The 242,532-nt window shown below is 38.1% G+C and overlaps 34 protein-coding genes, 5 long non-coding RNA genes and 1 other non-coding gene across 74 annotated transcripts; 22 read left to right on the top strand and 18 right to left on the bottom strand.

The window, feature by feature from the left end:
- Positions 1-10,701: 10,701 nt before the first annotated feature.
- LOC103450582 (strychnine-10-hydroxylase-like) lies at positions 10,702-13,007 on the bottom strand. The gene is made up of 2 exons (XM_070813834.1): positions 11,982-13,007; positions 10,702-11,536 (listed from the first exon to the last, which is right to left on the bottom strand). The coding sequence occupies exons 1-2, from the start codon at positions 12,936-12,938 to the stop codon at positions 10,913-10,915; spliced, it is 1,581 nt and encodes a 526-aa protein (XP_070669935.1). The 5' UTR covers positions 12,939-13,007; the 3' UTR covers positions 10,702-10,912.
- A 7,886-nt stretch (positions 13,008-20,893) lies between these two features.
- Positions 20,894-25,951, top strand: LOC108174759 (uncharacterized). 5 transcript variants are annotated; one of them, XR_011576189.1, is made up of 7 exons: positions 20,894-21,433; positions 22,119-22,177; positions 22,938-23,178; positions 23,280-23,348; positions 23,441-23,539; positions 24,723-24,843; positions 25,368-25,812. It is a non-coding gene; the product is annotated as an uncharacterized lncRNA (long non-coding RNA). The 5 variants fall into 5 exon arrangements; XR_011576188.1 differs by lacking the exons at positions 20,894-21,433; positions 22,119-22,177 and adding an exon at positions 25,847-25,951 and having other exon boundaries at positions 22,566-23,178; positions 25,368-25,584; XR_011576190.1 differs by lacking the exons at positions 20,894-21,433; positions 22,119-22,177 and having other exon boundaries at positions 22,571-23,178; positions 25,381-25,812.
- A 2,194-nt stretch (positions 25,952-28,145) lies between these two features.
- LOC103450487 (uncharacterized) lies at positions 28,146-30,927 on the top strand. The gene is made up of 6 exons (XM_008389851.4): positions 28,146-28,971; positions 29,350-29,489; positions 29,579-29,755; positions 29,842-29,940; positions 30,022-30,267; positions 30,416-30,927. Exons 2-6 carry the CDS (start codon positions 29,427-29,429, stop codon positions 30,713-30,715), a joined length of 885 nt encoding a protein of 294 aa, XP_008388073.1. The 5' UTR covers positions 28,146-28,971; positions 29,350-29,426; the 3' UTR covers positions 30,716-30,927.
- A 222-nt stretch (positions 30,928-31,149) lies between these two features.
- LOC103450486 (uncharacterized protein At1g01500) lies at positions 31,150-34,970 on the bottom strand. 2 transcript variants are annotated; one of them, XM_008389850.4, is made up of 3 exons: positions 34,456-34,970; positions 32,691-33,506; positions 31,150-31,684 (listed from the first exon to the last, which is right to left on the bottom strand). In XM_008389850.4, exons 2-3 carry the CDS (start codon positions 33,396-33,398, stop codon positions 31,451-31,453), a joined length of 942 nt encoding a protein of 313 aa, XP_008388072.1. In that variant the 5' UTR covers positions 33,399-33,506; positions 34,456-34,970; the 3' UTR covers positions 31,150-31,450. The 2 variants fall into 2 exon arrangements, with proteins under 2 accessions (XP_008388072.1, XP_017191696.1); XM_017336207.3 differs by lacking the exon at positions 34,456-34,970 and adding an exon at positions 34,155-34,330.
- Positions 34,971-42,613: 7,643 nt separating this feature from the next.
- LOC114821714 (protein PXR1-like) lies at positions 42,614-43,487 on the top strand. Its single transcript, XM_070814247.1, has 3 exons — positions 42,614-42,983; positions 43,216-43,292; positions 43,443-43,487. Exons 1-3 carry the CDS (start codon positions 42,614-42,616, stop codon positions 43,485-43,487), a joined length of 492 nt encoding a protein of 163 aa, XP_070670348.1.
- Positions 43,488-45,293: 1,806 nt separating this feature from the next.
- Positions 45,294-48,680, bottom strand: LOC103450485 (S-adenosyl-L-methionine-dependent tRNA 4-demethylwyosine synthase-like). Its single transcript, XM_017336202.3, has 8 exons — positions 47,638-48,680; positions 47,413-47,528; positions 46,956-47,131; positions 46,528-46,718; positions 46,349-46,435; positions 46,068-46,225; positions 45,776-45,986; positions 45,294-45,687 (listed from the first exon to the last, which is right to left on the bottom strand). Exons 1-8 carry the CDS (start codon positions 48,490-48,492, stop codon positions 45,547-45,549), a joined length of 1,935 nt encoding a protein of 644 aa, XP_017191691.1. The 5' UTR covers positions 48,493-48,680; the 3' UTR covers positions 45,294-45,546.
- A 63-nt stretch (positions 48,681-48,743) lies between these two features.
- On the bottom strand, positions 48,744-53,420 carry LOC108174757 (probable methyltransferase PMT28). Of its 2 annotated transcripts, XR_001791636.3 has the most exons (9): positions 51,875-53,420; positions 51,616-51,765; positions 50,951-51,221; positions 50,757-50,849; positions 50,352-50,526; positions 49,917-50,159; positions 49,617-49,811; positions 49,087-49,500; positions 48,744-48,949 (listed from the first exon to the last, which is right to left on the bottom strand). XR_001791636.3 is itself a non-coding variant. In XM_017336201.3 (8 exons), the coding sequence occupies exons 1-8, from the start codon at positions 52,703-52,705 to the stop codon at positions 49,302-49,304; spliced, it is 2,157 nt and encodes a 718-aa protein (XP_017191690.1). In that variant the 5' UTR covers positions 52,706-53,420; the 3' UTR covers positions 48,988-49,301. The 2 variants fall into 2 exon arrangements, 1 of the variants encoding a protein (XP_017191690.1); XM_017336201.3 differs by lacking the exon at positions 48,744-48,949 and having other exon boundaries at positions 48,988-49,500.
- Positions 53,421-54,127: 707 nt separating this feature from the next.
- Positions 54,128-58,067, bottom strand: LOC103450581 (DUF21 domain-containing protein At1g47330). The gene is made up of 12 exons (XM_017336204.3): positions 57,701-58,067; positions 57,265-57,341; positions 57,107-57,190; positions 56,883-56,996; positions 56,630-56,716; positions 56,331-56,470; positions 56,155-56,242; positions 55,961-56,034; positions 55,450-55,640; positions 54,909-55,132; positions 54,713-54,759; positions 54,128-54,537 (listed from the first exon to the last, which is right to left on the bottom strand). Exons 1-12 carry the CDS (start codon positions 57,876-57,878, stop codon positions 54,294-54,296), a joined length of 1,548 nt encoding a protein of 515 aa, XP_017191693.1. The 5' UTR covers positions 57,879-58,067; the 3' UTR covers positions 54,128-54,293.
- Positions 58,068-58,567: 500 nt separating this feature from the next.
- On the bottom strand, positions 58,568-63,844 carry LOC103450484 (uncharacterized). Of its 7 annotated transcripts, none has more exons than XR_011576186.1 (8): positions 63,500-63,844; positions 63,306-63,413; positions 63,071-63,201; positions 62,733-62,833; positions 62,536-62,614; positions 62,278-62,369; positions 60,763-61,594; positions 58,568-60,437 (listed from the first exon to the last, which is right to left on the bottom strand). XR_011576186.1 is itself a non-coding variant. In XM_008389846.4 (6 exons), exons 1-6 carry the CDS (start codon positions 63,723-63,725, stop codon positions 62,316-62,318), a joined length of 699 nt encoding a protein of 232 aa, XP_008388068.2. In that variant the 5' UTR covers positions 63,726-63,844; the 3' UTR covers positions 62,084-62,315. The 7 variants fall into 7 exon arrangements, 3 of the variants coding, with proteins under 3 accessions (XP_008388068.2, XP_008388066.2, XP_008388070.2); XR_011576185.1 differs by having other exon boundaries at positions 62,555-62,614; XR_011576187.1 differs by having other exon boundaries at positions 62,555-62,614; positions 62,738-62,833; positions 63,500-63,840.
- LOC103450580 (uncharacterized) lies at positions 59,760-61,656 on the top strand. Its single transcript, XM_017336205.3, has 2 exons — positions 59,760-60,222; positions 60,743-61,656. Exons 1-2 carry the CDS (start codon positions 59,760-59,762, stop codon positions 61,369-61,371), a joined length of 1,092 nt encoding a protein of 363 aa, XP_017191694.1. The 3' UTR covers positions 61,372-61,656.
- A 3,353-nt stretch (positions 63,845-67,197) lies between the features above and the next one.
- LOC103450483 (uncharacterized) lies at positions 67,198-72,327 on the top strand. 4 transcript variants are annotated; one of them, XM_008389842.4, is made up of 18 exons: positions 67,244-67,654; positions 67,935-68,020; positions 68,526-68,848; positions 69,057-69,134; positions 69,242-69,462; positions 69,544-69,636; positions 69,736-69,819; positions 69,907-70,023; positions 70,281-70,386; positions 70,536-70,604; positions 70,772-70,825; positions 70,918-70,975; positions 71,110-71,186; positions 71,272-71,342; positions 71,430-71,490; positions 71,598-71,657; positions 71,782-71,844; positions 71,972-72,327. In XM_008389842.4, the coding sequence occupies exons 3-18, from the start codon at positions 68,555-68,557 to the stop codon at positions 72,092-72,094; spliced, it is 1,629 nt and encodes a 542-aa protein (XP_008388064.1). In that variant the 5' UTR covers positions 67,244-67,654; positions 67,935-68,020; positions 68,526-68,554; the 3' UTR covers positions 72,095-72,327. The 4 variants fall into 4 exon arrangements, with proteins under 4 accessions (XP_008388063.1, XP_008388064.1, XP_008388065.1 ...); XM_008389843.4 differs by having other exon boundaries at positions 67,269-67,654; positions 68,548-68,848; XM_008389841.4 differs by lacking the exon at positions 67,935-68,020 and having other exon boundaries at positions 67,198-67,654.
- A 238-nt stretch (positions 72,328-72,565) lies between these two features.
- LOC103450482 (probable LRR receptor-like serine/threonine-protein kinase At2g16250) lies at positions 72,566-76,790 on the bottom strand. The gene is made up of 4 exons (XM_008389840.4): positions 74,296-76,790; positions 73,755-73,883; positions 73,580-73,602; positions 72,566-73,442 (listed from the first exon to the last, which is right to left on the bottom strand). The coding sequence occupies exons 1-4, from the start codon at positions 76,269-76,271 to the stop codon at positions 72,853-72,855; spliced, it is 2,718 nt and encodes a 905-aa protein (XP_008388062.1). The 5' UTR covers positions 76,272-76,790; the 3' UTR covers positions 72,566-72,852.
- Positions 76,791-84,952: 8,162 nt separating this feature from the next.
- On the top strand, positions 84,953-86,067 carry LOC103450481 (protein RADIALIS-like 3). The gene is made up of 2 exons (XM_008389839.4): positions 84,953-85,320; positions 85,755-86,067. The coding sequence occupies exons 1-2, from the start codon at positions 85,055-85,057 to the stop codon at positions 85,777-85,779; spliced, it is 291 nt and encodes a 96-aa protein (XP_008388061.1). The 5' UTR covers positions 84,953-85,054; the 3' UTR covers positions 85,780-86,067.
- A 10,713-nt stretch (positions 86,068-96,780) lies between these two features.
- Positions 96,781-105,261, bottom strand: LOC114821809 (myb family transcription factor MPH1-like). Of its 9 annotated transcripts, XR_011576091.1 has the most exons (8): positions 105,094-105,261; positions 104,668-104,691; positions 104,481-104,557; positions 99,035-99,490; positions 98,876-98,938; positions 98,122-98,199; positions 97,127-97,156; positions 96,781-96,985 (listed from the first exon to the last, which is right to left on the bottom strand). XR_011576091.1 is itself a non-coding variant. In XM_070813661.1 (7 exons), exons 1-5 carry the CDS (start codon positions 105,170-105,172, stop codon positions 99,112-99,114), a joined length of 228 nt encoding a protein of 75 aa, XP_070669762.1. In that variant the 5' UTR covers positions 105,173-105,261; the 3' UTR covers positions 96,781-98,199; positions 98,876-98,938; positions 99,035-99,111. The 9 variants fall into 9 exon arrangements, 5 of the variants coding, with proteins under 5 accessions (XP_070669762.1, XP_070669761.1, XP_070669760.1 ...); XR_011576089.1 differs by having other exon boundaries at positions 96,781-98,199; positions 99,035-99,130; positions 99,403-99,490; XM_070813661.1 differs by having other exon boundaries at positions 96,781-98,199; positions 99,035-99,130; positions 99,462-99,490.
- Positions 105,262-106,534: 1,273 nt separating this feature from the next.
- LOC139192301 (uncharacterized) lies at positions 106,535-109,388 on the bottom strand. The gene is made up of 3 exons (XR_011576344.1): positions 109,328-109,388; positions 106,833-107,192; positions 106,535-106,735 (listed from the first exon to the last, which is right to left on the bottom strand). It is a non-coding gene; the product is annotated as an uncharacterized lncRNA (long non-coding RNA).
- A 3,952-nt stretch (positions 109,389-113,340) lies between these two features.
- LOC103450479 (uncharacterized) lies at positions 113,341-116,533 on the top strand. 2 transcript variants are annotated; one of them, XM_008389837.4, is made up of 10 exons: positions 113,341-113,546; positions 113,900-113,971; positions 114,054-114,128; positions 114,276-114,359; positions 114,797-114,877; positions 115,471-115,540; positions 115,620-115,711; positions 115,790-115,831; positions 115,923-116,003; positions 116,294-116,533. In XM_008389837.4, the coding sequence occupies exons 1-10, from the start codon at positions 113,520-113,522 to the stop codon at positions 116,363-116,365; spliced, it is 696 nt and encodes a 231-aa protein (XP_008388059.1). In that variant the 5' UTR covers positions 113,341-113,519; the 3' UTR covers positions 116,366-116,533. The 2 variants fall into 2 exon arrangements, with proteins under 2 accessions (XP_008388059.1, XP_008388060.1); XM_008389838.4 differs by lacking the exon at positions 114,797-114,877.
- A 1,867-nt stretch (positions 116,534-118,400) lies between these two features.
- Positions 118,401-120,622, top strand: LOC103450478 (3-ketoacyl-CoA synthase 4-like). Its single transcript, XM_008389836.4, has 2 exons — positions 118,401-120,268; positions 120,375-120,622. Exon 1 carries the CDS (start codon positions 118,700-118,702, stop codon positions 120,248-120,250), a length of 1,551 nt encoding a protein of 516 aa, XP_008388058.1. The 5' UTR covers positions 118,401-118,699; the 3' UTR covers positions 120,251-120,268; positions 120,375-120,622.
- Positions 120,623-122,246: 1,624 nt separating this feature from the next.
- Positions 122,247-126,711, bottom strand: LOC103450477 (sugar transporter ERD6-like 6). The gene is made up of 18 exons (XM_008389835.4): positions 126,143-126,711; positions 125,923-125,985; positions 125,748-125,837; positions 125,612-125,671; positions 125,480-125,545; positions 125,327-125,392; positions 125,154-125,229; positions 124,672-124,736; positions 124,495-124,587; positions 124,309-124,389; positions 124,116-124,200; positions 123,824-123,870; positions 123,671-123,733; positions 123,516-123,575; positions 123,362-123,427; positions 123,211-123,270; positions 122,965-123,079; positions 122,247-122,742 (listed from the first exon to the last, which is right to left on the bottom strand). The coding sequence occupies exons 1-18, from the start codon at positions 126,335-126,337 to the stop codon at positions 122,630-122,632; spliced, it is 1,464 nt and encodes a 487-aa protein (XP_008388057.1). The 5' UTR covers positions 126,338-126,711; the 3' UTR covers positions 122,247-122,629.
- A 5,805-nt stretch (positions 126,712-132,516) lies between these two features.
- On the top strand, positions 132,517-135,899 carry LOC103413836 (alkylbase DNA glycosidase-like protein mag2). 2 transcript variants are annotated; one of them, XM_029095178.2, is made up of 2 exons: positions 132,517-134,017; positions 135,682-135,899. In XM_029095178.2, the coding sequence occupies exons 1-2, from the start codon at positions 132,903-132,905 to the stop codon at positions 135,701-135,703; spliced, it is 1,137 nt and encodes a 378-aa protein (XP_028951011.1). In that variant the 5' UTR covers positions 132,517-132,902; the 3' UTR covers positions 135,704-135,899. The 2 variants fall into 2 exon arrangements, with proteins under 2 accessions (XP_028951011.1, XP_008350499.2); XM_008352277.4 differs by having other exon boundaries at positions 132,539-134,017; positions 135,629-135,899.
- Positions 135,900-138,159: 2,260 nt separating this feature from the next.
- LOC103450577 (uncharacterized) lies at positions 138,160-140,103 on the top strand. The gene has a single exon (XM_008389942.4). The coding sequence runs from the start codon at positions 138,160-138,162 to the stop codon at positions 140,101-140,103; it is 1,944 nt and encodes a 647-aa protein (XP_008388164.4).
- A 6,018-nt stretch (positions 140,104-146,121) lies between these two features.
- LOC103420943 (zinc-finger homeodomain protein 2-like) lies at positions 146,122-148,203 on the top strand. Of its 4 annotated transcripts, XM_029095036.2 has the most exons (3): positions 146,133-146,466; positions 146,759-146,811; positions 146,892-148,203. In XM_029095036.2, the coding sequence occupies exon 3, from the start codon at positions 146,907-146,909 to the stop codon at positions 147,957-147,959; it is 1,053 nt and encodes a 350-aa protein (XP_028950869.1). In that variant the 5' UTR covers positions 146,133-146,466; positions 146,759-146,811; positions 146,892-146,906; the 3' UTR covers positions 147,960-148,203. The 4 variants fall into 4 exon arrangements, with proteins under 4 accessions (XP_028950867.1, XP_070669757.1, XP_028950869.1 ...); XM_029095034.2 differs by lacking the exon at positions 146,759-146,811 and having other exon boundaries at positions 146,122-146,466; XM_070813656.1 differs by having other exon boundaries at positions 146,128-146,466; positions 146,762-148,203.
- Positions 148,204-156,108: 7,905 nt separating this feature from the next.
- LOC139192150 (uncharacterized) lies at positions 156,109-156,775 on the bottom strand. The gene is made up of 2 exons (XR_011576024.1): positions 156,509-156,775; positions 156,109-156,418 (listed from the first exon to the last, which is right to left on the bottom strand). It is a non-coding gene; the product is annotated as an uncharacterized lncRNA (long non-coding RNA).
- A 665-nt stretch (positions 156,776-157,440) lies between these two features.
- TRNAA-AGC (transfer RNA alanine (anticodon AGC)) lies at positions 157,441-157,513 on the top strand. The gene has a single exon. It is a non-coding gene; the product is annotated as a tRNA-Ala (tRNA).
- A 918-nt stretch (positions 157,514-158,431) lies between these two features.
- LOC103450474 (protein RADIALIS-like 6) lies at positions 158,432-160,788 on the bottom strand. Its single transcript, XM_008389828.4, has 2 exons — positions 159,994-160,788; positions 158,432-158,596 (listed from the first exon to the last, which is right to left on the bottom strand). The coding sequence occupies exons 1-2, from the start codon at positions 160,281-160,283 to the stop codon at positions 158,572-158,574; spliced, it is 315 nt and encodes a 104-aa protein (XP_008388050.1). The 5' UTR covers positions 160,284-160,788; the 3' UTR covers positions 158,432-158,571.
- A 6,018-nt stretch (positions 160,789-166,806) lies between these two features.
- Positions 166,807-168,898, top strand: LOC103450471 (uncharacterized). Its single transcript, XM_017336535.3, has 3 exons — positions 166,807-167,111; positions 167,209-168,080; positions 168,216-168,898. The coding sequence occupies exons 2-3, from the start codon at positions 167,661-167,663 to the stop codon at positions 168,669-168,671; spliced, it is 876 nt and encodes a 291-aa protein (XP_017192024.1). The 5' UTR covers positions 166,807-167,111; positions 167,209-167,660; the 3' UTR covers positions 168,672-168,898.
- On the bottom strand, positions 168,866-171,559 carry LOC103450472 (tubby-like F-box protein 5). 6 transcript variants are annotated; one of them, XM_017336534.3, is made up of 6 exons: positions 171,138-171,525; positions 170,957-171,003; positions 170,405-170,772; positions 170,210-170,297; positions 169,953-170,085; positions 168,866-169,845 (listed from the first exon to the last, which is right to left on the bottom strand). In XM_017336534.3, the coding sequence occupies exons 3-6, from the start codon at positions 170,759-170,761 to the stop codon at positions 169,179-169,181; spliced, it is 1,245 nt and encodes a 414-aa protein (XP_017192023.1). In that variant the 5' UTR covers positions 170,762-170,772; positions 170,957-171,003; positions 171,138-171,525; the 3' UTR covers positions 168,866-169,178. The 6 variants fall into 6 exon arrangements, with proteins under 6 accessions (XP_017192023.1, XP_008388047.1, XP_070669755.1 ...); XM_008389825.4 differs by having other exon boundaries at positions 170,405-170,842; positions 171,138-171,503; XM_070813654.1 differs by having other exon boundaries at positions 170,405-170,790; positions 171,138-171,363.
- An 849-nt stretch (positions 171,560-172,408) lies between these two features.
- On the top strand, positions 172,409-173,337 carry LOC103450468 (uncharacterized). The gene is made up of 2 exons (XR_531551.3): positions 172,409-172,834; positions 173,135-173,337. It is a non-coding gene; the product is annotated as an uncharacterized lncRNA (long non-coding RNA).
- An 8,363-nt stretch (positions 173,338-181,700) lies between these two features.
- LOC103450469 (putative pectinesterase 11) lies at positions 181,701-183,560 on the top strand. The gene is made up of 4 exons (XM_008389822.3): positions 181,701-182,202; positions 182,316-182,504; positions 182,803-183,041; positions 183,230-183,560. The coding sequence occupies exons 1-4, from the start codon at positions 181,804-181,806 to the stop codon at positions 183,417-183,419; spliced, it is 1,017 nt and encodes a 338-aa protein (XP_008388044.1). The 5' UTR covers positions 181,701-181,803; the 3' UTR covers positions 183,420-183,560.
- Positions 183,561-186,872: 3,312 nt separating this feature from the next.
- On the top strand, positions 186,873-189,241 carry LOC103450457 (phenylcoumaran benzylic ether reductase Betv6). Its single transcript, XM_008389811.4, has 5 exons — positions 186,873-187,468; positions 187,548-187,682; positions 187,940-188,177; positions 188,437-188,640; positions 188,807-189,241. Exons 1-5 carry the CDS (start codon positions 187,286-187,288, stop codon positions 188,971-188,973), a joined length of 927 nt encoding a protein of 308 aa, XP_008388033.3. The 5' UTR covers positions 186,873-187,285; the 3' UTR covers positions 188,974-189,241.
- Positions 189,242-191,205: 1,964 nt separating this feature from the next.
- LOC103450459 (protein RER1B) lies at positions 191,206-193,215 on the bottom strand. The gene is made up of 4 exons (XM_008389814.4): positions 192,962-193,215; positions 192,316-192,675; positions 191,567-191,747; positions 191,206-191,444 (listed from the first exon to the last, which is right to left on the bottom strand). The coding sequence occupies exons 2-4, from the start codon at positions 192,663-192,665 to the stop codon at positions 191,403-191,405; spliced, it is 573 nt and encodes a 190-aa protein (XP_008388036.3). The 5' UTR covers positions 192,666-192,675; positions 192,962-193,215; the 3' UTR covers positions 191,206-191,402.
- A 494-nt stretch (positions 193,216-193,709) lies between these two features.
- On the top strand, positions 193,710-197,194 carry LOC103450460 (gamma carbonic anhydrase 1, mitochondrial). 2 transcript variants are annotated; one of them, XM_008389815.4, is made up of 5 exons: positions 193,710-193,997; positions 194,640-194,783; positions 195,743-195,868; positions 195,978-196,129; positions 196,665-197,194. In XM_008389815.4, exons 1-5 carry the CDS (start codon positions 193,883-193,885, stop codon positions 196,944-196,946), a joined length of 819 nt encoding a protein of 272 aa, XP_008388037.1. In that variant the 5' UTR covers positions 193,710-193,882; the 3' UTR covers positions 196,947-197,194. The 2 variants fall into 2 exon arrangements, with proteins under 2 accessions (XP_008388037.1, XP_070669754.1); XM_070813653.1 differs by lacking the exon at positions 194,640-194,783 and having other exon boundaries at positions 193,751-193,997.
- A 742-nt stretch (positions 197,195-197,936) lies between these two features.
- Positions 197,937-201,070, top strand: LOC103450461 (uncharacterized). Its single transcript, XM_029094117.2, has 8 exons — positions 197,937-198,497; positions 198,679-198,942; positions 199,042-199,119; positions 199,259-199,297; positions 199,446-199,553; positions 200,079-200,176; positions 200,326-200,446; positions 200,532-201,070. Exons 1-8 carry the CDS (start codon positions 198,342-198,344, stop codon positions 200,778-200,780), a joined length of 1,113 nt encoding a protein of 370 aa, XP_028949950.1. The 5' UTR covers positions 197,937-198,341; the 3' UTR covers positions 200,781-201,070.
- A 335-nt stretch (positions 201,071-201,405) lies between these two features.
- LOC103450462 (proteasome subunit alpha type-1-A-like) lies at positions 201,406-204,393 on the bottom strand. The gene is made up of 2 exons (XM_008389817.4): positions 203,817-204,393; positions 201,406-202,174 (listed from the first exon to the last, which is right to left on the bottom strand). The coding sequence occupies exons 1-2, from the start codon at positions 204,165-204,167 to the stop codon at positions 201,665-201,667; spliced, it is 861 nt and encodes a 286-aa protein (XP_008388039.1). The 5' UTR covers positions 204,168-204,393; the 3' UTR covers positions 201,406-201,664.
- Positions 204,394-208,468: 4,075 nt separating this feature from the next.
- LOC103450574 (uncharacterized) lies at positions 208,469-215,739 on the top strand. Its single transcript, XM_017336347.3, has 8 exons — positions 208,469-209,068; positions 209,481-214,116; positions 214,211-214,256; positions 214,403-214,500; positions 214,624-214,689; positions 214,769-214,858; positions 215,037-215,213; positions 215,366-215,739. Exons 1-8 carry the CDS (start codon positions 208,728-208,730, stop codon positions 215,399-215,401), a joined length of 5,490 nt encoding a protein of 1,829 aa, XP_017191836.3. The 5' UTR covers positions 208,469-208,727; the 3' UTR covers positions 215,402-215,739.
- Positions 215,740-217,295: 1,556 nt separating this feature from the next.
- On the bottom strand, positions 217,296-220,475 carry LOC103450463 (ornithine transcarbamylase, chloroplastic). The gene is made up of 5 exons (XM_008389818.4): positions 219,757-220,475; positions 218,820-219,154; positions 218,487-218,618; positions 218,123-218,398; positions 217,296-217,630 (listed from the first exon to the last, which is right to left on the bottom strand). The coding sequence occupies exons 1-5, from the start codon at positions 219,974-219,976 to the stop codon at positions 217,448-217,450; spliced, it is 1,146 nt and encodes a 381-aa protein (XP_008388040.1). The 5' UTR covers positions 219,977-220,475; the 3' UTR covers positions 217,296-217,447.
- Positions 220,476-221,964: 1,489 nt separating this feature from the next.
- Positions 221,965-224,356, bottom strand: LOC103450464 (bifunctional dihydroflavonol 4-reductase/flavanone 4-reductase). The gene is made up of 6 exons (NM_001293939.1): positions 224,239-224,356; positions 223,949-224,118; positions 222,996-223,190; positions 222,584-222,743; positions 222,284-222,476; positions 221,965-222,175 (listed from the first exon to the last, which is right to left on the bottom strand). The coding sequence occupies exons 1-6, from the start codon at positions 224,354-224,356 to the stop codon at positions 221,965-221,967; spliced, it is 1,047 nt and encodes a 348-aa protein (NP_001280868.1).
- A 5,077-nt stretch (positions 224,357-229,433) lies between these two features.
- On the top strand, positions 229,434-232,398 carry MAN2 (mannan endo-1,4-beta-mannosidase 7-like). The gene is made up of 5 exons (NM_001293944.1): positions 229,434-229,756; positions 230,232-230,426; positions 230,963-231,085; positions 231,465-231,661; positions 231,774-232,398. The coding sequence occupies exons 1-5, from the start codon at positions 229,439-229,441 to the stop codon at positions 232,228-232,230; spliced, it is 1,290 nt and encodes a 429-aa protein (NP_001280873.1). The 5' UTR covers positions 229,434-229,438; the 3' UTR covers positions 232,231-232,398.
- Positions 232,399-232,435: 37 nt separating this feature from the next.
- On the bottom strand, positions 232,436-236,179 carry LOC103450465 (glucose-1-phosphate adenylyltransferase large subunit, chloroplastic/amyloplastic-like). Its single transcript, XM_008389820.4, has 14 exons — positions 235,495-236,179; positions 235,252-235,374; positions 234,907-235,080; positions 234,678-234,770; positions 234,515-234,598; positions 234,371-234,426; positions 234,132-234,225; positions 233,832-234,017; positions 233,614-233,694; positions 233,426-233,512; positions 233,246-233,350; positions 232,981-233,087; positions 232,832-232,892; positions 232,436-232,735 (listed from the first exon to the last, which is right to left on the bottom strand). The coding sequence occupies exons 1-14, from the start codon at positions 235,678-235,680 to the stop codon at positions 232,634-232,636; spliced, it is 1,539 nt and encodes a 512-aa protein (XP_008388042.3). The 5' UTR covers positions 235,681-236,179; the 3' UTR covers positions 232,436-232,633.
- A 2,608-nt stretch (positions 236,180-238,787) lies between these two features.
- LOC103450456 (large ribosomal subunit protein bL31c) lies at positions 238,788-239,536 on the top strand. The gene is made up of 2 exons (XM_008389810.4): positions 238,788-238,982; positions 239,066-239,536. Exons 1-2 carry the CDS (start codon positions 238,914-238,916, stop codon positions 239,414-239,416), a joined length of 420 nt encoding a protein of 139 aa, XP_008388032.1. The 5' UTR covers positions 238,788-238,913; the 3' UTR covers positions 239,417-239,536.
- Positions 239,537-240,320: 784 nt separating this feature from the next.
- Positions 240,321-241,251, top strand: LOC139192567 (uncharacterized). The gene is made up of 2 exons (XR_011576768.1): positions 240,321-240,490; positions 240,836-241,251. It is a non-coding gene; the product is annotated as an uncharacterized lncRNA (long non-coding RNA).
- The last annotated feature ends 1,281 nt before the right edge of the window (positions 241,252-242,532 follow it).

The following is a 242,532-nucleotide window of genomic DNA, read 5'->3' as shown; positions in this document are numbered from 1 at the left end:
TATTCTCCCCCCCATCACTTTGCAAGATCTTAATTTTGGCTGAAAATTGAGTAAAAACATACTGATAGAAGGAAATGAAAATGGAGACAAAATCTGATTTATTTATCAAAGTAAACATCCAACAAAATCTAGTACATTCGTCAACAAATATGACATAGTACTTGAATCCATCCACAGAGACACAAGGTGCAGGCCCCCATAGGTCACTATGTACAACTTCAAAAGGTATTACATATTTGGAAGTAGCTGGATAGAAAGGAAGTTTACTAAATTTGCCTTCTAGACAACTTTGACAAACTATAGAAGACACATCCTTATTAACAGCAACATTAGATTTCCTAAGTGTAAGAGAAACAATAGGATTTGAAGGATGACCTAGTCTGCAATGCCACAAGTTTGAGGTGACAGTATGTCCAAGACAGGCAACAGCTTGATTTGCTTGTTTTTGAGGTATATGAGGTATGGTAGTAAAGGAAGGAATGGGATACAATCCATTGTTACAGAGTCCCTTAAACAAGATTCTCCCTGTGACTTTGTCCTGAATCCAAAAACAGTAAGCATAAAAAATTAGCCAACAGTTGTTGTCAAGACAAATGCGATGAACAGACAACAAATTATGAGATAGCTTTGGAACATAAAGAACTGAATTCAGTTTTATAGGCTGTAGAGAAGTCCTTAAAAGAGAATCTCCAATATGAGAAACTTGCAAACCTTCACCAGCTGCTGTTTGAACTGTATCATTTTGAGAATATGGTGAAGCAATGGACAAATTACTCAATTCATTCGTCATGTGATTGGTTGTACCAGAATCAGTTAGCCAGACTTGATAATGGACTTGATTAGGCATTGCAGTAGACATAGTGGGCATAACATAGGAAGAAGATGCATTCATGGAAGGAACCATGTTCACTGAGTTCATAGTGGACATGGGAGGCATGTGAGAAGAACCCATATTCAACATGGGAGGCATAGCACTCATATACTGAGGTTGCATTGAACCAGGAAAAACAGTATTCATAGCAGTCATTTGTGATGGAGAATTCCTTTCTTTGTTTCTGTAAAAACATGTCTTGGCCGTGTGATTACTTCTGTCACAAATTTGACAATTCTCCGAAGAATCATCACTTCTATACACACACGTAGCAGCAGAATGGTCGTGTAGATAACATATTTGACATATGACATTTGAAGAGGAAGTACCATTGTTAACATGAGAATGACTACCAAGTATACCAGGAGCAAAATCATGAACTATAGGTTTAGAATGATAGAACTTTTGTCCCTGATTCGAACCAAATTTATGGCCTTGATTATGTAGCCTTGCCTTTACCGTTAAATTTTGACTTGTTGCCACCATTATAAAACGAAGATTGGCCAGAGTTCCCATGAAAACCATTAGAATTGTGAAACCCATTGGAGAAAGATCCTTGATATGAAGATGATGAAGCACCAGAATGAGAAGCTTGATTCTTTACCATCATTGCAGTAGGAAAGGAAACACATGAATTGTTTTCAATAGTAGCTTCTTCCGCAAGTAACTGGGCACGAAATTCCTTCAACGAAATCACATTTTCTCGGCCACGAATAACACATCTGAAAGTATTGTATTCTACAGGTAGACCATTTAATGCCAATATGACAATATCTTCACCGACAAATGTAACACCAGCAGCAGCAAGGTAGTCTCTTGTTTCTTTGATGCGTTGAAGATATTGGGAGACAGAATCAGCCCCTTTCTTGATTGTTTGAATATCAGACTTTAACTGGAAAATAGAGGTCTTGCTTACTGTAGAAAACTGTTCTTGAAGACGAACCCATAGATCTCTAGCACTACTACTCCCAATTGCACAAGTAATGGCCATAGGAGACAAGGTAGCAGTGATAAGTTGTATGAGAGCCCTATCATGCATCTTCCAAACCTTATACAAATCTGATTCAATTCTTGCACCAGACCCAAAAGCAGTAACTTCTGAATCAATAGAAAATTGAGATGGACACAGATTTGTTCCTGAAAGACAAATATAAACATATGTATGTCCTAATACCACCAATCACAAGTTAACCAATTGAATTATCAGAAACTAATAATAAGATATATATCTAGACCAAACATGCTTATGAGAAAATATTGAAACTTGCATAGCAACTGACCTGCAGAACCCGAGATTGAAGACGACGCCATTGCAACTCTTCGAATAGGTTTAATCTTCTCCTCTTTAACAAAACGCAAGTACTCACCGAACAATAGGTATTCGGAACAAGATGAGTTAAAAAAACTTGTAAGAGCAGTGACTAAACATGTATATAGCAGTGTTCCAAGTATTCTCCTATTAGAATTCTTATGGAACTCAAACAGCTAAACCATATCACAATATGAATTAATTAGACTCCTGATACTGAGTCATATCCCATATAGAATTGGTATACCATACTCTCTCATAATTCTATAACAAATAGGATTTATCAAAAGGCTCATTAACAGGACTTTTCCAAACAAAGATTTATACAATCCGGCTCTAAATGTTTGTCTCATACTCATACTCTTACATTCTCCCACTTAAGTATGAAATATGACTAACAGCCTTATAAATCATGGAAGTGATCACCAAGTCCAAGTTAACCGAAAGCTCATTATCACATACAACCTTACCTAAGCATTTTAAAGCATGGAACTGATGAGTTTCTTCTGTCCATTACAGAATTAACCCAGCAATCACAACATACCCAATATGCAATTTGTAAACATGTGAACTAAAATGTGCAGTAATGTTAAAACACATTACTCCCACTCATATAACCCAATCTTGACACAATAAAGCCATGATCACATTTGATAACTAAAATTTATCAATACCAACAGTATAATCAATAGTCCTGAAAGTATGCTTCAACAAAATCACAAAATGATTTTCTAGCAAACCAAACTATCTCATATATAAAATTTGTTTTCTAGTACAAGTTAATCCCATATGGAAAAACTGAAAACCCTTTATTGAAAATAGCCAACAATAAACTACCTGAGGAGATTAAACTCAATCAAAATAAAACTAACTCAGCTTGCAGAACCGCAACTTCAACATCTATGTAGAGCAATGAAATATCAAACAGCAACCTTTATGATTCACTCCCACTTGTCAAAAGACTCTAACACCCCCATTCGAATAACATGTCCCTTAAAAACATTATTAGGGAGTGCTTTAGTCAGGGGATCTGCAATCATCAAGTTGGTTGACAAAAACTGAATTTCGATTTCCCCCTTCTTTACCATTTCTCTAACTTTAAGAAACTTCACATCCATCAATCTTGAAGCTGACGTTCTTTTGTTATTCTTTGAGAAAAACACTGCTGCAGAATTGTCACAAAACATTCTTAAAGGCCTCTTCACATAATCAACAATCCTCATTTCAGCAACAAAATTTCTAAGCCAAACTTCTTGTTTCATTCCCTCAAAACATGCTACGAACTCAGCTTCCATTGTAGAAGTTGACACAATTGTCTGTTTGGCACTTTTCCATGAAACAGCACCCCCTTTCATCATGAAAATATAACCTCCAGTTGACTTCATTTCATCCAAATCTCTAGCAAGATCTAAATCAGTATAGCCAATGATCTCTAGACAATCCTCTCTACCATACATCAGCATGAATTCTTTCGTTCTCTGCAAATACCTCAAAACTTTCTTTGCAGCTATCCAATGAGATTCACCTGGATTTGATTGAAATCTGCCCAGCAAACCAACTATGAATGCCAAGTCAGGCCTAGTACATATGTTTGCATACATAAGACTTCCAACCAATGAAGCATATGGCCTCATCTTCATCGATTCAATCTCATGCTCAGATTTAGGACATTGATCTCGAGAGAACTTATCACCTTTGTTTACTGGGACATCTGCCTTATTACAGCTTTCCATATTAAACCTACTAAGGACCCTTTCAATGTAACCCTTCTGAGACAAGCCAAGCAATTTTTTCTGTCTATCCCTCACTATTTCAATTCCAAGCACATAATGAGCTTCTCCCAAATCCTTCATCTCAAAATTGGTGCTCAGAATTTTCTTGGTTTCCACAAGTAACTGCAAATCTGAGCTTGCAAGCAAAATGTCATCAACATATAGAATTAGGAAGATAAAGTTCGATCCCTTAAACTTAAGATAGATGCAGTCATCCATCTTATTTTCAGTAAAGCCATGGGATGTGATTACTTGATCAAACTTAAGAAACCATTGTCTTGAAGCCTACTTAAGTCCATAGATTGACTTATTAAGCTTGCACTCCATCTTTTCTTTCCCCCTTTCAATAAATCCAAGAGGTTGAATCATGTGAATATCTTCTTGCAAGTCTCCATTCAAGAAAGCAGTTTTTACATCCATCTGGTGTAATTCCAGGTCAAAATGTGATGTCAAGGCCATAATTACCCGCATCGAGTCTTTGGAAGAAACTGGTCAGAATGTGTCATTATAGTCTACACCCTCCCTTTGATTGAACCCCTTTGCTACTAAACGTGCCTTATATCTCTCAACTCTGCCAGCAGCATCTCGTTTTGTCTTGTATACCCATTTACACCCAATAGGCTTGATATTGGATGAGGAATTCACCAGTGTCCACACATTATTCTTGGTCATCGATTCTAACTCCTCTTCCATAGCTTTCTGCCATATGATGACTTGAGAACTTTGAATGGCTTGTTGATAAGTCATAGGATCATCAATATCCCCAATATCAAACTCAGATTCTTGGAGATAGACAAAATCTGCAGAAATAGCCGGTTTTTTAAATCTAGTAGATTTCCGTAAGGGCTGTTGATTAACCAATTGATCTGTGCTTTGATCATTTGATAAGTCTACTAATGTTGGAGAAATATTTATAGGTTGATCCACAAGTTGATCTTCAGTAGCAACTTCAGCAGTGTCAGTTCCAAGCATTCCTTTATCTAAATCAGTGATTGATGTAGAACGTCTTGGTAACACATAGACATAATTATAATCCATGGAAGATGAGCTATCAAACTATTGTTCCAGTTCTTCAAACTCGAAATTGTCTAGGACCAAATCTGACACATCTTCGTCTTCTAGAAAAATTGCATTGTGAGTCTCTTATATCCTGGTATGTGAAAAATTTAAACCCTTTTGATTTCTCAGGGTATCCAATAAAATAGCATGAACTAGTTCTTGGATCAAGTTTTCTTTCATGAGGGTTGTAGAACCTTGCTTCTGCTTTACACCCCCACACATGAAAGTGATTAAAGGTTGGTGTTCTACTAGTCCACAACTCAAATGGTGTCTTTGATACTGACTTTGTAGGTACCCTATTTAAGATGTAATTGGCAGTCTTCAAAGCTTCTCCCCAGAGAAAACCAGGTAGCTTGGATCTTGAAATTAAACTTCTGACCATGCCCATCAATGTCCTGTTTTTTCTCTCTGCAACCCCATTCTGCTGAGGTGTCCCTGGAGTGGTGTACTGAGCCACAATCCCTTGTTGCTCAAGATAGTAAGCAAAAGGACCCTTCTGTTACCCAGCTTCTGTATACCTGCCAAAATATTCCCCTCCCCTATCTGATCTAACAATTTTAATTACTAAGTTCAACTGTTTTTCCACTTCAGTTTTAAAGATTTTGAAACATTCAAGGACTGCAGACTTTTCTTTTATAAGGAAGATGTAACTGTGTCGAGAAAAGTCATCAATAAAGCTCACAAAATATGAATTCCCACAAATTGTTTTAACTGAAAAAGGTCCACAAACATATGTGTGTATAAGTTCAAGTAAAGCTTGGCTCCTCTTAGCATCTAACTTTCTTACATTGGTTGTTTTACCCTTCATGCAATCAATACAATCAGATGTATTTTTGAAATCAATGACTGGTATAAGATTTAACTTTGAAAGCTGCAAAACTCTTTCTTTTGAAATATGTCCTAACCTTTTATGCCATAACATGTAAGTGTCGTCAATATGCATTCTTTTGTTCGTGGTGTTCAAAACATGCAGATTATTATTAACAATTGAACACTGCAATTTCCACAAATTGTCATGCAAAAAGGCTTTTCCAATCAATGACCCTCTTTTGAAAAATTTTATGCATTCTACATCCCCAATGAAAACGATGCCTTGCTGGACTAGTTTTGATGCAGAAAGTAAGCTTCTCTTCATTAAAGGAACATAGAGGACATTTTCTAATTGTAACACAAAACCAGTTTCAAACTTGAGTTGAACAATGCCAACAGCTTCAACTAACACTTTGGTTCCTTCACCAACAAAGACATTATAAGAATTTGATTGTTTTTGTTGTTTAAAACCTTGTAACAAGTTAGTTATGTGAACAGACGCACCAGTATCAAACCACCAAGAGTTTGCAGGAATTTCAATGAGATTTGACTCTTCACAGACATAAATATCAGTTCTACCTTTTGCCCTAAGCCATTCCTTGAATATTTCACAATCTTTTCTGTAGTGACCTTTTGTTTTACAGTGATGGCATCTGATTTTTTCAATATTCTTAGCTTTCTTTTTAAAATTGTTAGATTTAGAGGAATTGGATATTTTAGCAGATAAAACAGATTTATCAGAGTAATTGAATTTAGAAGTTTTACCAGCATTCGCACTCCTAGAATTGGCATTGAACTCCTTCTTCCCTTTGGATGTTTGTACAAAGTTGACAATCTCAACTTCCTTTCCTTTGTCATGCTTCTGTCTATTTTCTTCTTGCACGCACTGTGCAATCAATTCATCCACTGTCCAGGTTTTGTCTTGAGTGTTATAAGAAACCTTCAGTTGACTGAACTTCAAAGGCAAGGCTTGCAAAATCATGAAAACAAGTTGCTTTTCACATATATTCATGTCTAAGGAATTCAACTTCTCAGCTGCATCAGTCATCTTCATGATATGGTCTCTAATTGAGCATCCTCCCTCAAACTTGTAGGTTGTTAGAAGTGTCATATACTGAGCGATTTCAGCCTTATGAGATTCTTTAAATTTGTTCTCAATAGCAGTGAGATAGTCTTTTGCCAGATCACACTTCTTTATGCCTCCTCGCACAGTGTCTGTCATACCACTTTCCAATATGGACAGTGCAACCTTATTTGCTCTTGTCCATCTTTCAAACTCCACTTTTTCAGATTTAGTACTCTTATCATTAAGAGCTGCAGGTTGTGGCATGTTAAGCGCTATGTCATACTCATTTAGTGTCAGGAGCAATTCAATTTCTCTTCTCCACTTCCTATAATTGCTTCCACCAGTGAGTATAGGCACAGCAGCCAAATTTATAGTTTTGAGTGAAGCTGCATAATGACAACAATGAAATCAACAGTTTGAATCCAATAAGATTCCTGATTTCCATCAATCACTTCACCCTAATCCAAATATGAATCAATTTAATCATATATATATATATATATATATATATATATATATATTCATAATCTCCCATGAGAGAACATATATAGAATAAACAACTCACAGGGAATTTCAATATATATTCATGTTCAAGAGAGTGAATTTCAAATATCACTCTTCACATGGATTTAGCAATTTCAATGTTGGTGAAACAACTGCAGTTATAAATTTCTATAGCAACGGAAGCAATTTAAGCATACTGCAATATCTACTTATGGAATTACCAACAACAAGATGAGAAATTATACCATGTATATTCAAATATATTCAATTCTTCAGTAAGAACGTAGACGAGAAGGATATTAATCATTCATACCTTCCAAGATTCATATATGAATGCACGAATGAACAAAAGCAAGATGGCAATGATGAAAAAGAAATGTAACAATACTCCTTTGTCATCGCAATCTGCTGAAAGAAAGAAAATCCGAAAAAACCCAGAACGGATAACCCAGAGAAGAAGAATTCGAAAGCCCAGGAAACAATACTCCGGTGTTAAAGAGGAAAAAAAAAATTTTATTTTTTTTAATTAAACAAACGTTGTCGTTTAAGTATCTCCAAAAAAAAAAAATTTATGGGTTCGCAAAAACTGAGCAGATTAAGCTTTTGTTCTTTAGCCAAGATTTCTTAATTCAATGGTCGAAATTCTTTGGCTCTGATACCACATGAAAGACAAATATAAACATATGTATGTCCTAATACCACCAATCACAAGTTAACCAATTGAATTATCAGAAACTAATAACAAGATATATATCTAGACCAAACATGCTTATGAGAAAATACTGAAACTTGCATAGCAACTGACCTGCAGAACCCGAGATTGAAGACGACGCCATTGCAACTCTTCGAATAGGTTTAATCTTCTCCTCTTTAACAAAACGCAAGTACTCACCGAACAATAGGTATTCGGAACAAGATGAGTTAAAAAAACTTGTAAGAGCAGTGACTAAACATATATATAGCAGTGTTCCAAGTATTCTCCTATTAGAATTCTTATGGAACTCAAACAGCTAAACCATATCACAATATGAATTAATTAGACTCCTGATACTGAGTCATATCCCATATAGAATTGGTATACCATACTCTCTCATAATTCTATAACAAATAGGATTTATCAAAAGGCTCATTAACAGGACTTTTCCAAACAAAGATTTATACAATCCGGCTCTAAATGTTTGTCTCATACTCATACTCTTACAGTTCCATCAACAAAATCCATAATTCCATAGCCTTCAAGCATCAGCTTCATTTGGAAATGCCATTGAAGGTAGTTGGAGTCGTCCAATTTAACCGAAACTGAAGTTGAAACAGAGGACATCAACCCAGTAATTGGAGACTGCAAGATTTGCAGTTGAGTTGCAGTAACCATAGTGATAATTCTCTCAGAGGAATAAAACCAAACAGTTGGTGGGCAAAGATTTTCAGAGTAAAAATCAACGAAAAGGGCAAGAACTAGAACCCAGAAATCAGAGAAGTGATTCACAAAGATGAAAAGAATGGAGCGGAAGCATAAGAAACCAGAATCGAAGAAGCTTACGATCGAAGCTTAGGGGGCGAGTGATACCATGTTAACCATAACAAATGGAAGCCATTAACATAGAACACAAGAAGAAAGAAAGCTTAAGAGAGAAGAAAAGAGAGGAGAGAAGACTTTAGAGAAAGAAAGAGATATTATTTTCTTTATTACTTTTTCTACTTACAATCTTCTTACAGAATCATAGCTATATACTATCTTGATCTTGTTATAGCTAGAATATCCCAATCGTATCCTTCAATCTAGCCACTGTATTAATGACAGATGGCACAATCTAAATGATTCAGTTATATACTCTTACACTGCTACGTACTTCCTCTCTGGAGCCAATCCGCAGTAGTTGGCTTACTGTTCCATTGGTTCTTGCATCCCCTCTTCCTTTATAAGTCTGCTTGGAATAAGCAATGCATCTGGATGAACACATGGAAAAAGCATAAGCATATGGACCTGTAGGGAGTAAATGCTAGCAAGGCTTGAGTCTGCTAGGACTCTCTTTCTTGAGCTTCTACATGGCTGGGGAAACCCAAGAAAACCAACAACACTAAAAATAATTTGTAAGGGAGTTGCACATAGATATAGATAATTGGTTGAGAATTGACAGAGCTTTGCGTCGACGGCTGAAAGAAAAGGAGTTTTCGTAGAGTTGTTACCAATGATACAACCCTTACTCTGCTTCTTACTCAGTATAACAGTAACTAGTATATTTCATTACAATATCAATCTTTACAACAACCACTTTCCCTTTTACAATACTCCTTTACATAGTAACTAAGCAGCTTCCTCCCTAAGTCACTCCCTAACAACCCTTAACCGCCAACCAATTCCAACTAATTCTTTCTTGTCCTAGTCAGCACTCCCAACCTTATGTGTCACAATACACAGCATCCTATCATGTGGGCGGACTAAGAGAGAGAGGTGGTCATCGACTACCTAATATTGGAATGGGTGGTGGAGGGTCGAGAGGGAGAGAGATTTGTGCAAGCGCAGAGGTGAAACATGAATTGGGTGGGATTGGGCGATGAATTTGACGGTGCAGTGTTGCCAGAGAAGATGAACTTGCAGGTGTGTGGCAGTGTGGTGTAAATTACTATGTGGTGTGGTGTGGTGTGATATGCGGTGTGGTGTCACCGGAGAAGAAACAGAGAGGGTCGGAGTCGTCGAGGAGAGGGATTGAGAGTTTGGGAGGTTCTGAGAGAGACTGAGAGAGAGTTTTAATTTTTTTTATAAACGGTTGAGATCTAACTTCAAGCAAATCTAACGGCCACATATATTTCAAATACATGTATATATATTATCGGTTTAGTTTTGTATTATCGAACATACCGTGCTTTGGTCCCGATTTTTATACCGAATTTTTTAAAATTGTTCGGTTTCGATTACCGAATAATTCAGGATTTTCAGGTTGGATTTTTCTCAAGTTGGGCTCAAATTTTTCGGATCAGATTCGGTTTTTTTGGATTTCTTTCTTGCCCTACAAATAATGTTAGAAATATCTTGATATCACATTACTGATATGCAAAGTGATCTAAGCAGGAAACATATCATTGCTATGCAAATTTTGCACTTCAGAACAGTTTAGACCCAAGTTAATGTAATGAAAATCTCAGCTTTTCAATCAATAATAAGAAAAACCTAATCAAAATTAACTTTTCGATAATAATCGCAAATGGACTATTTTATTTTGTCCTGTTTGTGCTGGCGAATGGGTGGGTTCTTTACAAACAAATTGAAAAACAAAAAATCCGGAGGCAACAGATCCAAAAGAGAGCCCAATTGAAAATGTAAATAGAGGCATTTTTGGGGTACTTTTTATTGCTAAATATGCCCATTCTCAAACACTCATTATTGCTAGGTTTTTTATCTTACATTGGCAGTTGATTTATTGATTTTACGATTACAGATATAGACATATAATTACATATAACTAATAACAACGAAAATCTCCTATTCATATCGCACACTTGATATTCTATATTTTCTTCTTTTATCCATAGAGTTCAGAAGATAAGCGAGGTTTGATGAGAACATTGAGTGGAGCTGCCTTAACGTTAGTCATTCCAAAACTCTCTGTCATATCAATTGGTGCACTCGACGGGTTTGAGATTTCAAATGCATGCAGAAAACTAGCCAATGTAAATTGCACCATTTGAAGACCAAATGCCAAACCAGGGCATGATCTTCTACCACTTGAAAAAGGAATAAACTGAAAATGTTGACCCTTCAGATCAACATCCTTGTGTGTGGTAAGAAATCTCTCTGGCTTGAACTCGAATGGCTCAGGCCAATTTTTCAGGTCAGTTTGGATCTTCCAGAAGTTTGGGATCAACCGGGTGCCCTTTCGGATGTGGTAGCCAGCAATGGTGCAATCTTCAGTGAATATACGCGGCCCTGATAGTGGTCCTACAGGGTACAAACGTAACGTCTCCTTTACAATAGCTTGGATGTAGACCAAGTTGCTTATATCTTCCTCACTCACAACTCTTTTTTTGCCTATTTTGGTGTCCAGTTCGTTTAGAGCTTTTTTCAAAACGTGAGGGTTGTTCAGCAATAACGATATTGCCCACGTCAATGTCACCATGGTGGTATCGCCACCTCCTGCAATAACATTCTGCCCAAGGAGTATTTGCTTGATTAACATCTATACATTCTTTAGGCGACGAAAATATTAAAGAGATTATCTTTTTAAATCACATCTTGTAAATCAAAGAATGTAACGGTTGATAGTTGAATTTCATTCTTAAAGATTTAAAGAAAGAATCTAACCATCAACCATCACATATACAGTCTACATATACAATCTAAGAAGATAATCTCTCTACCATCATCCATTGGTGAGCAGACAAATATGTCGCATGAGTCATATATAAAATTGGAAATCATATGTTTTCAAAAAAAAAATTCTTGCCTAATGTTTTCATTTTCTTTTTATAGACCATGCAATTAGCTTATAAGTATTGAAAGGTAAAAATAAAATCTTGATGTGTTTAGTGTCTAACTCCAGCCTTCTATGGTTAATTATTTGCCTACAAAACTAATGAATTGTATATACGTACCAAGCTTGTGGCTTTGGTGATCGTATCAGCATCAAAACTGCCAAGGTCTGCACCATCAAGCACAGAAAGCAACGCATCTATGAAGTCCTGTTCTCCTTTTGCATCACCTTTTGCTCTCCTCTGCTTATGCTCTTCAACCCACTCTGCAATAATGGCGTGCATTTCCGTTGCACTTTTCTTCATTGCCTTCTCATGTCCACCCCAATCCAACCACCGCAGATAAGGAACCGCATCACCCACCAAAAACATGCCCAGATAATCAAATAACTCCCTCAATGCAGTCTGAACCCTACGCGCTTCTTTCTTCTCATCCCCAGCGGCAGCCACCGAATACCGCTTTCCGGCCACCATTGTAAGAATAACGTTCAGCGTCATGTCCCCAAGCCATTGCTTTAGCTCTACAACCACTCCATCTTTCGAGCCCTCCTTTTTCTTTGTACTCCAAAGTTCGTGCAATTCTTTTAAGAAAGTAGTCACTTCCGACACTCGAATGTGCTTGAGCAGCTCAACCTTCCGGACTGAGAGCAACTCCAAGGTAACGATCTTGCGAATTTCTCGCCAATAGGGTCCAGGTGGTCCGAACCCAAACATTGCATAGTTGTAGCTAACGTGATCTACAACCACCATCTTTGGGCGAGAGAGTACGCTCAAGTCTTTGGTTGTGTAGCATTCTTTTGCGATCTCACTGCTGCTTATTACCAACGACGGATGGACGCCAAGGCGGATAGTGAAAATGGGTCCGTACTTGTCCGCCATGGCTCCCAAAGTTATGTGAGGAGGTGTGGAGCCTCCGAACAAATGAAGGTGACCAAATATAGGCCATCCACCCTTGGCTTCTGGTGGGGATAATTTTCCCTTGTGATTGGCAGCTCTCCATCTTCGTGATAAGTAATAGAACACGATGAATACTGTGAACAGGCCAGCAGTGATAGAGTTTGCATAAGGGAGAGAATCCATTATTGCAACTCAAACATTAGACAGCTAGAGACAGTGATTTTTACCGAACTGGGTGAAGGCTTAAGTTTATATAGAGCTCTGTCACACACAGAGAGATATACAGGAGTAATATGTGCACGTGTACTACGTATGAATCGATTGAAATAAATAACTTTTTATTCTCGAGACATGTTAAAGAGTAAAAGATAGATGGTTTATAATAAAGAGCCGGATTCTTTTTATTAAATTCACTTAATCAATCAATTTGAATTTTTAAAATTTGATTTAACGACTACAAACAGAGAATCTAATTAAAAGTTATAATAACTTTAGCCGTTGAATTAAATTTCTGTAAAGAGAACTTATCTATTCCAATTCTCTTTTTTTTTTTTTCCTTTTTATTTTGGCAAATCATTAATTTCCTTTACAACTTGTACAAAATTAATTGTGTCAATCAAATATGCAATAAGGATATTTTAGGTATTCGAAAAATATAAAATTTGTAAAATAAAGTATAATTAATGAATTTTCTTACGTGGATCATTGTGATCGGGAGTAAAAATAAGGACAATACTTGGGTACTGACTACTCAGTACCATTTTACTCACTAACATACATGGCCAATAAAGACATGACATGTGTTATATGCTAAGGACGGTCTCCCGCGATGATCGACGTCGTCGTTCCAAAAGAGTATTGCTCCGCGATTGCTAAAGTATCTTGCAGACGATGGCGGCGGAGTCGACTAGGTAGCCGTGGTCGCGGACTTGTTGTGGAGGACGGAGGATAGGTTGGACGAGGGAATGGAGGTGGGGTTGACGGAGGAGAGATGAATTGGTTGGTGAGATCTGCCATGGAAGACGTGAGGGGAAGAAGATGCTGCTTTGGTTAGTGACATAGGGTGACAGTTTGGTGTTTGGGTATTACGATAGCAATTGTTAGGATGGGTTTCAAAGAACAGACGTTTAAATTCCATTGATCCACTAGTGGTAAGTAATATTAGTGTGCTGAGTGTTCAGCATCCAAGTATCGTCCGTAAAGAAATTATGTCGGCTTGTATGTATAAAAATTGAATTTAAGGAGTTAAATTATAAGGTAAATTACATAGTAGCCTTTCAAGTTTGATATCTATTACAAACTCATACAACATCTTTAAAACATTTCACTTTCATACCCCACATACTATTTTATTTCAAAATAATATATCTGTTACATTTTCCATTCATTAATCCATTAAGTGCTAACGTGGCTGCCAAATGTATGCCACGTGGCAAAAAAAAATTGATTTAAAAAAAAACCTTAATCTTCTAAATTTAAAAAATTTTAAATAAAAAAAACACACGTGGAACCCCATCCCTTCCCTTTCCCCTTCCCCGCAACCCCTTTCTTCGACAATCTCTAGATTCAACCTCTCCTCACCTCTCTCAACCTCATACTCCACCTCACCGCCTCCCCGATCCTCCGCACCAGATCCTCCCCCTTCGCCTTCACCCACCTCCTCGAGCTTCTTCACGCTAACCATTGTCCCTGCCTTCTTGTTCGAGCCCCCGTCGAATTTCTTGATGGTCTAGACCAGCGCACCCAACCGCATCGCGTGGTTCACCGCCTTCGGGTCGCGGAGGGCGCTGGCCTTATTGGGCTTCTTCTGGAGGACCACCAGCTCCCAGTCCTAGGCTATAACTCCTCGTTTTCGCCTCGGCATCGTCGGAAATCTAGAGATATATAGAGAGAGTTTCCTGGATTTTTGTTTGTGCTTTTTAAGGAGAAGATGATCAGGGACGATGAAGTTTGGTGCGCAATTTCTGGGTTTAGGGATTAGAGAGAAAGAGAGGGTGTGATTTGGGGGCGCCAGAGTACTGGTGCACACATGGCGGTCGATTGAAACAGAGAAAGGGATGGGTTCTACGTGTGTGTATGTGTGTTTATATATATATATATATATATATATTTTGCCACATGGCATACATTTGGCAGCCACGTCAGCACTTAACGGATCTATTGATGAAAAATGTAACGGATGTATTATTTTGAAATAAAATAGTACGTGAGCTATGAAAGTGAAATGTTTTAAAGATATTGTATGAGATTGTAATAAATCTCAAACCTGAAGAGTTATTATGTAATTTATCCTAAATTATATTTCAAAAACAACGAAACAAAAAGAAAGGGATTGTACATTTTTCTCTCTCTTGCGGCGGCTCATCAACGACATGATTTTTTTTGGGTTGTGATTTTCACACACCCTTAACTACTTTTCCCACACCCTCCCTATTTTTTAATAGTTAATTGGTTTCCTACTATTTAATCTTCCATATATACCCTTCCTACTTTTTTATGGTAATTAATGAAAGATTAAATAGGGAGAGGGTATATATGGAAGAATAATTAGTAGGATACCAATTAAGTACTAAAAAATAGGGAGGGGTGTGGGAAAAGTAGTTAAGGGTGTGTGAAAATCACAACCCTTTTTTTTTTGTTTTTTTGGTCAGCATCAATTATGTGATTGATTACTTTGTCAAACATACTATCCAGAAGATAGAAAGGCCGAGACTTTTTTTAATTTTTTTTTTAGAGAAATACAATATTTGATATTCATTACAAACAAAGTAATACAAATACAAATTGACAACAAACTAAGAATAGTGTTTATATTGGACCTCGATAAAATCTTGCCGGAAATTTCAATCCGATCTAAAGAAAAAGACCGTCCCGCACGATGAAAGGATCTATTCTCAAATGTCAATACATAATCAAATTACAAGATATCCCTAAGGAAATCAGGGGAATCTTCCATCCACCAAACATATAGTGTATAACCATTGTTGTGCTGTGAGCGTTAACCATGTGACAAAGAACGAAACATTTAAGTGATTTTTTTTTGTTATCACACATTGATGACATACTAATTTTATTAGTCCCTTTTGTGGTGATTAAGTCTTAGCCTAAGCTTGCTTATATTTGAGTTCTCTATCAATTATTTTTTTTGTCCTTTTCAATCCAATTTTCCTTCAAAATCTTCCGTTTGTGGTTGTTTTGGGTAGTGTGGGTTTGGCAAGAGATGAAGTTGAGTTTTAATGATGTGGGTTTTCTAGATTATAGTGCTGCTTTCATCCATGTTAGATTTGCCTTTTTGAGCTTGAATCTTTCTTTCATGTCTCATGGTGACGTTGGTACGATTTATCGTAATATAATCGATGCTTTTGTTTGTGGTTTTGAATGTAGAGTCATTATTGTAAACGTCACTAGTTGTTTCTTTAGCAGTTTCTTTTTTAAGTTGGCGTTGCTTGTATGTAAATAGTGTTCTTTTACTAGTTTTGCTGGCAATTTTGTACGCAAAGTCTCTCATAAGGCGGGTTATGATGTGATTGATTTTCTAATTGCCAAGATTGAAGTACATTTGGCTTTAGAGTGCTTGATGTGTTATTATGCTAGTCATACCCAAAGATCTGCCGATATGGTGAGATTGGCCAAGTTGACCTTGTTTTTTGTATTGAAATCTATTTTGTTTAAGGATCATTCAGATTTAACTCAAGATACTCTATTTGAAGTTTATACCTTTTCTTATAATGGTAATAAAACTGTTACTGTGTTGCCTGAAAAATATCATTTCCTCCGTAGTCTTGGTACCACATGAGGCGTTGTTAATCCCACTCACACACACCGTCATTAGCTAGAGACTCCAACTTAATCAACACCTTTGTTTCAATTTCCATTCGATCACCCTGAAAGCACCCCTCAAATAATTAACAAATAAACCTACATATTTCACGTTGGTATTTTTATTATTATAAACTCATTTGTATCAAACAATAACCAAAAAAAAGTCATTAGTCAAATGTTGAATTAAGGTGCATCAAGCTGATTAGTGAAATGTGTGATTTTCTTCCAGGCTTGCTACGTGGCTTTATCATTATTATTTAAGCTCATCCAATAGTATTTTTTTGTTTATGTACGACATAATATGAGAAATGTAAAGGATATTTTTGTAAATGTGTGATTCTACGTGAACTTTCTAATCTCTTATTTTTTGCTTAATATTTTATAATATTTACGTAGAAATTAACTTTAAATTGTGAGGCAATAAAGAATTATATAGAATATCATTTTAAAAGAATATTCTTAACACTTCTCATATAATATGAAGCATAATTCTCTCCCCTCCTTAACATTTCTCATATAACATGTCTCTTAATGTTTGACGAATTTTTAAGACTATCACATATACAAGATAAATTGTATGATGTAGATCACGGGTGGCTGTAGAACTTCCCGTATTAAACAATCTGTTTTGATATTATAAAAAAATTTAAAATTCCATCATAAAATTTAAATAATAAAAGTTCAAAAACAAGATGATAAAAGTCTTCGACCGATCTTATCAGCAGCACCTATCAGCTTTTCCATATTTCAAAATGGCGGTCACCTTTCCACGTAAGTCATCAAATTCCACGAATCTTACGTCTAAATAGTACGAATCCTTGATTTCGTGACTTTTTTCTTCCTTTGAATCAAATAGGATTCACTTATTATGGTCATGATAAACAACTCAGGTTCCCATCAACAATAATATCCATATAAATTTAGACTAGGATTATCTCTTCGTTTTTTTTCATCTCCTCCTTTTATATTTTTTATTTTATTTTATTTTTATAAAAAATTAATATAAAATATTGATATGGTTTAATCGTGATCGTTCAAATAAAAAATGAAAAAAGATAAGGAAATAAACAAGAGGAGAGAATCATATTCTTATAAATTTAGGAAAACTAATGAAAAAAGCTTGAAAACTTTGAGTTTTAATGATAAGGACAAAATAAATGGTAAAATGAATAGTACCAAGATTGACTTTTTAGTGTAAAAATATAATTTTTTATTAAAATAAACAGTACCGGATGCTTTTCATTAAAATTCCTCATAAATTTTTGTCAATCTTTAGAAAAATACATATGACCAGAAGCCTCGGGTTTTCAAACGTAAAATCTACCCCACTTTAAGTCCTTGTCAAAACTCGCTTTTCTTAAAGTATTTATGAATATATGGATATGTCTGCTGTTGTACTTAGTCGTCAAGAGCATGGTGTAAAATATGACCCGTAATTCACTCCATGAATCTAGAGGTGGATGTTGTGGCCTTTGAAATTAGGGTGTGATATTCACATATTTTTTTTTATTTCTTTCATACTTTTTTAGTTTTCGACGGTCGGATCGGATGAATTAAAGAAAATTAATAGACAGAAATTAACAAAGGTATGTGAAAAGTAAAAATGAATGTGTAGATAGCACATCTCTTGAAATTAAGGAACTGTCATAATTGGGTTCCCCTTCTTTGGAAGGGACAATAGTTTTGGCCAATTGTCAAAACACAATTTCTTCACTTTAACTGCTGCTAGCGACACAACACCAGAAAAATTAATGAATAGATTCCCCACAAGGCAATAAATGGTTCAAACAGCCCCCAATTTTGAATTATTTTTAAGCCGTAGGGCTTCTTTGAATTTACAATAAAACCTCTATAAAGTCATTGAGTTGAAATTTCTTTTTTCAACCATTGCACTCCTTTGACCCCATTACTTCGTTGGGTTTCTATAAATAAAATATTTATATTATTTTGCTCGACGAACATATTTCAGCAATCAGTTTATTTTATTTTATTTTTGAAAATGTATTAATCTAAAAAAAATCACTACTAAAAAAATTATTTAATTCGATTAAAAAAATATTCGTACAAATGTATACAAGAAATGCTAAACTAACTACAAATATTGCAGTGCTTTGGTGGATGGCAACTGAAAGTCACTCGGAGGATCGGGGAAGCGAATGACAAATGTTGTCATTGCCTGGGCTCTGCAAGAAATGTATTGCTGAAACTGGTATTATCGCTGGTACGCATGACTTTCTTGCTGGCTCGCTAACTCCATCTCCAGATGCTCCTTTATAAAAAATTACAAAGAAATAAGGTTTTATTTAATAAAATAGAAGAAAGATGGATGAGAACCTAATTTTATTAAAAACAAAAAATTGGAATTAAAATTAAAAAAAGACTTACCAGAAATGTCGAACTTTGAATATAAATGAAAATATTTTTGCTCATCATACTAAAGTGGTGCTAATACTCACCACCATATTTATCACACATGGATGAGTTTAAATACTGAGCCAATCACCCAAAATAAATGGCAAATTGCCCTTTTATTGCCATGCTTCCAAAAAATTTGGTATAGCCCATCAAAACAACCTAAGAGCAGCTTCAGCCCTATCTTTTAGGCTGGCACCCAAAAAAACCCATCCACCCTTAAAAATAGGCTAGCCCAAAGTTCAAGCCAGTTTGTAGGCCGGCCCAAAATGAGTTGAGGTAGAAACCGGCCTATCTGGCGTCATGCTGATGCCAGCATGATGTCAGTGGGCAACACAATTTTTTTTTTTTTGTGTCAGGCTTGTGGAAAACACGCTCGTGTGGTTGTGCGTCCCCGACAAGGCAACAACCGCCGGGCCCGTGTTGTAGGTGCACTAAAAGGGCACGGGACATGGGTCACGTGGCTAAGCCTTGATCGTTGGATTTCCGACGGCTAGTTTTATGTAGGGGTGGGTTCGGTACGGTTACCGTACCAAAACCCTCGTATCAATTACCGTACCAAATTTTTGGTTTGGTAAAATCTATTACCATTACCATACCAAACTTTCGGTATACCGAAGTTTGGTATTGCCAAATGCTCGGTTGGCATGGTATGGCAATGGTAATTGCCACTTTATTTTGAGACAAAATCTGTTTTTGCTTTGTTCAACATTTCATATTTTGTGCCTCTGTAATAAGACAAAGATATATAAACCAAATGCATAGACAGAAGAAAATTCTCATAACAAGTGCCCAAATGGATTTTGGATTTCCACCTTCAAATGGATTTACAGCCGCATGAAATGTTGATGAATTACTTGAAAATTATACGCCTGAAACAAAGAATGGAAACATAAAGCAGTAATTTAAATTGTAGCCTAAATTCATTTATTATTCATCATTCATAATTCACACACACAATAATTCAAATTATGCATCAAAATGAAAATTAAGCTTACAATCCAAATAGATGTTACAAACCAAAACAAATAGAAGTTAACAATCCAAATAGAAGTTAAAGTTTCAAACCAAAGGAAAATTGAAACTAAACTTCAAAAGGTAAAATTCATTGATCAATTCTTCAAGTTTAAAATGTAGAAGCTTTTGGATGAGGCATTGAACTTGTAGAAGATTGAGTTTGTGTTAAGCCTATATTACAAACAAAGAAAACATATTAGTAGCAAGAAGAATTAAAGTTGAAAACCATTTAACAAACAAATAAAATATATTATAATTTATAAATATGTGTTATATTATAATTATATATTATATAATTTATATAAATTATATATTATATTATATTTTCGGTACGGTATAGTAATACCGTGGTAATGGTATCCATTACCAATACCGTACCACGAACTTTCAGTACGGTACAATACCGTACCATTATTGTTGGCACAAAATCAGTATGGCACGGTTGGCAATTTAGCAAAAAAATCCATCCCTAGTTTTATGGGCCGTTGGATTTCCAACAGTAAAAAAAATCTGAAATTCAAACCCAACGGCTAGTGATGCGGCACAATCTATGTGACGACCTGTCCCTAATTTTACGTTTTTATAAATTTTAAAATCGTGATTTTACAAAAATTCCCTTAGAGGCGAAGGTATTAACTTTCTTTGACCAACGTATAGTGAAACGTACGAAATATTATTTTGGTGTATTCCTGAAGTACTCGACGATACAAACGCGAAGGCGTAATCGGAATTGAAATCGAAGCTACGGTTAAAATTTAACGAAACATCGAATACCGAAGACAAATTAATAAATTTCATAATTGATAGATATTTTTTTGTGACTTGTTTTAGGGAGCCATGTGTGTGGCTGGGGTGGAAACAAGTTGTGAGGAAGGAGAATGTTGGACGGAATAGAAGAATGGAGAATGAGAGTTTCAGGAGGGGGTGGTGGCGAATCGGATGAGGAGAAAGGAAGAGGTTGCCCAATGGAGATAGAAGGAAATGAAGGGAAAGGAGAGAGATGAGTGGCACCCAACCAAGACCTTCATCCCCTTCACCCCTGTACCTACGTACTCGATCGGGGGTGCCATTGGGTTCGAAGCAGTTTCCGGCGATCCTCACCTATTTTTCGAAGATTTTCACCCATTCACCACCACCAAACCTCATCATTATATCCCAACATCCAATTCTAGACAAAATTGACACGAAATGGTGGAGATTTCACGAAGAATACCATGTGGGTGCCGCGGAAGACTTGCCCAAAATCTACCAATTCTGAAATGTTTTCCTTCAATAACCACCACCAAAACACTCCTCAAGAGGTCAGGAACAATGCCCAATCAATGGTTGGAGCGTCGGAGTTGATTTGAGGACGAATCAAAAACACCAAAATTCTAGAGTTCATGGTGATTTGAGGCTTTTCTCGGCCAAATTGGACTTGGCCACAGGTATAAAACTTTCTCTACTCACTGAGATCTTCATTTATGTCAAGTTTGAGAATTTTTAGAAATAGTTGAATTTTCCGACGAGTCGGGGCGATCGGCTGCTGTGTGCGGCGGCATGTGGGCGGAGACCCCACCTGACCTTCCTAGGCTAAATTTGATAGCCCAATTGCATATGTGAAGCCATTGCATGAAATTTCATCGTTTGAACATAGTTTTGATAAAGACCTCTACTTGATCCTTATATGAATTGACGATCCAACCGTTGGATCGTCACCAAACTTTAATACATTATAGTATGTAATATTTCAAGATATTAGAAACTTATGGATTAGGAATCCGACATGCGGATCTTCCCAAATTGGATTTGTAAGTTTGTAAAATAAAACGTCGGTCGCCACTTAATTTTAGTAATTGGCGGAGATCTGACAGTCGGATCGTTCTGAAACTTTAGGATGTTGTTCTAGAAGCATAATATAGATCTCTGGAAATTACGGATAGGAAATCCGAGAGCGGATCTTCTGGATCGAGTTACGTATGGTTGTGGACCCTACAGTCGATCTTTGACCGACGGTTTACTTTTGGTCAATAGGTTACCAATCATTCTAAAACGTCCTTGGGGGATGTGTTTTATGTAAGTTACGTTTTCTATTGATAAGAATTCTGAGACGTGATTTGATAATTGTTCTAGGCGACGATCATTCGTGACGCCTTGATATTGGTGTTAGGGAGTTGTAGCGCAGACTCCAGGTGAGTGGGCATTTTTTTTCTATATATATATGTATGTATGTTACGGTTTCCAAAACGTTTTCTTAAATGATTTATGTTTTGAATGCCATGTCATAATGAGTTGCATTTTGACTATTGCACTGTTATACTTGAGAATTATATTATTTGATGTTGTGGAGACTCAGGTAAGCTTCAGGTGAGTATTATGTGATTAAATGGGTTGTATTGCATTGGTATGCATATATTTATTTAGAGCTCATCATGGTTGCACCCTGTGACAACCCGTCCCAAATTTTACAATTTTATAAATTTTAAAAGCGTGAATTGACGAAAATGCCTTGGAGCCGAGGACTTTGATTTTTGTTGTCCGTCGTCTAGAGGAACGTATGACTTATTCTTTTGGCGTATTTGTATAGTACTCGTTGGTATGAACGCATAGATGAAAGCCGTTTGCAAGTCCGAATTATAACTGTATAGTTACGGACATTTGAAATTGGTTAGTTAAAGTTTAGTTTAAATTATTAGAACTCCCACCTTGTGGGAGTAGCCACCAATCAGATTTTTAAAAAGGTTAGGAGCTGCCCAATCAGGAGGAGGAGAAGGAGAGGAAAGGAGGGACCCGAAATGGGTCATTTTTGACCCGCGAACCAACATTTTTGACCCGGCCATATCTCCTTCATACGAACTCCTTTTTGGGTGATCTTGGTATCCATGGAAATCCCTTGATGAGCCCTACATCCTAGTGGTGTTAGATTTTCTTATTTCTTTTCCATTTTTCCAGTTCGAAACCACAAACTCACGGGTGTTCCGGCGGCTTTATCCCTCTTCCCGGTGGCTCCGACAAGTTTCACCATCCATGACCACCACAAAAAGACTTCTCTCAACCCCAAGAACAAAGCCCAAGCAGTGTTGGAGGCGTCATAGTTCGATTCGAAGCCGAATCAAAGCACACCCTTTTCTAGGGTTTCGGCGGGTTTAAGTGAAATTGTAGCCTTTCCTGGTTAAATTGGACTTGGACACAGGTATAAATCGATTCCTCATGTTGTGTAGATGAATTTTCATGTTTGGATCGTGTGATTTGGTGGAGAAATGAGAAAGTTATAACGATTTAAAATTTGCCTAGTTTCTGACGACCTCTGCCACTTTTGAGGCGTTTTCCGGCCAAATAACGGTGAGATAGCCATCGTGTAAGGTACCAGTCTCTTCATCTCATTGAGAACTATGATTTTCGTTTTTGAATCACTTGTTTTCGTTGAGTATTGACAAAGTTATGGACGTTGAAAGGTTGCCCAGAAATTCCGGCGAGTTACCAGTTTTCCCGCGGACAGCCGTATTTCAAACCATTTTCTGGCCACCTCATGCAACCATTTGGACTCCAAGCTGGTATAATCTTGTTCTAAATTTCTATAGCTTCGATTTGGTATATTATGGGTAGAATTTGGTTGAGAAACAAGTGAGATATGGTGTTCCAAAGATCGCCCAGGAAATCTTCAAAAACTGCAGAATCTGGCAAAGTCCCATTAAGGTCCACCACTTAATTAGAATAGTAATCGACGATCCGACCGTTGGATCATCACCAACTTTAATACATTATAGTACATAATATTTGAGGGCCATAGAAACTTACAGATCAGGAATCCGACTACGGATCTTCCCGAATTGGATGTGTAAGTTTATAAAATAAATGTTAACCGCCACTTGGTTTTGGGCAATTAGCTGAGATTCGACCGTTTGATCGCAATGAAATTTTAGTATGTTATTCTAAAAGCATAATGTGGATCTTTGGAAGTTGCAAATTGAAAATCTAATATGCGGATCTTCCGAATCGAGTTATACAGGGTTGTAGACCCTACCGTCGATCTTTGATCGACGATTGACTTATGGTCAATGGGTCTCAAACTATTTTAGAATGTCCTTGAGGATGTGTTTTATGTGAATTACGTATTCTATTGATGAGAGTTCTGAGATGTGATTCTATAATTATTCCAAGCGCCAATCATTCGAGACACCTCGATGTGCGTGCTAGAGAATCATAGCGTGGACTCCAGGTGAGTGGATCTCTTCCTTTTATCATAGGTATATAATTGATAGCTCCTCAAACGCTTCTAAAGTGAATTGTGCATGTTACCTACAATTAATTATTGTGAATTACGAATGGCTTGATCCCTAATTAGGGTACGTAGGCAGTCTAACGAGACGTTAGATGCAGTCACATAATAAATGAGACTAAATAACGGAGACAATAGCCTTGTTTAGGGAATTGAGTAATGTGAGGGACATTGGTGGAAAATATAAGATTTAACCCTATGATTTGGTGGTTAATTATTGGTTATACATTAATGTATGAAGAATCAGGAGATTGAAGTAAGGAAATGTAATTAATGATAGTTAATTAAACTAGTATCTAATTGGGCTTATCATTGATAATTATCTCCGAAAATAAGTAGTTCGGGAGTAAGGTATGTGATTGATCCGCTTAAATTTATCCCTACGCTGCTTGTTCTTACCTGGCTATGTTTGTTGACTGATTTTCTCATATGTTTTTTTCGGTAACTGTTGTTTTCAGTCGATTACCCGGTGCTGATTGTCCACTGGATCGGATTTGGTAGTTGACCCGGTTGTGATGATTACGATGATTCAATTAGCTTACATGGAGAAGGCGGATTCCGATTTGGCTTCACGGAGAGGTACTAACTTCGATTCGTTACTTAATAATTAAAATTGCAGCTCTCAATTAACTTATACTCATTGACTACCTACAAATGCAGTAAAAACTAGGTGAAGAAAAATCTACAAGGGTTCGGTTTGGCTAGTGATGTATAGAAACAAATTAGGGTTCTGTTGGTTGCTAGGTTTCCACGCCATATCATGTTACATTTTAGTATAACAATAAACGTTGCTACATTATGTTGCAACTCTTGAAGATCTTTCATATTCCGTAAAATGTTGTTGTTCGGTATTCATTTATGCTTTAGTATGTATACATCTATTTTCAATTTTCAATTTTGGTGAATGATATATAGATGCATATTAAGAAAACTGCTAATAGTCCCTTAAGCTTCTTTTGAGCTTATCGCATCTTTTGTTGGATGATTCCCCAATGACATAAAAAATAAAGCATTTAGGCTTGTATTATTTGGCGCCTATTTCCGTTTGCTTTGTTTCGTACTCACAACACATGCATTTTCTATACCATTACTTCAAACCGCAGTCATGACTTGTAGAGAATAGCTTATATGATCGTTCACCTAAGGCCTCATGTCGAAGAGTGCTGGGCTTATTTGCAAACTGGTTCATCACGTACTTGTTATGTGGAAGAATGCTGACCTGATCTTAGAGCTCGTTCATAACACTCTCTTTGCGTGGAAGAGTGCTGGCTTAGTCAGAAGGCGATCCCTTTTGGTGAATTGGAAGAAAACAGTTCCGAGGTATCCTTCGTGAGATTTCTTCTATCAGGGTGGTTGTATTTGACTTCTTAATAGTTTTAATCAAGTCTCAGTACTCTTCATGTTTGTGTTGGCGGTTTCTTTAATTTGTGATCGTTTCAGTTTCAACGAGATTTTACTTTCGTGTCATGTCTGAGAGGTGGTCTGTGAATTGGTTTACTTTTGTCCATGTACATCTTACAATGCTGTTTATACTGATGCGTTCTAAAACTTACTGTATCTGCTTTTCTTTCTACTTCTTCAGCTACTCGGATGGAGCTATACCTTAATGCATGTATACTGATTCTTTTGTGTTCGAACTCAGGCTATACTATGGTTGTGAATCTGTGATTGTGTGAAAACTTTTAGATTTTGTATTGTCTACAAAGCGTGTCATTCTTCCTTTAAATTGTGACTCGTACGACATTGGCCAATTTTCCTCAGAAACTAAAATAAATGACCAAATTCCCTCTTATCATGCTTCCAAAAATTTGATGTTTTGTGAGGAAACATCCCGTAGCCGAAAATTGGCCTTTGCAATAGTTTCGCGAGGAAATCAGCTGTAGGGGTACAAGTTCGGGTCAGTTGGCAGAATGCTATCTTTTGTAATGGTTTAGGGAATTGGATCCCATTTGGATCCATTTTGTGGGGATTCTAGAGATCTCCACATCGTAACCATTCATCGTGTATCGTGTTGTAAAAAATTATTTGATTTTTTTAATTTAAAATTAAACATAAATAGTATCTGATAAAAATTGACGATACAATGTACGATGAACGGTTGAATGTGGGGATCGGATCCTCACAAAGTGAATCCGAAGAAGATCCTTGTTCACAGTTTAGAGAGGAAATCAGAGGGACAAGTTCGGGTCGGTTGGCAGAATGCTCCAGTAGTATCAAATGGGGAAAAATGGTGTAGGTGGGCATGTCTTCGATTTCATTTGACATTGGCTAGGCACTTGCAAGTTGGACGATGCAGCACCCACCGCTTTTGACATAGTGGTGCCGACTCACTGGTTTTACTTTTCCTCCTCTATATTAGTCACACTATTTGGCTCTATATTTGGATGGAAGATTATTGTGCCAATAAAACTTCGGTAAAATTGTTTGATTAGAAAAACTTGCATGTAATGTTGGGTGGAATCAGAATACATGGGAAGCTCATATGCTAGCGTGATTTGGCTGCCTTTTCCTTGAAGTTTATTTGTTTTGAATATGATATGTGTTTTGGTTTGTGTGCAAAGGAATGACTTTTGAAGTGTAAAAAGCCAAGTTTTATCAAATTAATCCTAAAAAGATTATTTGTTTTAATCACGTTTTCATCTCATGTAAGCTATGTTTATTTCTGTATGTTTCTTTACTCTTGCGATTTATTCATGCACTTGGTCAACAAGGAAAAAGCAACATCAACTAAAAAAACAAGGAAAATGTAGCAAACCCAATGGGTTGGTGAAAGTAACAAACCCTACGGTTTAAATGTGTTGTGACTGTAAACCCAAAAACCCATGTCATAGTCATTTCTTACTTTTACCAATACTAGATAAAGCTCACACGTGTGTATATAAAAAGTAAAACAAAAACTATCATATAGAAATGTATTTTTTTTCTTTTTTTAATTAAAAATATTACCATGGCAATGTGGGTGATGTTTGAAAAATAAAGAGAAAAATTGGTTATTTACGTTAACTGGATAAAAAATTAGGCTAAGCTTCATAATAGATTAAGAATAATGTGGTTTAAATTTATCTTTAGTAAGAATCAAATCTAAAACTTCTCATTGAAAATCATAATAGATTAAGAATAATGTAATTCAAATTCGTCTTTAGTAAAAACCGAATCTAAAACTTCTTACTGAAAATAAAAAATACCAAATCGTAGTACTAAAGGTTTTCATTTTATTGACAAAGAAAGTTTTGTTCACGGCAATTTGGAATACCTTCTAGAATCCATATATTCATCTTTTTCGTTTTTCCTCCGCATCTCTTTTACGGTTTCCTACTAAATTTTCCCCGGTTGCAACTTGCAATGTTCCAAGAATCCGCCACGTTGAGAGGCATCGAACGAAGACCATGATTCTCTTATCAGAGGCCACACGTGCAAATATTAAGTGCATGAAAAAAACACGTGGGCGTGGGTTTGGCTGCACGTCATCGCTCGAAAGATCACAAGGCAGTGGCTCTAGCATTGCCGCCAGGAAAAATACAGAAAAAGGAAAGCGCAGACCCGAGAGATTGCATTTCACACAAGAGAGATGATCCTCGCCGTATCATTTTTGTGATGATTCTTGAAATTTTCTGATTATATATGTTTATTGTATATTATGAGATTAATTTTTGTTAGTTATTATTTATATTCAATTATAGCTAAATTGGATTAATGGTCCCATGATGAGAGAGTAATCGGAAGATAGCCCTCGTGGTGAAAAAATTCATATTTAAACCCTCGTGGTGAACTCTGTTAGAATTTAAGTTCAAAATTAACATTTATGTAAACTTTCCGTTAACCCAAAACTAACAGTCCCACCCTTTTCCCAAAGATTTCATTGGATTTTAAATTTTTTGGTCGAAAGCAATGTCACCTTTTGTGTTCTTTGGGTTAATTCAATCCGAGCGAGTTTTTAAATTTTAGCTCTTTCTCTGAGTAGGATTCCTAGAAGAAAAAAAGGAGCTTGCTTTCACGCTTAGGTGGCATCTGCGGCTGAGATTTGATATGGGTTGTGAAGTTTCAAGCTTTTGGCTCCAATCCCTTGTAATTTATTAACCTTTAGATTTTGTAAAGTTCGAGTAAGTTTAAATTTATCACCCAAATTGCGGTTCTTTCTTATTTTTACAAATCCTGAAGCTTCTTTTACTACAGAGAGGCTCCAACCACACCATCTTCAATCTGTAAGTCAGTTTTCACAACCCAATATTTCGTTTTTCAATATTTGAATGGAATCAAACCATGGATCAACGAATTCATAGCCTTGGATGAATGAGTTTTTTTTCTCTTTTAGTTATGAATGTTGAATGGGTTAACGGATAGATGAGGAGAATGTTAATTTTAAGCTTAAATCTTAACGGAGTTCACCACAAAGGTTTAAATTTGATTTTTTTCACCACGAAAGCTATCTTCCGATTACCCTCTCACCACGGGACCATTAATCCAATTTAGCCTTCAATTTTAAATAAAAAAATTTATAATGATTTCTGACTGTACAATGTATGATAAATGGATCATATTAGAAAATCTTTCCCACTCGATAAAGCTTACTCCACTCCATAAAGCTTCGGTCTTTCCTCCTTTATCTTCTTTCTTCACTCGTATCTCGTGTTAGTTTTACAAAAGGTCATCACGTTTCTCTCTCTCTGGGGCAAGCAATTGGCAAGGTTGGAGGCTTTGGATTTCCAGGTAGCAATGAACACTCTCTGCTCATGCTATGTGCTTGGTTTTTATGTTTTTAATTTGTTTTTGTTTCATTTTTCCTAAGAAAATTAAATTATTAGAAAATTTCTGAGTTCTGGGTTTGCTGTAGTTCTTCTGTTTGTGGGGCCCAAGATCTGGAAATATGTCATGACTCCCGCAGTCAACAATTTTTTATTATTGCTGATTTCATTTTTCGTTCTATTTTTTTTACAGTTAACAATGTTCAATTCTTCTGGAACATGGATTGTTTGATTCTTTGACTTTTAAGATTGGGTTTGGATGGTTGATCTAACACCGCAGTTTGCGTGATTTTTCCTCATTTATTTATCATTTTCTACCCCTCCCTGTTTCATGCAAGTCCAGTAAACGAGCAGCTATTAAGTTCCTGGGTGAAGCTGCACTCAGTTGCGAAGGATTTTGATATCGAAAAATCTGTGGACATGTTTCGCCTCTGGAGCACTTCTCATCAGCAAGAGGACGATCCCTTGAACCATGACGCTAAGGTAATGAAAAAGTTTGAAGTATACAAGTTTTCAAGGAAATGTGGAAAAATCTTTCTTAGTTGAGTTCATGAATTGCAATATATATGCAGATCAATGAGCTGAAGGCTGCGATTGGACCGCTATCTGGACGCAGTTTGCAGTTCTGCACTGATGCATGCTTCAGGCGGTACTTGGAGGCGCGAAATTGGAACCTTGGCAAGGCGAAGAAAATGTTGGAGGAAACACTCAAATGGAGGTCAACCTATAAGCCTGAGGAAATCCGCTGGGTAAAATTGCTTTACTTTTTACGATGTTCTCTGTTTCTGATGCTTACATTTCTAGCTGAGTGTTGACGTGATTGTTGTGTTGTCAGCGCGAAGTTGCATGTGAAGGCGAGACCGGGAAAGTTTACAGAGCAAGTTTTCGCGATCGTAGTGGGAGGACTGTTCTTATACTGAGACCGGGAATGCAGGTATTAAGCGTTGTCACTTTGTATTTCTGATTCGTTGAGCATTCACTAGGGCGAAGATTAATGCTACTGGAAATGTTGCAGAACACGGTATCAATAGACAATCAGATGCGGCATCTGGTGTATCTGATTGAGAATGCTGTGTTCAACCTTCCGGAGGGCCAAGAACAAATGGCGTGGCTGATAGACTTCACAGGGTGGACGCTAAGTGCTACCGTGCCTGTGAAATCGGCTCGAGACACCATCAACATTTTACAGAACCACTACCCTGAGAGACTAGCAGTAGCATTTCTCTACAATCCCCCACGCATTTTTGAAGCATTTTGGAAGGTTTGAGTTCTGTTCTTCCTATTTGCTTCATTGAACATTACTTCCGCCAAAAGAATCGGGGGTCGTGCGGTTATAATCTAGTAGTTATTCAAATTGATGATAGATAATTGAATCGAGTATCTGAGATTGTTCTGTTCTGTTGATGCAGATTGTCAAGTATTTCTTGGATAACAAGACATTCCACAAGGTTAAGTTCGTTTACCCGAAGAACAAAGATAGCGTGGAGCTTATGAAACAATATTTCGACGAGGAAAATCTCCCTATTGAGTTTGGAGGACCAGCCATACTAAACTATGATCACGAGGAATTCTCTAAACTAATGAATCAAGATGATGTGAAATCAGCTGCATTTTGGTGCCCCGATGACAAACCACCACATTGGGCTAATGGGCGTTCTGGAGCTGAGGTGGCTCCAGAGCCAGTGAGCCTTACACCAGCAGCCAGCTGAGTCTCCCGCCCCTACTCTCAGCGCATGATCGTGATTAATCACCGGAATCCTCCATAGCAGGAGCTGATAACCCTAAAGTATAGGAGAATAAGTGAGACGGACTAACTGGTTGAGATGTTGCTGTAAGCCTGCAAGCTACGATCCAGTGAGAGATTATCTTAATACTAAACATGTTTAGTGACTACATTATCATTAAGAAAACAAATTAGCAATCTGGCATCGGTTTGTTTTATAAATATCTCATCAAATGTGATGTGGGTGAGACCAATCAGCCAAGACGTAATTAAAATTCTAAAGCACTTGTTCGCAAAACCTTCATTTTTTCCCGTCTTCTTGCGCCTGAGCTTGAATCTTGTTACCAAGTCTAATTTGGGATGGGAAAATGATAAATACGTGCACCGTTCCCCGTTTTAGTCTGATGGCCAGAAATAAAATTTATTAAATCGAATTTTATTAGCTTTGGGGGAAAGAGATGTTATCTACTACAATGAAATACAATATTTTACCATTTATATACTTTTGTCCAAATCAAAGACTGTTTCTCTCTTTCTATCACACCCTTCTTCTAAACAAACCTCTCACCAAGAGTTTATGGAGGAAACAACATAGAATGCGAAACATATAAACTGTCAGCTACACAAACAGTACTAAGTCAAAATCTGTCGTTCGAGATGCACGTTAAACGCAGACAAGGTTAGCTGCCTTTCGAGATTGAGCACACAAAACACGTTGACATCACAACAGGCGCCTCTTGAAAGTTCGCGTGGTCGTTTGGTAAGTGCGGACCAGCAAACCGACCCCTATGCCAACTCCAAGGCAAACGCCAAGTCCGATACCCACGCCAACTCTCACACCAGCATTGAACCATGAGAGTTCTCCGTCTTCACCGTCCATATATTCCGTCCTCCTCCAGTACATATTGTTGTACTCATCCTCGTTCTCCGGCTTGTAGTTTCTGTACTCTGCTACCTGCAATTCAAGAAAGGTTAGGGGATCCCAAAACGTACAATCCCAACCGAAGAATAAATAACAGAGATATGAACCATAACAAATGAAAGATGCTATGATGACTAATTATTTAGCCCTTAGTAAGTTAACCTTTCCTTCTTTACGCAAGAGATAAAACCAACAGAACAAATTCATGAGTGCCATCTTAACCAGGGTAAATTAAGACAACCATCTTATCAAGATCCCAAAGATAATAAATCGGTGCCAATATAACCTTCAGAATACTGTCTACAACAACCCAGTAGAAGGTGGGGCCCACAATGACGGACCATCCCCACGTCTCGTTGGATGAGGCCAATGTAAGTCTGACTTCAACAAGGATATGAAAAAGAAGACAGAACCGGCAAATTGAATACAACCCCATCTCTTGAAAACTGTGCCCTACCCATAATACCCATGTGCCATAAGATAAGATTCTGTTTGCAAGTCCTTGTTTAACAAGAAGTACGTTTCTGGGCAGGAAGCACAGGCAGGCAGTTGCAAGGCTCGTACGAAAGAGTTAACAAAGGCGACAATTTCACCATACCGCTATATGGTTTTAGATCACTGGGGACCTGCCTCCCAAAAACGACAAAATTGTTCAACACCTCATCTATCAAATGAGTCCTACAGACTACAGTACACTGGTGTGCGGGATGCACCGGTTTTATGGACCGCTAGATTCGAATGTTTGGATTAAAGCATGTAAATCTAGTCATCCACGGAAGCAGACACCGATGCATTGTACAATTTTTGATATCAAATACTGCAATGACTGCAAATAAAGCTTCAAATAATTTTTCGCCTTATAACAAACAAAAACCGACCCTAGAGTGAGGCATTAGATGAACACAGGCGCCTTACAACATGCATATACCGACACTACCCTAAGATACCAGATAAATGCAACTATGGCAAAGCACTGAAGTGAACATAACAAAATTTGAGTTTCAATCTTTCAATACAAAAAAAAAGTTTCAATATGTACCTCAATATCAACTCCACGAGAGACATCTTTCTGGCATTCGGTTGTCTCGTACTCTGGTATTGCACCCAACGTGCTCTTCCTATTGTGTTTCTTTCTAAAATGAAGCTGCAGTGTCTTGGTTAAGATGATCGGTGTGCCAGAGAAGCATCCTGTGATGTAAACTTCAATGGTTGGTGCAGTTAATTCAGCGCCACCAAGATGTTTCCCCTTCAAAAATCCAGTGCAAGCACTGATATCTGATTCACAATTCATGCTCCATCGCTTGACATTGTTTTTTGATTCCCCAATGAAACCGTTGCTATTAGACATCTCTAACACCCCAGAGAGGATGAGATCATCTTTGTCATACACCTCAAATCTCGCGCTCCCCGTCAACCTTATGCTGTCTGTATTCACAAATGTGGCCTCTTCAGACTTCTTATCTACCCGATCCCTTCTAAGATGTGAAGAAACACCTTCAGAGTGAATGCTAGTTTTAGCACCATTGACTTCCAAAAGGGTATCCGGGCTTACAGGAATATGATGGAGAGTCAGAAACTTTGGGGTCGAATCATCAACCTTAAAGTTACTAATCCTCACATAGAAGACTCTCAAATCAAACCAAGATGAAGGTAATTTACTGCAGGGCTGGTAAGGAGAGTATCTTATAATCTGGAGGGCATGATTCTCAACTTCACCATTGCTTGAAACTTCATTTGAACCATCCATTTTTCTTTTAGGAGAGCAATCCTCACTGAAATCCCTCGATATTGATCAAAACGGCAATGTCATTGCCGTAGGAACCACACAAGTTGAACTCAGACTGGCATAAGAGACCTGTGAAGAAATAACCAGAATATCTTCGGTTCAGATAATCACAAACAAAGGGGAAAAAACCCAGAAGCCCAGATGGTCAAACTCAAATCCATTAAACCAGCACATAATCAAGAAAGGTTTGCCTTTGCCGGGTAAAACGGTATTTTTGTAAGGGAAAAACAAAACACCCCATATTTAGAAACAGAAAGTTAGAAATCCATAGATTGAGGAACAAAGAACTCAATCTCACAACTGAAAGAGCAAAAATCCAGCTATATAGGCTAACAAATAGGATTTGAAAACAAAAGGTATATGCTCACTCTTATCTTGAACAAACACAAATCTAACTTCATAGAAAGATGAAACATTTATATGGGAAGTAATTTCCGCACACACGCCTTTTCTCCGTCTGCACACCCTTGTATATTTATAGCCTTTAAATATAAATCAAAGAACATAAATAAACACGAGTGTGCAAAACGAGAATAAAACTGTGCAAATATCATTTCCCATTTATATTAACCTAAAAGTATAGCAATTCAATCAATTTGCTATCCAAATTTACAGATTAATTTTAGAGCCTTTCACTGCATGAACATAGTCTTCAAACAAATAAAATAAAATTACACACAATTTATTTGAGCAGAGGATGAAAACAGGAAGACCCACCAGCAGATCCTGGAATTAAACAAGAATTGAACAATTCAAATCTTCAATCTTCAAATCCAATTCGTAATTTCGTAAAACTTTAAAGGAAAGCAAACGAACTGAAACCAAATTGAATTTTGAAATGTTTGCAAGAGAATATTACAAAATTACGAAGAAAAATAAAATAAATATGCTGCAAAAGCTGGCCACAACCAGTCAATTCACAGAAGCAGCCAAATCCATCTCTCTCTTCCTCTCAAACGAATCAAGAGCCACAAACAAATAAAGAGAAACAAAAAAAATAAAAAAATAAAAAACTAACCAAGTAATTGATTCAATTCCATCCACAATCTTCAACTGCAGAGAGTGACTTCCCGAATCGCTTTCGAAACTCCTTCAAGGTCGAGGCTTTTGATTCTCCTCCCAGCCCAGAATTCGTGGCTGCGAATCAATATTACGATTGACCCAAGTCCTCCAAAATAAAATAAAATAAAAATAATTGTTGGTTGCTTTTGTTGGTGTTTCCTTTTTTTTGGATGGAAAAAGAAAAAGCTTGAGGCTTTTGAGTTTGTGGTGCGTGGATTCTGAGAGTTTCCGAAGAAGGGAATGAAATGGAGAGATGGGTTTTATAGGGGAGCAGGAATCTGAGAGGGAAATGGGCGTTTTCTTAAATTTTGTTGTTCATCTTATCCGATTGGGGAGGAGGCAGAAGAATTTGGACTGGCTTCCTGTCCCTGAAACCCTGAAAGGGATGGGCAACGCCTAATTGCTTAGTTAGAAATTAATAATTAGTTCTTTTTTAGTGGTGCAGTGTTCGCCCCTCTACTCTCTTTTCTCACCGATCTTTTTTATTCACCACCATAAATAGTTAGAAAACAAATATACTCTCTTCATAAAAAAATAAAAAAAATCCATGGTTATTTTTTCGGATTAGTAATACACTTACAATCTATTTATATAATTACTTATATCATCTCTCTATTAGAATTGGAGTTGCCGACTCCTCGATACATGTGAATCTCATTTCTATAAGAATGATAATTGTTGACCCTAAAAACTACCAAAGCTATGTGGCGCGCATGCCGAGTAATCTATAAGCTAACTACGTCCTTCGGTAAATGCGGGGTGTGCCAACTCGTCGGCCAAGCTCGGCCGAGGAGTAAATTTGTTGATGTTGCGTTAGGTGCGTGGCTGACTTCTGCGTCTTGCGATTGCGGCCGAGAAAGGAACACGTCTCGGCCTCTTGGGCTCTCGAACCTGAAGACAAGGTTACTATTCTTACAAAGTTCACCAATCGCCGTCTTCAGATTCGGTCACAGTGATGTTATTCGTCAGAGTAAACTCTCGCCGAATCGACACCAAAGTGTAAGGGCACAAATACTCAAAGTAAATATAAGTCTTAATAGTGAACGTGGTTCGGCCGTCTGAATGCCGAACTCTAAATCCCACTTAAGAGTATCCAATCATAAAATAACTCGGCATGCAATGCGCCGAGCTCAATAAACTGTAACACCTCACTTCGCCGAGAAAGCTAATAAGACGACCTTAATCAATAAGGATTCGAAAATCCTTTTCGACCGAGACTTGGATAAGTAACCAACCGTCCTCGGCGCAGTGCTGTTGATGCCAACGGAATATACTGCGGGACCGGCTGATTCTACGATGACAGAGCTATCTATGCCGACTTAAGATATCACCGGTTGCTTTCACAGTGTTGTTGATGCCAACGGAATATGTGTCAGCGAAAAGAGAAAATAAAAATCTCAAAGTTGTTGAGAGAGTTTGCGTAGGGCAGTTATGTGTTGAATTGGAGAAGCTTCTTTGTTGCACAGCCTCCTCTATTTATAGCATTGGATACCTTTAAAGCCGAGTCAAAACCCTACTCGGAGTAGGTATTCGTCTCCTAATCAAACAACAACTCGACCAGTCCTATTTCCTCTATGATTATGAACCTAGTCCTTAATTGAGCCGGATTCGCTTTCGGGTTATTAATCCTGCCGAGACTCCTTATTGCACCAGGACTCGACTTGTCCTGCGTCATGACCTAGCTGTCCTAGGTTTGGAGGCCCACGATCCATGGTATCCTTGTTGTAAGGCCTCCCGGGCCGAGAATGATTCTATACTCAGCCCAAACTAATATTTTGGGCCCAAACATTGCCCCCTCGCTTCAGAGGCCCTCAGCCTGAACCCTCTGGTCGAGCTCCGGCCTTGAAGAAGCGAAATTAAAACTCAAAACTCAAATGCTCTTATTCTCGAGGCGCATTTATTGAGCACGATTGCACGATCTTGATCCTGCTAACCACCACACTACGTGGCATTCTTTTATAGGGCTAGTCCCTAATAATGACGTTTGAAGCGTGCGGCTCCCTGAACGGTCATATCATTATGGCCTTATTGCTGAACACCACCATGCCGCCTTGATCTGCGAACCATTCAGCATCGTGCAGATGCCAAACCGTCTTTCACCATAAATCTCGCCGCCACACGCAATCATGCGTCTCCCGAAATACAAAACCTTCGGTCTTCTCAACTGGATCTTCTGAATGTTCATAATGATTAGCGAATTTCTCAGTCGATTTTACCCTTCATTTTGAATTTCGAACGATTGCCCTTCCCTCCACCGTCCTATAAATACCGAAATCATCTCATTTGTACTTCTACGCTTTCCAATTTTCTGAATTTCTTGCCATTGCTCTCCAATGCATATCTTCCTTCCAAATTTTCGTCTTTAACCTTTAACCCAGAAAGTTCTTTTCTTGTCATTCCTTTAAACCATTCATCATGGCCTCCTTTATCTTAAAGCTTTCCAAGGAGTGTGACCAATGCCAAAAGATCATCGATCAGAGTTCAATCAAGACCATCCGATTTGAGAGCGACATGAGCACCCCTCATCAAATCTTGGGTCCTCTTTTTAAGGCGGCGGTGTCATCGACCATTACTACACTTCTTCATGAGCATTGCTTATCACCCTTGCTACAAGGGTTCGACTGGTCGAAGTGGGATGTAGCGAGGCCCCAAGGCTCTTGGCCCTCGACTACTACAACCTGGGCAACTTGGGTTGTTCGAATGGAAAAAATCTTCGGCGAGCAATGGAAAGCCCTAGGCATCTACGACGCCATTCGCCTTTCATCTATGAAGGTCATTTTGGACAAGGAGCTCCTCCTAGCGGCTTTATGTTTTTGGTGTTCGGCCACTAACACCATGGTCCTCCCTCTCGGCCCTATTGGCCCCACCATCATCGACCTTACTGCCATCCTGGGGACTTCCCCGACTGGAATCCCAGTCGACTCTGCCCTCCCTGGGTACCCGTCAAACCTTAATTTGAAGGTGCTTTTCGACAAACGGGCCCTTGAGACGCTAAGCAGTGAAGGCCAAACACACTCGAAGGAAGAGGTTCACAAGCTTCACAAGAACTTCTTCAACTACAACACCCTCTACCTCATTTTGCCCGCCGAGGAGAATAGGCTCTTCGAGAAGGAGAACACGAGGCTTTCCTCTTCTATTGGTACAACAAATGGTCTACTTCGCTCATCTTCGGCCAACGATTGCTGATTTCTCGCCCAGGGAAGCCCTCGGCCTTCAATTGGCTCTTCGGCCAATCCCCCATCACCAAGCCGAATAAGTATTCAGATACTTCTTCGCTCTCGACGACCTTTCTAATGACGAGTTCCTCTATGATTATGAACCTAGTCCTTAATTGAGCCGGATTCGCTTTCGGGTTATTAATCCTGCCGAGACTCCTTATTGCACCAGGACTCGACTTGTCCTACGTCATGACCTAGCCGTCCTAGGTTTGGAGGCCCACGATCCATGGTATCCTTGTTGTAAGGCCTCCCGGGCCGAGAATTATTCTATACTCGGCCCAAACAAATATTTTGGGCCCAAACAATAATACAAATAAATAATAAGAATAATATTTTTGTATTTCCTCAGAGTAAAATTTTTGACACATTGAAAACTAAAAACATTTGAAAAATTGGGGTCCATTTTTATAAATATTTAATTATTAGTTTAGATTTTTTTGGAATTAAAACTTTATTTAATAACTATTTTCAGTTATTTTTTTTGTTTAAAAATAAAAAAAAAATTAAAATGTTAAAACAAAATATTTAGCCAACAGTCTCTTAGTCTTAACCATTTAATCATACAAAAGATGATGGTTATGATTTTTTTTTAACAAACGATATTATCTATATTAAGGGGGAGGAGTTTAGTCTTACAATGGGTTAAAAATAATATGGTTCACACTCGCATTTGACAATAATTGAACCTAAGACCTCTCACTTATAAGTGAATAAGAATATCACTAGATTGTAGTACTAAGTGACAATGATAATGATTTCTTAAGAAAAGTTGATTTTCGTATATATATATTTTTTATTTCTCACATTCCTATTTATTTTTCATCATTAGGCTAAATAAATCAAACAAAACAACGAAAATGATTAAATATAAATGCGTAAAAATATTATCCTAATATAGCTAATTTTTGCAACCATAACGTCTACAAGCAAAATAAGCCTCTTCTTATGGGCTGAAAGAACAGTTTATGAAGCCCAAACCGTTGATATAAAGTTGAGCCCAAATTTTATGGGCTCAAAGAGCAAACCTATAATGCGATCCAAACAAAAGGGCCAAGAATCTCCCAAATCCAGTTCATCCAATCAGCCCAATCTAATTTCCGTCCAATCTAATCTCCGAAGGAGAAAAACTCGACTTTTTAACATTTTACATATGTGTCAAACTGTCATTTGCAAACTTCTTCAATGTCCACTCTTATGCCTTTGGCAGCATATGAATTTGGTATTTTCGTTCATATTCGTTTGGTATTATGGTATTCTTATTACGTGGCCAACTTTATACACTGCTTAGATTTAAGGGTAGTGCTATCACACACTTATTTCTATTTTTCACGCACTCTTCTTAATTTTCGACTATCGGATGAAATGAATTAAAGAAGATCAATGACCAAAGCTTAATAAAAATACGTGAGAAGTAAAAATGAGTGGTGTGTGGATAGTACTATCCTAATTTAATTACTCTCATCAAGTCACCAACCGTTGCTCTATCCAACACTCGAAAAACAAATCATTCTCTTATTGTCTTTGGTTTTGAACGAACAAAAGGTTTAACTAGTTTAATAGGACATGAAATGAAACCGTAATTGTATAAACTTTTGAGTTTACCACACTTATAACTTAACATGATAAACACATTTTATCCTCTACTTTGTTTTCCTCTAACGTTACATAACCTACTTCCTGGATTAAGTAAAGCTCTCCAATTAACGAACTCTTAGCGGGTTAAGTACGTAATTAGAGTGTCAATAATTAACAAACTTGCATTAAGCAACCTTGAATTGAATGAGCACGACGATATCGACATCCGCACATGTGGATGCGGCAGCTTTGGAACCTCTCGTTGACCAATTCACGTTGACCACATGTGGCAGCCTCGCAATGCCGCATCACCATAATAAACAAATTATCCGGATTAATAAAGGTTTCATTCGCAACTTACTTAAAAGGATACTTGTCGATTCTCTAATCATATCTCTTTATTATACATTATGCCGTCAATATTTATTTGATATAATTAATATTTAATTTTAAATAAAAAAATTACAATAATTTTTAACCGTACAATATACAATAAACGGATTTAATTAAAAAATTTTAAAAATCCTCAGAAATATAATCCGGCAAGTTCCTCTTGGAACCAAAACCAGCTAAGTTTGGAGTTCGGATGGAATAGCTCGAAACGACGACGTAACCCTGTGAGTGGTGGGGCATATGACGGGACCCATGGCCTTTTGCGTCGGCAGATTTTCAAATGTGAGGGTGATTACGCGTCTATGCAAACTTTGTCGCGAGTCGCGAGTCGCGGGTCGCGTAGAAGGTACGAAGGATGGAAGATTATAACAAGGTTTGACCCTGTTGGTTGGTCAAACAAACCTTAAATTACTTTCGGCACCACAGTAAAATGCTTTACATTATATTTTCTAATTTGCCACTTAAATACGAAATATATTTTGTCACCTCGAAAGAAGCATTGTGGTGATTTTTTATGCAAAAATAGTATTGAGAAGTATGAAAACTTATTTCTTAAACCGTGAATTTTAAATTTACGAAGTGAATTCGAAACTTGTACCGAATTATTTAAAATGAATACAGATAATCAAAAGTACATTTTCAACATACATATCCGGAAAACTCAATTGAATTAGGTCACTATTATTTTCTGGTTGTGAAGCTCCATTTTTATATGGCTGAAAAAATTATTCATAGAATAGACACATAAAAAATGGTTTTTTTTTTTGTTAACCACATAAAAAAAATGGTTTAGTTGTTATTAAAACACTTTTGTTTGGCAAAAGGGTTTGTACTTGAGGGAAAAATGAAGGAATAAAAGAGTAAAAAAATGAGTTCCGCACACTTTGTATATTTTTGTTTGGAAACATTTTGGTAGGGTTATAAAATAGGAGAGAGGATCCGGTGTAATTTCGGGAATTCTCCAATCATATCCGTTCATCGTGTGGTCAGTTTTTACAAATACTATTTATATTCAATTTTGAATAAAAAATTTACAAAAATTTATGACCATACAATATACGATGAATGAATATGATTTAAGAATTTCCGAAATCGTTACAAAAGGGAACCGGCGAGGATCTCACTCACAAATTAGAAATGGTTGGAGGCTTCTTATGCTCAAATCACAAACACGCGGTAAAACCCTACTGATTTCCATGCCCAGTCTTTAATTCCTTCTTCTTTTTTGTTCTGTACTCTCAAGCGACTTTTGTTTTTCCGTTCTCTCCTTTACCAAATCGACTTTCTTAATTACGATATTTCAAAATAATCATGTATCATGTTCTGAATGAACAATTAAATCACATATCGTGTGTGTTTTACTTAAAATATCACCGCCTTTTAACATCTCGTAAATGTCTCCAAGTAAAACAGGCAACAGGATCTGTGCCTCAACGACTCCAAGATCAAACCGTAGGCGCAGCGAATATCATGATGATCATCTATGTATGTATGATCTGTCAAGGCCAACAAGGGTAGGCAACGGTGGTCAATATCTAGGAGGGAGAGTAGAGTAGGATACAGCTCAGAAGCAGCCTATCACAGCTCAAAGGGCGCGAAACCCGACACTAGTGGTCAGACTGAAACACTGAGTCCTGAACCATGCAGTACAACGCATCCGTCTTATTACCCATGTCGAAATAAACCCACATGCTTGCCTTTTTCATTTTTCACATTAGTAAAATGGTTGACAGAGAGGCAACTAATTTAGCCTTTTGTACTGGATTGGTACTGACGTGGTTTTATAAAAAATAAATATAAAAAAAAAGTTAAGTTTAAAAAGTAAATATTTAAAAATAATTTATTTTCATAATTTTAGATAATAAAAGCTAAAAACTTGAGATAGAAAAAATAAGTTTATTCTCACGATACAGAAGAAACAATTCTTTTTTCAAAACACAGCAATATCAAACCAGTCGAAACCCAAAGGCTTCTTTTAGCAGATGTGGTCGTTGTCGAGTTGCAAGTTGATGTCCTCGTCTCTTCACTCAATATGTGTTCCAAATCTCTTTCGAATAGTTTAAGATTTATTGATGCATAAAATCAGTAAAATTCAACGAATTAGGAACTCAATTAATTAAGTTCAAGAGTATTTATCTTTATACCCAATTTAAGTTTTAACGTTCGATTAACGGTCAATACTACAGTCTGATGTATCTTTGTGCTAAAAAAAAAAGCTCTACCGTTCAATTTCTATTCTTTTCCAATATGGCTTATACCAAAACACTATCACTTGAATAAAAATAAAAACTATTATTAACGTTGTTTTAGAGTGCCAACACGCTTGAATAAAGACCTAAATCCGTACTTATTATTAGTTTAAAAACACCCTAAAACCCTAACAAGACCCCTAATCATGGTAGCATCTAAAATATATATGGTAGGGTTACCCATCCTCAGCCACTCCATAGTTTTCCCTCACTGGCTTTCGACCTCATTTCCTCCTGCTTTGTCTTTTCTATATTCTTTTACTCAGACATGAAGGGGATGGAAAAATAGGTACTACCAAAGAAAAGGGAAATACGATTATTAGTGGCTTTTGAGCTTTTTTTTGAATTTTATAAAAATATTTTTGCTTATTTTTATCAAACAGTAGTAGGAGAGTAGGAGGAGGAGGGGGCCGGGTCGAATTTTATTGGGTCTCGTATATGACTGGTAAGAGATTATTTTTAATGGTATTTTCCGAATCTAGGTGCAGGTCAAAGATTTGAGCCTTCTCTCTCTGCCGGTTCACTTCTTTAGAGAGAGAGAGGGAAAAATATTAGAGAACGTTCTTGAAGTTTTTTTGGCTTTCTGGGTTTTATTTCTACTCATCAGATTAATATAAAAGTTGTTGTCTTGGTGAAAATTATCATCAAAATATTTATTATTTGATAGAGAAATTTTTCTATGGGAAAGAAGCCTCAGAAAACGAAGGAGCTATCAGTGGCAATAGCAGAAGCTTCGTCAACCGGAGACGAATCCCAGCAGCAACCCCAGGCTCATACCCCAAGAAAGAGAGGAAGGCCTCGCAAGATTATTATTGAAGAGCAATCCACAGCAGGAATAGAAGAATCTGCTTCTGCTTCTGTAGCTGAAGATGTTAAAGAAAGTGATTCCAAAAAAGCAAAAGTAGATGAGGATGAGGATGATGAAGATCAAAAGCAGAAGCAACAGGAAGAGTTACAGCAGCCAAAGGTAAAAGAAGAAGAAGAAGAAGAAGGTAGTGGTAAAAAAGAAGAAGAAGAAGGTAGCGGTAAAAAAGAAGAAGAAGGTAGAGGTAAAAAAGAAGAGAGTTTTTTACCTAGGGAGCCTTCAAGAAGTAGAGCAAGGAGGAAAAGCAAACCCAGAAAGAGTAGCCATAACTAGTTACTCTCATGGTAATTTCTTTTATTGTTCTTAGTTTCCTCTTCTGTGTTAAAAACATCTGGAAAATTAATTAAATCAATCAAAAAATCTGTAAAGGCAACATATTATCTCTCGTTAATTTCCTGCATATAAATTATATGCAGAAGATAGAGAGTTGGACTTCGTTTTTGCATTTGACTTCTTCCAGCCTCTGCCTTTGTATAATATAATCAGCTTTTCTGTACGCAATCAAAATGCTTTCCGATTAGTTTTTTCTATTGATTAGTAGTTGGATGAATTAGACCGAGCAACTAGGGTTTTTTATTTCTCAGTTCATTGATGAAAATATATCTTTCATTAGTTTTAATTTTTTTGTTATTTTCACCTGTAGGAAATTAGTTTTGGTGTTTATGTTATAATACAAGCAATGTTTTAAACTAATCCATCCGGAAAATAATTCGAACTTAGGTAAAGCATTATTAGCATGCTAACTTGGATGAGACTGATGTCTGCAACTAAAATGCAACCAAAATATTTGAAGGAAGATAACGTTAGCAAGATTAAATTTATAGATAAAGTTTTGAAAACTAAAAGATATAAAAGTTGATAATTGATTTATTATTTATAATTTGATAAACAGATTTATTCTTATTGATGACACATTATTTTAAAGAACCGGAGAACACTGACATCACCATCTTAGTTACGCTCAATTATTTATGTTGAAAGGGGTAAGAAAACAAAATAAATGAAAATAGAGGGGCCACTAAAAAACGTGGGGTTTTCTGCAGAATTTAGAAAGAAGGAAGATTGCAAAATCTGGAAAATGGAAACAGAAATCGTATGTTAGCCGAGTTAGCATCTCTGCTACTGTCATTTGCCAAGTCGTGTCACGTGACACTCATGTTCTAAATTAATATACGAATAAACGCCTTCCCTTGAAAGAGCACAAGCAAGCGAGCAAAGCTAGTAGAAAGAAAGCTGTTTTCGCACTAGCCGCCTCAGTAAGCCAATAAGTGCTTTTTCTAATAAGTAGGGCGTGGCAGCTAGGGTTTCCACTCTAGGAGAGATTTTTCAGTGTGTTATGTGTATTATAAGATTAATAACTTAAAAATTAAAATTTTTCACCACTTGCATAAAAACACGTGATGTACCATTCGTGTTCCCGTCAAAACTAAAAATTTATCCCACTTCACATGTGCGTAAGGTGCCTAACTTAATTAGTATTGTCTCGTGTCTCACCCATTAAGTCTTAACTATGGATAAAGTCAAAGTAGCGTAGCCACGAGTTTTATGCTTACATAACAATATTTCAAATCAATTATGCATGCTAAATATATAAGTTGTATGAAATTTTTATGGTCCTCTAGAATGTCCTATACCACGGGACTTTTGACAATTTAATTTAGTAATTGTATATTGGACCAAAGCGGTTTTTATTTTTTATTTACTTTTTTGGTAGCATGCACCATCCATGCAAAGACTTGCGAAAGTAGGGTTCTATATTTTGTTTTTGGTAATAAAATGGTCAGTTTTATTAATTAGAGCGTTATAATTTTGATTTGTAAAAGTTTTGAGAAATGTTCGAGGTGCATATTAAATAATGCGCGTGAAATAAAATTTATTGATTGGACTTTCGACTTTGATTTTTAAAAAGATTAGTTAGTGATTTCGTTCCGACAGTTCATTATTTCGAGGGCTGAAAAGACTTATAAAGGTATTTTAGTCTCTTCTTGATCACTATCGTGCGATTCACCAATCTTAAGAATTGAACAAGAACGTATCATATGGCATATAGCATAAAATTCATCTCCAACTATTAGGTCACCCATATTGGATACCTCGTTTGGATACATGACGTAATTTGCTCTGCCTAACAGTAAAAACTAAGACAAAAAAATAATGCACGAATGAGGTTGGCTGATGTGGAAAGCTGCGTACGACATATATAGGTAACGACAATTTCCACTTATGGAAGATCAAGCACCATTACAAGGGGCCATTGAAACAGATATTTCGCCAACCATTGTTACAGTACAAGGTGAGAAGACTTGACCAAAAAAAAAAAAAAAAATACAAGGTGAGAAGGATTATAGACAAATGGATATTGACCGAAACGCTAAAGCGCTCGTCCCAAACCAATCATGTGACGTAATGCAGGAAGTTAAAACACAACGCATCATCGGTTTTGGGTGCCACTGGTGTCAGCTAATAACATCAAAAGGACACAAAAGACATCAAGTAGCCACAACCTTTTGAATCTATTTGAACGAAGTAGAACATAAACAGTAATTACCTCCCTGATTAAACAGTAGTTGCATCTTTATGACATTGTCCGAACATAAACATTGCAGAGTAAAACTTACCCAGAAACTCTATTAATCTATACTGTTGTTTATGTCATGCAAAAACTCGTTCACATGGGTAAATCTACAATAAAATACAATCAAAACTGTTCCTAGAACTCCATACTAATCAAACCCCTAACCTGGTTGTCACTGGTTTGTTCTGTGATGGCGCTCCTTCTTGTATCGAGACTGATACGGATCAAAACCACCTTCCTCTGCCCCATAAACGGCCCATGAAGGTGTTGGAGCCATGTAATCCTTACTGTCAAAATGTTTTCCAGAGGCCACCTGCATTTTCCATAAGAATGGATGAGTGAATAAATATGATCGCCCAAATGGCACTCTAGGAGTATATAATTGTTGGAGCCAAATATACCAGATCGTGAAACTTTTCATAGTCAATCCACGTGAACCACTGGCCATCAATCTTGAACTTGCTAGTTTTTGCCAGGAGGACACAGCACGAGTGGACATGCTCGCATGCGACTTCATACTCCCCGTTACTTTTCAAAGCTAAGGCCTCTGAAAATGCTTTCACATCAGCATGCCAGGGCACATTCTCCATTGTCAACTTTGATGTAGCAGACCTGTGAATTGATCAATCTGAATATAGAACTAAAGCATTTAAATGACCTGACTACTTAGGAACCAAAGAAACGAAAACTTACGTTCCACAATATGTAACTCCCTTGATTTCAACAAAATCAGGATTGCCAAGGCCAAAAATGTTATAATAAGCATCAATATCTTTTGTATTCCAGCCCTTCACCAGAGTTAGGCGATAAACAGTTCGTTGCTGTTTGTCCTTGAGGGAAGTCAAGGAATCCTGGCGATAAAAATTCAAGCATACACATGAGTAACACCAGAAGTACTGAATCATTTTGTTTTTATCAGTGGATTGAAGACAAGAAATTGGGACCTCAAAGTATCAAGTAGATCAGATGCTTACAATGAATCGCTCCCAAAAATCCCCAAAAAGTGGCCTATCAATCGCCTTCAAACTCTCTTTAGTTGCAGCATCTACACTTACATATAACTGTGTGCAAAGAAGTCCAAAATCATTGCCAACCAAAACTAAAGAATAGCATGATGTAAGATCAAACAGCAATATAACAGTAGCAAGCAAACCTGTGTGATAGGGTTCAGCATTTTGATCTTTTCAGGAAACTGAGCATTTGTTACTAGAAAAGTAGAAATCCGTCTTCGATGCAGCTCATCTATGAGTGCATTAATCTCAGGATACATGATGGGTTCACCAACAAGTGATAAGGCACAATGCCTGGGAGAGAGACCCTCTGTTAATCGCTCCAATGTAACACCTGCAGTAGAAGATATCTCATGACATAAAACTAAGCATATCTATACACTATTAAGTTTCCTAGGATTTAGTTGATGATAGTACAACCAAATAGTTGGGGAACCCAATATAACCATGCCTTCCTAAACGGTGTTTCAATTAATTCATCACTGGTTCGAGCTGTCTTGTACAACTAAAAATACTTAGCATTATCCAAGGATGTATTTCTTCCCCAAAGAAAAAAAACCACAGGATTTACCAGGAACTCCTTTCATTTGCTTGATCATTTTCGTGTGCTGGTCTATGGCAGAATTAACAATCTCTAACGGATCATCCATCTTCCACTGCCAACTCTTTCCGACAGGATTTGTGTGATGTCTCCAACAAAAAACACATTTGTTGGCACATGCCAGACTAGGGGTTGTCTCCATGCACCTATTTCATTCAAACGTCTCAAATTTAAACTGCTACTTGAGGCAATGTGAAATATACATAAACAACTATAAAAGTAAATGCGACTATGTAAAATATACAAGTTCAAAATGTATATGCTATAAGACTGCCAATTCACACTAATTCAATAGCACTGAGGTATTACAGATATGCAACAGTCAAGCTAAAATATGCGCATAATGCATGAATTCAGAGTCACACAGACGTGTATATGGGAAGGGACGGTGCGAAATCTGCTCCAAATTGATAATAATTTCGGTTACCTGTGACTTTCTATGCCATAAAACGAGTGTTTGTAGCAACCTCCACGGCCTCGAAGCTGCGACTTTGTCCATCTGCAAATTTTGACACCGCTATGAGAACCAATAATTTTATACCCCTGCATTTTCACTCGAGGAAAATCAAAGCCAAAGATCAGAACAAAAATCCTAAAGGCAAACACAACACTTCCAAATTTTCCAGAAAGAAGTCTGCTCAGACAAGCTTACCTGCTTCGTTAAGCTAGCTCGAATAACCGGAGTGACCATCTCTTTTTTACCATTCACTGTCCCGTTCGTCTTCGTCGCCGCCACTGGGTTCCTTCTTGAAGGTCCTTTACCTGCAATATCCTCAAGATCAACAACACCTGACTCCCCACCGTCCTCCTCCTCCTCATCCTCCTCGTCTGACCCATCAAAGCTCTCAGCTTCACATTCATCACCAACCCCATTACCCAAAACCCCGCCATTTTCCGCCGCACCACCCTTCAGAAACCTCACCACCTTCCCACTCCAAGCATCAAACACCTCGTCTAAATCACCACCGTCCACGTCCCCTTCCCAAATCGGAAACATCTCAGAAGCGCCCAACGCCCTCATCCTCCTCGCCAAGTCCTTCCCCACCGCATTGAACGTAGAGCCGTAGGCTCGGCTCCCAACGCCGAAGACGGCGAATTTGCAATTGGAGAGCAGCAGCGATCCCACCCTGAAGTCCTCCGCGCTCTCGGCGAGCCAATTGGAGAAGAACTTGGCGTTCGGAGGCGGCTTCCCGTCATCCCACGTCGAAGCGACGATCAGAACTAGGGTTTCCTTCGGGAGGTCTTCGGGCTCGTAGTTGTTGGGGTTGACGAGGTCGAAAGCGACGCCTTTTAACGTCAGAAAATCGAGCAGGCGACGAGCTAGGGCTTCGGAGGTTCCGGTTTGGGAGACGAAGAAGAGCTTGCCTCTGCGAGGCGAAGAGCCAGGGTTAGGGTTTAGGGATAGCTTGAGGCGTCGGAGGCGGCGGGATTTGTAGAAACAGTAGACAGTGGTGGCGGAGAGGAGGGCGAGGAGAGTGAGCCGCGCAGGAGCAGAGGAGAGGAACATGGCGGGAATTAAATTTGTTGGATTGTCCTTTGGCGGACAATCACATGAATGTTATGGAGGCGCGAAGATGAGTGGAGTCCGTTGCAGAACTGCGAGAAGAGTGAACGAGCAGGCGGAAGACGGCGATTAGAATTTTGGGTACGCAATGTTGGTGGGCTGATTCTGGACCTTCTAGTGCACATGCCCATATGCACTAATATCCCTCATCAAGCCTTCGGTACCACACGAGGCAGTAACGTACTTTCGTATAATTTCAATGAGTAACATTGTGTCAAATTGAATTGACTCGTATTATAACACGTACAAGAACCAGGGTAACAATCAAATAAACCTTTCTGGAATACAAGGATACAGCATTTCGCTCCTGAAAGAAAATTATTCATTTGCAGACGTAGACAATCACATGAGCTAGAGCGAATGTTCTTCCCATTATGCACCTGGGTTCAGATCCCCTTCTCTGCAATTTAGATAAGTTTAAAGTAAAATTCGCTCGTATAAAAAAGAATCTTGATTCTTTAATATAACATCTTTATATAATACACAAACCTATACACAGAAAAATTCATCACTTGAAATGTTTAGGAAAAAACATACTAATGTGCACTCTTAGTGAACTGGACTCATTCACCCTCACTTCCTCAGCTCATCCTCTACATCAACTGCAACTGCATCACCAATAAAATTCAAGTGGTAAATAAAAAACATCGGTTATAAGAACGCTCAAAATTGGATGGAGCACCCGAAGGAAGCATGGCTTCGCCGCAGGTCTTCGTGCTGTTATGGACTTGTATGAAGCTGCATTATCGTTTTTAAGGCAGCCACAACGTTTTCTGGGCGCATAAGATACCCTCCTTTCCCTGAGCATAAGTCATCCGGATCTCCCAATGCATACTCTTCAATATACCCTCCAGGGGTTCCAGTACCTCAACTTTCTCACGTATAATCGCCCAACCTCCAGGCCGTAACAAGCGATCCATCTCAACAACAATTGATACAGGCTGCTTACACCTGCAAAGTAGTATTCCAGATGTAAAGCATTGGGACACTTGAAAAATCGGAGACTTAAATAACAAAATGTCACTGCAAACAGTAATGAAGCGCTAACTGGAGGAGTTGGCTCTCACCTATTCTTAAGCCGCGAAAACAGATGATCCAAATGCAAAAGGTCATATGATCTGGGATAAGTACCGAAAGACTCGCACCAGTCGTGGTAGGTTCCAACAAGCCCGCGTTCAAATATGAAAGGAAGTGTATCGGGTGCATGGACAGGTACCACATTCATCACCCAAACCTTTTGTTGTGCGAGGGCTGCAGCAAATCTGCGTAAAGTACATTACAATTCAATTCACCAACCAACTTCGATGTGTTTCTATTGAAAAGAAAACAAAAGAAAACACAAGGTTCTGTTGAATTTATTTACATACCCTCCATAGATGGCTTTCATGTCCATTACATTTCGAATTTTTGACCAGTCGATACCCAGTCCAGTGAGATAAGATTTATCAACAATAGCTTTCCAGTGCTTGGTGTCTGCATCCAATTTATCTTTATCACTTAACCAGTCAGGATACCTTTCGAGCCTTTTGGGCCATTCCTCTGGCCACTCTGTGCCACGCTGTTCAATGGCAGATGGAATGGGGTGCAAGCAAGTCTTCACGGGAACGTACCTGTTAAGGGACATATAAGGCTAACTGTTCCTAAAAGAACGAAATCATCAAAAAGTAGTCTTCCATGCACAGATAACGAACATACAGATTCCGTTCAACAAATTAACGAGCCAGAAATGGAATATGTATGGATTCATAATGCTAAAAACCTAGAAGAGACGAATATTGTCAAGCAAGTTCATTTAAGCTTACCAGGCTGCATCAGGGTTTTCATTTTCCTTGCACAAAGGTGGATATTTCTTCCTCCTCAGATCATATATATCATTTGAGTCTGGCTTCTGGTATATTTTGACACCCACGTCACTGACTTCTTCAGTTTTATGAGCCAGAATATTCCAACAGATAGATGCGGTCAATTTAGCCATGGCTGGAAGATAAGAAAAAAATGCCACATGTTATCAAATTATTCAGCACAAGCAACTCAGGATAAAATTATATAATATCATAAAGCAAACAAATCTTAGATATCCTAAGGAAGTTAGTCCTCGCAAAAATAGTATTAACTGTAAGATATTCGGACCACAAGGCCTACTGCTCCAGCTTTCAAGCATCTAAAATAATTATTATTATCATAATAGTTAGCAGCATAGGGCAAACCTTCTTCTTCTTCAAAGCTGTCATGTTTAGTTGACAAGACAAAGTATCCGCCTGGCCTTAAAATCCTATTCATCTCTAGAAGATGCTTACCCCCTGCAAAAGAAAGAACACCATGAAAGTGACTTAAAGTTGGATTTGAAACTTCAAGAAGAAAAAAAATGAAGAATGGAAGGCAGAAAGAAATCGATTCAGACCATTTGAATGCCAAGGAATGGTGCAACCGCCACAGTGAACAGCATCAAAACCACCACTGGGGAAAGGCAGCCTTCTATTTTGAAAATGGCTAACTAAAGCAGGAAAACCACGTTCGAGGGCAACTTGAGCTAGGTCAACTAGGTCATCTTTCAAGCCCAATGCCAATGTTAATACATCCTTATCAACAAGAGAAGCCCCAAAGGCGGAATCTGTACATCCAATATCCAGCACTACACGGATATTCTTACCCCATTCGATGTCTGGTACCATCTATCAAACAAAATAAAAATTCAAACTTCTTTTTATGGTAAGACTTACAGCAATTACTATTAGGAGATAACTAGCACATACATACACATCAGAGTACGTATATGGTGAAGTTTAATTGCCATCTGTAAATAGAGGCTGGTTTCAAACTCCACATCTCTCACAATATTAGGATGCAAAAATATAGTAGAGATAAAACAGTTAGACTCTTTATCCTAGAAATATGAGATTTTCCAAGGTTTACCACTAATTTCATATATAAAAACACACGTTCGAAAGAGAAATCGTCTATCTACCCAAATAATCATTTACAAGCGTTATCAATTCATTTCAGGTTGTAATAAAAGAGGCATCATACAGATTCTCAAATTCAATGGACAATGAGTAAAAGTCACACCTCTTCAATGGACTCAAGATAGTGAAGAATCCCACCCTTCAATTCAGACTGGTTCTGAGGGAAAGTCAGATATTCTCCAGACTTCATCACCCAACTATGTTCCTTGATGAATGCCGCCAGTTTCGGATGCTCCACATTCTTGTACAATATCTACAAAACACGAAATGTTACGAAAACAAAACATCAGTAAAATTTGTTTTCCTCACATTGTACTACACTTGAATACAAGAAAAACATATGAAACCCTAAGCATATATACCTTCTCCTTGCTCTCAGGCCAGGGGACTGGAGGGCCGTATCCATCGTGGGGAAGAGGTACAAGACACATAGGTTCCACTTTCGGGCAACTCCTCTCCGTATGCCTATACTGCAGCCTTCCAGATCCAACTTCCGTATCAATACAAGGAATGTAATTATGCTTGCTCCTTGTGCTACATTGTTTCCAACTATAATGTGCTTTTGGATCAAACAATGGACCCTTCATCTTATACTTCTTCCCTCTTTTTTCGGATTCACCACCGTCATCTTCCAGCTTCACCTCCTCCGATTCCTTATCCATCGTCTCCATCAAATTATCCCCCTCTCCCCCTGCTTCCCCATTTCCTTCACTCTCATCACCCAAAGCTTCTTCCTTTCCATCCACCACCTCCTTTTCTTCATCCCCATCTTCCTTTTCAATCTCCGAATCTTCATTCTCGGATTCCAAGGTCACATTTTTACCCTTTGCCACACTCTCTGGTAACTTTTTCTTACCCTTCCCCTTCTTCCCATTTACCGCTTCTTTCTTCTCCTTCTCGTATTTATGCTCACGGGCAGGTGAACTCACAGCAGAGTCATTTGCCCTTTTCTCCTCCCCACCATTACTAGCAACTTGGTGGGTCCCACTGGGAGTGCTCGCTCTGGTGCTCTTTGATCCAGGCGACTTCCCAATGTTGTCGAAGCTTTCGATTCGGGTGGTGACGGAGGAGGAAGAAAAAGAAAACATCGACCAGACGAATATAAAGCAGAGGCCCAAGATTGCCACCGCCGTCATTTTTATGCAGAACCCACCTGGCCGTTTTGCTTGGCGGCCCAACCGAGCCACTGCCATCTCTCTCTCTCTCTCTCTCTCTCTCTAAAAATACACCCCAATAAATGAACTTTGAAGAATGTAAACTAAGTAGCCTATCAATCTGGAAACCCCCCAATGAAAAACCCCGCCAAAATTGGATAAAATATCGAAATTCAAATCCAGAAGTGGGATTTAAGCAGAAAATGAAATCTTTAACAAATCTGGAGCAGGAGATGAGACAGATCTGTGGAAATGTTTCTAAAAATGGAAATAGAAGATGAAACTGCGAGTACCCAAATGGGAAAATCACCGTCTGGATCGAACTACAACAAAAAGAAATAGCCTTTCAAAGAATTTATAACCTTCAAGATCATGAAAAATCTAAAGAAGAGTTTTTTTTTTCCCGATGAACTGAGAAATTAAAGAAGGAACTTGAATTGGGTAAGTACTAATTAGCACCTACCCAATATAAATTAGCTTTTAGCAGCAGAATTTTCAAATAAGTGGGAGAAACTTCTCTGTCACTCGGAAAAATTAAAATTAATTTTTTTTTTAAGTGATTAGTTGGGGAAATGACTAATGAGCAGAGGTAGTAATCGAGTATAAAGTAATAAACTTTTGAAATTTGTTTATAAAAATTATGTTGTCTGCGAAGTGGGCAGTGCTGTTAAGGTTGTCGTGTCATCTATAAGAGGCTGGAACTCATGTCGTAGATTTTATTTGCATTTTGCGGCGAGCGCCATGGATGGAAATTGACCGCCACCAGAAAGTTTCGGGTTTATGTCCAGGTTACGGTGCGTACTGCGCACAACAGCTAACCAGCACGTGCCTAAAAATTTAGCGCGTAAATAATTGAATATGGTCACTTAATATGGTATTAATCGCGTATAATATTTGAATACGGTCACTTAGTATGGTATAAATCATTTTCACAAGTGAACGATGAAGTTGACAATTTTCAAATTGTACATATTATTCATTTATATTATGCTCATGAAGTGAATATCTGATTATAACGTGAGAATGTATTAATCAAATTGATTTTAGTTTAGAGAAAAAAGATTGAAATGGAAAAATCTCTATCACCTCATATTTTTTAAATAATTTTTTATAATATTAGAATAAGAATTGACGTTAAACTATAAGGTAAATGAGAGTTCATGAAGAATTCTTTAAGAGAATCGCTTTAGCATTATCTTGCTATTAAACTTTAGGTTTGAATTACTGAAGAATGCAAGATTATTACTTCAGAAAATTGCCAAAATAAAAAATTGAGTGGTTCTACTCATACCAATCGATAACTCGATGCAAAAGTGTTAAGGAGTTCATCATGAAGGGTGGCCTGCCGGGCCTTTCATGGGCAACACTTGATGTTACAAAACAGGTGAAGAGCGCTTAGCACATAAAACACGTAGTAATAGAATTTACGTTCGAGAGAGAGATCGAGAGAGAGAGAGAGGGTTGTCTTAGCAGCGGGTTCTCATCAAACATGTAGGGGATCATATCTTTCTACATAACTAGAGTACCATAATTGTAGGTAGTCTTCGGTTAATTTTACGTAATTTCAAACTTAAATATTGATTTTGTGCATCTATATTTCATTCATGCGAAGAACATACGATCAATCTCAGTGATCTCTTGACGTGTCGCCTTCAGAACCTTGATGAGTTGTGGTATGTGAGTCCGTTGGCATTGGATCTACAGCAGTCACCTTATCAGAGTCTTGATGTTGAGTAGAACCTGAATATAATGGCACTGATGATGATGTTAACAGTGGGGCGCGGTTGACAGGTGGTGACCGTTGTCCGGAAGGATTGGGTGGGTTCGAGTAAGAAGGCTTTTCCTGAGATGCATGCATGTTGACCTTAATCCTGCATATTCAAGAAATATTATCATCTTTCGGTCCAAAATACAAGTTTCAGCAATACTGGTTGTCCTGCTACCAAAGCAAAATGATTGACAAACCCATACTACAGCATGGAACCGAAGATTTAAGAAGAATGTGTTGTGCTATTATGTGCAGGTGAAAATCGCTTAAAATCTTACCTGTTGTGGATATCGACATACTCATCTGTTTCATCCCATATCTCTTCCTGGTATAAGCAGAGATTTACAATTCGGATCAATACATGCAACAATTAAAATTTACAAAAATCCAGTATCCAGATAATACTCACACAAGTTTCGTAAGAAAATGCAGGAGCAGATTCAGTTACTTATTCCTACAATGCATGACCATTACCTGAAGAAGTTCTTCGATGACATCCTCCATGGTAATTACTCCTACAAACTCTTCATTGTCTGGGAAAACTGGAATGGGACCGTTCTCAACGTCCAGAATGCAATGTGAACAGCCTCTGTGTCGTTTCTTAAATGCAGGAGTAGCTGATGGGCTTTTCTTAGATTGTTGACCTCCATCACCATTGTCCAAAGCACTCAGAGCATTGCTTGAACCCACTTTTTCATCTGGAATTCAACAAGAACACAAATTATGTACTTCAAAGGACACACATACAAAAAGGTGGCAGTGATTGAAAAACTCAGGAAAAGCACATACATTGAGAAATCAGATAGCCAGAAACTCAGTTAATCATATCAATCATACAGGACACACAGAACAAGTTAAATCCATTAACATACTCAAATGGAACTTTACATTATGAATACAGAATGAAATATCATGAAACAATTAAATATTAAAACTGAGATTTGAATCTTGAACCTCAAAATGAAAATAAACCTAAACAGCAGCATTCTTTTGTTGCTGCTACGAATATACACACCTTTCTTGAATGATGCCACAGGTTGGCCCGCTTGCTTCTTACAATCATCCTTAAACACAGGTGGTTCGCCATCTTTGCCATTCTTTAGTGCATCCTTTTTCCCGTTTGGATACTTAAAGACAACAGCAATGTGACTGTGACCTTTCTGAAATTCATTTAGAATATCATACAGAGGCATGTCTTCTGAAACCCTGTGGAGCAAATGAAGAGGCCAGCCAAGAATTATCATGCTCCGGCCCAATAAAAATAAAACACAGGCAGTGAAACAAACTATTTTAGGAAGGGGTGTGATATCCACACACCCCTTTTTACTTCTCACACACCCCTTATTAATTTATGTCCTTTGATCTTCTTCATTTTATTCGATCCGACGGCCGGAAATTAAGGTGTGTGAGAAGTAAAAAGGGATGTGTGGATAGCAGCACACCCCCTTCAGGAATTCTCAAAACTACATTAGCTCATGTCTTGTATCAGATAATAAAAACCAAAATATAATGAGGTACTATCATACCGAGGAATTTTTCTGATCATCAGTTTTCTCAAAGTAACTCCACCTTCTGGATCAACCATCAAGAGATTCTTAACCTGCACTTATATGAAATGAACTGATACATTTGAAGCTAGCATCACTCTTGTTTTTTGGTCGGACATGCACTATCACTTCAACTTTGATATAGTATATAATCAAAGCAAAAATGGAATTACCAGAACAAGACCAATTATATTTCCGGGCTTCCCACAATAAACTGGAACTCTACTATGACCCATTACCATTATTGCATTCAATGTGTCCCTGGAGAGAAAATAGAGTGACAGGTTTAAAAAAATGGAAGAACACATCAAATATGATAGAGAGAACAAACCGAAATCCACAAACCCACAAAGTAACAGGTGCATCCAGATCAAGGGCAAATGCATTTGTTATGGGAGTCATAGCATCTTTTGCTGTCTTTTCAGTCAATTCAAGTGCCCCAGCAATGATGGTAGTCTCATCATGTGTTAAATCCCCACCTTTCCCAGCCTAAATAACAAATCATATGCATATGCCATATTTAATCACAGAACATGGGAAACCGGAGGACTTTCGGAAAGTTGAAAGTTCCTAACATATGCCACTAGACTACTAGTATAGTGCCTGATGTGAACTTTCAATATGCGAGAGCTTAGTCAGGTTATATACCTCATTTCCATGAAAATTCACAAAAGTCTTTAGCTCTGCTCTTCGTAAAAGAGCAGATTGTCCCTTACCCAGCATATAATCCAGAACCTGTGGAGAGAACAAATATAGAACAAATAAAATGACAGAATAGGAAACAAAAATGCAATTAATATCAGAATATATGCAGCTACGTCAAACAGTCAAGACACATCACAAAATTTACAAACATCTAAAGTCGTTGTAATCATTATGTAAGTTCATGCATTAACATCACCTTGCTAATGGGATACGAAATGGGGAGGAAAAGAACAAGAAGAAAACGCACAAATGGGGCCATTGTCGCCCCAACAGTCAATCCATAGCGAGTGCAGACTGCTTGCGGCAATATCTGGAGTAGCAACGAATACAAAGAACCAAAAGTAAACATCTTTTGTATGTATGTAGATACCTTCTTAAACTAAGCACTCGGCGTGAAATGCTCTTCCGAAGACAACTTACCTCCCCAAACACCAGGATGAGAGTGACCGATAACACAATGGCCGCCCAAGGAGGCACAAGACTATCCAAAAACACCGGAAGAGCCTAATAACACAGGAAACATCATCAACTACTACTAATTAATTGCCCTAGATAAAGCCACAACATCACACGATTACCTCCATTGCTAACGCGTTTCCGATTAAAAGAGTGCAAAGTAACAGGTGCTGATTCTTCACCACCGGATAAATTTTAGCTGCAAAAAAGGGAGCAGTTTAAAGCAATTAAACACACGCAAATCCAGTTCTTCTGTAAAGTTCAACTATTCTTTTGACTTGGACTGCAATAAACTGAGTCATCTAGTAATTTAGCTTACTGTCCAGCATCTCACAAAACAATATCATAACTTCCAATCCAGAAAACCGTTTCCAAAAACGATATTTGAATAAGTTTCAATCCAAAAAAGTTCTTATAGCTCAGAATCCAGAGGATCGCCCAAAGAAATGAAAAATTCGAAATTCGAAATTGCTGAGCAGCTCCAAATTTCATAAACTAAAAACAAATAACAAACAAAAAAATTTAAAGAAAATGAAATTATGAGGGAAGAAAGCTCACCGGCGTGTTTGCGATCCTGAGGGCGGCCGGACTTCATGAGGACCTCGAGGTCGACGAGGCCGAGGGACATGAGGCCGAGAGTGAGTCCGGCCATCATTCCGGCGAAGCATACCAGGCCTACGATTATCAGCAAGTACAGAAAGAACTTCGTCCCGCAGCAGGCCACCACCGCAGCCATCTCCGTCGCTCACTGGCTCGGTTGCTGGAGAGTGGAGACCAAAATTTGAAGCCGTGCGCGTGGGTTTGTCTTTCTCGGACCTTTTAGGTTGGGTTACTGGATATCTTTTTGGGCGGTTCAGTTCCCTCGATTTTTTTATTTGCTTCCACAAACACACTTGCTTTTAGCGGTGCCAGTGGAGCAAGTGCCCGCGTTAACAAGAATAACTTGCGTTTAATTGAGACGATAAGACCACGGTAATTTTTTTTTTTTTTAAATAAACGATATTATTTACATTAACTAATAATATGAACTTAACCTCATAATAAGCTAATAAGCTAGTAATAATATGATTCAAATTTACCTTTAACGATAATCAGATAAATACCACTAGACCGTGATAATTTAAATTCACCATTCTCTTCCTTAAGATAAATAATACCATTTGTTTACAACAAAAATTAAAGTGCGACAACAATGGGTGACATGTTTATTGAGAAACAATTTTACACTCTTCACTTCATATATCTTTTTCTAGTTTTATAGTTGTAAGATTAAACAATTAAAGTAAAACTAATAGTCATATACTAACAAATTTCTATTTCAACCTTCCTTTTTTTTCTCTTACACGTAAGTTTAAATCCGTTACTCATAACCATCCGACATGACCCCTAAGTTTGAATTCGCTTCTCTTCTTGTAATCCAGGTAGTTTAAAACATCATATCGTGCACACAAAATTAATCAAAACAAAATCTCACTAATACAATTTTTGTCTCAAAATCCTATAGAAAAGACAGTTTATCTTAAGAAACGGGTATTAACTTCGAAGATGGATTGTCTGCCCTCCTATTTCCATACTCTTCTCATCCTCTCCTGTTTTGTGTGGTCACGGTTAAGCCACGTCAACATTTTATATTCCTATTACTTTTTGTTTTATTATTTTTATAAAAAAAATCAATATAAAATATCGACGTAACCGTAACCACACAAACAGAAGGGGATGAAAATAATATGGAAATGGAAGGGCAGACAATCCACCTCCATTAACTTCATCTAGGAAAATATTGGTCAAATATGGGCTCTGTCTGCTGATGCCAGTTCTGTTTGTGTCTGGGCCCGTCACTGTTCTCATGAAGCCGTAGTTGATTTCGGGCTTTAGGGCCCATCCCTTTCAAGTTCCAACCGACAAAAGAGACGTTTCGCTTTTCCGGTAGGAATTACCGGCTACCAAAACAAACTACCCCCGCAGCTAAAAAGTCTTTTGGCGCGTGGGCTAGTGTCACCACGAGAGGAGACTTTCTTCCACCCCTGGAATGCTAGACGCTTTCGACCAATAATACAATGTCACGTCCAAAAGTTATATGGCATGCTACTTTTCCGAGACCCCACGGTGGCATCACGGATGCAAGTATACAGGGTGAATCACTTGAACACGACTACAAACTGATAGCCAATCAATTCGGGGCCTTTTGGGAAACCCCAAACAGCCTAAAGCCAATTGCCTTCCTTTGCCAGTTGCCACAGTGCAACGCAAGCAAACATGTACCACCAAAATGGACGCCTTTGTCGCATGCACAGCCAAAACCAAACAAATGAGTACTTGTTAAAAAACCATGAACTGGATTGGACTGGACTTCCATTTATTAGGAGCCACTCGCACCAGATAATAGCACAACGGCTGTAAGGCCGAAAACAGAAAGGCACATTAAATTGGGCAGTCGTGGACTGCATTGCAACCTTCCTTTTTTATCCAGGCAAAAATAAAAGCCGGGACGCGACTTGTAAGCCATTTTCTCCAACCCATTTGGCTTTGTGTTGTGTGGCTCTCTTTTCTTATCCCTCTTATCACCTGCCTCAACCTAACCTTATGATCCCACCTCTATCTTCTGCTTACACATAGCATGCCATATGTTCTCCATTCCTTTCTATTAGTTTCCAATTTTCCGTGCAGTTTGAAGGCTTTTCCGAGCAATTTAAAGACCATGTCAAGTCAAGACAATGGCTCACCTGAGTTCCCAACGTGGCCGGAGTTCAAGCTTCCGGACTTGTTGTCCACAGACACCATTCGACAGGTTCATGCAACGATTGAGAATGAATGGGATCCTCTTCAGCGGTCGGCTTGCCAGACGGCAGCTGGGAGAGCCTTGTGGAATCATGTCATTCATGACCCCCTGGCAGACATACTTGCGGGAGAGTCCTACCTTAAAAGCCTCCATGAGAAGATAAAGAAAGACTGCGTCAACAAGGCGCGAGAAATCTCTGGTGTCATTCTTGCAGTTCGAACACTCTGGTTTGATTCGAAGCTTGAAGCAGCACTTCATTCCTTCAACAACGGGGAGGCACAAGTAGTTCTTCTTGGGGCAGGTTGGTAAAATCACAATATTTGGTTAACAGTACTCTTTGAAACAATGTGGCGTACATCAAGTTGCACTTCGTGCCTGTGATGTACGATGTTGGGACATTTTTGTGTATGACGGATTTTTAATCATAGGAGTTCTGAGTAACAGATAATCCTGACATCGTGACACCAGATGAGTTGTTCATTTACATTGCTTTATCAGAATCTACTATATGAATCCCTGTAAAGTGAAAATCAAATCCCGTCAAAATGAACACTTTCTAGGAAAACTGATCCTCAACATGCAGTTCTGGCTTCTGATTATGCACCAAAGTAAAATACAGATCACGAATTATTGGTCATGTATATGCATATGTAAACTGTAGGAAACAATGACAAACTTTTAGACCATGCCCCACCCAAAGACTAATTGTAGTTTATACTAAATTATCAATAGCATGTATATGGACACTGAAATCTCTCAAGCTTTCACGTGTACGGAAGTAAATATACAGCCTATGATAAAAATTGCACTTCTGTTTGTAGGAATGGATGCAAGGGCTTACCGATTGAGTTGCCTGAAGGAAAGCAATGTGTTTGAAGTTGATTTTCCTGATCTCCTGCAAATAAAAGCCACTCTCCTGCAAGCAGCGATGGATTCTACAAACGGTCACCCGTGTCTAACGATGACAGCAAAATCCATTACAAGAGTGGCGGCTGATATCAGAAGCAATGACTGGCTCGAAAAACTTCAAACATCAGGGTTTGTGCCTGAGAAGAACACAGTGTGGGTTCTAGAAGGCATCCTCTACTACCTAACCCATTCCGAGGCCACACAGGTACTTGAAACCATAGCAGACAAGTGCTCGCTTACTCAGACGGTACTCTTGGCAGATTTTATGAACAAACCATCAATCAGTCTTTCCAATTCCATCTTCCATTTCTATAGCGATTGGCCTGATCATCTGCTGCCATCTCTTGGCTTTTCTCATGTTAAACTATCACAAATTGGTGATCCAGATGCTCATTTTGGACTCATGCACGATCCCTCAAATCTGTTCAACAAGCTTCGCAGCTTGCCTAGGTCAGTACATACCCACCCAGATGATGGAACGCCATGCTGTCGCTTGTATTTGGTTGAGGCTTCTGGTTCACCGAATCAAACTATTCCATAGATAGCCAGCAGATATTTACTACATATCTCCAACTAGCTGCTCAGCTTGTCTAGGTCAGTACAGCACAGCCAGGTGATGGAAAACTTCGCTACCGCTTGGTTTAGCCATCTGATTCAACCTATTAGACCATTCCAAATGGACCAACAGGTGATAATGATCTGATCAAAAGTGTCAGCTCAAAATTAAAGCAGCATAGGAGTGGGCAGCATCAATATTTGTAGTTCTGCGAAGAAAAATATATTCCATTGGAATGAGAAACTCAAACAAATTTGAGATGTCTGAAAATTTCCAAGAAGCCAATACTTATATTCAATTGTTCAATTATGTTAGGCAAATTATCAACAACACCCACCAACAACTGGTATGCAAAGTAAGGAAAAAGAAAATAAAAAATAAATAAATATTATAGCTAGTAGAGTCGCGGAACGCATTCTATGCATTTAGAAGTGTGGATTTTGCTTCATTTCAAGTCATCAACCTAGTTAGTATCTGGAATGATTTTGACCACTAGAGTTAATTAAATGACTAGGATGACTTGAAATGTGACGAGCTATACATTTCTAATTACAAAAAAAAAAAAATCAAGAAAGTTGTTGTTCATTAAAGTTAGTAAGTCTTTATAGAAGGACCTCCGATTCATGTCTTTCCAAAACCAAGAGCAGAGCACCTTTCTGTTAACAAAGACTAGAATAATATCGCCACAATGAGAAACTAAGACTGCAATAACTTTGCTAGATTATAAATATCTAACTTATTGAAGTAAATGGCACAAAACATGGTAGAAGCACATGAAAAGGGCAAAAATCAAGAAACATAATAGACAAGCAACGAGAGATAATCAAATCCACAATATACATGCATCTACAGAATTTCAAGCATGATATCCACTAGATAGTTTTTTCCTACAAATTGGTCAAGCGTCAAGGCAGTCCTTGATTCCTTGCTCAAATTTGTCTAGGGATGATAAGGTATCCATGAGAGAATCTGCAACCTTCTTTCTGCAGCCAATAGAACATAGTGAGATGGGAAAATTTATCGTTAACTTACAACTTGGTACCCTATTATGCGAAACAGAGTACCCAATAAATCTTTCTCAGGGATCAAGAATGCGACAAAACCGAACGCAAATAAATTTCTACAGAAATTCTCTCTTGCCATGTTTACCTTGATAGAAGAGACATACCTTTCAGCGGCAAATTGAGCGTCGGTCTCATTTACCAGACCATTAAGAGAAGTGAATGATCTGCAACATAACAACCATAAAAAATGGAAATGAAAAAGACAATGTTTGTAAATATTACAGCAATTGAATAGAGAAATATACTGCTCTACGATGTAAATATGTCAGACGTAAAATGTACCTTACAAGATCATTTAGCATAGACTCGGCTTCCAATTTTACAGGATCCTTATCACCAAGCAACGACGATGCGTTCTTTACAACCAGACGGAATGTGCAAACCTGTGAAGTAATGAGTTTGATAATATGAGGTCAATTAGCAAAAGTTCAACAGCTCCATCAATCTACAAGATTCTTTCAATGCCATGCAAGAGAGCCTTAAAAATTTCGATAAATTCACACAAGATGCTGCTTATAGTAACTATCCAAACAGTTGATTCTATGCACTAAATAGAAATTAAGAGCCGCCAAATCACCCTGATTAAATAAAACAAGGATAAATGAGCGAAAATGTTGAACCTCAACGCCTGTATTGGCTTGAAATGCAACAAACGAGTTCCTGTCCTCTATAACACAATCCCTTGCAGCAGATCTAAACAATCTCCGAACCTCCTCCATCTCCTTGTTCGTATAATCCGAATCCGTAGCCGCTGTAAAAATAAATCACATTAATCCAGATGAAATTTTACACACACGCACACAATATATATATATATATAGAGAGAGAGAGAGAGAGAGAGAGAGAGAGAGAGACTGAGTAGTCGATGAGCCGCGACGAGGCTCTCTCGGGAGGCATCAATCGGGGCCAGGAGGAACCTGGAGGCCTTCTTCTTCTGCTCGCGGAGCCAATCCTTTGGTCCTGCTGCGGAAATATGGAAAAAATTAGGGTTTCGAGATCAAATAACTAGAAACTGAAGGACTAAATCAAAATGGTGCGAGCTAGCTCACAAATGCCGAAGGAGAATCCGGATGCCGCGTCGGGTCGGAAGAGCGAAGGGATGAGAGCGACGAGGGAGAGCAAAGCGACGTCTCTACGACTGCGTTTTGGGAGTTGAAGATTGGGGGAAGCGTTCGGATTTGAAATTAGGGTATTTGATTTTGGAGGGAAGGATGAGATGGCGGTTACTGTGGGTGAGGAGGAGCTGGAGATAAGGCGGTGCGAAGCAATTGCCATAGTTGTTGCGTGCCTGCCTGCTTCTCTTTTGCGACGACGTGTTGTGGTGCGAGTGACTCAGCGGTATACGACTTGGCGTTTTGCTTTCCTCGTCACGTGAGACGCGATTTTGCATTTCCGACTTGGCGAGACACTATTGGTGGGATTTTATTTTGTGCTCTTAATGGGCTTCAATAAGAGTTGTCGAGTTTAATGGGCCTTATCTAATGAACATTTGGGTTTAGTTGGGCTTGGAATGTCAAAACATTAGATGATTACTCTGGTGCATAAGAACTTTCTTTTTAACTTACTATGCTCTGAATTTAATTTTCTCTCTTCTTCTCAGTAATTCTTAAAGTACTAATATTGCTTTTAATAAAAAAATATATATATATCTCTCTATTATTTCTATCAAATAATGTAAGTTCATAAGTTCAAATTTTACTATTTTTTATTGAAGTTTCATCTACAAGTAATGTTAAAAAAAAAAAAAAAACAACCAAAAACAAAAACCTCCCACTCCCCCCCCCAAGTTCTCTCTCTCTCTCCCCTTCTCATTTTCTAAAAAAAATGTGTTCATACACACAAAGCAAATGCTAGTATGTAGTAAGATCTTTCTAATTGTTGACTTGCATTGTGTTTTATTATTGGGTAGTTTTATTCACACACTCTTATTTTTTTTTGTCTATTAATCTTCTCCAATTCATTTCATCAGACGATCGAAAATTAAGAAAATTGATTTAATTTAAAAAAGAAGAAGAAAATAATCAAAATAATTAATAAATCCTTGTGAAGTGAAGTGAGCCATAATTAATAAATGAAAATAATCACAAAACAATCAAATTATAAAGAAATTTAATTTAATTTTAAAAACAAACGTGTAACATCTTTGATGCAACTACGTGTGTAGCATGCTTGAATTTTTGTTAGTTTCTGGAGTGCACGTTTCTCTTGTTGAGTGGTTTTTTTTTGTCGTCAGTAGTGTACTGTGACTCCCTTTGCATGTTAAATACTTGTCCCGTCCGCCTTCTTCCTCCTCCGAGTCAGATGGCGCCAACGCCTGACGCCTTCAGTTTTTCAGTTACAGACGCATCCGGAGTGCGTTTTTAATGTGATCGAAGCCACCCGGCCTTCCTGCATGAATTTCTGGTAACGCCTCTCGGCCGTTGCAAACAGCAGTATTGTAACGTATCAAACTTCTTTTACCTCAAGTAACGTTGTTTTTTAAGTAATTTTTTTTTCCAAGTAACTTTTTATTTTCATGTGACCAAAAGAGATTTTTGTTTTTTTATTCAACAATTATAGTCCATTAGCACTATTAGTGTAGGACTTTAAAAGCTTTCTACATTAAAGCAAATTGTATATAGAAAGTTGTTAATGACGCTTCAAAAAAAAATTATTATGCTCTCCAAAAACGTGGAAATAGATGACTAATACTTTCATTCCTTGTAGAGGATAAACTTTATTATCTCACTTACAAATAACATACTTTCACCATTAAAAATTCATAGTTGGAACTATTCAATTTCTTAATCAAGTAAAGATCAAGCCTATAAAAAATCATTCAAATTGGATATTATTTAGTCATCTAACTGTATCAAATTAATCAATGATGTAACTACCAAATAACATACTAATGATGACCTGTCCATTTATTTAATGCATTTATATGACTAATTGATGATCTTTAAATGATAATTAGGAAATTGAACAATTTTTTCTACAATAGAGATACGTTATTTGCAAGTATAGAAACGAGCATATCTTCAAAGGAGGAACGCAAGTGCTATCCAAAACATAATAGAGGAAATAGTACTTTGAGGAATGCAATGCATAATGACTTTTCAAATGCAAATAACATCTCACTACACATATTATAACATACATATATATATATATATATCATGCATGTAACCATGTCGCCGCCTGTGTTCTTTTGTGTTATCATCTTCTTCACCCAATAACCAGATCAATATCTCTAGTGTATCACAATGCATCTAAACGCTTCCAGTTATTATTGCCTTAATTTCTCATATTCCGACCTCTTTCTCGCCTTTTTTCCGACCTTCGGTCCTCATACCTTCTATAACCTCTCATCTTATCTAGCACTTTAGTAAACAAATTGTTCAATTTTTCATATGGCTTCATTAAGATCACTTCATCTACGACCAAGATGTGTTATGTTCTTTACATTTTGGACTATATTGTACTTACTAGGTCTTTGGTCTTATCGGAAGTTGATTATTAAAGTTGTTGTGTGCTTGGTTATTGTGGATCGTCAATTCTAATAGGTAAACTTCTACTTTATGAATAATAGATGAAATATCTTGGTGAGTTTTTCCAGCACCAACTGTTTTTTTTTTCTCAAAAAAAAAAAAGTAGATTATTGTGTCTTATGTTGAAGTTTATTCTGGTGGAAAACAGGTTGGATCCCAAATTTCCATGATGTGCATATACAAGCTAAGCTAAAGATGAACTCGACTATGCTGGATCATCAAAACAGAAAGATTATAGGACACAAAGATGTCATCTTCGGCAAAAAAAGGTAATGTATAATTTTTGTTTTGGAATGTTGAACGTTTGGTTGCAATTTATAAATATTTGAATGGGCTGAAGTTAAATTTATAAGGAACAAATCACAAAATGTCAGATATGAGAGACTCAAAATGCACGATACGAGCATTACAAAAGCATAAAGATATTACTTGTAAAATATCATTTACAAATCAAATATCTTTTATCTAATATCTTATAGTTACTGTATTGCGATTCATTCTTTACTATTTTGGCATCAATCCAATGAGACTTGAAAGTTATCCACTCAAAGACTCGTTTGAACATCGTTTAAGAAGGTTTAAAATTGCATTCAGGCAATTTTGTGGGGCGCATTTCTTAATATGTTTTAACGATTTGAACCGCTTATATTTTAAAACATCATTCATACAAAAATTTAGACAAATCAAAACTATTAAGACATTATTTATAGTAAAAAAATAAACGAATACGTTTAGTAGATCATCCTTACAAAGAAACCTCAAAACTCATAACATGACGGTCATATGATTTTTTATTTTGGTAATTTTTAGTAGATATGATATTTGAGGAAGATCTAAAAGATAGCCGGTTCAGATCGTTGAAATGTATTACAGGATAAACGGTACAAAAATTAGAGTAAAATGTTTTGTAAAAAAAGTGGTGTCACGAATCCGCTACAATTTTAATAGAGTTCATATAATATATATGTTGAGCTCCCCTTAATAACAATAATTTTTTTTTTTAAATTGCTTAATTGCACATGTTGAAATATGTTTCAAAGTTCAATCTTCTATTTTATAATTTTATTAGTTTAATTTATAATCATCATCAACCAACCTCATCAAATTTTAATAAGAATTAAAACATAAAAAAATCTGAAAAATAGTATGAAATTGGAACATATGCTGAATTAAAAAATAGATTAAAAACTCAATTAAAGTTACAAATGGAAAAGTTATATTATCTTAGTCTCTAGACTACGTGGCACAGCATCTCTCCATCTTCCATGAACAATTTCCCACCACTTTTCCACCACCACCACCACCATCATTCGCGTTTCCAGAAACGGAAACAACAACAAATCCGTACTCCTCCTCTCGTCAGCTCCGTCCCCAGCGAATTTAATTCCCTCTCCCTTCCCACTGCGAGGAATAATACTCCCAACTCCCAACCAAATTAGATGTTCCCTGCCACATAATCCCATTGGCATCGGAATCCCCCGAATCCCATTCCTTCTTATCACCCCCTCCATTCCCTCCCCCTCCCCCCTCCCAAATGCCTAATTAACACCACCATGCGAATTCCCAAGAAACCCGTTTCCTTCTGCCTCTTTCTGTTTTATCCCGAACTTTCCGCTTCCTCTCTCTTTCCCCGCTTCCGCTCTCCCGGTAAAAGAAAAAGCTTTCACACAACAGGTTCGTTTTTGCTTTCGTCCTCATTGTTTTTCCTTTCAAAGTTTTCAATTTTTAAACCATTTTTTGAGCTTGTGAAGCGTGAATTTTGTGAGGGTAGAGTCTGCATTTACGCTTCGCTAGTGGGTTTTTTGTTGTTTTGTGATTTTACCTTGTTATCTGGCGTGAAGCTTTTTAGAAGTTAGTAGGAGGATTGGGCTATAAGTATTGGGGGGTTTGTACTGGGAGAGAGCAAAAAGCACGGAGCTTTTCTTTTAACTTTGAGAAAATTGGTAATTGTTAGGTGTCTCTTGGAGCATAGCTTGGAGGATTCTTAGAGTTGGAACTTAACCTGGTGCACTGTGCGCTCACTTTTGTTTGGCACTTCAGGTAAGATTCCCCATCCGGGTTCTCTGTTTGTAGAAATGGGGTTTTCTTCTTCTTCTTCATTTTCTAAGAAAATGAAGACTTGTAGTTTGGGAAGTTTTTCCGAGAAGGGTCTGGTGAAGAATGAGGGGAAATGAGGATTTTCGAGCTGTTTTTCGAAAAGATTGTAACTTTAGTAATTATTTTCTGTTTGTGAAAATGGGGTTTTCTTCTTCTTCTTCACTCGATCTTTCATTTTTAACTTTTAGACTTGTCGTTTGGGTAGTTTTTTGAAAAGGGTCAGCTGAAGAATGAGTGGAAAATGAGGAATTTTGAGCTGTTTTTCGGAAAGCTTTTTGATAGATTGTCACACTCCCTTTTAATTCGCGTTGTTTGCATGTCTATGATGTTTAATGTGATATTTCTAGATAAGTACCGTATACAGTCCTGCTTTAGTTAAATGAAAATATCGTCCTTTTCGTTCACCATTAGAAGCTCTAATTTTTGCTCCATTGCTATAATCTAACAGGAGGTTATCAATTGCATGCCAGTTATTCGATGGAAAAAGGCCACGAAACTGCTGTACGAGGTGACCAGTCAGCACATTTTGCACCTATGGGCTCAACTGATGGTGGTAAAAAACCATGTGTATGGTCATCTCCCCAAGGAGGATGTAAAATTGACATAAGAAAGCAGATCTTCTGCAACAGATCGTTGAATATGAAGAATATTGTTGCAGTAGGATTTGATATGGATTACACATTGGCACAGTACAAGCCAGAAACCTTCGAGTCTCTTGCATACGATGGAACTATCCGGAAGTTGGTGTACGATCTAGGATACCCTCGTGAGGTTTGTCTGTTCTATTATTTGTTCTTACATTTCAGGAAGAAATTGATGTTGCTAACATATCAGATACTCAATTAATTTGGTTTAATATTGCAATTAATCCAGTAGTGTTAGTGCATTTTAATTTCAACACTTAGCAGACATCATTTAGTACCATTTTAAATTATGAGCAAATCATAGTAAGTTGATTAACACTCATTACCTGATGAAGTTGCTGAATTGGTCCTTCGATTGGACATATATGGTCAGAGGGTTGGTTCTGGATAAGAAGAGAGGCAACATCTTGAAGGTGATCCGTTGATTACGGTGTTTTTATGTTTTTTGTGGTCATTCCAAGTTAGGTTGGATTTCTATTCTTTCTTGTGAATCTCTGTGTGATATTGCATGGGTGTGCAGATGGATCGACATAAGTATGTGAAAGTTGCTTACCATGGATTCAAAGAGTTATCTAAGGAAGATAAAGTTAACACCTATGGGAATACATTAGTGCGGGATTCCTTTGACGAGCCAGATTATATTATCATTGATACCCTCTTTGCCCTTGCTGAAGCTTACATGTTTGCCCAACTGGTTGACTTTAAAGACAAAAATTCAGGAAATTTTCCAGAGAGTGTTGAGTAAGAATATGACTTGCTATGTGGTCCGTGGATGGTAAAATTCTTCTATATCAAAATTTATTTTGTATTTTTCCTTTTCAGTTACGCTGTTATGTACAAGGATGTTCGAGCTGCTGTTGATTTGTGCCACCGTGATGGAACTTTAAAGCAAATGGTGGCAAATGACCCTCAGCGGTAAGGATAAGCATTGTGTATTAGTTTCACTTTATTCTAATCAATTGATGATTGAATAGTAAAACAATCTTACTTGGTCTTCATGCTTATTGCTACAAGGTACATTAATGAAGATACCTCCATAGTTCCTATGCTCAAAATGCTGAGAGATTCCGGCCGTGCTACATTCCTGGTGACAAACAGGTATTTGTGCTTCTTTTATTTCTGTCTAATTTAATTTGAAAATATACATATGTTTTGCTGATAATCTATAACACATCTTACTTACAGTTTATGGGACTATACAAACATTGTAATGAATTTCCTCTGTGAGTCGCGCACAGTGGATGGTAGTAGAAAATGCAATTTCAACTGGCTTAAATACTTCGATGTTGTCATCACTGGCAGGTCATGATTTTTCCTTTCCTCTAAGCGTGCTTTATTGTTCTTCACCATATATCGCCACTCAGTTTATTAATTCATTAACTGGAGAATGCTAATCTGGATTTCATGTGCCCTACCCTTTGCCATGTTGTATGCTTGTATGAATTACGTTGCTTATCCTTTATGTTCATCATCTCTGAATTTACTAAGAATTTGCCATCTACCATCCATGTCATAGCTACTGTCATTATACTAACCATTAGAAGCGGTTACGTATGCAGTGCAAAGCCAAGCTTCTTTCATGATGGTAACCGTGCTAATCTGTTTGAGGTAGATCTCGAGTCGGGGATGCTACATAATACTGATAATGGTTCTCCTACGGCTCAGGTTGGTATGCTAGTGTTGGTAATTCATTGTATGTCGCATTATACACGCGTATCGCCTCATTTTATGTAGTTTTATTCATTTATGTCACCTTATACATGCGTATCCCCTTATTTTATCAAGTTTTATTTATCAATTTTATATTATAAAAGGTTGGAAGTTCTTCACCTGCACCTACATTATCATTGAACGGACAGAAGAAGGGTTGTAAAGTTTTCCAGGTACTCTTTCAAATATTTAGTGCATTACAGAATCATATTAATAGCTTTATCCGAATACAATTACATTATTTCACAACCATCTTTATTTCTATAACCAACATTCTGTTTTGCTAATTACTGTGTTAATTATTTTGACTTGAGTAATGATGCCTTTGAACTTGTTTCAGGGAGGCAGTGTTGGGCATCTTCATAAACTGCTTTCAATTGAGTCAAGTTCACAGGTGAACTATTCTTTCCTCGAAGTATGTCAGTTGAAAGAAAAATTTGATGTTATTAACAAATTTGGGTCTAATATTTTGCACATTTTTCATAGGTTCTTTATGTTGGTGACCATATATACGGAGATATTTTGCGTAGCAAAAAGGTTCTTGGTACTGATCATTTTCTTTCTGATATTCGGTTATCTTATCAGTCACTTCTTTAAACAATGTGCATGTTTTCTTTCTTCAACATTGTTTCCTCAAATGTGATCATACTTTCCCTAATTTCTTGTCTTTATGAACAGGGTGGAGAACAATGCTTGTTGTTCCAGAGCTAGAAAGGGAGGTTGAACTCCTATGGGAATTGAGAGATACCCGCAAGGTCCTTCTAAAATTCAACAGCTGTAGTCTAGTATCATGATCAACAAGCTTATTTAGAATGTAACTCGTACACTGGTTTCATACAGCAACTTCAATTGTTGAGGAATGAGCGCGATATGATTGAAGACAAAATACATCATCTAAAGTGGTCTCTCAAGTCGGTGTTCATCTAGGTTTCTATTTTGCTTTTTATTATTTATTTTGTGAGGGATAATTTACATAGAAGTGAGGTTGCTGTTCTCAGATATGACGATATCAGTGCTGAGGAGAAGCAAAAATTATCTTCTGAATACTATGCGTTGGAGGTAAGCCTTTTAAACATGCGAAGCAAAGTTTATTTCAGCTGCTTAAATATGTTGCTTAACAGTTTTGAAATTTGTATTTATCACTTCTTAATGGCTTAACTTTATAGTTCCGAAGAGACCAAGTGCGGTTCATCCATCAACAGTCTCAACGTGAATGTCACCAAATGGTAGTGATTCTCTTGTACAACATCAAATATGCTTTCTGGTTCCGAGGCTTTAGTCCAGTGGTATATGAATTTTCTTCAATTTGGTTTCAAGAATGTTGACTAGTTGGTTTGCTTACGATTTCAGTTTCACAAGATTTGGGGACAACTCATGAAGACTGGCTATCAGAACTCTCGCTTTGCCCATCAGGTGAGGTGTAACCCTCCTTTCTAGGTTCCTAGTTCGTTGTTTGGTAATCCTATGCCAAAACTGCTGGCCATAAGGCGGTGGCTCATTGGGTATTTGGGTGAAACTTATGGTCATCTGTGATTTGCAGGTTGAAAGATTTGCCTGCCTTTATGCTAGCCAAGTTTCCAACTTGAGCCTCTATTCGCCTGACAAATACTACAGGCCGAGTGAAGACTACATGCCCCATGAATTTGATATTCTTCCCCTGTGACGCATCTCTGCGTCGTGATAAGAAGAGGCAGCATTTCGGGAGGAGTGTGGTGAGTTTGGCTCTGGGAAGCATTAAACAAAGAGCTAATGCCAAAAGCTTAGTACCCCCTGTAAATGTTTGCTCCAATAGAGTACTGTAAATTAAGTGCTTATATGCCCTTTACTTTTCTTTGCCCCTGTATGTAGTACAAACTTTTCTGCATTATGAATGAAGAAATGTTTCGTTGCGTGTTATGACTATCCGATTCACTTGGATTTTTTCTCTCCAGATGATATAGCGTTTGTTAAGGGCTTGTTTGGAATTGCATTCTGGAAAAGCATTTGGAAGTGCTTTTCTAGAAAGTAGTTCTATGACCTAGAAGGGCTTTTAAGTTTTTCTGCCAAAATATTTATAAGTGCTTTTGGTTGTCAAAAAGTGCTTCCAGAAACAGGATGCAAATGCTTTTGGTTGTGAATCGTGATGAAGTTTGAATTTTGACAACCATGAAAATTCTTCCATGTATAACAAAATTCATTAACAATTTCTGCTCGTTGGATCTTTTATAAAGCACCAGTTGCAGAGCTTTGCAGCTTGTTTTCTTCAATTAACAAGCTTATCATATCAATAACAATCTCGCTCAATTTAAATACCAACTTCACTGTGCATTTCCAATCTGTCAAATAGCTCGTCATCTCTATCGGAGCATCCCCATCGAGCCGCATAACCCGGACGCAGAGCAATGATGCTGGTCAATGTGAAGACTACGCCATCGTTCATATCTAATGTTCGTCTTGTCTCTCGAGATCTTGTATTTCAATTGGCTCAGGGAAAATTTCATTTGATAACCTTTTGTGTGATGCAGAGAACTCCCCTCCACCTACTAGCCCCGACTGTTTTGAGCCACTGATACTCTCTCTGCTCGTCTGGCCAGGAACAGTGGCGCTCTCTGATGATGAACTATGATGCCAGCTACCAAAGAAAGTAGCGCTCCAGGATTTTCTCGATGAAGCTGTTTGCAGCTTTCCAGAGCTGGAACTCTCTTCTCTCACCACCTTTAGAGGGTTTTCCAATGCTTTAAGGATGTATCTCATCAGGGGACGCTTAGACGGCTTGGGGTTGAGGCAGGACCTGGCCACAATTGCCACAGACCAAACTTCTTCCAATAGATCTTCGTCTAGTATCAGAGACGGGTCAACAATCTTATTCAACAGTTCCTTGTCATATATGCTGATGTAGCGCACCATGTGCTCCAACAACTCTCTTGTAGAGGAATCATTGGATTTGCTGATGCCAATCTTACCCGTCACAAGCTCAAGCAATACCTTCCCAAAACAGTATACATCATATGCACAAGCAGCTGATGACGAGGCTATCCACAGAAAGAAACGAAAATTAAATAATCTATTGAACGAGAAATATAAAGAGCCAATACTTGGGAGTTTTAACTGGGAAGAGAGATACGAGGAATGAAATTTCAGACAAAAGGTTTCAAGTAGATATACGTACCATAAGGGCCTTGTTCCGATGTTCTGCATAAGACAGAAAGGAACTGTTACTTTGTTTCTCATATATATATAATAACAAAACAGATCCTAGTATCCACAATTGAAGTATAATTTGATGAAAAATGCTAAGGATCGCATATATCATACATGCAGGGCTACTGATAATCAACACTTACTGTTGTTTCCGCAACAATCTCGTGATCACATTTTGGTTACCATCCCCTTCTTGCACACGGACCTCACTCAAGCTTCCAAGCCGGACCTCAAATTTATCATCAAGAAGTATACTGCTTGCTTGAACATCTCTTCAACCACCAAAAATAAACTTTCAATTGCTTATACAAATTAATCAACTAATCAACGAGCTGAAACTAGTAAAATACAGCACAATTAAGCATGAAGTAAAAACTATAGCGAGTCTGGGAACTACAGTTTCGAATGAAAGGTACCAAGTGGTGTAACCATAAACTATCAATGATAAGGCATACTTTACCTTCGGTTTAAGCAGTAGTTGAAGTTGTATCTATTAACTATCATCATAAAATCTTTATTTTTACAGACTAAACAGGTTTTATAAGACATAAATAACTTGAGCCAAAAAAATGCATTTTATATAGGAAAGAGCAGAAGTTATGAGGACTCGGAATCACAATGAATTATTAACGGCGGCTATAAGATGTTGCTCAGATCAATAGCTGAAAGAAAGTTCAGGAATACCTGTGAACGAGCGGAGGGCTGCACTCATGGTGTAGGTAAGCTAGGATTTCAGCGGCTCCAATTGCAATTTTTAATCTTGTAATCCAATCCAGGGACTGTAAATTACCATCTCCTAAGTTGGTAACCCTGTGCAAGGAACGAGCCAAGTCTCCATTTGGCATGTATTTGTAAACCAGAAGCTTCTCGTTCTCATGCTCTAAACAGTGACCCAAAATTGGCACCAATCTCGTATGTGAAACCTTGTCTAATAAATCCATTTCTATCGTGTATGATTCTTTCGTTAAGGAATGCAAATTTACCCTTTTGATAACAACATGGGTTCCGCTTGCTAAGGATCCCCGGTATATGTCTCCAGAGTGTCCATGTTTTATAAGATTTGTTTCACTGAAAGCACCAGTGAACTGGAGAATCTGCTCATACGTAAATGAATCTCCTCGACTTGATGCGTAGATGAGATCTTTGGGGAGTGAAGGGTCATCTCCTGGAACAGGCCCAACATTTGCACTTCCTCGTTGATTTGTGCCTTTATTGCACATTTTCAGGAGCACTACCAGAACCAGTACCAAAATCACAACAAAGCCAAGTCCACCAAATATCCCAACCAAAATAAATGTTAATCGGTTCTTACTCTTTGATTTGGGTTCTAGGAAAGGTGGCTGAGCTGGTTGTAGGACCCCAAAATCATCGAAAGTTAAACTCCTCTCTTCATAAAACTGTCTACAATCCTGCAAACTCCTTTGATTTGGTACTATCTGTAGGCAATTTCCAGTAAGAGTACCATTGCTTAGACTATCTTCGACTACCTTGCCTTGGAAAAAATTATCAGACAAATCGACTGAGACAGATTTCCCAACAGGGAAGGTCAGATTTCCATATAACAGATTACTAGAAAGGTTGAACACAGCACCACTAACACTAGCATTTGAACCGAGGCCCAGCAGAGTTCCTGTAAAATTGTTGTGGGATACATCAAGAAAGCGCAAACTGGGAAGTGACCACAATGCACCGGGAAGAGCACCATCAAATTTATTCCGACTCAGAACCAGAACTTCCAGCTGAACAAGACTCGAAAACAAACCCTGCGGTACTGGACCTTCAAGGTTATTATCTCCAATCTCCATCCTCCTCAAACTCCTCAACCCTCTCAACTCCGCAGGCAATGACCCGGACAACGAATTCGTGGTAAGATTAAGCTCAACTAACCGGGAAAGGTTACTAAACTGAACCGGAATCGAATCGGTGAGACTGTTATCAGACAAGTCCAAGAATTTAAGCCATGAAAGGGTTCCCAAACCTGGTGGAACTGGCCCAGATAAAAAATTTGAAGAAAGGTCAAGACTTTCAAGCTTTCCAAGATTGGCAAAGCCAGAAGGTATTGACCCAGTAATCGCATTCCTCGAAAGATCAAGAATTTCCAACTGTGTTATATTTATCAATGCAGAAGGCAAAATCCCAGTGATGCCATTGGCAGATAAATACAAAGCGGTAAGATTTTTCAAATCACCGAGCGACTGAGGAACAGGACCAGTGACTGATGCAGACCTAAGGTCGAGCACCTGGAGTGCGCCAAGTCTTTGGCCGAACCAGTCGGGTATGGACCCGGGAAGCGCAAACCCGGAGGCGTTGAAAATAGACAAGAGGGTGAAATCAGTCAGTGAATCGACGGCGAACCGGGGGTTTCTCCGGCCCAGTCGGGTTCGCCTCAAACCGGACACGGTGACCCCAGTGACTCGGCCGTTCTTGCTGCATGTGACTCCCGTCCAGGACGAACAAGGGTCGGCCTTTATGGGCCAGTCTTTGCTTCTGAGACCCAACGACGAGCGGAGCTCCAGTAACGCCGACCGTTCCACGGCGGAGCTCAAAGAAACCTGCTGCGCAAAACCGCTCTGAATCACGAACAAGATTAGCGTTACTGCAAAGGCGCCGACTTGGGCTCTCGCCCCCATTGCCGTTTCAGTTACAGAGAACAACTTCATGGTCGTCAATGGAGATTCTTCTTGGTCTTCGCCATTTCTCTGAAAATTCTTCTTTTCTCCACCAAGATAGAAAATTTGAGCAACTCAAGAAAAAGTGAAAAACCCACCAAATAAAATTGCAAACTTCAAAAACCCAACAAACAAAACTGAAAATATCTTTCTCTTTTCTGCTCAGTGGAATCGAACAGAAGAGAAGAAACTTAAGAATGCTCTGCGAACAGAGAGCGGGCTTGAAGAAGAAGAAGAAGATGGTGGAACGTTTAATGAGAGAGAGAGGCAGCGAGGAGTATGCCCTACCAACCGCCAAGGAAGAGTGTGTCTATGTCTAGTATTGTATTACGGAGTCACTCTCAGAGTCACCGGAAGCCATTAATGAAGCCATGAAGCCGTTCTAGCTATTTGCAGTGGCAACAGTTCTGGGCCTGGCTTTGGTGGTGTGGTTGAAAATATTTGGAATAAATTATGAGATTATTCGCGGGATGGAGTGGAGGTGGGGGGTGTTAAGTTTTTTGGGTGTGTGATTAACTGATTACTGTTGGTTGACTTAAATAAAATTACTATTTTGGTCTTGGTGCTTTGGGATTGTGTTTGGATTGGGAAAGGGACCACATGACATTATTATTAGGATTGTTATTAGCATTTTAAAAATTTTATTCTACACTTGTTATAAGTGTATTTTTCTTTCTAATTATATAAAGTTTGGAGTATCAAATGAGATTTTTGGAGTACTAATAACAATTTATTATTACTTTTCTTGTGAGTGGTTATCAATATACCTGAAACACAGGTGTTACATCATTATATGTCATTAGCAAGTGGAGTGACACTTGAAAAATAAATTTGTTTTTTATTTATATAACGACATGTGATGTATCATCTCATATTCTAAGTACATTGAAAATTCTCTCCTACTTAAATCTTTGGACACTTGATTTTCGCTATAAAGTGAAGTTTAGATGAATGCGTTAAAGTGAAACTCAATAATCGAGAAAGTTACCACGATGATTTTACTTAAAAAATAACTGAATTCTTTGTTGTAATTTTATATATGAGTTTAACCGTATAAGAGTCTGTTTCTCTTAAATAATTGTATTTTGTTTTTTTATGTCTTTGGCTTTGAATTTTCTTTTCTCCTGTTTATATGAAATTATTGATACCTTGGAGCCTTGTGTCACATACTTCCATTAAATATTTGGCCAGAATGATCGTGATATTATTGTTTTTGGTTATGGATAGCGATATTATTTGAACGTTCTGATTAGTTTCTTTGTTCCAAAATCCAATTCCAATTCGAGTACGAAACTTCTTTCAACGATATAAATAAAAGTGTCGGTATTATTAGTACGAATATGATACATGATATTACTTATTTCATCTAAAAAAAAAACAAATATGACACAACATTGATCGTATATTTTTTTATCTTCATATTTTTAAGGATGATATTTGTGTTTTTCTTATGTTTTCTTGTGCATTGTTTAAGACACAACGAACAAACAAAAAATGGTTAATAATGTAAGGCCATCTAAATAACAACTAGATAATAGTAGATATTGTAACTAATTATCAACTCACGTAATTAGATAAGAATTTCAATAAATACCCCAATATTGTCTCTAAATTTATAATCAAAAGTACTTAATTATTAGTTAATTGGTGAGAGACCAAGACTTCGTAACACCTACACTTTCAATAAATCAAAGTAGAATTAATGATTATTCTATGATTTATTTATACTCCTTTGATGATTATCATAATAAAATTAATGAAAATAAACAAAAATAAATAATGAAAAACTATAAATTTTCTTGGGGCCAAAGAGGGAATTAGAAAAGTTTGATGGGGCGGCCAACGATTATTCTTAGTCAAATATGGCTCCAAAATACAAAAGAATGAATTGTCCAGTCGACTCAAAATATGAAATGGGCAAATAATAAAGCGATGGGAGCGATGGAAATTAGAAAAGGCTAAAAACCAAGTCTCCCACAAACAAAGAAAACGACAACGACTTTGTGGGCAAATAATTGCGATCGTGGCATTTCCATTCACGTGATCCCACTTTCACTCGACAGCCTCCGCGTCAAAGCCATCACAAAAAGAAACTTCATATTGTTTTTTTTTTTTTTTAACAAATTCCACGTATAAGATTGTGACACTACACGCCATTAAAAATAAATAATGTTTCTATGTATATTTTTTTCTTCTTCTTTTATATATAGAGGGGACCACCTCTTTGGATGAGTCGGGAAGTCTTATAGAGGCATTTCAGTCTCTTTCTGGTCATCATCGTGTGATTTATCAGCGTCAGAAATCGAACTCAGATCATGCCGTGTGAAATACGGGCTTGAAATTCTACCATGTATATTAGGGTTGGTTTAACTAGAAGCGCTTTAATTATCAAAAACGCTTTTGATAGTATTTGACAAAAAAAATATTTATAGGCTGAGAAAAAAACCTTAAAATACTTACTAAAAGAAGTATCGGTTGTGTACTTTTTGAACTTGAAGTGAGTTTTTTAATTAAGGCCAACCAAGAAAAAAGAAAAATAGGCAGGCCAACCAAGAAAGGATAGCCCTCAATTAGGGCCCAATAAATTTTGAATCTTTTCCGTCTACAAGAGTGGCCCAGGAGTCATGATTTCTGTGGGCTTTTTAGCTGGGCATTTTCAGTTGGCCCAATTCGTCAGCAATATGAATACAAACATTTGCCTCACTAAATGCTTGTTTGAAACTGTATTTTTTTTTTGGTCAAACAGTTAGATTAGGAAGTCAATGAGATTCGAAACTACACCATGGTGCATAGGTAATACTCATCTTCACTACTATGGTAGAGCGCCACTTGCATATTTGAAACTGTTTTTAAAAGGACTAAAAGTGGGATCCAAAATTGGTGCTTATTGCAGGAAGTGTTTCTTCGGATTCACCTATCCTTTTACTAAGTATTGAGATCAAAAATATTTTCACGAAAAACATCTTTAATAATTTTAAAAATACTTTCAAATAAGCTTTAAATACTTCATGCGAACAAGACATTTTTATACACCCGAGCCACAAAAATTGCATGTCCCAGAGTGCTGTAGAATAAGATTTATTGGTCTATGACAATATTATAAAGTAGAATAAGATTTTTTGGTCTATGACGTTCATGATAACATCATATATAAAGACAGGGTGCAAGAATCCATATCCTGCTGCAAATCTTTAATCAAATTGCAGCTTAGATGCTGCCACAGGCATATTATGCATGTATACTAGATATTTAGTTGCACCTAATTAAAAAGAAGAATCCAGTTTACTTTTCCTAAACAATTGTTATTACCTTAATTTTTTACGATACTCTAGAGCATGAGATATTCTTGATGTTTTAATCGTTAGATTTTTATTTAAAAATACAACAATTAAAATTTTGTTGTTGAACTTGGAACCGGATCCCCTCGGGATCCATATATACTGAGCAGACGATCCGGACCGTTTACAATTATTATAACTTTTAGAATACCCCTTATTTGTAGCCGTTATATCAAATTTCAACGATCTTGATCGCCTACTCAACATGCTTAGTTTTATTAGAAATAGAGGAGATCCGGTTCCGTTGAACTTTACTTGGAGGCACGGTAGGATTTTTCATATGCTTAATTAATATTTGAATTATAATTAAATGAAGGAAAGTTATGTGCATGGTTTTCCAACTTTCTATCAAATCAGTCAAATGGAGAAGAATAGTATATGTCCCTCTGCTTATATGTCAAGTTATGCATATCGTATCACCTGGTTGCTTCTGATGTTTTCTTTCAATATATCTCAAAATTTCAGCAACAAGATCAACCAGCTGGCTTCTCCTTTTTATCAAAAAATCTACAAAACTTCTGGTATGCAAAGCTGAAGTTTGGGGACGAAAATGCTATATTCATTCCTATAACTACAAAAATTAATCATATTCATAAACGTAAATTAACCGTCGGGTATTATCCATAACCATACCCACCGGATAACGGATTTCTCAACGATTAACGGTTATATCGTTGATAATTTAATAACGCATGATAATTTAATACAAAAAATATATTCATTTAATTAACGCATGATAATTTAATAAATATTAATTTCATCATTAAATATTTAATGTATAAAATGATTTAATGAATGGATCTTGTGGAGTATAAAAATTAAAGTTAAACATTGATAATGTTAGCTGATCTTTGATATCTCTCATAAGTACCATTGAATTCTCATAGATTTTGATTCATATCAAAACTTATGAACTTTCTCATAAAATGCAACGCACATAATGCAATTTTTGTATTTACACTCAAAGTAAGGGATTTGGCGAATAATGAATATACATATGTGTGTGTGTGTATATATATATTTTAATACTTTAATAGTATGAATAATTATACTATATATTATTCGGTTCAGATTCGGGGACAGATACGGATTGGGGACCCCTATAACCATATCCAAAACCATAACCGAATAATATTCATGGTTTTTCCCCATACCCTAAATATACTCAAATTTTCATATCCAAATTAAATATATTCGGGCAATTATCCATGGTTATCGGGTTTAATAATTAGAATTGCCATCGCTAATCCTTTATGCCAATTCCAGCTTGTGAGGAGGGGCAGATAGATGCACATGCAGAAAGAATAAATTTAAAGGGTTTTGTAATGCAAAGCCATTGACGGACATGCAGAATCATATAAAAGGCAACTTTATATTGGAATAATGCATAAATGATCAATGATAAGGATTCTATATTTCCATTCATCGGTCCCGTTTTGGTATATTATGTCACCGTCTCTATACCAAAATAGTAGGAGTCTTCGTCACAACAAAGTGAGCGTTACTACGGATGGATGGGTTTGGTACAGTTATTAAACGAAATACATAAAGAATAATTAAAATTTAGTAATTAGTAATTAGCATTATATATGATGTATTTATATAAATAATTTAAAACGATATGGTATATTGTCGGTATTAGTTTTAGATGCTAATAACATACCAAATATGTTTGTTTGGTACAATTATCATACCATTACAGTTTGGCAAAAAATCAATATGGTACGGTATATGGTAATGATATGGTCCGGTATGGTAGAATGGCAAAAAAATTCCACCCTACTACTTGTTAGAAAATTCTACCATACAACAATGTCTATCATACGTCAACTTTTTAACCACTGAATTAATTTGACAGGTTCACCTTTCCATATTAATTAGTATAGAATGATAATCAACGTTGGATAAGAAATATATGTCGTACATTGTAATATATACCTAATTTGTATGAATCCTAATCCTTCTATAGATGGTTTTGCTTGTTGAGAGGTCTATAAAGATCAAGACTTTATCTCCTCAAATAAAATGGGTGGAAGATGGATTCCCCATTGCCCTCAGCAATGTCTAATCGGACAACCTATTCGGTATCCAGTCCTTGGTCTTCGAAGAATCCATCAATCGAAACTCATCTGCCTGGCATATGATAACCATGGAAATGTGGAGGCCAAGGGTGACGAGGATCCAACTTGGAATCAGGGCCACCAGAAAAAAGGAAAACTAGTACTGTTAGGTGTCAAAGCCTTTGAAATTGAAGGAAAGGCAGGCAGCAGGCATCCATGGATAGATAAATTAAATTCTTTCATCGATCGGACGTGGATTATGATATATGTCCTGCAAAAAAAGTTGCAGTCTTATTCAATGCGTGTATATGATATATGTTAAAACAACATGTTCTGAGTTCAATTTCTGACTGTCAAAGGGAGGCTAGTAAGCTAAAAATCCCCCTCATTTGGAACAAAAGAAAATGTAAATACAATTGTATATTGGTACATCCATCACATTTTTTTTTTAATCATACGAATGAGATCTCTTGAACTTAATGATGGAAAGAAGACATGTTTGCTTTCAAGACAGCTGCAGTGCTGTGACTCTATCAAGAAATTGGAGGAATAGTAATTTAGGCATCGGTATTTGATCCAATTGTGCTACTAAACTGGGAATTAGAATCACAATTCACTAAGAGCTATATATATATGTACACACACTGGACTTGTAAGTTGTAACTATTTCACCCCATGGCAGTGCTTGGCTAATTTAGGTTGCCACTAGCCCCGTAAATATTATGATTAGGTAGGTTCTTCGAAAATCAAGTCATACAGAAAGCAATTGCCAACCGTCTTAGTATTGGTTTGGTACTGAGGTGCTTTTATAAAAAGTGGATATAAAAAAAAGCTGAACTCAATAAGGTATTTGGTAAACACTTAAAAACAGCTTATTTTCACAGTTTTTGGTGAAAAAAATTTGAAAACGTGAAGCAGCAAAAACGAGCTTATTCTCACAGAACAGCATAAACAGTTTTTTTTTTTCAAAGCACAGCAATATCAAACCAGCCCTAATTACTGGTTTAGTAAGAGGAGAGTACAATACATACAGCTATGCTTTTGCTCTAAAAATAGTTGAAACACACACCAAGTTCTGCAGAGTTTTCTGCATTACTGTCTATAATTTTGTCGAAATTAAGAAGTTGATGAAGTTAAATTGTTGCTTTTAAATTACTAGCGTTAAATCACGATAACCGAAACTATATACACTCAAATTACAAGGATAAAGTAGTAGTCTGTGTTCTATTTATTGGGTTATACATTGACTTAATTTGGGTGTACAACAGTAGTACGGAATGAGAGATATAGGAGGGTTGCTAAAGGAGATGAGCCAGCTAGGTATTTTTTGGAAGGTTATTTGAAAAGAGAGTAACGACCAAACAAAGGAGTACTGGTAAATCAGATGATATTAAAAAAACATAAATTTCATACTTTTGTAAAAAATGTCTTACAAATGATGCGATTAAGAATATTCTACTTGAGTTTTTCTTCAAGGGTTAGACATGAGATTGACCATGAAATGCATATATAAAACGCTTGGAAAAAGATAGACTTTTAAAGTGATTTTTGTGTGTTATCTCATATAGCTCGATAACACTCTTTTCGTGAATAAGATCGATTATCTAGGTCTCATGGTGTTAAAAGTGCACCCGTGAAAGTTAAACCAAGTATGGATTAACCTGGTCCCCCATGCTAGTTTTTGTTTAATATATTAATATATATACTAGTTAAAGCAATTCAATTTGCAGGGGGTTCAATTCCATGTGCACAAGTACTACTCTTGATAAACTAACTTAAGGTATAATTAAGTGTTAATTATATACTTTTAAATATGGAAATTTGAAGTCACAATCTAGGTCATCTATAGATATTGAAATGCTTTTTATTGCTAGTTGCAGCAACAACTATACTGAAGTCCTACCAATCATAAAAACTAACAAGAGAGATGTAGATATACAAGAATGTTGATTTGATTATACTACATAAATAGCCTATTTGAAACAGACTTGGGAAAGGCATGTCCCAAAATAACTGAATATTTTACCCCAAATGGGTGAGAGGAATTTCGTCTTGCACGTAAATCATGCCTATTCACATCGGGATTAGGTACCGTCCAGCCACAAGAGTTTTCTCAGTGTGATCGGAACACGGAACACCAATATTATTATACAGTTGGAGGAAGTTGTTCTTTTCAGGAGTCCCTACAATTGTATAATGACATGTAATAATCTCGTGTTCTGGACACACTAAAAAATCTCTCCACCACAATCTATTGTCAGTTAGATTGATAAACGTAAAAGTTTCATAACACTAATTAAAAGTAATATTTTTGCTCACCACTTTCAAGTGATAATGATGCTCACCACTTCATTCATTACTGTTACATTCATTTAAATTTCGAGATCTATATAATAAATAGATACAAATTTCAAAATTTAAACTTATCAAATCTTAATAAGGAGAGTGGTGCACCACTTGAGAGTGATAAGCAAAAACTAATTAGACGACGGTTATTCATGTTTTCAATTTGTCATTGTATAGTTGGAGATTAATATTTTACAATTTTAAAATAATCCTCACGGAAAAAATGCAAGATAGCATATAAATTAAGAGTGTGAATAGCATTTCTCTAAACCCTAATTAATATTATTCATTTGAAGCATTACAACTAGAATGTGGTAACGGACAGTGTATATACGAAGCTTACGAGAAGAAAAGTGTAAGAAGGTGAAGGAGAGTGAACTGGAGTCAGGGCGATCATGTCGTCACCTTTTCTATTTGGGTAAAACAAAGTCGGCTTGTTAATTTCTTGGGGGTTTAAAGCCCTAAAGTCCGCAAACCCATAAAATATTACCTGGAAAGTAAAAAGAAAACCACGTGGGTTATTACAAAGTTCAAATTCCTCCCCCATTGTTTTGCAACTAAAGAAACAGCTGTGCAACAAAATACAACTCGACCCCACCCTTACCTATCTCTCTCTCCCTCTCTCTCTCTCTCTGATCCTCGTCGGATCCTTTTACTGGAGATCTTGGAATCTCGTGATTATAATCGTTCATCGTATATTGTGAAGTCAATTTTCGTTAGGTATTATTTATATTTAATTTTAAATTTTAAATAATTTTTTATCGCACAATGTACGATGAACGGTTATGATTACAGAATCTCCCGAGATCTAAGAAAAATGATCCGGCGATGATCCTTTTCCCTCTCTTTACACACACCCATCTCTCTCTCTCTCTCTCTCTCTCCTGCCTCCAGTAGTATATAAGGAGCTAACACTGCCGTTCTCTTTGCTCAACATAATTATAAAGCCTACTTCCATTTGGCATTTTCAGCCCCCTCCCAACAAGCATTCTATCTGTTGTAGCTAGCGAAGCTCGGTTTCCATCGATCAATGGCGTCGTCAGGATCGTGGACGGCAAGGCAAAACAAGCTGTTTGAGAATGCTCTGGCGGTTTACGACAAGGACACACCGGACAGGTGGCACAATCTGGCGAGGGCTGTGGGTGGGAAATCAGTGGAGGAAGTGAAGAGGCACTATCAGATGCTTGTGGAAGATGTGAGCAAGATTGAGGCTGGTGAGGTGCCTTTGCCTAATTATAGAAGATCTGGTGGAGGAAGCACTAAGCCCTATTCCAGGGATATTGATCAAGAAGACAGGTAATTCAATAGAATGTTTTTAATTTCTTGAACTGCATTCATTTATACAAAGGAAAATGCTTTTAAAAACTTTCAAGAATATTTACCCATAAAACATGATTGTTTGAGCCTTTCACATATATGTGGTACATAACTCCATTCATTCACATATCGTTGCATTAAGAAATGATAAAACAATTTACTCATTCTATTCTACATTCATTATTTTCAATTTCTAAGAAAATGTATAAACATGAATCACCAAACGTGACTTAACAAACTCATCTGTTATAATACAGACCAACGAGGATTTTTAGAGTAAAATTTAATGAATAAAACATGTGATATAACATGACCCCAAGCTGGACAAGCCTTTTTATATATTCAATGGGATGAATTTTTCATGCTTTAATTTGCCCTTACCACAGATGATGTTAATTGTTGTTCTCATGCAGGATGAAGAGTCTGAGAATTCAATGAAGGAGAGAAAGCCAGATCGATCAGTTCATAGATGGAAATAAAGATTTTTAAGTTTCAACATAAAAGAAAATGCAGAACCGTCCAAGTAGCAATATATATATATATATATATACATATATATATTTACACAGGACAACAAGAGTCAAATGTGATTAGCTAAAATGTTGCGTTTTTCCTTTAGTTTTCCAAAAGTCATTGTATTTTCCTTTCAGCTCCTTTAAATGTCCTGAGAAAAAGAAAAAAAGGCCACTTCGTTTGTCTCAATGAATGAAGGATTATGAGTCTCTACATTAATTATAGCTTTTCTGCTTTTTTTATTTATATAGTCCATTATAATAATCTAACAACTTAAAACATGCCACGTCATTTAATTAGTATAACCTTTGAAGACCGATTAGATTAAGCGAAACACATAAAAATGCAGAAAAGCTAAATGCTTAGGCTCGGATAAATGAAGACAGTCAAGGATAAATGAAGAGAATCAAGAGACTATATATCATTATCATAATAATTTTATAAACCTTTATTTAATAACACGTATTTGAATTAGCCAAATTTGCTAAAATAATGGACTCTTCTCTCGACACCGAAACTCGAATCCCTCTTTCCGTTATATATAATTCTTTCTGAGCGAAGTTGAGATTAAATTTAGAGTGGAGTATTGTTTATATTAAAAAAAAAATTAAAACAAACAATACATGTGCTAAATTGGATCGAATATGTAGAATCCTTAAGTTAAAGACATGCATAATGACATGGATATAGAATCGTTGCTTTTCATGGAGTAGGTTCATTCAGAACCGTCCAAGGTGGAAGTATCGAATTAAACCAGTACTTTTCAAATGTCGGAAAGAAGTGACATGATCATATCGGCATCAAGTTTGAAAGGTTGGTCGTCATCACCCCCAACAAAATTATTGTTAATAATTGACTTATATATCACACTTATGAGACTCCATGCGATCTCCTTCATTTTGTTAACCAAATAATAAAACTCGCATGGAAGTTTCTGAACTGCAAGAGTTCAAGGCCAGCAGATAATGATTGTCGTCTCTATAATTCAAGTGACGTTCTTCTCTAGAAGTCTATATAGATTCAATTTTTGCAATTTTGGGATGCATATCTAAGGTGTTCGCTTCTTGTAAAAAGTCGAATTTCCTCGCACATTTGTTACTCATATTGTAGATTTTATATAAAAAAAGGTCAGTATATTATTATTAATTTTTTAAATCAGCAAGATATTCTAATTTGAACTAATTGTTATGTATAATTATAATTTAGGGATGCAATTGAAACGTTACCATTATTCCGTCATAAACACGTTAAGTTAATTTCCTTTCCCAAACCAATAACTTAGCCGTTTAACCCAAGCATAAACCCTACTTTTTACCTTCACCAAACATAAACCCTAATCTCTACCTTCACCTTCTCTCTCCAAGACCTTGCCCCTCTCTCTCTAGAACCTGTCTCTCCTCATCCATCCACAGTCCAAAGTTGAAACACAACCAAAACCACAATGAGAAAACTCAAATCAAAGAAATATCGCATCAAAAAGAAACTCTCGGAGGAACTCCAAGAAATTGAGCTTCTGAAATCGTGGATCGAATCCCAGCAACCCGAACGCGGCTCTAACCCCATGTCTCTTCCCGATTTGCCCTCAGACGCCCCTCTCGGTCGCGTGGGCAACCCCACCCTCTTTTCGCGGTACGCCGGCGCCACTAGGTTCGAGCAGTTGCCCATCTCCAAGAAGACTAAGGACGCCTTACGCCAATCCAAGTACATTGTAATGACCGATATTCAGAGGGCCGCTTTGCCCCATGCCCTATGCGGCAGAGATGTTCGCGGTGCCTCCAAGACTGGATCCGGGAAGACCCTAGCTTTCGTTATACCGGTAAGGTTTTTTAGGGTTTAGGGTTTTTTTGTGTGTTTATGCAAGTGATGTCATAATATAAAGTTTAAACTAATCTAGCTAAATATGGAAGGCGTTGAAAATTGGGCACGTTAGAAACTGTGAAAAAGAAAACAAAAATATTCAAGTTGTGAGTTTCGTTGCCTTTCCCTTTTCAGCTTTTGGAAAAATTGTATAGAGAGAGATGGTGTCGTGACGATGGTGTGGGCGTTATCGTACTATCTCCAACAAGGGAATTAGCCATTCAAACTTTTCTTGTGTTGAATTCGGTTGGGAGGCACCATGATTTTAGTGCTGGTCTTCTAATTGGGGGTCGAAAAGGAGTCAAAGAAGAGAAGGAGCGTGCAAATAAGCTCAACATATTGGTTTGCACGCCTGGCCGGCTTCTTCAGCACATGAATGAGACTGAACATTTTTTCTGTTCACAGCTTCAGGTTTACTTTATCATCTATTAGTGTTATGATTTTGATTTCGGTCTCACTTAACATCTGAAATTCAATGTGTCTTACTCAACATCATGCAACTTAAAATCGGTCTCACTTTGCATCCTATTGTCCAAAGTTACCTTGACGTTGTATCATTGGTGCGGGATGCCAGAGTAACGGTGTACCCTTGTCACATAAGTTGCGTTTCTATTTTTTCTGCTGATTTGGGTGGACTTTTTCGGCCAGGGAACAGGTTTTAGTCCTTGATGAGGCAGATCGTATGCTCAGTGATGCAAGTTTTAAGCCCGCAGTGGAGTTAATCATTAAAGATCTACCAAAGGATAGGCAAATTTTTCTCTTTTCAGCAACTCATCCAAAAGATGTTAAGGATCTTGCAACTCTCTGTTTGAAAGATCCAGAGTTCGTCAGTGTGCATGAGAAGTCTGTAACAGCCACTCCTACTAATTTGCAGCAAACATATATCATCGTTCCTCTTCACCGAAAGTTAGACATGTTGTGGGGCTTCATAAGAAGTAACTTAAAATCTAGGATTCTAGTGTTTCTATCAACCAGAAAACAGGTACGCCGACCTTGTTTTGACTTATTTCAATGCGTCTCAGATTCCAATGTCGTGCCTGATCATCGGGGTGAATATTTCACCTCCATTTTTTCACGTAATACACCTGTTGCCTGATCCATATTTTTACCAAGTTTGATTGTCGAATTTTTGTTTTAATAGGTAGAATTTGTATACAAAGCATTTGCAAAACTCCAACCCGGAATACCTTTGAAGCGTATTCATGGTAAGAGGAAGCAAGAGGAAAGAATGGTAACAGTCTCACAGTTTAGTAAGAATCCTATAGTTCTTTTTTCGACTGATGTGGCTTCAAGAGGCCTTGACTTCGACCAGGCAGTTGACTGGGTTGTTCAGGTGAGTTTTTTGCTACTCCAAGATTGTTGTTATTAATCATATAGCCCCTGAGCTTTTCATTTTCTCTCGACCCGAATCATCCGTTACTCATTTCGTCACAGCGTCGTTAAGTGCTGATACTTTTTCTCATGTGTAGGTGGATTGTCCAGAAGATGTTGCATCTTACATACACAGAGTTGGTCGAACTGCTCGCTTCGATTCTGTAGGGAGATCGCTTTTATTTCTGATGCCGTCTGAAGAAAAAATGCTTGATAAACTACAAGCAGCAAAAATACCCATTCGGGAAAAAAAGGTGGTTATATTTTCTTTCATTTCACATCTTTTTAATTATCGTTCCCGCCATCTCCGATTGCTTGTGTACTACGCTAAACTAATTAGCTGTTTTACTGATTTCTCAGCCTAACAAGGACCTTGTGCAATCACTGTCTAAATTGTTGGCATCTAAGATAGTCCAGGACCCAGATCTACTACGTGGTGTGGCTAATAGGGCCGTTATCACATATGTAAAGTCTGTTAAAAAACAGAAGGACAAAGAGATTTTCGACGTTAAAGAACTACCAATTGATGAGTTTTCCAAATCGATAGGTCTACCGTTCCCACCCAGAATGCGTTTTCTAAACAACGAAATCAATAACTCCTCTAAGAAAGTGTCCGAACTATCTCCCATTGTTGAACCAGAAAATTTGGACAAGGACAATGAATTTTGTTGAATTATAAGTCTCTAGCTGATTAAGTATTAGAAATAAGATGAGTTTTAATGTGTGTATTCATTTGAGCATATCTGCCAAGTGTAAGGTTAAATGATGTAAGGCCATGAGTGCCATGTGGTGTTTGATCCATGTAATTAGGTTGGTGAGTGACTAAGATTAAAAGTAGTGTTTAGTGTGGTCCTAAAGCTAAGGCCATCAGTTAAATGTAAAGCAGTGTGAGTGCTCATTTTTCTGAGTAGTACAAAAATATTCCTCTGCAATACTTTTGCAGCAGAGAGAATAGAAAAGAAAAAAAAAAAACTATTTCGGTTCATCTTCCATCTTTGCTTTGCTTCTGTTCAGCATTCTAAAACAAACCCAGCAAAATCAGAGTAACACTAACATGGCCTCAGAGCCTTGTTTCGATTAGATCTGGGCGTGTTTCTGTGAGCTCAAACGTCACCGTCTCTGGACTTGGTGAAGTTTGCCGGAGCTTATCTGTGATCTAAGAACTACGTGTTTCTGGATTCACACAAGCTCACGATGGCTGGACCTGGGAGTGCTGAAGTGAGGACCCCGATCTTCTCCGGTGAGAACTACGAGTTCTGGAGAATCAAAATGGTTACCATTTTCAAGTCGTATGGACTGTGGAATCTGGTGGAAAAAGGGATTCCGGTTCCTGATTCGAAGAAGAAGAAAGCTAAGACTGATGAACATACAGAGGTTGATGCTGACGATGATGAGAAAATGGCTGCAATCTTCATGAAAGATGCAAAAGCTCTCGGAATCATTCAAAGCGCAGTCTCCGATCAGATTTTCCCTCGAATCGCAAACGCAGACTCAGCAAAAATGGCATGGGATCTGTTATATGGCGAATATCACGGTGGGGATCAGGTAAGATCTGTGAAACTCCAAAATCTTAGACGAGAATTTGAATACACTAGAATGCGTGATGATGAATCTTTGACTGGGTATCTTACTCGTTTAAATGATCTGATTAATCAAATGAAGACGTTTGGTGAAACTATGTCAAATGAGAGATTAGTTCAGAAGGTGTTAATCAGTCTCACTAAGATATATGATCCTATATGCTTAGTGATAGAAAACACTAAATGTTTAGAATCTGTTGAACTGCAAGAGGTATTAGCTATATTGAAGAGTCAAGAGCAGAGGTTTGATTTGCATTCCTCAGATGCAACTGAGAGAGCATTTTCTTCTCTTACTGTTTGTTCAAAAGGGCAGAATCGAAGTTATGCTCAGTCTAGTACCTTTAAACCACAGAGAAATTGGAATAAAAAGGGCAAGAAATGGGAGTCAAAACCAAAGTTTCAGCAAAAATCATACACAAGTGTTGCACAGAATAGTACTTCCTCACAGGGTATGGGTCAAGAGAGTGTAAAACCTCAATGTAAGGTGTGTTCAAAGTTTCATTATGGTGAATGTAGGTATAAGGGGAAATCTAAGTGCTATAACTGTGACAGATTTGGGCACTGGGCAAAAGAATGTACTGTTGGAAAGTCTGTTCAAAAGGCAAACTGTGCCAATCAAATGGAAGTAACAGGGAACTTGTTTTATGCAAATTGTGCAGTTGCTGAGACTAAGGTTAATGGAGATTGGTACATAGATAGCGGCTGCAGTAATCATATGACAGGAAATGTTGATCTTCTTGTTGATGTGAATACAAATGTTGCAGGGAAGGTTCAAATGCCAACAGGAGGATTAGTTAATGTGGCAGGAATTGGATCACTGGAAATTGAGACTAACAGAGGAAGAAAATACATTCGAGAAGTCATGTACCTACCTGGCTTGAAAGAGAATCTACTTAGTGTAGGACAAATGGATGAGCACGGATACTATCTTGTGTTTGGTGGAGGTATGTGTACTGTCTTTGATGGCCCTTCTCTGGAATGTCAAATTATCAGTGTGAAGATGAGAGGAAACAGATGCTATCCCCTATCTCTAAGTCCTGAAAAGCAACTTGTGTTGAAGCTCAGTTTTGCTAACTGTGCCCGGACTTGGCACAGAAGACTTGGCCACCTGAACTTTGGTGGAATCAAACAATTGAAGGGGAAAGATATGGTTCATGGATTACCAGATCTAGAAGAGAATGATAGAGTCTGTGAAGGTTGTCAATATGGTAAACAGCACAGAGAAAGTTTCCCTAGTGGTCAAGCACAAAGAGCTGGTGCTTCACTCGAATTGATCCATGTTGATCTATGTGGACCAATGAGAAATGAATCCACTGGAGGAAACAAATACTTTATGCTGCTTGTGGATGATGCAACACGAATGATCTGGGTATACTTTCTTAAATATAAATCTGAGGCCTTCTCCTGTTTCAAGAAATTCAAAGCAATGACTGAGTTACAAACTGGTTTAAGGGTGAAATGTCTGAGGAGTGACAGAGGATGGGAGTTCTTGTCTACTGAGTTCAATCAGTTCTGTGATACAGAAGGCATTCAAAGGCAACTTTCTCTTGCATACACTCCACAGCAAAATGGAGTGGTGGAAAGGAAAAACAGAACCGTGGTTGAAATGGCTAAGTCTATGCTACACGATAAAGGAATGCCCTATTATATGTGGGCAGAAGCTGTGCATACTGCTGTGTACATTCTGAATCGATGTCCTACCAGGTCTCTTGATAACATAACCCCCTTTGAAGCTTACAGTGGAAGGAAACCGGGTATTGCACATTTGAAGATTTTTGGCTCAGTTTGTTATGTTCATATCCCAGCTGAATTAAGGCACAAATTAGAAGCTAAGAGTCTAAAGGGAGTTTTTATTGGCTATGCAAGGTGTGAGAAAGGTTATAGGGTCTTTGATCCACTTTCTAAAAGGGTAATACTGTCAAGAGACGTTGTGTTTGATGAAGATTCAAGTTGGAATTGGCAGGAAAGCACAGAGAAACATGTGTCTATGTTCAATTATGAAGGGCAGTCTGGTGAGTCACCAAGCAGTGCATTCACAGAGGTTGAGACCCCAGCCTCTAATACTTTGCCATCTAGAAGTTTGACAGAAATAACAAGTGATACTGATAATGCACCGGTTACTCCTCAAGTCCAATCTACTGAATCCTCTAGTAGATCATGTGAAAGTACAAGAGATTCACAAGTGATTGATCATACTCCATTAAAATGGAGAAGGCTGGATGATGTACTTGCTAAATGTAATCTGTGCATTATGGAACCAGAGAGATATGAAGATGCAAGTAAGGATGAATCTTGGATGAATGCCATGAAGGATGAGCTTTCAATGATTGAAAAGAATGCAACCTGGGAGTTAGTGGACAGGCCAAGTAACAAGCCTATAATTGGAGTAAAATGGGTGTTTAAAACCAAGCTCAACTTGGATGGAACTGTGCAAAAGAACAAGGCAAGGCTTGTTGCAAAGGGATATGCCCAGAAACCAGGAATAGATTACAACGAGACCTTTGCTCCTGTTGCCCGTTTAGATACAATCAGAACTCTTATAGCATTGGCTGCACAAAAGTGTTGGAAACTCTATCAACTTGATGTCAAATCGGCTTTTCTGAATGGTGTTCTAGAGGAGGAGGTTTATGTGGAGCAGCCTGATGGTTTTGTAGCTAAAGGGGAGGAAGACAGGGTATACAAACTTCACAAAGCCTTGTATGGTCTAAAACAGGCACCACGGGCCTGGTATGGAGAAATAGATACCTATTTCTCACAATGTGGTTTCACAAGAAGCTTAAGTGAACCAACACTGTACATCAAGACAGAAGAGAAAGGCATTTTGATTGTGTCGATCTATGTGGATGACATAATTTATACTGGGAGCAACAAACAAATGCTTGAAGAATTCAAGGAAGACATGAAACGAAAGTATGAGATGACTGATTTGGGCCTTCTACATCATTTTCTTGGAATGGGAATAATTCAGACCACTTCAAGCATTTTCATCCACCAAAAGAAATATGCAAGCTCTTTGTTAGACAAATTTGGTCTAAAAGAGTGCAAACCTGTGCTTACTCCATTAGTTGCAACTGAGAAGTTAACCACGAATGATGGAAGTGGTGCTGCAAGTGAAGAGTTATACAGAAGTTTGGTGGGAAGTCTCTTATATCTCACTGCAACCAGGCCTGATATTATGTATGCATCCAGTCTGTTAGCCAGATTTATGCACTGCCCTACCAGTAAGCATGTTGGAACTGCTAAAAGAGTGCTAAGATACATTAAGGGTACACTTGATTATGGTCTGGAATATGTGAAGGGTAAGAACTCAATGTTAATTGGGTTCTGTGACAGTGACTGGAGTGGATCAATTGAGGACAGTAAAAGTACTTCTGGTTATGCTTTCTCCTTTGGCAGTGGAGTATTCTCTTGGGCATCTGTGAAGCAAAATTGCGTTGCTCTTTCCACTGCAGAAGCAGAGTACATTAGTGCTTCAGAAGCAACTACTCAAGCCATTTGGTTGAGATTTGTGCTTGAAGACTTTGGTGAATTTCAAACCGAAGCCACTCCAGTGCACTGTGACAACACCTCAGCAATTGCAATCACCAAGAACTCTGTGTTTCATCAAAAGACCAAACACATTAACAGAAGATACCATTTCATCAAGGATGCACTGAAGGATGGTATCATTGATCTGGTGTACTGTCCAACTAATGAACAACTTGCTGATATCTTCACAAAACCTCTGCCTAAAGATCGGTTTAATTATCTCAGGAACATGCTAGGAGTGAAATCAGCTCAAGACTTAAAGGGGAGTGTTGAATTATAAGTCTCTAGCTGATTAAGTATTAGAAATAAGATGAGTTTTAATGTGTGTATTCATTTGAGCATATCTGCCAAGTGTAAGGTTAAATGATGTAAGGCCATGAGTGCCATGTGGTGTTTGATCCATGTAATTAGGTTGGTGAGTGACTAAGATTAAAAGTAGTGTTTAGTGTGGTCCTAAAGCTAAGGCCATCAGTTAAATGTAAAGCAGTGTGAGTGCTCATTTTTCTGAGTAGTACAAAAATATTCCTCTGCAATACTTTTGCAGCAGAGAGAATAGAAAAGAAAAAAAAAAACTATTTCGGTTCATCTTCCATCTTTGCTTTGCTTCTGTTCAGCATTCTAAAACAAACCCAGCAAAATCAGAGTAACACTAACAAATTTGAGCTGCTTCCTAAGGAGGAGCTTGATATCAGTGATTCTAGTGAAGAAGATAGGGAGAAAGATCCTTTTCTTACAAATGATACAGCAAATGCCGCAGACTGGGAAGGAAGAAAAATCGAACATACTATGTGAGTTTCTTGCATTTTATGTTTTTATACTTGTTTTAACTCGGATTATTAGCTTAAAGGGGCTACCATTGTCACGAAATGGTTATCAAATGATCGCTTAAAAATTTCATCAACCTTTAGTATTTGTGGATGCATCAAACTTTGAGCTCATATATGATAATCCCGTTCCTCATAGGTCGCCTTCTACATTGTCAACCCGGGTTTCGAAGAAGAAGAAGAAGAAGTTAAAGATCAATATCCACAGACCAGTGGGAACTAGAGTTGTCTTTGATGACGAAGGCAACTCACTACCGCCACTAGCAAGGCTGGCTGATATCAACAATGCCAGAGCTCCGCTTGATCAAATTCAAGGTATGCAGTAGAGATTGTGTCGATAAGTGCATCAGTTTCGTGTGCCCAAATAACATCATCTATTGGAAAAACACGGTGTTTTACCTTGCTTCTTCTGAAAAAATTGTTGCCTTGAAATGTGTCTCTTTCTTTATGCAGACAAGAAGACCGAATATTACAAGAAGCTCAGGGAAGGTCTGAAGAAGGAGGACAAGGATGACAAGGCTCAATACCACAATCGCCGTCGTGAAAAACGCTTGAAGAATAAGATGAAGTGGAAGAGAGGAAACACATACGAGAAGGAGGAGGATGTTTCTGATTCAGAAGGAGAGGCATACGCAAATCGACCCCACAAAAGGTCAAAGATATATTTTGGCAGTGATGATGATGATGGTGAGATAAAAGAAAGTAAGGATAAATTAGGGTTCATTGCTGACTCAATATCTTTGGCGGAACAAGAAGCTGTTGCTCTCAAAGTGTTGAGTGCCATGCACTCGTAGTTGTAGAGAACAGGAATTTTTTAGCTTGCTCCGAGGTATCCTATATTTTAAAGTTTTTGATCGGTAGGACTTATAATCTCCTTCGTCGGCCCCACATTTGAATTCATTTTCTATTTAAATAGTTTAAGTGGAAGAAAAACCTTTGCAAGTTAATAATTTGGGAGGTTTCTCATTGGCTTTTCTACTACTTCTGCAATGTTACATGATAATTACAATCGTTTATATTTTATTTGAACATCAACTATGTAAAAATTAATCAAATGAAAAATTAAAGAGTTTGAATGATTGTGCTACATTTCAACCAAGATTAAAAAAAAAAGGAAAAGATAGAACAAAAAGGTTCTGCCCCTAAATAGAACGAATGAGGATCCTTTCTTGATCCTCTTTGTGAAGATCCTGGGATCCTTAAATCATGTACGTTCATCGTATATTGTGCGTTCATAAATCATTTTAAATAATTTTATTTTAAATTAAATATAAATAGTACCTAACGAAAACTGATCGCATGATATACGATAAACTGACACGATTTGAAGATCCCCAGAATGCTGATAAAGAGGATCCTCCAGGAAATAGAACGACCTGAGTTTTTTTTTTTTTTTTTCACCTGGGCTGTGTATCATATTGGATGACGTTCCTCCTTCAATTGTTGGTTTACTTGTAGATGATACTAGAAATTGAAACCCGCGCGTTGCTGCGGGAATAGAAATTGTCTATACCAAAATTATATACACATAAAGAAAAGTAGGTATGGGGGCTTCTTTCGCTTAACTACTTAGCTTAATTAGGAGAGATTTTTTGTGCTGTTGAAGTAATGAGATAAACACAATAATCAGATCGTACCAAACTTATATATTATGTAACTGCAAGTTTGTCCATTAAGAGGGAAAACACCAAATATACTAATCAACTGCATGCTTGCAGGTTTATATATAAATCCAAACTAAGAATGAAATCAGAAACAGAGCCAGCTTGTCATAGAACATATTACTATTTATAAAAAAACAAAAATCTGAACCAATTAGGTACAAATGAGAAACAGAAATGTAAGCAAGTGATTATACGTAATACATGAGGCATGTACAGCTTTCTTGTCCTGAATTCGGTGATGAAAACATAATGCAATTTGGTGGTTCTTGAATGTCCAGATAGAAGCGAAAACTTGTACTCTCATCTCCTGATCATCAAAATATATTTTCACACACCTCAAATCAAGAAGTAATCTTCACAAAAACTAATACAACCCAATCATGTTTTCAATTCCAAATTTTTCCAGGCATTCAAATGAAAGTGGTGGAATGAAGAGTAAAATTAGTACCTTTGCCAGACCCAAAATGGCCATAAAGGTCTGAAAAACCACACACTAATCATACGAAAATAGAATTGACAAATAAAACCAAACACAATTAAACCCACATTCTAGTTCAACCAAAATTCAACTTCACCCCAAATTAGATCAACAAAAAAAGAAACAGGGATAAACCCAAATGCAATAGGAGAGAAAAAGAGGAGAGAGAGAATGTTTCATTTTCTTTGCAATTTGAACAATTGTTAGTTTCAATCAAACTAATCGGACATATATGTCGTTCTCAATAATTGAGGTATTTTTAAACAAATTGGTTCTTAATTATAATAGTTATCATGGACATATATGTCGTTCTCAATAATTGAGGTATTTTTAAACAAATTGGTTCTTAATTATAATAGTTATCATGGACGCATGGTGTTAGTCTTTTACACACAAAAAAAAGCAAGTGCCTCATGCCTTGGGAAATTGTTAAGTACCTATCAAACTAATCATTTGGAAACAATATGGTGCTTCCCAATCTAAAGAGTCAGTGACAATAAAGCAGCAGATTAGTGAATAGTTAATTATGATTTCTATAGGGTCCAAAGAAAACTTATCAATGATGATGAATCAATATGAAAGTAGCTCTAGATTAGTATCACAACTGTTTTGTTAGTAACACAAACTAACAAAGTGTTCCAATTAAACTTCTACCTCCGTCTCTCAAATGTTGAGTTTGGCATCATAAACGGAGCCTATTAATACTCAATTCTCATTAAAAACAAATCATACCACCAATATTATCATATAATTAACAATAATAATACCCCCTTAACACAATTGTAAACCGTACATGCCACCAAAAACAACTCAACAGTAGCAACACATGAATACCCCACATTCATACAACCTGATTAACCAAATGTAAAACCTTTTTCTCCCATTTGATATCCAACAACATAATGCTTATTAAAAAAATCACACTGGCAACATCAAAACCACCAAGAAAACACGTATAAGCATACCTTGGCAAAGGCAGTAAACGGCACAACAGAAACCGAATAGGCACCTCGAATATCTCTGGGTGCTCCTCAACTTCAACCCTTAAGAGATAAGCGTGAACAAAATCACGCAGAGCATGATGTCAGCACAAATTTATCAACAGGAACTTTTTATGTAATGAAACTAATATGACATCATGCAAATTAAAAATGGTGGTTGCATGCCACAGAATTTGAGGTATATATTATGCAGTGGTATGAAACTTAGTATTTCATGTACATGTCATGCAAGGATCAAGTATGCCATTAACCTTCACATACTGATATATTTATGCAGTGGTATATACTATCGTTGACATATACATATATTATTATTAGCTATAGCTATAACCGTTGCTATATCATCATGCAAAAAACTTTACCAGAGACAACTTTTGATTAGAATAATAATGTTGGTGTATAAAAATGTTTTGAAATTAAAAACATTAAATGCATCATACTTTAGATTGGTTTGACTAAACATAATTTAATATAGAGTACAGGATGAAGTATGCTTATTTGTTCTTTATTGAATATTTTAGTTTTACATTGATATTGAAAGTATTCATACAATAAATTGGCAAGCGGTGCTGAATATAAAATTACGAAAACAATTATACATACTGGGCAACTGTGCCTTGAAACTCAAAAATTCAAAATACGTAAGCCAAAAATTCATTAAAAAGCAAGGAATCGATATCCCATTAAGGAAAAACAACAAAGAAAGTAATTGGGTTACCATTTTCAAGTGGTCTCATTTTCTTTGAAATAGGGGTACCGCCTGAGCTTGAATTTCAATGCCCTGAAAATTCAGAAAATGACTTGTTTAAATCTGCAGATAGATGCATTCTATATAAGAAAAAAAAAAGGGAAATATAATGAGGTTCAGAAGCCCAACCATGTTGTTAAAATCCACATGCCAGGTTGCTCAAGGATGACCTCCTAGCCCTTGGAACAGTCTAGGGTCTTGGCGACTTAGTTTCCTGCTTTCAAGCTTAGAAGGGAAGTAAAGGGTTCAAAGAATAAGTAAAACATAACTTGCAGCTGTATAACACTGAAATTATCTATGCTTTTAAGTGAGAGTTAAATTGGTTTCACATTCCGACTATCCAGTATTTTGGTGCACCATTTTGTAAAGGAGAAATGGCCAATTCACACTGAGAAAATTAAAATAGACACTATGCGTTTGATTGGAGCTATAATGCTGGATCTGTCATATAATAAGAAAGCAAGATCTCTCAAGTTTATAAATATGTAAACCCTAACTTTTGTATTAACTATTGGAAGAGTAGATGAGCCTGTGTGCAATTTGTTAATTTGTTCACCTCGATTGGGGTTTTCCATCTTCTTGCTCCTATACATCGGATGATGAAATCAAAGAAGAAAATGTAGAACAATATTAATCAGAGATGAACCCTTAATTTATATCGAAAAATTAAGGGAACACTACCCCAACCTACATGCTCCACTCAGAAAGCTTCAACATACAAGCTTCAACAAAAGAAAATTCAAAGAACTTAGCGAAGAAGGCTTTGGTGTATTTAACACAATACGTTGAAATGAAGGAAAACTTATTTATTGATATCCCCGATAAGCTACAAATATGTACATATACATGAGTCAAAATAAACAAACAAGATGGAGCCTTCACAAAGGTTGCTTAGGAGAAGTCTCAGTAGTCGGTAGAGCCCCAGAAAGAGAAGGCATCGGAGGGGGATCATTCGGAGCCTCAGTACTGGACAGAACCCTAGAAGGAAGAGGCATCAGAGGTTGATCATTTGGAGCTTCATTACGCGGTACAGCCCCAGAAGACGAAGGCAATAAATGCCTTTGGAACAAACCCACAAATCTCTGATGATCAAGTAAAACCTGACCATCAGTTTCCTTCATCTGGTCAAGCTTCCTCTTCATGTTTGTAGCATAGTCATGTGCGAGCCGGTGCAACTGTTTATTCTCATGCTTGAGCCCTCTAATCTCCTGTTTGAGACTCATCACTTCGGCCGCCAATGATTCAACTTGGCGGGTTCGAGCAAATAGGCGTTGGGCCATATTAGACACAGAACCTGCACACTGAACACTGAGAGCCAGTGAATCCTTAACAGCTAACTCATCAGACCGTTTGGAAAGTAGTCTGTTATCTTTGGGAGTGAGAAGGTTCCTGGCCACCACCGCAGCGGTCATATCATTCTTCATCACGGAATCCCCAACGGTAAGAGGACCAGTAGGGGAGACGAAGGATGGGCGCCATATGTTGTCTAGAGAAGGCGGGGCTGCCTCTTCAACAAGGTTCAAGTCAAAACGACGGTCGGAGGGGCCAGACATTTTCAAAGGTATTGAAGAGAGAAGAGGTCGGACAAATCAAGATCTTAGAAGTGCAAGAATGGAGCTTCTACTGGTGGAGATTCAAGTGTGCTTTGGAACTTAATGCCAGCCCCTATAAAAAGCTGCACTCGACGGAGCTTCAGACATCGAAGAGGCGCCTGCTCAGAAATCGAAGAGGCGTTTGCTTTCTCAAAAGCTGGGCTGCTTAGAGACCACGAGGGTTGATCTCATAAATCGAAGAGGTGTTTGCTTTCTCAAAAGTTGGGCTGCTCAAAGACCACGAAAGCCGATCTCAGAAATCGAAGAGGCGCTCGCTTCCTCAAAAGATGGGCTCCTCAGAGACCACGAGGGCCGATCTCAGAAATCGAAGAGGCACCTACTTTTCCAGCCTTGTCAGCACCTGTCACACGCACACTCAACTTTGCGGAAATTATGGGTATTCTGTCGAAGACTTCTGGGGAAGTAGAAAACACATGAATCTTACTGTCCAATCACCCACTTCCCACACGCAGCAATAGCTCATGGGTACCACAGATAACTTTGCCAAAGTTCTCTGCCAAAGTTGAGCACGTGAAGCTTGCAGCTCTCACTACATCGCTCTGACCAAGAAGGGTAAAAGAATAGCAAAGAAACAGCACTAACAAAGTTTAGACCCATAAATTTTGAAGGTCTAGCTACCATATTATTACCCACAAGGGTAAAGGAACAGTACCACTGTTGGATAATTGGAAAGTCCCTGTGTGTCAATCTCTGTGCCTCGTGGCAAGGTAGACTAGCAAACATGCCCAACCTTTACTCACATTCGAGAAAACACTCCCAATAAGATTGCTTGCTCCAAAATCGAAGAGGCACCGTCCTCCGAATCTCGAGAGCCAGACTCCCAACATGACTACTTTCTCAAAAATCGAAGAGAGGGTAAAGGAACAGTACCATTGCTGGATAATTGGAAAGTCCCTGTGTGTCAACCTCTGTGCTTCGTGGCAAGGTAGACTAGCAAACATGCCCAACCTTTACTCACATTCGAGAAAACACTCCCAACAAGATTGCTTGCTCCAAAATCGAAGAGGCACCGCCCTCCGAATCTCGAGAGCCAGACTCCCAACATGATTACTTTCTCAAAAATCGAAGAGACACTGCTCCCCGAATCTCGAGAGCCAGACCCCCAGCATGATTGCTTTCTCAAAAATCAAAGAGGCATCGTTCTCCGAATCAATCGAAGAGGCGCTCGCTTTCTCAAAAGCTGGGCTGCTCAGAGACCACGAGGGCCGATCTCAGAAATCGAAGAGGCACCTTCTTTTCTAGCCTTGTCAGCACCTGTCACACGCACACTTAGCTTTGCGGAAATTATGGGCATTCTGTCGAAGACTTCTGGTGAAGTAGAAAGCACATGAATCTTACTGTTCAATCACCCACTTCCCACACGCAACAATAGCTCATGGGTACCACAGATAACTTTGTCAAAGTCTCTGCCAAAGTTGAGCACGTGAAGCTTGCAGCTCCCACTACATCACTCTGACCAAGAAAGGTAAAAGAATAGCAAAGAAACAGCACTAACAAAGTTTAGACACATAAATTTTGAAGGTCTAGCTACCATATTATTACCCACAAGGGTAAAGGAACAGTACCACTGCTGGATAATTGGAAAGTCCCTGTGTGTCAACCTCCGTGCTTCGTGGCAAGGTAGACTAGCAAACATGCCCAACCTTTACTCACATCCGAGAAAACACTCCCAACAAGATTGCTTACTCCAAAATCGAAGAGGCACTGCCTTCCGAATCTCGAGAGCCAGACTCCCAACATGATTACTTTCTCAAAAATCGAAGAGACTGCTCCCCGAATCTCGAGAGCCAGACCCCCACCATGATTGCTTTCTCAAAAATCGAAGAAGCATCGTTCTCTGAATCTCGAGAGCCAGATACCACATACCACTTTTTCAAAGTGCTCTGACAGAGTTAAAACATGTGAAGCTGGCAGCTCCCACTACCGTGCTATGACCAAGCAGGGTAAAGGAATAGCATTACTACTTGTTGTTAGGGAGACTCCTATATATGTCGACCTCCATCCCCAACGGACAGGCAGACCTGCAAAAATGCTCAACCCTTCCTCATATCTGAGAGGGCACTCCCAACGAAGCCTTTCGAAATATTCAGCTTTCTTTCCCTCCGATAATACCTTTGCAAAAAAGCTATACTAGAGCAAGAATATCTCATATCATCAGGGTTAAAAGCAAGAGTATCCCATATCATGCTTTTTCCCTGTCTTTTCCTTTGGCCTTGTTTTTACCTGCAAGACAAGGAGAAAGAGAGCAATCAGTCAGCACTTGAAATCAAGCTTCCAGCCAGGAACTGACAGCCTGGAACCCCTTACCTGATTACTTACCTGGCATTGCTCTCGAGTACTCATCTTCAACATCTTATGTTGCCAGGGAAGATACCGCATCTGCTTGAGGAACAGATAGGGCAAGTGCGAAGGATACAAGGAAGCATGTGGAGACAAGCGTAACAGCACACGTGCCGATCCATCCATTACTCTGTCAAAAGCAAAAGTATCCCATATCAGCAGGGCCGAACGTACTCTAGATTTGATGGACTTGTTTTGACTCTCAAATTCTTCAGTCGGCCTTATACTCTGGAGGAAACCAGAAAACCCTCCAGCTCAGTTCAAGAATAAGCCTGTGGAAAGTTACTTCTTCAAAAGCAAAAGTATCCCATATCATCTCTTCTCATTTTTCTTCTCTTTATCCTTCATGCTGCTGCAAGATGGGGAGAAGGTGAACAATCAGCTGGAGCTCTGATTGCTTACCTTGTCTGTCACCTCTTTCAGCAAATCCCCTAGCTCGGCGACTTGGGGGACTCCTACTACATGGTTTGTATCGCGCTTGACCAAGCCTGAAACTACAAGTAAGCTTCAAGTGAAATTGATACATTACCTTGTGCATCTCCACCAGTTAAAGATACCACCCCTGGATGGAGGAAGAGTACTTCCAGAGAAGCTGCCACATCTACCTATGAGACAGATAAGGCAAGTCAAGATGATACCACACTCTGATACTTAGAAGTTTCGTGATTACGAGATCATTCTCCCACAATATTTCCTAATGTCATTTGTACTCTAATGTCATTTGTACTAAATCATTCACTTGTACTCACTAAAGGAGAGCTTGAACCTATGTACTTGTGTAAACCCTTCACAATTAATGAGAACTCTTCTATTCCGTGGACGTAGCCAATCTGGGTGAACCACGTACATCTTGTGTTTGCTTTCCTATCTCTATTCATTTATATACTTATCCACACTAATGACCGGAGCAATTTAGCGAAGATCACAAAAAGCGACCGTTTTCGCTACCTAGGATCTATATTACAAGAGAACGGAGAATTAGATGGAGATCTCAACCATAGAATACGAGCTGGATGGATGAAGTGTAAGAGTGCATCCAGCATGTTGTGTGACCGTCGTAGGCCACTGAAGCTCAAGGGAAAATTTTATAAGACGGCAATAAGGCCAGCGATGTTGTATGGCACAGAATGTTGGGCGGTGAAACATCAACACGTACACAAAATGGGTGTAGCAGAGATGAGGATGCTTCGTGGGATGTGTGGGCACACGAGAAAGGATAAGATTGAGAATGAGGATATCCGAGGTAAAGTAGGAGTAGCCGAAATTGAAGGAAAGATGAGAGAAATCGGTTTCGGTGATTTGGACATGTGCAAAGAAGGCCGACTGACGCTCCGGTTCGAATATGTGACTACAGGACAGAGGTTCAGGGCCGAAGGGGTAGAGGAAGACCTAGGAAAACTTTGGAAGAGACTCTAAGAAAAGGCTTAGAGTACTTGGATCTAACGGAGGACCTGACACAAAACCGAGCGCAATGGCGTTCTAGGATTCATATAGCCGACCCCACTTAGTGGGAAAAGGCTTTGTTGTTGTTGTTGTTGTAAAGTATTGAATCTTATATATATAGTACAATTAGTAGAGAAAATATATATAGATCATGAAATTGATGGGATCAAATCAATTACTTGAAGATGGCGCTTGACATGAGTTATACCCAGACCCTTAAAATTCATCAATTGAAGAACCAACTTCGGAGTTGCCCCTGCACCATTAATTCACAATTATTTAGGAAATAAGAACTAATGGGGACTCTAGGCTAATCTCATAAATTAATCCCAAAACCTAGCTTTGATTTATATGTACTACACTTACTTTCTTGTCCACCTAATCTTTCAACTGCATGAACAAAGAAAAGATGGAGATCAGATGTCTACTGAAGTCATGATGTCTTGGAACGAACATAAATCACATAGATACTTCAGAAACCAAAAAAAGAATGCTGCAAAGGGAAATTGGAAAATCATATTGAAAATTCCAAAATCCATGAACACATAAAATTCTAAATCCATAAACACCTTATCATAACTAAAACGAAATTTGCACAGAAAACCCATTAGGATATCCAAATTTATATTTTTAAATTAGTTGGAGCAATTCAATTGATTAATATCCAAACACAGTAAAACAAAAAAAATGATATAGACAAACAAAGAAACATAAAAACGCTTACGTGAGATCTACTAAAAAAAATTGAAGGAAAAGAAGGGATATGAGGGAAAATAGAGATGAAATAAATACCCAGAGAAAGAGTGGAGGAGATGTTGTCCAACGGAGGAGAAGGAATGAGGGAGGAGCCTGGAGGGGAGATGTTGTCCATTGGAGGAGGAAGGAGATGCTGTTGAAGAGAGGAGGATGTTTCGTGGTTCTAAGAGAGAGGTCGAAAGATTCTCTTGGAAGCAAATGAGACCAAATGGAAGAGCCCGGAAGCAAATGGAAGAATATGGTTCCATCCTTCTCCCCGTCCACGATGAGCAACACGTGTATAGGAGGGTCAAAATCGTAAATTAACTGTTCAACACAAAAAAATAAGCTGAGAATAGGTAGCAGGTGAGGGCTATTTTCGCTAATACACTGCTCGTGAACAGTATTTTTTCACCGGGTTTTAGTATATAGATAATTTCCGGAGTTACTAAAACTCCGACCGTTTGTGTAAGCCCCTTGGGTTGATATCTTTCTTTGTTTAGCGATTCTGCTTGGGCTTTTAGGGTGCGTTTGTTGCGCCGGACTGTCTCGGACTGGACTAGCTGCCGGGACTAAGCTGGACTGGCTTAGACTGGACTAAGCTGGACTAACTTAGTGAAGCGTTTGGTGTAATGTCGGACTAAGAAGCAGGATAAGAAAAACAGTACTGTTCACCAGATTTGTGTTTGCTTAGACTAGGACTACAAATTTTTGCCATTGTGTAATAAAGTAATGCTACAAATCTCATGATATGGGTTAATTGGAGCATATTTTTGCCATGTATATTATGAATCTTAAAAAAAATTGACAATTGTTTTGTTTCTATTACCTGCTAATAGAATTGGGTTTAATTTGCAAATGTAGCTTGGTTTAAACTCTATCACCCAACAGAAGAAAAATAATAGTGCTCAATACATGCAATTTCAACAAATACAAGTACATAAGAAGATCTCCATAATTTAGAAAATCCTAGTTAACATTAGTTAACATTAGCCAAAATAGATCTCCATAATTTACAAAATGGCTAGTTAACATAAGCCAAAATACTAGTGCAAAGCTAAGTTATAAGCCATAACATAAGATTGTATGATTAATAAAATACATCCATGTTAACATTAATAAAATACATCCATGTTAACATTAGCCAAAATCCTCATCCGCTTGCGTTGTCGCTTAAAAGCCTTTGGACGAACACTTTCTTGAGTTCCGGTTTGATTGCCCTGAACACTCCCACATTTTTTGGTTTATCCAAAATAAGAGACAATGCATCAATTTGATCCATAGGAGAGAGACCCATTGCTTCAAGTTCATTAGCTATGTCAATATGATCTGCAGTACCTTGAACTAAAGCTTCAGTTACCATTTGCATCCTCTTCCCACTTTCAACATAAAAATCTTTCAGTCCACTGATAATTGCCTCGGTTCCATCACTTGAACTTCCCACAGCTCTTTTCCTCTTTCTTTGGCTATTTTCAGATGGGGTGCTTTGTTGGCTTTGTTGGCTTTGTTGGTTCATTGAAGAAACAAAATTTTCACCTCCAATATCACTTTCACCAACATGATCATGACTTTGTTCCTCCACCATTTGAGCAGGGGTTTCGGCTACATTACCCGTAGCCCGATCTTTTCCAAATATATATGCAAATCTATCAAACAGTGGAAAATGTTTGCTTCTCCATCCATCGGCTTCTTTATTTCTCTAAGATTATATCAACATAGCAAAACTAAAATTTAGCATGCGTAACAAATATAGCAGCAAGAATATAACTAATGTATAAATAAAATAGGATATGAACCTGCACATAAGTTTGCCATGCGTCATCACTGTCAACTTCAACGCACTTTTTGACATCATTCCATGCAAATCCACTTGTGTTTATCATGTCAACGACCATACTATATGTTTTTTTTCCATTTCTTCAACTTGGACTCAATATGTGGATTTGCCTTTATATTTGAATGAGGACATAAAACATTGACAGCTTTTGCTATTTCAACCAAAGTACCTTGTTTGAAAGCACCGGTGTCACACCGTTGCTTCCGAGCAACAAAATCCTCAAGAACTCCTAGTAATACTTCTTCCTCAAATGCTTCCCATTTACGCCTTCTTCCTTTTGGCTCTTGAGTAGCATTCAAAATATTTTCGTTATCCATACCTAAACAAAAAATATTTTAATGAAGGAAAATACCATACAAATAATCAATTTGCATAATATCCAATCAACTTGCATAATATCCAATTAATTTGCATACCATCCAATCATTGTGCTAATATCTAACAAATGCATGATAAAAAGGAATACTAAAATAAAATGTTATCATTAACACATATAGCTAGTTCGGTTGCTGGTTCCTAATTGCTCTCCACTCATTATACATTTCCTGAGCTATGTCATTCCTCATTGCAGTCCACTGGTCAGATGTTTGAACACTACCAACATATTCACCTTCTTCTGTATTTTGTCCATCTTCTATTATTGGCAAATTCTCCATTGGATCTATAGACATCTCTTGCCTAATAAGATTGTGTAGTAGGCAACAAGCGGTAATTATTCGACCTTGTGTCCTTATCGGATAGAAAGATTGACTTCTTAGTATCGACCACCTTCCTTTTAGCAAGCCAAAACAGCGTTCAATTACATTCCTTGCCTTAGAATGCTTCATGTTAAAATATTCTTCCTTATTAGAAGGTGTTCGTCCCTCCCATTCAGATAAATGATAAGGTATTCCTCTATAGGGTGCAAGGAATCCTTCACCATTTGTATAACCACCATCTACAAGGTAATAATAACCTAATGAAAAAAAAAAAAAACAAACCTTATTAGTGTTTTGTAGTTGACAAACAGAACTAGACCTAACTTACAAAGTTGAGACTAAGTAATAGTTTTACCCGCTGGTACCTTAAAACCATTAGGCCTAGTAATTGCATCATGTAGCACTCTAGAGTCTGATGCGGAACCCTCCCACCCCGGAAACACATATATGAACTGCATATCTCCTGAACACACACCTAACACATTAGTTGCGACTCAACCCTTTCTTGTTCGGTATCTTGGTTTGTCAATTTCAGGTACATGCACATCAATGTGTATTCCATCCAATGCTCCCAAGCAATTCTTAAAAAAAAAAAAAAAAAGTTTTTGTTAATTTATACAAAGGGAATGAAGAGTTAAAGATTAGGGAAAATGAAAAAAAAATTCTCATCATACCTTAAAACATCGCCACCTAGGATCTGTAGAATCAATAGGCACAGGCTGAGGGACTTTTAGTAGGATACCTTGTAATCGCAAAATTCCTTGCAATACGCTATTGAAATACCTACTTATAGTCTCTCCCGACCTATAAAATCTACCGCCAACACTACGATTCTTAGTATGATGTGCTAATATTTGTAAAGTCATACACACCTGCTCCTCTACAGACACCAAACCATCAGTTTTTACCCTCCCATCTTGACGAAGTAAGTCACATAATATGCCAAAAGTCTTTCTATCCATTCTCAATTCGTTGACACATTCAGTATCAGTATTCCCTATTATACCATTCAGATAACACAAACTAATCTCTCGTCTAATAAGTGAACGGTTAGTCAATGTGGGTCGTTCAACATGTCTCTGTTTGCCACGTAGCATCATCAACACAAGAATCGTACAAATGCAAATTGTCTCCAAATAAGACATCTCTAACAATAAGATCAATAAAAGCTTCCTTCGATCCATATCTATCCAAACAAAAAAAAAAAACAAAAAACAAATTAACTAGATCATTATATATGTAATATTTACTGTTATTAAGGGTGATGGAAATGAAGTGAATATGATACGAAATGAACTAGATCAAAGTAACTAGCGAAGTCACAATCCGAGGCATCAAATATACGGGTGGTTTTGGAAAAAAAAAAGTTATCATTAACCCGATGCAACAAATATACAGGTGGCGTTGAAAAAAAAAAAGTTATCATTAACCCGAGGCAACAAATATACAGGTGGCGTTGGAAAAAAAAAAGTTATCATTAACCCGAGGCAACAAATATACAGGTGGCGTTGAAAAAAAAAAGTTATCATTAACCCGAGGCAACAAATATACAGGTGGCGTTGAAAAAAAAAGTTATCATTAACCCGAGGCAACAAATATACAGGTGGCGTTGAAAAAAAAAAGTTATCATTAACCCGAGGCATCATATTCAAAATGTTCTACTCTTATACATCTATAAACATGTGTCTAAGAACACTAGTATGAGGATTGCTATCATTGCTAGGCATTGCATGTGAAGAGGGAAATTAAAGGACACCTGTAATGCAGTAGCCTTAGCCTTAGCCTTCCGTTTATGCTCCTCTTCTCTGCAACCAACAACCACAAAAAATTGCAATTCAGCATCAACCCCACACAATACAAAACATTCACATTGTAATATCATGGTTATAAACCAAGTACACACAATACAAAACATTCACATTGTAATATCATGGTTATAAACCGAGTACACACACACACACACTGCATACACACACACACACACACTGCATACATACATACACACAATGCATACACTGCATACACACACACACACACTGCATACATACATACACACACTGCATACACACACACACACTGCATACACACACACACACTGCATACACTGCATACATACACACACACACTGCATACATACATACACACACTGCATACACACACACACACTGCATACATACATACACTGCATACACACACACACTGCATACATACATACACACACTGCATACACTGCATACACACACACACACACTGCATACATACATACACACATTGCATACACTGCATACACACACACACACACACATTGCATACATACATACACACACACACACTGCATACACACACACACACACACTGCATACACACACACACACACTCACTCACACACTCACACTCACACTCACAGTACACACTCACACACTCACACACACACGGAGAACTTACATACACAAACACACACACACACACTCACACACACACACACTCACTCACACACTCACACTCACACTCACAGTACACACTCACACACTCACACACACACGGAGAACTTACATACACAAACACACACACACACACTCACACACACACACACACTCACTCACACACTCACACTCACAGTACACACTCACACACACACACACACACGGAGAACTTACATACACAAACACACACACACACACTCACACACACACACACACTCACTCACACACTCACACTCACACTCACAGTACACACTCACACACTCACACACACACGGAGAACTTACATACACAAACACACACAAACACACACTCACACACACACACACTCACTCACACACTCACACACTCACACTCACACTCACACACTCACACACACACGGAGAACTTACATACACAAACACACACAAACACACACTCACACACACACACACTGCATACACACACACACTGCATACATACATACATACACACACACACTGCATACATACATACATACACACACACACACACACACTGCATACACACACACACACTGCATACACACTCACACTCACACACCAACTAAATATACACACACACACACACATACACACTCACACACTCACACTCACACTCACACTCACAGATAAATTACACACACACACACAGTACACAAACACACACACACACACAGAGTACACAAACACACACACACACACCCCCCCACGTTAATGAGTACACAAACACACACACACACACACAGTACACAAACACACACACACACACAGAGTACACAAACACACACACACACAGAGTACACAAACACACATACACACACCCCCCCACGTTAATGAGTACACAAACACACACACACACACACAGTACACAAACACACACACACACACACAGTACACTTACACACACAGTACACACTCACACACTCACACACACACGGAGAACTTACATACACAAACACACACAAACACACACTCACACACACACACTCACTCACACACTCACACTCACACTCACAGTACACACTCACACACTCACACACACACGGAGAACTTACATACACAAACACACACACACACAGAAATTACACACACACACACAGAGAAAGTTATAAAGAAACAAAATGAAACAAGAATTAAAAAAATGAAAACAAAAACTTAAGAGAAAAGAGAAATGCACAATCAAGTTATCCATGCTCAGTGACATTAAAATATGCAAACAGAATAATTGACCTCATCATCCAGAATAGTTAAGCTAAAGAAACGCAAATGTTTCGATATGAGCTAAAACATACCAAAACAACTATGCCCAGTTATGTTCGATTAACCTAATTTGGCAGTGAAAGGCCTTCTAGTGAATGACAGACTTTAACACTAAATCGAGAAGAGGAAACTCTTCTGTACTAACTCATCAATTCATCCTAATTTGGCAGATAGAAACATACAGTGAAACAGGTGCTTGGAGAGAGTATGCTTGGAGACGAGGATTTTTGGTAATGACATACACATAAATTATACACACACACAGAGACACACACATAGAGACACACACACACACACGCAGACACACACACACACGCACAGAGTACTCCTATTGTTGAAACCCCAATTTTTAAAAATCGAAAACAACATGTGGGTAGGACTTCCAAGTTTTACAACATTGACATCCTAAATTCCCAAGTTCCATCTCATCTTATGAAAAGCCCAAATCCTAATTTCAATTTCACCTAAATATCAAAACCCTAATTTATTCAAGTGCAGATCTCTATGATTCAAAAATTATCAAACCCAAAACAATCAAATCACATAAAACTCAGTAAAATTACCATCTGCAACACAAATACATGCAATTAATAGAAGAATCGAAGTTTACCGTACAACTCAGATGAGGCGAGCAGATGCAGAGACAGGAAGACGCTCAGATGAGGGTGAGGAGGACGAAGATGAGAGAGCACGATAACGAAGATGAGAGGGAACGTAGAGATGAGGACGAAAGGAAGACAGGACGAAGGGATGAAGGGAAGACAGGACGAAGGGAAGACAGGACGAAGGGAAGACAGGACGAAGGGAAGGCAGAAACTCTCTCGGTTTGCTCTGGCTTACGAATCAGCCCAGTTTTGGGGTTGCTCGCGAAGACCACCTAAGGAGGTCCTTAGTCCAAGCGAGTCCGGGTTAAGCTCATTAAAGCTAATCCGGTTGCACACCAAACACAGGATTATAGTCTAGTCCAGTCCAAGCCTTGCTAATCATGTCAAACAAACGTGCCCTTAGGCCTCGTTTGGCAGCTCGGACTGTACTGACTATTTCTGTCGGATAGGATAAATAGTCACCGGATAGTACTGACTAAATTAGTCGGACGTTTGGTGCAGTATCGGACTAATGACCGTATTATTTATACGATGTTTGGTTTTATACCGGATATGATAAAAAAAGAAAAATAATGATAGAATAATCAACAAAGGGCAGTGCCTTTAATTTGTCGTTCATGTTTGGCATAAAACCCTTTTTGGTTGATCTTCTGCAGACAACATGGATCCGTTAAGGGTGTGTTTTAAGTCAAATCGAGGCACTGTGAAGGTGCGGCTTCAAACGGAGATGAAGGTCCAGCCACGTCGGCGAGGATTGACAGAGCTTTTGGCTCTTGAAGTTTTCCGGGAATCGATGAGATCTGCTCCAGATTCCGGCGAATAGGCGGTTGCAGGTCGTTGGGTTTCAAATCCTGTTAACCAAATCTATTAATTGGATTTCCAACCCTCAGTAATTTCATAGAATTTTATAGAAATTATGGAGTTCTAAAACTTAATTTGAAGGGATCTATAACTTCCCCAATAATTTAGGGCGGAGCAGAGCAAAGTAGAAGAAGAACGACGGCGGCTGAATGATGCGAGAGAGAGAGAAAGGAACTGAGCAGAGCAAAGTAGAAGCAGAACGACGGCGGCTGGACGACGTCTGAACGACGGCTGAACGACGAACGACGAACGACGATGGCTGAACGATGAGAGAGAGAGAGAAAGGAACGCGACGAGTAAGGGACAGAGAGGGAGAGAGGGAGAGAGCGATCGTTGTTTCCCACCCGACTAATAATCCTTACGTTTTAGGGAGGATAAATTAACAGGTGTGTACCGTATAAATCATGTGGGGCCGGTATAATTAATCCGGTTGCTATTTAGTACGGAACAACGCCAAACACTCGGGTCCGTATTATTTATCCTATCCGATGCTTTATACAGGCTGCCAAACAGGGCCTTAGAGTTTGGGCCCCTTCGTATAAAAAAAATGGACCTGAAAAGGCTGAAATGGTAACTCCACTCGCCAAAACGACCAATACAGAATGGTCGTACTTTGCAAAGACGGAATAGTAAAAACGCGCCTAAACGAGTAAACGGCGTGAAGAAAAAAAGCCAAACGCCGCCACAACAACTGCTTCTTCCAAGCTTCAAGGTCTCAGACTGACTCGCCGGCTGACTCAGCCATGGAAGCCGATTCATCTTCCTTCAAGGTACGTGACTCACTCTTCGTCTTCAACTGAGTTTCTTATTTTTCCATTGCTCAGCTCGAAGTTTTGAACTAAAAGCTAGGGTTTCGATTCGATGCATTTCTGTTGAGACGAATTCAAACACGAAACGTCGTCGTTCCCCTTGTGGTTAGTTGCAGTACAAATTGAAGCTTTAAAAATGGTTGAAAAATGTTAGGACGAGGTTGTAGTTCTGGATATTAGGGCTCTGTTTGGTTGCAGCTGCTTCTGCCAAACAGAGAATTTGTGTTGTTTTTAGTCTAATGTGGAACATTGTACTCGTTTTCCTCTGAAACTATGCTGCTCCAGAAAGATGATGTTAATGGTTGATTTTGCAGATAATCTTGGGATCGGCTTCGATAGCACGTCGAAAAATATTGGCTGAAATGGGATATGAATTCACAGTCATGGTACTACCATTTGTTTCTCTGAAATATATAAAACCTAATTTCCCTGATGATTTTTAGAAATTAAACTCTTGTTTTACTGTAGACTGCCGACATTGACGAAAAATCCATCCGAACGGAAAAACCAGAGGAGTTGGTTTTGGTTCTTGCCAAGGCAAAGGTTTGGTGTTCTTCTCCTTTTCGTTGTTTTCCTATTGGAAATGTAACACTAAATGCTAATCAGCTAAATTTTGGAACTTGCTTCTTTTAGTTTAGGGTTGTTTTGGTTTTACGCACTCACATTTGTCAAATGTGAATTGTGTGTCAGGCCGATGCTATCGTATCAAAGTTGCAAAGTATCAATAATCAAGAAAAGGATGCTGAGACCACGATTGTGATTGCGGCAGACACAGTATGTCATTTCTTTATATATATTGTATGTGTTTGGTATCATCACTCTGTTTAACTACTGAAGCCATCAAAGTCTGGTATCACCTAGTGCCGTTTATGGAAGAGACATCCCCTTTTTCTTTTTATAGAGGAAGAATCGTGTTTTACAATTTTAGACTTCTGAGGCTCATTTTGGGATTTTGACTACGTAATTGTACAATAGTAGTTGAGAAGAAAAGTATTTAAAGAAAGATACTAATTAGTTGTGATGCTCAACTAAATTCAGCCTCGTAACTGTAGGTGTTTCTTTCTGCATGTGTATGAGTGTCTGAAATTGTGCGTGTTAGTGCACCCTTTGTTGCAGTTGTTTGTTTACTGCATAATGTAATGACATTGTCTCAACTAGTTTCTGGTTGAAATAGAATTGCTTACCTATCTGAGCTGATGGAAACTTCTCAGGCAGAAGCCATTTCACAAAGGCTCCCAGTTGGTGACTACATAAAGGATGCCGAACCAACGCTATTAATTACTTCTGATCAAGTATACATCACATCTTATACCATATTTATAGTCTCTATACTCTTGTCATATGTGTGTTGTGTGTTGTGGATAAAACACCAAAATGTGTATATGGAATTTTTACCATACTCCTATCGCTTCCTCAATATTCTGGAGAGGGTAAGGAAGAAAGTAATAAGTATAGGTTTAAGTAATGTTTTGATGTCAGTTATGTGAGATTCTATTGACTGAGAAACTTGTTCAGGAAAATAAATTATACGTAGGAGTTGCGTCATATTGCGATATTGTTAATCACAAAACTTCATTTTGGGCCCATGTTTACATATTACATGTTTTGATATCTTATGCATGAATGTGTGCTTTAGCTCTTTCTCCTCCTCATTCTTTATGGAGTATCTGATATAACTTATGTCGTAGATGCTCCAGACATCAGCTTTTTCCACACAATAACTTTTTTTACCCCCAAGGCCTTGTGTACGCTTGTTTGTCCTTCAACATAAATGGCCTATGGTGATATGACTTGTTTGCAACACTAGGAATTTAGAATTTTCCTTTTATGAGTCAGTGAACATTAAATCTGTTATTTCTTACTCTTATTGTAAAATGATCTGGAGGTGGTGGTCTATGAAGGTGTGATTCGGGAAAAACCATCCGGCAAGGAAGAAGCACGGCAATTTTTGAAAGGTTGGTTTAATGGTTATTTATTCCATGTCCCTGATGTTTTACTTTTTGACTCTGATAATTTTCCTAACATGAATTGCAGACTATTCTGGAGGGCATGCAGCAACAGTGGGATCTGTACATGTTACAAACCTTAAAACGGGATTCAGTAAAGGAGAATGGGATCGAGTGGAGGTACCTTTTGCTTTTTCTTGTTGTAGCTTCTGAAAGATGAAATTGAATAACTTCCCAGCTCTTTGGGGTTCCTTGCAGATTTATTTCCATAAAATACCAGATGAAGTCATTGAGAAGCTGGTAAGAGTTGTTTTGTATCAAATTTGGTTGTTTCACTTATTTCCTTGATTGGACAATGACAATTTAACCCCGTCCACTATGTCCATGTCAGATTGAGGAGGGGATAGTGCTCAAAGTAGCAGGGGGACTCATAATAGAACATCCTCTAATACTTCCTTTTGTTAAAGAAGTGGTTGGTTTTCTACCCTCTGTTCTAAAGTTGTAAGTATTACATTTGGTAAATGTGGGGCAAGAGAAGCATACTGGAGTATATTTACGGTACCATGTGTCTGTTTCAACAGTTTAATTGATTGCCTTTTCATCCACGATCTTTTATTGAATGGATCCTGAAAGCTCATCAATTCTGATCCACTTATTAGGTGTCTTTACCCAATAACTAGTCATGTTGATACGAACGTACTATTTTGTTGAGCAGTGTCTTGATAGTCATCCTCATATTTGAAATGCTGGTGCTTCTTGCAGGTAGGGACAACCGATAGTGTGATGGGACTTCCCATAGATCTCACAAGGAGACTACTGAAAGAGGCCGTCTAGCTGCAGCTGGAGATTTCCGCATTTTTATGTACCGGTACTTTATCTAATTGACTTTTCTTCTGTCGTTAAGCTTCTGATCTAGTATTGCTGAACTTTACAACTACCTGCTATTCGCATCTGTATCTGTTGTGAACTATATTTGCTGCTTGAATCAATTTGTTTTTGAAATGTTGTAGAGTAATGCCTTCATCGTTACATACACCCCATCTCGTTTTGTGTTGTTGGTCTCTGACATTTTATTGATTTAGAAGCAAACGCTGGCCGCGTAATATCTAAGGCCATGACTTCTCTCAGATGGTTTTGTTTATATTTCGACATAGTAGTAGCGAAGACCTGCACTTTCTAGACTTGCATACGCTTCTGCCTCGGTAGTACGACCGATGCGAGGGGGAGAGAGAGAGGTGCCCAGACCTTCTCCACACAGGGGACTGTGGTATGCTAAGCCTATCATGCAATGCCACATGAAATGCGTTTGCAGTGATACTGCCACAGTGACATCCAAGATAAATGTTTCTCTTCGTAAGGACCATTTACAAAGTCTCGATTTTCAATTCCCTTTACAATTTGCGGGCAGTAGGCATCACGACTGGCATCGAAAGATAAGAGGCCGGTGGATTCTTAAATTTTGGCTGCACAAGTCGTGTTGGACCTCTACATTCATTGAAAGATGGAGAGGTCCATATGAAGCCCCTCCTTTTCATACCTCGCTTAGGGGGTGGGCATTAAAACCGTGAAATTGAAAAATCGAACTGAATTGTAAGATGAAAAAAAATACGTAAAATTAAAAAACCAAACTGGATTTGACGTGAACGTAATTGTACGATTTTTGAAATAAAATAAGACGGGCCAAATAGAATCAAGCTGTTGATATATTCCGGTTCCAATTCTAGTTTAAGGGTGGTCCACTGGTCCGAATGAAAACTGGAAGTGCCCAGACCTACATACCAACCCAAATAAACAAATGTAATGAATTTTTCTTTTTTTGTACATGCAAAATGCAGTGTAATACATATATCAAAAACATATAGCTAAAACTAAAGGTTTTGCAAACATGTCGTGTTCGGTTTTGTCTACAAGTAGGAATGACTCATCACATGTAAACATCACAGTAAAAACACGTGATCGTGTAATTCGACTTCGATAACTCTAAATCAACCAGCAATAGAAGGTAACTGATCAATAAGACACCGACCCCAGTTGAAGTATTTATCTGTTTTGTTAGAGATTAGTTTTATTGTGTCGGCCTGTTGGCCGGCTTTAGGAAACAAGGAACTTTGTTGGCACTAGGATCATTAGCTTCGCCTAATGACGCAATTAATTTTCAATTTAAACACAAATTTTGGCAACGAATAGATGATGCTCATGTTTACCTAAAATAGTTCTAAAAAACGCAAAAAAAAAATAAAAAAATCAACCATATAATTTAATTAAATTCGAATAAAAATGTTTACGCGAACCAAAGTATAAAACAATTAACGTGCCTAATCCCTTGATTAAAAAAAAAAAACTCGCATACTCCCTCTCATCCTACAAATATCGCAGTTTTATTCAATTTAACTTTCATACATGACATTGTGTTATTTATTCAGATGACACTTCAGATGACACAATGACGTACTCGTATATACGGAAGTATCAATGACGTCTAAGAGCATATTCAAATGAGTTGTCAAAATCCTAAGTGGAATGACACTTTGTATATTTGACATCAAAAGTCTATCCAACCCAAATTTGACATCAATATCAATTTTATTTTTAATTTATTTTAATGGTGAGTCCCTTATTCAATTAACATTTCAACCAATAAAATTTTTGTTTCAACATTTTTTTTAAATAATTACAACCATTTAAAGCTCTATTTAAATAAGAAAATAACATTTGATAATTCAGCTGAAAAAGTACAAAATTTGACGTAAGACTTGAGATTGACACATCGACCATTAATTGTATTAAACAAGTTTATCCAAAGAAAAAGGTTTTGATAAAAAAAAAAAATATTGATTAGTCAAGGGGCGCCGTCCTTCGAGAACCAGCTATTCGTATATTATTCCCAGTTTTCCCACGTAACGGTTATTTAACCGTCAAAATCATTCACTCCCCCATTTCTCAACTCCCTCCTCATGATCTCATCTCCCACACCACCACACAAGACAAAACCCTCCCCACTCCCTATCGGAGCTCGGAAACCTCCTACTACTCCGCTCTCCGCCGTACCCCACCCCCACCGCCACCATTATTGTGTTAATTTCTCAAAACGCTCTCGCTCGGTCCTCTCCAAGAAAACAGAGAGCAACGACCTTTCTCACACCTACCCCGGAAGCGGAGACACCGGCCATGGACCCAGGCGGCGCAACCGATGTCGCCACCGCGCGGGGAGGAGGCGGTCAGGTCGGGGTCCAGATCCACCAAAACCGACGGCTTCCCGATTTCCTCCAGAGCGTTAATCTCAAGTACGTGAAATTAGGGTACCATTACTTGATCTCTAATCTCTTAACCCTCTGCTTCATCCCGTTGATTATCGTAACCCTAATCGAAGCCTCCCAAATGGACATTCACGACATTCAACAACTCTGGCTCCACCTCCAGTACAATCTCGTCTCCGTCATCATCTGCTCCGCCGTCCTCGTCTTCGGGTTGACCGTCTACATCATGACCCGACCCAGACCCGTTTACTTGGTCGACTACGCCTGCTACCGCCCGCCCGATCACCTCAAGGCCCCTTACCAGCGCTTCATGGAGCACTCCCGCCTCACCCAGGACTTCGACGACTCGTCGCTAGAGTTCCAGCGCAAGATTCTCGAGCGGTCCGGCCTCGGCGAGGAGACTTATGTCCCGGAGGCGATGCATTACATCCCTCCCCGGCCTTCGATGGCCGCCGCCAGGGATGAGGCGGAGCAGGTGATGTATGGTGCGTTGGACAATCTATTCGCCAATACCCATGTGAAGCCGAAGGACATTGGGATTCTCGTTGTGAATTGCAGCTTGTTTAATCCGACGCCGTCGCTTTCCGCCATGATTGTTAATAAGTACAAATTGAGGGGTAATATTAGGAGTTTCAATTTGGGGGGAATGGGTTGCAGTGCTGGGGTCATAGCTGTTGATCTTGCAAAGGACTTGTTGCAAATCCATAGGAACACTTATGCGGTTGTCGTTAGCACCGAGAACATTACTCAGAATTGGTATTTTGGGAATAAGAAGTCTATGTTGATACCCAATTGCTTGTTTCGGGTTGGTGGTTCCGCGGTTTTGCTTTCCAACAAGTCCGTGGATAGGAGACGGGCTAAGTACAAGCTTGTTCATGTCGTGAGGACACATCGTGGCGCGGATGATAAAGCTTTTCGTTGTGTTTATCAGGAGCAGGATGAAAAGGGGAAGACTGGTGTGTCCTTGTCCAAAGATTTGATGGCAATTGCCGGTGGGGCGCTTAAGACCAACATTACCACTTTGGGACCTATTGTGCTTCCGATAAGCGAGCAGCTTCTTTTCTTTTCTTCAATTGTGGTTAACAAGCTGTTCAAGTCGAATGTCAAGCCTTATATCCCGGATTTCAAGCTGGCGTTTGATCATTTTTGCATACATGCCGGGGGAAGGGCTGTGATTGATGAGCTGGAGAAGAACCTGCAGTTGCTGCCTATACATGTGGAGGCTTCTCGGATGACTCTACACCGATTTGGGAATACTTCGTCGAGCTCCATTTGGTATGAACTGGCGTATATGGAGGCCAAGGGGAGGATGCGCAAGGGCAACCGTGTGTGGCAGATTGCCTTTGGAAGTGGTTTTAAATGTAACAGTGCGGTCTGGGAGGCGCTTCGGAATGTGAAGCCATCTCGTAATGGTCCTTGGGAAGACTGCATTGACAAGTATCCTGTGAAAGTAGTTTCCTAGCTCAAGAACATTATCCTGGTTAGACTCTCTCCATTCAGGTTTCTCTGTCATTACTAGCCTAACCAGTCCATCTTGCATTTTTCACTTCCTGACGTTGTACTTTATTTGGTTTTTGTTGTATTAGATACTTGATGTCAAACTGTGGTCTTTTGGTGCTCGATCATCGCATACGTTTCAGTCATTTGTCCAGGGAAGTTACAATTTGTAGCGTTGCTGATTTTTGGTATTGTGAATGCTTCCCATTTGCCATGTTGGATGGATCTCTAATTGTATGTCAACATATAGAGTTTAGTTTTTCGATTTCAGTTGATTCAACTTGTATCAGAATCTCTGGCTTCAATAGTCTCAATAAAATAAATTCATTCTGATGAACGTTTTGTGCATGGTAGAGTTCTGATTGTGTTGCCGCGCTATACAAAACTCTGCTGATCTTCATCTCTTCGCTTCTGGGCTCACCCTGTGGATTGAAGAAACCTCAGCGATAACACACACACAACACATGAACATAACCTCAGCGATGAAACTACTAAATTTTCATCAACGAAAATTCAAACTTTTTTATATCCTTTACAGCACATGCTTTGAATGAATTTCAAACCTTTTTTTTTTTTTTTTATAACTTTTCCAAAATTGAGATAAGGAGACACGGATGCACAGGCTGGAAGGTGAGTGCAGAGGTGGCGCGTGCCCTGTCTGTAGATTCATCTATCTATGGATACAAACATACATATTTTAGAGTGGTACTTCAATTATTTTGGGACATAATAACCGCACATCTCCCACACACTTTTGTTTAATGATGTTTGTTAATTTATTTGAATTATTTTGGGCCCCATTATTAATGACATCCGCTTGTTTTTGCTGGAACGTGCCCATGTGAAGCTCAATCACGTTCGAAAGGAGGCCAATTCCGCTGCCCATCGACTTGCTCGATCGGGGATTGGCAGGATTGATGAATTTCAATGGAGGGGGACTGCTCCTAAGCTATTGGCGGATACTCTTATGGAAGACAACTCTTTATGATTTTGCTTGTTTTATCTCTTGGTGTGAGGATAGGTAAAGTTAGTTGTTCGTGAGGGACGTTCTTTTTTCCTTCGACCGGATTGAAAGTCCCGGTAAAGTTTTTATTGAGACTCATTTAAGCACACTATTCTCTTCTTTGTACATTTGATTTTATATCAATAAATATCGTACTTTTCTATAAAATAAAAAATAATAATTCAGTGACTAGAAATAGAGGCATGTGATGTGAGAGGTGAAAAATAGTGTGTGAGATTCATCTCCCTTATTTTATCAAGGTCTATCATCCTCCCAAACATGCCTTTGCAACGGTATTTCAAATTACTATAACATTTTCATATATAGAAGCTGAAACGCATGACAATGACGTTATTGGTGTGCATTACCATCACCGTGGCATATTCGGCGCAGGTAAGCCCTTGTCATTTCTGCTTATATGTCGTTTATAGTTTAATCAACATTAATACACCTTTATGTCGTTGTTTAATTCTCGTCTTCAATTAGTAATTAAATGGAGTTCTCTTTGGACAAAGAGAAGAAGGGATGTTTAAATTGTTCTTCGCTCCCAATTCCGATTCAAATTGGGAAATTTACGCAAACTTTACAGAACAAAACCGACAGAAGGACTACACGAACTAAAAACAAGTTAAGAGGGGCTAAAATATAACTCGTAGATAAGTACAGGGACTTGCTCCAAATTACTCACTAGTTATCCCAACACACAAACTAACAGTAACAGTGGACCCGTGGGCCTAGGCCAATTTACAAAGTTAGATGGTCCATGCCTACCAAAGCCTCCCTCTGAGAATCGAGGGACGCGAGCAGAGGGCAGTCAGCACATGCCCCCGTCTACAGATTCTCATTCCTAGAGTAAAGCCGCAGTGGCGGTAACCCTGGCCAATAATCGAGGTGGCGGTGTTCCAAACCAATAAGTTGTGCCCGCCAAAACCTACTAATGTTCAGTTTACGACGGGAATTTCAATGATAAATAAACCCTTTTACCCATCTTAGTGAATTTAAAATCTTTACATGGTATGAACATAAAACTGGTAAGGTTTTATGACTGAAGAAAGCTGCTGGCATGGAAACCGATCGAGTTCTTACATACATAAAGGACCATATGAGGGCCATAGAAATTTAATAAAACTGTAAGACAGTTGTGAGTTTATAACTACCTATTGAAAGATACAAACAAGCAATGAATGTGGCAAGAGAACACCAAGTGCAGTGCTGGCTGAAGAAATTCACGAAAAATGCGCGTTTGCACAGTTCCTGTAGGATAATCTCAAAATGGGACTGCAGAACTGGTATCTTCGAACAGGAGAGAGCAAGTAGTATGAAAGAACGGTAAAGAAAACCTTATCTAAAGGACCATTGAATCTCTTCCAAAGTTCTTCCCTTTGTCTCCGGAACCCAAATGGAAACAAATACAACGGCGAAAGCACTCACCAGCATGTAAATGGTGAAGGTTCCTGTTGAAAGTGGAACCAAAGGCATTAGCCCGAAAAATGTAACAGATCAACAAAACTACTCAACAGTACAACGAACGGTAAAAAGGCAAGTGCACAGGTCTCCACATTTCTTTGGGATGCAACCACAGCTTTTTTTATACATGTTACCAGCTGTAGTGAGGGAGACGGAGAATAAGAGAGAGAGAGAGAGAGAGAGAGAGAGAGAGATAAGAGGAGGCATACCTCCACTGCTCCATTCCAGTAGCAAGTTTGCTGTCATCGTGACCACCCAGGCTGTGAACCAATTGGCAAGTGTTGCTATGCTTCCAGCAAGGCCTTTAATATTAATTGGAAGAATCTGAATTGCCAAATTCACAATTTGTTAGATGTTTCAAAAACAATATTGAGCAACAAGTAATAAGAACAAAACTTCGTGCTCGATGCAAGTCATGAAACACTACACCTGACGTGACTCTATTATTGGCATACCTCAGACATTATAAGCCATGGAATAGCTCCCATACCCAGAGAGAATGAAATTACCATGGCCTGCAAGAATAGCACGCAACAATGGAAATTACGTATAGGAAAAACGAAGAAGCACTATCCTTTGACTCGTGATATTAAAAAATGTACATACCACAACTCCAACCACTGATATGATGCCCAATATGCTATAAATATTTGAATCAACGTCCACAAGATCCTGTGATCAGGTGGAATTCCTTTTGAGAATATACACAAAAGAATAACATAGCCATAGGATATTTGTACAAACATGAGAGGTTTAATACCTTTATGTAGAATGATATCGCAACAATGAGGAGGAAAATCGTCATTCCAGCAGAAGAGATCTACAATGAAAAGTATAAATTTTCTCCATCTACTCCAAACAGATAATATACAAACGGCTCAATATTGACAAAAGAAAAAAAGAAGTCAAACTCACAATAAGCAAAAGACGACGGCCTGCTTTGTCTGCCAACCATGTAGTCACCCCAGTCGCTATGACCTAAATGCATCAAGATTCTTGTTATGTTTGCAAATTGAGAATATTGAGTGCGAGAAGAAACAAATTCTGAAGTTGTCTTATTGCTTTTACCTGAACAGCTCCGAGACCAACTGTGGCTACATTACCTGACGAAATCCCTGTTCAAACACTAAAACTAATAAGAGCCATTGCACATTAAATAAATCTGACTTCAGTCAGTTTTCCACTACGACATACATGTAATACAGGTATCTATGAGTGTACTATATACACAATAATAAGGCGGTACATGTACACACTTCATGTTGGGTCAAAGGAAACAAGTAGCAAATGATATCAAAGTATTCATATGGTTCCGTAGAGCATCCCAACTATATTCTTTCATATGAGTGGGGAAACTTACCTGCAGATTCAAAAATGGTAGTGGAATAGAATAGAACACCGTTAATTCCACTTAGTTGTTGAAGAACAAGTAAACCAATTCCAATCTGCAAGGGAACAGTTTGTGAAAACAGTTACTTTTTGACATATAGATCACATTTTGGATTAGAGGATACCAAACTAGAGAATCAACTCTTTTGGACTATAACTAATACCATTAGAGGAAGCCAATATCTTCTTTGTTTAAGCTGTGAAAACCGAATTGTTGTTCTTTTGGATGTTGATGCTACAGACCTCTGCCCATTACATATCAGAGAAATTATTTACATAGGTGTATTTCCAAGAGTGATGTGGTCATAGCATAGTTCAAATGACATTATCAGGAAATTATGGCTTTGTACCTTGATTTCATTGACTTCAACCGAAATATCCGTATCAAATCCTCGGAGAACTTGCAGAGAAGCTTCAAAATCCTCTGTCATGCCCATTTTTGCCTGTTGAGGTCAAAACAAAAAAAAGACAACTGTGATATCATATTTAGCATTGTAACTGTGATCAAGAGGTTTCTGTGAACTTACCAGCCATCGAGGAGATTCTGGAATGAAAAAGAGCCCAGGTATCAATATCGTACAAGGCAATATTCCTGAAATTTTACCCGGGTATTAATCTTCTGTTAGTAGTGTACACTTGAATAATTAATTTCCTTCCTTAAAGGAGGATAAGAAGTTGAAATTTCACTGAATGTAATTAAAGTTATTAAAGTTAATAGCATGACTTGTCTTTGCTTATGGCTATAGAGAAGTTGTTATAGAAAACCAAATACCACTCCACGGATGCCAAAAGTTAATTGGCTTGGGAATGTAAGTGAGGCATTGGAGCCAAGTTTAAAGTGTTTGCTGAAATATCGTATAAGATGTCCTTTGTGTACTCAAATTTCTAATTACCATTAGTAAGCAAATGAGTTCGTAATTCTTTCAAGTAAATCAAATTTAAGAAAATCCTACATCCATGACAGGTAAGAACAAGTGATGTGAACACAGTGACTTTTTAAGAAGATTACCCAGAACTGCAAGTATCCTCCATTGAACAAAAAGTCCAAGCAGATAAGCCAGCAGTATTCCAATCGTTACAGAGAGCTACAGAAGAAGGATTTTAAATAATCTGATTAGAGACAGATGTTAGTAACCACTAACAGCAACTCATGGTAAAAATACGCTACTAAACAAGGCCAACCTGATTGACTGAACCCAAAGCGCCTCTTAAGTTTTGAGGTGCTATCTCAGCTATATATACAGGCACCTAGTATGATCAAACCAAATCAGTACTCTCACAGTTCCAGACTACACATTTTCGACAACAGAAACGCTTGAGACAACTCGAATTTACCGTGTAGGAGATTATTCCCACGCCAAATCCTTCCAACAACCTTCCCATGTAGAGAAAAGAAGAATCCTGCAAAAAGAATGATATCAGACAGCATGTTCCCGGCTGCATTTTTCATAAGTTATGAAAACTCACTCTGGCAAATGATATGACAAGCCAACCGATAACATTAGGAATAGCCGCGATCATTAAAGACTGTAATTAACAAAACCCCGGATTAGAATTAATCAAAGCTGCTTAATAAGGAAAAGAACAAGTGACTGAATCCTACCCCTTTGCGTCCAATATACTCGGAAATCTGACCGCTGGCTATAGCTCCAACCATAGCTCCCACATTCGACAAAGAACCGAAAAGCGAATACTGACCCAGATGATAAAAAATAGTTAGAAACTCAAATTAAATAAGAAAAAACAAACCCAATACGCAAAAACACGGAGATTCAAACCTCTGATACTGTAAGCTTTAGATCCTTGACGATTGCTGCTTGGGTTGGAGAAGAATAGCCAGACTGCAAAACCCAAAAAAGTGATTCATAATTCAGCACAAATGAATACAAAAAAAAAAAGCACAATTGAGCTCTCTGCAATCAGCTTTGCCTAAAACCCAATAGCCCAAGGTTATCTAATGGCGGAAAACGATTGAAGAAGAAGAAGAGCTGTGCTTACGGTGAAGCCGAATTGGATAGGACCCAGAGCGACAATCATGACACAAGCGACCACAGAGATGGAGCTATCTCGAATCACCTGCGACGAGCCCATCATGCTGGATTGCCTGGAACCCATGCGGTACCAACTCCCAGTGTGGAGGAAGGGCTTCCGCAGATCGCCCCTCCCCTCTTCACTGTCTTCCCGGAAACTCATTTTTTTCGCCTTCTCCGATCAGAGAAACAGAAAGTGACAGAGCTTTCTCGCCGCGCGCAGAAAGTGGTCGACGAAATCCCCCAACGAAAAAAAACACCGGAAAAAAATAAAATAAAAAGATGGATAGCCTATGGGATGTGGGTATTCATTCTATATTCCATGATTATTGTGTCCAATCGTCTGTTTATCGCGTTGTGCGACTGCTGTGCTGTACTGTACGACTGCGGTCCTTGCCGTTACCTCCAGTCTCGTGGTATGACTGTACAACCGTGTTCTCCTTCTGCCACGTCTCCGCGTGTCAAACAAATCTCTTCCTGCATTCCTCATGGTCTCTGCATGGTTATAACAAAACTTGCAACTTTCCACTCTCGCATGTGTGCCAATTTGCTCTTTATTTTATTTTATTTTTGTTGAATGAATTTAAATTTGGAATATGTAATTCAAATTTTTCAAAAGAAAAATGTTGCCAAAAAAAAAAAAAAAACGTGGGGATGCATCATTTTTTACTATTTTGCCCCTTTTTTTTTAACAAACGTATTATTTACACTAAGGAGGTGTGAGAGTAGACTAAACATCACAATAAACGAACCATAATAATATGGTTCAAAAAATAGAAAAGGGCATTTTTATTTTAAAAAGAGAAGGACATTTTTTGTATAAAAAAGGAGTCGAGAGTTACCAATTACTATCCTAATTTTTCAGTTTTAATTGATACGGCGTGTAATATAATATTTCTTACTTTTTCTAGTGAATAATAAGGTATAAGTGGGTTTGAATAATATTAAACGAAATACATATATATCAGTTGGCGTGTCTAGTACTATGCCAAGTTAATTTCCATGCTGAGCATGTGTCTAATTGTTTATTTGGTGAAATTTGTTGAAATTGTAGCTTGATCAATTGGATGGTTGGATATAAGAGAATGTGTCATCTCTATTAGTAAATTTTTTAGCTTCACGCATGTACCACTTACTACGTACATGATCTGATCGTTTGTAGGATTGATCTAAGCGAACACTTTTATAAAGGAATGTATCATCCGCCATTAGAGATTTTTCAAAATCAATCATGTACTTGCAACTTACTATGCACCAATCTCACTCCTTGTAAGTCTAATCGGATCAATTGGCTGATCCAGGTTCTCAATTGAAATTTTTCTCTCTATTTAAATCATATTTTGTAAACTATATGACGTGGTTTTTAGTGATTGAATTATTATGTAAGTATTGATTAACGTATTTATTTTTTATTGACGACACGTCATATAATTTAAAAAATTAATCATCTTGGCATTACTTTTTAAATTTTGTGGATAGGGATTATCTTTTCAAATGCTAATTAAATGAAGGCCATGTTAATTTGTTGATATTTGTAGTTGTAGGCCAGTGGTATTATCATTAGCCATTATCACATATCATTGTCCGTCCGTTTAATTTCTCATCAAGTTGCACTTGTTTCTCTCACCTTCTGGATTCTTCTTCTCCTTCAATTATTATTTAACTATTTATTGTGTACCTACCAATTCAATCTAAAACAAGCAAAAAACACGTGCTTTTCCACGCTTCTAAATTTATCTTCTAATTTCGCCCTAATTCTTTTTGTTTAATCTTAAACGCACAACTTTTAACTTGTTAAAACACGTGATTATGGACCGTTTGGCCATATATTAACTGACATACGTAGGCTTTTTCAATCTGTTCAGCAGTGGAAGTTCAGGGCTGGTCCAGAGATTTTTTAGGCCCGAAGCGACGTAAAAAAAAGTGTCTTAAATTCATATAAAAAAATTATTTATTTTCACACATAAGACATCGAAAAAATTATACTTAGAAAAACACTTCAAACTCAATAATTTAAAAACACATAAAGGCTAATTTATTTTGTATTGAAAGAGGGAAACAAAAAAACTTCGGACTTACAAGTAGATAGATGATGAGTTTTGTTTTCCATTTGAAATGTGAATGTGTTTTTTAATAAATCGTGAGATTTTTTTTCTTATTTACTAACTTTGTCAATATGGGACTAAAAAATAATGATGTTTTCGAGTCTTTAATTGATATGCATTATTAATGAATGGGCACTAAATTAAACATTTTGATGACACATCATATAATTTGCAAATTTGGTCTACGTATTATTCTTTGTTAAAAATTAGACTTGAATTAAAACGAATATTTAAAAATAACAACCCACATAGCTACTAGATAGTAACTAAAAATAAATTAACAACCAAACAAAAATTTGGAAAAATTGAAAAAAATAAACATGCACATAGCATTTCGAACTTAGGACCTTTTGTTAATTTTAAACAACAAAAATCATTGTTTCTAATTAAACTTCTTGATCCTTTAACCAAATTTTATAAATTTATACTCTTATAAAAAGAACTTTGTAAAAAATGGAAAGTAAATAAGCACACATGGTGTTTTGAACCCAAGACCTTCTCATTATTTTCAAATGACAAACCACACTTCTCGTTAAATTTTTGTGTCTTTGAACCAAATTTTATAAATTTATACATATCACCCTAATAATTGTGGTGCCCTTAAAGTGTGGTCTCACTTTGGCACATCCAGTTTTTGGTTTGAAGAACCTCCCGATGTAATATCTGATCTTATTTTGAAGGATCACTTTAATTCTTAATTTAGTTGGTGCGAGACATTCTTTTTCCCTTCATTCGGGTTTGTTCATCGGAAATGTTTTTATTGAGGCCTATTGTTAGCACTATTTCCCATTGATTATACGTTGTTCCCTTATAAAATGAATATCGTACTTTATTTATAAAAAAAACACCTGATTACAATATTGGGTTACTTGCTGAATTGGATTCGTCAGTTCTAAACATATACCTAACAGTCCTTAGTTTTAGAGGCACCCTTTCATAAGAGTCACAATCAATGTCTTGATCAAAACTTGAAGCTTACAAATGCCAACTTTCGTACGTTATCCGAGTAACGTGTTGTACATCGAAAATCGATGAGTCCTATGTAAAATAGAAACTTTTTGTTGTCGTAATTTTCACGTCCTCAGTGTCTCTTTCAACGTTTATTGTCTTTGTCTATTTATTTATATGATATTAGAACCGAAAAAATGAAGAGTACGAAAATCAATTGTTAATAAATTTACTTGCATGCATGGTGCACGTGGATACCAAACAAAACCATTCGTCGCTGTTTGTTGGTCCAATTCTACGACAAACGGAGTCATCATGTTTTGGTATATGCGGTATAGTTTGAGTGAGATTCTTTCAAACTTCATCTTATTCTTTTTTAGTACCAATATACATAGAGATCAACTTTATAATACGAAGGGTCGTTACTGTTGTTTGTACCATACTTGACCAATCCCGAAACTACTGAGCACCGGTCAACGTTATACCGTCAAGGACCCAGAAGAGCTTCCCTTCAACCAGGAGGCCAATCACAATGCGACACGTGTCGACATCAGAAGCCAATCACAGCTCGACACGTGTCAACATCAGAAGCCAATCACAACACGACACGTGTCAATGTTAGAACAAAACTAGAAACTCTCTTCTATAAATAGGGATCATTCTCCCACAATAATCTCTAATGTCATTTTGTACTAAACTATTCACTAGAACTCACAAAATGAGAGCTTGAACCTATGTATTTGTGTAAACCCTTCACAATTAATGAGAACTCCTCTACTCCGTGGACGTAGCCGATATGAGTGAACCACGTACATCTTGTGTTTGCTTCCCTGTCCTTATTCATTTACGTACTTATCTTCACTAGTGATCGAAGCAACCAAGCGAAGGTCACAAACCTGACACTTTCTGTTATACCAAAGTCCTCGCTGATTTTGTGCATCAACAACTGTAACATTTTTGTGTCAATAATATGATTTTATATAAGAAAAAATTATATATACATAACACGGCACTATCGTTATGCCAATCAAATATAATGAGTTTTTAACCCCCTTTTCTTTAGTTTTATACCAAGGAGATGATATTTGAGATTAAAACTACCCTATCTTTACACCAGGTTACATGAGAATTACATGCGTAAAACTTTCTCCTTTGTGTGGAAATTTTCGTATGGCACTCACATCGCCACATAATATTATTAATCTTCACATGTTACAAAATGTGTATTTATTTGTTAATATTTACTTATGTCTATAATATATCAACTCTGTTATCCATTTATATTTTAATGCATCAATTAATTATACGAAGTTTTGAATGGAAATTGTTTTTGACGTGCATATTGATTTTCACGAATAAGATTTGATTAAATCTCAACCTTTTTTTATAGGAAAACTAATGAAAAAAACTTTAAAACTTAGAGTTTTAACGATAAGGACAAAATAAATGGTAAAGTGAATAGTATCATGATTGATTTTTTTAGTGTAAAAATGTGATTTTTTGTTAAGTAAACAGTACTGGAAGCTTTTCGTTAAAGTTTCTTTTTTTTTTTTTTTTTTTTTACCACCTTTTGCGTTGATATGCAGGAGAGGGGCCGGAAATTTAGTTCTGTTTATGACGAGATCTTTGGGTTTAAGCCTGTTAAATTGTGATGTTTAAGGCCCAATCTACAGTTTACATTTCCAAAGTTTTGTTTTGATAATGGGCCCTAATTGTCCAAAAGGCAGTCGAGTTCACTCTAGTATTGTTGTACAACCGATCCATTAATATTTAATAGGCTTTACCGGATTAACAGTTCACATGGTAATAACGTAGTCGAAAGATAGTACTTGTCGTAAAAAAAAAACTTTATATATCAGTCGTACGTGTAAATAATTAATAAAAATTTGACATCATTCACGTTAGGCCTAAAACATGACAAACTTAAACTCTTCGACGGAACATTCACGCTAAGCCTAAAACATGACGAACTTCACCACAACAATTTAAGATATAAACTTTTATCAATGAGGTATCTCAATCCCTATAGAGTGAAAGAGCTGCTTGGTGATCCCTAGGTTGCAACACGTCCAGTTGTTAACTCCTCACACCGCTAGTGCAATTTATAGGACCGACCGACGCCTCACTTGCACAGGTACCTATGTAGTGTAGTGTCGATTGCACATTCAACACAGCGTTCAGACTCACGTGCCTTCCAGAACCAGAAGTCCTCAAGCCTGTTATGGGTTTTTTTGAGTTCCAAAAATATTTTAAGTGTTTTTTGAAAGAAACACCAGATATGAGTTTTTTTCAAGAAGCACTTAAAGGTTTTTTCCAAAATCCACTTGGATTTTTATAAGGATTGATATAAAAAAACATTTTCCCCAAAAACGCTTTTAATCATTTTAAAAACACATATATATGAGCCCTAAGTAATCCAAGCCAACTAACATTACTAATTAACGGTGGATAATCATATTTCTTAGCGGTAATAATGCAACTCCATGGATGAGCAAGGTCATTATTAATCAAATTAGGCATGTTTAATAAGATATAATAAAAAGAACAATCAATTTGTACTGCAATTTTGCAAAGAACACAATGGTTACTCACGTGCAACACGCGCTCAGAGGAGCGTCGCACACCAAAGCCCTAATTGGACTTCTTTGTTTATTAACTTTTCATTTGGTTAGATTGCAGAAATCCACCTTGTGGCATAGTTATATTTCACTTTTATCCCTCTAGATTATTTTATTTCATATTTGTCCTCATAGATTGGTTTCATTTCGACTATTGGTCCAATCCGTTAACTCCAACGTCTATTTTTATTCATGTATACTTTATGTACATCGAATTTTGGACCAAGATACCCACCAAACTCTATATGTGGCTGAATATGACTTGGAATTTAATTTGCACAAAACATAAGAAAGACTTGGTAAATCAAATAAATATATACTATTGATTATTACATTCTACGACCAAAAAACCTATGTTCATGATGCGACTATGCATTTTGGTTTAGAAGGCTTAGATCTTCAAAACACAGGTCATCTCCTGAACATTCAAAATTGGGAGATTGTCTTACGCATGATCATAATAACTACGTCGGACGGGGAACACACCAATCATGCTCCACCATAACCAATATGTATAAAGAAGAAGACATAAGATGAAGTTAATGTGTTGGACTAATAGTGAAAATGGAACTAATCTACAAGGACAAAAGTAAAACAACATAATTATAAGGACGAAAGAAAAAACTGATTAAACTACAAGGTTCATTGCTGCAATTTATCCTTATTATTATAGGATGAACTTTTTTACTTGTCGGAGGAGAAAACGGACGCCACCTGTTGCTTTCTTAAAGGACTCTCGGATTCGCAGTGAGAGAGAGAGAGAGAGAGAGAGAGAGAGGAGAAATCAAAACATAAAAATACAAATCCGACTGAGTTAAGACTTCTGAGTTTGTCGCTTAAACTCGTTCGGAAACTCGTTACAGTCAATTCTTAAACTACATTCCCTTCCCTTCTCTCTCTACACACAAACGCTCCCAATTTTTGATGTCTCCAATTCCATCCTCCAACTGAACCACCGCGCACTCCGCCACCTCCGCCGACACCGACACCGAAGCAGCCACCGCCGTACGTATTCTCAGTCAACCCATCCATTGATTTTGAAACACACTCACCACATATGGGCGAGCAAACCCAGGTCCAAACCCAAGCCCAAGACCAGCCCCAGACTCCCACTCAGGCTCCGACTCCGGCTCAGCCGCCGCCGCAGCATGACTCCATCGACGACACCACAATCGCTCAAGTCGGCCCCACACCCACCGAACTGAGCAATGCTCCGTCCAAGACCTCTTCCCCCCCTTCCAAAATCCCGTTCCGCCCCCGAAAGATCCGGAAGCTCTCGCCCGATACCGCCGACCCCAATTCCTCCCATCAAATCGTCGCCGTATCCGAAACTCCCAAACCCGTCGCCGCCACCAAGGCCTCCAAGATCAAGACCGTCCCGCAGCGCGCCGTTGCGGCGCCCAAAATCGTAGCGCGGCCGCTTTCCTGCGAGGGAGAGATCGAGACGGCGATTCGCTATCTCCGAAACGCTGATCCGCTCCTAGCTCCGTTGATCGACCGCCACCCGCGGCCGACCTTCGACAACTTCCACACACCCTTCCTCGCCCTAACCCGCAGCATTCTCTACCAGCAACTCGCATACAAGGCCGGCACGTCGATCTACACGCGCTTCATCGGGCTGTGCGGCGGCGAGGCCTGCGTCGTACCCGAAACCGTGCTCGCCCAGACGCCACAGCAGCTCCGGCAAATCGGAATTTCGGGCCGGAAAGCGAGTTACCTCCACGACTTGGCGCGGAAGTACCAGAACGGCATTCTGTCGGACTCGGCGATTGTAAATATGGACGACAAGTCGTTGTTCACAATGCTGACGATGGTCAACGGGATCGGGTCTTGGTCTGTGCACATGTTCATGATTAACTCGCTGCACAGGCCCGACGTGCTTCCGATCAACGACCTCGGAATCCGAAAAGGCGTTCAGCTTCTGTACAATCTCGAGGAGTTGCCTCGGCCGTCGCAGATGGAGCAGCTGTGCGAAAAGTGGCGGCCATACCGGTCTGTAGCGACGATGTATATGTGGAGATTTTCCGAGTCAAATGGGGCTCCTTCCAGCGCAGCCGCCGTGGCAGCCGGTGCTTGTCTGCGACCACAGCAGCTTCAGCAGCAGCAGCAGCACTCGCAGCATCCCCAGCAACAGCAGCTTATGGATTCCCTCAGCAGTCTTATTAACATTGGGTATAAATTTTAACCCCTTTCACTTTAATTAATCCCCAAATAAATCCATTTGCTTGATACTTGTGCATATTGAGTGTATTTTAGGAGTGTTCACTCGAAATGCCGGGTCTTGTACTTATCGGAAGATTACTGAGTTTGCTTGAGAATATTACAATTTACAATTGTTGAAGTTGTGCTTCACTTTCTCTGAACTATGTCGTACTCTGTGGGAGTGTAACACTGCGTGTTCGTTGCTGAAGCATGTTTTTTTTATATCAACTTTTTATTCCTTGTAATTTTGTGTTCACTCGTAGAGTTTAGCTGTTGTTGAAGTTGTGCTTCCGTACTACTTTGTTATACGTTGCCTATTTTGTTATGTGCTTATAACATTGTCGTAACGCAAAGTAAGTGGAACTTCTAAGATTCTATATACTTTCGACACTCATCTCTCATGTTCCCTCCATGGTTTTTGGACTGACAAACGACCTAGAGCTAAGGGCATTTAGTTAACGTTACAACGTGTGTCTCTTTATTGGCGTCATGGAGAAGAGAAAGGAGATTTGGCCACTTTTACTTATGTTAAAAGAACTGTGTCAACAAGTTATGTGAAATTTACCTTCTTCCACTGAAACACAAGGTGAACATGTCCTAGTACATCATGCTAAATGTAAGAAGATAATAAGCACTCTTTCTTTTGGATTTAAATGGCAGACATAGGTTTTATAACATGTAGCGATGTAAACTGACTACATTGCTTTCTTCTTCTGTTACTGAACTCCCTATGCACCCTCTCTCCTCCATGGGTTCTTGCATCGTGTTTTACTAAGGAAATTAATGGGTACTCTTTCATTTGGACCACAACCAGCAACTTTTTCTTTCTACCTCTCCCATGGCAACGCTTGAATTTCACAACTTTAAGTATTTCCATTTCAACGCTTCGGCATTTATCCAAAATGCGAAAGTTATTTGGAATTTTTCTTCATTAGAACCCTTTAAGAGCGAGCGTAGGTTGTTTCCCAATTTATTCACGTCAGCTTAGTTGCTTGGTATTCTTCGAGGGCTATGAATTATGAAACATGCTTGTACTTTTCTCAGATGTAAATGTGTATAGTAGAACAAGGTAAGGCCATCACTTTTGTCAGCAGGTCTTTTCAATTCTTCTCTGTTGTTGATGGCTTTATGGTATTAGTTTTGTGGTTCTTCAGTTTTTGTTACTGTTGGCTTGTTGTGAAGAAATTTCTTAGAGACTGAGAGCCCTTAAGAGTGTTTTGGGTCGATATAATCTTTGAGGACCATGCACGATAGTAAGAACTATTGGTCTACCATTGCTTGTGGTCCTTGTTTTATTTATATTCTAGTCGTCTGCGAAAATCTCTTCTTATTGCCCCTGTATCTGGTTCAGCGGGTGGTAGTGGTAGATTTTCGTGAATGAATATTACATGATGCACCATGCATTTGCAGTTTTTCTTTGTTGCTTGTTATTTGATTGCGGTGACCATCGATTTCTGTAATTGTTATTTTGAGTATGAACTCTGGATTGGTTTAGATAGTTCAGTTTTCATCGTATTTCGCTATTTGATGAAATAAATGTATATATGTAAGAGTTTTAATTGTTTTCACTTTCTATGGAAGGAATGGTGCATGCATTCATGGTGAACTATCCTTTTCCATGCCATGTGATGCAGGGCCTGTTCCTGGGCACCTTGAACGGGAATGGAATTGAGACGTTTGTCAGTCCATCCGCATCTTTTCTCAACTCAGCTTGGGCAGTGCAAGAATAGTTCGCGTGCGGAAATTTGCTGCTAAAAGCTATGTGACATTCAAGCCCTTCCAAGGATCAGAGTGTGTTGAACCCTATTCTGTACTTACGTTTTGGGATTGAATAAAAACTGTCTGTGCTCAAGTTTTATTGTCTTCAATTTAGAAAACATCGACTTTAAGTGGGCGACGAGACCTCTTGTAGGACTCGATAGAATGCTATTCTTCAACGTCTTTACCCCTGAAGGTTCAGTAGACGCAGAAAACACCCACCACCTGTGGATGTGGTCCGGCGCTCGGTGTGGGCGCGGTTTCAACATCTGAGACCATAACTTGGCTGATTTGGATTTTGCCCTGGTACTTAAAACAGCCCTGTGCATTTTTGTTCACAAGTAAATATCGAAGGACAAGACTTTAGCTTCCGTGAGGTGTATTTTCTGGATTCGGCTTCTCACTTAGCGGTTGATCGCTAGCGCTAAGGTACCCGTGCATTCACTATGTTTCAGTTTAATTCCTGCATTCAAAACTTTGAGGATGATGCTAACGATTTTCAGTGACTAGGAGGGATTGCTTTTCTTTCCCTTTTGAGTCTCTTCATGTTTTCCGCCCCCCCCCCCCCCAAATGAGCCGGAAATTCAAGTAGTGATGATGATGCCCAAAGGGCCCCAAACCCATGGTTCATTTGGGCCAATATCCCATTAGTTAAAAATTGGGCAGGGCCGCAAGGCTTTTATAAACAAGGTTCTCATCTCTCACACTCCCTGAAATACCTATGTCGCTTCCACGTAACCAGAATAGTACCGAATTTGGCGACCCCGACGCCGCCTTCTCGTTTTTTTTTTTCCTTTCAACAAGCGTGATGCTCCTTGTGGTGTTTCGATCTGCACTGCAGTTAATGTGTTGGGGGAGAGAGAGAGAGAGAGAGAGAGAAGAGGCCGATCATGCTACTTATAACATCGGAAGGACATTGACACAAGTTAAAAATATATGCGGCTCGTGGATCAAATTAAAAGTTAAGAGGGCAAAGTAGAACACGGTCCGTAATAGCGGGGCCTTGAGCCCGCTGGTAGTGGGCCAACGGTAAAATAATGAAAATTTTTCTGTTGTGCCACGTGGTACAATTTGGCTCATCTAATTTAAAAAAATTTAGAAATCAATGGCTAGGACTAATCCAGCGATCAAAAATCCAAAAACATTTTTAAAAAATTTATAATTACCCAACCATCTTTTTCATTCCACGGAAGATCCATACACTCCAAGGGAAAACAGACTGAGCCACACTGATTTTATCCCCTAAGTTTAATTAATAATGCTTGTTGTAATGGTATGTTTTTGCCTTGTATTTGAAATCATTTATTGGAATTAGACAATCATTTTATTTTCCCCAAAAAAAAAAAAAAAACCTACAAAGTTCACATTTATTTCTAAAAAATATTTTTGTGAATAGTAATCATTTTTGCCATATTCAGACGGATAGAACTGCACAAAGATAATTACTGCTCATAGTGAATAATAAGGACAATTCAAGTATTTTACCATTACCCTCACCCTCCCAAAATGGATGAACTTGCTCTAAGTGGACACATCATTCCTTCCACGTACAAAGTAACATAGGATCAAAATAAAACAGACCTCCTCATTGTAGTAATCGGCAAACCTTAAATAAACAAACATTATGTTTCACCATTCCCCATGCTTTTTAATTATGTCTCCCACACTCCAAATCTAATCCTTTGGGGATTTACCTGTCACGCAAGAAATCAAAAAGGTAGTTTCATACAAATATACGTATATTCTCTCCACGTACAATCAAAAAATTTAGGACGGCAAAATATACCGCGCACACACTTCACAGACAGCAGCTAGAAAACATGAAACTTCGACATCAACACAACAATGGTGATCTGCGACGCTTTCTTTTTCCAGTTGTTAGATTAGTGAGTGGGATATTCTCCTCGAATATCTCTTATTCTCTCCTTTCTTTTTCTGGTTTCATACACTATGGACAACGCCATATGTCTTTTTCTCTACATCTCTATGCCAATTTTGGAGGGAGAGTTCAGCTAATCGTTCGTGTATTTAATCCGAAATTTCACTTTTGTTTATGTGGTTTTTTTTCTTACGTTTTCGTTGTGGTAGTTTTATTCTACTTTCACTTTGGTCCAATGTTCTTTATGTTTGTGTTTGTGTACATCATCTCACTCAGATGTAGGACACCTCTCACGCTATATCATGAGACTTCAGAATTGAAAATACAACAAAAATATTAATGGTTAAAAGTGAAAATCCATTTAAATTGTGAGGACTATTAATGCAATTTAGCCTATTTTGAAACTATAAAATGCACTCAAGTGATTGTATAAGCCACTTGAAAAAAAAAAAACACAAAACAAGCACACACCACCATGATGAACTATGAGAATTATGACCCTTCCTATCCTGACCAGCCTGTGGTGGATCTCTACTTTCCGGTATGGGCTAGCCTCCCTGCCTTCCGGTCCAAGCCGGCCTTCGTTTGGGTTGAAGATGGCTCAGCCAATGAGGCCACTTCAACCCTAACATATGGCCAGATGAATGACTCAGTGCAATGCATTGCTTCTCAACTGCTCATCCCACTCCAAAGAGGTGACGCCGTTGTCATCCTATGCTCGCCAGGCCTCGAGCTCGTTGAGACCATTTTCGGGTGCCAACGAGCCGGCCTTTTGAGCGTGCCTGTTTCCCCGCCCGACCCTTCTTTCACTAACCAGAACTTCCACCACCTTATAAGAGCCCTCTCCCAAACAAAGCCTAAAGCTGCCCTAGCTCATTCTACTTACATCACAAGAATTCAGCATTACATATCTTTGCCATCCTCCGATAAAGATCTTGTCCAAAGATTGAAAAATCTTCGATGGATCGCCATAGACGACATCAAAACTAAAGATACAACGTTACAACATTCACCATACAATGGCTGCAGAGCAGAGGACTTGTATTTGGTTCAATACACTTCAGGTGCAACTGGGATCCCAAAGCCGGTGCTTGTCACGGCAGGATCAGCTGCACATAACGTTAGGACAGCGAGAAAGGCCTATGATCTTCACCCGAACAGCGTGATCGTGTCCTGGCTGCCGCAGTACCACGATTGCGGCCTAATGTTTCTGTTGCTAACAATTGTGTCCGGAGCCACATGTGTCTTGACATCGCCCGGCGCATTTGTTAACAGGCCACGGCTTTGGCTCGAGCTTATTTCGAACTTCAACGCCACTTGCACTCCAGTTCCGTCGTTCACATTGCCGCTCGTTGTCAAACGCGGAGGGGTTGACAAAGGAACTTCACCTATAAATCTATGGAGTATGAAAAATCTTATCATTATCAACGAGCCTATTTACCGCGACGCGGTCGAGCAATTTGTCGATGTGTTTAAGCCTTATGGATTAAACCCGTCATCAATTTCTCCATCATATGGCTTGGCAGAGAATTGCACGTTTGTTTCAACTGCGTGGCGATCAGACACGCCATTGCCATCCCACAACAAGCTCCTGCCGAGCGCAAGGCTCAACGAAAATGACGACCAGTTGGAGGACATGAACATTGTGGTAGTAAACGAAGAGACACACGAGGCAGTCGAGGATGGGATCGAAGGAGAGATTTGGGTTTCGTCTCCGAGCAATGCGTCTGGTTACTTAGCCCACCCAAATTTAACTCGTGAAGTTTATTACGGAAGACTTAAGAACAAGTTGAGTCGGCCATTTCTTCGAACTGGCGATAGGGGTGTCGTGAAAGGAGAAGATCGGTATCTTTTCGTGATGGGCCGATGCGTAGACGTGATCAGACTCCCAAACGACGACGTGGGGATGGAAATCCACCCTCATTACGTAGAGACGGTGGCGTATAACAGCAACCCGGGATTTCTGAGAGGTGGGTGTTTGGCGGCGTTTGAGGTTTCGAACACCGTTGTGGTGGTTGCGGAGACGCAGAGGATGGAGAAAAACATTGGAGTTTTGAGGAAAATATGTGACGGAGTGAGAAACGGTGTGGTTATGGAAGAGGGAGTGGAAGTTGGGACGGTGGTTCTGGTGAGAAGTGGGTGTGTGCCTAAAACGACGTCGGGTAAAATACAGAGATGGGCAGCTAAAGATAAGCTGGTTGGCGGGAAAATGGGAGTTTTGATGGAGGTGAGGTTTGGGGATTACGGTGGCTCTGTCTCAAGTTTGGGGGCTGAAGTTGGTGAGAGTGAGGGGAGAGGTGGCGAGAGAGGAGGAGGGGAAGGGTGGGGAAAAGTAGTGGTGGGTGAAGAGAGAGAAGAGATCTTTCTTTCGTTCTCATCAAATGCTTCAATTCGTCCCCCGTTGCAATCTTTTCTGTGAGAGCATATCCTATAAATTAAACCAATAATTATATGTGATTGGAATAAGGTTGATGAGTTTTCTAATAATAATTACTTCATAGTTTTAATGAAATAGTCACACATATTATATTTTGGTCTCGACGTATTAGAATACGATAAATTTACTATACGGCATAGTTTAATAATAACACAACACATACCTTTTTATTATAAAATTTCAACTAATCAAGATACAACTATTACCGTATTTACGAAGAAATGATATCATTTCTATATCATCAATTCAATATAGATCGCATAACATATATATTATAGTATAATATATATTTATTATACTTATATATGCCCCTATTTCTACCGTTCGACAATTACATTTTGGGAATCCTACCATAGCCATGTAAATAAATATATGACATTGAGTGTAATAAAGAAAACTCAAAAAACAATTTTAGTGTTATGTGATGAAAGAAGTCCAAACTTCAGGTCCAATTTTTTTATATAATAAAATTTTAGGATACCACTATATTTATTTTTTTGTTCAACGGGACAGAACTTCATTAAACAAAGTCCAAATAGACAAATTACATTTTACATATTCCTAGAAAAGTATGACAAATAGAAAGAAAAAAAAATCTCCATCAAAGCATGAGTAATGGTTCTTATTTGCAGAATTTACAAAAATAATACATAAAGGAAACACATAAAAGGGCTTCAACCAAAAAATAAAAAGGAAAACTAATGAAAAATGTTTTAAAATTTTGAGTTTTAATGATAAAGACAAAAAAAAGGGTAAAGTGAATAGTATCAGTATTGACTTTTTAGTGTAAAAATATAATTTTTCGTTAAAGTAAACAGTATTAAGAACTTTTCGTTAAAATTTTCAAAATAATAAACCTCAACAGTGGTCCACCCAATAGAAGCGGTCCACCCAATAGAAGCTCAATAGTGGCTAGTAGAAAAAACCGTAGAAGTGTAGGCGATGGTGACAAGTCACAACTGCCTATAAACCAGAGGCGACCAACATCCCACACATCTAATTTCGCACACTAAAATAACAATTGTTTACCCCTAGATTTAACCATATACAGACTTTAAAAGCCGCAAATAATAAAAAAAAGTTAAACCACAAACATACAATATTATAAAATAAAATAAAAAAACTAATAAAAAAGGTTTGAAAACTTTGAGTTTTAATAATAAGAACAAAATAAAGGGTAAAATGAATAGTACTATGATTTTTTAATGTAAAAATATGATTTTTCGTTAAAATAAACAGTACTGGCTTCTTTTCGTTAAAGTTACTTATAAAAAGAACTACCATTCAATTGGAGCAGCCAACCCTCACAATTACATCCATCGCCCAGGGACCATCAAGAACACAGTCCTGACGCTGAAAAATAAGACATGAATTCATAACCAGAGAAAGAGGCGGGACAACGCTCTGTGGGGAAACCAAGGTCTTGGTTTCGCACACCTTCATACTAATAAGCGATGATCTGCTCTCGAGGTGGGTAGCAAACATAAGAGCTCGGTTCGGCTGTTCGGGCATTTTGACTGCAAAAAGAAAGTCTTGAGGACTAGATTTGTAGTATGGGTTAGGGATTTGTGGTTCAATTGGAGCTAAGGGAAATTTGGTGCACAATAACAAGAAATAGGGGTTGTGGCAAATTGAAACGTTACTCATACCTACATATACCGACAATCAGGGATTGTGGCAAACCACTATCTTTGGAGAGATGGGGCATGCCTTCATCTTTGGAGAGTTGGGGCAAGCTACCATCGTGGGAGAGATGGCGCGCAAAACAATACTTAAGGGGATGTGGGAAAGAGAGAGACGAAGAGAGAGGTAGAGGAGGAAACGGGAAGGACCGCCACCTACCAACCAGGCTCAAAGGGAAGAGGTGGCGGCTGGAGCTTTTCTTATTAGAGGATGGAGAGTCGATGAGGATTGCGCTCACCGGAATGCATAGGCGTAGTGACGGAAAACGACATTTACTAGGATACAATTGAATTTAAAACCTTCTACCTACAGATGAAAGATAAATTATTAAAACTGTAGTGTTAAGTGATTACAAAATAGATAGGTTATTACCACAAATAAAATAGAGAGTTTTAACAAAACATTCCGGTACTCTTCACTTTTAACGAAAAATCACATTTTTATCTTTAACTGTCACTATTAATTATACATTTAAAAATAACTTTTCGTTAAAAAAGAAAATTTTTAAATTTTTCGTTAGTTTTTCTGAGATCAATGGTTAATACTTTATGACCCAAATGCCCTTTTAGAAAAATACATCTCATTATCAATTGCATGGACCCCAAGAGGGACAATATCTGTAATTGGGCCTATCAATCTCCCAGGTTGATAGTGATTGGTGGTTATATCAACAATACAATATTATTAAAAATAGTGGGTCGTAGACCCAATTGAACCGTTGAAAAACTAGATGTTACAGCTTTCGTTTGACTGGACGAGTTGGGCTTTTGCGCTTTCCATATCTTTTTGAATCTTTCGGGCCCACAATTGTAGGACCTGTTGCCCCTTTTTTTGTAGGCACAAGACCCTCTTACCTATCGATCAGTGATTCAGTGGAGAAACATGAAACGACGTCGTTGAACTCTCATGCACTTCCCTGTTTGATCAGTGATTCAGTGTCGAGAAACACGAAACGGCGTCGTTGATCTCTTATGTACTTCCCTGAGCTTGGATTATCATCACTTACCCTCACTTTCAGGTGGTATTTCTACCTCTTAGTATGTAGAACAGTAGATGTTAGATTCGACTTCCATACCAAATAATCACCCGTCAATTAATGAAGCTGACATCTACGAGAAGGTTTGGCACCTTGGTGTCGCCTCTTTGCCACCTGAGATTGTAGTAACTTCCAAATATTATGTTGTTAGCATATTAGAACATTACGTGACATAGATTAAAAATGCCATGAGACGGTTTGGTCCATATTCGGTGTGGGCCGTCGCTAAACTTCTTTAAACTTCAAGCGAATGAAGAACTAAGTTTTAAAATGTCATATCTGGTTTTTCACAATCTGTTATTTATAACCTAAAATTCTGTATAATACCTTGCAGATAAATTGATGTGGAGTTATAATTTATGGAGTCATGCTTGCTTGCAGTATGCTTTCATTGGATCTTCTTTTGTCAGTTCGTATTTAAATAATCACACTCCTGACATGCCTAACATAATTGAGTAACGTCCCATTAAATTTGTGAGCCATGGAGGTTAGGTATCCTCAGGTAGTGAAGTAGATGTGTCATCCAAAATGCAGAATCCCAAAAATCTCCTAGTACAATAGTCACGATTAGACATGGTATTATATACATTTATATTATAACACGTAAATTTTAAATTTATTACATATTAATTATGTCAAACACATGTATTAACATGTGAGTCGGTAATTTATTAAAAAAAAATTATCTCAAACCCGAAGGGTATTGTTTCCAAAAGGAAAAATAAATTACATTAAGACATGTAAGATTTCAATTAAACCGCACAATGAGTTAGTTATTATTTGGTATCAAACTCGAGCTCAAGACTTTATACTTATAAAAACATAAGATTTGTGGAGGTACATTCATGGTGGCTTAATTTACTGTATAATAGTAAAGTTACTGTTTTCACTGTTTAGTTTGATTAAGAAAGGAACATATCAATGAGCAGAAAAAGTAGAAGGAACAGATTCCGTGTACATTTTCTCCATTATTTCAGTTCCTTAAAACATATAAGTGCATTAAATTCAAGGTTGAAATTAATTTTTGAAAGGGAAAAAAAAACTTGAATATAATTGGTGGGAAGCTGGATTAAAAAAACAAAACAAAAAACTGATGATCAGTAAAAGCATGTATCTATTAAGTATTGATTAACGTACTTATTTTTTCATCGATAATACATTATTTAATTTAAAATTTTGGTCTCCCGCTTGTTTCTAATCAGTGGATTGCATCCGAGAAAGGAAAGGCAATGCTATTTGCTTTGGTTGGGGCAAGCGTTGTTGTATCAGATCAGAGCGTTGCAGAAGCCCGCACGTTAGCTCTTTTAATTCCTCAGCTCCTTGATGCTTATGAATATGAATCAGACTCACAGAGCTAGTGAGAGACAGTCTGAAATTAAGAGAGAGAGAGAGAGAGAGAGGGGGGAAAACGACAAGACCACTACTGTGGACCATTTTAACAGTACTTTTCACTTTCACCCACTCTCTGTTTAGTTATTCTTGCATGGAATCCTATAACACAATTAGTTAGACATGGAGTATGGTTGCAATTTAAATTTAACTACTGGTTTGGTAGTGAGATGTTTTTATAAAAAAAAATAGGTATAAAAAAAAACTGAGCTCAAAAAAGTATTTTGGTATAAAAAAAAGCTGAGCTTAAAAAAATGTTTGGGTATAAAAAAAATTGAGCTCAAAAACGTGTTTGGTAAACACTTAAAAACAACTTATTTTCATAGTTTTTTGTGAAAAAAAACTGAAATCGTGAATTGACAAAAAAATGAGTTTATTCTCACAGCACAGCAGAAGTAGTTTTTTTTTCAAAGCACATCAATACCAAACCAGTCCTAACTTATGTAATAATGATCTAATTTACTATTGAATGTGAAAATTTATTCGCGTTTGAACTGTCTTTTCGATCATTGTAATTATTTTAGGTAAGTTAATTGTCTGCTTTATAAATGAGCGTATGAAGATTTATTCGCTTCTAAGCTGCCCTTTTCAATTACCATGTTTGCTTGAGGTAACTAGTCAATTATACTGTTTGTATTGTAACGAGAGTATGAAGATTTATTCGCATTTGAGCTACCTTCTCTCGATCATTGTGATTGCTTTAGGTAAGTTATTTGTTTGTACAACATGCAAATAAAGATTTATACGTGTGTTAACTATCTTTTTCGATCACCGTAATTGCTTTAAGTAAGTCAGTTGTTTGTATTATAACAGGAGAATGAAGATTTATTCACATTTGAGCAATCTTTTCAATTACTGTGTTTGTTTTAATTAAATCAGATGTCTGTATTGAAACAGACATAGGAGGATTTATTGGCGTTTGCTTTGCCTTTTTTGATCACTGTGGTTTGTTGAGGTAAGTTAAATGTTCGTATTATAACATTTGTATGAAACTTAATTCACATTCGATATTTGCAATTGTTTCATGTAAGTTAATTGTCTGCACTATAATATATGTAGCTAATGTCTAATTTATCCTCACATTGTTACTTGCACGTTAATTATGTCCTGGAAAAAATGGTCAAGACTAAGTCTTTATCCTTAAATTCGAACGATTAGTAAACTACAAGCTTTAATTGTTTCAATTCAAGAAATAATGATTTAATTTCTTTACAATTTCAACAAATGTAGCACGTGAAGTGCACATCCCTGGTGTTTTCATCATTTGAGTTATTTGTATGTTTTCAAACCTATTTTTTGTCTCATTGCTTAAACGTGAAGATCTATTCGTGTTTGAGCTGCTTTATCGATCACAGTAATTGTTTCAGATAAATCATTTGTTTGTATTATAATCTATTCAATTGAAAAGTGCTAACATTTAAACATCCCAAAATTCCAATTTACCCTCGCATTGTCAATCTCACGAAAACTACATAGACTACAAAGTATAACTTTGCTCAAACCATGCATTCAACAACTCAAAAGTCTCAAATCATGATTTGACTAATGAATTAGTAGTATCCTAATCCTTGTGGCCTACCAATGGTGTTGAACCTAATTAAGTAAAAGTTAATTAGTCTTCTTAGTATGTGTTTTATTAAGGAAACAATAAGCAAAAAGTGACGAATATCAAAGCCAAGTTTACGTCCCTTCAAGGGGTAGCTGGAAATGGGCAATTTTGGGTCATTTAAGAGGTGAAGTGTGTTGAGATAAGAAATGGAAAAAAAGGGGCAATAATGGAAGAGGGGGGAAGGGGTTGTGGTGTAAGGGTTAGGCCCCACTGTGGCAGGGCGTGGGGAGGTCTGAACATGACGTTGTCGGTTGTTTTGTAATCTGCAAACTTGCAAAGAGAGAGAGCCAGTGTGAGCAGTGTAGTACACTACGCACACCTCCTCCCTCTCACTCTCTCTCTCTCTCTCTCTCTCTCTCTCTCTCTCTCTATTTTTACTTGCTATACTAGTTGCTTTGGTTGTACTCTTATCCTTCCCGCTGGCCTCACCACAAGCAACCAACCTGTCTCTTGTTGGAAGCACAGAAGCACAAAAGCACCAACATCTCAACGGACCCAGCTCAAACCCAGCATATTCCCAGCTCTCTCTCTCTCTCTCTCTCTCTCTAAAACCATAGAGATGTTCAAGCAGTCATGCTGAAGATGCTGTTGCAGCTGTTTGTTTCTATCTCTCTTTTTCTTACAAACTGTGAGCGTTTCATCTCTCTCTCTCTCTCTCTCTCTCTCTCTCTCTCTCTCTCTCCATAAAAGCTGTGTTTTTGGCAAGAACTGTTGAAAATTACGACATGGCCAGGTTTTGGTGGGATTAGCACCCTAATATTTAGTCTAAGTTGGAGACGAGAAATATACATTCTAGGAACACGATGGATATACATTTAGAGTTTCAGCTACATAGCTATATATATAGCTTCTAATTTTGTCATATATTTGAAACATTTTTCTTCCTTTTTGTGTTTTTGTTTTTGTTTATTTTCGAACAGCAGAGATTAATTAACAGAAGGACTTGGAACCCCAAGAAAGTACACAAATACTGGTTTGAGATCAACGAGACGATGATGCTTTTGTGACAGCTTTTGGTATTAAATAATTGAAGATTGTGTGCTTTTGTGACAGAATATCAAAAAATCCATGGATTTTAGAGCTCAAGATAACGAAATGAGGACGTCAGGCTCGCTAAGCTATGCTCATTTAAGTGCCAAAGAGTCATCGCCGTCGTCAGCGGCAGCAGCACCAGCAGCAGATCACCAGCAAAAGAGAAGACTTGGGATTCACAATGGCACTGGAAGTTACGGTTCTGCCACTGCTCCTCATCACCAGCACCAAACCCTAGACAACCACAACCCAGCTGCTCTCCCGTTGCAGCCGTTGATCCGCGACCCAGATCCGGATCGTGCCCTATCCGGCACCCCGGTGGCCCCACACGGAGCCAGACTCAGTGGCAGTGGTGGTGGTGGTGGGCCCAAGTCTTTGGGAAAAGTTGTTAGGTACAGAGAGTGCCTCAAGAACCACGCGGCGAACATTGGTGGTAATGTGTTCGACGGCTGCGGAGAGTTCATGCCGAGCGGCGAAGAGGGGACGCTGGAGGCTTTGAAATGCGCCGCGTGCGACTGCCACCGCAACTTCCACCGCAAGGAGGTGGACGGGGAGACGGCGGCTTTCAGTCCCGGGTCGAGAAGGTCGAGCATAATGCTGACTCCACTTCAACTTCCGCCGCCGCTGCCTTCGCCTTCCTCGGCTTTGCACCATCATCATCACCACCATCAGAAGTACTCGATGCCTCCGATTGTTCAGCCGGTGAACATGGCGTTCGGTAGCGGCGGAGGAGGGACGGAGAGTTCGAGCGAGGATCTGAATGCTTTTGAGGGTGGAGCGGTGCCGCCGTTTGCTTTGTCGAAGAAGCGGTTTCGAACAAAGTTTACGGTGGAGCAGAAGGAGAGAATGATGGAGTTTGCGGAGAGGGTTGGGTGGAGAATTCAGAAGCAGGATGAGGAGGAGGTGGAGAGGTTTTGTGCGGAGGTGGGAGTGAAGAGGCAGGTGCTTAGGGTTTGGATGCACAACAACAAAAACACCATTAAGAAGCAGGGTGACGTCACTGCTACTACTAATGCCATTGCTACAGGTCTGTCTTTTGACAATGTGGAGGGAGAAGGTGGGGAGGGAGCGGCAGCAGCTGAAGATTAAGTGGAGATTAAGAGTAGTGATTAAGATTATGAGAGTTAATTAAGTGAGATTTGTATAAACATGAGAGAGGCTTAGGCTCCTAGCTTTAGCTAGATCAGATATTTGCATGATTATGATTGTTTGTCAGTAGTGAAGGGAGGACTTTGTTATTGCTTTTAGTATTCAGCTTTAATTTCTTATTTAGTAATATCTTGTATTAGTTTTGCCATGCCCTGGAATTGTGATGGAGATAAAGTTGGATAAAGGGTGCCAGGAACTCAAAACATCTCCGTATTTTGATTCTACTTGACCTCACGCTGATTTCATTTCATGTGACTTGATCTCACTTTGGTTTTGTATAATGCATGTGAAAGCTGCTTTAATCGGTCAACTTTACCAAAAGTTTCTCTCCTTTAAATGAAGAAAATTTTGTAGTTCTGGAATATCTTAAATTTTAGAGTTATCAACTGTAAAGACCGTATCTAAGAGTCAAAAACCTTAGAGCATAAGATACTCCATGACATAATAAAATTTGAGACTTTGAAGGAAGGAAAATGAAGTGTGTAAAACTTCACGTGAGTATGCTACGAGTCTGTATACTTCGATTGGCCTCACACTAATTTTATATCTAATCTGACTTATTTCATGATAATTTCATCTAATGTGAAAATTGGCTTAACCAACCATTTTTACCAAAAGGTTTTCTCAACGTGATGAGGCTTTGAAGGGAAGGATATGAAGTGTGTAACTCGACATGAGTATTCTGACAAAAAAATGAAGAAATAAAAACATGACATGAGTATGTTCATGCCATGTTTTTGTTTTGTGGTCGAAGTCTCGAAGACATAAGTACGCTATGAGTCTACATTTTCTTGAAACTTTAGCATGTTGACCTTGACTGGGCTTAATTGGGCCTTCCATCGATTTCCATAAGTCCAAGTCCAATATGAGTTTAGAGATTGATGCCCAAAATGTGTAATCCTTCAAAATATTAACATTAAAATACATTCAAAAGAGTTACATGTGAGAGAGATATTTTAGTGTATGAGAAATATAGCCAGGTATACCAAGTATAATTGATTGGAAGTAAAAAAAATTTCCGCATGTTCTTAGTCTTAGAATGAATACTATTACTATCACACACCAATCCCAACATATATCTAGGATCGACACATGGCATCACCAAGTATCTGTATATCTAACATATCCCGTCTCCAGGATATGTACCAAATACACTCAAGCCTCGAATTGCGTATTGATTTTTCGTATACATTATGGCTACATCTAACCTCCTCGTTAGATTGCCTACGTACCCTTAATAGGGATCAAACTATTCGTAGTTCACCATTCATTACACTTCGACGTTTATCACAGTACGTTCAAATCGAAAAACATAGTCTTCCTCAATCAATTATTAGAACTTAACAAGCATGAAATTACTAGGTTCAGGGCTACACAACAAACCCACATGACATTCAAGGTTTTCATTCCATCCATCATATAAATCACTATGTTTTCAACATGATACCTCCATCCACGATATGTAGGGCTGGAAAAAAATCCCAAAAATTCCAAACCAAACCGAAAAAATCCCGATCCCAAACCAAAATTCCTGAAATTTTCGGTATGTTATAAGGAACCAAACCGATATTTTCGGTACAGGAATTGGTTTTGCATCTTCATTTTTTCGGTATTCCCATACCGAACCAAAAATAAATATTATATATATATATTTTAATTATAAAAGAATTATTTGAACCGTTGATTGTTTTGGACTTAATCTATGCCGTTGGTTTGTTTTTAGGTCAGTATGCTGCATACGGCATACCATTTCACTTTCACAGTCCACTTCACTTCAGTTCACTTCCCTTCCATTTCTATCGAATAGCCGAGCGGCCGAGCCCTCCTCATCTCATCTCTGATCTCTCCATTACCGAGCCAGCGAGCCCTCATCTCATTTATCTCTCTTTCTCTCTCTCTGTGAAGAATTCCGGCTAGCCACCGGCCACCGCCACATCTGACTCTCCAGCCTTCCTTCACCACACAGCCACCTGTACGCCACCTTTCTCTGTCGCGACGATCTCTCTCTGGGGAACTCTCCATCCAGCACTGAGTTCGAATCTCTGTCATCCCAAATTAGGTAATTAATTTAATTTAGTGTTTTGAAATCTAATTTCTGTCTTCCTTTTGAAATTTAACTTAGGGTTTGGAATTAATTTTGTTTATTATTCCCCGATTTTTTTTCTTCAGTTTTTCTGTATTATTCAGCGAAAGATTCAATTTCCAACTGGGTTCTCAAATTCGTGAGCTTTTTATCAAAAGGTACGTTTTTGTTCGATAAAGTTCATTATTTGAGTATGTGAGTTCGAATTTACGGCATTTGGGAGTTCGAATCATTGTGTATTGCCATTTGGGTATACTGTATGTGGGTGTGAATCTGTATGTGTGAGTTCGAATTTGAGTTCGAATCTGTATGTGGTGTGGCCCTGTGGGTGTGAATCTGAACGGATTGATTTCAGTGCATAAATTTTCAATTTTGTTATCACATTTCTGAACTATCAAAGGTTAACTCAATGGTTGTAAGCACCAAAGGGAAAAATGGTTAAGTGAACATTGTTCGCTCAGTCTTTCCGTCAAACACCTTGGGTTCAATTTCATTTTCTGGAATGCAGAATAACAGACTTGAAGTTTAGATTGAATTGCTCCTATTAGTTAAGCAAAGCACAAATATGCCCAATCATCTGCATTTTTTTCTTTTTTTAATTGTTATTGCAACATTTACTAGTTCACATCTAACTGGGTTCTTTTCATTACTAGTTCACATCTAACTGGGTTCCTTTCATTACTAGTTCACATCTAACTGGGTTCTTTTCATTCTTACACGCCTAATTTTTATTTTTAGTTTTTTAAACAATATCTGGGAACTTCTCTTACTTTTAAGTTTAACTGATTGCAGTGCTATGTGGGTATTAGAAAACGAAGACTAGGTTTCTCTGTGATATTCTATGTAGTATGTTTATTTCTAGTCTACACTGGTTCTTGGGAAATTCTGCAGAGAACTATTTGTTTCGTGAGCAATCATCCCTGTAATAACTAATTTTTAGCAAAATGCGTGCTTACATTTGCTAAATTTTGGACATGATGCACTGATGTTTTGTTTTTTAGCCTTATCAAACATTGTTTTGTTGCAGGCAGAGATAGCCAGACAAGAAGCTAGGGGCCGAAGAGGCCAACAATCTTCATAAACTTTAAGCTTTGCTTTTTTGGCTTTTGGTTTGTAACTTAATTATTTTGAAACTTTGTCTCATAACTAATTTTTTTGCTTTTGGGTTTGTTACTTTATTTATTTTAAGACCTTTGCTTGTAACTAATTTTTTTTGCTTTTGGATTTGTCACTTAATTTATTTTTATTGCATGCATGTGTAGTAGAAATTGAATAGGCAGATTAAGGATGCTATTGTGCACAGATTTCAAATTGGCAGATTTGTGTAGATTCAAATTTTAGTGTAACAACAAATTGGGTAGATTGGCAGCCTGCCCAAAAGCCCAAATTTTCAATATACAAGGTTGAATTTTAGCCCAAAAGCATAATATGTTAAATTTAGTCCAAAACCCCAAAAGCCCAAAACTATTTCGGGATTCCCGATTTGTCCCAAAATCCCGAAAATATTTTGGGATTTCCGAAAATTGGGATTCCCGAAAAATTGGTTTGGGATCGGTATTGAAATTGGGATTCCCGAAAATTTTGGTTTGGGAATCGGGACAAGTGTTTTGATTCGGTATCCCATACCGAACCACCCCTAACGATATGTAACACATCAAATAACCAATGAAGCACAATATTTTTCTCAAGCCACATTGATCAACTAAAATAATCATAATAATAACAATCATATCCAACGTCAATCCACAATCCCATCAATTAATCAATTCATGAATCAAAGATGCATGATTTTAGCATTTAACTACATTAATCAATCAATGCGATAACATATCATTTCATGAATTTAATTAAAAAACTCTATATAATTCCCTACTTGGATTATGAGTAACAACATGGTAAATCTAATTTATATTCACAAGGTCTATTGTGGATAATTCTCATTCACTCGAATCTAGGGTTCTAGACTAACCTTTTGGAAATATGCAAGAGTAAGGATTCCGGACCACTCAACGAAATCTAACCACATCGGGCTCTGGACTACTCAACAGAACCAAAATATCAAGCGGTTTCTAGTAATCTACCCAGATCTGTCGCATGTAAAATCAGTGCCTACATCATGAGAAAGCTGCACTGGTCAAATCATAACTTGGTTAAGCTGCAAAACTCGGGTGAGTGACAATAATACAAGTATGTGATAATCAATAAAAAGAAAGATCATCGATCACAGTTTATAAACCTCAAATATAATTTTGTAATTATGAAAACATAATCAAGTCTCTAAAAACTCCAAAGGAGTCACCCAGACATCCAACGGCTTTTCCAATTCAAACCACAAAGATTCTCAAAAACTATCGTTCATAAATACACTAAAATCTAGGGCTAGAGGGATGTAATTCGGCCGAAGCCTACATAAGTAACCAAACAAGAAGTGGCCCCCTATAGTGGATTAACCAAGCAAAGCCACCCCTAAGTAACCATGTAGGTAGTGACCCCTCATAGCATATTAACCAAGCAGAGTCACTCCTATGAATCTGTTAGGTAGTGATCACCCATCACGGATTAACCAAGCATGATCACCCCTAAGTATGTATGGCCATAAGGATCGCCCATCGCGAATTAACTAAACACGATCCATAAATAATATGGTCCCCCATTGTGGATTAACCATGCAGAGTCACACCTACAGAACTGTTAGGCAGTGATCACCCATCGCGAATTAACCAAGCATGATCATTCATAAGTATACATGGCCATAAAGATCGCTCATCGCGGATTAACCAAGCGCGATCCATAAATAGTATGGTCCCCTATCGCGGATTAACCAAGTAGGACAATCCATGTACCACTGCTACATGGTGCAGACTCGGTGTCACCTAACCCCGTGACACTAGGGTAACGGTCATCTACTAGCCCTCAGTTTAACAAGCATTTCAATATGCACTTCAAATCACTTTTTCACAAATATTTCCAATCCATGAATCAAATCACATTTAATAAAAATAGATCGATGCCCAATTATAAAAATCATATTTTAACGGGAAACACATTTAAAAAACCAAGTCATATCCACAAATGATACTAATATAAGAAAACAAGGTAATAACCAAGGAAGAAAATATCGGTAATATCAGAAATATCGGTAGTCCGAAAACACGGAAATATCGATGGAAATATCGGGATAATATCGATATCGATAAAAATTACATGGAAACCACGGAAATTGTAAGAAAAATTTGGAAATTTTTATTGAAACTTTGCAGGATGTTTATTTAGTCAATTATCTATTAGTTTATCACAAAAAATTGGAAGGAAATGCATTGCATGATGGATTTAACTGATTTAAGTTGATTATATAGCGAGCTGGCAAACATTGTGAGTGTAGAAAATATATAATAATTAATGAAAGAAGTTTAAACACACCATAATCATTTATATATAATGAATTAGTACAATATTTTACACTTTATACATTGCATGGTAAGATACATGAGTGACTAAGTACCACATAGAGTTCCTATGAGGTTCAAAATTTTCACTATCTTCATCATCACTATGTGTAGAGTAAATGTATTGTGAAGAGTAGTTAGCAACCATGGCAATGGCTTTCAAGAACCGAAACCCAAAAGTCAATAGGAAACCGAATACTTCGGTATTTTTCGGGATTTCAGGATTACCAAACAAATGGGATTTGGAAACCAATCCCATATCGAAAATTTCGGTATTTTTCGGGATGGTTTTGGTTTGGGACTTTTTCGGTTTGGTTTGGGATTTTCGGGAATTTTTTCCAACCATACATGTAAGTGACCAAATAAAAAATAGAAAAATTAAAAACCACATGCCATTGACTAAGTAATTAATTGACACAATTTAAAATATAATACCACAAAAAATTTGGAATATGTGCAAATTTGTTTCTTGCAAAAAGAATTCAAAACAAAACCATATATATAAATAGTTTAGCATGTTTTCACAAAAACGTAAGTGGTATAGTGGTCAAGTCGCTGAAGGAGTTAGATGGGAGGGGTTCGCATCCCTTTATGTGCATGTTTGAGACTTTTCAGAAATTTTCAAATATTTTTAGGTTCATCTCGCGATATTATATAATATCGCGATATTATCGCGATATATTAACGATAATTAAAAAAATACTCACGAAATATTTTTATATGAAAAAAACGATAATATCGGCGAAATATCGCCGATATTATCGATTTTTAAATCTATGGTAATAACCATATCGCATTTATTAAAGTCACTCACTGAGATAAGTTAGCAAAGCCTTACTGAGTCTCTAGTAATACTAATTTTAGTAATTCAAATGATTCAAGACCTATTGACCAAAAGTCAACTCTCAGTTAACGGTGGAGTTCACACCCTAGTAATTTAATTCGAAAGATCTGCACATCGTATTTCAGACCCGTAACTCCCTAGGATGCACATTAAGCTCCTAGAACAATGTACTAAAATCTCATCACGATCAGACGGTCGAATCTCTGCCAATCACTAATTCAAGTGACGGTTAACAATTAGTTTTACAAACTTAAAAATCCAATTTGGGAAGATCCGTACGTCGGATTCCCAATCTGTGAGTTCCTACCATCCTCAAATATTATGTAATATTACATATTTAAGTTTGGTGCTGATCAACGGTCGGGGTCAACCCGTAGCGGCCAACTAAGCAGTTAACTATGAAACTATATTAAAACATCAGAATTTCACTAGACAAATGTCAAATAAAGAATCAGGGTATCACAATTAGCCTAGGATGGTCAGGTGGGGTCTCGGCCCACGTGCTGCTGCATGCGGCAGCCGATCGACTCGATTCACTGGAAAATCCAACTAATTCCAAAAACTACCAAAATTCACAAAATTGTAGATCTCAATTATTAGAGCAAGTTTCATACATGTGATCAAGGCCAATTTGGCCGGGAAAAGCCCCAATTTCACTCAAACCCGCCGAAAACCCTTGAGTTTGGTTGTTCTTGATTCGACTCCAAAACAGCTTTGACGCCCCGACCAATGTGCGTGATTTGTTCTTGAGGTTGATGTGAGTCTATTGGTGATGGTGGTTGTCGGAGTTAGCTTTTGGATTGACGGATCGCCACCATGGAACCATCGCACCCACCGGTGCGATTTTCACGAATTCAAGGCCAAATTCACCAATTTTTTGGGTGAAATTGGTAAAGGGAAGGTCGTAGAGTGTTTCCAAGGTGGTTTTTTGACGTGATTCACAGGAAAAATCTACGAAAAACCCTCGGAGAAGGCAAAGAAAATCGGGTCGGATTGCGGGTCGAATGGAGGGAACTGGGTCGGCCGGTTCTCCCCTCCCCTCCTTTCCCTCATTTACTCTCTTCCCATTGGATCACCCTTTTCCCCTTTCATTCCTGATTGGTCCTGTCTCTCCTTTTGTATCCCGCATCTCTTCTTTCTCCCATCTCTCTTGTTGCCATCTGGCAGCTTCTAATCTTCTTCTTTCTTTTTTCTTTTATTTTCTTTGTCTTTCTTTCTTTCTTTTCTAATTGGTCCCCTTCCAAATTAATGGGAACCCCAATAATCTTAAATTCATATTTTATTTAAGAAACTTCTAACGTCCGTAACTTCTCCTTCCTCGTCTCGATTCACGAACAGCCTTCGCCTACGCGCTCGTAATGTCAGGCTAAATTAAAAAACATAAAGAGTGACCCTTGAAGGTCTACGGATTATAAATGATTATTTTTCAAAAGTTCAACTTTGTACTTAAGTAATTAAAATATAAAATTAATTTAAATCCTCGAAAAAATAGTATAAAATCTCAATAATACAAATACGTAGATTATAACAATGAAATCTAAGAGCGGGATTTCACAATTACCTCAACTAATTGTCAATGTCTTTGAAATTCCAAATCAAATTTTCAATGGAACGAGCCCCATAGCAAAAAAATTTGTAACTAAATTGGTTAATAGTGGTACCCATATTAGATTTGATTCTGCCAATTATTATTATCTGTTACATTAAAAACAAAGCTGGGTGCAAAAATTGTATAAATATGATTTAATTACAACATATTATTGAATCTCTTATTTTACAAAGAATATACAGAAATCTACCATTTCACAAGCAAAAGCCATCAGATATCCATGGGCCACATTTCTTATTTCTACGTATACAAACCATCGGATATTCCACCTCATCAATAAGATTAAACGAGGCAAATCTTGGTCCACAAAAAACAAAGTAATTACAACCGTAAAATTATGACAACCAGATTACCCTGATTCCGGTGTCTTTGAGCTGTGATCATGGTCGTCCGATCCCAAACCCACATCACTAGAAACTAAACATGAGTTAATACACACTCAATCTAATAAATTTGACAATGTAAATAAAAACAGTAAACCACAAAAAAAAAAAAGCGATGACTTACTGGAATTTGTCCTTAAACCAATCACCCCATGTTGATGTTGTCTCCTTTGCTTCCTTCAAGGCATCCGAAGCAGATTCAGACATGCTCTCGGCCGCACCCTTGGCAGTTTCCATGAAATTGTCATCACCCAACACCGCATGGACTGAAATAAGCAACACCAGTGAGAGAATCAACACGAACGCGATCTTTGCCATTTTTTGTTTTGTTGTTTTTTGTAGTTTCTCTAAGCAAATAGTTAAGAAAACACAATTTATTTATTTAGAACTTAAAATCAGGATTGAAATGGTGTTTTATTTATAGGCTAAGGGTGACGGATCCTGGGGCCTATATTTGGTCAATGCTTAGGGTGAAAATGATCAGGAATGCTATATATATAGAGTCTAAAATTGAATTGCCGTTGCTATATATAACAGAAAAGGTCCTTTATTAGGAGTAGCATGTAAGAAAACCGATAAGTTCGAGTGTGGTATGGTTAATTTGATTTGTGAACGAATTAAACGAGTGAAAGCGAACCGTATATTCATTGCAAGTAATTTATACGAGATGTTATTTATTCATTAAATTATAAATGTGCATTTACATTTAAATCCTATTAAAACGGTTTAGCTAGGGAGATCGTTTGCTGAGAGAGATTTTTCATTGTGGTAGGAATACGATCTGCTACACCAAATATCATTATATAAGTCGTTGGATACTTGAAATAAAATTTCAACCCCTTGTATTATGACATTTGTGTACTAGACCATGTTCTCGATATACTAAAAAATTTATCTGTGTGGTGCTGATAGCCAGGTAAGATGATACGTGGGTCATACACAAAACATATATATCTTTGGGCCTAGCCCTCTCGGTCCCAACTAATGTGCTCAAATAAGTCCAACTACTTTTCACTTAGCTCCCAAAAATATTTAATTCGTCGCTATTAATCAACTGGGGATGTAGCTCAGATGGTAGAGCGCTCGCTTAGCATGCGAGAGGTACGGGGATCGATACCCCGCATCTCCATTTCCAATTTTTCAGCTTTTTAAACAAAGTATACGACAATAACAACGTTGTCGTTTCTTCGATATCATTTATTTAAAATTTTCAAGCCAAAGATACACGGCCTCGATCGCTTTATCTATTAACTAACAACCAAATCGACGGTGCATGTGCATATTTTCAGACTAGTCGTACGGATAGCGCCAATTGTTCTTATTTCCAAAACCAAAACGATAAATTTTCCCGCCTTTTTTGAACCGATCTGATCGTCTCTCTCTTAAAACGAAACAAGATCGAGTCGACAATTTGGATCAAGCTGCACTATATATTGCATTTCATCTTTGAAATTTCAAGATCGAGTCGGCGAGGTGGATCAAACAACTCTGTGATCATGATCGTCGGTCATCTGAGTCACTTCTTACATCATGCCGGAACAAATTCGATTTAATTTCTCGATCGCATGCGTTTCCGTCTCCAAAGTAGCAGAGGTTAGTGGACAACACTTTGATATTGTTGCCGATCATGCATTTCATTAGTGATATGATTTACATGATCTGTTATTCAGTCCATTTGTTAATTTGAGATTTTGAATCACCTACAATCTGATCGATGAATTGCTTCACCGGTAACATTGTTTGTCGATCTGTTAATTTTTGTTGTTTTAGTTGCCGATTATGCATTTCTTCATTGATATATTTCACTTTAATTTATATAATTTCTTAATCCACTTGTAATTTGCCTATAGTCTGATCGATGAATTGTTTGATCGATGCACTTTATGTTGAATTGATCTGCTAATTTTTCTTAGTCGTTTTGGTTTTTCTTTTATCTTTTTTTTTATAATTGTATTTCATATACAAGCAATGGTAGGGAGATAGATTCAAGACAAAATCTTGTGTGCTAAAATATGATTGCTACAAACTAGTTGATGTTAGATTGCGGTTTTAGTTCATGAAAACAGAAACACATAACATATATTTTCAAGCAGAAAATCATTACAAAAGATAGGAGAGGAAACACATAGGGTTATTGGTCACTGATAAAAGTAACACATTCACACTTAAGTCTTCTGGTCCCTTCCATCAGATCTTCAGATTTTTCATTAGCCTGAATAGATTAGAAGTAATTAGCGGTAGCATATAAGAATTCCATCTTCCAATTAAGCATAAAAAATCTTTGTAGATAATCTCAAACCTCGAAGTTGCATAATCAATTAATTAAGCATCTTTTGAGCCAAAAAATGTGATTATCCCAACACCCCAACTGGCATTATCTTACCAATCAGACACCCCCATACTTAATTAGCTTAACACACATAATTAGCATCTTTTTTCTGGGAGCTTCGTTTTGAAGTCAGATGTATCCTATTTTTAATACATATTCGCTGACGTAATGCATCGATTACTGCAGTGTGTATTTGTGTAGGTGTAGCTATATATTTATAAACATTTCATGAACTCGAAAAGCTGCCAAGAGGTTTAGCTAGATCCAACAGTGACTGTCACTAGCAAATCCTTGGGATTAATGAGAGAATCTGATAAGTAATTAAAAAGAAAAAAGAGAGACCTTCCAAATTTCATTTAACAGCCTATTTATTTTGAATTCTTAAAAATTATGATAATTCTTTGTTGTTAAATAAAATTGAGAAAATTCGTATAACTTGATCCGGTAAAGATCTCTTTCTATTAAAAAGAGTGTTTGGAGTCGCACAATGTTTCTCAATTACTTTAATCATAGGACCATGTGCGTATGCCATCTAAAACAAGTATGGATTAGATTTCATGTGGGATTTCTTTTCTTTCTTAGGAATTTTAGTTGAATATAGTATGGGATATGGATGGATATACAAAAAAAAAATTTCACAAAACATATAAAATTTCTTTGGGAGGACTCAAGTTAGTGTCTTTGGTTTGAACTGTCCCTTCCTGAAGAGGAAAACATAGCGAATGACATTATGGAAAGGGATACGTGAACAAGCTACAAACCCATACTGCTCTTGAATACCATGTCGAGAATGTGACTCTCATGTCGGAAAATTAAAACTGTATGTAATAGTTTAGATGATCTTTTTTTTCTTTAGGCATTAACAATTAATTTTACTTTGAATGTTCAAATACTAAGATGGTATCAAAATTGGGATACGATTGACACTGTAGACACTAAAGAATCCTCTACAGCTCTAACACATTTTCTCCACTGGGATGTCTTAGTTTCCTAAAGGAAAAACTTATTTTCATGCAATTTTACGTTGGTAGTGTGAATTGCACATTGAGGAATCAAAACCTAATAATTATCAATTTGTTTTGAGTTGGATGTTCAAATTATAATATGACATCAGAGACGAATTACGATTGACATTGTTACAGTACAAAATCTCTAACACGCTTTGTGCAGTAAGATGTCTGGCTACTTTCTAGAAGAAGAATATAGACATGGATATTAGCTTTGAACGCTTAGAAACAACTAAGAGATTATATGAAAAATGAAAACATAGCTACTCTTACCTCTGCTCATCACCCAATCCTCTGTTGCTGCCGTTGCTGCTGCTGCTGCTTCCGGTGGCCTTATAATTCGGTATAGGGACTTGGCCGGATTCTATGTGCATGAGATCATGCACCAGAATCTCATAGTGCCTCTTCACTTCCTCCACAGTTTTTCCGTCCACGGCCTTGGCCACATTGTGCCAGCGGTCCTGCGTGTCCTTGTCGTACACGGCCAGCGCCTTCTCGAACAACTTGTTCTGCTTCGGCGTCCACGAGGAGCTGTGATTCCTCGAGGAAGAAACCGATGCCATCAGTAATCTTAGGTAAATATATGAACACGAAAGTTGGAATGAATCGTACGGCGATTGTAGCGAGCTGGTAAGAGGAGTGATAGAGGAGAGTTAGGGTGCTAAAGTTAAAAGATGGTTTACAAAAGGGACTCAAAGAATGAAGAAGTCTAGGGAATGATGGTATGGGCAAGAGGTGGCCATGCTCCTTATAAGCAGGAGGAGGAGAGACTCGTGGGGCTGTGGCAAGTTGGGAGAACCTAAAATTATAGCATCACGTTGTTGGTTTGAGATACTGTTATAGTGATATATTTTCTGATAAATTAGAGAATATTTAAAATTTTAAGAACAAAGAAGATAGGATTCGCTTTGTTGAACAACGCTAATAAGGACAATAAGCAAAAAGGAGGTTATGTGATTTCATCAGGTCTATCTCTGTCTTCTCATTATATTATCTCATCAGCAAGTGGGATTTCTTGAGAATTTACAGCCTGGTGGGGATTAGATATTCCCAATTCGTGGTCTACCCTTATTGGACAACTTGTGACTCGTATTATAACGTCTAAGAAGGACTATTTGACTATTTTGTTGAGAGTATATCTCGTCGAAGAATGAGAGTCTATCATGCTTAAAAAGTTTTCGAATTTCTATTTTTATTGTGAATTGACTTTGATAGACACTCATAGTTTAACATGGTATCATAATCGGGTTATTCGTGTCATAGTTTAACAATTTCACGTATCCTCACGTTGCTCAATAAGAATTGATCATGTGTTAGGTTAAAAAGATGTTGCATGTAGAGGCTTGTTGTAAGCATGACACGTAAGAACGTCTAGCGTTAGTACTTCAAAAATCTTAAAATTATCCTCTTATTCTCAATTAATTTTATATATTTTTTATAAATAATTAATTTTTCGTTAGATGCTCACGTTTTAACATATATTTTTTCGTGATATTTATAGGTTAGTAATAATAAAGAGGGTAAGAGAGCATGCAGGCATGAGATCTAGAGAAGTGTGATAGTTAAGCTTCATCACAAGATAGAGACAACAAAAATCGTGATGATGGAGGAAACCAAATGAAAAATGATCAGATCATGCATGAAGGAAATTGACAAAAATCGTGTGCGCGTGTGTGAATTGCTTGTCCCATTCATCCACCCTTCCACATCTTTTTAACATGTCAGAGTCGAAACACCAAGTTAAAAAAAAAAAAAGGCAGTACCTCACGACTTTGAGAAATTTTTGGTTATGACGGGAATATGAATGGTACATTACGTGTTTTCATGTAAGTGGTGAAAATTTTTATTTTTTAAGTTTTAAGTTTTTAATTTTTTAACACACATATCCCACTATTTGTATAATAACACGTAATATACTATCTCGTGTGTCGATCACACTGAAAAATCTTTCCACAACCTCACAGAGAGTGGGGCCTGCTATTAGATTAGGAGAGTCGGTTTTGTACGTAATTGATAGTGGAACTTGGAAATTTGAAAATGGTGGTTCAGCTACATTCGGAATGGACTTTTGCGGGATGGCCTTGCTGCTGGCTGAATCAGCAGGGGCAGTGAACAAAGTGGTGCTGTTCAGGTCCTGTGTCAGTTTTGGTATGCAGTTTACATGCTGCAATAGTCGATGATCAGAATCCAATCTTTTGTATTTGCTTGAGAAGATTACTTTGCCCTTACTAAAACACATGTAATTGTGGAAATCTTGGTCACAAGTAACAAACTTTTCCTTGCTAAATGATGCGTATTAGTCATAATGCAATACATGTTCTCCATAATTCTAAATTTTTCGAATTTTTTTTACATTTTCAGAATGGACGAAAAACTCAACAGTTAAGCGGTTTCAAATCGAGGATATGTGTTGTAGTATTATTGCTAGTGATTGAACCATATTGGCTAATTACATTGTCTTGCAATTCAAATTTTAATCAGTTAAAATTAGTGATTCCTTTGACATTACTTGTTTTTATTTCTTCACCTCCTTTAACCTACCTTCTCCTAACTCCTTGGCCCTTACATAGAAACCAAATCTAGTATTTCAAATTTTTCTTAAGATTTTAGCATGACCTAAAGATTTTGTTGTTTTTCTACACTTCCTTTTGATTTTAGCATGACCTAAAGATTTTGTTTTGGTAAAAAAACATGACCTAAAGATTGTGTTTGTGGGAAGAGGTAGATCCACATACCACCGACATAAATTTGAGTAATCTTTGGTGTTTTTTTTTTTTTTTTTCCTTAGCCGCACCAACACGGTGGACCCTGATGGCACGCACAGACACACAGTCGTTTGATGCAAAGAGTCAAATCCAAGGACTTACATGTTTTTTCCGCTAACGTTGGTGGTCGCTTATGTGTTTTGTGTTTGAATAATTTACATTGTGCAACATGTTTTTAATGAGCAGGAGAATGACCGATGGGGTTTGTTCCGTTCAGACAAGTTGCTTGTTGGGATTCTCGCCTTTGGAGATGCTGCAGCAATGGAGGAGCCAGGAGATAACATAAATATTCAGGTAAATGTGCTTGAAATCTTTGTTTGAAAAATCCACTAAATGTCTTTGATTCTTTGAATTTTTAATATATTAAGTCCAGTTGTGGGAAAGTTGTGATAATGTTATAGATCCCTTTTAATTCTTGTGGAATCTCTGTTCTTAGTTATCCCACTAGAAGGTCTCTCCACCCCTCCAAATTGTTTGACTAGTCCTTTGCTTTTAGGATGAACTTTTCTTCGATAAGAATGATATCTCAAATTAATACGGCAGTATTTTAAACTAATTACGTATTATCATAAGAAATCAATTTCTCTTCTATTATCAATAGAGAGAAATTCTTATATTTGAAAGATCGGACCACATTGTTGTTTTACCTAAGGGACAAAACTCCGCACCTATTAATACTCCTCTTGAATTTCAGCCCCATCCAAAGCGACTGATTAGACAACCACGTGGAGATGACGAATAAGATGTTTCTTTCACAGTCCATGACTTTTGAGGACCCAAAACTTTTGACATATGTCCTTTAGATTAGAAATAGGCTAATTGGTCTGACCAAAAACCAATGACCAATGACTTTGGAGGAATTGGAGTCCAGCTTCCCCACCACACAAGGTCCAATCCAATCATCTGCCACAGAAAAGCTTCAAGCTTTGGAGGAGGACCACTCTAAGAGGAGAACTTTTGCATAACATCTTGTGAGCTTCGAGAAATTTTTAGTTGTAACGAAAATATAAGTAGTACATCACGTGTTTTAATAAGAGTGGTGAGAAATTTTATTTTTTAAGTTATTAACTTTATAACACACATATCTCATCATTTGTATAATAACACGTGATGTACCATCTCGTGTACCGATCACATTGAAAAATCTCTCGTGAGCATCTGATTTTTGAATCTTACAAGGAGAGAGAACAATCCTGTGTTGATAGAATGTTCGAAAAGATAACAAGTTTCATTTGCCAGCCAATGGGAATTGTGCAATATTTGTGCTGAGATATATGCCTTGTAGTATGCAGAACTTACAAATTTAGAGGTCCTAAGAAATTGAAATTGAATCTGCAATTTCTAGACAGAGTATATATGTTGCGTTCGAAATTGGATGCAAATGGGATCGTGAATATTGTTCCTTGGCCCGACTTCTTGTCGAAAGACCATATTATCCCATTTTGTGTTTACAGAAAATGGTTGGTTGGTGTTCAAAAATGGATCAACGAGATCGACACTATGAAATCACTTACACGAGAGCATTAGGATTTTGGGTGTTCGGGTGATGTTTCATTATGGTAATGTAACGCTACAGTTTACGTGATGGGTTCAGAGATTAGAGATAATATGAGAGTGAAAATAAACGGGTCCCTAAATGAAGAGAGTTGATCCTAAAAATGACGGTGAGGGAACTTTTTTTTAAGAGATAACCCTCACCTATGCATAGGTGGAGCTAAGTGAAGCTCGAAATAGTCACTTGGACTACAAGTCTCTTGTCTTTTATTTCTATAAGAAGTACGAGGCACTAAAAGCTTATCACACAAGCACTTAATTTATGAGAACGCATGACATTTTTAGTAACCTCCCCGCTCTCAACTGTCTGAAAATATGAGTCTTAGCTTTCTGTTGGGAGGCATTTCTGAAATTTGATCTACAGTAATTTGATGGACATCAAACTGAGACGTGTTCTTCTAACAGTATTCTCCTTTAATGTACCCATTGAGTCGCTTCAGTTCCCCACTTTGCCGCTCACCTACCGCCCGGACTACATCTTTGATCGAAATCACGCCAACTAGCTTCCCGTCTATAACTTGAACATGCCTTATATGATACTCTGTTGACATAAAAAAATCATCACGTAATTGCTTCCACGAGTGTTTATAAACAACCAAAGATTGTTCACTCCAATATCTATGCTAGTTAAAGAATAGAAATCGCGGCCACGGCATACCTGTCATAAGTTGCATTGCTTGAAGAATGCTCATGTCGGATGTTACTGTTATTAATTTGTTAAATAGTTAAGTTCATAACAAAAAATCGCGTGTTCAAAGTCAATTAGTATCTAAGAAGGTGAACTTGAAGTGACCTCATTAGTCATAATCTCTCCAACTCTTATATAAATAGGCGATCTTTCCTGTGCAATTACTTGAGGTAGTCTGCTCGGTTTATGCCGCGGTCAATAGAATCAGAAAAACTTGTTGGGACTTTATTTTTTCATGCAGTTAGTTCTGTAAATAGTTTACCTCTTTCAGTGATGATTCCTGCAATATGTTGTTGCTCTCCTGGCTTAAGCAACACTAACGACCCCATATTGTTTTTCGCCATCTGCAATTTCATGCTCATATGAAACTTAAACATGAGTGTAGCATGAATATCATATTTACATATGCATGGTAAGATCGTACATTTTTATTACTGCACCAATGACAGCGTCGTTCGTGTTGCACCAGGGCCAGGGTCCGTTTTCTTCATTACCCTCTGTCGCCAGTACATCTGCCACAGTTGCAATTCTCTAGTCCGTTTTCCTGTGCAGGTGGCAGGGCTGGCCCAGGCCCAGTGCTGACAGGACAATCATTCGGGGTTTAAAATAATGGGAACTTTAATGAAAACCACATGGTACTGTTCACTTTAACGAAAAATCATATTTTTACATTAAAAAGTCAATCCTGGTACTATTCACTTTACCCTTTATTTTGTCCTTATCATTAAAACTCAAAGTTTTCAAGCCCTTTTTATTAGTTTTTCTTAAAATAATTGGGAGTACCAAAATTATTAGGATAATATATCTATGTATGTTTTCATAAGAATATAAATTTATAAAATTTGGTTCAATGACCAAGATATTTAACTATAACTGATGGTTTTGTTGGTTTTGTTGTTTGAAATTAATGAGGATGTTTTGGGTTCGAAACATCATGTGTGCTTATATACTTTTCAATTTTTACAAATTTCTTTTCATAAGAGTATAAATATATAAAATTTGGCTAAATGATCAAGAAGTTTAATTAGAATCAATGGTTTTTATTGTTTAAAATTAATAAGAGGTCCTAAGTTTGAAATACTAAGTGCATGTTTCTTTTCAGTTTTTACTAATTTTTGTTTGGTTGTTAATTTATTTTTAATTGTAGTTAGTAACTATGTGGGTTGTTATTTTTAAACATTTGTTCCAATTCAAGTCTAATCTTCAACAAAGAGTAATGCGTTGACCAAATTTACAAATCATATGACGTGTCATCAAAAAATTTGTCTCATCCATCCTCATTCCATAACCTCCCAAAACCTCCCAAAACATTTCTTTTATTATGATAATTAGCCAATTAATATATTTATACCTAATTAATATATTAATTGCTAATTGAATAACCAAATAACACCCCAAAACACACTTAAAGGCCGGCCACACCCCATTCCCTATATATATGACCCTATTTCTTCTAAAAAGCTAAGTTCCATACTCTTGCAAAACTCCAAAAAACTCTCCAAATATTTTTCTCTCGAAATTCTAACTTTGGCATCGGAAGTTCTTCAGCCAAAGCCCCCCATTCATTGTGGGAGCGTGAATCTCTTGGCCTTGACCCGAATGTGTTAATTGTTTTGTAGGTGCAATTTTGTCCAAGAAGAAGAAGACGGAAATTTGCATCCACACCATTTATTACTTATACATATCAATTAAAGACTCAAAAACATTATTATTTTTTTAGTCCCATATTGACAAGATTAGTAAATAAGAAAAATACCTCACGATTTATACAAAAACACTTTAAAAGTTCGGATGGAAAACAAAACTCATATCTATCTACTTGTAAACACGAAGTTTTTTTGTTTCCTTCTCATGATACAAAATAAATTAGTTTTTCCGTATTTTTAAATTATTACGTTTGAAGTGTTTTTCTAAGTATGATTTTATCGATGTCTTACATATGAAAACAAACAATTTTCTTATATAAAATGAGGACACATTTTTTTACGTCTTCCCGGGTGTCAAAAATCTCTAGACTGCCCCTGGCAGGTGGAGAGGTAAGGTAACCCATTATAAACGTGAAACTATCTTTTCTAACCCGGCAATTTCTCTCCTGCGCGAACGGTGTAAAATTGCGGACGTGAGTGTTTCCTGGCACGATCGCACAGCCCTCGAAATTCCTCGCATTTGTGTTCCTGTTTAAGGAAAAATCACGAAAGCTTCCGACAAGTTGTGGGTTGAACCAACTCAGAGAAAAGAAACAGATGAAAACTATTGATACAGACCTTGGTGTGCAGATTCGAAACACTACCTCAGAACTCGATTGGAAGCTCCGTTAGGACGGAGAAGGTGTACGCTGCCTCATGTTTGGTAATTCGCTGTAGCAGCAGGAGCAAGATTCTGGTGTAAGTAATCTTTTACTTGACAATGTGCTTTCCTCTTATTCTTTTATTACATGAAGGAAAGTTTACCTTGCTTCTACATTGTTTACTTCTTTGCCAGGTTACTTGGCCGGGTGGAAAATTAATTTGGAAAGCTAGCTCCGTTAGCGTTACCTAAATTCATCTCGACGAAACTTCAAAGCCACCGTGGAATCCCAGACGTAGGTAAGTTTCTCTCCCAAGAAGGCGTGATTGTGCTCTTAAGACGGCATCCGAGCAAAGTATATGTACTCAACATGCCTGTCGGGGTCCTCCGAAAGACCAAATGAGAGATTCCAGAGCTGTTAGGGAAGGAAAACCTGCCTTCGGAAATTGCCGATTTCTCATGAATCATAAGTTTGTAAGAGAAGTGAGCATCCATGCCCAGAAAAGGTATAAAAAAATTGACAGAAATCCCGGAAAGTTTCCAAGGTATCTGATACAATTTCGATATATACACCAGACCTTTGATTAAGTGGTGTGCATCCTTCATCTTGTTCAACAAAGCCAATCCTTCTAGTTTCCAAACCATACATGGCAAACAAAAAGCACTTTCGGTTCCCTTGGCGTAGGCGTAGTTCTCAAGTAGAGCCCGATCCAAGTCCAGTGGCTAAAACCAAAAACCCTGCCCAGACTACCACCTCAGCACCTGTTGAGCGACCACCATTTCGGCCTGCGGGGAAAGCCCCTGTGAAAGCCTCTCCTTCCCAAGCTCAGGCTCCATTGAAGATTGAACCTCCGCCACCATCACAGCCCCACACTCAAGAGGACTCTCAGCTTGCTTCCTTGTCTGCTGAATCTCCATCACCTGCCACTCAACCAGAACCAAGGGAGCCATATGCAGAAATCAGCACATCCGAAACTATTCCCAAAGCTCAGAATAATACTCCAACCGCAGAGCAAACTCATGCAGCTTCCACAGAAGCTGTAGAAACAGTTGCTTCACCCGAGAAGGCAGATCCTGATACCGTTGGCGGAGATCAAAAGCACCATGCCAAAACCCCAAAAGACAGAAGCACCTCAAGGGTGTCTAATCAGAAGATGGTTTCATTGACCGCGGAACAAGCTCCCCTGCATAAAGAAATCAAGGAAGATGCTTTGGAAATGAATAAGTTGGCCACTGAGGACCAAATGCTTGAAAAACCAGTTAGCGTCGTAACCCTATCTGGTGAAAACAGAGGAGCAACAATGCACAATAGCTCAGAACCAGAAAACGGAGAAGAATTCATGCCCATACACCGCAGTTATAAGACCAATCCAGATGACAGCCTGGAAGCTACTACTGATGGAGAGGAAAGCAGCGAGGGGGAAAATTTCGACCAGACGAGTAAAGATCATCAGAGGATAGCATATGTCAACAGCAATGTACAGGGTATCAATAATTCTGTCGTGTTCTATACTTCTGTCGCAGAAAGGAATCCAGGTGTTCAGTCGGTTTTTTCTCAAAAGCCAGCAGAATCCATCAAGCCAAACGGTAAATCAGAGCCCCTCGAAACACACAAGGCTGAAATAACCAAAACACCTGAGAAGCTTAGTCCACTGTGAGACGGAGGTGCCTTTGAGGGCTCTTCATGGAACCAAGTGACTCGGACTCAGGTAATCCTGATAAGCCTCGGCATCATGGTTGTCACTATAGTTACGATATTGGGATTTTCTACTAAGATCTGCCAGCAGATATGTAAGAAAAATATACGGCGTGTATAACTGTAACCATACTTGTATAATACGAGAATCAGAAGTTAATACGAAATATGTACAATATTGCATTTGAATATCAAGATTCAATACAAGAGACCCTTACAAGAAAAGAGGGATTTTCGTACATCCTCCAGTTGCATACAACTGCGTTCACGTAAATAAATAAATTGGCAACTTACAGCATGCTTTATACGGGTTACTGCCATTACACAGACTACGGCAACTTCAGCAAAGGCACTTGCTGATGACCAAAAGCCATAGCTTAAAGTGCTCTGTTTCAAAAGTATATTTACAATTACAGTTCATTCTATGGGAAGACGAGCATGATGGCCATGTGATGCGAATGGACAGTAATCATTCGCAGGCTGGTTTCGTGTCAAAGCTGCTCAAGCAAATTGCGAAGGCTTGGAAAGCAGAGAGAGGGTAGCGATAGTCCATTGTGAAAATGTCTTTACCAATCTTCCCGAATTGCAGTATTACTTTCTCTTCTTCAGCCAATGGAACATTATGGCAAGGCTCTGCAGCGGCCACCAGCTGGAAATTCTTCACAGAGGCCACTGTAACGCGTCCCTTAAAATTCAGACACCAACACTGCAGCTGCTCGTGCCATCTAGGAGCTTTGTTTTTCAAAATGACCGGATCTTTTGTGCCTTGTTCCAAATCCGTTGTGGGGTCACTAGAGCAAAAGTTGGCAAGCTGCTTCGATCCCTTTGAAACTTGCAATGCACAGCATTTTGGAGGAAGGCAGGTCGCTAACTCTGTTGGAGTAGGAGCAACGCCCCCTTCTTGAACTGCTGACATGGGGATTGATTGCATGATGCATTGCATTCTCCTTGGTCCCCTTGTTCGGAGGATATTGAGCTCGTACGATACAGTAGCAACACTATAGCTACCAGCAGTCATCCTTGGAGATACCTTCTTTGGATTGATTTTTCGATGTGACTGATAATTTGTTTGGATTGCTGAGTCCTGTGGAGGCTGACTGTCATAAACGGTAAACTTGGATCCCAGAAAATTAGACCTGTTCATTTGCCAATGAATTGCACACAAAAAAGAATGAATCGTGGTTGTAATGAGCACAAATTGAAAAAAATCGTGGCAACGATAAAGATGCATAGTAAAGCTTGCCTCAATTGTCCAACATAAGTAATGCTTGCTCGAGAGAATTCATCTGCGGCCAAGGACACAACAAAATGTGTGCTTGTTGCCCGTCTGACCTTCCTTGCTGCCAGCAATAACTTACTCACGTCCCCACACAGAGCTATAGATTTATAAGAAAGAATTAGTCACTGGCTTAAAAATCCACTCCAAAAGAATTTGAACACCGATATCTAACACGCACCCAAGTCATGATTCGTGAATAATAACGGGAGAAGCATGCTTACCAGGGCTAAGACCAAGATACAGTAGGAATGTTGAAGTTTCTCTTTCCCTCTTAATAAAGCACTGGATCGGATGATCTCTTGGTCCCGGCTAGTAAATATATGCAAGTAATGAGGAAAGTAAAAATCTTCAGCAGGCAAGTGAAAGTCACATTCAGTAAGAATAACCTAAAGAAACCTCGTTTTATCGAAAAATACCTGCTTGAGTGAGACAGGGAAGGTAAGCCAGCCACATTGCTCTGGAGTCTTGACGATCCCTTTCGTAATCTCCCTCCACGACTTGCAAACCGAAGCGCAAGCAATCACATCCCTCCGAGCAGGCCAGGAAGTCTCACTCGCTTCAACGCGTTGGATTATGTCGAGAAGCAACTCCGGGGGCAAGTTTGCCCACTTGGTTTGCTCAACTGATGCAGGTGATGACAATGTATGTTCCGGGGCAATGTGAGATTTCGCACGGCGGCGCGTGTGCTTCCTCTCTTCCCCTCCTCTTCTTGATTTCTTCCCCTTGTCATCTCTCATCTCGAATAGCTCGTGAAACACGTTTCTGAATTGCATCGTTCACTGGACTAGTATTTCCACAACAACTATGATCACAATTCAAATGTCGTAGATGATATTTTTCGTGATTTCGCAGATCTAATTGTACGAAAAGTTTCCATAAGAATCTATACGATCAAGTTCTAAGAACACAAACAATCAAATTAAATACTCAAAATTTACACTAAATATCAAAACTTTCACATTCCGAACCTGAAATCGCAAGAAAAATGCCACAAAAAATGCAAAAAGTTGAGATCCTACAAAAACACCGAAAATCTGGATCGCTTGAAGAAGCTCCAAAATATACTCTACAGAAAGAGAGTGTGTGTGCGAGAGAGAGAGAGAGAGAGAGAGAGAGAGAGAGAGAGAGAGAGAGAGAGAGAGATTGTACCATATGCGTGTGGGGATTTCAGGAGGCTTCTAGGAAATCACCAATGTCGGGGACAAATACAAAAGCTTTAGAGAGAGAATGTGAGAGAGGAGAGAGAGAGAGAGGGTATATACTTATGCAATTGTCCAGATGGGCGAGGCAAAAAACGAACAACGCCAAAGAAGCTGATATTTCAATTTCTGAATAAAATATCCAAATGAAAATTGAAATTTAATTTAAGTTGAATTGCTGCGGAGATTTCGGTTGTTTACAGTTGGTTGCAGCGGCAGGCGCCGCGTCAGTGCCACCACAACCACCACCACCACTGCGCCGCCACTAACACCTGACCCTCTCGCTCTCTCCCTCAACCGAAAAGCTGTCTCTTTTGGAAGAGGAGGTTGGAATCCTCCTCCTCTATAAAGCACCACGGCCCCTTTTTCCCAACCACCACCTATTTTTTGCCGGTTAAACTACTGGGGCCCCACTTCCACGTGTGCGCCCTCACGCTTGCTTCAGTGCGTCCTCCGTTGCGATGGGCCCCGCTTTGTTGGAAGATGTGTTTGTGGCCGCTCTTTTAACCGGGTACCCATCCTACGGTCGCGTCGGTCTGATTTTCTCATGAGAACACAGTGTTGCATATGCATACGAGTCGGTTAGTGACCAATAGGATTCTTGAAAAATAGAAAAATACAGCAGTTTACAAGTATACATTGGTTGGCTAGTAGTTGCAAAAAACGAGGAACATACAGCCCTATGACAAGATTTTCCACTATGGAAATCAGTCTTTTTCAGAAGATTAATTAAGGCAATATGTGGTAATTAAGTTTATTTATTGGCATTTCGTAGAACACTTGGTGGGTTTGTTGTTGTCAATCAAATCATGTTGTATACATGTCAACAAATATCGACATATGCCGAAACAATCTGATGAGGATATATAGATAATTTGTCGAGTGTTGTCGATAGGGGTAGGTTGGAAAAACCGAAAACCGAAAAAAACCGACAATCGAACCGAAAAAAAAATCGAACCGAATCTGTTGAACCAAACCGAACCGAAAGGTATGAAAACCAGACCGAACCGAACCGAACCGAAATATGAAAATAAAATATAAATACTCAAAACCTGCTGGAGTGGAGATTCGAACCCCCTTCCGTCCAGGTTGGGGATAGCTTCCTTCAAACCAACTTGACTGTAGGCTTTGTATTGCTATAATTGTACCAGTATAATATTTATAGGCATTCTAATCTTAATGTTTTATAAAATTTATAAAGTTCACAAACCCTAGCCGTCATTCATTTTCATTCTCAAATCTCTCCTCTCTCTTTCTCTCATCCGCTGCGCTTCCTCAGTCTCTCTCTCCCTCCTTATTCTCTTCCTCCCTTCAACTCTCCTTCCTCTCTTCCTCTCTTCCTCTCTCCAACCTGCCAAGTCCATGGTTGTAACATGGATAGGTTTGTGATGAATTTATTTGACAATCCCCATTTTTTCCCTCTCCAAATCTTACTCCTCTTGTCTCTCTACTCCTCGTCTGATAGACTCTCTCTGTGGACTCTCACCTATAACAACAACAACTTCTTCACTCCTTTCTAATATTCCTTTCTTTCTCCATAAACTTTCGATCTCTGCTTTTCAAATACAAGCCAAATAGTTTTTTACTCTAGATTCATATGGAGGTCGCACCAGACATCCATCTTTGTTCCTCCGGATTTCTTTAACAGTAAGTATTCAATTTTTTCTTTTTTTTTCTTTTTCTTGTTTAATTCTTTGAGTGCTAAAAAATGAAAATGGTAGTTTTTTTTTTTATTTTTATGTTTTGATTAATAGTTTTTATTTCTTTGGTTTGTTGACTATGCTATTTGAATTTATTTGTTGACTATGCTTTGTGAAATTTTGAAGAAAAATTGGCTGATGTTATTCTTGGATTTGTCTTTGTGGAGCCCTATGTAGTAAAGATCTTTGGTTTTTGGATCTTTATTTTTATTAAACCTTTGGATCTCGTTTGTTTGGTTGTGTTCAGACAGGTGCTCGTGGCCGGATGTTACAATCGGCGAGGCGTCGGTTGGTTGGTGGCGAGGGTTTGTGCTAGTAGGGATGCTCGGCGGCGGGTGCTGCGGTAGAAGCCTAGGTTTTCTTTTGTTGTATTTTATGGCTTGGGCCTTTACTGTTTGTTGGAACTATTGGGCTAGTATGGCAGGGTCCTCTTTTGGGCTAGTTTACTAATATCCAGATCTAAAATAATAATAATAATAATAATAATGAAAAAAACGGAACCGGACCGAAACCAAACCGAAAAAAACCGGAACCGAAAAAAACCGAACCGAAAAAAATCGAAAAAAATTTGAACCGAACCGTTTCGAACCGAACCCAGCCCTAGTTGTCGATGCAACCCGTCGAGATATTCCTAGCAGATATTACATCAAACACTTAGTAGGCATAAAAAGGATTCGTACAAAACATTATGAGGGTTCTGAAAAGATCTTCACATATATGTTTTCTCGAACTCCAAGCGGTCCTTGGACCACCTTGGTCCTAATGTCCATCCGCCCCTGCAACCAAATAGAGACGTGAACTAGTCATACCATAATTGAAACAACTTTATTTTACGTATTTTCAATCCATGCGAACCGTGTGACAAGCAGCCGAAAGTACACCAATTCCTAGCAGACATTACATCAAACACTTAGTAGGCATAAAAAGGATTCGTACAAAACATTCGGAGGGTTCTGAAAAGATCTTCACATATATGTTTTCTCGAACTCCGAGCGGTCATTGGCCCATCTTGGTCCTAATGTCCATCCGCCATTGCAACCAAATAGAGACGTGAACTAGTCATAGTATAATTGAAACAACTTTATTTTACGTATTTCAATCCATGCGAAGCGTGTGACAAGCAGCCGAAAGTACACCAATTCTCAACACGTGCGAGTAGGAATCCTTCGCACTTAGTGAGGCATGGCCCATTGGGATGTCCTCGTTAACTAATAATAGAATTATTATTGACACTTTAAAATTTTCATTGTGCACACTTCATAAATGTGTTTGCTTTATAAATACTAGCATATGGGCACATACAAAGTGTGTGAGAAAATTTTTTATTTTTGTTTTTGAAATAGAAGGAGAGAGGAAGAGAGTGATAGAGAATGTGGGAGTAGGAATTTTTTTATTTTTTTTGTTTTAAATTAGAGATATGTTAGGATTACATGTAGGTGATGCTTTGAAAAAAAACAGCAAAATGTGGTTGTGTGAAATTACATTTCTGCCCCATATTTCTTATTCATGTTCTATTTTAATTAGAGGGTTAAATTGGTAATTTCATAAGATTTTGGTTGACAATGAGTGTTTTGTTAATTAGTAGAGATAAAAATTTTAGAGCGCAAAATTAGATTTTTAGATTGCGAATAACAATTTCTTCTAAAAATATGAAGCTATAAATTAGATCTTAAATAATAAATTTTCATTGTGCACTCTTTCAAAGTATAGTTTATTTTTTATTTTTTTTTTATATATATAAAAAGTTTGAACTTATTTTTTAAGTCGTACCTCAAGGTTCTGAAAAGATCTTCACATATATGTTTTCTCGAACTCTGAGCAGTCCTTGGACCACCTTGGTCCTAATGTCCATCCGCCTCTGCAACCAAATAGAGACGTGAACTAGTCATACTATAATTGAAACAACTTTATTTTACGTATTTTCAATCCACGTGAAGCGTGTGACAAGCAGCCGAAAGTACACCAATTCTCAATACATGCAAGTAGGAATCCTTCGCACTTGGTGAGGCATGGCCCATTGGGACTTCCTTGTTAATTAATAAGAAAATTATTATTGACACTTTAAAATTTTCATTGTGCACACTTCATAAATGTGTTTTCTTTATAAATACTAGCATATGGGCACACACAAAGTGTGTGAGAAATTTTTATTTTTTATTTTTTTTGAAATAGAAGGAGAGAGGAAGAGAGTGATAGAGAATGTGGGAGTAGGATTTTTTAATTTTTTTAATTTTTTTTGTTTTAAATTAGAGATATGTTAGGATTACATATAGGTGATGCTTTGAAGAAAAAAAACAAAAAAATTTGATTGTGTGAAATTACATTTCTGCCACATATTTCTTATTCATGTTCAATTTTATTTAGAGGGTTAAATTGGTAATTTCATAGGATTTTGGTTGACAATGAGTGTTTTATTAATTAGTAGAGGTAAAAAATTTAGAGCGCAAAATTAGATTTTTGGATTGCAAATAACAATTCCTTCTAAAAATATGAAGCTATAAATTAGATCTTAAATAATAAATTTTCATTGTGCACTCTTTCAAAGTATAGGTTTTTTTTTTTTTATATATAAAAAGTTTGAACTTATTTTTTAAGTCTTACCTAAAGGATCTACTTATTTAAAGCCTTTTCGGTTCGACTTATTATATTATCTTGATATCTCGTCCCAGAAAAGATCCACAAGGTCCGAGACTCCGAAGCATGCAATGCATGCATGGGAAGTATAATTATATATTGATTCTTAGCTCGAACCCACAAAAAGTTTTGCATGGTGGTATCGGAGAAATATATAAATATGGGAATATTCTCGTAAATTAGTACGAGAGTGAGTTTTAGTGTTTGGAGTTGAAGCCCCGGGCGGGATACCCAGAAACTATTTGACGGACGAGTCGGTCTCAGCAAGGTCACCAGCAGCAGCCACACTTGCACGTGCTATTGCCTTTATCTACGTGCTTTTGTTCTTAATTATTCTAGGGTTTCGTTTTCATGCACCAGTTTTCTAAATACAGTGAATGGGCTGAAAGATGGATGCGTACGTGTTAGGCAAATAATTTAATTGACCACTTAACATCAGGGCAATCATTGGATCGGATTGGTTTGGATTGGATTAGCTTTGTTGGGTGTTTTGGAGGAAATGGAAAGTAGAAACACAGGTCTTGTCTTTCAATCTCAGATGAGATTGTTCACCGGAAATATTAGAGCTACGTTTGGGACGACGATTGTTATGAGACGGAATGTTATTGTATTTGTATCTCTAGTCAATCACGAATTGAAAAAAAATGAGTTAAAACGTGTCGAGCGCATGATTAACTTAAGATTATGCCACTTCAACATTCTAGTTGTAAACGAGTTTCTATCTTACAATATGAGCAAAAACAATTTCTCGGACTTAAGTGATTATCGACTAGATTTTTATTCATTAAGATGCATGTAAAACAGTTAACTCATATAAAAGATGTAAGTGAAAATCCCTCACTAATGTTAAGGATAATCGTGCATGTGTGCGTATTTCACTTGCAGATGAAATAATTATAGACAAATCCACGTGTGAGTGATTCTCGGTACCATTTCACAAATATTATTAAAGTATTGACAAAGATATTTATCCTCATAGTCATATATTCATAGAATGTTAATGAGATCTAACCTCTTGTTCTGTTGGTGGAAGACATGATTAGCCATGGTCCACTCAACCACCAATTTAATTATTTTAGTTCAAGTACTCAGATCATAACAAGCATAATTCATATATCATATTAAAAACAAACAAATAAGTCCTTCCAACTGGCAAGGTGGGAACAAGTAGGCGTGACCAAAACATTTAGCAAAAATTATTAAGCAGTGGCAGCCATGACTACTGCTGGACTTGGAGGTACTGCCAACGAGGATACACCAAAGCTTGTTTCCCACAAATTTAATTGATTGGTAACTTTCGCAAGAGAACCACTTTATTATTGAACATAGAAAATGTTTGGGTAGTGAAGAAAGTTGAGATTCCACAATCAAATCAATTGGCAATATAAATAATAGTTCAATTACTAATAAGTACATGTAGGGTCCAGCGTGGGATTGACACTCTCAACACGCCTCTTTATGTGTGGCGAATTTTCAAGCTTAGCACGTGGACAACACAAATTAAGTGACGTGAAGCACACCGGGGCGTTTACACGAAGGACAACCTGCTTTGATATCGTGAAGAAAGTTGAAGTTCCACTATAAAATCAATTGACAATATAATTAGTAACACAATTACTTATAAGCACATGTGAAGTCTCATTTTTTCTCGATATGAAATTGATACTCCCAACAGGTAGCCATGCCCCCTCCTCCTTGTTTTTTTATAAAATACACTGCCACAGTTGAAATATCAGGAGAAATGCCAGCTGTTTCTGTGCAACATGGTATGTGGATTTTTCTGCTAATTGTATTATTTATTTATTAAGCTGGTGATTTCATGCAAGATCGGGGTTTTATGGACTAGGCCGGTTTTTCAAAGGAGTTGCCTCTTCTTTTTAGGTCTCGTATCGACATGTTTATTTTCGTGCGTGACATATGGACTGGACTAGAGGAATGGACAACAATGTGAGCCAGAAGATGGAATTAGAGCCCAAACGATATAAAGGGATTTGGATCCTCTTTTGAGCCCAAGGAGAGGATCCTCCTAACCAAGAACTGTGAGCCGTTGGATCCAACGGCTATAATTATTATAACTTTAAAGGAACCCCCTTGTTTGTAGCCGTTGGATAAAAATCCAACGGCCTAGAGTCCTTGGTCAACAAGATCATCTCCTTGGGCTCAGGAGAGGATCCAAATCCGATATAAAGAACTACACGAAATCTTTGTCATTCAAAAAGGAAAAGTGATTTTGTACTACAATTTAGTGGTATTCTCTTTCACTCGTAAGTGAGAAGTTTTAGATTCAATTATCGCCAAAGACGAATTTTAACCATATTATTACTAGCCAAGACTGTAGATACTATTGTTTGTTTAAAAAAAAAAAGAAAAAAAAGGAGAAGTGATTTTATTCAAACAAAAAAAAAGGGGAAGTGATTTCCTGTTTCGATTTACTAGTTTATTAGTGTACGTACATGAGATCGATTAATTTGCATTAGAGATTTGTGATCAAAATATCATTTTTGTGTCTAAATAACGTTACTAATTAAATAATATGTCACAACGTGATGGTTACACACACTACTATATAGTTTTAAATTCACTTAAATAATAACACTAGTAATTATTAATAATCAAGAAATCACATGTCTATGACATATCAACCTTATCATTCATCTATTATTTAAAACAAAATCAATAACGCTAGAAGACATATCAACTTTATCGTTCATTTGCTTGTCGGCTACAATAATACGTACCACTTAATTAGTGATACAAAACTAAACACATATCAACTTTATCGTTCATCTACTTGTACGCTACAATAATACATACCACTCAATTAGCGATACAGGTTTTGTATAAAATTTAACTATTGCAAAAAGCTATTAAATTTTTATATACAAAATCTAACTGTTAATTTTATAGACTACTCAGTTGTACGTAAAAGAAGAAAACTTCTCTTGTTGACATGTTTATTTTCGTGAATGAAATGTGGACTGGACCGGAGGAATAGACTATTATGAGCCATGCATAAGATAGAAGTACAGTCCACAGGACAAAAAGAACTAGAAGAACCATTTGGCATTCAGAAAAGGATTGTAATTTCAGCACTTAAAAATCTTTCCCCAAAAATAAAGGAGTCCAAAGGCAAAGGCGGAATCCCAATTAAATCGGTAAAAACGTTTATTGTTATATATTAAAATCAAATTCAAATCGAGTAGAACTGAGTTGAAACGGGTAACTTCCAGAGCTTTTGCTGCCGATCGACTGCTTGAACCCCTACCTGAACATGGAGATATTACCATATACCAGTATTCCTACATCTACATAGCATGTATATGGGAGCAAACCACTATATATATTTACAAACATCTACATATCTCACAGAACATCTCTCTTTGTTTCTCTCTACGGATCCCAAGCCCCTGCATTTACGGGCATAATGGCTAAATTTCTGACCCGTATGATCAAGTGCTTCTTCTCCATGGCCTTATTACTTCCGACTTTTAGGCATGCGCTCTCCCAAGCAGCTCAAGTGAACATACCCCCGGCGCCCCCAACGGTTTTTATAACCGTCGACCAGTCTGGCAGCAACGATTACACTAAAATACAAGACGCCATCGATGCTGTACCGTCCAACAATGCCCTGCCTGTGTATATTTGGGTTAAACCTGGCATCTACTACGAAAAGATTAATGTACCTTCAGACAAACCGTTTATAACAATAAGTGGATCGACAAGTTATGCAAGCGACACCGTGATAACGTGGAAGGAATCCGGCGAGATAAATGAAACCGCAGTCTTCACTTTATGGGCATCTGATTTCGTAGGGCGCAACTTCACAGTTCAGAATACGTATGGGACCGGTGGCAAAGCAGTTGCACTGAGAGTCTCGGGAGACAGAGTAGCATTCTATGGTTGCAGCATTATGTCTCATCAAGATGCCTTATTTGCCGATATAGGCAAGCAATACTACAAAGACTGCTACATTGAAGGAGACACTGATTTTATATTTGGAAGCGCTTCTTCTTTATTTGAGGTATGTATGTGACAGCTATATATATTTACGATAAAATTATTTGGACATGCAAAACTAACATACCCACACTAGTAGAATTGTCACATGCATTCGCTTTCGGAACAAAACGGAGCTATAACAGCCCAAAAAAGGGATTCACCATCACAAGATGCAGGGTTTTTGTTCTTGGGAGGCGAAATCACTGGCGTGGGAAGGGCAGTATTAGGAAGGCCATGGGGTCCCTATTCGACAGTCATCTTTGCCTATACTAAGATGTCAAATGCGATTCTCCCACAAGGTTGGGACAGTTGGGGCCGATCAACTGACTACTTAAGGTTTACATTTTCTCATGTTAATTTTTAATAATTAGGTTAATTATTTAATTTTTGGGAGCAGCCTCTCCATAAATGGGGGTAAGGCTAGCCGACATTCACCTCTCCCAGACCCCGCGTAAAGCGGGAGCCTTGTGCACTGGGTACGACCTTTTTTAGGTTAATTATTTAATTTCATTACTCTATTTATTTATTTGTTTTAATCTCTTTCAATTTGGTTTCAACTTGATGGGTATGTAGTAAGGTTTACTATGGTGAGTACAAATGTATTGGAGCTGGAGCCGTGACAGCAGAAAGAGTTGCGTGGGAACACAACGTTACGCCAAAAGAATTTACATCCTTCATGAACAAGGTTAGGGGCTTTGGAATTGGAAGCTGGCAAGGTTCAGATGGAGGAGGTTGGAAATATGGAGCTCCCCCTCGTGTCGGAAGAGATGGAGAAGGAAACAATGGAGGACGGCAACAAGGACCTCCTACTCCTATTGGAGATGGAGGGAAACAAGGATATCCTACTCCTATTGGAGGTGGAGGGCAACATGGACCTCCTCCTCCCGCAACTAGAGAAGGAGGACAATATGGAGCTCCCGCTCCCTTTGCAGTAGGATGGCAACATGGACCTCCTCCTTCTGTTGCGGGAGGAGGACAATATGGAGCTCCCCCTCCATTTGCAGGAGGATGGCAACAAGGACCTCCTACTCCGGTTGGGGGAGGAGGGCAACATGGACCACCTCCTCCTGTAGGAGGAGAACGAGAAAGAAACAATGGAGGAGGATGGAAACATGCAGCACCCATTCCCAATGGTGGAGGAGGAGGAGTTAGAAACAATGCAGGAGTAGGGCAACATGGAGTTCCTAATGTAGGAGGAGCCTCCATCGAGGGGTGGGCTGATGTGCAATGGAGTGGTTGTGAAAAAGGTGCTGCCCATCCAGGCCTTTGGGGATTGTCTCTTGTTTTGCTTCCCTTAATCCACTTGTCATAATTTTATGAGGGGTAAAATTTTAGGGCAAAACTTGGATGGGGGCGAGTATAGTAGAAAACTTTGTAAATCTATTAGTTTACTTTCCTTTAGTAATCAAGTTGTAGACTCTTATAGTTGAGACTTAAATTTAGTGACAAATGTAACTTTTTAAATGCATGCATAGGACATGTATGAATCCAAACAATTACTCCTTACAGTGTTTATGTTTCCACATGTGCCACGAGAAAAACTGACAATAATCAATATTAGTTGCACGCAATGCACAAAATAAAGTGCGTAAAGGCCTTTTATTAGTAGCTAATAACTTCATTAGTTATTGATACGCCTTCCAAATTTTTGCTCATTTTATTTTATTTTATGTAGTGCAATGGCCTTAGACCTATGGCGATCGCCTTTTTTAATTCATTGTGAGAATAATTTGGACCAGTTCCAGGCTTCCAGATCTATTTTACACCGGTAGCAGCCAATGTCAAAACTCCAAATCCAAGCAACTGAGCTGCCTGCTCAAATAACGTAATGGGTGATAAACCCTAATATCACACAAATGACATACTAATTCTACTTCTTAAGCAACTTCAAGACTTGTGTAACATCAATTATCCAATCAGGCCGCCATTACAACATTTCATATCAACATAATCTGATCTTAACCACCTCATATCACTCATTTTAATTTCAAACATTTGTTTCTTCAGTCTCAAGGTACAAATATCCTGCCGCCGGCTACCCTGGAAATTCCTTACAATTATCCTCCACACGTTTACGTAAAATAATTCTTCAAACTCTTTATTATCAAGAAAACGGCCCCACCTCCCTTGGGATCCAGCTGTAACTACTATATAACAATCAACGTCCATCCATCTTCTTCAACATTCAAATTTCAATCCACGTTCTTCAATATTCATTTCAACTTACGCATATATTCATTGAATTTTTAAGAGTATTTGAGCCAAAAACTTCCAATTTCGACCATGGTGGCTGTTTGTGGTACTTCTATGAAGACCAAGTGCTTCTTTGTCATGGCTTCATTGTATGTTCTTCTGGCGCTTTCTCAAGCAGAAGCAGAAACAACTCAGGGGTCCACGGCAATTCTAATAACCGTGGATCAGTCTGGGAAAGGCGATTACGAGAAAATACAAGATGCCATCGACGCGGTGCCGTCGAATAACGTCGATCTTGTGTTCATTAGGGTTAAGCCTGGAGTCTACAAAGAAAAAATTACTGTCCCCGCGGACAAACCCTTTATTACAATAAGTGGCACAAAGGCAGTTGACACTATAATTACGTGGAACGACAGCGGAGATATATTTGAATCTGCAACTTTCTCTGTGTTGGCTTCGGATTTTATAGGGCGCTACCTCACAATTCAGGTACATATATTTATATGTGTGTGTGTGTGTGTACGTATATAGTACGTTTCACATGCATGTCCATGCATATATACGCTTGAATCTAATAATTTTAATTGCTGAATTCATTGCAGAACACTTATGGAAGCGGTGGTAAAGCAGTGGCGCTGAGGGCCTCAGGGGATAGAGCAGCATTTTATGTGTGCAGAATTTTGTCTTACCAAGATACCCTACTTGACGATACCGGCAGGCACTACTACAACAACTGTTATATTGAAGGAGCCACTGATTTTATATGTGGAAATGGTGCTTCTTTTTTTGAGGTAACTTATAGAAGAAAACAATATTGTTAGCGTTTTGGTTTTTGAAAATTATTGATTTTATTGTTTCGGTCTAAACCATCACACTATCACGCGTGTTGTTATCAATATGTTCATGTTGTTATCAATATGTTCATGATACACTTGATCTATCTATATATTATAATATGCGGATTAGTAGCTAGTAACATGCATGTGATGTTAGGACCATCAGCTCAATGATTTCTCGAGGATTAATTAGTATGGTGCTAATTCATATGTTTGGGCTTCAATTGATGAATAAATTAATTAAATTTTCCAGAAGTGCCATTTGCATTCGATTTCGAATGGAGGAGGAGCCATAACAGCCCAAAGGAGGATGTCACCTTCAGAGGACACTGGGTTCTTTTTCTTTGGGTGCAAGATCACTGGCGTCAAAACGGCAGTGTTAGGAAGACCATGGGGTGTCTATTCCAGAGTCATTTTTGCCTTCACTTACATGCCTAATATCATACTCCCTCAGGGTTGGAACGACTGGGGTAACTCAGCCGACCAATTAAGGTAACTCTAACGATAAATTTTATTAGTATTCCACAATTATGACCAGGTGCTCCTCCGTTTATATGATGACTATTTTCCATTGCTAATAATGGCTTCTTTTTTTGTCCTTAATTTTGTAATCTTTTTATTTTATTTTTTTATTTACGTTGGCTCAATTTCTAATTTTGTTTAAATTGATGTATATGCAGTTCTGTTTACTATGGACAATACAAATGTTCTGGACCTGGAGCTGTGACATCAAAAAGAGTTGACTGGTCACGAGTCCTAACGAGTGAAGAAGCTGCACCTTTCATAACTAAGGACTCCATTGACGGCAAAGCTTGGATTAGGGCAGCGCCTACCAGTTTCAAGAAGAAGGCATTTCCCCCCAAGAATTGATTCTTTAATCTTCTTGTGTGGAAATATATGTATAGTTTTATAAATATTTGATTGCAAAGTTGTTGATCTCATGTATTAATTTAAACATTCTTTCATTGAGTGTACAAATATATATACATCAATTCAATTTCTTTCTCTTGATCTGGCCATGTTTCAAAGCAATCGATCACCACCTTTTATATAAATGTTTGTACAATATATTACAAATTGTTCGAGTTCGTTGCCCCAAATTAATCTCCAAAAACGTCTAGACTAATCAAGTAATAATCATGCCGTAAATTTCAAGAGTATCATGAACGGGTCCCCTTAAGATTTAAGATGGAAATAAATAAATTAAATGTTTTCAAATAATATTTTGAGACAAAACAATAGGGATTTTATTCAAATAAATACAATTTATAGGGAGAGCTCTCTAGATTATATCTAAAAGCTCCTCAAATCAACTATAAAAGAAATTAAAAAATAAAACCAACTTGGTCAATTTATGAGCCACAACATTGAACAATCGACGAAGATGACAAACTCAAGATGCGGAGAATCTTTGGAGCCCTGGTTTGAAATCAGACCCAATGCATAAGAAAAGAAATAGCAATTAATGTAAAATACTTTAAAGAAAAAAAAAATTAAAATGAACGACAGCATGCATGATGCATGCACGTACTACGTTGAGACCTTCCAAAAGAAATGAAGCCCATTAATCTGGTTATGGCTTGCATCCTCCAGCTGATCAGCAGCTAGCTAATGAAGCTGATAACTCTGACAACTAATGGCTTTCTTGTACTAGGATTCTCTCCCCTCCTATTTTGTCTCTCCTTTTTTTTTTTTTACTCTTTCTCTTTTTATAAAGAAATGAGCTAGGATCCTCGCCATATCCTTTTTGTGAGGATCTGGGGATCTTTTAATTATGTCTATTTATTGTATATTGTGCGGTCAATTTTCGTTAAATATTGTTTGTGTTTAATTTTAAATAATATAATTTTAAATATTTTTTGACCGTATGATGTACGATGAAAAGACAGGATTAAAGGATCATCGGATCCTCACAAAGAAGATCTGGCGAGGATCAAATCCATGTGATACATGTCCAAAATACTCGAGTATTGTATTGCTGGCTTATATCTAAAACCTGCGGGCTGCCGCCAGTATTACGTACAACATTCATCCGCAAAAGGTTAACTTAGTGGATAAATCAGTCTTATTAACGTAGCGTCTAGCTAGCTTGCAAGATATTACTTTTGCAATTTTTTTTTGGGGGGGGGGGGGGTAAGAACGAAGGAAAATATATGTAAGGCAACCATGTATATATGTATGTATCTATATATATATAAGATTAACTTGTCAATAAATTTACAGAAAGTGAGGAACTGAACTGAAGATCGTATTTGTAGAGATATATGATCATCTATTCATTTGTGTTTAGTTAAAGCAATTTGAAGAGAAGTGGGTTCACTCATGGCAGTACGGGACTCACCTGTCCTAATAAAGTTCAAGCCACGTATTTAATCCTAATCCTAATCCTGTTACTTGTATTAATTTGTAGCTTATTCTGGAATTAATCCATGTGTTCGATTATATATTTCACTTAATTGTGGGTCGCAATAATCTTTAATTCTTCAGGAGATTACGTGTGCGCAAGAGGAATCAATCACTCATCAAGGAGGAGATTGAAGCTTACTGGAAAGCACACAAGAAGTCAAATTGCATCAGCCTGGCACTATATATATATATATGTGTGTGTGTGTGTGTGTGTGTGTAATACTCTTTTTATGATGTTATTGTTGCGCGTATAAGCAACTTTTCTAGCACAACTCATATCGAGAAGAAAATTACAGAAATCCAGCTCTTTTCCGGTGACCAGAACAAAGGACGGCACAGGTACTGAAGTCTGAAACAAGCCCTAGGGCTCAGAATATCATAAACAGCAATGGCTGGTAACATGTTAATTAGCATAATAATTTTCTTCTCATTTTTTATTTGTAAAACATAAATAAATAATTAATAATATTATGGATGCATATATGCAGGTGGACAGTGCGCAATTGGGCATTTCTGAATTAACCTCCAATATCAGAAGCCGATTCCAACACTACTATTGCGTCACAGTTTCATGTATCCACTAGCTCGGCCCCTAAATCAAACGGCCATGATCAAATCAGTCCCTGAGCTGTCCTTAAGGCCCAAGAATACGGCCCATAAAAGTCGGTCCATATGCTTGACCCGTCAATCATGGGCTCCTATGCAAATTAATTTGATCCGTCACCTTTTCTTTTTCTTTTTTATTTAATTTTTAAATTGTAAGGACCTTATGACTTGGGAGATCGAGTTTCTTGGCAGTCATAGTTGTGTTTCTATTTAAGGATCTTAAGACTTATGTAAGTAAGTCTTATTTAAGGAAGTTTCATTTTATTTCTAATGTCTTCCACTACGACAGTTAAGATGTTACATCACGATTTTAAATTAGAAGAGATATTTAAAAAAATAACAGATCTATTCACTGGCTTTTAATAATCTTTCGAGCTGTTGCATAATTTGGTCGGCTAACCGTTCAACATTACTTTTAAACAATCCACGTTCTTAGGATACTCTTTCACAATCGTAAGCCTTACAAACATTCCTTTAAGAGGCTTCAATAAAAAACGTAAAGAAAATAAAAAGAAAGAGATAAACACATTATTTTTATATTTTAGATGACTCGTGGAACTTGAGGATGGGTTGGGGCAGCTTCCTTGCATCTTCATGTTTTTTTTTCTTTCCATGAAATGATTCCTTTTGTAAGTAGTTGAATGCAAACAAACATGGCGTGACCACGCTTTCTTAGCCTTCACTCAAAAATCATTGTGCCTTTTCTAAATTCTTGTAATTATTTTTGCTATTAATTATGATCTTTAATGAGTAAAATAGTTCTCTTAAATGGAATTAGGTCATGGGTCTTTTATACAAATGATATATTTATATTTAAGGGGTAGGAGAATAAATTGGTTGTAAAATCGTCATTCATGAAATTTGAACTTAAGATATCTCACCTATAAATAAAAAAGAATACTATTAGACCGTAGTACTAAATAACAGACCATGATCTAAGTTATATTGTCCTTTTTGAACGTATTTGTTGTATTTTCTTTTCAACTATACTTGTATTTATATTGTCCTTGAACTTTCTATATTTTTTACTAATTCTTTAATTAGTGGTTACACAACGACAATAACGTCTTGATCACGTTAGGAGTAAAGTATGAATCTGGAATAACAAGTGCAATAGTCCGGTTTGCCCTTACCAACCCTTTTCTTGAACAGCTTTACGAGGGTAGTTATAACTTTTCACCTAGTATTTTTTGCTTCTAAATTAAGCAAAATTATAAAGAAATTTTGATCCAATACCTTTGTAGCTGTTCCTGTCCCACGGTAGGTAAGCTCTCAACAATATTCTCATAAAGTCAAACAAACAAAGAAAAATGGAGGTGGATTGTTTACCCTTCCATTTCCATACTCTTCTCATTCCCTCCTGTTTTGTGTAATCACGATTAATCCACGTCAATATTTTATATTCCTATTACTTTTTGTTTTATTATTATTATAAAAAATAATATAAAATATTGACGTGACTTAACCGTGACCATATAAACAGAAAGAAATGGGAAGAGTATAGAAATTGGAGGGCAGATAATCCACCTCCAAGAAAAATAAGGTAAACAGTCAATCCCACCATTTTCTTTCCTATCTAGAAGCATGTGATATAATATTATATAATTTCGTCCATAAATTGTGCTCTTGCTACTTTTATTCACTTCACAACTTCAAAAGTACACGCACAAAAGAAAAAACAAGGGAAAAGAAGAAGAATTTGAGATTCTTTTTTCGAAATTCCAATGGCGGAAAAGAGTAAGATTTTGATCATCGGAGGCACTGGCTACATCGGAAAGTTTGTCGTCGAAGCGAGCGCAAAGGCCGGCCATCCAACCTTTGCTCTGGTTAGAGAGAGCACGGTCAAAGACCCTGCCAAGGCTAACCTCATTGAGAAGTTCAAGAACTTGGGTGTCACTTTGCTCTACGTACGCATATTCATATTAATCTCTCTTTGTGTTTAAGTTAATTATGTTATGGTAGTTAATTATGGTGATTAATATGCAGGGAGATCTTTATGACCATGAGAGTTTGGTGAAGGCGATCAAACAGGTGGATGTTGTGATATCGACGGTGGGTTTCATGCAAACTGCAGACCAAACCAAGATCATTGCTGCCATTAAAGAAGCTGGCAATATCAAGGTTGGTGTCTCTAATTAACCAGAGGATCTATCGGTGAGGTTGTCTGATCAAGTGACATATTCGAGTATCTAATATTAATATGTCATAGTGTCAATATGCTTGTTAGTGATAATCCATGTGAAAATCATTTGACAACTTAAAATTATCAGACAGTCTGATCCAAGTTTTGTCGCCTTCTAATTTAGGGGTTTTTAGGTGAAAGATTTGCAAAACTATGGGGATTAATATAAATATAACTTGTCCTGTATTTTATGCAGAGATTCTTCCCGTCGGAGTTCGGAAACGATGTGGATCGAGTGCATGCAGTTGAACCAGCCAAGTCTACGTTCGACCTCAAGGTCCAAATCCGGCGTGCTATTGAGGCCGAGGGCATCCCCTACACTTATGTCTCCAGCAACTGCTTTGCTGGCTACTTTCTGCCCTCATTGGCACAGCCAGGTGCCACTTCTCCACCCAGAGACAAAGTCACCATCTTAGGGGACGGAAACCCGAAAGGTAACAATGTCAACGAAAGTACTTCTGTTCGTAAGTGATTATATTCATAAGCAATTATGTTATAAGTACTTTTACTAAAGGCACTTGGGAGGTTGTTCATGAAGAAGTACTTGCTAGGTGCCTCTCTACAAAGTACACAAAAATAGTTTTACTACTCGGAAGCACTCTAATTTTTCTACCGAATAGTTCATAATCGCTTTTATTTGTATGCAATTGATTTGATCTCAAATATGCTCTATATTTTTTGTTAATGTTGCAGCTGTGTTCAACAAGGAAGATGACATTGGAACCTATACGATCCGGGCCGTTGATGACCCAAGAACATTGAACAAGATCCTCTACCTGAAGCCTCCACAGAACATCTACTCCTTCAATGAGCTTGTTGCCCTGTGGGAGAAGAAGATTGGCAAAGTTCTTGAAAAAGTCTACGTCCCAGAGGACAAAATTCTCAAGGATATTGCAGGTCAGTAATTAATCATCCATTTTTTGACACAAACGACAGTGGAAGGGAAGGAATTCAAACTCGGATCTCGAGTGCATGAGCCGCCGATTGCTCTTAATCAACCGTGTTATAAGCCTCCTGCAGTAATTAATCATGGTTTAATTAATTAATGTTGTTGGTTTTGCAGAGGCCCCAATTCCAATCAATGTGATATTAGCAATCAACCACTCAGTGTTTGTGAAGGGAGATCATACCAACTTCGAAATCGAGCCGTCGTTCGGAGTTGAGGCTTATGAGCTCTACCCTGATGTGAAGTACACCACCGTGGATGAGTACCTTGATCAATTTGTTTGAAGAGATTAAGATCACAGGACTTCTGCTAATATGTGTGCTAAATATCTCAGAAAAAATAACTTTAAATGTCGTTAATGTTGTTTGAGCGGAAGAGTGTGTGCGACGAGAACAAAATTTACAGAGTTTTATTGTAATTTCCATGTTTTTCCTGCACATTTGTGGTTGGTTTTGATTTTTAGAGATGTCAAAACACTTTGAGAATTGCCTAGTGTATATCACGTCATGGTGATACGAAATATAAAAATAAGATGATATACTCTTGGCTGTATTTACAATTTATCTCTAGGTTAATCGTCATGAACTCACAAGTAACATAATCTTTTGAATATAGAACATACAACCCCCATATGTGCATTGTGTGTCTCATAAGTTACAAAATCTTCTCATATGACCCCCACATTGATCTCACTCAATAACCTAATCAAGCAGACCTAGCGAAGTTTCTCTCATTTTTAATTTGCAACTATTATGAAATGCTTTGGAGCTAAACACACGTCACTAAGTTACAAAATATTTTGAACATAGAATCCATGTATTAACACCGTTCATGGAGCATCTATCACAAGAACACGAGATCCTAAATATTTTATCTCATATGATCCCACACTAGTCTCACTCGGTGCGAGAACTGTCCTAATCAAGCAGTGTAGCGAACATCTCTCCTCCCCTTATACCTTTATAATCGTTACGAAAATGATGTTTGGTGGCCAAACGCACAACATAAGTTGAAGACGAACAGAAAACGCATGACTTTGACACACGAAAGGAAGCACTTGCACAGAGCAAGCAACCATCATCACAAGAGCAGAACTAGTGGTGGTCGTATTTCTATGATTGCACTATCGATCCTTACATTACAAGCCAATTTTACAATTGGTCCCTCAAATTGCAGCAAATTATGAAACCAACGCAATTAGTTGAACTTTGTCTTGCTTGCTTAGGAGACAACCCCCGTGTCACGAAGTCTCTTAACTTTATATGATGACAAGAAACCATCCATCATTCAATATCTTTGCTGACAGATAATGTTTCCTCAGCTTATGCGTTTCCTTTCTTTTTGGTACAACTAACATCAGTGAAAATCATGTATTAACATACATTTTTTCCGGAAAACGAAACAAACATACATTTTACAGGAAACCAGTGCAGTTCTCTTCCTTGTATTAACATGTCACACTTAAATTTTTCTTCCGAAGGTGATCGGAGAGGCTCATACCGAAAAGCGCGAGCTTTGTCCCCGAAGTAGCTTTCATGCATGAAGAACAATCTAACCTAAATTGCTATAAGAATCCGACTCTGACTCCGACTTAATTTAACTTGAACTTAGTATTGTTGATCAGAAATCTCAATGACTCTAAAAAGACCTTTCCAAGACTGGTTTCTCCACGCTCCAAACCCGGTTTTAGTTCCGAAACTGGAGCTTGTGCTGGTGACGGTGATGGTGATGCTGCAGGGGCTTCTGTAGTCGGCAGAACTCTTGGTCGACGCTGTGCTTCATATCCTATGATTCCAATCAGTCTTCTACCTTTGGTTCCTTCAACTTTCTCACCTGCCAAACACGAAGCAAAATAGATTACAACAATTTCAAAGCACGAAGAAATCCGAGAGTACAATAAAATGTTCACAATCTCAGTTCTCTTACCATTCGAGTCCAAGTAGGGTTTGGTAGTCTCGGAAAGAAAAACAAGCGTCGGGGTGATGACAGTAAGAGCAGCCCAGAAGAAGAATATCACAACATAGATTCTCCCGCTCATTTGTTGCCCGTCGGGGGTGGAACAGAGAGAAAAGCCGGTCTAATTAGCGAGACAGAATATTATGCTTCGACTCCAGGGTTTTAAGAGAAGAAATGGAATACAAAAAGAGAGACAAGAGAGAAGAAATAAGAAAGAGGATGGAGAAGAGACCTTGAACACTATTAGCTGGCCGTTGCATAAATAATTATGTGATTATAAAAAACTAACTTAATTAGACATGAATTGTTTGTCAAATTATTAACAACTACACTTCGTGATTTTGTTGTTCAGTTGGTGGAGGGTTGTTATACCAATTAGGTGCATGATTTGGACATCTACCTGGCATCCCCAAATACACCTGCTAATCATAACCCCGCTTGCTTAATAACTCGATTTAATTAATACCACGACAATAATATATACCCGAAACTTGGCATTCAGTAATTCAGCAGCAAGTAAAGCGGAAGAAGAACGAAAGTACAGGTAAATATCGAACAGGTTAGTGACAAGTGAGAATTATCAATTTATGCAAGTTTTCACGGCTCATTAAGTACTAATAGTAAGCAAATTATCCTAATAGTGAGCAAAATTCAAACATATCTATGAACTTTGCAAGTATTAACATGATAAAGTGTTCAGAAAAACTAAAAACATTCGAACACTGCACTTCTTTCGTTCACTGATTCGACCAAAGCTTCAGTCTGAGTTCGCTGCAGCACGTCTCTGCCCTGTATACCTCTGTAATAATCAAGGGGAACAAATCAAAATGTTGACCTTAAGGAAACTCCCAACATAAACAATTGGTCCTGCTTTAGGGAAAAAAGGTAAATGGTGGCTGAACAACAATCTAGACCTCTCACCTGTTTTCCGATGCTGAATGGTACATATTTGTACTTAATCATGTGCATTATCTGGCGCTTCATTGTAAGAGCAAAAAGAACGATCCAATAACAGAGGAGAATGGGCCAGAAAACAGGGACGTCAAACGCGGAGAAGAAGGTCATCAGAAAGGCGATACAGAAAGCCTTTGTAATGGAATACCTAAAACCACACAAACAAGAGCATAAATTACTGAGTCTCAGTTAGCAGTCATAAAAACCTACTGAACACATACAAGCACGCATTAATTGCAATTACGTATATGTTACGGTAAACAACATGTTGTCAATGACTATTTTCAAATCGAGAAAGAAGAATCTCGACTGCTGAAGTCATTCACACAATCCTAACTTCCATTCAGTGCTATCAAGAGCTGCTTCATAAGAACCCCACTATCCTCCATATATTTTTCACTCCTATTGTCGATGAGGTGCCATCAGCGGAACCATGTTAATGCTAAAAGATCCTGTTGAGTTATCAAGCTTCTTATTAAGTTCACACTTCTACCATCCATACAAGTGTACAAATTTTAAAGCATACATACAAATAGCCAGAACCCCGCCTTCCTAAGCCCGGGGTTTTTTGGTATGATCTAATGTAGCAGTCATATAAGTGCTACTCAAACATTTAAATCAGCCACAACACCTACTTTAGAGCACACCCAAAAACCCATAGCAAGTACATATACAATGCAACTCTCACAATTCCACTAAGGAAGTTGTTCAATTACCAGAATTTGAACTCGGGAAGGCGGCGAATGAACGGCTTAAACTCATCGGAACCTCGGGTTGGCAGGGAAGCCCCGTCCGCTTCGAGCTCTGGATCAACCTTTGGTGACAGAAAACCAATCAACAGATTCAAGATATAGATTCCCAGGCCGTATGACACAATGTAGAACCCTTGAATATAGTAAACTCGGAGCACGTAAACCACCGCCACAGCAAGAGTCCCCAGCCACCTGTGAACCGGGTTCGGGGTCGACCGGTCCAAGTAGTACTGAAATGTCCTTGAAAATTCGTCTCTCCACTTCGCCAACGGCGCCACTGCCGACCCAGCATCGCCGCCCTCAACTCCTTCCATCAATATTTTCCTGAACATCCATCAAAAGCAATAGCCCAAATCAAAAGATTAGATTCTGTTTGGTTCCCGAGAAAATTAATCAGCCGATTCACCTCTAGAGAACTATTAATTCGGTCCTAACAATTCACATTTCTGGGGAATCAAAACCTAATAGTTTCACAAACCCAGTTTGGAATCAAACATCTTTCTAAGGAAAATAAATTTTTAAAAAAAAAAGGAATTTTTTTAATACTATATAATAAAAAAACCCAATAATTTAGTTCAGGAAAAATAGAAAAATAGGAACAAATCTTTACCTTGAAGAAAATTGAAGTGTGTTTTGGATCCGCTGAGAGAATCTAACTGTAATCCAAATTTCTAAGCGGATCTGTGTGAATTTCGTAAGCTTATTTACTAGTTAATGTCGGTGCGATTGTTCGTTTCTTATCTGTTTCCTTTTTCCAGGAAAATCGAAATGAGGAAGAACGTCGCACGCTAGACCTCAATTGCGTGCGCGCGATTAAAGGCATCGAAACGCACAGCTTCGTGTTTGGCAAATTAACCGCGTCCTTTAAATGGCCTTTCGGCTTAGCGGTTAATTAAAGCCTTTCAACATGATTATTATTATCTTATGTTCAATTATCATCAAACGCGAATTTAAATTACATTATTACTAATATTTTATGAGGTAGAATCTCTCTTTAATATAATTAATATCATCTATTAGAAAAAAAATCATGATTGATCCTTTTTATTATGAAGCAAGAGGTATCCCATCACATTTCAAATGGACTATTTCTTCATCTGTCCTTATGAATATGAATTTGAATTTCCCTCTAGTACATCTCTTTTATTGGGATATATGTCTTTCCGATCGGATTAATGAGACTCGAATGCTATTGACAATGAGTATACATAATTTTCATTACTAAAGAAATTTCTTTAGCCCACCTTAAATTAGGACACAAGTCAATCTAAACATTTGAATTATAGTTAATCAAGTTTGTTGGCTCCAATTAAATAGAAACCGGGGATGTTTTGGTAACTTCAGTTGCCGGGAAGGGAAAATTCTGTTATACCCTCCCATGGCTTTGGAATATGAGATATTCTACCCTACCCGGTCATTTGGGCCATTACCTTCGTTTTTCTCCGGCCTGCTTCAAATCACGTCAGAGAGTCGGAGAGGGTGGCAGTGAGCGGAGGAGCTGGTGGTAGCCGGCGGAGAAAGTGAGAAAAAGATGGGGACTTTAGGACGAGCAATATACACTGTCGGATTCTGGATTCGGGAGACGGGCCAGGCCATTGATCGCCTCGGCAGCAGCCTCCAGGGCAGCTACTACTTCAAAGAGCAGCGTAAGCCTAAGCCCTTTCTCTCGAACCCTAGATCCCATCTTTTCAGCTCAAGCTCTTAATTTCGAATTTGATTTATTTTGTATGATTTTGGTAATTTAGGGGCTGTTTGGTTCGCATTTCCTATTGATTTCGACATCGCAGCTGTTGAATTAGCATGAAGTCTAGGGCTTTGCTTTTCATTTGATTTGATGGGTAATTGTAGAATTAGATAGTGTGTTCTACTATTAGATTATTATCAACCCAACATTAATTTGATAAATTTGTTATATGGGCGTTCCTGGAAATCGTTAATATTTATCATTTACGTGAAATGAAGATTTTTGGAGCATTTCTGAGTATTGGAAGCAATTGGGTCTTCGTAAAGGTGGTAAATTGGTGGCCTTTCGGCGTGTTTGTAGTCAGTCGAGCCATAAGCTCAAAATTTTACGATTGAGGAGGGGGAGGAAATGAAGAAAACAAGAATGGAAAAATAAATATATGTCCACCCATTGGTAGTTTGGTTCACCTAATTTTGAAAAGCTAATACATTGTTCAGCAATCAGCATAGCACATTCTTAGTTTGAGTACATGGGCGATTCACGGTTTTTGGGTTTTGCTTTCATTTTCTGTGCATGAGGATGATGATTATGTTCTTTTCTGTAGTGTCTCAGCATAGAACTCTGATGAACGTATTCAATAAAGCTCCTGTGGTTGACAAGGATGTGTTTGTGGCGCCAAGTGCCTCCATCATTGGCGATGTTCAAGTGGGAAGAGGGTCTTCCATATGGTATGGATGTGTTTTAAGAGGTAAGAACTTCTTTTGAGACACAATAATATACGGATGTATGAATGATTTTCTAAGTACAATGGGGCCTTTTGGAAGAAAGGACGCTCATTTTATGATGCTTTATTTTAATTTTTTTTTCTTTTATCATTTTTGTTAAGAGGTCGCACTTGGTGCGATGGCAAGTGCCTTCGCCCATGAGCGGTAGGTCTCGGGTTCGAGACTTGGGAGCAGCCTCTCCATAAATGGGGGTAAGGCTAGCCGACATTCACCTCTCCCAGACCCTGATTAAAGCGGGAGCCTTGTGCACTGGGTACGACCTTTTTTTTTTTTATCATTTTTGTTGGTTAATGAACTGATGATTTGTTCTTGATGTTTTCCATATCTAGAACCTCTTTATTCTTCATCTGTTGTTAGATTTAGGGAGAACTAATATAAAGTCCCTCAAACTTTTTTTTTATCGAAAAACACTTGGACAACTTTTTTTATTATTAAGGACATTTGTTATATTACAAGGACCATAAAAAAAGAGAGTCACACTCTATGAGGGTTTTGAATAAAAAAATGTCTTGAATAATAAAAGAGGTGCCCTTAATGATAAAAAAAAAGTTGTTTTAAGAGTTTTTGAATAAAAAAATGTTTTGCGAGAGGCATTTTAAAATCCATGATATATCCAGATTCGTTTTTATTGTTACTGATGCACTTTGCAAAAACCATGGATTTCTTTTAATATCAAATGATCTTCACAGAAGTTGCGAGATAAAACTAGGAATAGTTATCACTTATCATATTTTCTTTTCCATTGTGTCATGTTTCTCACTGTATATGGAGCTTAGCTTGATAAGAGTAGTGCCTGAGTACTTGTAGTAGATTAGTTATCTGTTGAAAATCTGGTTTATTGTCAATATAGGTGAATATGAGCTGTATTTGTTTATGGAATCATGGATTTTGGTGATAATTTGTAAAACTGTATTTGTGCTAGGTGATGTGAACAACATCGTTGTTGGATATGGAACTAACATACAGGACAACTCCCTTGTTCATGTGGCGAAGTCAAATTTAAGTGGGAAGGTGTTACCAACCATTATTGGAGATAATGTTACTGTAGGTGAGTAAATGTGATGTCAAAGATGTGTTTAATTGGAACTTGGAGTCGGTCTGATAGTAGTTCAGATTAATATCCCACAAATTACGCAACAAAAATTTGCTTTGAGCAGGTCACAGTGCTGTTATACATGGCTGTACTGTTGAGGATGAGGCCTTTGTTGGCATGGGAGCCACACTTTTGGATGGCGTCGTCGTTGAGAAACATGCCATGGTAGCTGCTGGATCCCTGGTGAGACAGAATACAAAAATCCCCAGTGGAGAGGTATGTCTAAAAGCCCACATGCTGACCCTCTTTATCCTTGTATTTGCAAAGGATATTGGAAGTCTTAACAAGCATGCAAAAAGTAGCTGAGAATTTGAATCTATTGATTCAGAATCCAGATCACTGACCTAAAACATATTCGACGTTGTATTCAACGAAATACATAAAAGGTCGTACCCAGTGCACAAGGCTCCCGCTTTACGCAGGGTCTGGGAGAGGTGAATGTCGGCTAGCCTTACCCCCATTTATGGAGAGGCTGCTCCCAAGATTCAACGAAATACATAATTAAAAAAAACAGTTATTCCAAATATTTCTTATATCTCTATCTTCTTGATCTTTCTGGAAGTCAGAGAACTATATTAATGTGAATTCTATGAATTATGATTGTGCTTGGAATTGCATGTTATGGTTTCGGATTCAGCTTTATCTAGACCAGCTAAGTGAATCTTTCATTTCTGCAGTCCATGAACCGTCAACTGTGGTTGAAAACTTTGTTTCATTTTAGAGTAAGCAGTAAAATACATTTGTGTTACAGGTATGGGCAGGAAACCCAGCAAAATTTCTGAGAAAGCTCACAGATGAAGAAATAGCCTTCATCACCCAGTCAGCCACCAATTACACCAACCTTGCACAAGTCCATGCAGCTGAGAATGTGAAGTCGTTTGATGAGATTGAGTTTGAGAAGGCCCTCCGCAAGAAGTTTGCCCACAAGGATGAGGAGTATGACTCAATGCTAGGTGTCGTTCGTGAGATTCCCCCAGAACTTATTCTTCCCGATAATGTATTACCAGATAAAGCAGCAAAGGACCAAAAATGATTTCGTTAGTTGTTTAACTCAAATCTTGAGAGATTTGGGGCACCAAGAAATTTGTTAAGTACAAATACATGGAAAAGGTATCATTTCCTTTCCCAATAATAGCCGACTTGTTTTAAGGCAGAAGTATGAATCTTTTCCGGCCATCGGATCTCCTCTTTCTCGGCTTCTCAGAAACTGCATTTTCTGCTTCGGCGGTTTGTATGTTTGATGAAGGGTTTTTTCGTATCCAAAGGTACCTAATTTCTCCATTTGTAGTTGATTTGTATATTCATCTGCCTATTCATACCAAGGTATAGCATGACACATCTCTCTTGTCTATTTTGTTTTGTCATTGCACTCAAATACAAGACGGGAAACATCGTATGCATCACGCTCTGTGGTCGATGGGGATGGTGATCGTCCATGTTTCCATGTGGGGTGGATTCAAGTTTGCACCTTAGATGATCTTCATCGTCAAGCACGAACCGTGCTGGGAAAATTCTACAGTCCGACCATCGGACCACGGATGCGGCCTGACATACACCGGCAGGGATCCTGCATTGCGTTCTATCTGTCGCCCTGCTTATTGGGAGAGACGCCGTATGCGGCCATATGTTAAAGACTTTTTCCATGTGCTGGGCAGCTGAAGCTCTAATCCCAGCCTACTGGCCTATGCATTAAATCAGGCATAGTAAAAGAAAGCTTTACGACAAAATACATGACATGGTTTTTTGCATGAATGGTGCACGGGCGAGATTTGAGCCGTTATATTTGCATAAACTTTGGTGTCAACATGACACGGTGACAATTGAGAGAAATTTAAGGAGCATATTTTTTTAAATTCTTTTTTTGAACAAACGATACTATCTACATTAAAAATGTGATTTACGCAAAGAGTCGTTTCTATTTTCTTTTTAGAAACTTGGAAACGTGAAATCCAACTGTTACAGCGCAGAAGGAGAAAATGAAATATAAAACCTAGCATCTTAAAATTTTTAGTATTTTATGAACACGATAGAATCTTTTCCAAAACAATTATTGGCCAATCGGAATCTTAGAAAGCTGAAATCTCCGTGTTTTCAGCAGGAAAACATAGAAAAAGTAGTCCCACCAATCATTCAAAGAATCAAACCCTACCCTATAAACCTCTCCTCTACATGCCCTACCATTTATTTTCCTCCAATTAATTTTCGCCTTTAATCATCGAAAGTGCAGTTTGTTTCTTCATATTTTTTGTTTGTGATAAAGTTGATTATAACATAATTATTTGATGAGGATCTGCAACTTGCAAGTTGCAACTGCGCCTCCTGCTCTCTTTGCAGTGTATATAAATACACGACACACCACAAGCCGAAGCGTGCAGACGGTGAGAGGGAGCAGAGTCCCAATTCCCAAAGAGCCAGAGGGGCCAGGAAAATGGGTGCAGAAGCCTTGACCGCCACCGGCAACTCCACCGCGCGAGAGGCTCCTCTGGTACTGGGACTACAGGCTTCCGCCCTCGTCGACCATGTTGCCCGCGTCGACTGGTCCCTGCTCGATCAACTCCCCGGCGAGCGTGGTGGCTCCATTCCTGTAAACCCCTTTTGACTTCATAGCTTCTTCTTGCTTTTTCCTGTTTTTTGCTACTTGGGTTTCGTAAATTTTGGTGCTTTTGATTGATTTATGCAATTTGGAATCATGGATTTTGTTATTGTTGCTCAATTCAATCAGAATGTTGAAGACTTCAGCTTTTGGGACATATTTTCTGGTGTAGGTTGCAATTGAAGAGCTTGAGCATATATTGAGTGAGGTGAAACCCCATGTAATTTCATATCCTGATGATTCCTTGCCAATGAAAACCATAGCCGGCGGCAGTGTGGCCAATACAATCAGAGGGCTGAGTGCCGGTTTCGGAGTCTCCTGTGGGATAATTGGTGCCTGTGGAGATGATGAGCAAGGCCAGTTATTTGTCAGTAACATGAGCTCTCATGCTGTGAACCTCTCTAGATTGAGGATGAAGAAGGGACCCACAGCTCAGGTGATTACTTAGCTTCATTTCCTTTTTTTTGGGGGGTTTTCAGATTGAGTTTGTAGATGCTGAGTGCTGAAGCTTTGTTGGTAATTTGGTGTGGTGCAGTGTGTTTGCTTGGTGGATGCGTTGGGCAACCGGACAATGCGTCCTTGTCTCTCAAGTGCTGTGAAACTTCAGTCTCAGGTGCATGCCTCTGTTTAGATGCCCATATGCATACGTATCTGCGTGTCTGTGTGCATGTGTGTGTGTTGTGTGCTTGAGCTGTCAGTGTTTTGCTAACTTCTTCGATTGAGCTGACAAAGAATAGAATTATGTTATCCAGGCCGATGACTTGACGAGAGCAGACTTTAAGGGCTCTAAGGTAAGTGTCTTCTATACTTTCTCCAACAAAGTGTAGTGTCATAATGCGCTTTAGGCGGTACCATGTGTGAAACTTAGACGCAGACGGTATGATTTAAATAGTTGAAAGGGTTTTGTAGATGTAAATGCTGATATCTCTTTTCTTTCAGTGGCTGTTGTTGAGGTATGGTATCATCAATTTGGAAGTGATTCAAGCAGCTATATCAATTGCGAAACAAGAGGGTCTTTTTGTGTCCTTAGACTTGGCCAGTTTTGAGGTACAAGAATTTTTCTTCAGAATCTTTCATTTGGAGGATGGGATTTGTCCAAATTTGCTGTCAAAGCAAGTTGATATCCTACTCATGACTTATTTATGGTCCCTGCGTAAAGCGGGAGCCTTGTGCACTGGGTACGATCTTTATTCTGGAGACGGCATTATCTTGTGTCGTAACGCTCTCACCCCATAAATAAGTCATGAGTAGGATATCAACTTGCTTTGACAGCAAATTTGGACAAATCCCATCCTCCAAATGAGTGACAAAAATTTCATTAGAGTGTAGCAACCCCCATACAATTTTCAACTGAAAGGCTAATCCCTTTCCAACTCCCACTGCATTTCTCTGCATGTAACTAAAGAAAACTAATAAGGCTGCAAGTGCTTTGGTGTAGAATCTTGAGTTTTTATTTGCAAGCAAAGTGAAAATACATAGTTCTGTTTCTTATCTTTGTTTTCTTATTTCGGCTTTTGATATCAAGTTTCAGATCTCTATAGATTATCTTATATAGTCTTAAACATTACTCAGATGGTTCGCAACTTTAGATCGCCTCTTCTACAGCTGCTGGAGTCAGGGGACATAGACCTCTGCTTCGCCAATGAGGATGAAGCAACAGAGTTGCTAAGGTGACTTTCATTTGGTTGGAATTGTAACATGTTAAAACTGTTAACCCCAATTTTGATGAAATAAAGTTGACTCTTCTTTTCTTCCATTTCGGTAGATTTTTCTTTCTTTTTCTACCAGACTGGTAATGTGGTGTTAAATTCTCTTGTAGAGGTTCCGAGGGTGAACAGAAGGCTGATCCCGATGTTGCACTTGAGTTTCTGGCAAAACACTGCCGCTGGGCTGTGGTGACGTTAGGCTCCAACGGATGTATAGCAAAGCACGGAAAAGAGGTAGGAACCTTAGTAAGATTCAACCCCGTGTTACTTGATCTTGATCATCGATGTATCTTCTGAATTTTTTGTTTTGATATGTCAGATTGTGCGAGTTCCAGCCATAGGGAAAGCCAATGCAGTAGACGCCACAGGAGCAGGAGACTTGTTTGCGAGTGGGTTTTTGTATGGACTGGTGAAGGGATTATCTCTGGAGGAGTGCTGCAAAGTAGGATCTTGCAGTGGCGGATCTGTTATTCGATCTCTCGGGGGTGAAGTCACCCCCGAGAACTGGCAATGGATGTATAAGCAGATGCAGACTAGAGGCCTCACTCTTCCTCATGTCCCCAAATGATTTTTTGTGTTACTATGTTATCAGAACAGCGATTGTTTCGAAGTCCATGGCTACTGGCCTACTATACATCTTTTCGAAAGCGAAGGGTAAGGGTATCTATGGTTGCACTTGAAGCTGACTTAACGACGGCATACGATTACGATGGAAGAACATCAGGAAGAGGAACCTGAACAGTTTTTTAGGCTTTTCTTGTAACTCTTGTTTTTGCTTTTGGTTTAAACCTGCAATCCTGAATAATTATGTGTTGATTTACTACATGTTTTTGCAAGTTTTTACTTGTTATTATGGAAGTTGTAGTGTCGTTGTCTTTCTTTCAATTCAATCGATGTCGTCCTCATTCTATTACGCTGCACATCAATGTTGTTTCCGATGCGTCTCGTTTTCCATTAAAATTGAACCAACTGTTTAAATAGGGATGGTAATTTTAACCGTTAAACAGATTAAGCAACCACTTAACGACTAAACTCCCTCTACGATGTGACGCAAGTGGTAATAAAAAACAGAACTTCGCTCTAAAAGCTTGTGGATGCACAAAATATATGAAGTCCATCGTTTTCCACTTAAGTTGCATAACTTGCAAGATTTTATCCACTTTCTAACGTTAAAATATCACAAGCACAACACAGACAGTAAACGATTCAATAAAAATCGAGTTTTCCGACAGCAATAAGGTTCAATAACTGTATCGTAACGGTAAACATTGAATGTAAAGTCGATCTAACCAGAAGCCACTTTCAAAATGTTTATAAGAGAAGAAAAAGAAACGGCAAATGTTCACCAGAAGATTGTAATCTTCTCCAATACCATCCATACTCTTAAGAACCACATACTGCAAGAAAACCTCATTGAAGGGATGGAAAGACAACTGCTTCTATCTATCATCCTCAGATATCCATGGGAGCTACATCCGGTTCGGGAACTGCTGCCTGGTCAGCGCCAGCGCCAGCGCCAGCGCCAGAGCCCTCACCCTCTTCTGCAGCTGCAGCAGGCTCAGCACCAGCATCGGGTTCAGCAGCAGGAGCCTCATCCTGCACAATCTCAAATGCATCAATCAACTTCTGGACGGTGTCCTGATCCAATATATGGAATGGCTCCCCAACTCCAACCACAGCAATTGTGCATATGGAACTTCTCAGTTTTTCTCCCTGCAAGGTTTCCCTTGTTGCAATGAGGGCATCCTTGATCAGATCCTCCCTTGTAGAGCCTGTGAAATTCTCAAACCTGCGTTCCAAGTATGTCTTTGCAGCTTGTGAGCGAGACCCTATTGCAAAAGCCTGGTATTCGAAGTAGTTTCCACTTGGGCAGTTGTAATACAGGTGAGCTCCAGACTCATCCAACCCACCTACTAATAGTCCAACTCCATACGGTCGCTTCCATGAGCGTTGGGTACAGACCTGTCATCCACAGGGTAAATAATTAAAATACCAAAAAGGTCTCTCCAAATGGATGTTCAACAGACACTGGTAGTTGTATACATGGAGGAGGATAACTGATAAGAGAGACCAAATATAAATACTGAAGAGGCATCAGTAAGTTTGTTTGCTTTTTTGTGGCAGTTTTGCAAAGTTTAGCTTCTACGAAACGGTAGAATTCAGGAGACAGACAGATTCAACATCTAATAATACCAAAACCCCATCCTTAATCTAGAGTCCATCACTCCAACTCACTTCTACGGTCACTGAAATCATATTGTGATGAACTACAGATGATATGATTGGTAAGAATGAGCTCCTTAATCACAACAAGAAACATCACCATTCTACTGAATCCATACACTAGTATTTCCACAAAATTGTGAAATGAAGGAATAAGAATATGCAGATATTCTCATCTTTTAGGGAAAGAGAAACCTCTGTATATCAAGTCGAAAACAAATTCAACTACGAGATTGAAAGATAAATGAATATGCACAGGTGAGTGTATGCACAAAGAGAGGGGGGAGGAGAAATTTCTTATCTCAGAATTCAGTCTGCAATGCAAATAAAATACATTTGTTATAAATTGTATTATACATAAATTCGTTCACGATACACAGAAGAATAAAACTCTGAATGTTTATGCAACTACCTACAAACAGTAGCTATTAGCGTAAAACAACAAGCCAACTACTAATTACACAAGCAATGGGTTCCAGAAACAAATACGAAAATATGAGACCCTGTTCAATCCAATCACTTTCATACTTTCCTTTCCTACGCAAGTCCTTTCTACATGGTGCCAACATTTTATTGAAGCGCATAATGTACATGTATACCACATATATCTGAGGTCTCAATTGCAAATCCTTATTTTCTTTTTCAGTTCTCACTCATTAGTTTAGTCAGCTTGGTTATTTAGAGACGAAAACAGAAAAAGTGCATGCCAATTGTTTCAAGATGATTCTGAAATACCATGATTCAGCATGACATATATTCAAAGAATAGTTTCATTCTTCACAAGTCAAATTTTGCATTAATTTCCCAAACCAAACAACACACTTTCGAATAAAAGGTCAAAGTTCTTCATGGTCACAAGAATTCCTACACTACCGGTTATACAAAAGTCCAACCCAATCCAAACCCAAATAGCTTATCTTATCACGCTCGAAAACTTGACCATATGCTACTCAGATAAACTTAAAAAGCAAACGAAATAATAAAATGTGATCCTTGAGTTGTTTGATATGCATTGAGAACTTCGACAGAAGGGAACCCTAAGCAGCTAACTCTGGTTAAAACCCTAGTTGTTGAGTCTTAACAACCCAATTTCTTTCTCAGGGGATCTAATTTTGGTTTCCAGTAAGATAACAACAATCCTACCACTTGATTGAGTTGAAGGAAGTCTACAATTCTACTAGAACAGGTAAAACACCGAAATCGAACACCAATTTTGCATCTTTAACCGTCAATTTTCTCAGAAACCTCCAGAAAATTAAGAATTTCCAACTACCACCTCCAGCAAAACCCTAAATCCCCAATTCCCCGATCCAATAAGCACAAGTCACAAAACCCACTCACAAAAAAAAAAAAAAAATAGGGGTACTGCTACGCGACGCACCTGAGCCTTATCGGCGAGCTGAACCACGAGTCGCCCGACGGGGAGCGGGGACTCATAGGTGTAATTGTAGTTAATGGCCTCCGATCGCATGTACCGGGAGAGGACACGGCCGTCGGCTGTAAGCCCAGCAATGGCGACGCCGATGTGGTCGTCCACCTTGAAGATCTTCTTCTGGTGGGAAGAGAGCTCGGAGTTGGCCTTGTTAACGCAGGCGAGGACAACGTGGGTTTTGGATCGGAGCCCAATGGCGGCGGAGCCTTGCTTGACGGCCTCCATCGCGTACTCCACCTGGAAGAGCCGCCCGGCGGGGCTCCACGTCGTCACGTCGGTGTCGTATTGGTTCCTGAACATCTTTACAGCGTCGTTTTTTGTTTCTCTCTCTAAGAAGAAATCACAGCTCTCTCTCTCGGTGAAGCTGTGAGGATTTTTGTTGGGGTTTTCTTTTTGTTCAAGCAAGTGAGACACCGACGCTCTCTCTCTGAGACGAACCGGGAGAGGGTTTTTTTTGTGCTTTCCTTTTCTCCTTGCAAGTAATTGGTAAATTAATTGGTAAATAATGAAAAGAAAAGAAGATGATTTTTTTTAACAAGTTTTAACAAAATACTTTCGATATTATTTATTTTTATTGAAAAAAATATTTTTACTCTAAAAAATCACTTCTGACACTATTTACATGCAACATATTTTTGTCATTTTGATTAAAACTCAAAATTTTCAAATTATTTCTATTAGTTTTCTTTTTTTTTATCGAGAATTAAAATGTTTAGGTCTGAGTCCAGGTGGCTTATTGGGCCTATGACCCAATATTTGGTCTATGGATTGTTGCGTTGACTATAAATCTAAGAAAAAGTCTAGTCCATGGAATTGGACTTTGAGCCCAAAATGTAATTGAACATGGTCTACCAGTCCATTATATATGGTAAGCAGTGGTTGGAACATAGCACTAGTCGGCTGCATAGGCTCTAGGCGGTGGCTAACAACCGCAATTTTGTCATAGGCGAGAATCGAAAAAGGACTAGACGGGGTTAGGTGGGAATAGCTGGGGCTAGACTGGAGTAGGCGGAAATGGGCTGGCTTATGTGGAGAACTGAATCTGAAAAACTTTTAGTTGCAGAGCCAATGACAGACTAGCGAAGAAGATAATGATTTGCCTTGATATTATCTAAACCTAGACGGCGTCATTTCTCTCTCAGACTTATCGTTTTGTATCCTTTTTTCCTCTCTAGATGAACCCTACCATCTACCTCTTTGTCGACCTTTTGTTTTTTATACTTTTTCTTAATTATTTAACGTTTTATTTTCTTTTAGTTGAAAATCAGAGTACGCAATTAACTAACATAATATAAAACTTTATACAACAAAAGAACTACAGAATTGTCAAGAATACTACACAAACCGAAAAGACTACTTCTTGATTGAATAGTTCTCAATTGATTAACAAGCATCCCATTTATATAAAACTAACTCTAATCTCTAAATGAAAATCAAATTTTAGCGGGATGGGTCCAGGCCTAGGCCTCCCCGCCTAGACCTCTAGGCACTAGGCTCCTTCCTGCCATTCGACTACCGCCTAATGACTCTTAAAACATTGTGTTAATGTTTTATTTCATTTTTTTTCGGAAATATGAGAAAAACTTTCATGCAACAAAGGAAAATTTTTATTAAGGCTGAGTGTGCCACCCTCACACGTCCGTTCAAGACCCTCGCCACATGTTCTAACTCTGTCATATTAAGTTGCATACAAATTCCTCCATCGTAAGAGAATAACTTATATTTAATTAGTGTATATCCGAATATTTTTACATGATGCATGATAAACAAAGGTCGAAATATAGAGCCGATGATAGCCAAGTTATTCTCCCAGTTAGGGTATTTGTGAAATTCCATCGACAAATTAAAGCATGTTCAACAACGCTGTTCGTAGACAGACACTAAGCTAAAGAGAAAATCGAAAGAGGAAAAGGGGGGGAATCTTTTTTTCTCTTTCTATATACCAATTTGCCTCGTGATCATCACATTGATCTTTATGCTTATTTCATGTTATCGTTGAGCCTCTAAGATATTCCATAGATTCCCCCCAAAAGGCATGTCTCCTCTGTCACTCAGTTCAAGGCTGATTATGTTACTTTACTTGTCGTCCTCGCAGAAATGTTACTTGTAACTTTTGCACATGGAACTGCATGTGTGAGCAATGGGCATATATAGATGAATGATGTGCCTTTGCTCCTCAGGTAATCCTCTTTCTATTTCGAGAAGCTTGGGGTAATGTTTTCTTAACTTTAACCTAATTGGAGCAGTGATCATTCAACTACAAGTTTGTGATCATTGGTCTCATAACTGATCAAAACGTGCAGTTATGATTATTTTCATCAACTATGTTAAAACTTTCGTCAAAATGAGTTATGGTGGAATGATCATTGTTACAATTAAGTTAAAGTTGAGGGATCATAGCTCCAATGGGTTAAGTTGAGGAGTTGTTGCTCCGATTGGGTTTAAATTGAGGGATCGTTGCTCTAATTGAGTTTAAATTGAGGGATCATTGCTACAATTAAGTTAAAATTAATGGACCATTACTCCAATTTGGTTGAAATGTAGGGACTACTACTCCAATCGTGTGGCACGTGACTCATTTTGATGAAGTTTTGACAGAGTTGACGAAAACGACTATAGTTGCACTTTTTTATCGGTTAAGGGACCAATGGTCACATATTTTTAATTGAGGGATCATTACGCCAATTGGATTAAAGTTGATGGACAATTGTTACAATTTCCTCTTCTATTTCTCCTGCATTTTATTCATTTTGCGTATTTTACACACTATGTTCTTTTTCAATTTGCGCACTTGTCTCTTACAGTGTTTGTTTTGGATATCAAAAGTATGTAGATAAATCAGACTTACAATAAATAAAAATTAGTTTTTAAAATGAAAAATTAAAAAGGCGTCATTTTAGTTACTTGAAAACAGCTTTAGATAATAATAAAATGCAACTCAAAATACTAAAAGCAATTGTTCATAGTACAACTTTGCTTATTGAAGCAAAAAACGCGTGAATCGGTTAGATCACACGTTCGACATTAGTCACATTTCAGCCTTTCTTTGGTCATAAGTTTGGTTTCCACACTAGCAGCTGGTTTCGAATCCGTGATCTTCAATTTTTAGTTTGAAAGAAGTCTCACAATTCATCTTTTACCATTGGACTACTAGCTCGTGGTTTGTTAATCGTGTATTTCATGCAAGGCTTTGGAAGAAAAAAAACGACCGTAAGGTTGCAGTCACATTAAAAAAATGGCGTGTACTTCTTCAACTACAACAAGAACATGTGCAAGCAACTGTTGGGTTATAGTCACATTCAAATAAATACCATCCAGCTTATGGACCCATTTTCCCATTCCTCTTGTAGTATAATCGCTTTCAGAATAAGTGCTCTTTATGCTCAATTGTGGAGTACTTGTGGACCTAAAACAATATTATTTATTTCATTTCAATATTTGAATTATTGAGAGTTTTTTCTTTTCCTTTTCGACTGATATTATTGGGAGCTGTATCGAATTATAGGTACTCAAATGTGAATAATTATGAATTTGAATAAAAAATGGAAGTACTAATCACATATCCATTTTTACTTTTTATATATTCTTGTTAATTTTTGTGCATTTATCCTCTTCAGTTCACTCGATCAGACAATTGAAAATTAAGAAGAGTGTGTGCTAGAGGTAAAATGAGTTTGTGGTTTAATTTATAGTTTTTATATTTATTTTTCAAGTAATTAAGTGTAGGGGTAAATTGCCACTTAGTATTACGGTCTGATGATATTCCTCTTCACTTATAAATGAGAGGTCTTAGGTTCGAGTCTCGCCATTTTATTGTTAACTCATTATAAGACTTAGCCCATCATCCCTTAGTAAAAAAAAATTGTAGGGGTAAGTACATTATTAAGGAGTGGAGTGAAAGCAAATTATAATTTCGGAGGGTCCCTATGTTATTTATCAAATTATAATGTTATTATTTCCTAAATTAGCCTTTATTATTGTTTATTTTTATTTTTATAAATTTAGGAACTAAATAAGTGTCAATGTGCCAAAAATTAACTACGTCCTTTGAAAGCATGCAATATCTAAGATGTCGAGTTTAATTTTTCTCCTATATAATCTCAAGTATAATTCTCCCTCCCGCCTCTCGCTTTTGTTAGAAAAACGAATAATAGTTTTTATTTATTTTTACTATATACAAGCAAATGTCACCATTTATGTTCCTGTTCTTTTCGCTGAGAACGTTTCTTCGCGTTTAATTGCTCAATTTTATGTGCCACTTGCCATTCATCAGAGCTCGTGTCACGCGGTTGTCTGTCACCTTCCAAAACCACCCTGAATTTTATCATATTCCCAAATTGGAAATAGATCTTATTTGGATCTCTTTTACTAAGATTTCATCAGATCAAGTGATCTGGACTTTTCAAATTTTATTCAACTGTCCATTTGTTTTGATTTTTTAAAAGTTGTGATAATTTTTTGTTCTTAAATAAAATTTAAAAGGTCTACATCACTTGATCCGGTGACATTGACGAAAATGACTGACTGGGGCAGATTTTACACTGACGCGTCGGATTTGGAAGAGCTTACCACGCAACACGACAGCACAAACAGGACAGCCAGTCGATAAAAAGGCAGAGTCAAGCTCACAGTCCTCACTCACCGGCTACCGCCGGTCACCTTCCCCGATATTTTGCTCAAAAAATCGGCGATTTATTCATTTTCCGTACTCTGACAGTTAGACCGCATAACAATGTTTTCCCGGAAAATCCTCTCATAGTTTCATCTCTCTCACGGTCTTACTGTAGACTTTGCTCCAAACACTGAGAGCAGGAGGAAGAAGAAGCAAAACGCAGCGCAGCGCGTACTTCCAGTCCATCAATGGAGTTCCAAGCTTCATCCGTGGCGCTTTCTCAGAAGCTCTCCAGCGGTCACTCCATATACGACGGCGTTTTCTCCTCTGCAGCTGCATCCAAGTTCAATGTCTCGACTTTCTCCTCCCGAGTCGACGATTACAGCGAGATTTTCGGCGGTTCCGGAGCTTCCCGCGGCGGCTCTTCGATTCCGGTGCTTGAGGTTCCGGAGCTCCATGAGCGGAAGGCTTCGGTGGATGTTCGGAGCTCGAAGCTGGACTACTCTAACGTCTTCGGTGGATTTGGAGATTCGAATTTCGCAGTGCCGTATGAGGAGCTCTTTGCGGAGCCAAAGAAGAAGGAAAGAAGGTACATTTACACTGCACTCCCTGAGAATGCACAATTTTACTTGTTTTTTGAGTATGCAAGTTCGTATTTTATAAGCTGGCATGGGAAATTAGTAATTTTTGATAATTTAGATAGATCGTTCTTTGCAATTTCAGTTCGATTTTTATAATTTTGAGTAGTACTATCTGTTGCTGGGTAGTAAATTGCAGTTGAAATTCAACCGTTAAAAAGTTCCTTCTTTGTTTGGATTACGAGAAATTGTCTAGATGTTAAAATTCGAGCACGAATCGAGTGCTTTTCTTAATTCGTTTCGAAATCTATGATTACATCAACTGGAAATAACAGACATTTCACACGAAAAGGTAAAGAATCAAACTTTTACAGCTACAGAGATTGACATTGTGGTGTGTGTGTATTCCTTTGTTTTGAATAGGACACCGGCTGAAAAGCGGTCGCCTTCGAAAGAGGCCGATCCTTTGAGTACCGAGAAGAATCATGTTTTGTCACAGGAAGCATCTTATCAATCATTTGATGGTGCCAAGAAGTTCAACATGTCATACCATAAAACCAACCACAGAAGCAAAAGTTTTACAGGCAGAACAATGCTTCATGCTGTTCCAACATATACGTGTTTGATTGATGAAGTCAGTCCCATACGCACGACTGAAGATGATAAACCGGTATCTTCCAAAGAAAATGGTGCTTCCCCTGACAATAATTTATGTGAAAGAATGACGGAGGGCAACCATCTGAAGTCCGTGAGAGACCTCCCAGCTGGTGATGATAGGAAGCAAACTTCTGCGGGAGGTGCTAAGGTTCAGAATAATTATGATCGGAAAAGATCCAGTTTGCATGATGAGTTATTCAATGCATGTGAAACTCATCCTTCAAGCAGTCCATCAATTTCAAGCCCACTGTCTGAGGGCAAGGTTGAATTTGAGAAACCAATGGCTTCTATTTTTGGCGTTTCTAGAAGTGATAATTTAGAAGGTTCTGGCCGTGTTTCTTCACCACCGTACTTTGATGAGGAAGTGGACACAAATTCTACTGCGGCTGCCTCTGCGGCTGCTTTGATAAAGGCAATAGAGGAAGCTCAAGCAAGGATAAAAATGGCAAAAGAGTCTAAGGAAAGAAAGAAGACTGGTTCGCAAGATCGTGTCAAACAGAGCATTAACATTGGCAAGAAGTTTGAGGTGAAGGGGGAAAAATTTGCAGATAAAGTAAGTATACCAAAAGAGAGGAAGACTCGGGAGTTGCATGAAGAAGGGGCTGTTCCGGTTCATGTTTCTACTGGTAAGAAACTTGAGGTGAAAGGGGATAAATATGCAGAAAAAGTAAGCATACCCAAAGAGAGAGAGACTCAGGAGTTGCATGAAGAAGTGGCTGTTCGTGTTCATGATTCTACTAGTACAAAACTTGAGGTGAAGGGGGATAAATATGCAGACAACGTAAGCATACCCAAAGAGAGAAAGACCCGGGAGTTACATGAAGAAGTGGCTGTTCTTGTTCATGGTTCTACTAGTATGAAACTTGAGATGAAGGGGGATAAATATGCAGACAACATAAGCATACCCAAAGAGAGGAAGACTCGAGAGTTGCATGAAGAAGTGGCTGTTCTTGTTCATGATTCTACTAGTACAAAACTTGAGGTGAAGGGGGATAAATATGCAGACAAAGTAAGCATACCCAAAGAGAGAAAGACTCAGGAGTTGCTTGAAGAAGTGGCTGTTCCTGTTCGTTTTTCAATTTTTTCTACTGGGCCAGAACAAGTAACAGCAGCATTTGGAGATGCGAATAAACTTTTTGGTGCGAAGGAAGCTGGAGGGAAAACAGAGGAGAAGGAATCTATATCAACTCACATGGGTCGTACGCAGGAACAAGCTGAGGTTCCAGAAGTGGCAGAACAATTTTATGAAGTTTCTGACACAGACGAACCTGATTTCTCAGAAGCGGCAGACCAGTTCTATGAATTTCCTGACACAGGCGAACCTGATCTATCAGAACCAGCAGAATTATTTTATGAGCTTTCGGACTCAAGTGAACACCAGGCTACAATGGTAGAGGATGAAGAAGCCAACCCTGTGATAATAATGTTACAAATTGTTGACGAAGATGAACAGAAAAGGAAGAAGACAGCCATGGAAGCTTTTGAATATCCAGAACTAGGTGGCGAGAGATTACAAGCAGCTAAATACGAAGAATACAGAGAGTTAGAGAAGATAGTCAATGCGGATGGAGGGCTGTCTAAACATGAAGATCATGCAAGTGAATTGGAAACAGTTAAAGATGCTTTTGAACAGGAAGAAAATGAGAATAGACTGGAAGCTTCCAGAGAGCTTGAAGAAACTTGGAAGCTTCAAGCTTCCCATGTAAAGGAAATTCTTGAAGAGAAGCAAGGGGAGCTTGAGAAACAAAAAGGAGACAACAAAAGGCATGAAACTCAAGAGCTACAGGAAACCAGACATGTGAAAAGGATATTGATGCCTCAGGAGTGCGTTAACTATCAGAAGATAGGCGATGAGGCTTACAAGCAGGAAGAACTTGAGAAGGAACAAAAAGATGTCCACAGGGAAGAAGACACTGAGAGGAGGCTCAATAAAGATAGCAGGCAAGACATCACTGAGGACTCACTTAATGACACCAATGATGAGGAATGTTTTGAGAATAGAAATGAGAGCAAATCTGAAGGACATGAGACGCTTGGCGACACGACAGTGAATGAGATGATACTCGAAGGGGCAGGTTGTGAGGAGATAGAATGTGAGAAGAGACAAAAAGAGAGTTTTCAGCATGTAGATGATGGGAGAATGGAAATACTGATTGATCAGAGTACAGAAGATGAGAAAGTGACAGTGGCTCGAGAGGATCTAAAGAAACCAGACTGCAACTTTGAGGCAACTAATAACCTATTTGAGGAGGGTGAAAATGAGGACCTATATGAAAAAGAGGGGTCCACTGGACATGCAGAGTATGACAAGGATGTAGAAGAAACTCTGGAGGGGGATAAATATGAGGAGATAGAATGTGAGAGGAGACAAAAAGAGAGTTTTCGGTGTGTAGAAGATGGGAGAATGGAAATACAGATTGATCAGAGTACAGAAGATGAGAAGGTGGCAGTGGATTGTGAGGATCTAAGGAAACCAGACTGCAACTTTGAGGCAACTAATAACCTATGTGAGGAGGGTGAAAATGAAGACCTATATGAAAAAGAGGGGCCCACTGGACATGCAGAGTATGACAAGGATGTAGAAGAAACTCTGGAGGGGGATAAATATGAGGAGATAGCATGTGAGAAGAGACAAAAAGAGAGTTTTCAGTGTGTAGAAGATGGGATAACGGAAATACGGATTGATCAGAGTACAGAAGATGAGAAGGTGACAGTGGATTCTGAGGATCTAAAGAAACCAGACTGCAATGTTAAGGCAACTAATAACCTATGTGAAGAGGGTGAAATTGAGGACCCAAATGAAAAAGAGGGGCCCACTGGACGTGCAGAGTATGACAAGAATGTAAAAGAAACTTTGGAGGTACCTGCACATGAAGAGGGTGGGGATAGAATAGAAGTTACTGAAACTTTGGATGAACTCAAAGAGAGTGTGAACCAGTCAGAATCAGTTGAAGAGGATAATGGCACAGTAGAGAAAGATGTGCTCAAAACATATGGCTTAGCTCCAGATGTCAAACTTGTTGAGATACCAATAATAGATGCAACAGAGATCCATTCTTCTGACACAAATGGAACAACTCTAAGGAGAAATGATACGAGATTTGGGCAAAAGCAAGAAGACCAGCTTGCCAGAGAGCCCGAAGTAGTCTGCAATTTTGGAAAACAGGTTGAAGAATTGGGAGCTATGAATAAGGACATGATGGAAGGTGAAGTTGCTGTCAAGCAGGAAGAAAACAAGAATAATTCCAGGTCTTCACATAGGAAAAGATGGTTTGATAAACTCAACTTTTCTGAAACTCTTTTTAAGCTCAAGGAGAATTGGAACCAATCAGAGTCAGTTGAAGAAGAGAATGGCATGGAGGAGAAAGAAATATGTGAAGCTGATGGCTTGGCTTCGGGTGTCAAACTTGCTGAGATATTGAAGCAAATCGAAGATCCAATCGAGACCCATCCTTCTGAAGAAAATGGGTTAAATGTGGATATAAATGCCTTGAACTGTGGGCAAAACCAAGATGTCACTTTAGAAACGCATGTTGAAGAAGTGGAAGAAATCAATGAGGATGTGAGAGAAGTTGAAGTTGCCGTGAATCAGGAAGAGAATAAGAATAATTCCAAATCTCCTCATAGGAAAAGGTGGTTTGATGATGGGACCAGTACAGAAGTAGCTCAACTTTCTCATATGTTAAGAAGAAAGGGGGGAAATGTGCTACTGGATCATGAGATGGAGACAAGTCCATGTACAGAGGAAAATATGGATAATCATCGAGCAACCACGACAAAAGAGAGTGTAACCACTCATAGTTCGCTGCAAGAATTGGAACAAGAAAAAGGTGAGAATCGTCAAACAACCTTCACTGCAGAGGAGAGTGAAAAACATTATACTTCAAATACAGTAGTGGAACAAGAAAAAATGGAAAATCAACAAGAAACCTCAATTGCAGAAGAGAGTGAAATTAGTGCGAGATTGCAAAAGGAAGTGGAGATAGAGAAGGAACTCCTGAAACAAAAACAGAATGCAAAAGGGAAGGAAAGGGAAAGAGTAAAGGAGAAAAAAGCTGTTGAAAGGGTAATTCGTGAAGCTCGTGAAAGGGCATTTGCTGAAGCTCGAGAAAGAGCTGCTGAAACTCGTCAAAAGGCAATGGCTGAGGCCCAAGAAAGGTCGGGAAAGACTTCTGTAAAGGCTAATGATATTTCCTTAGCTGAGAAGGCTTCAAGGGAAGCTAAACTAAAATTGGAACGTGCTGCTGTGGAAAGAGCAACTGAAGAGGCTTGGGAGCGTGCCTTAGAAAAATCATTATCCGGGAAGGCTTACGAGGCAGGAAAGCAGGCTAAGAGGTCTGTTTCTGAGAAATCTTCTAGTGCCTCTAGAGATGATGGAATGAAGCTGGGTGTTTCGCCCTCTGTGAGTATTTGTTTTAATGCTTTACTCTTACCAAGTATCAAGATGCTTATCCTCTGGCAACATAAATTAATGGACATAACAACAATTCTTGCAGGACCCAGAGTCTAAATCAAGATACCCAAATTCTTCAAATCACAGTGGTATGTGATATCTAACAGTACCATTATAGCATTCCATTCTATGCCTTGATTTCATATTTTTACAGTGCTGTCTTAGCTTTTAATTATAGGATATTTTACTATGTTATTCTCTGCTACTTCTGAAGATTTTTTTCCCCTTAATGAAGGTCCTTACCCTGCTGAGAGGAGTGGTGGAAGTAATGGTGAATCAGCTCAAAGGTGCAAAGCTGAGTTGGAGAGGAATCAACGGACAGCAGAACGTGCAGTATGTTTCCTGATCTTGCTTGGTTTTTAGATCTTCTTGATCTTTGCTTGGTTCTGGATACACAGTGGTGGCCTATAACAAGCTTGCTTCATGTTTTTTTTTAACTTTTCCAATCTCTTTCAGGCTAAAGCTCTTGCAGAGAAGAATATGCGGGATCTTCTTGTACAGAAAGAGCAAGCCGAGAGAAACGTAATTTCTCACTCTTGTGAATAAACTTTTGCAAATACACCAAACGTTTTCTCACTCTTGTGAATATAATTTTGTGCAGAGATTAGCAGAAGGTCTTGATGCCGAGGTCAAAAGGTGGTCGAGTGGGAAAGAGAGAAATTTGCGGGCTTTGCTTTCAACGCTACAATATGTATGTGCTAGCCTGATTCATGATTCTTTTGCGATTTAGTATGATACCTCCTGCTTTGTGTCTGTTTCTTCTTCAGTGTTCAATGATGATTGTACGCAAAGCTGATTAAATTTTCAATTAGGATTTGGCTTAAAGTTCTATCATTAGCTGGTTTTGACTTGATGTTTGCAACTCGCAGATCCTCGGGCCAGATAGTGGTTGGCAGCCAATTCCTCTAACCGAAATAGTTCCAACTGTGGCTGTAAAGAAAGCTTACCGTAAAGCTGCTCTCTTTGTTCATCCTGACAAGTTACAGCAACGGGGTGCAAGCATACAGCAGAAGTACACTTGCGAGAAGGTGTTTGATCTTCTAAAGGTGCGTTGCTGATCTTCTGTCCTCGATATATATATCAAGTTTAAGAAACATGTTTACGTTGGTAAAAATGTTGAAGCCGAGAGATGCTAGTCTTCGGGTTGGAGAATGTTTAGCTCACTTGTGTTGTTTCTGGTTTGTGTTCAACTATCCAGGAGGCTTGGAATAGATTCAATGTGGAAGAGCGATAGACGATTTTCTTTCGTACGTCCAGAGGGAACAGATAAAGCATATTTCATCTCACTGTGTTAGTTTCCTCATGGAATATATGATATACCAGTATTAGGTAGATTGTAGGCATTCTTTGTTAGAAACTGGCAGTGTAATCTTGTCATCCTCTTCTACCCAGAAATAAGAAAAATAGAAAAGGAAAAATCCGTCCTCGTCCTCGTCCTCGTTTTGGTTCGTCCTTTTATCGTTTTTCGTTGTGTAACTAGCGAAAGTGCCCCCGCACGATGCTGCGGGTTTTAGAACCATATAAAACATGTAAAAAGTTATAAAAATATATACATCCAACTCCTAACCGAAATATGCACGCAACATTAAGAAAGTTTGAAATTAATATTATTTGTATTCTTGTCAATCTTCTCATAGCAAACCTTCATTCTGAACACATAAATGATTAGGAAGCACAACCCAAGAATGGTCAGTGGATTTAAGTTTATGTGTATTCTTGTCAATCTTCACATAGTAAACCTTTAGGACAAAATCAGCTCTAATTATATAAGTTAGAGTTTCTATGTGAGTTAGGAATATGCTGGTGTGTAGAAGATGAAGGCAAACCACAATCCAATTAACATCAAAACAAAGGAAATTAATATTTAAAAAGTGGAACCAACAGATGAGTAAAACTTTTGAATTTGCAATGTTATGGCAGGTGAGTGAAAACTTGTGCAGCAACTCTACATGGTTGGAGGGTAGTGAAAACTTGATCTAAAATGCTGCTAAGGATGAGGACTCTTCCAAACTGAAAAGTACGGTGAGTGGTTCGGAGGAAGAGAGAGATGGACTTTTAGAGAGAGGGAGTGGGCATTTGAGAAAGAGAAGAGAAACCAGAGTGCATCGAGAAGGAAGAGAGAAAACGAAGAAAAAATAATTAAAAATATTCAGCAAGGACACAACCGGGATTATCGTAAAAGTGTGAGGGTAAAATTGGAACAACACTGTGCTTATGAACAGTATTTCAGTTATTTTTGGGTTTTAGTATATATTAAATTAAATTTGCTTTTTGTGATCCTTATACGAAGGGGGAAACACGTTAAGACCTAAGGAGTTGTGATGAGAGTAGTGTTTAAAATCACCGTATTGGTAGAAATATCGATATGCAAATTTGTAAAAATATCTACTGATATATCGAATATCAATATCAGTTGTTTTCAATTGAAATAATGGAAATTTAGAATGAATATTAGGAATTGCCAAACATTGGTTTAGACGAAATTTAAAAGTTTCTTCGATATTTAATAGATGTATCTGAAATATCGATTATACCTGTTAATTTTAGCCTAAACTTAAGAGTTTCTCCCATATGAGATGAAATTTAGACTTCACCCCTCATTTTCATATATTTCTCTAATTTTTTGGATATTCCATAAAAATATCGACCATATTGAAGAAATTTTAAATGTTGGATGAGAGAGTTACAAGGATATTATGAAGAAATTTTAAAAATATCAACCATATCTTTCTCTAATTTTTTGGATATTCCATAAAAATATCGGCCATATCGAAGAAATTTTAAATGCTGGATGAGAGAGAGTTACAAGGATATTATGACGGTTACACCTAAAATTTGGCTGAACCAAATGGTTGGGCAAATTCTTGGGTGTTACCAAGGTATTATAATGCAACCACCCTAATTAGAAAATGGCATCCCTAGTTTCCCCGTTACTTTTTTTTTTAATTTTTAATAAACGATATTATTTACAGGAAAAGAGGGGTGGCCTTAACCTCATAATGAGTTAACAATAATATGGTTCAAATTCGCATTTAACAAGAATTGAACCTAAGTCCTCTCACTTACAGGTAAAAAAGAATACCGCAAAACGTAGTACTAACAGGCAGTTTCTCCAAATACTTAACTAGTTTTGACTCGAAAACTTCATGCATTAAGTTTGCATTTGAACCGGCTCCATAGATGATAACAAGCAAACAACATTACGAGTACAAATCTGAAAGCACAAAATTCTTCACCTATTTTAGGCTAAAAAGTGTCTCTAAACTTGAAACGTATGTGACTAAACTCCGAGCAGATGAAGCATGACAGCATTCTGTGCATGCATCCGATTCTCAGCTTGTGGAAAGACGATAGAATTTGGAGCCTCAACCACCCCGTCAGTCACTTCCACCCCTCTTTCCGCTGGCAAACAATGCATGAAATAGGCCTTCGGGCCTGCTATCTTCATGAGATTTTCATCAACCTGTAGTAACAGCGCAAAATACAAGTCAAATAGATAATCAACATCGGCCACCCGATTGGACAAAGATAATAAACACCACCTATTCCATATTTTCCGCCAAATAAGGAGTAAAATGACGTCACCTAAAAAACAATGAAAAATCGAGATCTCATGACAGGTGCCAAACTCAGGCCAAAGCACTGCATGTGCTACTGCTCAAATGAATAAACTCTTTACATAGCGAGCTCACTAGCACAGAACTCGTAACGAAGTTTTTGTACACATCAACTAAAAGTTTCATCTAAACACATTAGAATTATCCAACTTCATTCTAACCACATTAGAATCTCTGTTATTCAACCTCGTTTTACTACTTCAAATGTATCGACTCCCTTATGCGGATTCATGCATGTACTTGAAATAATGCCAAATTCATACAAGGGTTTACTGTGTTGAAATCGCATGCTTTTAATACAATGTCATTGAAAAGTTTTAGATAAATATAGCATGTACCTGAAATCCTTGGAAAATTTTACGGCGAGAATCAGCCTCCTCCTTTTGCCCCATGCTAGCCCACACATCTGAGTACACAACATCGGCTCCTTTGACTGCTTCCTTTGGATCATTTGTAATCTCAATCTTGCTGATACCTGCCTGCTGTGCCTTCTCAACTGTTTTCTTATCTGGTTCAAAACCTTTTGGACAGGCACAAACGAAGTGGAAAGGAATAACAGCAGCCATCAACAACCAAGAGTGGACAACGTTGTTTCCATCTCCAACATAGACAACCTGAAATTTGCGGATAATTTAATCAAAAACTATGTTCTGAATCTAGCAGAATAAAAACTGTATTTAGCAAGCAAAACAATGGACCGACCTTAGTTCCTTCTATCCGACCAATGTGTTCGATGATAGTGAGGACATCAGCCATAATTTGACAGGGATGGTTGTAGTCTGTCAAGCCATTGACAACAGGTACAGTTGCATATTTAGCCAAATCAAGGATATCCTGCAATAAAACAGGCGGAAAAAAGAGAGGCTTTTCTAAGTACATTGCTCGAGGGGAAAAATGCACTAGTTTCCATGATAAAACTCTTAACACATGGACATAACTGCTGCCATAACAATACTCTAACCAGCCCAAAACTGAATTTAATTACACAAGCTTATCACCTTTAGTAAATTACAAACTAAGAACTCACCAGCATACCTGATGAGCAAAGACACGCGCCATAATAATGTCATTATAGCGAGACAGAACACGTGCGACATCCCGCGTTTCCTCCCGCTTACCCATTTGGATGTCATTAGGACCCAAGTATATGGCATGACCACCTAGCAAGAAAAACCCAGTCTCAAATGAAACACGTGTTCTCATGGAAGGCTTTGCAAAGATCATAGCCATTGTCTTCCCCTTAAATGGTTGAAATGACCTGTCTCCTGATTTGAGAAGTGCCTTGACCTCTGCAGCTCGATCTAACATCTTCAGAATGGTGGCTTTGTCAAAATCACTTATGTGCAAGAAATCCTTCAGTTTTGATTTTGCTGGAAAAAGAAGAAACATTAAAAGGGACAAGTCAGAAGATAAATGATTTCACCAGCCATAAGATATTGTGGCAACAATTCACCAAAATCATAAACTCTTCTCAAAATTCACCACCGTCGTCTAAGACGAAAGAATTATCCAGTTATAGTTAGGTTCTTTTTAAAGCTCCGAGATTTCAAAAATCAGTTTTCGAGAAAACCATATACAGCGAATACACTGAGACGTTTGCCTCTTTGATTAATACAATTCAACATTAGCAAAGCTCTAATCATCAACACGGTTCTAATTGCCCGATATCTAATTTTCAATCAAAAACCCTAATTTCCACAACAGCCAAATCTTCCAAACCGAAATGATATTCACTCACCAACATGCTCACATGCCTGCATTATTCAAGAACATCGCCATTTCATTACCTCCAAGAATTTCAGAAACCCTAGAATCTACTCAAGCACTTCACCATTGCAATTTGGAATTACACAAAAACAAATTCAACACACTGCCTAAACCCCGAATCCAAACGTATTAAGCGAAATAACAGAAATTAACTACTAGCTAAGCTAGTAAACAATCAGATTAAGAATCAGAGGCGAGCAGTGACCTGTTACGTTGGCGACAGACGCAGGCGAAGAAGTGACGGAGGAGGTCTGGCACGAGATTCGTCGGAGTCTCACCGGAGAAGGCAGGGAAATGCCGCCGACCACGGCGGCGGAGCATCGAGGCGATCGGCGGAGACTCTGGCCGGAGAAAGAGGAAAGTGAAGAGGAGAGAGAGGGTTTGTCTGATAGGAACGCGAGGTGAGAAGAAATCGCCGCCGCCATTAAGTTTGGTGGGAACAGTCGAGCTCAGCTAAGCGTATGTGTGGGTTTTCAGTGCTCAGGGGTTTTTCGTACAATCCGAACGGCGGAGGCCCGAAACAATCACGGGTTTTTATAGCAGGGGATTGTTATCCTACGTGTCAATTAGTGGAAGGCTTATAGCAAATTACAATTTGCCCCATAATTTGGTCTCGTATTTTAAAAATTGACCTCAACCAAACCAAGTCACCTTTTTTTTTGGGTATACTGGGAAATCTATTCCAGGCAAAGGTGCCCGAACGAACAAAAAGAGCCTGCAACGAAGCAAGCACAAAGCTAAGAAAGCAATAAACTGAACAATGCAGGGGTACGCTAACGTGGATGCTGCAACAATGCTAAAGCGTCGCCCCTTACATTGTCGATACAAAAACTTAATGAGGACAAGGTAAACCATCATTGTTCATAACATGCACCAACAAAGATGGGGTCAAATGACCCAAATAACATTGCACATCTCCGGATTACTTGCCGACGCTAGAGAATCCGCCACCATATTAGCTAATCTTAGAATTCAATACTAGCGACAGTCCTGGAATGACTCCCCCAAGTCTTTGACTTTCACCAAGATAGAGAAGGCCTTCCAACTGCCATTTTCTAATGAGTCTGATCTTGGTGTGCCATTTGTCTCATAGTGTGCTGTGTAGGTTGACTTGTTCACACATATGTGTACAATAAATAAACAGTAGAAGCCTTTCCTAGGAGAAAATTTTTAGTTGTGATATCTGTATCACAACAAATGTTGTTGGTTGAAGGTACCTGCATCTGGTGGAAATTAAATTTCTAGAGCTTTTAATTATTGATCCGCAGGTACTTGTGTCCGTTTTTCCCTCGTTTATTGCCAGAGTCACTGGGGAATTTATTCCCCTACTTTTTGGTGGGTCTTGCAGATTTACAGCTCTCCATTACGTCGCTTTCCAACAACTGGGGTAGCTACCAGAGTTATACCCCAAGGATCTGGCTTACTCGATTCAGATTTGAGAATTATTTCTGATGGGTAGGGATTTATGGTGGGTGGTAGGAAGAAATTCAACCCGGTGGAGGTATCGTTTGATATGCAGAAGGGACGGGACGAGACGGGACGGGATAGGACATGACGGTACGGAACGGAGAGGGAGCAAATATGCTCTCGGATGGAAACAAGGAAGAAGAAGAAGAAGGAGATAGAGAGATTATAATTTTGTGTTCCACGGATGTGGAACGAGTCGTTCCAGGGGGTGAGGCAGAACGAAAATTCATCCAAAACTCGTTCCGTAGAACAGCACGTTCAATCCGTTTTAGGCACACCAAACTTAGGACGGAACACCTCGTCCCACTTCATTCCATCCCGTTCCACGTACCAAACGGTAGGGGTTGGGCCCTTGGGGGGAGTTATGAGACCTGTATACACAGGGCCGGGTCAAATCCATCAGATATGAGGGTTTGAAAGAGGATTGATTGCATGTAGGACATATTTAGCTACGAAGGAAGATGGGAATCCACGTGTTCAGATGGAGGAGTTGAGGACTCGCCGTTTGGAATCCTCAAATTTTGTCAAATTATTTTGGATCATTATTTATTAAATTGATAGTATTTTTGTTATTTGATCCTTATTTGACAGATATTTTTACAAAATAACCGAAATGATTGATGGTAGATAAATTTAGAGATCACTTTTATCGAATTCAAATATCACGAACCTAAATGATGAATTTTGACAATTTCAAAGATCGTGTGCCTAAAAACCTTTTTTTAATAATAATTTGAGTCACACACTTTCTTATATTAATAGTTAATTGGAGTAACTTATTTTTGCTTACACATAGCCACATTAACATTAACTCTCATACATAAATCGAAACAGCATTTTATTTGAAGCTTTTTAACCAAATAGATCAAATCCAAGCTGGTAAATGTAAAACAATAGAGAGGTAAACCTCGACATAAAATGCAAACATTAATCACTCATCAATATTTTAACCAACTTTGACATCAACGAGGTTGCTCTCCTCAGCAGCCTCAGTTTTCTCTGCCGGAATCGGAATCGGAATCAAGCCCTTTGCCCGGCACGCATCGACAGCCCCCACAAACATGTCCTCCAAGCTGTACTTGAACTCAAACCCTATCTCCCTCAACTTCTTTGAAGAAAAATGAACTGGTTCTAAGTTGTCGTCGATGCCCTTGAACCTGCGTTGCATTAGAGTTTAGTTAGCTAACAATTATGATATGTGTAACAGTGAATTGATTAGTTAATCAATTAATCTGAAGGGTTAGGAGGGCTTAATTAATAATTACTTTGTGGGTATATTGTATTCGGGGTATTTTTCTCTGAGCATTTTTACAAGTTCGTGAATTGTAGCATCATGTGACGAACAAATGTAACGGCCTTCGGCTTTCGGATGCTCGTAAAGATAAATGTGAGAAAGGCAGAGGTCGTCCAAGTGAACATACTGGCCCTGCTTGATGATGCCATAATGTGATTCATTTCCTGCAACAATTAAGCAATTTGATGTTAATTACCCGATATGAATAATATAATTAACAATAAAATTACACAATAGTTATTTATTTTATTCTAGCGATATTCTAACTTACTTAAGATCGGCGAAAGTCCAGTGATGAGGCTTGGTGGCATGGATGGCATGAGAAATGGCCCAATCACAAGAGTTGGGATAATGGTGATGAAATCAATGTTGTTTTCTTTGGCATATTTCCATGCAGCTTGCTCAGCTAGAGTCTTGGAGACGAAGTACATCTGAACAATTTGTAGATTAAACGTAGAATCAGTATTGTGCGTGATCATTTTTTTAAAGGAAAACTAAAAAAAAAAGTATGAAAACTTTGAGTTTTAAAGGGTAAAGTGAATAATACAAGGATTGACTTTTTAATTTTTTAATGTAAAAATGTAATTTTTCGTTAAAGTGAATAGTACCGAAAAATTTTCGTTAAATTTTTTCTTTAAAGCGCTAATAACAAGTTTTTTAATAATTTGATTACGTCGACTTACCCAACCAGTCATCTTGACGGAGCGGCAAAATTCAACGTCACTCCAGTTGGACTCGTCGTAGACCGGCTTTTGATGCTCCTCCACATTCACGGTTCCTGCTGAGGATGTGAACACAAGCTTTCGAACTGTTTTTGCTTTCTGGCATGCCTTCAGGATGTCCAACAGTCCATTGATTGTGGGCTTGATCACTTCATTCTGTCAAACCATACGCAATTTAGTTTTTTTTTCTTTTTCTTTTTTTTTTATAATTTTATTCTTGTTTTAACGATAACTTTTCAATTAATTTATCTTTTAATACAAGTGACATTGTGCGACGTAGAATTAAAAAATTGTAGAATAAACATTCTACACAAGTAACACAATTTGTAAAATATACATATTAAAAAAAAAGTCTAGTGCTTCTAATATTTAATTCTCAATTATTTGCTCTGAAATGACCTCATACTTATTTAAAACAATTTTTTAATTTTTAAAATGACCTATCACATTTTATAATTTGTACGATGTGCTCTTGCAAGGAAAACTACCAAGCATTTGGGTCCCATTACTATGTCGTTTCGTGTTAATAAGCATGAAATAACAAATTATGTCCATTAACTTAGACGCGAGCATAACCACACTAATTAGAGTGGATTTGCTCCTCTTATATACCCTAATTTAAATCTTCCTAATTGCATTTGTTCAAAATCTTCCTTACTGCAATTTTAAAAGTGTTTGACCACTAACTTGTTTTGTCTAAGCCAAAATAAAATTTCCAAAAGGGACTTGGTCTGCTGCCTGATTGAATTTATTTTCTAATGCTCTAAAGCCTAATACCAGCTCCCAGCTACCATGGGCAATCTAACACCGCCATCGGCACCACCACCGGTATCACCGATTTATAATTGCAACTGTGACGAGGACAACGCTTATTCGAATACGAGAATAGTTTAGAACATGTATCGTTTTTTTACCTCGGGGTCCTTGGATTCAAAGTCCATAGGTGTAGCAACATGGAACACTCCGCTGCAGCCTTGTATGGCTTCATCAAAGCTTCCCTCATCCGCCAAGTCCGCCTTCCACAGCGTCAGGTGCGTCTCCGCCTTCGGCAAGTCCAACAGATGCTTCACCTTCTTCTGATTCGCTGTAATCCATTCATTATTAACCACAAATCATTAACTCCAAATTATATAATTCGAATACTTATGAAAACCGAAAAGTTAACAGAAATAAAAAAAAAAAACATGGGGAGGGAGGGACGTACTGGGGTCACGCACGGTGGCGCGGACGGTGTACCCGTGCTCTAGGAGTCTCATGACGAGCCAAGAGCCGATGAAACCGGACGCCCCGGTGACACAAACGGATTCGGACTCGGATCCCATATCTTGTGTGTATGTGCTTACCGAAGTATATCTCTTGAAAAATCGATGGAAAATAGGTACTTGGAATAGTTGCTCCGTGAAGGACTGGGGAAGCTTATAAAATATTTATAGTGGGGGACTGGTGGAGTGCTGCGGCCCCAGCTAACACTGGTGGCCTAACCTGCTCACGCCTGCTTTCTCTGTTTATCTCAGCTTCCAGGGCATCACGTGCTTTCCTAACGGTTGACGCACGTGCGTGGTAGTTGATTTCCTAGTTCTTGACTTCATTTGTTACCTGCTCAACTTTCTAGTTCGTGAAAACAAATTCACCCCAAAAAACAAAAGTCGTCGAACATAAAATGACACCCAAAGTCCCCCGGCATTTTGTAAATAACGCCCAAAGTCACCGGCACTTCAAAAGTAACGCCCGAAGTCCCCGGCATTTTTCAAGTCATGCAATCAAGAGTGATACTTTTGTCTAACGACAATGGGCTCGAAAACCTAATCGTTCAAGTTCAACACTAACTTAACTAAGTTAAAAATAGGAGATTTTCTACTTTATCTTAAATCAAAGTCTGATATATTTTAACTGGTCTTTTCAGCATTATGCTAATAGTATTTGTGTCATTTATAAAGTCACGCCAAGCAACTAACCTCAACTATTGTGCGTGTGGCATTAGAATTCTTGAGTGTTTTTGTCAGCAATTATCCTATTGGGTGGTACCTAACCAATTCAACACAGATACAGTCGATGGTTCCCTACCACTTCAATCAAAGTCAAAGCCCTTCATTTTCCTTCAACAACCAGTTTGGGCATGCCGATTGCCGAGCAGATAAATAGTAATGGTTATAGATAATAATAATTGTGCGCGGCGAAGATAATAGCAATAAATATATAATCATAATTTATCCATAAATATTAATGAGACTCTCTTAAATGTGGAACTTTATTTATGAACTCCCTATCATTTCACAGTTTAACGTCAATTTATGTGACAACATTATAAAATATTGTGTCAGAGACATGATGTGGCGGAGAGTCAATGAAGAGTCCCAATTTTGAAAGAGTACTTTAGCATTTCTCTAATTTAAAATACATATTTACAGCCACTTAGTACTACGGTTCAGTGATATTCCCCTTCACTTATAAGTGAGAGGTCTTATGTTCAATTCTCACCAAAAGCGAATTCGAATCACATTATTGCTAACACATTGTAAGATTAAGCCCACCCCTTTTCCCTTATTGTAAATAATATCGTTTGTTCAATTTTTTTTTTTTTTTTTTTTACAAACTATAAGAATATCTATATTAAATTGAACTAGAGGCACACTAAGTTTTTTTTTTTAGTACATCGATATTTTTACACTAAGGAAAGAGAGAGTTCGGCTAAACCACATAATGGACAACCTAATTTGGTGTCGTATTCTTCATTCACGAGATTCAAACCTAAAACTTCTTACTTCAAGTAAAGAAGAATATCATCAAACTGAAATACTGAGTGGTTCGTGGCATTCTGATTGAACTCTAAAGATTAAGGCCTATCCACCAGTACAACTGGTTTATTTAGGGAGTTTTAGTGAAAATTTTGTTGCCTAAGGGCCCATGGCGATGGACTTGGTTATTGGGCTGGACTATGTTCTCAATGAAAATATGAAACAAAACTCATACAAAATCAATCGAAGTATTATGGGCTGGCCGATCCATATAGGTAAACAGAACAGAACCATGTCCATGGGCCCAAAACTTGTATATAGAGAGGTATGCCTACGTCTTTGTCCTTGCTCTTCAGTGCTCACACACAAGATAGGCTTCTCAAATTCCAAAAATCGTAGAGCGCATATTGCTGAATTAAACGGTTGGGTGTTTCGTTTGATAATTCAAAGAAATTTAATGACCAAATGTGAACTCGAGAATCAACACGAGTATATTTTTTAGAAAGTTTTAACGAAACACTCTCGTTACTGTTCACTTTTAACTAAAAATCACATTTTTACCTTTCTCTTATATTATTCATTACATCTTTATTTGTTATTTTTCATTAAAACTATTTTTTTTTTAACTTTTTGTTAATTTTTATTATTTTTTAATATCACCGTCATAGTGATGCCATTACAAACGAACAGCTGAATCTGAGTTTCAGAATCAACATACATAATCCAACAATCACAAATGGGTCCTACAAAATCTTCAGAAATAATTCATCCCACAAAAACCTACTAAAATGACTGGAGCTCCACCGATTATCCTCTTCTTACCAATTGATATATTAAACACAAAATTCCAGATACAAAAATAATCGTCTTTAACTTTTTCCGCTCTATTTAACAAAAATATATAAATAAATAAATTGTATTTTTTTATGTGGCTACAAAAAAAAAAAGAAAAAAAATGCAAAAAAGAGTATTTCTTGAGTTCACATGCACCGCAAACAAAATATATGGCAGAAAAATATAAGAAAGGGGCAGGTTTTCACATGTATATCACAACTTCTAAGCTCTATGTTCCAACCGTGTTGTGACTTTTGTGAGTACCTATGCAATTTACTAATAAAACAAAAGAATATATATATTTTCAAGATCGTTTGGTTTACTGCATGCATTACTTGTAGCATATATGTAACGTTAATTTGTCGGTTGAGAGGGACTTGATTTCTACAAGTTTTGTATTTTTTTCTCTGTATAACTCGGTGCATGTATGTTTTACGGGCTGGTTTGGTATTGCTGTGTTTTGAAAAAAAAAAACGGTTTCTGTTGTGCTGTGAGAATAAGCTCATTTTTGCTGCTTCACATTTTCAGCTTTTTTTTACCCAAAACTGTGAAAATAAACTGTTTTTAAGTATGTACCAAACACCTTTTTGAGTTGAACTTTTTTTGATACCCACTTTTTATAAAATCATCTCACCATCAAACTAGTACTACATCTTGTGACTAAGCGAAATATGTTTTTTGACGCCATCGCATAAAAAAGCCACGAGAGAACGGAGAAAGAACGAAGTGGCAAACACGAAAGATCGAGTAAGATCCCGTCGAAAGGAAAAGCAACGGACCAAATTTTCAATTTTTCTTCTCCCTTTTCGCTTTATTCTTTGCTTTGCATTTGCTCATACCTGCATTCTCAATCAAAATATGCTTTTTGAATCTATGTTTTGTCTCTATTTACAAAGCAGACATAAAGTTTAGCTAAGTCCTAACACAATGCACCGTTATTTACACTCAAATTCGAATTTTCTTTTCCGCTACAAAAATATCTAAAATCTTATGTGATTTGCTCCGAATGAGAAGCTTCCTCGTATCGTATTGGACCCTCATCGTTTGACTGGAGGTTGAATTTCCAAAATTAAAAATCATTTCCGTCACCAATAAGGAGACACACGTGTCAGAACCTCATACAATTGACGGAGCAGGAAAGCACTTCATAGTCCTCCGTCAACAACGGTTATAGCGACGAAACGCCGCCGTGATGTCCGCTCAGTGATTTTCGAGCTTTACTGTTTTTTGGTACTGATATTTTCGCTTTTGCTTTTGGCAGGGCACCTTTAATTTTTCCATTTTTTTGTTTCCTTCATCATCACCATGATGTACGCATGAAAGGCATGGATTGTCTGCCCTTTCCCATTCTATACCATTATTATCTTCTCTTATTTATGTGATCACGATTATACCAAGTCAATATTTTATATTTTCATTATTTTTTGTCTTATTATTTTTATAAAAAAATCAATATAAAATGTTGACGTGGCTTAACCGTGATCACATAAATAGAAGGGGATATGAAGTGTATGGGATGGGGAGGACATACAATCCAGGTCAAAAAATGTAACCAAACATTAATTATAAACAAGAATTATCAGGTGTTTTACCGTTTAAAGTATTGAAGAAATTTTCGATAACCATTACTTGAAATCAAGGTTTTAAAAGACGTTAGACGCTAGTAGGGTTGCAGGTTGGGGCCTAGCACCTAGGCGGATTAAGCGTATTTAAGTAAATCTATTATATTTCGTTTAAATAAATATCTGTTTATAATTAAAAAATATATAATTTCATCATAAATTATAATATAGAATGACATATATAATGAAGCATTGGAACATAATGAAAACATGGGGACAAACATATAATGTGCGTTCATTTAAGTATGCAACAAGCCTTTTGCAATTTATTGAAGAAAAAAAATGTAAAATGAAAGTTATCTATTTTATGTCTAAGTGAGTCAAGACCTAAGCGGGTGCCTATACTGTTTTGGGCGGGTTAGGTGGGTGCCTAGGCGTTCTAGGCAGGCGCCTCAATATGTCTAAGCATCATTTCTTAATCTTCAAACGCTTAGGCATTAATCGAGGCGGTGACCACCCATCTAGTGCCTAGGGCGGCGCTATGCGGAAATTTTTAGAACAGAGCTTGAAACTTAACCTATTAGTTTTGAGATAATCGATTTCTTTTGGTACAACGATATTCGAAAAGTCGAACTCCAGACTTTAAATGTAAAACTGAATGTCCTTAACTAATTGAACTATAAATATCTTGCAAGACTATTGATTTGAAACAGAAATGATCTTTTGCCAGACGCATGTCAAGAAGATTTTCCTCGACAAACTAATTTAAGCGGTCAATCCAATTTGATGAGAAAAAATTCGCACAAAAGTGCATAGACATCACATGATTACTTTCCGACATTGCAATACAAACTCTATTCGTGAAAAAGTGGTTCAATCTATACCCACATGTGTTGTTGTGTTTCTTTCAGGCAAAGGGACAAGTGAAAGTGAGTGCCTCTCCATTTTTTCAAGGGTCACATTGTCACTTTGTATTCATTACAAATTCACACCCCATAGTACTATTTCAGCTAAATAATCATCAACCGTGGACACACCTTTATTTCATCTGGAAAAACATTTAAAGCATTTTTTTGTACTAACTCGGCCCCTTAATTTCAGTCGAAAAATACAGGTAGTGCTAAATTACTAATAAACCCAAATGGGAAACGAAGTCACTACACTACTATAAACCGCCAACAAAATTATCATAAATTCCTAAAAAGTTCCTTCCTTCCACACTGTATTTATTACAGAGAGCGAAACAGAGGAGGAGGAAAAACAAAGAAGAAAGATGAAGCATTTGGGTGTGATTTTCTTTGGGGCTCTGTTGTTCATCTTCCTGAACCATGGAGTTATAGCGGAAGATGGGTTTGTGAAGACCAGAGGAGTGCAGCTTGTTTTGAACGGAGTTCCGTACTACGGAAACGGATTCAATGCGTACTGGTTGATGTACATGGCGACTGACCCTTCTGAGAGGGAGAAAGTTTCGTCTGCCTTTCGAGAGGCTACGAAAAATGGGCTCACGATTGCAAGGACTTGGGCTTTCGCCGATGGCGGATACAGAGCTCTGCAGACCTCTCCGGGCTCCTACGATGAGAAAACTTTTCAGGTAAGCGCTTTTGATACAAGTGCTTTTATTAAAAAGCACGTCACTCCAAAGTGCTATCGGAAGCACTCCGAAGATAATCCATAAACAGTTCAATTTTTCTTCAGCCAAACATTTTTAGAAGCGTTTTTAGTTTTTAATTATCTGAAAGCGATTTTAATCAGTCTAAGAGATTTGTCTGGGACTACTTTCTCTGGGAAACACTTTTGCTCGTATGTGTCACGCTGAATGTTTTAATAAAAATTGAAGCGCTACTTGAAACTACACTAGAAAGTCGAAGTACTTTCTGAAGAAATAGTTGACAAGTGCTTCTCCAAATAGCGCTTCTAATGATCCATAAGCATTTTTTACCATTTTTTACAAACACAGTCAGAAGCGTTTTTTTATTGCCAGAAACGATTTTAGTTCTTTTCAAAAGTAATTTATGGTTATAGTTTTGGTCTGAATTTCTTTTGCTGTGTTGTTTCGGGGTTGGAAGGGGTTGGATTTTGTGATAGCTGAGGCGAAGAAGAATGGGATCAAAGTAATGCTGAGTCTGGTTAACAACTATGACGACTTTGGAGGCAAGAAACAGTACGTGGAATGGGCAAGAAGCCAAGGCCAGTCTCTATCTTCTGAAGATGATTTCTTTACCAACTCTGTTGTTAAGGGATTTTACAAAAATCATATCAAGGTGAATCAATTTGCTTAATTTGGTTTTATTTTTGGGTATTTTATATGTAAGTGCTTTTGAAAAAAGCAGTGGTTGGGTTGACTATAAATGCAAGTTAAAGATAAGATCATCAATTTATTGGTATTAGTTGGTTTGTTTTCATCTTCTCTAGTGTCGTTACCTTGATAGTGAGTAACATTTCATATTAACAATTTTACCACTTTGGCTAAGAGTAGGAAATAGTTTTCCGCATACATGAGTTCGGCCAAGTTGGTCAATACAGTGCGTCCGTTCTCTCCCTCTTGTCTCTAAGGAGATGGAGAGAGTTTAAACTTGAGACACAATGAGTAGAAAAAAATAATTAGTTTATCAGGGCAATCCACCACTTGTGTGGCGGCCCTTCTTGTTAGATTACACTAGTTTAGAATAAGTCGTCTTTGTCACAAAGATAAAATTTTTCAAAAAGTGTGTAGTTGGTTGAAATTAGGTCATAAGTCACGTTTGTTGAAATAGTAATATATTGATATGGAGGTTTTGGGATTTTTGTGTAAATATAGACTGTTCTTACGAGGATTAACACTTTGACTGGAGTTGCTTACAAAGATGAACCAACCATAATGGCTTGGGAGCTGATGAATGAGCCAAGATGCACTTCAGATCCATCTGGAAAAACCATTCAGGTATATCAAACCATCTCTTTCTTTCAATTTGTTTCTGTCTTTCTTAAGATTATGTTCCGAAGCGACGGACACTGTAGACCCGACGTTCTGCCTTTCCCAAGTATCGGAAAAGATTATCTCTTCAAATCTTACGTAGCTCAGTTTGTCAAGAACATGTCGCACATGTTATTTTTAAATATTGTTGTCTAAGAACTAATATCATGGTGGACCCCACTTTCATTTATTGAGCTAGTCTCTAGAGTAAAGTGGGGCCAGCCATTGATGAGGCCAAGTTTTTGGCTAAATTGACGGCGAGCGGAGGATTGCATAAGGAGAAATGAGGGTGAAAAGCACTAGTGTAGCTTGGGGGACATGCTTGACCTTTGCGTTTGTTTGACAGGCTTGGATAACGGAGATGGCGTCTTACTTGAAATCCATAGATGGGAATCACTTGCTAGAAGTTGGCCTTGAAGGGTTTTATGGACCATCAAATCCGAAAACGAATCCGAACTACTATCAAATCGGAACTGATTTCTTGGCGAATAATCAGATCCCTGGCATTGATTTTGCCACTGTACACTCATATCCTGATCAATGGTAAGGATCATAACACAAGTTTCTCCGAAAACTGAACATTTGAATCCCACAATTAGTATAGTTTAAAGTAGAATATCGCTTGAAAAGCTGAGTTATATTGAATGATGTGCAGGTTAAATGGGTCAAGTTATGAAGATCAGGTCTCTTTCTTGAACAGTTGGGTCAATGATCACATCCATGATGCACAAAACATCCTTAAGAAGCCAGTCCTCTTTGCTGAGTTTGGAAGGTCTTTGAAAGAGTCAGGTTATACCATAAACCAGCGTGACCGGATTTTCACTACAGTTTACTCGGGCATCTACTCTTCGGCTAGGGGTGGAGGTCCTGCTGTTGGCGGCTTGTTCTGGCAACTTCTGGCCCAAGGAATGGACTCTTTCCAAGACGGGTACGGGGTAGTGTTGAGTGAAAGCTCCTCGACAGTTGGTTTGATCGCTGAGGAATCTCAGAAGCTTATTAAGATTCGGAAGATGTATGCCAGGCTTAGAAACATCGAGAAGTGGAAGCGAGCCAGGGAAATTCGAAGGGATCAGTTCTGGTCCGGGAATAAGGTGAGTGGTACAGGAAACTGAGAAAAGGGTTTACACAGGAAACTGAGAAAAGGGTTTATGTTTTAAATCTGTCTGAGTTTCCCTCTTAGAGATGAGGTTTGTTCATCCAAGAGAGCAGGATGATAGTAAGAGTTTATTTCTTAATCTGTTTCGATATATCCCAAATATATTTCCCTAATTTGATTTATTAATCTGTATCGATAACCAATGACTGCAATGTAGTTCGTTAGAGATAAATGAAAGAGCTTTATTGATCTTATTGAGTAACTAGAATGTTTAGTTACATACATCAAAGAAACTCGTTAATTTACAGAAGCAAGCATTTCCAGCTGCAACATCAAGTTAAAGCCACATACAAAGTTCATCAAGGTACCATTCACTGTGGCTCGATCTGAGCAAGTACCTTGCAGTCCATTCAATAGATTTAGATGACAGTTCCATCTTTAATCGTCGCGTTCTTCAATACGACAGTGATTCCCGACCTTATGTAAAATCCTTCGTCTGCCCTCTCTGCTTCTTGGACTCCCTGAGAAGTCAAAGCAATTTCATCAACGTTGAAATCAGAAAGAATGCAATGATGATCAGATCTTTTCGATTCCTTACAAGTTTCAAAAGTACTTACATCGCCATTTGTGATCACCACATTTCTTCCTATCTTGGCGTTCTTGTCGATTATGCAATTCCTTCAAGAGATATGGCATGAAAGATCAGCATAAAGAGCAAGAATTCTATTCAGAACTAAACAGAAATCTGTAACTAAGAGTATTTCACCAGATTTTGGTATTCTCTCCCACACCAACTGGAACCTTTCCTTGAGCTAGCAGAGATGCAATCTCGGATTCCGTTTGGTAGTAGTCTGCACCCATCATCATAGTATCCTGAAAATCGATTTAAAATAACCAGATGTGATCAGAGCTCGTAACACCAGCATGCTTATGTTTTCAAGTGCATTCTAACTGCCGCTTGAAATATTTCATGATTGACACATTGGAATCTGGTAGCCTGTTGTTACCAATGCGTAGAAAGGGTAGCTCACCTTAAGTTCGACTCCGGACTCTAGACGTGAGCGCACACCCACAATGGAGTGTTGAACGCTACATTCTCGCAAGAAGCAACCATGAGAAATAATTGCATCCATAATCTGCAAAATTCATTTGGCCACGAGATCAGAAAAATACAGCCAATGTCACATGGTAATTTAAGCTTGCAATCATACCCTGCATTTTTCAACTTTTGTAGGTGGCAAGAATCTAGGAGAGGTGTAGAAAGGTGTCTTTGGATCGTTGAATTCAAACTTCGGAGGCTGCACGAAAGAATGTAATCAGTAACCGTTACCACATATGCACATAGGGAAAAGAAAATCTAATCGAAAAGTAGGAACGATTCAGTGCAAGTATTACCAACCTGTTCTGTGAGGGCCAAGTTTGCATCGAAGAAAGACTTTACAGTTCCAATATCCTCCCAGTAGTCATTGAATAGATATGCCTGATCATGTAAGGGCATTCCGTAACTCAGTGACTCAATTACCAAATCCAAACCAAACTTTGGGGAATTGCTTATATATTTATATTCGAAGATGAACTATAAGAAAAAAATAACTATTATCGAAAGAGCTATCTCACCTGGACGTTGTGCTCCTTCACAGCTGATGGAATAATCTCGGAGCCAAAATCATTGCAAGAAGGATAGCTCCACCTTAATAGCTTAAGTAGGACATCAGTTCTGAACACATAAACACCCATCGATGCAATATAAGGAGATTTCATAGCCTCCAGATCAGAAAGCCCCAGAACAGTGGTGTCAACTTGCTGCAGTGTGTAAACAAGACATAGACAAAAAATGAAAATAGGGGAAGGCACAAAAATACAGTAAAAAAGGGAAGAAAGCACAAAAATACAATCAAAATACGCAGTTTTAACTACCATTGCTTCTAGGTCAGGGCCTTTTGGTTTTTCAGCAAATTGGATTATACGCCCTGACTGGTCTATTTTCATGAGTCCGTAATCTGATGCCCGGCTGCAAGACAAATAAGATCCACGACAAACACAAGCACCTGTCAGTCATATTTCCAAGGTGGAACAAAAGAAGCAGAGTTTATTTTGAACATATGTCAATCTGCAAGGGACGCTTGAAACATTAGTATTAGGAAACGAAGATGTACCTTTCATCCATGGGTATACATGAAACTGTAATGTCGGCATTTGTATCAATATGTTTCTGTAAGAATTACGACCATTGATGAGACGGATTTGTGGATTTTAAAAGGTTAATAGATTAAAATTTTCCACGAGCATCAAATAAGCACCTGTATAAAGTCCAGATAGTCCATCCTATAAAGATGATCGCCGGATAATATCAGTATATGCTCCACATTTTTGTTCTTTGCATCCTGCATAGATCATCCAAAAGCAACTTCAGTCTATTTCCACCTAATATTCGAGAAATACTTGTAAATCAAAGGCACCCACCTCAAAGACCCATATAAATTGCCTGACAGCATCAGCAGTTCCTTGGAACCATCTCTTTCCAGCTTCTCCCGGTGTTTGCGTGGCAGCCAAAACCTATTGCGATTCATTGAGTATTATCATCATTAATTGCAACAATCAAACAATGTAAGTCAACATACAAATTGTAAACTGCGGAATGACAGCATCAAATATATCTATGCAGCCTTCGCGTATTGCAAAATTATCTTACCTCCACAAATCCATCTCCGAAATTCATACCATCCCCGAAATTGTAAGTACGAGCAAGGTGACGATTGAGGGAAAACGAGTTATATTGCGTTAATATGAATATCTTTTGAATGCCACTGTTAATGCAATTGCTCATTGGGATATCAATCAGCCTGTAACACCCTCCAATCGGAACCTGCAAATCACATAACGTTGCAAAATTCAACTCCAAATTCTACGTAGTACCATTCAAAAACAACAATTCCTACTCGATGCACAAAATTTCCATCGTTTTGTTTCTTTTCCAAGAAACCACTTTTCGATATGATGAACTGAAACGAATGACAAACAAATACTGATCTCTTACCGCCGGCTTGGCTCTCTTGCTGGTGAGAGGAAAGAGGCGAGTTCCGGCACCTCCACCCAAAATTATAGAAGCCACATTTTTGGGGTCAGCTTTTGGAGTCTCAAACAGTGGTGCCTGAAACGTCTGAAATCAAAAGCACAAATGCCAAAAGTGATTACTCAAAAAACCCAAAACATCAAAATCCCACAGATTTCGGTTTCGAAAACAAGAACAACAATTGCACACACAGGATCAGAGACTCACCACATTCTCATTGTCGACATCTGTAAGAATGGAGTAAGCCACACCAGCAGGCTTAAGCTTCCTACCTCTGGTTTCAAATTTAGAGCTTTTCAGAAACTGGGCACTCAAATCTCTGCTCTTTGAACCCAACCTCACACCCTCCCCCAAGAACCCATTGGTCCTCAATGTCGCACAGCAGGAATCCATAGCACAGAAACGAAAAAGCTCACAACTTTCCAGAGATTCTAGTATTGTATGACCCCAAGGGTTTTTAACGCAACAGGAAAGAAAAGCACTTTTCAGATAAGCCCCACAAACATGCACAGGATCAAAAACGGAAAAGCACCAAGAAGATCAGAGGCAAAATTAGGAATTCTCGGATCGGGAAACTCGTAAATTAGAAAGAATGAGAAAACCCCAGATGCCAAAAATATGAAAACTTGAATGTAACCCTGGTCTAACGAAGGCGTGACCAAATGAGAGGTGATAAACAATGGCAAGTGGAAGAGAGTGAACGCCGGTGGCTGATGAAGGTACGTGATTTTGGTGAGTGAATGCGTGAGGGGCGTCACGGAAAAATTAAATTAAATCAAGGGATTAAATTAATGGATTTTTAAAAGTGTGGACTAGTTGGCAACTGGAAATGGTGAGTGAGAGATGCCAGTGTGATCGAGTGCGTAGGATTTCCAACTCTGTCGGCTTTTTGAAACAGTCCTCGTATCATTTGTTTATTTATGTTACATTTTGGGTTTTTTTTTCCCAACAAAGAAAATATCTCCTTAATTATACAAGTCATACAAAGCCTACATCACTTATAGAAAAGTTTTTCCGTATGCCCGACAATTCGGTAAAACAAGTATCATAATATAATTAGTTTGAAATTTATTTTTAAATCTTTAATTAATTGTATTATAACACTTGATATATCGAATCATGTTCTTAGCACATTAAAAAAACTTCCTTTCCATAAATGATGAAGTGGCCTTTGTTAATTGGTTCGATTTATTTTGTTTCTTTTTACAAAACAATACTTTCCAAAAAAATTGTTTAAACGTAAAAAAAAAAAAAAAAAAAAAAAAAAAGGGTTTAAAATCGAAATTGGAACTCAAGTACCGAAGACAGACACACTTCACACGCAACTGAGTTTGATTTTTCATTGTATTAACGTGGTCACGTAGGACTGATGCTAACAGGAAGCTACCATGTATGCCATTGTCATCGTCTTCTACAACTTCTCAACGGTGAGTCTGCGCATTTGTATGTTGCAATTAATGGAATATCAAATTAATGAAAATAATTGGAAAATTTTGAATGTTATTAATTTCTCCAGAAATGGACGGCTGATATTTGTGAGATAGGGAACCAACTGAGCAGTGGCACCCACCACATCCATGTGCTTGTCATTTACAACAGTATCTCCATTTTTGTCTCCTACCTCCTCCCCACCCGATATGATAAAGTGAAAGGGAACGTAAGCAGCACATGGGGGTTGCAGAAATTTCGACTTCTGGGAACTCATCCGCCCAATGGCTTGGGTTGTTTTCAATCAAAATTTAATTGCAAAGACGGAAACACATGTCATTTAACTTAGTAACGTTAATGGGGTGTGTTTAATTAGGATTTTAAATAATCTTAATTTTTTTAATGAATCTAAGAGTATTCAATCATAATTTTAAGTGATTTTCTGCAATTCAAAGTGTATTCAATTATAATTTTAAGATAATTTATTAAAATCCTCAGGAATCCGAGTGTATTCAATTAACAATTTAAAGAAGTTTATAACATTTAAAGTGTATTTAATTAGAAATTGATTTTAAAGAATTTGAGAAAGTTGAGGAATTAGAGGGAATCGAAGAGATTTTATAATGTATTTTAAGCATCTACAATTCTCACATTTTCCCATAAGATTTTGAGGGAATTGAATCAAAATTTTATATGAAATCTTTACAAATCAATCAAACTTCATAAAAATCCATGAATTTATAAATCCATTAAAATCTCTCAAATTCTCAATTGAATACATCCCCTAAAATTTGCATCAACTCTTAAACTTTCAGAGAATTCACGTGTTTCCTTTTTATTTTAACAAACGATAATGGAACATATTTACAAGGTGTTTTACAATGCCCGTGCAGTGCGCAATGCCCCCCAACAAAAATATTCCAGAGCTCGTTACAAAGTACACATTCTCGTCATTCATATAATTCGGCAACTAAAATCCGTCGTCACACAACAATAATTGGGCAGGCACTTGGAACTTGTACATTTTACATACAAGGTAGATACAAATAGAACAATACAGAATTTGCATGGGAAATGAAAGGGGACACCCGGCACAACCTCATTGCCCGATCAAATCACTCTTTCAAGCTTATCATAATTTTGTGAATTGTGATTCATTCACATGGTGGCACGTGATGTCATTCCCATTAATTTGTCCAGTAGACTAAGAAGAGGTAGGTCATGACTAATGGCTACGAATCCAGATCCTCGCCGGATCTTCTTTATGAGGAGTTTGGAGATCGTGTTTATATATCGTACATCTTACAATTAGAAATTATTTTAAATATATTTATTTAAAATTAAACACAAACAGTACTTGAAAAAAACTGATCACATGATTTACAATTAACAAATACGATTCTTGAATTCTTATGATCTTCACCAAAAGGATGTCTTTGCTTTGGAATGGATACTAGTACATTATTATCTGTAGCTTTGTGAACCGTACACGTAGCAGCTGAGCTTAGTCGTACGTTGTTGTTGTCGGGGTACCGTCGCTTTTGAAGTTGGCGGGATTGCGATCGTTTGAGGGGAATTTTGGGGGCCACGAGTCACTGCATTCTCTGCATCATGTCGATTTGTTAGTCTTTGATTTGTTCCATCTACCCCACCACACCGTACACGTGTATTCGGTACGTGCGGTGCGTAGGCCGTAAAAGGTTGAAATAAGGCGTTGTTTTAAGATACGTATCCGATTATGATTTTCCGATAAGATATAATTGTTATTTTACTTTCAAAACTAAACGGTGTCCTTCAAGCTTTAGTAGTGAAAAATTAATTAGTAACCAAATTTATTCAACACAAACGAGTCATGAATGAAAATTAACGAATTTATATGTGAACGTAAATTCTTCATTTCGAACGTCAGGATCACGTGGCTGTCCGGCCGAGACTCGGGCACGCATTTGTGGTGACCTGCTGGGCTTCAAGGGTTTACACTCGGTGGGCCGATGAGTCTAATTTGTCAACTTGGTCTTGGATCAAAGATGGCTAAATCCAGTTGACATTATAGCCCAAAACAAAGCCCATAGGTCCTTACTGTTTATTCACCAGAAAGTAGGGGCATTTCAGTAAATTCGCTTCAGATAACCGCACAAACCTCATCTTCTTCATCATCTTCTTCATCATCCGCTCCGTCGTTTCCCAGACACACAGAAATGGCGCTCAATCTAACCACCTCGTTCCTCCGAGGAACACCCTGCCCCACTCTCCTCCCGCCCAAGAAGGTAAATTACCCAAATACCCTCGCATACATCTTTCCCTCTATCACCGATTGAATTTGTTAATTGATTATTTCGGTCTTTTCCAGGTCTGCGGCGGTGGTGGGTCGTCGGCGGGGAATTGCCGCTCTGTGGTGACGTGCAGGAAGAAGGACGTACACCCGCAGTTTTATGAGGACGCGAAGGTGTACTGCAAGGGGGAGCTGGTGATGACGACGGGTGGGACCCAGAAGGAGTACGTGGTGGACGTGTGGTCGGGCAACCACCCATTCTATCTCGGAAACCGGTCGGGCATGCTTGTCGACGACGACCAGGTCGAGAAGTTCAGGAAGAAGTACGGCGAGCTGAGTCAGATCATGGAGATCCCTGTCCTCAAGGGAGAGATTATTCTGCCCTCCCGCCGCAAAGCCGCCGCCGGCAAAGGCGGCAAGAAGAAGTAGAACAATGGTTTTCTTATTCCATGAAAGATTTTAGGTAAAGCAAAAAAATTGAAGCTTGGAAGCATGTGATTTATGAAAAATGAGTAGAATTCAATGCATATTATGTGTGTATTATGTTAATATCTGTCTTTTTTTGCTAATTTAATTTACATTTTTACATTGTGGAGCTGTGTAATGTTGAGAAAATTAGTCATCAAATTGTGCGTTAAGCCAGTTGGTCGGGGCAGTGTGCCCGCAGCCTTGCACTCCGAGTTTGAACTGCACTTCGTAGTTTAAAGTTTCACGTTGTTAGGTAAAAAATTGAAGCCAAACGAATGCCAGTTCCCCTGTGCGGTGACTTTAGTTGATAGGAAACGAGCAAGTGTGCTCCGGTGCAGTTAACTGCACAGTTTTGTGATGCAAATATGTTGTCGATGTTCTTCATACTGCTGATACTTCGAACTTGCATTTGTTGACATGCGATCCATATGTATACGTTTCTTGATTTTTTTTGTCTAATAAACTTGACTGCAGTTTTTGAGAAGTGAACTTGCATTTGCAATTATAGTTATACTGTGGATCTCACATGTCATAGTAAGCTCGAAGTTGAAGATACTGCTGCCTGCTGCTGTTTGTTGATCATGAATCAACATCTGAAGTAGCAGAAGCAAGCAACTCCTGGGAATTGAGTGTGACAAGCTCTGTGCAAAGCACCTTCCCAGTTTGTGCATTGACGGTTGCAGTTTCCTCTGTCTGCGCAAAACCCTGACCATGTTTTGGTACGCCTTTGGCAGATTCTTTCTTCCAGCATTGTCACCTCTACATCTCACAGGTCACAAACAAAATTTTATCATACATAGAATTTGAGCATAAATCGTATAACACACGCACTCACACAAACAAGCACAAGCTTAACGAAAGAAATGAATAACTATATACATGTGAATTTGGAATTGGATGCATACGGCATACCGGTGGATGCGAGAAGGATAAGAAGGAAGACGAAGACGATGAGAGGAATCGATAAACGACTGAGTAGCTTACCCATTTTTTACTATCTTGTTCTGGAAGTGAAAGATGTGGTTTGAATTGCAGGTACTCTGATTTGGTGTTATATATATTCTGAGTAATGTAGATTAGATCCGCTTGAGCATGTCTTTGAAGTCCATCTTCGATGTGATAAACATGGACATAGGATTGCGTAGCGATTCGGCTGCATCTGGTTGAATTCAAATCTTGTTTGTCATTGTTTTGGCAATGTTCATTTATTTCGACTGGTTGATGTTATTTAGAGGTTGAATAATGTAGATTATGTCAGCTTGAGCATGTCTTTGAGTTTCATCTTGGATATGATAAACATGGGCAGAGGATTGCGTTACGAATTCGGCTGCATCTGGTCGAGTTAAAATTTTGTTTGTCATTGTCTTGGATGCTTTGCAGGATCTATTGGCATTGCTATTGCCTTGGAGGCAGAACTTAAAGCTATTATTTAGGCTGTTTATATGGCTTTAGAGAGGGGTTGGCATTCTCTTTGGTTTGAGTGTGATTATTGTTTGGGCATTGTATTTTCTGTTGCGGATTGTTTGGCAAACTATGGTGTTGATCACGTTGGGGCTCATTGGTGGGATTCTTGTCCTTGCTCATAATATTTCGGGGCTTCCAAATTTTCATTTCTCTTAGGAGGTGTCTGACCTGATTTTTGTTTCTCTAGTTTTCTACTTCTAGTTAGGGTTTGACTTCATGTCCTCTCAAACCATGAGAGTTCGACTTCTGGTTAGAGTTTGTTTCTATAGTTTTTTGATTCTATGAGTGTTCTAACCGTGAGATTTAATTTTAAGAACCGTTTAGATCTTTAATTTTCAATCTCAGTCATACATTTTCAGTATCATTCAATGTTAATCGATCTTCAACCTTTATGTGAAAGATCAAGTGTCAATATTTGATCACAGAAAATTTCATGAAAAGAGAGTGACAATTGTCTTTGCGCGTTGCGCACTACTTCAACAATGTCCTCAACCAACTGAGAAGTGAACTATCACGTTATTCTAGCTACAATTTGGTGATAGCATAAGTTAGATAATTGCACCAATAGCAGGGGAATATGGCAATTCAAGAGATGAGTTACGGACCTAGTCCAATTATACATAATATTAATACGGAAAAAATATGTTCAACGATGAGCGTGAATAAGAAGGTGCACTCTTTGGGTAGACGCTTGTGTTGTCCAATAAGCATATAAACAAAAATAATAATTTACATGCAACCTATATGTCAACCGATATGTAGGATTTATCACGTCATATCATGTGAACAATGAAAATACATAATATTTTGTGATGAGCTTGGTGTATTACCACATTGGATCCGTTACGTACTTTCATGGTAAGTTGCTCCCGTGCACAAGAGTAGTAAACATACTAGTACGTATAGTGTACTTTGTCACACAAAACAAGAAAGAAGGCACGTACTAATACACTTATAGGTGAAAAAAGACGTCCATTTTTCTTCTGAGTATGACGGTAAAATCACCACTGGAACACTTCCATGTTTGACAAAGATTTGTAACATGATGTGACATTCTAACAAGAACAAATGTAACATCATCACACCAATAACTTCTCGTTTTGACATACACACGTACCTAGCTTCCCTTTCGATATTGAAAAAGGCAGAAATTAACAAAGATTTGACGATTTTTCAAATAGGAAACATGAATAAATATGCTAAACTTTATAAAAGTTGGCAACTTTTTTATGCGTCAAGATACTCTACTTATTACTGTTAGATGAGTTTAAAATTTGAGTTTTATATATGCAACAATGATAAATACGGCGGTAAGTATTAACATCACTTGAGCAGTGGTGAGAAAAAGAAAACCATTGCTCTGTAGAAGTACCGCGGTCTCCTCTGCGTTGGCTCCGGTGGCCACCAAAATGTTACGGGGAGATATTTCACGCGAACTCCAAGCCGTCTTCCGCAACCGCTTGTACGTTTCCTCCATTGTCATGTTGCTCCTTGTCGCCATGCACCTCCGCGCTTTGTTTGCGCAAAGGAACGACAACTCCGTCGGAGTCACCCGATCGCTGGATATCTCTCTGGTGTTTGCCATCAACAGCGTATATTGCTATTACCCGAGT

The sequence above is a fragment of the Malus domestica genome, chromosome 15, assembly GCF_042453785.1.
Source record: "Malus domestica chromosome 15, GDT2T_hap1".
NCBI classification, from domain to species: Eukaryota; Viridiplantae; Streptophyta; class Magnoliopsida; order Rosales; family Rosaceae; genus Malus; species Malus domestica.
Note: the sequence above shows the minus strand (reverse complement) of the source record. Positions and strands in the feature narration are given on the sequence as shown.

Coding starts and splice junctions, on each gene's coding strand:
- LOC103450582 (XM_070813834.1), bottom strand. CDS start 12,938: ATGGATTCTCTCCCTTATGCAAACTCTATCACTGCTGGCCTGTTCACA. Junction 11,537..11,981: donor TCACCAAAGCCACAAGCTTG/GTACGTATATAC, acceptor CTCCTTGGGCAG/AATGTTATTGCAGGAGGTGG.
- LOC103450487 (XM_008389851.4), top strand. CDS start 29,427: ATGTTTCGCCTCTGGAGCACTTCTCATCAGCAAGAGGACGATCCCTTG. Junction 29,756..29,841: donor AGCCTGAGGAAATCCGCTGG/GTAAAATTGCTT, acceptor TTGTGTTGTCAG/CGCGAAGTTGCATGTGAAGG. Junction 30,268..30,415: donor TTTTTGAAGCATTTTGGAAG/GTTTGAGTTCTG, acceptor CTGTTGATGCAG/ATTGTCAAGTATTTCTTGGA.
- LOC103450486 (XM_008389850.4), bottom strand. CDS start 33,398: ATGGATGGTTCAAATGAAGTTTCAAGCAATGGTGAAGTTGAGAATCAT. Junction 31,685..32,690: donor CTCGTGGAGTTGATATTGAG/GTACATATTGAA, acceptor CTTGAATTGCAG/GTAGCAGAGTACAGAAACTA.
- LOC114821714 (XM_070814247.1), top strand. CDS start 42,614: ATGGGAAAGAAGCCTCAGAAAACGAAGGAGCTATCAGTGGCAATAGCA. Junction 42,984..43,215: donor AAAAGAAGAAGAAGGTAGAG/GTAAAAAAGAAG, acceptor AATTATATGCAG/AAGATAGAGAGTTGGACTTC. Junction 43,293..43,442: donor ATAATATAATCAGCTTTTCT/GTACGCAATCAA, acceptor TTTCACCTGTAG/GAAATTAGTTTTGGTGTTTA.
- LOC103450485 (XM_017336202.3), bottom strand. CDS start 48,492: ATGTTCCTCTCCTCTGCTCCTGCGCGGCTCACTCTCCTCGCCCTCCTC. Junction 47,132..47,412: donor TATGGCATAGAAAGTCACAG/GTAACCGAAATT, acceptor TGAATGAAATAG/GTGCATGGAGACAACCCCTA. Junction 46,436..46,527: donor TGCTGAACCCTATCACACAG/GTTTGCTTGCTA, acceptor CTTTGCACACAG/TTATATGTAAGTGTAGATGC.
- LOC108174757 (XM_017336201.3), bottom strand. CDS start 52,705: ATGGCAGTGGCTCGGTTGGGCCGCCAAGCAAAACGGCCAGGTGGGTTC. Junction 51,766..51,874: donor GGCCTGAGAGCAAGGAGAAG/GTATATATGCTT, acceptor CGTGTTTTGTAG/ATATTGTACAAGAATGTGGA. Junction 50,527..50,756: donor CAGCTTTGAAGAAGAAGAAG/GTTTGCCCTATG, acceptor CTTATCTTCCAG/CCATGGCTAAATTGACCGCA.
- LOC103450581 (XM_017336204.3), bottom strand. CDS start 57,878: ATGGCTGCGGTGGTGGCCTGCTGCGGGACGAAGTTCTTTCTGTACTTG. Junction 55,641..55,960: donor ATGATCAGAAAAATTCCTCG/GTATGATAGTAC, acceptor TTTGCTCCACAG/GGTTTCAGAAGACATGCCTC. Junction 55,133..55,449: donor TGTGGCATCATTCAAGAAAG/GTGTGTATATTC, acceptor GTTGAATTCCAG/ATGAAAAAGTGGGTTCAAGC.
- LOC103450580 (XM_017336205.3), top strand. CDS start 59,760: ATGCCATATGTTCTCCATTCCTTTCTATTAGTTTCCAATTTTCCGTGC. Junction 60,223..60,742: donor AGTAGTTCTTCTTGGGGCAG/GTTGGTAAAATC, acceptor TTCTGTTTGTAG/GAATGGATGCAAGGGCTTAC.
- LOC103450484 (XM_008389844.4), bottom strand. CDS start 63,725: ATGGCAATTGCTTCGCACCGCCTTATCTCCAGCTCCTCCTCACCCACA. Junction 63,202..63,305: donor CGCGGCTCATCGACTACTCA/GTCTCTCTCTCT, acceptor TTATTTTTACAG/CGGCTACGGATTCGGATTAT. Junction 62,834..63,070: donor AAGCCAATACAGGCGTTGAG/GTTCAACATTTT, acceptor ATTACTTCACAG/GTTTGCACATTCCGTCTGGT.
- LOC103450483 (XM_008389841.4), top strand. CDS start 67,534: ATGCGAATTCCCAAGAAACCCGTTTCCTTCTGCCTCTTTCTGTTTTAT. Junction 69,463..69,543: donor AATTTTCCAGAGAGTGTTGA/GTAAGAATATGA, acceptor TTTCCTTTTCAG/TTACGCTGTTATGTACAAGG. Junction 70,024..70,280: donor GATGTTGTCATCACTGGCAG/GTCATGATTTTT, acceptor TTACGTATGCAG/TGCAAAGCCAAGCTTCTTTC.
- LOC103450482 (XM_008389840.4), bottom strand. CDS start 76,271: ATGAAGTTGTTCTCTGTAACTGAAACGGCAATGGGGGCGAGAGCCCAA. Junction 73,884..74,295: donor AGCCCTCCGCTCGTTCACAG/GTATTCCTGAAC, acceptor TGGTGGTTGAAG/AGATGTTCAAGCAAGCAGTA. Junction 73,443..73,579: donor ATCGGAACAAGGCCCTTATG/GTACGTATATCT, acceptor TTCTGTGGATAG/CCTCGTCATCAGCTGCTTGT.
- LOC103450481 (XM_008389839.4), top strand. CDS start 85,055: ATGGCGTCGTCAGGATCGTGGACGGCAAGGCAAAACAAGCTGTTTGAG. Junction 85,321..85,754: donor GATATTGATCAAGAAGACAG/GTAATTCAATAG, acceptor GTTCTCATGCAG/GATGAAGAGTCTGAGAATTC.
- LOC114821809 (XM_070813657.1), bottom strand. CDS start 105,172: ATGGACAACATCTCCCCTCCAGGCTCCTCCCTCATTCCTTCTCCTCCG. Junction 104,558..104,667: donor AAGATTAGGTGGACAAGAAA/GTAAGTGTAGTA, acceptor TTAATGGTGCAG/GGGCAACTCCGAAGTTGGTT. Junction 99,131..104,480: donor ATGTCAAGCGCCATCTTCAA/GTAATTGATTTG, acceptor TTCCCTTCTAAG/CTTGAAAGCAGGAAACTAAG.
- LOC103450479 (XM_008389837.4), top strand. CDS start 113,520: ATGGAAGCCGATTCATCTTCCTTCAAG. Junction 114,360..114,796: donor TTGTGATTGCGGCAGACACA/GTATGTCATTTC, acceptor GAAACTTCTCAG/GCAGAAGCCATTTCACAAAG. Junction 115,832..115,922: donor ATGAAGTCATTGAGAAGCTG/GTAAGAGTTGTT, acceptor TGTCCATGTCAG/ATTGAGGAGGGGATAGTGCT.
- LOC103450478 (XM_008389836.4), top strand. CDS start 118,700: ATGGACCCAGGCGGCGCAACCGATGTCGCCACCGCGCGGGGAGGAGGC.
- LOC103450477 (XM_008389835.4), bottom strand. CDS start 126,337: ATGAGTTTCCGGGAAGACAGTGAAGAGGGGAGGGGCGATCTGCGGAAG. Junction 124,390..124,494: donor TTGAAGTCAATGAAATCAAG/GTACAAAGCCAT, acceptor TGTAATGGGCAG/AGGTCTGTAGCATCAACATC. Junction 122,743..122,964: donor ACTGGAATGGAGCAGTGGAG/GTATGCCTCCTC, acceptor CACTTTCAACAG/GAACCTTCACCATTTACATG.
- LOC103413836 (XM_008352277.4), top strand. CDS start 132,903: ATGGGCGAGCAAACCCAGGTCCAAACCCAAGCCCAAGACCAGCCCCAG. Junction 134,018..135,628: donor AGCAGTCTTATTAACATTGG/GTATAAATTTTA, acceptor TTTCTATGGAAG/GAATGGTGCATGCATTCATG.
- LOC103450577 (XM_008389942.4), top strand. CDS start 138,160: ATGATGAACTATGAGAATTATGACCCTTCCTATCCTGACCAGCCTGTG.
- LOC103420943 (XM_029095034.2), top strand. CDS start 146,907: ATGGATTTTAGAGCTCAAGATAACGAAATGAGGACGTCAGGCTCGCTA.
- LOC103450474 (XM_008389828.4), bottom strand. CDS start 160,283: ATGGCATCGGTTTCTTCCTCGAGGAATCACAGCTCCTCGTGGACGCCG. Junction 158,597..159,993: donor GGATTGGGTGATGAGCAGAG/GTAAGAGTAGCT, acceptor TAATCTATTCAG/GCTAATGAAAAATCTGAAGA.
- LOC103450471 (XM_017336535.3), top strand. CDS start 167,661: ATGGCAAACAAAAAGCACTTTCGGTTCCCTTGGCGTAGGCGTAGTTCT. Junction 168,081..168,215: donor CAGTTGCTTCACCCGAGAAG/GCAGATCCTGAT, acceptor AAAGAAATCAAG/GAAGATGCTTTGGAAATGAA.
- LOC103450472 (XM_008389824.4), bottom strand. CDS start 170,761: ATGCAATTCAGAAACGTGTTTCACGAGCTATTCGAGATGAGAGATGAC. Junction 170,298..170,404: donor TCCCTGTCTCACTCAAGCAG/GTATTTTTCGAT, acceptor TATATTTACTAG/CCGGGACCAAGAGATCATCC. Junction 170,086..170,209: donor GTATCTTGGTCTTAGCCCTG/GTAAGCATGCTT, acceptor ATAAATCTATAG/CTCTGTGTGGGGACGTGAGT.
- LOC103450469 (XM_008389822.3), top strand. CDS start 181,804: ATGGTGGCTGTTTGTGGTACTTCTATGAAGACCAAGTGCTTCTTTGTC. Junction 182,203..182,315: donor GGCGCTACCTCACAATTCAG/GTACATATATTT, acceptor AATTCATTGCAG/AACACTTATGGAAGCGGTGG. Junction 182,505..182,802: donor ATGGTGCTTCTTTTTTTGAG/GTAACTTATAGA, acceptor TAAATTTTCCAG/AAGTGCCATTTGCATTCGAT.
- LOC103450457 (XM_008389811.4), top strand. CDS start 187,286: ATGGCGGAAAAGAGTAAGATTTTGATCATCGGAGGCACTGGCTACATC. Junction 187,469..187,547: donor TGGGTGTCACTTTGCTCTAC/GTACGCATATTC, acceptor ATTAATATGCAG/GGAGATCTTTATGACCATGA. Junction 188,178..188,436: donor AGGGGACGGAAACCCGAAAG/GTAACAATGTCA, acceptor TTAATGTTGCAG/CTGTGTTCAACAAGGAAGAT.
- LOC103450459 (XM_008389814.4), bottom strand. CDS start 192,665: ATGGAAGGAGTTGAGGGCGGCGATGCTGGGTCGGCAGTGGCGCCGTTG. Junction 191,748..192,315: donor CTTCCCGAGTTCAAATTCTG/GTAATTGAACAA, acceptor GTGTGGTTTTAG/GTATTCCATTACAAAGGCTT. Junction 191,445..191,566: donor CATTCAGCATCGGAAAACAG/GTGAGAGGTCTA, acceptor TGATTATTACAG/AGGTATACAGGGCAGAGACG.
- LOC103450460 (XM_008389815.4), top strand. CDS start 193,883: ATGGGGACTTTAGGACGAGCAATATACACTGTCGGATTCTGGATTCGG. Junction 193,998..194,639: donor CTACTACTTCAAAGAGCAGC/GTAAGCCTAAGC, acceptor TCTTTTCTGTAG/TGTCTCAGCATAGAACTCTG. Junction 196,130..196,664: donor CAAAAATCCCCAGTGGAGAG/GTATGTCTAAAA, acceptor TTTGTGTTACAG/GTATGGGCAGGAAACCCAGC.
- LOC103450461 (XM_029094117.2), top strand. CDS start 198,342: ATGGGTGCAGAAGCCTTGACCGCCACCGGCAACTCCACCGCGCGAGAG. Junction 199,298..199,445: donor CAGACTTTAAGGGCTCTAAG/GTAAGTGTCTTC, acceptor CTTTTCTTTCAG/TGGCTGTTGTTGAGGTATGG. Junction 200,177..200,325: donor GAAGCAACAGAGTTGCTAAG/GTGACTTTCATT, acceptor ATTCTCTTGTAG/AGGTTCCGAGGGTGAACAGA.
- LOC103450462 (XM_008389817.4), bottom strand. CDS start 204,167: ATGTTCAGGAACCAATACGACACCGACGTGACGACGTGGAGCCCCGCC. Junction 202,175..203,816: donor AGCTCGCCGATAAGGCTCAG/GTGCGTCGCGTA, acceptor TGTGGATGACAG/GTCTGTACCCAACGCTCATG.
- LOC103450574 (XM_017336347.3), top strand. CDS start 208,728: ATGGAGTTCCAAGCTTCATCCGTGGCGCTTTCTCAGAAGCTCTCCAGC. Junction 214,257..214,402: donor AAATTCTTCAAATCACAGTG/GTATGTGATATC, acceptor CCCTTAATGAAG/GTCCTTACCCTGCTGAGAGG. Junction 214,501..214,623: donor AACGGACAGCAGAACGTGCA/GTATGTTTCCTG, acceptor AATCTCTTTCAG/GCTAAAGCTCTTGCAGAGAA.
- LOC103450463 (XM_008389818.4), bottom strand. CDS start 219,976: ATGGCGGCGGCGATTTCTTCTCACCTCGCGTTCCTATCAGACAAACCC. Junction 218,619..218,819: donor CGCGTGTCTTTGCTCATCAG/GTATGCTGGTGA, acceptor GTTTTATTGCAG/GATATCCTTGATTTGGCTAA. Junction 218,399..218,486: donor GTCGGATAGAAGGAACTAAG/GTCGGTCCATTG, acceptor CGCAAATTTCAG/GTTGTCTATGTTGGAGATGG.
- LOC103450464 (NM_001293939.1), bottom strand. CDS start 224,356: ATGGGATCCGAGTCCGAATCCGTTTGTGTCACCGGGGCGTCCGGTTTC. Junction 223,191..223,948: donor TTGAATCCAAGGACCCCGAG/GTAAAAAAACGA, acceptor ATGGTTTGACAG/AATGAAGTGATCAAGCCCAC. Junction 222,477..222,583: donor TGGACTTTCGCCGATCTTAA/GTAAGTTAGAAT, acceptor TAATTGTTGCAG/GAAATGAATCACATTATGGC.
- MAN2 (NM_001293944.1), top strand. CDS start 229,439: ATGAAGCATTTGGGTGTGATTTTCTTTGGGGCTCTGTTGTTCATCTTC. Junction 230,427..230,962: donor TTTACAAAAATCATATCAAG/GTGAATCAATTT, acceptor GTGTAAATATAG/ACTGTTCTTACGAGGATTAA. Junction 231,086..231,464: donor CATCTGGAAAAACCATTCAG/GTATATCAAACC, acceptor TTTGTTTGACAG/GCTTGGATAACGGAGATGGC.
- LOC103450465 (XM_008389820.4), bottom strand. CDS start 235,680: ATGGATTCCTGCTGTGCGACATTGAGGACCAATGGGTTCTTGGGGGAG. Junction 235,081..235,251: donor GCAAGAGAGCCAAGCCGGCG/GTAAGAGATCAG, acceptor TGTGATTTGCAG/GTTCCGATTGGAGGGTGTTA. Junction 233,695..233,831: donor TGAAGGAGCACAACGTCCAG/GTGAGATAGCTC, acceptor TTACATGATCAG/GCATATCTATTCAATGACTA.
- LOC103450456 (XM_008389810.4), top strand. CDS start 238,914: ATGGCGCTCAATCTAACCACCTCGTTCCTCCGAGGAACACCCTGCCCC. Junction 238,983..239,065: donor CTCTCCTCCCGCCCAAGAAG/GTAAATTACCCA, acceptor GGTCTTTTCCAG/GTCTGCGGCGGTGGTGGGTC.